General features: G+C 27.1%; 9 protein-coding genes across 11 annotated transcripts; 5 read left to right on the forward strand and 4 right to left on the reverse strand.

The window, feature by feature from the left end:
• The first annotated feature begins 20,655 nt into the window (after positions 1–20,655).
• Positions 20,656–42,510, forward strand: LOC109605461 (gephyrin). Its single transcript, XM_049966026.1, has 2 exons — positions 20,656–20,787; positions 40,651–42,510. The coding sequence occupies exon 2, from the start codon at positions 40,669–40,671 to the stop codon at positions 42,475–42,477; it is 1,809 nt and encodes a 602-aa protein (XP_049821983.1). The 5' UTR covers positions 20,656–20,787; positions 40,651–40,668; the 3' UTR covers positions 42,478–42,510.
• On the forward strand, positions 31,364–49,103 carry LOC109605465 (uncharacterized). 2 transcript variants are annotated; one of them, XM_020022035.2, is made up of 6 exons: positions 31,364–31,556; positions 47,611–47,835; positions 47,889–48,050; positions 48,104–48,366; positions 48,431–48,648; positions 48,702–49,103. In XM_020022035.2, exons 2-6 carry the CDS (start codon positions 47,616–47,618, stop codon positions 48,877–48,879), a joined length of 1,041 nt encoding a protein of 346 aa, XP_019877594.1. In that variant the 5' UTR covers positions 31,364–31,556; positions 47,611–47,615; the 3' UTR covers positions 48,880–49,103. The 2 variants fall into 2 exon arrangements, with proteins under 2 accessions (XP_019877594.1, XP_019877595.1); XM_020022036.2 differs by lacking the exon at positions 31,364–31,556 and adding an exon at positions 46,555–46,738.
• A 791-nt stretch (positions 49,104–49,894) lies between these two features.
• LOC109605464 (mediator of RNA polymerase II transcription subunit 11) lies at positions 49,895–50,606 on the reverse strand. Its single transcript, XM_020022034.2, has 2 exons — positions 50,414–50,606; positions 49,895–50,361 (listed from the first exon to the last, which is right to left on the reverse strand). Exons 1-2 carry the CDS (start codon positions 50,493–50,495, stop codon positions 50,006–50,008), a joined length of 438 nt encoding a protein of 145 aa, XP_019877593.2. The 5' UTR covers positions 50,496–50,606; the 3' UTR covers positions 49,895–50,005.
• Positions 50,607–50,855: 249 nt separating this feature from the next.
• LOC109605462 (centromere/kinetochore protein zw10) lies at positions 50,856–53,142 on the reverse strand. Its single transcript, XM_049965876.1, has one exon. The coding sequence runs from the start codon at positions 53,030–53,032 to the stop codon at positions 50,906–50,908; it is 2,127 nt and encodes a 708-aa protein (XP_049821833.1). The 5' UTR covers positions 53,033–53,142; the 3' UTR covers positions 50,856–50,905.
• Positions 53,143–53,260: 118 nt separating this feature from the next.
• Positions 53,261–61,983, forward strand: LOC109605463 (uncharacterized). The gene is made up of 10 exons (XM_049965875.1): positions 53,261–53,346; positions 53,918–53,997; positions 55,942–56,062; positions 56,113–56,254; positions 56,441–56,659; positions 56,801–56,999; positions 57,470–57,691; positions 57,746–57,988; positions 58,434–60,327; positions 61,746–61,983. The coding sequence occupies exons 2-10, from the start codon at positions 53,935–53,937 to the stop codon at positions 61,832–61,834; spliced, it is 3,192 nt and encodes a 1,063-aa protein (XP_049821832.1). The 5' UTR covers positions 53,261–53,346; positions 53,918–53,934; the 3' UTR covers positions 61,835–61,983.
• Positions 61,984–64,087: 2,104 nt separating this feature from the next.
• Positions 64,088–200,250, reverse strand: LOC109605404 (uncharacterized). Of its 2 annotated transcripts, XM_049966833.1 has the most exons (7): positions 200,247–200,250; positions 68,100–68,128; positions 67,834–68,036; positions 66,990–67,161; positions 66,475–66,938; positions 66,184–66,421; positions 64,088–66,124 (listed from the first exon to the last, which is right to left on the reverse strand). In XM_049966833.1, exons 3-7 carry the CDS (start codon positions 67,875–67,877, stop codon positions 64,217–64,219), a joined length of 2,826 nt encoding a protein of 941 aa, XP_049822790.1. In that variant the 5' UTR covers positions 67,878–68,036; positions 68,100–68,128; positions 200,247–200,250; the 3' UTR covers positions 64,088–64,216. The 2 variants fall into 2 exon arrangements, with proteins under 2 accessions (XP_049822790.1, XP_049822788.1); XM_049966831.1 differs by lacking the exon at positions 200,247–200,250 and having other exon boundaries at positions 68,100–68,454.
• LOC109605401 (G1/S-specific cyclin-D2-like) lies at positions 82,114–82,839 on the forward strand. Its single transcript, XM_020021971.2, has one exon. It carries the CDS (start codon positions 82,114–82,116, stop codon positions 82,837–82,839), a length of 726 nt encoding a protein of 241 aa, XP_019877530.2.
• Positions 105,953–107,031, reverse strand: LOC109605402 (THO complex subunit 7 homolog). The gene is made up of 2 exons (XM_020021972.2): positions 106,909–107,031; positions 105,953–106,844 (listed from the first exon to the last, which is right to left on the reverse strand). Exons 1-2 carry the CDS (start codon positions 106,916–106,918, stop codon positions 106,228–106,230), a joined length of 627 nt encoding a protein of 208 aa, XP_019877531.1. The 5' UTR covers positions 106,919–107,031; the 3' UTR covers positions 105,953–106,227.
• Positions 200,251–226,556: 26,306 nt separating the features above from the next.
• Positions 226,557–227,747, forward strand: LOC109606268 (eukaryotic translation initiation factor 2 subunit 1-like). The gene has a single exon (XM_020022831.2). The coding sequence runs from the start codon at positions 226,658–226,660 to the stop codon at positions 227,645–227,647; it is 990 nt and encodes a 329-aa protein (XP_019878390.1). The 5' UTR covers positions 226,557–226,657; the 3' UTR covers positions 227,648–227,747.
• The last annotated feature ends 24,410 nt before the right edge of the window (positions 227,748–252,157 follow it).

Genomic DNA, 252,157 nt, shown 5'->3' on the forward strand with positions numbered 1-252,157 from the left:
TTTAAAAATAATTAAACTTTTCAAAAAAAATGAAATTTTTAAAAATCTAATTAATTAATCTTATTTATTTAATTTTCAATATTTTATTTTTTTATTTATATTACATAATCTTATTTTATTTAATCTTTAATATACTTTTTTATTCAAAATTATATTGAAAAATAAAATGATTCATCAAATTTTAATTAAAAAGTACAAATGTCAGTAAATATTTAAAATAATTATTATTAAATATAAATTTTATGAAATAATATTATTTACAAATTTTGTAAAAATCATGAAATAAAATAAAACAAATAAATAAAAAATTATTAAATTTTTCAATGAGATTTCTGTTTATTTAAAAAGAAATTAAATTCAAAATTCTGAATAAAAAGAAAAAAAATTGCAAAAAATAGAAATTCTTAATACTTGCAAATTTTTAAACATATAAATTTCAATATTATAAACTAAAAGCCATGTAAGTATTAAATAATTAATTTATTAAATGAAATTTAATTATAAATATTAAATTAATTAAAAATAAAATTCTCAAAATATTATATAATTCCAATAATTTATTTAATTTTTTTATATTTATTTTTTATTATTTTTATTTATATTTATTATTTTATTCAATTTAAATCTATGTAAAAATTAATTTAATAATTTTAGATTAAAAATGTAAATGTAAGTAAATTGAAACACTAATTTGTAATACTTAATTACATTATATACATATGTATATTTGTATATGCACTCTTGGACAAAAGTTTGGAAACCCTGAAATTATTCGGATGGTTAATAAACAATGAATGATTTAAGTAAAATTACTATTCTATCTCCTGTTTAAGGGATTAATAAAAATGCTTCTATAAATTGTATTTACTTTTATTAAAATATTCAAAATTATACTTTTGTTTGTTTTTGGAAATCTTATTAAATATTTTAATTTTCGAATAATAAACCAAAAACAAATAGAAGCTTGTATAGCTGCTGCACACCTTTTGTCAAGTATTATTTGCCATTCCATTTGAAGCCTTTTCAGTAGCTGTCTCATTTTTTATTGTTTGCTGCCATATATTCCCTTCTAAATAATCCCAAAAATGTTCAATAGGTTAGATCTAGTGATTGTGAAGAGCATGGCAAAAATTGCGTTTAATATTATTTTTTATAATTATTGATTATTTGTTATTTTAAACAATTATATCCTAGTGTTCCAACTTTTGTCCAGAAGTGCAAATACTTTTCAAAATTATGAAATAAGGTAAAAGAAAATTATTGTGTTTTAATGAAATTGGAATATGATGTCATTTGAAGAGAAACTTTATTATAAATACGAGAATACTTAAAAAATTTTTAATTAAATTCACAATTAAACATAAAAAATCAGTTAAAGATTTTTTATGTGTACATTAAAGCTTAAACATTATTTGTTAATTAAGTTAATAATATTTTTCATTTCAGAAATATTATCTAAATGTGAATTTTAATTGTTCACGTTTTAATCAATTAACAATCCCCAAACATTTTCTTAAGATAGTAGAAACTTGTCGGAAATTCTCGTTGCCCACTTTTTCACCGTCTAATAATTTAAATAGGATTTAATTTTCATAAGAAATGAAAAGTTCTTTCACTCGACTCCTTTAATTAACTTAAAGTTAAAAACAGTCCGAACTAAATTCCATTATCGTCGAATAAGTTCGGTCCCGCGTCGAATCGAAAAAGTAACAGTGACACATTGAGTCGAAGACATTGAAAAGGGTTCGGGGAAATGCACTCCCCGTCTTGTAAATCGAACAGGAGTATTTGTCAAGTCGTTACACGGAAATAAAGATGTTTCCCCGGATCCGGTGCCGTCGCACATTTCACGGTGCCGATAATCGATTAAGTGCTAATTAAATTTAATGACTGAATCGCCGGTTTTCACCCGCGATTTTACTAATTCGTTCAGGTAATCGGAGACGGGATGGAAAATAATTTCGCATAATGTTGCCAGTCGGGTAAATTCGCATGATAAATAAAATTACCGGTCCGAATTCGACGAATCGTACATATCATATTCGTCCAATAAAATGGATTATGTAAATGAAATGGCACGGCACACATTTATCATTCGGGAATTAAACATCCGAATTAGCATTTATTTTATATTATTCATGTTATTAAATTGTTTGGGTGTAAGTTGCTCTAGGAAATCACCGATAATTTGCTGATTTATGCGACCGCGTCCGTGATTATTTGCTCGACAAAACGATTGAAATTTTGTTGCATGAATTCCTCAAAATTATTTCGGCATTGCCTTTCTGTCTTAAATTATTAAATTATTACCTGTAGGTTGATTCGCCGAAATGATCCATTACAAGCTTATAGAGTATGTTACTGTAAGATATGAAAACTGAAATTTTGTTACAAAAAGTTGATAATGATATTAGTCATTTTTCTAAAATATTTTCAGTGGATTGTCAAAGTCCATTAAATACATATTACTCAATTATTCATCTTTATGTAATATTATTTATTCCTTTAAAAATAATAATTACTTTTTGTTACATTTTATTACCCTTATCTTCTTGTTAGTCTTATTTTTTAAAATAATGATATTATTTTATTATTTTTATTAATAATTTTTTCATTTATTTTATGATACAATTATAAAACCAAATCAAAATATATAGAAACTATTTCATCATTTTATTTCTTTTTATTTTTTATTTAAATTTATTCTTTTTTTACTTAAATAAATTTTTTATTATTTATTTTATTTATGTATAAATTAAAATTAAAATTAATATTACTTATTAAATCTAGTAAATTTAAATTTTCATCTAATATTGATACATAAAAATTCATATTTTAAATTATTTCTTCATTTTTTATAACATTTGTTATAGTCTCATTTCCAATAACATTTTTTTTTCTAAATAATGAATATAAATTTAGTGGTGTAAAATTTAAATCAAAATAGATTATCAAATATTATTATAAATAAAGATTTTAATTGCGCATTCGCCAATTTTAAAAATGGTATTCCATTTAATTTTCATGTCAAAATAAACTTATTTCATCTAAATTTAATAAAATATCTTAATATATTAATTTATTATAGATTTAAATATTCTATACTGATTAAATTAAATAATCAATATTAATATATAAAATAAAAATTTAAATTTGTAATATTTATTTTAAAAATTTAGTTTGAATAAATGTCTATTAAAATTTTATTTATTTTTATTTTAAAATTTTGAATAAATTTAATTACATAATTTTTAGTAACAATGATACTTTTATATTTATAATATATTTACTCTTAGAAATAATAATTATTTCACATTATTTGTTATTCTATTTATATTATTTTTTAAATAATTATTTTATTTTGTGTTTTAATGTTATTAATTTTTTATTTTTTTTAATTTTAAATATTTCTTTTATATCATATAAATTGCTAATCTAAAATTTATTCATTTAAAATATTACTTTCTCTTCTGGTAAATCTTTTCATTTCTTCTTATTTTGTTAAAATTGTGTATCAAAACAAATAATTAATTAAAATTCATTATTTATATATTATTATTTTATTATTTCTATTTAGTTTTTTTTTAAATTTATGATATTTTTTGTTAGATTATATTCATATACATAATAAAAATAATGGAAAAAACATAATCATCCATCACTACGCCTACTATGTTATAACACTGTTGTTAACAGAACTATAACCAATAAAATAAAGAGTAAAATAAAGAAATTGAGGGTGTTATAATGATTGCACAATTAAAAATATTAAGAAAAGGATAAATATAAAAATTATTATTTATAATGTACTATTATTATTATTAATATTATTTTACTAGACATGGAATATTTTACTCATATTTATAGTAAAAAAGGTAAAAATAACAAAGTTACTATCTCTCTCGGTTCAACCAAAATGAAAATAATTTAGAAATGGATAACACCACTTCAAAGCAGCAACTAAACTTTCTGTCTGATGCCTGGTTTAGTTCTCTTAACCGTTTAACAAAATATGTAATGAACTTTTTTATGGTTAATTATAAAACGATGATAATCCGCCACACATCACTTACAGTTAGTGCATTGTTCGTCGGCGGCAAAGTTCCCGAATTGTCTGTTAACCTACTTTTAAATAGTAGTTTGATCTCGAGTTTGATAGTTTAAGAATAAATTAGAGTTTAATGCGTTTAGTTTAAGTTGAAACTTAGGATGTGCGGCATGTTTACATATCGATTAGCCAACCTGGTTAACCAAATTAACTCAATTAAGAACTTCAGTGACACACAGATGTCTGTGGATCAAGACTTTTATACCGTCAATTTAAATTAATTAACTTACAAAGATCCTGGGCTGTTTTCGTTTTATTTTATTTTTGCGTTCGTAATTTAACGAGTACCTACGATTTGTGTGCGTGTATGTGTATACGTTTGTAACTTTATTCGGGTTTGATTTAATTAACTTAATTAACTCGTTATCAGATTATTTTAATGTAAATGGAATCTGATGTTTCTCAATCAGTCAGTAATTTGCGTTCATCATTTTTTCATTTTATTTCATTTTAAAACAACTTTTATAAATTAATTAACATTTTTATATTTATTTTGTCAAATAACTTATGCTTTCGTAAAATTTATAACTTGTAATTAAAGTACATAACATAGAATTATTAATAATTTATTTGGAATTAAATTTACATTTTCATACTCTATTGGAAACTAAATAATATTCTTAAATTGTATCCACCCTTTTTTCATAAAAGTTTTACCTTTCATGAGATCAAATTCTTGAAACTGATTCTAATATTTTCACAATTTTAAAGACATTGGTAAAATTTTAATTCATATCTAAATAATGAATTTAAAATTTAGATGCATTTTAGTACATTTTGAAATTTTTAATCCAAATAGGCTATCAAAAATTATTAGAAATAAACATATAAATAACATTTTAATATTTTATTCTAATAGCTTTGTGTATAGCTCTTAAAATAATATAACCAATAAAATTTAGTCGCGCATTCGCCATTTTTAAAAATTCTATTCTATTTAATTTTTATGTCAAAATAAACTATTAAACATATTGGATGTAAATTTAATACCATATATATTATAATATTTCAATATAATGAATTAATTTATTATATATTTAAGTACTCTACACTGATTAAATTAAATAATCAATATTAATACATAATATAAAAATTTAAATTCGAATTCTAATATTTATTTTAAAACTTTAGTTTCAATAAATGACTAATAAAATTATTAGAATTTTTATTTTGAAATATTAAATAAAAGTAATTACACAATTTTTAGTAACATTAAATTATTGAAATTTATTTTCTTATAAGCTCAGTTTAAATTAACATAAGTTTTTAACAAATTAATACGTGTTGACAATTCTATAAAACTTAATTATCATATCAATTATTATTGTAAACTGCTTAAATTAAAATAAATAGTAATACGAATTATTATTAGAATTTTAATGTTTCGAATGCGCATTCCCCATTTTTTGAAATATCTAATATTTAACATCGATTAAAAATTAACTTACTAATATAAATTTAAAATCAAAAATGGAATGGAGAGATAGAAAATGAAAAAATGAAAAATTGTAAAAATGTAAATTTGTAAAATTGGAAAATTGGAAATTTGAGAAAGTGGAAAGAAAATTGATATAATGGAAAATGGGAAACATGGAAAATTGGAAAATTGAAAAATTTCTAAAAAAGGAAAAAGAAAAAAAAGGAAAAGAAAACGTTGAACAGCTTTTATAGAGTAAGGTTTGTTACAAACTTTAACATTTTTATCTCGTTTTCTGTTGGACTTTTATTAGAATTTTTTTAAAATAATCGACTTATTTAGAAGTCTTATCTGATTAAAAAATTTCGGATAAGTTATAAATATAATTTTTAACATACAAATATCTTTTAGTAATGGATAATAAAATATAAATTAATATTGCAATAGTACATATAACTATTTAATTAATAATTCCTACACAATTAATTTTTTATTAAATTTGATGACGATCTAATTAAGTACAAATGATTAACAATTAATTAATAAAAAGACAAATCCATTTCAGAAAAACCCAATAACTCATTTTAAAATTAAAATTTATATGATAAATTTCTTTAAATGTAAATCTACTTTAGCCGGCAACACATAAAATACAAACGAGCCCCAAACTAATTATAATAGCGAACAGTCAAAGAAGCCGGATTTTTAAATTTTCCGTTTGAATTAAATTCAATTAAAATAATTTTCAATTTCGCAAAACGCACGTTTAAATTTATGTAATGGAGCCATTATATATACGCCCGTGCATAAAAAAATATGTTGTTTTAACAAAGCTTTCTCCTTCCACTCTCCGACCGGTTTGATTTTGTTAAATAAAAAAAATCATAATACTTCTCGTCTTAAAATTATCGCGGACACATTAAAACGTTCCCCATGAATAGAAACGAAAGGAATAACGATGTATAAATATTTCAATGGACCGTTTCGTAATTTACACAATCAAAAAATATGCTGATTTTATAGAACCGTTAACGGCGGAAATATTGACCCGGATCCGCTAAATGAGTTTGTTTCGACGATTTCATTATGCAAACTAAGAAATTTCGTGGATGTCTACCGCAGCTGTTTCGGGCACAATTAAAATCGACACGCCACGTTTTGAAAATTCGATATAAAAGTTCAAATTTTGCTTCGTTCATTCGCAGTACGGGACGAAATCCAGTCAAACGCCGATTACAATGTGGCGTGCATGTGTTTTAAATTGTTACAATTTGAACTGGCTTAACGTCGGTGGTACAGATAAAAACGGAACCTTCCAAGATGCGTACTAAGCGACTGGATGATATCTGAAAAGCAGGTGGAATTTTAATTCTACGTTTTAAGGTTAGATACGAAGGAGGGAAATTAATGAACCTTACTTATGCAGCATTACATTCGTTCTAGAGATTCTTTTTAATTAAACTTTAATTATTTTGTATGATTAAAGGACCGCTTAGTCTACACTTATTTTTATTACAGATGTAGTACTTAGTTCTAACGACCTCTTTCACAAAAATGACAGATTCGTTTTATTTAGTATTAATTTAAGTCAATGTTTTTTATAAGTCATTTGTAATTTTAGTTTTTCTATTTTTTGGTTTTTTTGATTTCTTTTGTATAATATATTTAATTAAAGATAATTATTATTCAATCCATCCAAATTAAATATTAACTTTTATTTTTTATTTCAATTTTAAATTAAATGTTTTATTTTTTAATTTAAATTATATATTTTAATATTATATTTTTAATATATTTAAATTTATTTTGTCTCTAAATTAAAAATTTTATTTTTTTTTTAAATTTTTATTTAAAATGTTATTTATTTTATTTGCTTATAATTATTGTAAATTACTTTCATTTCATTTAAATATTTTAATTTTCTTTTAATTTAATAAGTATTTTATTATTTTTCAATATTAATTTAAATATTTTTTTAATTTTAAATTTAAATTGAATATTTTACTTTTTTTTAATTTTAAAATTATTATTTTTTAAATTTTAAATATTTTAATATTTTTTAATTCAATTTAAATATTTTAATGAATATTAAGTGGGTTATTATTTTATTTAATTTTAAATTAAATAAATATTTACATAAATTAAAATAAATTTTTTGAATTCAAATTAAATATTTTATTATTATTTTTTTTTAATTTCAAATTAAATATTTTCATTTTTTAAATTTAAAAATTAAAATAAATTATTTTACCTCTAAATTAAATATTTTATTTTTTTATTATTTATATTTATACTCAACCTTTATTTTAAATTAAATATTTCATTATTTTTTTAATATTGAATTAAAATTAAAAATTAAAATTTGAAATATTTTACGTTTAATTTAAATTAAATATTTTATTATTTTTTTTTTAATATTTTAATTTTTTATTTAAATTATATATTTTAATTAATATTAAATGTTTTAGTATTATTCTTTTTTAATTCTAATTTGAATATTTTATTATTATTTTTGAATTTAAATTATATATTTTAATTTTTATTAATTAAATATTCTTTTATTTTTTAATTTTAAATATAAATATTTTGTTATTTTTTTAATATATACATATAAATTAAATATTTTACTTTTCTTTTAATCAAATTAAATTTTCGTTCAATTTAAATTAAATATTTTAAATTTTTTTAACTTAAATTAAATATTTTATTTTCTTAATTTTAAAGTAGGTACTTTTAATAGTTTAATTTTTTAAATTAAAATTAAATATTTTATTATTTTTTTTTAATTCTAATTTGAAAATTTTAATATTATTTTTTAATTTAAATTATATATTTTAATTTTTATTAATTAAATATTTTTTTTATTTTTAATTTTAATTTAAATATTTTGTTATTTTTTTAATTTTAAATCAATAATTTTATTTTATTCATTTTTTTAATGTACATAAATAAAATATTTTATTTCTCTTTTAATTTAAATTATGTATTTTATTTGTATTTTAATCAAATTGAATATTGCAATTTTTTTATTAAATTTTCGTTCAATTTAAATTAAATATTTTAAATCTTTTTTTAACTTAAATTAAATATTTTAATTTTTTAATTTATTTTGACTATTTTATTAAATTTTAATTTAAATATTTTATTATTTTTTTTTTAATTTTAAAGTGGATATTTTTATTTTATTCTTTTTTTAATTAAAATGCGTATATATAATTAAAATTAAATATACGCATTTCTTTCCATTAAAATTTTATATGAATAATAATAAAATATGCGATTTTTGCTTAAATATTTTGTCTATTTAAATTTATTACACTTAATATTTTTATATTATATATTTTATCAAATAAAATTAATTTCAGCAATTATTTTTTATAAAATGATAATTTGTATTTGTCTATTTAAGAATCTAAAATTATGAGCAATTACAATAATTAAACACCTTTCAAATATAAAGATAAACTTGGGCAATTAAAACAATTAAATTCAAAATTAGTATGATTTTACGAGTTGATCCTTGGTTATTTAAGTCAAATTTGTTCGTTCAGTTTTGTACGCGAATATTAATAATAACAATAAGAATCTCGATAAAAGTTCTCCAGTCGGCGACGGAAAGGTACCAAGTGCGCGTCTCGCATTTACCACGGGCCACGGGTCCGTTAATTAAAAGCGTTAAGTCGGCACCTGAACCGCCTCGCACTAAACGCCACCCGAAACGAAAAGATTAACTAATTAAAACAATTACGTAATTTCGCGGAGATTGTTATTTTCCGGGGCGTCGGATCGCTAATAAGAATATTCGGAATGCGACGCCCAAATTAACTTCTATTGAAAACGTCGGAAAACAAGACGATGCAGGCCTTAATTGGTATTATATTATTAGAGACTTAAGCGGCACGGAACGTTTGCCCGCTTAAAGTGCAACCGGGAAAACGGGGGAGTTGGTTAATCTTTTGGCTAGACGTTTGCTTTGCCACGTATCAAACTGTGAGCGAATTACTTTCTTATACTTTATTTTTGTTTTTTTTTTCTACTTAAGGGTATTAAAAAGTGAATTGTTACAGCACCATAGAAGATTCCAAGTATGTATGTTCTTCTTGAATTAGAAATATATATTGTAAAAAGTATATAAAATTTTTAGGTAATATGGAAATAATATGGACGAAAGAAAAGTCTCAATGCGGGCAAAAAAGTTACTTTTTATTCACGGATTATAGAGAGTAAAAAGCAACTTTTTCTAAAGTATTATAAAAAATAAGTTAAATTTTTCGTAGATTTTAATTTGCCATTATTTTAGCTGTGAAAAAATTAATTTTTTAATTAAAATGTTTTTTTAATTTTTGGATGTTCCCAACTTTTCTCAGAGAGAAATTAATTAAAACAACCCTTTTGAGACTTGTCCTTTCCCTCCTACATGTATAAAATAAATTCCTTTTTAAAATTTGTTTCAAAATAATTGAACTAATTTTGTTTTGATTTGAATTTTTTTTTCTAATGGCGAGCTCAATTCATATTAAAAAAAGCATAAGCATTAAAGAAAAGATAAGAAGATAATTTCAGAAATAATAATTGTTACAAAATATTATATTTTTATTCCAGCTTAAAAATCATGTGTAACCTAGAAAATTTTGTAAAATTTCACAATTTAATTAGTATAATTTAATTTAATTAATACCTAATATTTTTTTATTATTCAGTTCTTACTTTTAAAAAAATTTAAAAATCCTCAGACTTTAATTTTAATAAGTAGAAATACACTTACTTATTCAATCAAAATATAAGAATTATAATGAAGAATATAATATTTTATAATAATGAAGAATATAATATTTTACTTTAAAAACATATAAACATAATAATGTCACTAAGTTTACTAATTTAATTATTTAATGGATAATCTTCACATTTCTATTTTATTATTTTTTTATTTAAATATTATTTTAATTTTGATTAAATATTTAAAAAAAATTTAATTTATATTAAAAGTTTATATAAAAACATTTTTTCTAATTTTAAAAAATTTTAAAATCCACATTTTCCTAAAATTATAACAACGTATAATTTATATAAAAATATATACTTTTACTAATTTTAAATGAAATATTTTATTATAATGAAGAATATAATATTTTACTTTAAAAACATATAAACATAATAATGTCACTAAGTTTACTAATTTAATTATTTAATGGATAATCTTCACATTTCTATTTTATTATTTTTTTATTTAAATATTATTTTAATTTTGATTAAATATTTAAAAAAAATTTAATTTATATTAAAAGTTTATATAAAAACATTTTTTCTAATTTTAAAAAATTTTAAAATCCACATTTTCCTAAAATTATAACAACGTATAATTTATATAAAAATATATACTTTTACTAATTTTAAATGAAATATTTTATTTTACTTAAAGTATTTTTTTAATATAAATTAAAAATTTTATTAATTTTTTAAATTAAATACTCTTTTTAATTCATTTTACACTTTAATATATTATATATTTTAATGTTTTTTAAATATATTATTTTTTTAATGTAAATTAAATATTTTATTAATATTATTTTTTAATTTTAAATTATTTATTTTATTATTTTTTAATTCAAATTAATTATTTTATTTTTTTATAAATTTAAATAAAATATTTTGGATGAACAATTTTTTTGTTAAATTTTAAAACCCACATTTTCTCTAAATTATATTCATATTAAAAATTTATATGAAAATATTATTTTTTCTAATTTTAACTGAAATATTTTATTTTATTTTTTATATTATTTTTTTAATATAAATTAAGTGTTTTCAATTTTTTTGAATTAAATAGTTTAATATTATTTTTAATTCATATTATACATTTTAAAATTACTAATATATATTATTATAATATATTATTTTTTAATATAAATTAAATATTTTATTAATATTATTTTTTAATTTTAAATTATGTATTTTATTATTTTTTAATTCAAATTAAATATTTAATTTTCTATACATTTAAATAAAATATTTTGGTTGAATACACGACTACTTTGCCACCAATAACACTTTCCACTCTTCATTCAATTAAACAAATACACAATTATTGGCGGAGAAAATAATAAAATTCAAATATATACTTATTTATTCCAGAAAATCTTGTAAACTTTTTTTATAAAATTTTAAAATCCACATTTTCCCAAAATATAACGTGTATTTTATATTAAAAATTTATATAAAATATTTCTAATTTTAAATGAAAATATTTTATTTTATTTTATATTTAAATTATTATTATTTTTTTATATAAATTAAATATTTTAATAATTTTTTGTATTAAATAGTTTAATAATCTCTTTAATTCACTCTTGTAAATGTTTATAAAATTTTAAAATCCACATTTTCCTAAAATTATAACAATGTATAATTTATATAAAAATATTATTTTTTCTAATTTTAAATGAAATATTTTATTTTATTTCATGTTTAAAATATTATTTTTTTAATATAAATTAAACATTTTATTAATTTTTTAAATTAAATAAATTAATATTCTTTTTTAATCATATTATCCATTTCATATTATACATTTTAAAGTTTTTTAAATATATTATTTTTTTAATTTAAATTAAATATTTATTAATATTATTTTTTAATTTTAAATTATGTATTTCAATATATTTTAATTCAAATTAAATATTTAATTTTTTATAAGTATAAATAAAATATTTTTGATGAACAAACGACTGCTTTTTGCCACCAATATCACTTTCCAATGTTCATCCAATTAAACAGATATACAATTGTTTGCGGAGAAAATAATAGAATTCAAATACATTCATGTTACCCAGCAGGAATAGTGTTCTCATTTAAATTTCATGAAAGAATCCGCGCGGAGATCGTCAAATACCCGTAATTCGTGTCAAATCCGAAGAAAGAATATTTGGCGGCGAAAAAGTCCGTGACATCCGCACGACGTGGACAAAGTGAATGGGGAGTCGTGAGGGCAGAATCGACGAGTGGCATTCATGCCGTTGCATATTTAACGATTCGGGATTTCGCGTGCCGGGGGGAGCGCGACCACCGCCAATCGTTATCCAATTAGGATCATCCGTAAATCACGTTGAATTATGCGAATCCGCCGCAACTAACGACGTCTTCTGTGACCGAGAGATTGCGGGACGGCGGGATACACGTTCGCCGCGGCCTGCGTGCAATCCATTCGAACGGGCGTCGTCGGCGGAGGGCCCCGTCGTCGAAACGCCACGACGGAACGATCTTTCCATTAGCCCTAATGAGACAATATCACTGAAAGGCACTCCGTGACGCGGATTCGGAGTCCGGGAACAATGGGCCGTCTTTCTGAATTTATGCCGTCCTCTTTATAAACACTGTTTACAACCGACAAATACATCTAGGAGCAATCCGGTGCCCGTTCCGGGGACTCGTCACTTGCATGTGTTGCATTTGTTCACTTGCATGCCGCGGTTTAATTAATTGCCCGCTTGCTTTAAGTCGCAGGCCGTTTGTGGAGCCGATCGAACAATCCGAACATTGTGTTCTAGTACTGGGTTTCTCTACAGGGGTTTGATAGTTTCGTTTGCTTTAGATTTTCAGTTAGAATTTCAATGACTTTGTTCTCTTTATGTTAGATTCCATAAAGCATTGCTTAAAATTTAATTGGACAAATTCAGTTGATTGCACATTAGGATTTTTGCTATTTTCAAAGTGTAAATTATAAATTTTTGAAGATGTTCGAGGTTTAATTAAGATGTAATTTTAATAATATGAATAAATTATTATCAATTTATATTATTATAATAATACTTTTTAAGACAGTATAAACAGTGTGAACAGTGTCAACTGTATCAACAGTATCAACAGAATGTACAGTTTCAACAGTATTAACAGTGTCAACAATATCAACAGTGTCAATAGTATCAATAGTACCAATGGTATCAATAGTATCAATAGTATCAATAGTATTAATATTATCAATATTATCAATAGTATCAATAATATCTATAGTATCAATAGTATCAATATTATAAATATTATCAATAGTATCAATAATATCTATAGTATCAATAGTATCAATAGTATCAATAGAATCAATAGTATCAATATTATCGATATTATCAATAGTATCAATAGTATCAATAGTATCAGTAGTATCAATAGTATCAATAGTATCAATAGTATCAATATTATCAATATCATCAATATCATCAATATTATTAATATTATCAATAGTATCAATAGTATCAATAGTATCAATAGTATCAATAGTATCAATAGTATCAATAATATCAATGGTATCGATAGTATCAATAGTATCGATAGTATCGATAGTATCAATAGTATCAATTGGTTTCAAATAGAATATGGCATATTTAACATTTCAGTATTTTTTTTTTTTTGTAATTTGAGTTTAATAAATATAGACAAAAATTACTATATAATTAAAGCATTTTTTTATTTTAATTTAAATGTGTAACAGAATTAAAAATCACATTTTGTATTTTAAAAATGGTGTAAAAGAATTTAAAAATGTCTTTGTTTTGAAGCCAAAAAATAGAAATATATTCAATTAAAAAATTAAAAATAAAAACAATATAAAATATTGCTTTTAAATTAGATTTATTTAAACTTACTTAAAAAATGTATATAATTTTTTATGAATAAAATTAAAGATATTTATTTATTGCAGAAAATTATGTTGAAGCAAGGAATTTTTTAAATTTCTATATAAATATACAAGTAAAATAATATATATCAGATACAGAAAAAAAGAGTTTTTGATATCAAAGAGGTAAATGAAAAATTTGTGATATAAAAAATATATCACAAAATATCTTATTTTTATATTTAATCCTAAAGGGATAATATTTTAATATTAATAGACTTAAATTCCTAAACAAATAAAAATTATATAAAAAAAATCATTTCAACTTATATATAGATATATATCTTAAAACTTTATTATATTATGTTTCTCTCAAATTCTAGTATATTATATAAGTATATTTAATTTAATAAAAAAAAATAAAAATGGATTTTTTTAAGTACTATAAAAAATTTGATTTATTTTTAATAAACAAAAAACTTGATACTGTTGTTTAAGAATTATGTTAATTCCAATCCTTATTCCAGGAACTCTGGTAAAAAATTTGTATAACATTTAAAATCCATAATTTCCTAGAATTATAACAATGTATAATTTAAAATATTTTTTTATTATTTAAAACTAAAAAATAATTTATATTATTATTTAATTAGATTTTTGCCTCTTAAATATTTTAATAAATGACATTATAAAGTTAAATGATCAAAATTTAAAAAACAATTAAAATTTATTTATTATCAATTTCAGTTTGAACTGCAACTTTGTACTGTTGGTACTTATCTTAAAAAGTATTTAAAAAATTGTGAATAATGATTTTGATTCCAATTAAATCTAAAAAATTTTAGAAATATTTTAAAAATGTTTGGTTAATATGTAATTTAAACTATAAGATTGTTTAACAAAAATTTAGAGGTATATTTTAAATTCAGAAAACCATGTAAAGTCAAAAAAAGTTTGTAAAAATTCCCAACATTATTAAAAAACTAATATAACTACAATGTTATACTTTATAACAATGTATAATATAAAAAATTATTATAAATTTTAATAAAATGTAAAAATTTAAAATATACTTTTTATTAACAAAATTAACAAAATAAAATATCTGAATATATCAGATACAGAAAAAAATTATTTGAAAGAATTAATTAAATATTTTTTTCTTTTAAACATTTAATTCATTAAAATTGTTACTACTATTCTTAGAATTTAAACCTAGAAACTAATGAAATATATGTAAAAAAATAAAATTTCAAAAATCCATCCAGTAAATAGTATACATGAAGTAAAGAAAATTTACTTAATTCCAACAAAAAAATTTTATTTTTTTTAGTTCCAATAAAAGCTACAAATTTGAAATAAACATATTTTCTATTACTAGTAATAAAAAATAAACATACAAGAATATAATATTAAACATTATACTTTTCAAAGATTATTAAATTATCTATTAGTTAGATTTTAATCTAAAAATAATAATTTTGAATTTGACATTTCAATATTTCAACTATAACATAATAAATATGTAATATTTCTATAATATTATTTCTATCTTAAAAATTATTTAAAAATATATTTAATTGATTAAAATAATAACATTATAACAAATACTTAACTTTTAATGGAATAAATATATTTAAAATTTTAAGGATTATTTCTTTTAATAATATATCATGAATTTTGAAATAAAATGTGACAATTATCTACGAACATCAAATAATAATTGCTAGTTTATTGATATTAGTATCCTTAGGGATTAAACAAAATATGAAAATGAATTACTCAAATCTTTAACTGGAAATATTTTTCACAGTATAGTTATTTATTTATTCTTTTATTTCAGTTTTTTATTGTCTACTTTGGGAACGTTCGTTAAATTCGAATTATAAATGAAAAATGAATTTTTTTGCTTCCTACTTCATCCGCCTACCTCAATTTTGTTTCATACTTCAGTAAAAAAAGTAGTTTATATGGAAGTCACCGAAATCATAAGCTTAAGTCAAAAAGAGATTACCATCAATAAAGTTCAAGACACGACTGGAAACTTTTGTTCTCCATCAAACGCAACACTTCCCACGTTCGCCAATTTCCTTTGTCATAACGCCGAAAAACGCTATTTAGAATGCAATATAATGTTTTCGGTGTCTCTGCGACTGAAAACGCACAAATAAAACGAAAACCGTTCCGACCCCGGGGGCGGTCATGTGGACCGCAAAAACCGGGGGGATAACGCCCGTCCGGGCCGCCGAGAGAGAGAAAGCCATAGGGATGGGGCATATGCCGGGTGATTTATATTATTATGTTTGATTTATATATCGCAATGAAAACTAACGGGCCGTTGTTTCCGCCCTTGTAATAACACAAGCACCCGAAGAACGGAAAAATGCAGCCCGAAGGATTGCTGCGACGAACGGGGGCCTAGATTTTCGCTAACACGTTAAATTAAAAGTTACAACTTAAAATACAGGCGGCGGTTTTGAGAAAGGACCGACGGAAAATGAGACTTGAAGCAATATTCGTTCATTTGTCGACTTTATTTCGGAGCGACCGAAAGAAGTGAGTCACAAAGAAATAATGAGTTGGGAAATCGAATCGATAATAATTTTACAGAAGTATATGTTGGAAATGGAATTGAAATCATTCAATCTTTGAAGTAACCGATTCAATGAATTCCTGCACGCTGCACTTCACACAAACCCGTTGATAATGGAATGTAAATTGAACGTATTATATATTTAATTTTCTGTGTTGGAACGATGTGTATCTAAACGGGGGAAACGTTTCGGTGCAACCTATGATTTACTCTTTACACTGGTCATTGATGTTTATTCAATAACCGGAGTAAATTGCTTGTGTTAATATTGTTGAAGGCATTTTTATTATTTATGAAATGGCTTATAAATCAAGGGTTTGACTTTTAAATGAGATACGCCAGAAATTCAACGTTAGGTGGGTTGAAATTACATTTTGCCTTCGTGATGTGATGCCAAAATGCTGAATTAATAACAGTTTATTTAGTTAAGTCACTGCTTTCTATTTCGTTTATATTAGGAAAATGATATTATGTTCTAAAACACAACTTAACAAGACGTCAACATTTATTTTTTTAATGGAGTAATGATGCTGCCAAGCACCTAATAGCAAGTATAATAGTGGGGCTCTATTCAAAGGGCCTATTCACAGTGGAATTATCATAATTGAGGGGTTGTAATGCATCTTACAGATAGGAGGAATAACCAAAGAAAAGCATAAATTTTAAAACTTAGAAACAATAGAAAGTGTAGTGTAGAAGAAGAAGTTTAAAACCCTCAATTCCAGAAAGGGAGGGGTAGACTTTAGGTTTATATGTCATAGATGTTAATGTATTGTAGTTAGTCTTTTATTTTCAGATCTGTTCCTCAAATTAACTGATTGTAGTGAACTCCAGCTCTACCAAATAAGTGGGAAGTCTTTTTCTAAAGACCAATAAAATAGTCCATTTTACATGGCTGTATCGGAGATTGTCAAGAAGAGAAGGAAAACTATAAAACTTAGAAACAATAAAAAGTAGAGTGTGAAATGAGAAGTTTAGAGTTATGAATACCAAACAGTTAGGAGTAGATTCTATAGTTCTTGATCACAGATATTAATGTCTTCTAGTTCATTTTTCATGATCAGCACTGTCCCTAAAGTGAATCCCTGTTCTTCAAATAAGTGAGAAGTCTTTTTCTCTTTTTCTTCTTGTCTTCTAGTTTCTCTTTTATGTTGGGCACTACTTTAAAACAAAGAAAGTGAGATAAAAATTAATAGATTTCTTCGTCATAGATTGTAATACCTTCTTTGATTCTCCGCATCTTAAATTATAATATATATAAAGTCTTTTTCTTAATAAGATGAGACAACTGACACAAACCAACAACTTTTGGATAAAAACATAATATTTAAATACCATGTCAATGTTTTGCCTAAAATTACACCAAAACATTTAAACATTTAATTGACCGAAAATAAGAGACGTCGATGTTGTCAGATTTGTACACAGAAAACGGGAAACGTAAATTAAACGTATTACATATTTAACTTTCATTATTGGTTCCACATGTATCTCTAAACGAAGTTAACCATTTGATGAACCTATGATTTACACTGTACTCCGGTCATTGGTATTTATTCAATTACTGCAGTAAATTGCTTGAGTTAAAATTATATAAGACATTTATAATTTATAAAACGAATTATATACGAAGGGATTGACATTTAAATAAGATACGCGAGAATTTCAACATTTGGGTTGACATTAATTAAGGTCTGTCTTCGTGATGTCATGAGGCTAAAACCCTGAATTTGTAAATTAGTGTTTAGTTAAATTATTGATTTCTAATTCCGATACAATAGTGAAATGACATTTTGTCCCAAAACACAATTGAATGTGACACCAATCTTCTTGTTTCAGTTGAGGACCAACCTATTATGGGAGTAGCCAGAAGAACCTGTCCACTAAACCTACCACTAGTCGCCCTTACAATTGTAGGGTTGTAATGAACCTAAATAATCTGAAGAGAGGAACATAAATATTAAAAAATGGAAGTAGAAGCCATGAATTCTAGAAAGTGGATAAACCAGGAGATCTCCAGTGCTAGGATGGTAATTCCTTCTAGTTCTTTTGTCACGCTCAGCGTCACCCGATGCTGCATTCGTTATTCGTTATTCGTTAGTGAAGCTCAGCTTTTTGAAATAAGGTAAGAACTACAAAATGCCTTATAAAATACGGAGGCAGTTTAACTTTAATATTGACCACACGTAGTTTTCCAACAACAAATTGTACTGTCTTTGTTGAACAATCTATATTTAAACTTAAGTCAACACAATACATTTAATTTATGTATTTAACCGAAAACAAGAGACGTCGATGAAACTAACAATCGAAATTATTCTCCCAATGGTTTGCACGCAGCAAAACCGAAAATTAATCAGAAATTAAATCCGGGTCAACGTTCATTAAACGTGTAAATAAAAAGTTTGGGAGTTTAAGTGGTTATGCGGGTTTAATAAATCTCCGGGAGCGGAGAGTGCAAAGACACGGCGGTCCCGTTACAAAAGCGCGGTGCACGGGACCTGCCGCCCTCCTACTACCCGCCGCCACCTAATGCGATTCCATTGTTTTTGGTCCGGGTGCAGTCGGGACTTCGTCTGTTTTGTTATAAGTTCGATATTTATGGTTCGAATGGGCGATGTGTGAGACTTTCGGCGGCATCGGTTTATTAACTTCACCGGCGTAATCCGGGAAAGTTCGCCGGCGAATTTATCCGCTAATAGGATACGATGCGGAGAAGTGGGATGTCGGATTCGGCTAAATTGACTTAATTAAAAGTTTAGAAAAAAAATTAAAGTTAATTGGAGCGTTTAGAAGATTATTAATATTCTGCCGAAGGGTGGCGGAAGATTTCCGTTCCGATTTTGTGTGAAAGTGGAATCAGAATTTCATTCCCACAAGAACTTTGTTTTCGTTGATTTTATTGTGATAAATTTTACACAAAATGTGTTCTATTCTGATCCTTTCATTTTATTCAAATTGCACTTACACTTGAGCTAGACATAATGATGAATAGGATGACATAAAAAACAAATAAAACTTCTATTGTTGGAATAATTAAAGAGTCCCATTACAGACGTCGTAACAAAAGTTGCAAAATCCTGTACTTTAAGATAGATGCATTTTTTATTCATTCTATTTTATATTCCTGTGACTCAAATTTAACTTTAGCTAACCTTAGTACAAAAGTTAACAATCACAAGCAAGATAGGACCTCACAGTTAATAATTTTCAATATTTTTGATGTGGCATTCTAAAATCAATGGTTTGCTCGAGATTCATAATTAAAAATGATATACATATATTTAATTAAAATTTAGAAAATAAAAAAATATCTAATAAGAATTAAATAAAAATAAAATATTTAATTAAAAATTAAAAATATAGTAAAATATTTACTTTATTTAAAATATTTAATTCAAATTAAAATATTAAAATAGTTAATTCAAATTAAAATAAATTAAAAATAAAATAATATAAATTATTTAATTGTTATTATAAATAAAGTTTAAACAAAATAATTTTAAAATTCACTCTTTAAACAATAATATTTTTTATTTCTTAAATATTTTTTCAGTACTTCTGTATCTAACATTTTTGTAACCTGCATGTTGGAATAAAAACACTAATAAGATAATTTTCCTGAAATAAATATGTAAACTAATAATAATATTAACACTAATATTAACATTATAAAAGTGATGTGTGAAAAGTGAAACAATTTAAATCTAATGACAGTTCCGGAATCTTTTGAGCGCCATCTATGACCCACGAACTTCACTACGAAAATTTTGTTACAGAATTTATTCTAGAACAATTTTATCACTGATTTGAATATATCCATTCTTTAATTATTAATTAATAGATATATTAACTAAATTTGTTCCTGGTTAATGTACAAATACAAATTTTGTCGTAATCTAACTAATAATAAGTAAAAAACTATATTTTATTTAAACAGATGTAAACAATAACATAACCTTACATTCCAATCAGATTTAATTGTATGTTGCAACATGAGTTCAAAGTTTAATTATAAGTCTTCACATACAAGTTAAAAATCTGCCTTGGTAACCGATATTGTAAGTAATTTACAGATTTTTTCGCTTTTTATCGATTGTTTTAGAATAATTAACATACTTGATATTCGTATTAAATAAAAAGTGTTTCAAACGCATAATTTGCCGGCAAATCACATTGTTGCTATTTTCCACTGTTTATCGCAGAGTTTAATAACAGTTCAAAAATGTCGCAATAACAAATTCGACCCGAAAGGGTCACATATTTATTGATTGCACAATTTATCGATTAGAAATTAACGACACGACAATTTTCATAGTATATTCGGAAGGCTAAATATAATTGCAGGTGTTGTGCAATGCGTTTGAATGGTTTTGTTTTTGTAAAAGGATGCGCAACTTTCCGCAGTAAATTCGCGGGGCAGTAAAATTTGCGTCTTTACGATTTTCGTAATTAGTGCAAAATTACTGCGTCGTTATATCGTATTTTATGCAACCGGAATAAAAAAGATGTAATAAATGTTTAATTGCGCGGAAAATGTCTCGAACTACTAACGACTGGCACTTAAACATTTTTAAAACAAACCATGTAAATCCAGGACAAGCTAACTCCAAAATCAGTTTTTATTCAATAAATTGCAGTGGTGCACACATTACTATCTTAACGTTAATTAGGAAAGGCACACCTCTAATTAAATTCACTCAAAACATTCTACATTTTATTTAGAACAATTATCAATCTAAATTAAATCTTTAGTAACTTTTGAGATTTTAGTACTTTATGTTTTTAGTGATTTTTTCCGTTTTATAGGTACTTTTTATGTCTTTAGTGATTTTGGGATTTTAGAACATTCTTATATTTTTTAGTAATATTTTGCTATTTTTAGTAACTTTTTACGTTTTTATTTATTTTTTACATTGTTAGTGACTGTGGGATTGCAGTAACTTTTCCATTTTTTACCGATTTTCTTTAAATTATATTTGTTCTTTAGATAATTCCATCATAAGGTAATTTGGTCATTAAGTTATTCGGTCATAAAGTAGTTTGGTCACAAGGTAATTTTGTCATAAAGTAATTTGGCAATTAGGTAATTCGATCATAAGATAATTTGATGATTACATAATTCGATCATAAGATAATTTGATGATTACGTAATTCGATCATAAGGTAATTTTGTCATTAGATCATGAGGTAATTTGGTCATTAATAAATCGGTCATAAGATTATTTGGTCATTAAGTAACTTAGACAAAAATTAAATTGGTCATTAGGTCATAAGCTAATTTGCTGATGCTATAATTTGATCATAGGGTAATTTAGTCATGAGGTAATTTAGCCATCAGATAAATTTATAATTAGGTAATTTAGTCATAGGTATTTTTTTTTATTTTGATATTTTGTCATTTCATAATTTCATCATTACGTAATCTGTCATTATGTCATTTCGTCATAGTTACTAACATTTTTCATAACATTATTTACTATTAGGTACTAAAAAGTATTGTTTACATTTTTAATATTTTTTAGGTCTTTAGTGTCTTTTTTAACCTTTCAACAGTTGATATCTTTCTATAATTTCTCAAATTTTATTTAGTCATTAGATATTTGGTCAGTAGCTTTAAGGGTCATTAGGTAAATAAGTCAAAAGTAATTTGGTCACTGAGTAAGTCGGTCATAAGGAATTTTAGTCATTTGGTCATTACATCATTTCATCATGGTTGTTTCTATTGTTGTATTAGTTTCTAAAATCCCTAAAAATCACTAAAAACGTAAAAAGTTACTAAAAGTGTTTGATTTTGTGCCATTTCTCTGCCCACCACTGGATGTTGGGCAATTAAAGCATTGTATCAAGTAACAGATGGATTTAATCTGTTGTCAATTTGACGTGTCACGTTCCCATGTAATTTTGCATAAAATATTAAGAGTGGCGAATAACAAGCAGGACTGGGTGCAAATTACCTTCTGCACGGAATGCAATTCCGCCATCTATCTAATAAAGCTAAGCCCGGCCATAATTCCTATTTTACTACTGTCGGGCCTCTGTGAGGATCCAAAGAAACAAAATCATTGGATAACTTTATAATAGAAATTTATGTAGATTGGATCTGATGTATAATAGCGGATTACCAATTCGTCGCGCAAATGCGGAAGTCGATGCGGTTTTAAAATTAAAATTTATGAAGTTCCATTCCAAATATCGAGGGTGTACATAAAACTGAATGTTCGCCGTCGATGAAATAATTTCCTTACGATCGCTGAATGATCATCAATCTTTTTATGTCCGCATCCGGTAATTTTACGTGTGATTCTGTTCACACTTCACAATATTGAGCGACATTTACAGTTTCATTTAGATTTTTCAGTTGTCATTTCTAGATGAAGTTAGTATGTACATTTTTATCTGGTATACACGTTAAGATGCATTAGTTTTTAGAATTTTTAATGAAATAATTTCTTCTTGGTATTCTCAGTTAAGATTTCTGGGAGAAGTTAGTTTATCAAAATAAATTATTTGTCATGTTATTGCTATCCGCCTTTCCTCACATAAAATATTACAATTTAATAACAATGTGTGTGGCTTCTGATTAAACAATTTCCTCATGTTTAAAGAGCCAATCTTTGTATGTCTACATCAGGTACTTTTATGTGCAATTCAGTTCACACCATGAATACATTTACATTCCATTTAGTTTTTTAAACTCCAAAACGTTATTTTGTACAGTTTTGGGCAGTGAAAGTCCAAAATGAGTTAGCTTTTACGTTATTGCCGATCCACATTTTCCCCACACAAATTATCATAAAATAAAAACACCGGGCCACCTCCACATGCACCAATAATCGTGAAATAAAAGTTAGCATCTGGTGAAAAAGGAATCACGCCCATAAACGTTTATCATTCGGAAAGCGGAACAGTTGAAGTAATTACAAAAGTAACTTTTCAGCGTTTCCCTGTCCACTTCATATTTAAGGAAAAGTCCCGGCGCACCCTTACGCCACGGCCGGTGAAAGGCAACGGTCCCAGTGTCCCGTTTTATCCCAGTAAATAAAACGAATGGTGTTTTAAACGCCAACATTGGATAGCTTTTAAGGCATGAACACGGCCATTGATGTTGCTATTTTATCCTGTTCCCAAAGCACTGAGCATCTTCGATTATTTCATGGCTATGAAATGGATTTTATGTATCGCATTAAAACTTTAACATTGAAAACTTTCAACTTGCTAAAAGCAAACAGTAGGATTAACTGGGGAATCTGATGGGGGTTTATTATGGTATTCGTAAACTAAATTTGTACGATTCTTTCATGTCTTTATCTGTAACCATTTAAGCCATCCACAACAGTAATGCTTGCTTTCGCAACTGATGACTTGCACCAGTTAGTCTTTTGTAAAAAGTATGGATAATGTTATCAACCATTTTACTTGTTAAGAATTTAAAATAAACATTTATGAAGTTCCATTGCAAATGTCGAGGGTGTACATAAAATCAAATGTTCATCGTCAATGAAACAATTTCCTTATAATCGCAGAATCAATCCTTTTATGTTCATATCCGGTAATTTATGAGCAATTCTATTCACCCTTATAATATTGAGCAACATTTGCAGTTTAATTTGGTTTTTTCAATTGCAATATCCAGATAATGTTAGTATGTTCGTTTCGATATAGTATAAACGTTAAAACACATTAGTTTTTATTTTGCTTTAGATCCATTTATCCTTATATAAAATATCGTCAAAAAGAATAAGAATTTTGATGAAATAATTTCACCTTGTTTTTTTCAGTTGAAGCTTTTAGGCGAAGTTAGTTTATCAAAATAAATTAGTTTTCATGTTATTGATGATTCACCTTTTCCCATATAAAATATTACAACATTTAAAACAATGTATGTAACTTCTGATAAATCATTTTTCTCATGTTTGTAGAATAATAGTCATATTTTAAAATTGAGTAACTTACCTTATTGCTGATCCTCCAAATTGAATGACATGTTCAGTTCCATTTGGTTTTTTAATTGATACTTCTAGAGGAAGTTCGTTTGTACATTTTCAGAGAGTTTTATATTATTGCTGATTCAGTTTTTCCCATATAAAATACTACAAATTAAAAACACACATATATATATATATATATATATATATATATATATATGCAGATATATTCCCCCTCTTAAAATTGAATAACATTTTCAGTTTCATTTGGTTTTTCTCTTGAAACTTCAGAATGAAATTGATTTGTACATTTTTAAGTAGAAATATCCGAATAAATTAGTTTTTATATTATTGGTGATCCCCCAAATTGAATGACATTTTCAGTTTCATTCGACTTTTTCAGTTGATAATTCCAGACGAAGTTCGTTTGTACATTTTTAGGTAGAAAATTACTTTTATGTTAAATAAGATATTTAAAAAAATATATATGAAACATTTTTATTCACATTATGTCCACACCTGGTATATCTATATGTGACTCCGTTCCCTAACTTAAAATTGAATGATATTTTCAGTTTTATTTGGTTTTTTCATTAGTATCTTCCAGATGAAGTTAGTTTGTACATTTTTAGGTAAAAAAAACTTTCAACTTACTAAATGCTAACAGTAAGATAAACTGGAGAATCCAAACGAGGGTTTACTCATATTATGGCGTTTGAAAACTAAATGTGTACGATTCTTTCATGTTTTATCTGAAACCATTTGATCTATCTATAGCAGTAATGCTTGCTTTGGGAACTGGTGACTTGCATCAGTATTTGTAAAAAATATGGATAATGTTATCAATCATTTTGCTTATTACAGAATTGCATAATTGGGTATATAAATCAGAAGTCAATATTTATAATGAATGTGATTGATATTACAAGTTTTATAAAGCATAATGTAACAATCCTTATTTATAACTTTCAATTACAGTGGAATGAACGATTAAATTTTCTTGTTTTTTATATCTGAGCGTATGATTGATGTTCAGCTGTTGAACACAGCCAATTTCGCCCTGAAAATAAGCTCCAGAACTGGCATTTGAAGTCATTAATGAAGTCCGTTTTAATTGCATATGGCAATATTAACTATTTGTCTGTAAATGACGGACGCGTTTGTTATGGCGGAATTGCATATCGGACAGATGATAGATGCAAAACGAATCGCATCTAATTAGGAACGAGTGCATCGGATTCAATCGGTCCCGTTTTTGAATCATTTATAAAACCGACGCCCGACGACCGGACAGTTTTGCGTATGAATTCGTATGATTAATTGTTGCCCCCGTTTTGTTCGTGATAGACACTTGATTATAAGTCTCAATTAATTTGTGGCACGTTATTTGTATGCAGGAAATTGTTGTTTTGGCCGACTTTTCGGGCTGCACTTCTTGCCACTGAATAATAATGAGTCCGCCCCCCCACTACTCGTTTAGCTTTTGGCATCCAATTTCGTCGATGCAATTTTAATTTAAACAGACTTTAACATGGTAGTTTATGATTGATTTTGTAATGCTCGAAAATTGAAACGCACAAATCCCATTGGCTTTAATAAACAATTAATGAATTGCAAATTTAGTCACATACCTTTTAATTTATCAACGGTATTGTGTTTAGGTTTATATTCAGTATGCACTTGACTATTAAAATATTCAATTAAAGGAAAATTTGATCTGATGTGGTTAGATTACGGTTTATGGCGGAAAAGCTATTGTGAAAGGTTATTGGCCCATACATACCTATATTGCCGCCTAAATAACATGCTCTAAAAATACAATTTTGGATTCAGTTATGCATCTATTAAAATTCTTAAATATTTTCTTTCTTATAAACATATGTCTGTGGTTAACAAGTGAAGTTTTAACTTTTAAGAAATTTAATACCAAAATGACTTTTTTAAATAACTATTACTGTTTCCCTCAGATTTTTTAAAATAAATTTATAAAGTTTTATGTAACATTTTTTATTTTTATTATAATTTCGTTAGGATGTAGCAACAAATTTCTCAAAATATATATTTTAGGCCTTACGAAAAAAAAAATTGAAAACAAAACAAAATTTGTTTAAGTTGATTAATGAGTAGGGTTAATTATAAGTGACATAAAAACAGAAAATCAATTCAAAATTATTTTATTTTAGTTTTAAAGTTTTAAAAAAATTATGTAATTTTTAATAATTTTTATAAACAAATAAACATAATATATATTTTTTATTAATTAATATAAATGGTTATTTTTAATTTTTTAACTTTAATATTTCAAATATTTTATATTTAAATTATATATTCTATTTTTCTTAAATTTAAATATTTCTTTTTATTTTTAAAACTTAATATCTAATATTTTATAAATTTAAAATAACAATTTTAATTCCTTTTAAATTTAATTGTTATTTTTAAGCTTAAATTTTGAAATATTATTTAAATTAAAGTTTTTTTTATTTAAAGGATTATTTTTAATTTTTAAGCTTAATAATTCAAATATTATAAATTGAAATTAACAATTTTAATATTTTTATTTAACTAAAAATTTAATTTTTTCATCTTTTTTATTAAAAATAAAATAAAATAAATAATTATATTTTAAAAAATTAAATATTTTTCTTATAAAAATATAAATTAATCTAATTTAATAATTTTTTTCTAAATATCATAAAATATATAATTTAAATATTATATATAAAAGAAAATATATTTTGAAAGTTTTTTCCTTTTGGTTAAAAAAAATCATTATTTATACATTACAAATATCTTTAAATAATCTTTTTTAAACATATTTTTCTAATTATGTTCAACTTTCTACTTACAAAAAAAAACAAATTTAATTAATTAATTAAAATTAAAACTTTCATCTAAAAAGTATTTTAATAACCCTGATAAAAATTTTAAATATAAAAAAGTTAATTTTTATTTTATAAAAACTTTTATGATAAAAAATGTAAATTAATCTAATATCTTTTTAATTATACTAAATTTTGTTTTTACTTTATTTTATATAAATAGCATTTTTAAATTATTAAGATTATTTTGATTCCCTCAAATTATTTTTTAGGATATATCAAATATTTCTTAGATAATATATATTAAATTAAATTAAAAAAAATAATAATTTTAATATCCCTTACAAAGAATTAAAAAAACAAAAATTTAATTTTAAAAAATAAATTTGAAAAATTTGAATTAAAGGTTTTTTATGTTATGGAAAACAGAAATATTATAAACTAATCTAATTTAATAATATGTTAGTAAATAAAAAAATTTATAGATTGTGGTCTATTTAAATCAGTGTTTTTTACATATTATTCAAATTATGTTCAAATTCTCTTACCAAAAAAAAAAAACAAATATAAATATTTCATTTAATAATTCTTTTAAAAATTTTAAATGTAATGTGTTGATAAATATTTTTTATAATAAAACATATGAATTAGTACAATCTAAAAATATCTTTTTGATTTGATTTTGATATTAAATAATGTATCCACATTACTTTATAAAAAAATGTGTATATACAAGAAATAATTATCCATTAGATAAAATAGTTTACTTAAAGTACAAAAATATTTAAATTATCTTATTTAAACCTATTTTTTTAATTATGTTGAAATTTTTATTTATATAAAAGATATTTTATCACAACTTTATATTTTATTTATATTTTTTTTCTGTGACATTAAAAATTATAAAAAATACTTAATTTATTATGTATTAATATTATTTAGTGTTTTTTCTTTTGGAAACATTTTTAGTTCATCAACTTAAATAAAGTATTTAAATTTTCTTAAATATATAAATATAATATGTAGTAATATCAATTTTATTTAATATGAATAAAAAACAAAATATTTGTTAGTTTTGTTGTTATAGAATAGATATTTTTAAGAACCATTTTACAAGACAAACCCCGGAGAAGGCTCTAAAATTCCCAATCCAACGAAATTAAATCTAGCACATTTGCTTTACTCAATGATTGTAATAAGTTTAAAATTGTAACAAGTCAGAGTTTCCTTCAGTGCAACCATAAAACACAAGCATAAAACTTCAGCGTTTCTTATTTCATTCAATAACAAATCCATAATGACCGTAGATTTTGGGTCAACTGCAACTTCAGAATTGGGTGAAAGTCGTTCAGCGACAATGTCTTCTCAATTTTAACTTTTATTCCACCACTAACCGATACAATAAGTGTCCACAGTTGGAGAAATAAACAACAACAAACATAAAAAAATTTTCCAAGACATAATGTAATAATTCCATCGAGGTCTCGGCAATATGAATTTGTTATTTGTGCGTAAACAAGGTCAAGGTGTGTCCAAATTTCGGCGTGATACTGGTTTTTGATGATAAGCGGTTTTCTTCGTTGGTTCAAGTTTTAGTTTAACGCTGGTGAACCGCTTAAATATTTTGCTAATTTATACATTTTATACAACATATTATAAAATATTAAAAATCTTTAAAAATATGTGAGTATTTATGAATTTCTTAAAAATCCAGTGGTGTATACATATGGCCAGATTCGATGGGTTTATTTATATTTTTTTAACAGAACACCCCATATATTAGGGCATTTTTCTATTTTTAAAATTATTTGAGATATACATTTTTTAATAATGTATGAGTTCTCCCGATAAGGAAAGATATAATAAGATACTCCAATTCATTAATAATTTAATTCGTTAAATTGTTCAGTTTATCTAATTTGTTATAGGACTTGTACAATTTATTATCCAATCGTTGTCAATTTAATTTGGTGTCCATTTTGATGTAAAATTTGTTGGACTATTGGATTTGAGTAACATGTCCAATATGTCATACAATTTGTTACCCTATTTACTGTATATATGTTGTACAATTTGGTATAAAATTTTGATAATTTGTTTTACTACTTTGTTGTCTCATCCCAAATTGGTGTCAATTTAAGTTGTTGTCCAATAAATATGTTGTACAATTTAATCAAAGTGTCCAATTTTTGGTAACAATGTCAAATGATTGTCAATTTAATTTGTTGAAAAATTTGTCGAATTTTTTTGTAGAATTTGTACAATTTATTGTCTAATTGTTGTGTTTAATTTGTTTTCCAATATGTTGTACAATTTATTATCTAATCCCAATAAATCAATAAATTGTCAATGTAATTTGTTGAGCAAGTTTTCTATGTATTATATATCTTGTTGTCCAATTTATTGTATATTTGCTGTATAATTTGATGTAAAACTTTTTTAACATGTATTGTTCAACAACTTATTGTAAAATATATTGTCCAATTCCAAATTATTATCAATTGTCCTATTGGTTGTACAACTTATTGTCTAATTTCAATACGTCGTTTATTAAATTTTTTTTGCAATACTTTTTAAAATTTATTTTACAACTCTTTGTAGAATTTATTGTTTGCCCAATTCCCCAATTTGCAATTAATTTAATTTATTTTTATTGTCAATTTAATTTGTTGTCCGTTTAATTGCTTGTTCTCAATTAATTTTGTATTGTATAACATGTTCAATATATTGCCCAATTCCAATTTGATATTAATTTATTGTAAAGTTTCTTGTATAAATTGATCCATAATTTGTTATCCAATTGCATATACAATGTATTGTCAATTAATTTTGTTGTCCAATAGGTTGTATAATTTATTGTAAAATTTACTATACCACTTGTTGTAAAATTTATTGTACAATTTGTTGACTAATTTGTTGTTTAATTTATTGACCAATTCTAATTTGTTTTTAATTTAATTTGTTTTTTACAGTTCTATGTACTATGTCTTATATAACTTGTTGCCCATTTTGTTGTCCAAACCTTTGCTAATTCAGTATGTTGTCCAACTTGTGTCAATTAAATATTTTAAACAATTTATTGTACAACTTGATCAATTTATTATATAATTTGTTGTATAAGTTGTACAATTTTTTGTAAAATATGTTGGACAATTTGTTGTTCAATTCCAAATCGTTATGAATTTAATTTATTGTTTAATTGGAGATATAACTAAATTAGTAGTTGTCCATTGTATTGTCTAATTTATTGAAGATATGTTCAATTTATTGTTCTATTCCAATTCGTTGTCAATTTAATTTGTAATACGTTGTATAATGAGTCGTTCAATATGTTGTACAATACAATATTCCAATATGTTATGACACAGGCGGTTCCATTAAGAAAAATGTATTAAGTAAGATCATAAATACTTCACAAATTTCATTTAAAATATTGCCTTGTATCTTTTATAATATAACAAATTAAATAACAGGTGTGCGAAAATATAATCAATAACCCTGTGCATCAGTACGTAAATTGTGTTGTTGCCTCGTTTTGATTGTAAATTTCGTAATCGTTTCGACAATGCCGTATTGTTAATAAATCACGTGTGAAAATGAGCCTTCGAGCCATAATAAGCAAAGTGTTTGTACTACCAGTAAACACGGACACCGCATAAATTAATTATAAATTCGGACTGGGGGTTTGACACAGTTCCGAAGCGTTCAATCGCCCGTGTCCGATGGACAAAACCAAATAGGATCTAACAGACCCCCTGGTGGATCAATCTCTTGTACGATGTACGACACCGTGTTCGCGACCGGATAATTTTAAAGTAAACACGATGTCGCGTACGGCCTTTTATAATAGATATGAAGTTGTTTGTGAGTTCAGTCGTGTCGGGATTATCGCTGAGCATTATTGTGTGGGAGATCGGACTCGAGTGTTCTTCTCACATCGGCGGCACGTGCACGAAACTATTGTACTCCAAACGGTGGTAAACACGTTCGCATAGTGTGTTCGGCGGTTTTGCGGCTCGTCCTCACCTCACCAACCTTTCATCCTACAGTCCAGTTCGATCGGCTAATTCTCGCACAAAGGTACGTACACCTACACGAATGTTGGATGCGAAAGATTTTTCTCACGGGCGGTTGTTTACGTTTTTGCGACTGCGACGATGACGGCGACGACGACGGATCTGACCCATTTTCGGTTCAGTCACTTTGGTCGAATTGGTCTTAACCTACGATAAACAACGTAGTAAAATGCGTTTCGTCAGTTTCGCGGTGTTGTTGACTGATCGAGGTTATTTTGGGCCTGCAAAACACATCGAAAAACCCGCGAATGTTTGTTACGCGTCGGATTATTTAAATCGGCGACGGCGAATGTTGATTTTTTTGATTTTCTGGCACGTCCCTTACTACATCCGTGTTATGTCTAAGTCGATTATGTAATTATTTTTGACAAGAAATGCGAATTTTAATATTAAATTTATTTATTTTTGTATGATAAAAGGATTTATTTTTTTACTAAATTAATAAAAAACGTTGAACTTTTTTATTGACTTTTGAAAAGATTGTCGAGTTAAATTTCCTAACAATTTAGTTAATGATTAATGATAAACAATATGACAAGTTAAAAGTAAAAATATTATTATTTTTATTTTTTTTTATGTAAAATTTTATTCAAAAAATGAAGTTAAAGTATTAGTCAACAAATATATTTAAATAAATAAATAAATAAATTTGAATAAATTTTTGTAACAAAAAATCAAATTAAACTAATTAAATACTATTTTTATTTTTTATCGATATATTTTTTTATTATTATTATTATAAATTAAATACAGAACATAAAAATGGGTAAAAATTGTAATATAATGTGTAAAAATAATTTATAAATGTTTTTATTTAACTTTATTTATTTTTATTTTTTATAATTATCAAAAATCAAACAAAAGTAGACATAAATTAGAAGAAAATAAAATGTATAAATCAATTAATAGTGAAAGTTTTTTAAAGTAAAATAATATTAATTAATACGTTAATATTATTTTTAATTTCAAATATTTTTTATATTAAAAAAAAAATAAAATAAATTTTTATATATGATATATGAATTATAATATTTTTATTTCTTATAAATAATATTATAACAAATGTAACACAATTATGTAAGAAATTTTTAATTATACATTAAATATGGGAATTTATAAATTTAAATTTATTTTTTATATTTCATATCACATTTAGAAATATTTTTATTTTATAAAAACTTAGTATTCATTTAAAAAAGGTTTTTTAGAGTTAATTATGTAATTAATCAAATAATACTAATAATTTAATTAATTAATATTTATAATTATATGTAAAAAATGTTCTAATAATTATTGAAACAAATATTTCATAAATATTTTCAAGAGAACTTAAATTTTAAATTAATTTAAATTATATATAAACATATAAATATACAAATATTTTTTAGAAAAATATAATTTATATTATAATTCCTTTAAATATATTTTTAAAATTATATATTATTGAAAAAAAAAAAAAATTTCTAATTTAATTATAAATTAAAAATTAAATTTAACATTATTTTTTTTTTGTTGAAAATTATATAACAGATTAAATAACTATCAAAAATACAACTATAGACAAAAATTATATGAAAATTAAAAGTGTATAAATGAATTAATTCACAAATGTTTAATTAGTTTCTTATAAAAATTAACATAAATGTTCTTTTAATAAAATAATAAATAAGAATATATAAATTAGTAATTTTACATATATTTTTTACTAATATTTGTTCAGAAAATAATAATATGTTTATAATCAAAAAATTAATCTAAATTATATTAAAAAATTAATTAATTATATCAATAAACAAAATATAAATTCTGTAAAAATATTTTTAAGGATTTTTAAAATTTATTTGTTTATTTTTTGAATTTATCTAATGAATAAAAATAACTAAATTTATCAAAAATAATATTTTGTTTTCAAAATAATGATGAAGAATATGATTAAAATATATATTTATATAAAAACAAATAATGGAAAAAATAGAAGCTTTTATAAAAGATTTTAATAATACGAACAACATAGGAAAATTTAAATTTTAAAAAGACATTTTTTATATAAAAAAATAACATAAAAATAATTAAATTATGAAGTTTATTTAAAAATATTTAGAATTGGAGAAAAAAGAACAAAACTAAATATAATTTATAAATGAAAATAATGATTAAATTATAAAGTTTATTTAAAAATATTTCAAATAATTTATTTCTAATTCTAAATTAACTAAATAAATAAAGTTTAATTGAAAGAAATAAATTAGTTTTATTTTAATACATATAATTTCCTTCACTTCACTTGTCATGAGATTTAATCAATTAAAAGAATACGAAATAATAAATTAAACATTTAATAGATATTTATTTTTAAAACCTATATATATTTGACAATATATTTACATAAACAAGCACATAAAACATTGATAAATAACAATTTATAGTTTAATGGCATATAAAATGTACCTAGTTTAATTTCACTATATAAATATTAATGCAATGATTTAATACCTTGAAAACAAAACTAGTAAATCATCTAGTTTTATAATTATGATTAACATGAAACTGTACTTAAAACTTGATGATAGATGGCCGTACAATTTAATTACTACAAATCAGTCGAGTTATTAATTAATCCATTAATTTCAGAATTCATCGATTTCGTTTTATCATCCTCAATTTACCAGTGTGGGACAATATTTATTGAAAACGTCAAATTCAATGTGACCATTAGATGTTTATTTACTATTTATTACTACGCAAAATATCACGCAGAACTAAAACGTTAAATCTTACGTGGAAAAAAACCAACTCTTAAATAACAGTTTCGGGATTATACTAGTTAACACTGATAAAAAAATTTAATAATAAATTATAAGAGGCGCCAAATGTTTGGATATTTATAAATGCCCATATTAATTACATAAATCAAGTCAAGCAAGTCCACAAGTTAAGAAAAAAGTGAGCTTCGAAATATTTTATTTTAGTTCAGTTTGATTCGTTTAAAAATAGTCAGCATGTGGACGCGGAAACCTAAGACACTAGCAGGAATAAAATAAAGCAGGTATTATGACAAATTTATGCAAATCGACAACAATTTTGCAATGCTAATCGTTTGTGGATAATTATGTTAAAAAATAACCATCAAATTGTAATTAATAAATAAAACAGGCGTAACCACTTCCATTGGACGCACTTAATTGATACTTTAAAACACCAGTTGTTGTCGATTTTCATGAGATTATTTAGGAAACACAAATAGATCATTTTAATAATCCCTTCGTTACTATAATAAATTGACTATTTGAAATTTATTGTCACATTAAAATAATTAATTGTTTCATACTGTGTCGACTCGTAACGGGCATCTCCATAACTTCGATATTCTAATATAATTACAAATTAGCCCGTTTTGAAATTGACCAGAAATACCCTTCGCCGGGACACCGGGACATTTATCACTATTATGGTTATTAGTTGTATTGATTTTCCACTAAATAGGCAGTTTGTAAGTTTTCCTTGCGCCTGTTTAATTGACATATTCTAGCATACTAAATATTGACTTCTTAATTACAGCAGGTTTGCCCCAATTTCTATTTTAAAAATGTCAATATCAGTATTTCATTAATTGTTTCCGATAAATATTTTAATTTTAATCAGATTTATGCTACAATGGAAATCGTTTAATTATATTCTTCTTATAACACACAATTGACGATATTGAAATCTGTATGAGATTTTAATGAAGTTTTGCTCATTATCAAACCGTAAAAGACTAAATATAATAAAAATTAGTAATCATTTAAATGCTGGCCATTTGTTTTTTGATATAAACTTTATTTGTCACGATTTAATAAAGACAATAAAATTTTAATGGCATTTTTTGGTTTATCTTAAAGTTCAATAATACTATAAATGATCAAAGTAAAATGTTTGTGTTCTGTTATTATTAATTGCTTCATTTGTTTTTTCGATATAATCAACTTTGCTCGACTGAATCTTTAAGAAAGAAATCTCGGATATAATTGTCAAAATTTTATTATAATTTAAGTAAACAATTTGTGATCATTTAAGATGAAAACACTCCTGTAACATTGTTGTTTATAAGACTAGCTCAAAAGATTGATAATAAAAAATCCATTAATAATATATGAAATAAATATGAAAATGAAATATGAAATATGAAATATGAAATATGAAATATGAAATATGAAATATGAAATATGAAATATGAAATATGAAATATGAAATATGAAATATGAAATATGAAATATGAAATATGAAATATGAAATATGAAATATGAAATATGAAATATGAAATATGAAATAAATATGAAATGTGAAATGTGAAATGTGAAATATGAAATATGAAAATGAAATATTTTCATATTTCATATTCATGAAGAAATATGAAAAAATAATATATAGAATTATGAAGAAATAGACATTTGACACAAATTGATAAAATTTATAAAATCTATAAAATAAGATCTATGAAATATATGAAATCTATTAAAAACTATAAAATCCATAAAATCTATGAAATCTATAAAATCTATAAAGTCTATAAAATCTATAAAATCTATAAATCTATGAAATCTATGAGATCTATGAAATCTATGTAATCTATAAAATCCATAAAATCTATGAAATCTATACAATCTATACAATCCATAAAATATATAAAATAAAGTATATAAAATGTATGAAAAAATACAAGAAATATATAAAATGTATAAAATATATAAAATATACAAAATATATAAAACATAAAATTCAATTTACGAAATATTAATAATTAAATATAATATTACATAGTTTATAAAATATAAAATTTTAAATTTAAAATATTCCTAAAATATTTACTGATATTCTGAAATATTTTTGAGCTTTATTCCTTTATTTTCTTGACAGGAGGAACAAGTTCATTCTATAACAAGAAGATTTTTTGACAAAAAATATCATAATATATCGAGACATCTGTGGAATGATCAAAGTTTTTTATTGTACATCATTTAAGCTATTACTCATTTAAATCCAATCATAAATAAAAAGTTAAAGAGGTGTTTCCATCTCCAGTGAGTGAAATTTTATTATAACATTTTGTTTGTTGTATTTAAAAGTAAATAGTAGGTCATTTATATAAATACATCTAATTCAAAATAAATTACACTGAAGTTATGTTCGAATTAAACATTTAACTTTATATTCAAGCAAATAAACATCAATTAATAAACCAAAAGCCGCTAGTTTTTAGTGTAAAATCTTTTACCATTAAATCAGAATATACGCGACGGGTTTAATGAAAGTTTAACGACTAACATTCCCCGAAATCTCCGCAAACAGCAATTCCATCTGTTCGACTGATAATTCAAAAAAACCAGCATTTACACAAACAACCCTTTAAGCACACACGAGAACACATAAAAGTAATAGTACCCTTATGTATGCACATGTCACAAGCGAAAATTTCACTGCGGATCCGTCGCAAATCAAACATGTTGCTCGGGCATTAACTCTTCACTTTTTGTCCGGTTTAATTATTTAGCCACCGGGGAAAAAAGACCACACGATTTTAGGCGAACGTTACAAACAGCATGCCCGGCAAGAATTGCATGCAATAAATTCCGTCGTTTAGTCCAAAGTGGTACGAAAATTAAAATCGCACGAACAAGCCGGAAGTAAAAGGCAACTAATATACGTGGTGGTTTTTTTAATTGTTCAGCAAACGGTCGAAAAATTTAAACAATATAAATAAAATTCCGATGGGGTGGAGGGGGATGAAAAACGGCGAATTTAGGTGGCATTTTTGGAGCACAGTGCGACGGCCACATGTTGAATCCAGTCCGCAATTGTAAATAATTCCGCTTTTGGCCCGAAATTCGAAAATAAAGCTGTAAAAATAATCGGAGCTGCGGTCCGCCTGCATATTATTTAGATATAAATAGGGATGAAACAAGCGCAAATAAATTTTTGAGGTTGCGCCATTACAAATGTACGCATTTAACGTGTGGATTTTCATTTAACTTTTCCAGAACATCCGCGTGTGCAGTTGTGTATATTTTAATTAGGGCGGAATAAAAGTAAACAGAAACTGGCAACTGAAATGGGGTAGTTTAATTATTCACGTGTCGGCCGTGTTTTGGGCACAAAATGTTCCAGTCCAAATTGATTGAAATTCGCCACGGGATAATTAAATGTTGATAATCTGGGTTAAGTATTAGATTGTCAAGAATTTTATTGTTTCTTCTGTTTTCTTATATTAAATTCAAATGAATAAATTTTTAATAAGTCTTTATTTTATATCATTAATTTTATCACGGAACCTTTTGCCATCTAGTTTGAACATTTTTAATCCTGGAACGATAAAAATCAATTAATTTTTGAAAATATCTCAAGATGGCATTTTGTACATCCTTCAAATTTTCAAATCATCTATAAAATCTATAAAATCAATAAAATAATCTATAAAATCTATAAATAATCTATAAAATGAATAAAATAACCTATAAAATCTATAAAACCTATAAAATCTATAATATCTATACAATCTATAAAATAGTCTATAAAATTTATAAAATCTATAAAATCTATAAAATCTATAAAATCTATAAAATCTATAAAATCTATAAAATCTATAAATATATAAAATCTATAAATCTATACAATCTATAATATCTATAAAATCTGTAAAAAATATAAAACATATAAAATTTGCCACAGAATAATTAAATGTTAATAATCTGGGTTAAGTATTAAATTGTCAAGAATGTTATTGCTTTTTCTGTTATTAGGGGGACTGGAAAGTAATATAGCTTTCTTATATTAAAATCAAACGAATAAATTATTAATAATTCTTTATTTTATATTAATAATATTATCACCCAACCTTTTGGATCGATAAAAATCAATTGGTTTATTGGAATAAAACATCTCAAGATGGCATTTTGTACATCATCCAAATTTTCACACACAGAAGTGTCTTTTTGAGACATTTGGAGAGAGCCAGTGCCTTTTGTCTTTTGTATTATCATATAGGGTCCATCTGAATGTGAACAACGACCAATTGAAGCCTTTAGTTGAAACCAATTCTCACTCTTCTTTTGGACAGCTTAATTTAACGTATTCTACCGTTTCCAACAACCCAAAACAGACTGAACACGAATGAATGAAAATCACAAAAACCACTGTTATGGAGTGCCATGTAGTCTTCTTTTACGCATTGTGAACGAGCTCTTTCTCGATTGGATTATCACTGGTGATGAAGAGTGGATATTATACGACAATGGATGATGTTCAGGGCAATGGTTGGAGTGAAACAAGACACTCAAAGACGGTCTGAAACCATTGTGATCTATTACTGCTTCCTCAATCCGAATTACGGTGGTGAAGCACTGTCAACAAACCGACGTAATGCACCAGAAATTGCAGCATATGTGCCCGGCATTGGTCACTGCAGAAGTTGAACGAACTGGGGTACGAAAATCTACCTCATCAACCAATAGATTCTCACTTTGTCGTCCCTCCCAGAACCACAGTGTTCCATTCCACCAGTAAAAATAAGTTTGTCCCCCGTTGACAAAAATGTGTTGACTCAAAACGTCCTTAATTTCATTAATAAAGTTTCGTTTAAGCTGAAATTTGTACATTTTATGTTCAAGGTTGAAAAACGCAAGCATTTCCTTGACAAACTTAATAGAGTGAATTTATAGGTGCGATGAAGTAAGAACTGAAATAGACGACGGCAATGACTCGGTCTAAAATTAAACACGAATAAGTGTATTTAACGACGATTTATGATTGTTATTTAAACGTGATGTGCACGGTTCATTAGCGAATCATAGCGGCGATATTATTATTAACACAACTTCAAAACACCACTTATAATAAACGTCTGGGCTTAAGCTCGCACAAATTATTTCGATGTGGAAACAAACACTCGGTCGGTGAGACACTCGGTCGGAATGTAAAACCGAAATAATTTTAAAATTACTTACACGGCCGTGGAAATTACGTGTTTTGGTTTTTGTCCGATTAACTGGCGTTTCAGTTAATTTTACCATTTCGACACAATAACTAACAAATGCGGTGTGGTGTGTCGGCGTTGAATTGTAAGCGTTTGCACAACGGATTATACGTCAAAAACGTGTCAAAAATTTGAAATGGCGCTGCGAAAACGCAACAACCAAATTTTAATCCTACCATTGAAACCGTCCAATTTCAATAACATCTACATAATTTCGTGCCCGAATGAAATCCGTTCAATTATGCTAATTTCGGGCATTGCGCTTTACAATAAACAATGCCAACATTTTTGTATATTCATGTGAAGTAAAAGCACTTTTTATTTAATGCGATGTTTGTAGAATTCAATTTTTTTTATTAATATTAAATTAAGGATAAATATACTCAGTGACGTATACATTAGTATGTATGTATGTAACTGAAATTAGCTGTGATAGCCAAAAATTATCAAGGGTACCTTTTTTGTTCCAAATTCAAAAAAGAAAATGAAAGGCTCAATACTTCAAAAATATTTAAATGGATCCTCACTATGATCCAGTCACTCACTGACTCGATCTGACATCTGCACCTATACTTGAAACTGAAGGTCTGCCATATACTGTGGAGTATAGGCTGAATTTCAAAGTCTCCCATATATGATGCCCTATTCATCTTCTGCCTCTAATAAGTCCGGAAATGTTTCCGGAATGTTCCAATTTCCTGAATGTAACGAAGTATTAATCTCTCTAAGAAAAATTATGGTCTTTGCACCCCCGCATCTTCTGACTTGTACCCTAGCATCATGTATGACCAAAGATTGTCGAAACTCAACTCTGAAAATGACCTCAATCCATTCTACATCCCCAATTGTCTGTTCTCTACGTATCTGTCACTTACCGAAAGTATACTTATCATTAATTTAGTCAATTTTAAGCAAAAAAGTCTCTTAAAGACAAAAAATATCTTCTCTTACTCTCCTTAAAAATTAAATTTCTTCATTTGAATCTAATTTGCATGCTGGATATAATTAAATTTAAACAACTTGAAAAGACAATTAGTTTATCTTTTGATAAAAGTTGACCTCCCAAAACAAACAATTTCGCTTATTTCAGCAACTAAAATCTCATAACATGGCTCTCACATTCTCCATCATCACAGTGAGTGATACATGCTTCGCCAAAGAAAAAAATGACACAGCTGGCCCACTACTAAGACAAAAAATTCTAGATGTATTCCCCTCATCCGAAATATACAAAACAGCCATAGTACCTGACGACGTAGACAAAATTAAAGAAGAATTGCTATCAAACATAAACGCCAGCAATATAATTTTCACTGTTGGAGGCACAGGATTCTCTAAAAGGGACGTGACCCCAGAGGCAACCAAACAAGTAATCGACAGAGAAGCTAACGGATTATCCTACGCAATGCTGTCTAAAAGTTTACAAGTTACAGATTTTGCCATGCTCTCTCGTGCAGTTTGCGGCATCAAAGACAAGTCCATAATCATAAATTTGCCGGGCAGCTCCAAGGCAGCTCTAGAATGCTTCGGTTTCATACAAAAAGCTATTCCACATGCCGTCGACTTACTGTTGGACAGGTCGTCAAAAGTTAAAACCACACACAATAACCTTCAAAACAATTTAAGCTGCAGTCTCACTATTAACCCAGCTGAAAGATCTCGCACGTCGAAATTCCCAATGCTGGACATGGACCAGGCGACGAAAACAGTTCTTTCACACATGGAACCTTTGAACTCGTTGGAATTGGTTCCGGTCGAAAAGAGTCTCCACAGAATACTAGCCCACGATGTAGTCTGTAAGCAACCCATACCAGCCGTTGACACGTCAATTAAAGACGGTTATGCCGCAAAAAGTAGCGACGGCGTAGGAGTCAGAAAGGTCAGATCTGCCGTAGCCGCCGGTTCGGCACCAGTAAACACCCCCTTGCAAAACGGAGAGATCATAAGAATAAGCACCGGTGCCCCCGTTCCGTTGGGGGCCGACGCTGTGGTCCAAGTGGAGGATACGAGTCTTGTAAAAAGCGAGGGAGGTGAAGAAGTGGAGGTTTCCATAAATGTGGAGCCGAATGTTGGCCAGGACATTCGGTTCGTGGGAAGTGATGTGAGGGTCGGCGAGTTGGTAATCAAAGGAAATTCGAGGATAACCGCCGCGCACATTGGAGTGTTGGCGATGTTGGGATACACCGACATCCACGTCCACCAGAAACCGTCCGTCGGCATCATTTCGACCGGCAACGAGCTTCGCCAGCCCGGCGAGGCTCTGAAACCCGGACAGATAATAGACAGCAACAAGCCCACTCTGATGAACTTACTTAAGGAGTATTATTACGAGGGCAACGACTGCGGAGTTGCCCGGGACACCCCGGAAGAGGTGTTGAACGTACTTACTAAAGCTTTCGAGAAGAACGACGTTGTCATTTCTTCCGGAGGCGTCTCCATGGGTGAATTCGACTTAATCAAACCTGTGCTGGTTGAGTACTTCAAGGCGGATGTGCACTTCGGAAGGATCAATATGAAGCCAGGAAAACCCACCACTTTTGCCACGTTGATGTTCAATGGGAAGAAGAAGTACTTCTTCGGTTTGCCCGGCAATCCTGTATCAAGTGGAGTAACTTGCGTATTATTTGTAATACCCACACTCAGAAAACTGGAAAGGAGCATTGACATCGATTTTCCTGTGGCCAAATGCGTTTTAAAAGATAGTCTCCGAAACAGGGATGTAAGACCGGAGTATGTGAGAGTTTCGGTCGTTTACAAAAACGGAGCTTTGGAGGCAACTTCGACAGGATCTCAAGTTAGTAGTAGACTAAATAGTTTGCTGGGAGCAAATGGCCTCATGGTGGTTCCTGGGAAGACGGAACAGGCACAAGGCCAGTCATACGACACTGTTATAATCTCAAATGTACTATTCGAATAACACGTTGTTAAGGATTAAACAAATTTAATTACATTTTGCGTTTTATTAATTTTGTGCAGTTGCATATTTAAGCTCGTGCATGTAGCAAACAAAACATAACCGCTGAATTTAATTCCCGAATACATCAAAATTTAGTGTTGCACACAAAGCTTTGTGGTGGTCAAACTCGATTACACACTATTTTAATTTAGTCTCCGCCAATTTGCATAAAAATTAGACGGAAAATATGTGTTTTTGTATGGTGATTTCAATTAACGCGTTATAAATATTTGTCGGGCAAAATTACACACACTAGACAGTATGACGAAAATTATTATTCTAATTTACACGAAACGTGCCACAGCAACTTCCGGCTAAATCATTTTAAGTATGCCGCAGAAGATGCTGGCGTGTTTGGTTTGTCTGTGCCGGGCGAACTTCCGAAAGGGCCGACCACAAAAATGAGAAGGAATGTTATTTTGACCAACACAATTGTTTTATGGGGCTGGAACATGTAGGCCTTAAGTTGTAGACAAAATAGAATAACTAAGGGGGTGGGTAATAAGTGATATATCCTTTGCGTAAACCTACTTATGAATGATTTGTGAGTTTGTGCGAGAAAGGTTAAAATCACGGGATTTATTATGGTAAATTATACCAGACGGGGAAAGGCGAAGCGTCTGCCAGGCAAATCGCTTTAACGATATAAATGCAGAGAAGGCAGCCCGTGCATCTTAACATCTTGTACTAAGTTAACGTTAGAGTCAGATGTGTAATCAAGCACTAATTTAATTATACACCGCCCGTAAGGTCTAATAATTAAACGGCCAACGCTAAAATGCCTTTCAAGACAAATGGAGGTGTATTACGGTGGAGCGCCCAAATGAGGGACTTCGTTCACTTCGGAAAATGCTCCTTTAAGCTTCTCGCCCCGTCTCACGTAAAAAATATACTCCACAGGTGCACTTCAAGAAAGTGTTTTTTGGGAGATTTATTCTATTGTTTTATGATGATTTATTACACTCCATTAATAACTAATTAGTACGACATTATCTACTGTTGTTTACTTAGATTTTGTTTGACTCTACTATTTATTAAAAATATTTATCTTTCTTATCACTATTTTGATAGTGATTACATAATTTTATTATGTCTGGCTGTACTTAAAATAGTCATAATTGTTAATTATCTAATTTAAATAAAAATGGTAATTTAACATTGTTTCTCAATCTCAATTTTAAAAAATTTGAATTCAAAAAAATAATCTAAACTCATGATATAAAGTTGATATTTTGAAATGTCCTTCATGAGCATCGTTGACTTCTTAACATCTCTGTATGACGTTATTCAATTCTTCTTACGCTATTCTAAAAATTAATATTTACTTATTATATAAAATGTTACATTCATTTTTCTTAGTTGAGTTGGACAAAATATAGCAACTTTAATTTTTAAAGTATTTTTATTGACTAAATGAGTCACGTTTAATTTAACATTAAAAATTTCTATATCATTAAATAAACTAGTCCCAATGAAAAAGTGTTTGTAACTTTTCATTTAATAAATACATTGAAATGATATTTTGATTATTTATAGCTAACATCCGTATAAAAACAACTGAATAATAAATTTTACATAATTTAACAATAGAAAAAAATAAAAAATGAAAATATAATGTAATCCTATAAAGTGTCGAAAAATTACAGATCTCTATAATTAACAATGAGTATCGGTTCCAGATTTCTTATGCCTCACCCTAGAATGTCCCAAAGATGTTCTATCAGATTCATATAGAGTCTATATTTGATGGCCATTCCATATTGTCTTCAAAGAAATTTTGGGCTACTTCGGCAGTGTGTAATCTTGCATTATCTTGTTGTAAAGTGACATTTGGTCCATGATTCATAAAAGGTAACACAAATGGTTGCAGAATATAGTCTGGACGCCAGAAAACCGTTCGCCAAGACGTAAAAGACTTTACGTCGGTTTCAAGTTATACCCTTACAGATCCTCCTCCAAAAGCTCTTCTCTCAACCAAAGTTGTATTCAAATATCGTTCTCCTTGGCGCTTATAGACTCTTTCTCATGTGTCATTTGATCTTAAACAAAACCTGAATTCATCTGTAAAGAGAACCTCCATTGGTTCATGTTGTTCAAGTTTCTTCTCATTCTCCTATGTGTACCAGTTAATTCAGAAACAACACTTGAACGTTTTGAATGTAAATTGACTTCATGAAGTCTATTAAGTATGGTTTAAGTAGATAAATGTGTCACTGTCCCATAAAATGAAGATTCTCGAGGAGTAGTCAGTTTCTGACGAGCAGTATATGGTCTTCTATGACTAATACCAATTTCTCTGCACAGATTCCACAATCTGTGAATAATCACGTACCACGTATCTCTACAACCGACCTTCTTGCAGAAGTGAAAGACCCTAACAACTTCATTCTGATTGAGATGTTTTCTTTGTACAATAGGTCTTCCAAGAGTATGACACAGCCCAGTAAAGATAACCGATAAACAATTTTATTCACGAATTAAACGAGTCTATTTTGAATCATTTTGTGAAATTTCAATTATTTTAATTTTTCTGCAGATATTAAAAAAAATTAAAGAAGTTTTTTGTAAAATCAAAATGTTCTATAGTGAGTACATATTAATACAGAAGAAACAATAAACAGTATATACACTACAATCCAGTTCAAGTAGTTCACCTCATATTATTAAATATGTTTTAATCCTTGAAATGGATATAAGTCGGCGATCATCATTGTACAACCCAATTTTACTTTCATCTGTGAAAAGTTCAGATATCCATTCTTCCGTCCAGTGAACATGAGACCTTGTCCATTCCAATCATTTTTACTTATGGTCATGGTTCAAATGCAGGCCTTGCAATGGTCTCGTGAACGAAAATCGAATCTCAATCTTCATTTGCGACTGATTTCAGGAGTCTTCCTGAAGTTGAGCCAGCTTGTTCAACAGACACTTTATTCAACATTAAGTCTACCTGTGATTTCGATTTGATTAACCCCAGACTCGACATTCCAATTCCCCCATCCCGCTCATCTGAAGTTAATTTACGTCTGGGCATAATTATCCAAACAAATTTCAACAAACACCACCGTAATCAATTATAAACTGAACGCACACAAATTGTACTGATTAATACCCTTAACTTTTGAAAATGAGTTTATTTAAAATCACCAAATGAAACTCATAATTACGTATTTGTAAATACAGACAAAATACGAATGTGTTTATCATATTTTGCATTGCAAATTAATCGGGACACGTGCTACCTGAACAACACCGTAAATTTAATTGATAATTTTATGTGCGATGCCCGGTACTTGTTTTATTGTTTTGAACGAGCCGTCACAATTTAATTCTTAATGCAAATATTTTAACGTATAATGCATCGATCTATCATCATCTGGTGGCTGCTTCTGTGCCTATATTATATTAAAATAAATATTGGGACATCATATTTATAGCATATTATTTGTATTGATCTAATTCAAAGTGGATCCACGGCAACACATTATCTTATAAAATATTGTCAGGGTTCACGTTAACAACAAATCAATATGCGGAAATGTGTTCACGTCTAGAGTGTATAATAATTAATATATGGGACATCAGTAAACACGCTGAATACAATGTAATCAGTTTTATCACTATTCCCGTTGAGTGCTTCTATAAATGTATGTTTAGTAAACAACAATTGTGTAGACAAATCTTCTATCCTAATATCAAGTTAAATGCCTTTATCTGTAGAACATTTCCATAATGTTCAAGTTCAATGTTAGCACACTGATTATCATAAAAACTAGTTATTTTTAAATAATGCTGTTGTGAATTCAATTTTAACAACGTATTTGACCATAAACTGCATTTATGGACACCGTAATTGTCTTAAAATGAACGTCGAGCTAAATGGAGCGGACCTCAAAAATATTTGCCATCGATCCTGTCCAAACAAAGCGAAGGGACACTTGCGATAAACAGCATAATATCGTTTATCGCAGCTCGTAGTGATGCGAAAACACAATAACAATATCTTCGCTACGAAAAGGGTTAGTGGCCTCCTTATCTCGTTCCAATTATGGATATTTTCACTCAATCTAACAACAATATTCAATTACATTTCGATACTTAATGTCGGAGCGTCATTGTGTACTGATAAATCTCTTAAATCACTCCGTCTAGTTCGGGCGTATTAGTTCAAGTTATCGTGCCATTGGGTTCGTTTGTTTATTACGAAATTTAAACTAAGAAGGTAAGTTTCTATATTTTAGCTGTTAGAATTTTGGTAGTTTTATAGTGGTTTACACGGAAGATGAGGCAACATGTGAGATGTATGTCGTGGGGTCAACAAAATGTAGTGTATGACCATAATGTTTTTTAATTGCATCATCTGTGATATTAATTAATCATTGACATTACAAGCACAACTTAAGTAAATCAATTAGCCTTAAAAATAATGACAAAAAAACAGTAATAAGAAATATTTTCATTGTTTTTAATTTTATAGTATAAAAGGTGATCAAATTTTGTGTTCAATAAATGCATATTTAAACTTTTAAATGCTACTTATCTTCGTAAAAATGTGATAAAACAACATTTTGCGACAATTAAAATGGACTAACAGAAAATCGGCAAATTATCTGTGGGATTAAATTTTAGTAAAATAATTGTTTATGTGTTTGCATATAAAATATGGATTAAATGTATTATTAAATATTAAAATCTAATTAATATAATGGAATTGATAACAACATTTACACAGTTTTAAACAATTACCATTGTTTTCCAAAAAAAACTTTCTAAAGCTGCTTATAATTACAAATTGAATATGACAATTATCATACGATTCAGACGACGTGAACTAGGGCAAGTGAGGTAAACAAATGTTTACTAAATGATTAAATTAAATCAAATAATAAGAAGCGCATAATGAGGCCTCTTTCAAACTTGTAACTACACACTTAAATATAAGGTGGTATTTTTGAATCACCAACCCTTTGTTATTTATTTTCAAACCAAAGACCAATAAATCAAAACTGTCATTCACTCATATCATTAAAATATCTTTATTAAAACACAAAAATAATAAAATGTCTTTTACATCAATTATCCACACTTTTGCAGCGAACATGGCCCCACCAGGTGTAAGCAGCTCCTCAGAAGGCAACGGCCCCAAGCACCAAATGAACGGGACATCGGAAAAGAAAATCGTCGTCTTGGACGGCGGTTTTGCCACCCAGTTGAGTTGCCACGTGGACAAACCGATCGACGGAGATATCTTGTGGAGCTCCAGGTTCCTAGCGACTGATAAAGAAGCTGTGATAAATTCCCATCTTGATTTTCTCAGGGGTAACTCCATTGTGTTCTGGTGGTTCATAATTCTTATGTGTTATGTGTTACAGCCGGAGCTGATATTATCATGACCAACACGTACCAAGCAGACGTTAATTTGTACGCCCAACACTTAGACATGACCAGAGAACAAGGTTACAACCTTATTAAGGAATCGGTGGAGCTAGCCAAAACTGCCATCAAGAGATACGCCGAAGAGTTTCCGTTTTCCAGTAAGAAACGTTTGGTTCACATCGCCGTGCAGTTTAAACATTCTATTTTACAGGACAGCCCTTGATCGTTGGATCGGTGGGTCCGTACGGTGCTTCGCTGCACGATGGCTCGGAATATTCCGGCTCTTATGCGAAAACAACGCCTCTAGAAGTAATGAGAGAGTGGCACTTACCCAGGATAACCGCCCTAGTTGAAGGGGGTGTAGATATTTTGGGCCTGGAGACGATACCGTGCAAAGCTGAGGCATTAATGCTGGTGGAGTTATTGAAGGAAAAGTTTCCGGGGGTTAAAGCTTGGTTGTCGTTTAGTATCAGTGTAGGTTACAATTAATTTCTTTATTTTATGTGGTTCATTTAAGATTTCATTTTTTTTTTTGCAGTCAGATGGAAAGACGATAGCAAACGGGGATAATTTCCAGGAAACCGCAAAGTTGTGTTATGACACGAATCCTAGTCAGTTGGTGGCGGTTGGAGTGAACTGTTTGGCTCCCAGATTTGTGGAAAACTTAATATCTGGTATAAATAAGGATAGAAAAAAGAATCCCATTCCCCTTATTGTTTATCCCAACAGCGGTGAGAATTACAACGTGGAATTGGGGTGAGTATGACTTTGTGTTCTGTAATTAAAACGACTGACGATTTGGTTTTCAGTTGGATTAACAGGGACAAATGCGAGCCGGTTGAAACGTATGTGAGCAGGTGGCTGGACTTGGGTGTTACCTGGATAGGGGGTTGTTGTAGGACCTACGCGATAGACGTCAGCAGGATATGTAGGGAAGTGGAGAAGTGGAGGAGGAATGAACAGGAAAAGCAACATCCATCATCATGATCCGTTCAGACTGAACTACACAGAGCATACAATGTTATAGTTATTTACAAAATGATGTAAAAATTATGTATGTGAATCTATATTTTTCTAAATTTAATTGAGCTACTTCTAATTGTATCAAGTACAAATATTTTATATGATCTTATGTAATTATGTTTATTAAACATATGTATGTATATGGGAATGAAAGATCTCTTTTGTGAATAAACGTAAGTTATAAATTCTTTTATTAAAATTATACTATGCTACCCAATGTTTTGTATCGTTTATTATTATTATAATCACAATTGAATACATAAAATGTACCGCGAGGCATTATAGACTGGAAAAGGACTTTCCGACAAAATCCATAAACTCGTCAAATTTAGTAGGAAATCTGCATGACATGACAGAATGATCCAAACAATTCATTAGGATATGATCCTGCATCCAAGAACGTCATTGAACTGTATAATCTTTGTGAGAAGAGTATGGAGAGCCATTGATTCCAGAGAGGCGTTCTGTGGGCTTTTGGTCTGCGCAGAACATTGTCTATAAATACGGTAGCTTTGTTTTGGAGTATCATAAAGACTCCTTCAAACAATCCCACAACAGATTGTATTGTTTAGCTGTGGTTACTTATCTCATGAATTATCTATATAATTCCGAATATGGTGAATAACAGGCTTACATTGAATCTTTCAAAGATTTTCGACAATATGAAGCTAATGATCATTACCACTTCTTAATTTACTATTTATGTTGAGTCAAATCGCACAGATTGATGAGATTATGAAGGATACAGCAAAAGTTTAAATCTACAGGAGCCTGTTACAGAAAAATCTGCGAGACAATATTTAAGGCAACAAGAATTGCTCAAGACAGTTTGGTCAAAAGTTTTATCTTATACAAAATTAACAGAACATTGGGAGTTATAACTTATTGTCAATGCAGTGGTTAAATTTGATAATATTCCTCTAGATGTGGTAGAACAATTGATGGAAATAATAAAAAATCTAAATATAAATAGAAAATATTTAAATTTAATTAAAAATGTTTATTTATAATTGACAAAATAACCAATACAGTTATAAAACAAGGATACCATTTACATACACTTAAAATAATTAATTAATAATAAATTAAATTATGTTCCTGGTCCCGGATTCATATTTGACACAGTCCCAGTGGACATTTGAGCACCATTTGGTTGTTGAGCAGACCTTCCAGAAGTTCTTCCTTGCATGTGTCTCACTTTAATTCTATCCAGTTCATTTACTCTAGACCTAGCATGTTCCAATCTATGCCAGGCCATTTGCAGCACCTTTTGTGAGGCATATCCTGAGCCCTCGTGTGGTTGACCAGTAGATACTTGGGTTAGGTAATTGATTTGATCTGTTAGTTTGCTTTCAACAGCACTCAAAGTTTTAAGGAACATTTGCGTGTGGTTCTCCGCCTGTTTCAAGCTGGATTTTTCCTTGCTAAGTTCCAGGAATACTTGGCCTGTAAATGAATTTAATATTGCTTCAGTCTATGCCGAAATTTTTATACGTACTTGCACTGTGCAAACAAGTTATTATTTCCTTCTCAATCGAATCCAGCACCTGGATCCTTTCCATTGGGGCAGTTCGCTCCATTTTATTTATAATTTACACACAAATTTTCCACAAAATAAATTACAAATGACAACGACCGGAAAGCCTACCAAAACAACAACATAACCTTAATGTTGTTGTTAAGTTTGAAATGTTATGTGAGCAGAAGAAAGAGTTCTGACAATATATTTTAAAACCTTTGAATGTATTATTCAGGCACCAAGAATTGGGTTCTTTTTATTTCTACCTCTTAGTATAAATTTAAATAAATAAATATTAAGTCCAGAAATTGTAAACGTATGCAACCAGGATTACTTCAGCTAGTACTTGCATTATTTTCTTATGAATTTATATGTAGGAAATATATGGTAGTGTGTACGTGGATATTTAACAACATGTCAGTTAGTATAAAAAAGTTTTTATTAAATTAAAATATATATAAAAAATATAAATTAAACATTATCACTATATTTATCTTGAAATTTTAACAAAACTGCGGCTCTCTTATCTGTATTCTGGAACAAAGCCCTGATTAATTGCCTCATTTCCGCCGTTTTAAAATACAACGCCAAAACTCCTTTTCCATCCGCCCATCTGTCTGTTATGCCAATCAAACTGGCACCCAGCACAAAGTTCAGTTCATTCAAGCGATGCCAGCTTTCCACATAAAGACTAATTTCATTGGGATCTGTAAACAATTTGGGACCTCTATTAAGGATTATTTTTATTATTTCCACCAATTGTTCTGCCACATCTGAAGGAATATCCTCAAATTTAACAACTGCATTGACAATAAACTCACATAATGAGCTAAATATAACTCCCAATGTTCTGTTATATTCTGTATAAGACAAAACTTTTGACCAAACTGTCTTAAGCAGTTCTTGTTGCCTCAAACATTGCCTCACACATTTTTCTGTAACAGGTTCCAGTTTACTCAAACTCTTGCCTGTCAAGCCTGCATCCTTCATAATCTCATTAATCTGGGCAATTTGACTCTCTACATAAGTAGTAAATGAGGAAGTGGCAATTGTCATTAGCTTCATGTTGTCAAAAATCTTTGAAAGATTTAATGTACTCCTCAGTTGTTCACCATATTTGGAATTCCATATGGATGATTCATGAGACAAGTAGTCACAGTTATTGTAAAACAAAGCAATCTGTTGTGGAATTGTTTGAAGGAGTCTTTTATGATACTCTGAAACAAAGCTGCCATATTTATAGACAATGTTCTGTGCTGTGCAGACTAAAGGCCCACAGAACACCTCACTGGAATCAATGGCTCTCTCCATGATCTTCTCACAAAGAGTACATAGTTCAATGACACTTTTGGAAACACTGCATTGGTGGAAAGATGCAGGGTCATATCCTGATGGATTATTTGGATCATAAGGCACTCCCACTTCTGTCATGTCATGAAGATCCTTTTTCATAATTGACTCTGCCAATTTGCTGTATTCCAGGCACTTCTTGTTGATGAATAAAACATTTATGTTGTTGGCATAGTCCTGTATTGACATTGTGTTTTCATCAAAGATATTATACTTAACTAAAGTTTTCTGTAGTTGTTCTGTATCTTTAATTACAACATTATATTCTTCAAGTCCTTCCATTGTTGATGGTATGGTTCTTTCCAAACAATTATTTATAAGTAATTCTGATAAACGGTCTCTCAAGTTTGTGCCAATATATGAGGTTGTGGTTGTATTTGAATCCAATTCCAAATTAAAATGTTCAAACAAGAACTGTATAAAACATTCAATCCTTTTGAAAACATTGTTGTAAGTGTCTGGTTTTTTTGCCTTCTTCTCTATTTCTAATATATTAAATGACATATCATTTTGAATATTTATTTGAGTCACATAATCAATTAAGGCAATTAATACTTCATCTCTCAAAAATATGACAAACTTCTGTAACAAATAAATTTTTGAGTTATTTTCTATGTACAATGCTGTGAGTGCCTCTTCAAGTTCAGTGTTGTTTTGCTTAATTTTTAGTACAATTTTATTGTCATCACTAGTTGTTATGACACTGTCAGTAAATACATCATGCAATTCACCAAAGAGTTGTTCCCTTTTTGTCCATATGATACTGTTTAATTCAATTAAGGCATCCAAGCACTCATTATCTGGCACAGAATTAATCATAGCAAGCATCTTTTTTACCAGTTCCATGCATTTAACATAAGATTTTGTGACCAGAAAGCCATCGAATGCCAACAGATCCTCATTGATCTCACACAAGGGCAAAACTAGCTGCACCTCCAACTGGACCATTTTCAGCTCCTCCTCCAGATTTTTTATTTCAGCAGACGCCTGCACCAAATCATTTTTCTTCAACCCCTCAATGGTCTGTTTAAGTTCGTCCATTTCAACGTGCGCCTTCCTTGCTTTGTACAACAGATCGGCGTTTTGTTGCGGAAAGTGGCTCATTTTGGCGTACGTATCGTCCACATATTTCAGTATGTTTTCTTTGCAATTTCGCATCATTGTTTGTAATTCGGGCACTTTTGTTTTGATTTCTTGCATTTCCACCTTCTCGGCGGAGGACAAAACTTCCGCTAATAAACTTGACATGTTTTTTACTTAACTGGTATTGTACTTATTATAAGAAATGTGGCTTTTTTAAACTATGAAATTTTACAACTAACAAGATAACAAAACGTTACTTTTTAAAATGTTTTGACAGTTCTAGGTTAGATCTCTGCGACATCTGTTGGAGGGCGCCCCAAAAATTTTTAATGGCATCTTTTTTTTAAATTGAAGGACTCTTTTTTGCAACCGACTGAGTGTGGTATATTGACATGAGTTTGACAATTAATTATTTGTTTTTTATGAGATAAGTAAATGTTGTTATCAAAAGGAAAATAGTGTTTAATTTTAAGTATTAGGTATGTTTATTATATGTAAGCTTGAGTAAAATTTTATAAAAAATTGAGCTACATTTATAATGTTATTTAATGCATGTAAAAACTAAATAATTAATAGTTAATTGTTTACTTCAAGATTTTATTACGTCCCACTTAAACAAAATAACTACACTTTTACTAGCATTAATAAGTGAAAAAATTAGTGTGATTCACGGTGAACGAATTCGTAGTGGGTGGTAAGTCATAATTGGAACTGCACCTTGAAATTCCCCAAATCAATTAATAACAAGGCACAAATTCGTTGTGTGGAATGAACCCGTCCCCCCAACAGTATGAATTCTACTAAACTTTAATGCGTGTATATATTTTTGGCCTAGTTCCAAAATTATCCCGAGTGAAGTAGGTATATGCCAAGAATGTGACAGTAGTCAAAAATTATTATTCACTCAAATCATGGCCAAAATTATTGCCAGAAGAGTAGAACGTTTCTTAATCGCACAGTCGGTGGTTTGAGTGCATTAAATTTTTCTGTATGATTGTTTATCAGTTCACAAGTAGTGTGTGTATAAAATTGTTTGTTCTGTTTGTGCAGTTATTAATGGAACGAGAATGGCTAGTGAACCTCTAATTGTTGAAGCAATCTTCTCATTTAAGGGGAACAATAATGATGAGGTAAGTGTTTTAGATCTGCTTCTCGTGCTTTGAAAAATTATACAATGTAAAATATGCAGGATTTATAAGAAACTTATTATTAAGTTATACAAGGGTATCCCTAAAATAGGTGGACTAAATTTTGGAAGTAGGTAAAAATAATGAAGAAAATCTAAATAAGTTTTTTTTCTAAAGCTTCTCCTGAAAAAAAATATAACCCCTCAAATTTAAATTTCTAGCATTGTTTTTTCTCATATTGCTGTTAGCTTTGGTCCAATCATGTTTAAATTAAGTGTGTATTATCCTACAATTTTGTTCTAAAATTAATACATATGCTGAAAATCAATATTTTAATAAAATAAAATAAATTCTGCTGATAATAAAATACACTTTAATGATTTTTTTTATTTATTATTGGTAAAATAACCAATACTGTTACAATAAAATATATCCCATACGAAGTTCTTCCTTGCATGTATCTACTTGATTTTATAATTTATGGAACTTACTTTTACTTTCTTCAAGCCTTAAAACTGAAATCTCAAAAACATGAGATGTGATGTGAAAATCAATGTTAATAAAGAGTACATTTTTTTTTTCAAATTGTACAAAGCTTTATAGTTAAATTTAAATTAAATTAGGGAAATTGTATTTACAGAAAAAAAAATTATTTAGTTTTTCTTTAATTATTAAACATGTCCTTCCTTGACCATCTATTTTAAAAACACCTTGTTTTTCATTGACTTGTTCCTTATTTTCTTTAAAAAGGATAAATATATACATGTAATTGTTTCATGTATACTTTAAGATAAGATATAGCATATCTATCTACACATAAATATGATTACACAACTATTTTTGTATTTTTAAAATATATTTGAGTTAAATGATATATATTTTTTTCAAATGAATGAATATCATACTTTTTTTTTTAAATAAATACGCAAAAGTAACAACGGTGTAAGAAACTCAGATCAGTTCAATACATTTCATTGTGGACCAAAATAAACACAATTTTTTGTTCATCATATGTTCGTCATGAAGTTTAATGATCCTAGTGTTATTAAACGAATATATAATTAATAATTATAATCATAACTATTCTACTTAATACAAGTTATTAAAATAATTTACTAATGTTGTTTTATACTATATTCTAAAAACTACTGAATAATATTATTTATCATTTCCTTTGTTTTTAGTGGGAAATTATTAAAATTATAATTTGTTATTTTTATATTTCTATACTTTGTAACATTATAGCCCTGAGTATGTGTGAGCACTTGTTTTCTATGTATTTAATTCCATGGAATACTGTAAATATGTAAATATAAACATCCTGTTGTGTTCCTTGTGTGACATAAACTGGATGTTTCAACTTAAAAATACGATACGTCCTTCGTATAATCGCAGAAATCAGCTTAGTATAAACACACTATAAATAAATTGGCCGGTTAAAATTTCGAAATTTCAGTCGAAACGTGAGCGCACCTTTCAAACAAATCAAACAACGCGGTTTTAACTGATTGCTCATAAAAATATGTGGAAAATTACATCAGTGTAAGTTCCAAAAATTTTCGTTTTATTAATGCTGAATTTAAAACGGGAAACATATTTTTATTGCAATCCGAACATATTTATAAACGTTCTCGAATATTAAATATAAAAATAAACTTTTCTTTGGTGGCCCATTCAGAAGTTGAATGCAATACACCAGACATGTACTCGTAAATTGGCACGTTAAGTTAAATGAATCACAACGATTTGTGAAAACATTGTTGAGATTGAACCGACAATTTTTTCAGAAATGAATTTGTTGGTGGCAAGTCTAATTTTAACTGAGATCGATTTTATTGCTTCGCTGAATGATTTGGATGGTTTGTTACTTTTGTTTGAAAACGTTTATTGCTTTTATTACTTAACACAAACATCATCAGAAACATAAAACGTGTTGATGCTTTTCAGTTGTGCTTTAAAAAGGGTGACATCATCACCGTCACCCAACAAGAGGATGGGGGATGGTGGGAAGGTACCTTGGACGAAAAAACGGGCTGGTTCCCCAGTAACTACGTGAAAGAGTGCACAGGTAAAACTCTTGGAATGATATACAAATTTGAACTAACTGATGAATTGCAGATGTACCCAAGCCGCAAATTGCACAACAAAGCCAATACAAGGGTGTTGTATTGAATGATCTCATCGATTCAGAAAAGGCACACGTCACAGAACTGGAAGGATTGGTCACCAATTTTCTACAACCACTTGAAAAGAGCACAATGTAATTTTGTTTTCATTTATACACGTCTATTTGGGTTCCGGTTTCAGCTGGTTTTGGCAAAACATTTTTTACATTTTTAAGTATTTTTAGAAATCTTAAAATATAAATCATTGATGCAATTATATTTCATGTATATTTAGTTGTGAAATGGTGAATAAAATATTAATTAATAATACGTTTATTTAGATTAACATCAGACGAATATAAGCAGTTAACTGGTAACATTGAGGAGGTCCTCGACGCCCACCAAACCCTCCTAGGACTTATAGAAGTGGAATCTAGCAAGCCCTCTAACGAACAGAGGGTTGGTAAGCTGTTCCTCAACTGGGCCCCCAAAATTAAGAAGATACATCAGACTTATTGCTCACTTCATCCTAGGGCGGTATTAATTTTGGACAAGTTCAAGTAAGTAGCGTCCGTTACAGTCACAAAATTTAATTACCATAAATGTTTTAATAGTATTAACGTTTAAGGATTGAGGTAAGGGTCTAACTCTTTGTAAAAAAGTTGTCTTATTTACTAATATAAACTGTTTGTTACATGTAGGGATGAATTGGCTAAGTACATGGAGTCGAAAGGGGCGGCCAGTCCCGGAGTGTTGGTTTTGACCACAATGTTGAGCAAACCGTTTAGAAGACTGGAAAAGTACTCTGGTATGTTACAGGAGCTGGAGAGGCACGTCGAAGAGTCTCATCCAGATCGAGGAGACACACAGAGATCGGTCGCCGTTTACAACGAAATAGCGGTAAGAATTAAAACAATTAATTTATGATGTTCACATTTATTCACATAAATCCACCAAGTACAGTAAATTGACAATCATGACATAGTTTTTTTTCAAAAGTGTATTTACCACATAATTCGCAAAAGTGTTCTTCTCTGAGGTGACTATCGGCATCCCCACTCTCCATTGGTGTTTCATCCACAAACATCTTCATTTCGTCGTATTTCGATGTATAGCCGGGTATTAAATTACGCCTTTGGTACAAAATTTTGTTGCGGCTGCGGAAGCGGGCCATTAGTACTTGATGTCGCATTTTGTTTAGGAAGAATTCTCTAGCTTTTAGACTCATTTTGATGTTACTAAAATTCTGTGATACAACTGAATTAAATCATTGATGACATTGACACTTACTTAAGTTGTCATGTCATCAACAAGTACTGTAAGATTTATAAAATCTAAACTGTTTTAACAAATTAATCTCATATTTTTAGACAAAATGCTCGGCTATAAGACGCCAGAAAGAACTAGAACTACAAGTATTGACTGGTCAAATTAGAGGTTGGGAAGGCCAAGCTTTGACAACTCTAGGTGATATCATTTATATGGGATCAGTGGCTGTCGGTCCCCAACACCACGACAGATACTTCGTACTGTTTCCCACGACTTTGCTCATACTTTCCGTTAGTCACAGGCTCAGCGGATTTATATACGAGGTACGCCTTTAAAATTTAACGTTATTAATGTTTTAAACGAATTTTTTGACATAGGGAAAATTGTCGTTGCCTCCCTTGACTGTAACACGATTGGAGGACACGGCCCAATATAAAAATGCCTTTGAAATAAGCGGTCCCATGATCGACAAGAAAGTTGCCGTGTGTCAGAGTAAAGAAGAGGCTGACCGTTGGGTGGAACTGTTCAAGAAGAACCAGCCACGTAGTTCAACCGCAAGTTTAAACCAAAAGGCTTCCCCGACACAAGTGCAATATGTTCCTCAACCACCCAATCCCCATGTAAGTATTTGGTGTGTAAGGACAAATCTACGACTCATGATGGATTAGCTGAGTCACCTTTTCTAATGTCATTATAATGTCCAATTGATTATGAGCTTTCACCCCATTACAACCGAGTTGTCAGTCTAAGCCATCATAAGTATTACTTTTGAGAGTGAAGTGAACAGTGTTTGAGGCTCCTGTCATAACCAACAAGTTGTTTTATTATTAATAGAAAATATTAAGGTAAACGAAAGTTCCCAATTACAGAAATGTACCCGAGTCTCATTCATATTTAACGCTCGTATTATTTTGCCAAGTTTTATTGCGACTAGTCACAATTTACGTTTGTATCGCCTATTATTTCTATTTTTAACACGTTTGCCGAGATTTCATTAACACCAGAGCTTGTGTGGATGATTAATTGTCATACATTCGTACATGATTGCTTGTTTCTAATCGACAGCTAAACCTGCGAGGGTATTCGAATCGTTCGTCCGTAGTTAGTTACAAAACTGAGTTAAACTACAAGCCGACATATCCTCCGGAACATTATCCACCAGCTGCACCCTACGCAGGTCTCACCAAATATCTGCACAAAAAGGTGAAGGATAAAGCTATAACCGACAAACTGTTGCGACAATTATTGTACAGCGAGTATCTGAATAAGATGAACTTGAATCTGGTTAAAATTAGGCACCATAAGAGTGAAATTGTGATAATGACTAGGGATTCGCATTGTAGAGATAGCATAATTAATTGTGATAGTGAGTCAGACAGTGATTCGGACGACAGCGACGACGGCAACATTAAGCGTCAGAACGCAATGGATGACTCAGATTCCGGTAGTTCGGGAAGTTCCAGCAATCCTTTCGGTTACATTCGTTATTATAACCCACAAACCGGTTCAGAAAGGGAGGAGAACTTGAGGTACGAAAGCTTCATAGATTATGGTGAACCAGTTGCCAATACTAGTGGTGTTTTGGTTGTGCTGGAAGATGAGCCTAAAAAGAAGAGTGTTGTAATGACGTCAACTGCTACGGTGCAGTTGGTGAAGCAAAACTCGGAAACATCTGAGGCCAGCTCTTGTTTTGCTTCCAAGCCTAATTTGGCCTGCATAGATATACCGAATTTGGATGACAACACTCAAATGAACGAAAGTTTGACGGTGCCTCAAAATTACGTGCCCAGTACCAGGCAGAGTTGCCCTACCAAGTTTGTGGGCAATAAGTTTAACCAAAGTAGTTTGACAACAATTTATATACCTTCTTGGTCTAACAGTGATAACAACATCTCATGTCAGACAAAGCCAGAATTGAGCGAGCACAGAGAGTCCAGCAGTACTACAACACATTCTAGCAGCTTAGAACTGCCCGTAAATACAGTTCCTCTGCCGGACAACATGGTTGCTGAATTGCTGTACAATTTTGACGGTCATGACTTCTTGAAATCCGACTCCCAGGATAGTGATGTGACTGAAGTGTCATCCACCACTGTTATAAAACCACCGAAGATGTTTTCCAATGCGAAAAAGGACGGAACATCCCAGACAATAAGTTTAGATTTAAAAAACGTAGGATTCCGCAAGCACAGTATTAATTCGGACAAGCCCAAGCGGCGTTCGAGTATCCAAATTAACCCAGAAGATCTCAGTAAAGACAACAGTAACAATAAAAAAAGTGATATAAGACGTTGCGTGAGCTCTCAATTCCTTAAAATGTCCGACCCGACGGCCAGGCAATCGTATTGCAGGTGTTGCATGGAAGCATGTCATAGTCCCCGTTCCTCCGACTCCGGTATGGCGGGCAGTTGCACCCTAAACTCCCCCGACTTGGCCAACGCCGCCGAACTGTCCTCGATGCAGGAACGCTGCAGCATGGACATGTCCCACTTGTTCCAAAAGTACAACGATCTAACCCAATTCGGCGGCGACAGCAGCAGGAACGTGATCTCGTTGAGCGAGATCGAAGCCAGGGACTTCGAGTCGCAGTGTCCGTGCACGTCGCCGTTCGGCTCGACGCCCCGCACCTCCTGCCAGCCGTACACGTCCGAAAACATTCTGACCGGATCTCACGAGAGCCTGCGCACGTCCGTCACCTCCAGTATTGACATACAACCCCGCATCCATTCCACTGAAATCAAGCTCGATCCCCGCCCTAATCCCAAGTGCATTGAGGAGTGGGAGGCCAAGCCGGCGGACGGTTCCGCGGCGGTTTCGCAGGATGTCGACGAACTGGTGGCGGTGGAGGAGGAGACCCCGGTATACCGGTCGGGACTATACGCCCATTGGTGGCTGAAAGCCAAAATTCCCAGCAGCGTGTTGAGGGGCATTTACGAGGGCACGCGGTCACCCACTACAGGCAAGGGCATGTTTTTTGGTTGAGTTTTCATCACTTGTGTTAGCCTTACAGTCACTGACTAAATCACATTACATAATACATATGTTTGGCTTTGTTTTTATTGCTACAGCCCTTGCCTGTAAACATTAATACGTGAGAGAGGTGTTTTACTACTAACTACTTGTGCTAATACGACTTATCGCAGATTTATTCATATATGATAATTGCAAAGATAAACCGAATAGACAAGTGACCGATTTTATGTTGACCTCAGTAACCTAATTTTTCTATGATTATGCGAAAAAATATCTAATTAAATAAGAATGTAAATATTATTACTCTTATCTGTTTAGTTATGTAATATAATATCCTAACTTTATCAACTTATTGTTTAATTTACTGGTACTAATAGTCTTATCCACATCAGTTTAGTTGAATGTAGGATGTAAAAGAGGTAACTTTTTGCCTAGCAAAATTCTATTGGAAGATGTGAGTTTTGTGTAACTTATGCAGTTGTGCAGTTGCTTTGTAAGTAAATTAAATAATGGGAATCGCCGAAATTATTTAGAATGCACTATTTGTTATTCAGTGTGGCCCACATTAAATTGGAACACCCTTATGAAATTTATATTCATAGTTCAAATTTTAGATCTTAAACAACAAATATTAATTTTTTTATGAATGTATATCAAAGTAATCATAATAAACTTGGTCTCTCATAAATAAAAATTTTATTGGGGTATCCCACTTTAAGTAGGTGTTACTCTATCTCCGTTTATTATTTGTTTTTTTTAATGTTTGATTTACAACATTTAAATAAAAAATAATTTAATTTATATATACTATATTTGTTATTCAGTATATCCCACTATAAAAAGGATCAACTTTTTGAAGTTTATTTTCAATATATAGTCTGAGTCTTTTTTAAATTGGAGAATTTAAACAACAAATATTAAATTTTGTATGAATGTGTATAACAGAAATCATAATAAACCCAGTCTCCCATAAATACAAATTTTATTGAGGTGTCCTACTTTAAGTGGGTCATACTGCACCTCCGTTTATTATATGTTTTTAATATGTCACTATGATTTACATTTATATAGTTATGGCCAGAGAAACAGTATAAAATTTAAAATTAAACTTTTTCTAGGCTATTTTATAAAAGGATTTAATTAATAATTTATACAGTAATTATATTTCAATATAACATAGAATAAATATTAGTTTTTAGAATAATAATATTGCAATTATTTGAAAAAAACTAAAATATTTTTGACTGCATTTAACTGGAGGTGTGTATTCACTAATTAATATTAAGTACTAATGTGTGCTATTTCTCTGACCACCCCTGTATTTGAGTCACTGTTTATCATATCGTTGTTAACATATTTGTGTGACTTGTAACATTGAAATTTAAACGTGTCTTCTATTCGTAGATGTCTCCACAACAAGCGGCACCAGGCGCGACGGTGACGGGCGTCCCGATGGTGGGGGCGCCGGCCCGACCGACGGCGGCCGTTGTTAGTCCGTCGCCGGTGCCGCCGCCGCACGGCGTCACCACCCCGAAAGGCTGGTCGGCGGCGTCCCTTCGTCCGTCACCACCGCTCCGACCCACCCTGGGACTGTCGACGACGGGCGTCCATCTGGAGCCGTACGTGCGCTACGGCGGCAAACCATCCGACACCGCCGAAGACGGCCTGATCTTCGACGTCATCGAGACGTACTATGCGCTGGCCAAGCCCAGGCACACTGTCAATTCAGGTGGGTGTCTTAAGAGAACCGTCCCAGTTTCTATTACTGGTTGTTGGTTGTACTGGTGCGATTACACAAGAGTATGTTGCAAGTCGCAGCCAGTATTACCGACACAACTCTTTATTATTACATTTCTGCAACGTGACCTGAAACTGTGTACTTTGTTCCATCTGTCTCTCTGTCTGTCTTTCGGCGGCGGTGTCTGTCTATCTATCGCTCGCTCTGTGCTGCGTGATTTGCGCGACGCGCAGTGGACCTACTAACTGGCGGTAACGTACGAATGCATGACAGATTAGCACGTTCGCACCGTTCGAGCTCGGACCTGAGCCGGTCGTCGTCGTCGATGGCGGTGGCCGGTGGTCAGCCGCAGCCGCTGCATCCACGTCACTACCGTCCGCACGTGCCACGCGCCTCCACCTGGTGCTGCGGCTCGTTCGTCGTTCGACAGCTGCGCAAAACCCAGCACTTAGAATAAACTAGTGTGTGCTCACCTGCTGATGAATGCCCGCCAGCGCCTTAATCTCATTTTGACTTACTTAAGGGGCGTGCACCAAAACAATCACTGTCGAATTTTCTTAAGTTGACGAGATTAAAATGTTTTATTATCTCCTTTTTGGTCACGCCCCTTAACAATATTAAACACATTAACTGTCAAGAGTTAAATTTAGATTGCATGTAAATTTTATTTGAACTCATTGCCATATTATTTCCTTTTCCTTTTATATAATCAATCTAAATTTAACAAATGTGCAATATTAAAAAATATACCAAATAGCATCTGTGATTTATTATATTTTTTAATTACCTTTTATTGAGTGTTCTGTATTGTGTGTTGTTGGATCTTTTTATATTTTACATACTCATTTAGTAAATAAAGCATCATCCTTAGAAAATCCAATTGCTAGTTATTGTTTATTACTTTGACTTGAATTTTTCAGTGAATCTAACAAACGGAAAAAAACTTGACACCTACAAGAGTTCCACAGATATAACGCAGGTACTTGATAAGCTGCAGTCTTTAGATGTGAAATTAGAGAACGTTTCTAAGCAGTTAGAGGACGAAAAACGGGCCCGTTGCGCACTGCAAGTTATCGTCAAAAAATACTTGCAAATCAATTCAAAGGATTTTGAGGATGACTGGCAGAATCTCAAGTTCCTTGCCAATAGCACATAAAACTGAATTTCCCAAAGACTCACTAATATTGATTGGCCAATATTAAAGCAATATTTATATAATGACTTGTATATTTTTTATAAGTTCATTTGTATTAAGACTTGTGTTCAAATTAAGTAAGAGTACATATATTATATTATGAAAACTATGTATTATTTTAATAAAAAATCTTTAGTATGTTGTTGTTTCATTAGAACCATTACATATTAGGAACTTAAAAATGTATTTTATTTAATTAAGATTTAACTAAATTGACATAACTCTCTGAAGCCAGCTCTTGTTTTGCTTCAAAGCCTAATTTGGTCTGCATAGATATACCCAATTTGGACAACACCCAAATGAACGAAGGTTTGACGGTGCCTCAAAATTACATGTCCAATACCAGGCCGAATTGACCTACAAAGTTTGTGGCAATAAGTTTAACCAAAGTAGTAGTAACAAAATGACAGTAATAAAAATAAGTAAGTCATATAGAGAAATATTTTATATAGTGGATGATAAAGATCATCCTGTTCAACATTTTGAAACTTTTTTTAAGTCTCTAATATGACATGTAACGACTAATTTCGAAATATGTTGCACGAATTATTACACATAAGATATTTTACCATTTTTTCTTTCTTCATTAATTGAGTGGAATCCAACCTATCTAATGAAGAATCAGTGGGAATTTTGACTTTCTAATTCTTAAAATGACCCGCTTTTTGTTGTTGCTGATAATATTTGTCATATTGGAATAAACACTTCGATTTTTGTTAAAGGCGTAAAAATGGTTTTGAAGAGAGAGCCGAAAACTCATTCTCCATTTTTATGAATTTTTGAAGAATTTAGGATAAAGAAATAAAAATAACATTTATAATAATAGGCACAATTTATTAAATAAATAAACCAAAAATAACAGTAATAATACTAATAATAGGTAATATAAATAAAACTAAAATATCACAGTAAGTAAGTGTTCAGAATAAAACAATAAGAATATTAACAGTCCTCGTGTTTCAAGTCGATTTTTTGAAGAGCAATTGTGTGCTGTTTGATGTACCGGGCGTACATCTTCCGCGCCTGATTTAGGACCCGTATTACGTTATGTTTCCTGACCATTTTATCAAAATGCATAGCCATTTCATTGTAGTCCATGCCCGTCGTGATGATGTGCTCGCGATGCTGCAGCAAAACGGTTATGCACAAGAACATCAAGAAGGGATTTCCGCCGCCGAATTCGTTGGGTGGTGGCAACAAATTGGACGATTTGATTGCTTCCGTCACTTCTTCGCAGGAATTCGTCATATTTGTGGCACCATTGATATTGTCTAATTTTATGCTGCTTGGACAGTTGTCCGTTTCGTCGACGGTTTCCGTGTTCTGCGTGATTGTTGGTTCGTCCACGGTCTGTTTGGTCGGTTGAGTTATGTTGATTATTTTAATGGGAGTGACCGTTTTCGTTGCTGACGTTTCATTAACGATTGTCGGAGTGTCGTCGTCGAACTCTAAGTCGATCTGTTCATCGGGCGTGGGCATGTAATTTGGAATGGTTTTCGCCACATTGGGGCTTGGTTGGTGCAGTGGGTTTTCCCAGACAAAGATGTCGTCGCTTTTGCTTTTCCTTTTTTCACAAATTTCTTCTATGGCGGTCTTCTCCCGCAAATTCTGGTTGGTCAGTTCCACTACTTTGGATACAGTTTCTTTGTCGGTTTTTACTATTTCGCTGTTGCATTCACTAGAAGGCGATTCGGAGAGTCGTTCTATGAACTTGTCCCCGAAAACTTTTCGGTCCAAATTCTCTAATTCTAGTCTTAATTCCCTGGTTACCGAAGTTGTGAGTGGGAAATATTCTTGCGAATCATCCGGACTGCACTCATCGAAAGTATCGTCACAACTATTGGACGTCGAGGAATAATGTCTTTGCCTGTCTACACTAGACGAATTACGGTCAAAACTGGAACTCTCCGAGTCGTCGAAACTAGATTTGGTGAGCAAAATTTTTGGTTTATCATTTGTACTGTCTATACTGCTCAAAGATGACAGCCTGTCTGATATTTTATTTTTATTTACACTAGCAAAGTTCAAGAATTCATTTAAGTTTTTCACCATTTTTCCTTTAGGTTTTTCTTCCTTTATCGATTGAGCGGAGTCCAACCTATCCAATGAAGAGAACAGCTTGGCAGCGGCAATTTTGTCTTTCAAATCTTTAAAGTGACCGGCCTTTTTGTTGTTTTTGATGAGATTTGTCATACTGGAAGACAAACTGGCGGATTTCGGTTTATTTATTACTTGATTCGAGTTTATCCTGTTGTTGAGTAGGACCGAATCCGATTTTTGTTCCAGGGGCGACACGGACCTAGGCCGCAGTTCGTTCTTGAGCGACTTCGGAGACAGGTCCCTCGATTCCCTGGACTTGACAAAAGAATCATCTTTAATTATTTTTTGAGGCGATTTCACGGGGGATTTAGAAGGGGATTTGGGCGACGTCTCGCTACTTCTACTTTTATTCACCAAAGTCGCATCGTCTAAACTTTGGTGTTTCATTTTTATGTCTAGTATATTGTTCTTACATCTACCTATTGTCTCATCTAAGCTATGGTTCTGGCGTTTGACCGTACTGACTTTTTTGCCGGAGTAATTGATTAGGGAAATAGACGAGCTCTGTCTACGCAGGGCGCACACCTTTGTGTAAGGGTTCTCACGCGGCGTCTTTACTAGAGGGCTAATTGGTGGGGTGGCTTTTTGAGGCGGTTGGAACTGGGTATCGTACAACTTCAGCTCTTTCTCGGGCGGATCTGCCGGTAAGGAACTCCACAACACCTCCAACATACGCAACGAGTCCTCGAAGGCAAATTCGCGTTTCATTTCGAGCAACAACCATCGATAGCAAAACAGCAAGTCGTCAGCCTGAAATCAAAGTTATTTATTACACATTATTCGTACAAATTAATATTAATTTGATATACTTGGTGGATTTTTAAGTAGTTATAGAACTCCGGGTCGTAATACATGAGACCTTCAGCTAAGTGGGTAAATTTCTGCGTCATCGCGATACCATCTATCATGAAGTTCGTAGAAAGGCGTTCCATCAGTGCGCAGAAGCAGATGTAGGCGTGAGCCTCGTCGTCCATTGTGACAAGAAGGGGGGAAGCCAGGTCGCTCATGCCTTGACAGTAGCTTACCTTAGGGTGGTTCAAAGCATAGCTAAAACATCAGTGTTATAATTGTGTCAACACAAACGGCAGCAGTTAAATTACGTTGTGAGAATATTGAAAAGAGAAGCAATATGTTGATTATCATCGCTACCCGCATAATACGGATGATGTCTGTCGGTGCGTAGCACATCCTTCCTGACCATGCCAGTGGTGTATGCCAACTCTCCAACGACTGGTCCCTGAGCAATTGCAGTCTTCCAGCTCTCCCTCAGATTAACGTACTCGGCTGCCTTTTTCTTGATGTAGTCCATCCTCTCCCTGCCCGTCATACCGTCTGGATAAACGTTGAGCAGGTGCTTCCACACCACCTTCCTCAAACTGGGTTCTATACCGCCGAAATAAATCACCGAACGCAACTCCTTGGCGTGACCGATTTGACCCACCGGGTCTAGGAATTTGCGGAACTCCGCGTCGGAAAGTGGCGGTCTGGGTGGTTGAATGAAGGCGTTGGCCCCGTCTTCGCCGATGTTAAGCGCACGTTGCACCATGTTCAGCGTTTTGCCCACCTGGAATGGACGTGATTATGAAACAGTCGGTTACGTTAGTGTTACGTTTACTTGGTTGAAGATTCCTTGCAGGCGAGGCGACGATTTCACTTCCTGGTTGCTTCTGATCTGCGGAACGTTTTGCCTGACGTGCCATTCGTCGGAGTACTCCTCGAAGGGCTTCAAGTCGACCCTCAGGCAAAGGCACGGCTCCGAATTGTTCACCACCGACATGTTATGCGATCTGTGAGTGCGAAACAATTAATTGCGGCGTTAAATAAGAACGGCCGAGGTTGATGACTCGGTCGTTATCAGTTTGCAAATGCAACTCAAGACAAAAGGTGAAGGAAAGCAAGAATAATTGCATTAATATGGGACGATTTATGCAGTGCATGACAAAGAGACAACAATAAGAACTGTCTGATGAAGATAATGAAAAAATTTGAATGTAAAGTAATAATTTGAAAAGTTTAAATCAATGAAATAAAACGTACTTTTTCTAGAAATGCTTACACAATACACAAAGTTTTTTGTAAACATCTACAAGTAATATAAACAATAAAAATTATCAAAAATATTTACGTTTTGGTAAACAATTGGTGAACTAAAATAGAAATTCAGATAAAATGTGTTAATAATTTAATAACTGTGATAAATAATTTTGGTTTTTAATTCGTAATTTCCTCTTTCAATAGTAGGGCGTATTATAATTTTGATGATAAATGTCGTTCACCCCAAATTTTAAAAATACAGTTAATTTATTAAGTACTAAACTTGCATGTATAAAGGGAGCCAGATAAGATATCACAACTGTAACATGATTATTAGGGACATTATCACCAAATAAACCAAATTATATGTAAAAAACCACCTAATTTGCAACTGCTAATTTTACTGGTGTCCAATTTGAACTTACTTGAGGAATGCTGCGTCCAAATCCCAGTCTGACAATAAAGGCATGTATGTCTCACCGCTGCCATCACTGACTTTATAATAAACGGTGAATTCGCCCTTCAAGTCAAAAGCCTTGGCCAGAATGCTCTGCAACACCTCGAAGGAAGTAATCTGTGGATCAACACTGAACTTTCTCAGTTCAGGTGGCTGTGACCCTTCACATTTCTGTAATAAAACGTTAATGGCGTTATTGATCGACTATACGGGTATTATTTATTCACCACTTACCTTAACTTTAACTCTAACAGCTTCACGACTATAACCAAACACTCCAGACATCTTTATAAATAATTAAGTGTGATAAACAAAAAATCGATTCGATGAACACCGAACTTAACTGTCAATTAAAACGTACACTAATTTAGTTAAATGGAACATTGTTTAATCCTTACACTAATATGATAAAACTTTTTGAACCTTATAAATAAACCCCTGACATTTTGCTTAATTGATAAACAACTGTCAGATTCCAGGGTGGACAACCCACACAACGCGGCTGGCGGTGAGGGTGGGAATTTTGAAATGATCCGCAGTTTTGTCGCAAAGTATCGCGTTACACGGAATAAATCGACCGCACCGCGCTTTCAAATTTCCAACACTATAACACACCTAATTATTTGTTGTGAATGCACATGCGATAAACACATATCTACATCCTTGAACGTTATCTTGTGTTTCTAGCCAATTATTTCACTTACGCGGTACTGACCGTTCATTTGATGTGCTCCAGTTACGGGTTTTTGCGTAATTAATGAGAAATTCTTGAACTGTTCCGGGTAGATAATGCACATATACAAGAAAAGACTAAGGATATTTTTGTGAACCTTGGAATTTTGTTTTTTTTTTTTGGTTTACTTAAACCAAATTAAAGTAGAAAATATTTGTCAAATTTTTAAATATAAACATAAATATTAATTTACATATCATTGGTTTTTAGCATAACATGAAATGTAATTTACATTAACCAAAAATGTTTTAATGATGAGACTTCTTTATAAAAGCTATTCATCTGTTAAAATAAAGTGATCAATATCATTTTAAAGTATTTGTGTGTTCAAAATTGATTCATTCTGTATTCAAGAACTTTCTAAATCTAAAAGGTTTGTGAATATTGCTCATGGAAAATTCTTCTTTGAAGCATGACCCACATATGCTCTATCGGATTTAAGTCTATTGATTGTCCAGACCAACAAAGATAACTTCCATTTATAAAACCTTCCGGGACGTGCCAAGATGTTCTAAATTTCCAAATGTTGTCCAATCTTTCATTCGATGAGAATCTGGATGAAAACCAAATCGGGATTCATCGGTGAATAAAAATGTGGCCCAATCATTTTTCAACCCAGTTATGAAATTCTTCATCATCTTATTGGTTTTCTGAAATGGAGATTGGGTTCAAGTAATCTGTTTCTTACAGTATTCTAATAACTAACAACTACATTAAGTGCTTACTGTAATTTCATTAGTAACTCTACTGTAAGAAAAGGTTAACTTCGAGCAGTTAATGCTAAATATCCATACTGAATTACTGTTCTACAGCGTCCACAACCTAATTGCTGTTCAACAGGACTACCAGTTTCTCAAAAACGACTCCACAATCAACTAATGACACTCTGGGAAACACTAAACTCTCAGCTACCTCAATTTACCTTAGTCACCTTGAAACTGTCCTACATTTCTTCCATAATGTCGAGTATTCATCGAAAACACAATAGTTTTGATACAATAGACATTGAACAGAATGAAATAAATCGTAATTTATATAATAAATTTTTATTGACTAAATAAGTTTAATTTAATACTTTTGTATAATTATTTATAATTTTGACATATTTCCGAGGCATAGACTCAACCAATTTCCGAATATATGACTTGTCTATATTCTCTCAAGCTTCTTCAATTTCTGTGAAGAGTTTTATAATTTTTATGTCAAATTTGGTTATCTACGTGATCCCACATATTCTCTGTAGGGAATTGGTGGTTTGATATTTTAACCAGTCCGCCATAATTTTGAATTTGTTTTTGACATTGTTATCGAGTCGTTATTTCTTCAATATATGGAAACAAATTGATGTTTAATATATCTCTGTACATAAATCAGTCTAAGGGAGCCTACGCCAGAAGAACCATCCTGTTTCACTGTGGGTTTAACAAATGTCTTGTGTATTCTTGTCCATGTAGGACATTTAACATGAGCTAAACTGTCATTTTTAAATAAATTAAAAGTAAACTCATCGTTAGAAACTACCCATCGCCACTGTTACGTGGTCAAGTGGGCGTAATCCTGAGCAAATCGAAATCGGGACCTCACCTTCTTAGTAGAAAGCAGGGATTTCTTTAAGTTTCCTGCCAGACAAACTCCCCATTCACTAATCTTCTTCTCACAGACTTTAAACTAAATTTCAGCCCTTTCAGAAAGTCCCCTTTCCCCCAAGTTGGTTTTAATTTAAGTTGACGATAACAGTGGATTGTTTTTTGGCATTCGAATTATCTGTATATGGATTCTTTCAAGATTTTCGAACTCACTGAATATTTTTCATAACTACACTATTTTTTTAATACATGAAACGACTGACTTGTTTAGATATAAACTCTTAGAAATCTCTTCTTGTTTCTCTCCCTTTTGGTAAACCTTTTTTTTACCACTTAATACACTTTGACTACGACCCATTATTAATTATAATAAACAAAAGACTTCTGGAAAATAATCCACTGAAAATACGGATCATAGAAATAATAGAAAGTAAAACAAAATGTATGGAGTTCATTAAAGAATAAAATTAAATTGATCCATAGTGGATACAATGAAGTGTTACTTTTATAATATTAATACATAGTTACAATTATGGCCTCAACTCTATTTGAAAATAACGCTTATCTTATTATGATAGACGTCCTGCAGAGATAAGACTATATAAAAAGTTTGTTGGTGATTCAATTATGGCTTGTAGGATGCTTCCGTACATATGGCCTAGGATTCCTTCATTCTAAAGGAAGATACATGAACAGATTAATGTATAAAGCTATATTAAACAACAATTTGCTTCCATATACTGAATGAATAATACTATTAAGTAATGTGTTCCAACATGATAACGATCATAAACAGAAATCCATATTAACAGATTGGTTATAATTGAACCAACTTAAATCAACTTTTCTCAGCAATTTAATAAATTTAATATGTAAAATACAGTGTAAAACAGTACTTAAACAAATTAATATTATTTAGTAGTCACATTGAATGGAATAAAATAGTTGTGTATACATATTTCTTGGTCCATTTCAATTACTTGAAACTATCTCAAAATTTAGTTGAGTCGAGATGAAGGAAATTCCTTAACTTCCATCTTAATATTCCCTATTTTAAAACCCGCCATTACACACGCAAATTTTCCAAGCGCCGTAATTAACAAGTCCTCAAAATTACCACCAACAAACAACGCACTCATAGAATAATCCCCATAGCCATACCACTTGAGAAAACGGTACAGGGCGAATAAAAAAACATTAAAAACTTGACTCACACACACTCCACACATATGAATCACCCCGGAACACGAGCCAAAAAAGAAAACTCCGAGCGAAACAGCGGCGGAAAAAAAAGTGCCCCGAATCGTGTGCGAAGGGATGGGGACGCGCGCAACCCCCGTCGACGCGTATATAAATGTAAAGACGCTCCAGACGCTCTTAGTCACTAGCGCGTCGCGACGCGGGCTGTTTCCGTCTGCACCGGTCCCACACGCCGCTCCAACGTGACGTCTCTGCACACTGAGAAAGGGACACCTGTACGTCTGACGGTACTTGCATGATAAATAGATCAATTTTTTTTTAGAGCTGTTTCTGTTTCGGGGGTGTGAGAGTTGAATGACGTTAGGATTGTGGGGGGCTCATGGTAGTGTCAAGTTTTTAGCATTGCAAAGTAGATTGATCATGGAAGTTTTTCGTTATGAGGTTCTGTGAGAAAACATAAAAATTGATTTATTATGCACATTTAGTTTGTTAGGTCTTTAAAGATTTTTTAATAAATGTTAAGTTGATCGTTTTAAATTATATGAGTTGATGTATGCATATTGTCTTACAATGTGCATAATAATAAAATTTAATTACTTTATGTCTCAAGTGGATTAAGAAATTTCAATTAGTATTTTCTTATTCCTTTGAATCATCCCTTTCTATTCAGCTTTACGAGAATTCCTTACAATAGTTAATTATCCGTCATTTAAAATCGATGTATTTAGATCTCTTTTCTGTCCCCTAAATGACATTTTATAATTATATATTATAAAATATATGAGACTTATTTATTATTATTATTAATTTTATATAATAATTATAGGATAGTTTTTTATTTTATTTCATTATATATTTAATTTTTAAATTAAACAATAAATTAAATATTTTATATTAATTTATTACCATAAAAATAAAAATACAGATAAAAATTATATAGTTTTTAATAAAGATACTTTATTAAATAAATAATTGATGAAAATTATTAAAAATTTTTATTCTAAACCAAAATAATGAGGGGGTGATGAAATGAAAATTATATATAATCTTAAATTCTTTAAAATATCTAAATTTATTAAAAATTGAAATGAAGTTATAATATATATATATAAGTATTAAAAAAGGGAGTTCCTAATACACACACTGTAAAAAATGCAATTTAAATTTAATAAAAAATTGGTTAAAATTATATATAAATTATATATTAAAATATTAAGAAAATTTAAAATATCGAGAATAATGATAAATAAAAGTGTTGTTATAAGATGTAAAAATTATTAAACAAGAGTTATTACTAAATGTGAAAATTGTTTATTTTAAAATTAAAATTGGAATTTAGTTATCACCAAAATTTTAAATATTTATAGAATAAAATCAAAAATTCATTAATTATCTCAAATAAAATTTAAATTAAATAATGATAAATAAAAGTATTGTGATAAGATGTAGAAATATTAAAAATTATGGAAATTAATATTTGATAATTACTATTTTTTATATATAATTGAAAACTTAATAGAAAAAATCAAAAATGAAATAATTTGTAATACACAAATTGTATCAAATACAATTTAAATTCAAATACTTCAACAAAATTAAATTTAATAAAACAATTGGTAAAATTGATTATAAATCAAAAGTATAATGAAATGAAAAATATTTCAAAACATTAAGAAAAATAATATTTTAAATTTTCTTAATTAATTTAATTTAAATCTAAATACTTCGTGAGGAATTATTTAAAAAAATTAGATTTAAATAAAACCATTGTGAAAATTATTAGAAATCAAGTGTAATAAATAAATAAATATAAAAATATAATAAAACTAAATAAAATTTCTTACAAAATGTGGAAATTCTAGAAAATATAATAAAAAATATACAAAATCATAATTTTTTTAATTTTAATAATTTAAAATAGGAAAATTAATGATAATAAAAATATATGAAAATTGTATGTAATATAAAAATTGTAAAATTATGAAACATTATTACAAAATGTAACAAAGTAAAATTTAAAAAACCTACATGTTTAGAAAAGATAGAAAATCGTGATAAATAATGAAATGTCATAAAAAACTTCATAGATCAAACAGATATGTTTAATAATTAGAATTAAAAAATATATTTTAATAATTTTCTCTTGGATGGACAGATTAAATGGTAATGTGCATGGGTCATTGCAGTCCTAATTAAGATATATATATTTAATAAACACAACCTCATATGAATTCACAAAAGGTAAACGTAAAACTAAAAATGATAAACAAATGAATAATTAATATTTTATCATACGTATGCATGTTAACATTTTAATAAAAAATTAAAATACGTATTACATTTTGTATGAATATGTTTTTGGTTATAGTTTCATAATTAAATTTATTACCTACTGTTATTAATTAATAATAAATTCAAACTCCATTTACACAAGAGATGTCACATGAATTTTTAAAATTATTTATTCAATCCTAAAATCCCGTTAATGGAAGTGTACATTCAACCGTTCACATAAAATATTATTTCAATTAATTAATCATAAAATTGCACTGCTTTTATAAAAACACAACAATAAAATATCAAATCCATAAAACGAAACATGAAATATCAAACGTGTAATAAAATTTTTAATTTGCGTTGACTCGTACACACATAAATAAACATTAATGCGAATAAAACTGGGTCGATCGATCGAACGGGTATTATGTAATTTGACAATGTGATCGGATTTCTTAAGATAAATCAAAAACTTTCGTGCCCCCCCCCCCCCCCCCGTGCACATAAATACTCGCAACATCAAAGTTTCAACGAAATATGGCCAAACAGTTCACAGTGTTTATTCGATTTGGTTCGAAACAGTTTTGGGCGATTCGTCAAAAATCGACTCGAGCGGATGAAGTGCACAAAAGAAAGTGTGGTGGGTATGTGTCGGTGGTTGCGCATTCGCCAAGTTTAATAATAAATTAAACTGTGCTCGCGACCTAAGTGTACGTTGTAAATGTAATATGTAGCAGCTTAATTCTGTTGCCTTGTACGTCAATTACTCAACATACAATATTAGTTTGGGAGGATCTTAGTTCAGTAATTGCTGTGTCTCGTGCAGTAATTAGATGTATTTTGGATGCAACGTTCGTAGCTATAATATTAGATGGTGGAAAAACTAGTTTACGTTTTCAATGCTTAATTTGAAATAGCATTACTTCCTAAATGTAGAAAAAAGCTTTTATTAATGCGTAAATTTATCCTTTTTGAAGAGAAAATATTTTTTGGTCCAGTCCTTGTTCTTCGGCAAGTTCATTAAATTCATTTTCAATTCTTTTATATAATTCTTCTTTATTATTGACTGACAGAGCATAAAACTTTTCTCTTATTTGGGCCCACACTGTAAAAACTAAAGGATTAAGGTCTGGTCACCTTGGAAGCCAATTTTTAGAAGCCACTGGCGTCTGACTGTCTGACTAAAATGAGGAAAAAACCGTCCTTGGTCTATACCAAGATCGTCTTCTGGTCAGTGGTCTCTAGAATTTGAGCATGAGTTGCTTGTGTGGAGTCCCTTTTCAACTGAAACTTTGATCTCCTCTCCTTCGACGCTCTTCACAAAACTTGTATCTTAACCACAGTGTTAGCTCCCAATGGAACAGGAATATACTTTCAGAAGACACTGCAGGAATGTAGTCCACAATTTTCATTTGGAATGTTATTACCTTTAATTTTCATTAGAGGTAATTTGATCATCCAAAGTTACATTCAGGAAAATGTGTGGGGGGTTTCTAATGGGTGGTTCAAACTTTCTGAAGTAAATTTGTTATCATAGGAAGCAACATCTGTGGACTTATTGTCAGAACATAACATGGAGGAGACTTCGAAATTCAGCCCTTCCTCCACAGTCTTTGGAGACTTTGAGTTTTAAGTAGAGCTGACATAAAATAAGGTAGCTCATCACAAAATGGTCCATTTCAGTATATCAATGTTGAGTTTAGAGTATTTGTATCAAAGTGGAGGTCCAATCAATGGTTTGACCACAATAATGAAACATCTGTAAATTGATCTCCAAGGCTAATTAGTTTTAAAAACTACTCAATAGCAAGAAAAAGAGGGGAGCACCCCTAAATCTACTCTACCTGCCCTCAAATCTTGACCACCTATTTTAGAAAGACCTTGTACACAGTTTACCACATATAAATTGATTTAAGGTCAAACAAACATTGCGAATCGTTCTATTTTCGTAGCTGACCGTCTGGCCGTTTCAATCATGGTTTTTGTTCTTTTAATTCAGTCATAAATATAATATTACGAGCAATAAAATATGAATATAAAAGAATTGATGGACCAATAACGACAATATTATGGAGGAACACGCACAACGTTCGGGATGTTCGTTACGAAATACGAAAGTCTCTTTATGAAATTTATTAACTGCCGTTTTGAAATTTGTTGGATTTATTGTTCTGGCTCGCCAATTTGTTAGATATCTATCTGCCGAATAAGTTATTGCTCTACGCCAAAGGTAACAAACGATTCTTTGTGCGCAATCATATAAATTTACAGTGGCTCCGACTGCCATACAAAGGACCGATAAAAACAATCACAATTCAGTTTAATGAGTACAGATAAGTCGATATAAATAGTTTATGCAGCTGTAAAATTTTATAGGCATTTTTATTTGTTGACGCTTCTTGTTTATAATATACTCAATAACGTATAAGTACTTTTGTTTTTCATAATTTTTGACTTTTTTCACCGATCATCATAACTTAAGTTTATTATTTTTATTTATACATTTAGTTTGTTTCAAAAAATATATTTTGTATAATTATTTTACTATATTGTATTTATTTTGGGGGACATGGTAAAAAATATTATTTTAATTTTAATTAATTAAGGTATTATTTTATAATTTATTTAATAGGAGTATCCTAAATTTTTATGTTAAAAAATAATTAATATCAATTTATTTAAAACAAGATCAGATTTTGTACTTGTATTTTATTTCAGTGATTTAATTGTTTGTTAATTGTGCTAATTGAAACAATGTTAATTATCTTAATTTGTGTGTTTTGGAAAGAAAAGCTTTTAAAGAAAGAGTATTTGTATCAATTAAGCTGTTGAATTAACGAAATTATTGATTGTCCTTATATCCAAGAATTGAGAGCACTGTACTTAATTGGTGATCATTACTGGTACATTTTAAAAGTTTAATGGCTTTTCCATTATAAATAAGAAATTTCTTTTTGAAAGCTCTGATTTTAACAATACAATGGATGTTACAGATACATTTATTGCTTTATTTACTATATTTGAAGAGAGTATCAAAAAGTTAGGGTGTAATAAAACAACTTTTATAGAAATACTTGGATTTAATCCCATGTTTATGACGAAAATAACCACCAAAGAAACAAATATACTTTTAAGATGAAAATAAAAATATATCAAATTTATAAAATAACTAAATAAACGTTTTTCGAAAAATAACACGAAACAATTTTATTTAAAATATAAAATTTGAATATAGTTATTGAATTTTAAAATGTTAAACTGAATTTTGAATTGTTTACATCTATATAAACAAATAGAAAAATGAATGAATAAAATGTAAAATTATTACTACTACTTATTGTTTATTGAGATTACTAAGTATGGCTTTTCTAATATATCTGAACTCTTTTAGAATGTTGTCACTTAAAGAATTAAAATTAAAAATCAAGGAATGTTATTTGAAGAAAGGTCACAGATTATTTATCATCATATTTTTCAAGTGTGGTTGTGTAATATTTATCAAATATGAAAATAAATCAACTAATTGTATTTACAAAATTTTATTTTATATCTTGAGGACAATAAATATTAAAATTAACAAGATGTGAAAAAAATAAATAATAAAAATAATTTTGATTTATGTTTTACTACAGGTTTGGATTATTAGGTTTGTTTTTTCAAATACCTCGACAATTTAAACTCTCATGGAATATTCCCACTTATTTAATTAAAATTGAAGACTAAGAAATATTACTTAAGAAGAGTCTGGAGATAACGTATAAATTATATCACTAGATATTTCAAGAATGGCTGTGTAATATTCACCAAAAAGGACAATAAATCGGTCAATTGTATATACAAAATTTTATTGTATATCTCAAAGACAAAAAATAATAAAATTAGCAAGAGGTGAAAAAATAAAAATAATTTTGATTTACATTTTACTACAGATTTATTAATAAAATTAACAGGAGGAAAAATAAATAAAATAATTTTGATTTATGTTGTACTACAGATTTGGATTACTAGATTTTTCTGTCCAGGTACATCGTCAATTTAAATTCTCGTCGGATATTGACCTTTACAGAATTAAAATTGAAGATCAAGGATAGCTTACATATTATTTATAAATTAGTAATTATATTACCAGATATTTCAAAATTTAGCACAGGCTAAACTAAATCTATTAATTGTATATACAAAATTTAATTGTATATCTTAAAGACAAAACATATTAAAATTAGCAAGAGGTAAAAAATTAAATAAATAAAATTAATTTTGATTCATGTGTTACAACAAGCTTTTCAAATACATTAACAATTTAAATTTTTCTGGAATATACTCACTTAAATATTACTTTCAGAGAAGTTATAGATTACAGATTTTTAATGTATTTTATCTTAAATAAAAATATTTTAAAACTATCAAATTGTGAGAAAAATAAATAAATAAAAATAATATCAGACAATCTACAATTCTCTTACAGAATTAAAATTGATGGCAAAGAAATGTTATTTAAAGAGAGTTTATAGATTATTTATAAATTAGTAATTTTATCTACAGATTTTTTGAATTTGGCTATTTATCATAATATATATCAAAGACAAAATAAATGGACTAATTGTATGTACACCTTTTTATAGTATACCTAAGTTTATCGTCCTGCAAATTTTAATTTATCATATGCAGAATTTTTTATTTTTCTTTTTTAATATTTCTATATTTTTTAAATTATTCTATATTTTTAATTACAAGGCTTGAGGATCTAATCATTTTACCTTAGGTATTCTCTTAATAAATGATTTATTACCCTTTATATTCCCTGTAATCCAATAATAATGTAAGAGATCTATTATCAAAGTAATATACTCATATGGAAGTTTAGTAAATCGATATACAATATTTGATGCACGTGCAATTTAGTTTCAGCCACAGTCTGAAATTTTGACTGATCAAATTATGGAATACGAACTTACACAACGAAGAAACCCACCACACTTTTGACATATCGAAGAGTCGAAACTAATTAAACCGACCGAAAGTTATATTAATTTCGGTAATTGCATCCGCTTCTTGGCCGCACTCGACTCGGCGTATTGTTTTAACATTAAGTTAAGGCCGAGGAATAATTTACAGTTAATTCGGTTAAAATTAATGACGTCTTCAAATTTGTGTTTAACAAGTGTCAACGCCAGTCGGCGGGTCCGCACGCCCGAATTATAATCGGGCCCCGTATTAGGTCGATTGTTAAATAACTCGAGTCTCGATCCGGTTTCGAGTTAATTGCCGATGATTGAGCACGAAGTTATAACTGCGGTCCGTCGTAAATCCCCTCAAAATAATGCTCCTGCGAAACAATAAAGTTTATGTGCAAAAAAGGATAATTCGGTTAGGAGTCGGAACGTTTGGGCGTTGAGACACTCACTCTAAATATTTCGCGGCGACGGAATTGAGAGGCCATCGGGGAAAATTGCGGAAATTCGGTTCGCGAAAATCGAATTTAGTTTAGTAAGAAAATTCGGTTCAATTACGTTCAGATGGAAATCTATTTCCGATAATGGGGTTTTCATATATCTAATCTGAAATTCATATAACATTAAGAAGATTATTCCGAATCCGGGGCATGTTCCTATCTTAAATATTTTTTACAGTTCGGCCAATTTGTTTTCGTCGAATGTTGTTCGAATTTAACAAGTTTTCGATTAACGCAATACTTATTAAAAGTTGTGGAACTTTATTTTGCTTCACAAACAAATTATGTTGTTGATATTTATTTCATAACTTTCTATAAAGTATATAACAAACAGTTATATTTTTATATTACAATTAAATTTTGATACATTTATTTTTTACAATTTTGAAACCATTTATTTCACCTGTAAAATTTACCTTTCCACTGATTTTGAACGATCATTTTAATGATGTGATTAAATGTGTTTAGGTTATTATTATGTTGGTTAAATTAACATATTTTAGAATTCCCATTATTGTTCAATTTATTAAGATTAAAATTACTAAGATTAAATTAAATCTAACATAATTGAATGTATTAAGTACTAATTATTTTAAATTTACAATAAACGAATAAAAATTTGAAAAACGTATATTAAAAAGTAAGAATTTTAATTTAATACAATATTTAGTAATGGTTTTAAACAATAACCTAACCTAAATTATAATATAATAATAATTAAATTAAGAATTGAAATTAAAAAATATTATAGCATCTAACTATTTAAAAAAATTAATTTACAAAATTAGTACCATTTATTTTTAATAATTTTTAATTACATTATTTAAATTATTATAATGATAATCAAAATTAAATTATTGAATAAAATTTTAAAAACCTAATTAAGATAAATAATTAAAATTAAGAAAGTAAATAAAAAGTAAAAGTAAATTTTTTTTATATAATTATATAATTAAAATTTAAAAAAAAAATGATTACTTATAAAATAATGATTAAATTTTAATTTGCAATTTTTTTATTTATTTTTAATATTTTTTTTTTCTATTGGGTCTCAAATTCCTTCTTAACTGATTTTATATTAGAATAAAATTGTCAAAACCTAATTAAATTATATAAATAAATAATTACAATTAAATAAATAGATTAATTAAACAACATTTATTGATATTGATTATATTGAAATATTATTATCAACCCCTAATTTATAAATATATTTATAAAATTATTAAAACAAATGAAAATTAAGTAAATAAATCAATTAAATAATATTAAAATTAACAAAAAATTGATTACATATAAACTAATTTAAAAAATTTAATTCACAATTTTTTCAATAAATTTATTAATATTGGATCTCAAATTTCTTCTTAATTGATTCCATATTAAAATAAAATTATTTATATATATATATATATATATATATATATATATATATATATATATATATATATATATATATATATATATATATTAATTAAATTATTAAAATAAATAATCAAAATTAAGTAAATAGTTTGATCCCCAAATTTGTTTTTAATTGATTTTATATCAAAATAAAATTATCAAAAGTTAATTTTTTAATGTATTAATTAAATTATTAAAATAAATAATCAAAATTTATTAAATAATATTATAAAATTAAAATCAAAGTATTAAAAAATTATTACTTAAAAGTAATTAAGACATTTTAATTTGCATTTTTTTTAATAAATAATAATAATAATAAATAATAATAAAATTATTATTATTTATTATTATTCTTAAATTTCTTTTTAATTGATTTCATATTACAATAAAATTATCAAAACTTACGTTTTAAATATATTTTTTAATTTGTTAAAATCTTTAATCAAAATTAAGAATTCAATTAATTAAAAGTAAAATATTAAAATTTAAAAAAATTGTTAAATTATAAACTAATTAAGAAAAATTAATATGCATTTTTTTATTTATTTTTAATAAGTTTAAATTTTAATATTGGTCCTCTTTAATTTCTTTTTAATTGATTTTATATAGAAATAAAATTATCAAAACCTACATTTTAAATTATTATATTAATTAAATTATTGAAGTAAATAATCTAAATTAAAATAATTAAATAATATTATATATTTAAAATTTAACTTTTGAGAAAAAAATAAATAATTACTTATAAAATAATTAATCAACTTCAAGCAATTTTTTAATATACTTTTTGATATTAGGTCTAAAACATCTGCTTAATTGATTTTACGTTAGAATAAAATTATCCAAACCTAATTTTAAATTAATTAATAAAATTATTAAATTAGATAATTCCTAAATCTTAAGAAATTGTATTTTATACACATCTTTTATTTCAGATGGTGTAATTTTAAATTAATGATGCTTTTTTAGAAAAATTTATGGATAATATAATTTTTAATAATTAATTTAATATTAACTGGAGTTATATGTTCTATAAGAAAAATCTAGATTAAGAATCATAATTTTTACCATAAATCTTTTAACACATACATAACATAAAAATCAATTCTTACAAATGTAAAGTTTAAATTAAAACTTAGTTTCATAAATGTTTCAATAAAATTCAGAAACATTATATAACCATTTCTTGTGACAGTCTGAATACTGCCATAAAGAAAAATGAAATTCAATTACGTTTATGGTAATTCCGGGTGAAACGTATGTTGAATTTAATACAAAAACCATTAGAGAGTCGACGGCTTAGTTTTTATCACCTAACGATGCTGCCAGTAAAAATTACCCCTGCGATATTTCAGTTTAAGTGATTTTATGATAATCCAACCGAAAAGGGGGTTGCATAAAAACTACATTGAATTTATGTTGGATTAGAGTGCAATGATTCCAAGTCACAGGATTACTTAGGTAACACATAACACATTGCATTGTGACAGGTAAACTGTGGCATTTATAAACGGTAACATTGAAAGTTAATTTGCACACTGCACTTCGCGTCAACCTACGAATATCAAGGAAACAATTTTAGACTGCACAATAATGGACAGAAGGAACGCTCTTCCACCCATCGACAGCCACGCTGATTTAAAAAGTCTGTTGATGCAAGAACCATACTTCATACCGCACATAAATTACTTGCAGACCTTCCAAAGCCAATTAACACCGTTCATGAGAAGGCAAATCATTTGGTGGATGGACGATTTGCTCGAGAGGAAAGGATTCGACGAGTCGCTTACGTTCCACGCCATCAATTTGTTGGACCGATACCTGTGTCGCGTCCAGATCGTCAGCTACGATCTGGAGGTTGTGGCTGCCTCCTGTCTTTTGTTGGTGACGAAAATCAAGAGCGATAAGAAGTTGGAGGCCGACATCATCAGCGAGTACTTGGATCCGACAATTATTGCTGAGGACATAATTGGAATGGAAGCGAATGTCATTTCGGCACTGGAATGGCAGGTTACTACCATATCTAGTTATGATTTCGCCAACGCCGTTTTGGACCAACTGCTACAGACGCCTCGGTATGTGAATCCCATCAAAGAAAGAGCTAGGAAAATCCTCAAGATTTGTCTGATCGACACGCGATTCCTGAAGCTTAGGTATTCGCAATTGGCTCTTGCGGTGGTTGAGTACGTGTTGTACGAAGTCGGATATCCTGGCGTTCCTTGGTTTGTTGAACAGTTTTATGGACTGTTTAATTTGGATGCAAACAAAAGTAGAGTATTGATGGAGTTTATTCGGATGACTATTAAAGGAGAATACTAACAGACTTATCCATCTGTTGTTTTTACCCCTCACCCAAGTTCTACCAAGAAGGAAAGTGGATGAACCTAGATAAAGGGGCATTTGGTACCAAATTAAAAGTGTACATTTCAAAAATTGTATATTAATATAAAATTATTTATATTTATTTATACAACTGAATAGTAGTTAGTTGAAAATAAACGCTGTTTATTCCACTAAATAACTTGTGTTATTCATCATTAAAAACTAAAAAACTTGTGAAGTAGTGTATACACGGAGTATGGTTTTATTCGTGTTCCGCATAAATCTATAAGTTGGATAGAATAAAATCTAAAATCGTGAGCCGTTTGATGTCGACATGAAATGCACTTCGAATGCAACGGGTGACATGTGAAACCGCGAAGCGGCAGCTGCGTGACGCCGAAAAAAAAAGAAAACGAGGAAAACGGGATTTCATGAAAAATGAATTCTATCAGGGACTGGGTATGCGAACGTTAATTATGCCACTTTTTAGCACTCGCTGTTTTTAACTTTGACTAGTTGATCAGGATATTAAAGTTGCGGATAGTAATCGTGTTTTCGAACTGCAAATAGAAAAAAAAGCAGATGTATACAACTGCATCTGTATCTTATTATTAATTTTATTTTAATTTATAATTGAAACATCTTGAAAATGTAAATTATATATATAAAATATATAATTTTTATATTATGGTATTTCTGAAAAAATAGGTTATTATATTATTTGATAATATTATAAAAAATAAGTTATATATTTATAAAAAATGGACATTGATCAATTGATTATTATAATATTATATATTATTAATTATAATAATTATTATATTAATTAATAATATTAATAATTATTAATTATTATAAATATCTTGTTGTATAAGTTTTTATATATAAAATAAGATTTTCAGTTTCATTTTACTTTTTATATTATCTATTCTTAGTAATGTTTGTATATCAGAAAAAAATTAGTACACATTTTGCAGGTTTTTCAATTTTAAAAATATATTACATTTTATCTTAACTTTATTATTATTTATTCAATATTTATTAATTTTAAAATGTTTATTTATTAATTTTTTAAATATATAAAAATTTTTCAATTTTAAAAATAGTTTATATTTTATTTTTCTTTAAAATTTATATTAATATTTGAAAAGTTAACTTTAATAATTTTTGTTTTTCATATAAACTTGATTATCTTTATTTTTCAAATTTAAATTTTTTATATTTTATTGTATATTTATGTACAGTAAAGAATTTTGATATAAATTTATTTCTTTTTATTTTTTATAATTGCTATTGAAATATTTATATTTCTGAAAAGAAAATTAGTTTGAGTAGCGTTTTTTCTATTAAAACACTTTAAAATTTTTATATTTTTTTAATTCTTTCATTTTTAAAATTGTTCTACATTTTCCTTAAAATTGTTATGTTTAAATGAAGAGATGATTTCTAATATGTTTATATTGTTTTTTTTTCAGTTTTACAATATCTATATTTTATTTCACTGTAAATGTATTTCTGCATATTTTTATACAAATTTAATTCTTTTTATTTTTATTATCTTTATATATTCTTTTTATTTTTATTTCTGAAAGGAAAATTAGTTTCAGTTGCTTCTATTCAAATCTCTTTCAAATATTTATAATTTGCAAATTTTTCATTTATAAAATTTTTATATATTTTATATTTCTTATCAATTTTATATGAAATAAATAAAAGGTTATTTAAATTGTTTCAATATTTATCATTTTTTATGAAAACACTTTAAAAACTTTTTATTTTTCACGTTTTCAAGGTTTCAGTTGTAAAAATAATTATATATTTTATTTCTCCTTAAAATATTATTACAATCATTAAAAGATGACTTATTAAATTTTGTTCAATATTCCTCAATTTAAAAATATTTATATTATATTATATCAGATTTTTCTCTACATTTTTTTATTTATTTATTTTTATTATTATTATTTTTTTCATATATTTCAATTTATATACTTTTTATATAAATATAATCTTTCTTTTTTTATAAATTTTTTATTAAATCTTTATATTTTTTAAGTTTTTCATTTTTAAAATTGTTCTATATTTTTCTTAAAATTTAATGTTATCATCGAAGGGATGATTTCTAATATGTTTATATTAAATTTTTCAATATTTTTCAATTTTACAATATCTATTTCTACCTATTTTTATACAAATTTAATTCTTTTTATTTTATTTTGATATTATCAGTTATTCTATTTTTATTTCTGAAAAGTAAACTAGTTTCAGTTAATTTTCAAATTTTCCGTTTATAAAATTATTATATATTTTATATTTCTTTTCAATTTTATATTAGTAATTAAAAGGTTATTTAAATTGTTTCAATATTTCTCAATTTTAAAATATTTATATTTAATAAAAAAATATAAAAAATTTTTTTATATATATTTTTTATATATTTATTACAAACATTTATTCCTATTTAAATTTGTATTATAAATATTTAAAAAAATAATAATTTTGGGAGTTTTTTTTCTTTTCTACATATTTTTTATATAAATTTATTTATGTAAACCTCTATTTTATTTTTTATATTATTTATATTTATATTGTATTTATATTTTTATTAAAAAATGTTTTAGTAGTATTTTTTTATGAAAACACTTAATAAAACTTTTTATGTTTTACATTTTCAAGATTTCAATTGCAAAATAATTATATATTTTATTTCTCCATGAAATATTATGTTAATCATTAAAAGATCTTTGTTTTTTTTATTTCTTTTTTATTTTGGAAAATCAATTTTGTTAACTTTTTTTATTACAACATTTCAAAAATTACAGTTTTTTATAAATTTCAATTTATAATACTTTTATATAAATATTATCTTTCTTTTTTTTTAAATTTTTATAAAAAATTTAAAATTTATAGTATTATTTTAATGTTTTTTTGAGCCATTAATTTCATTTTTAATGGACCACTAATATATTTTGTCTACAATTTTTTATAGAAAAAAATCGTAGGTTGTGGAAAAGTGTTCCAGACCGAAGGCACTGATAATCCCCCAACTTGCGATTACTTGCGAGTGTTTTAAAATTGCTTGCATAAAATCCATATAATCTGTATCGAGCGCTGCGATAAAAATGGAATCGATAAAAAAGCCTTGTAAAGTATATTAATATTTACATATTCACCATTTTATTCCGTGTCCTTGTACGTGCCCCGAATCTAACCACAATAAAAGTTTCTTATGAAAGATTTACGAACGTTTTAGTAATCTTAGACTTAAAAAGTACAACGCCAACGGAAAAGAATCTCGAAATATAAAAACTTTCCATCTATAAAGTTTTATATTTATTAGTGTGTGCCTCATCTTTGCTTATTATTTCCTTGTGAAATATATATTCTGCCGGAAAAGTTTTATGCCCCGTTCACTTACTGTAATAAAATTAAATAACAGGAAAAAATCGGTTGCCCCCAGAGTTTTATCGTGTTTCTTTCGCCGAACCAATAATCCTAAAGGATAAACACGACTGCAATTTATTCAAAATTTCCTCTTTAATTTAGATTAGTTTCTTGACTGAACTGCACGTGTAAAGTGCAAAATTTACCAACTTTATATCGATGTAACAAGCACTAAATTACAACAAGATTTCATCAAGGCAACTCTTTGAAAGGCGGAAAATTAAGAAGTAGTTTATAAGGTAATTTATATTCTCCTCGATGGCTGATAGTTCTGGCTCATAAACTGCAAGCTTTACATTTTACTTTTTTCTCCTTACCTCTTTTTGCCCCCAAAAACTTGAATCGTGTTTCAGTTATTTCAATAGAATCTATATGTAATCAACGGCTTTCAAAAGAATTACATTACCATAAATTCCATGAAAATGCTAGGAAAAAGCACATAAATCATTCCCGTTTAGATTCTGGAGAGGATGTGAGCTTTCATCAAGCCCAGCACTTATGTGCGCCTTTACTTTCTGCTCTTCCACGAAGTTATGTATTGGTTGTAACAAAGAATATTGTTACAGTGGACGGGAAAATGAAAAATTGATGCCGTAACTTATTTGGATTTTAATGTACATAAGCACACTTTTTGTAGCTAATGGAGTTACACTGTTCCAAGAAATTAACGCCCCACACCAGTAATAATTGCCTATTTTTAATATTTTCTGAAAATGAAAATAATAAACGTACACAGAACGTACAGAAAAGGAGTTCATCTTACTTTCAGCTTCTGAAACGTTGATAACAACATTGTTTATTATAATGGTGATTATCCTGTTGACTAAATGTTATTTAGTAATTAATAATTAATATTTACTCTCGTGATTTTGGCTGGAGTTATTAAATTCTCACAGTCGACCTCTTAGTTAATTAATTAAGTGACAAAGGGCCCGATTGTTTTGACGGCAAATGGAACGCAACGCGTACATGAATTAAAGATGGATCTGGGCTAGATTTATTGACAAGCCCGTGAACGAAATGTACTCGAGGCTTATAAGATTTAGTGATACGTTCACGCAGTTTATTAGTCCCGCCTAACCTACTCCTTTACACCTCGATACACATCTTTTATTTTTTTTTCTTCTCTCTTTCGCAACGTCCCTCGTTACCATCCATTGTACGTTTTATGGCATTTCCTCCGGATTTGCGTTTAACTGGGATTGTGCCCGTGTATTTTTTTCCAGATTTACTTAATCGTTTCGAATTTTTTGAGGAAGGGAGTCTGGAATTATGAGTCGATTTATGAGTACAAAAAATGAGTAGCAATAAGATTAAGGACCTTTAAATTAGTACGCAGAAAAAGTTTTTAATAATATTTCTGCTACATTTTACACTATATTTTCCAACATTTTTCTAAATTAAGGATTTTCATCAAAACCTGAATGACGTGGCTCAAATTTTCTTATTTTTATTAACAAAAAATGTTTTATTTTCTTAACCTTATTACATAAATTGTTTTTTATGTTTTTACCTTTTCAAATTTGTAAATTGTTTTTGTTTTTTTAATTTTGACAAGATTTTAGTTTAGTTTTAGTTTTTACAAATTTTTCAGCTTAATAATTTATATTTTAAAGAAATATTTTTACTTTAAATTAAAATTATTTTATTTAATATTATATTATATTGTTAGTGAGATTTTACAATTTTAAATATATTTTCAATTTTATACAAAAATGTTTGCATAAATTTTCTACATAAAGTTAAAATAAATTAATATATACTAATATTTGTATAATTAAATTAATTTCGAAGAATTTTTTATATTATTTATATTTATAACTTTAACCAAATTTAAACAATTCAAAAACTAGACATTCAGTTTATACATATGTATGTGTAAATATTTTAAAATTTAATTCAATTTGTATATTTTTTACAAAATTGATTTGTTATTTTATTTAAACATTTTAATGCTTGTTTTTATTAGAAATTTTATGTACGTATACTTATAAAAATACTTTTTATATTATATTAAATTTTTTATATAAATCTTTATATTTTTCTAATAATTTAATTCAAATGATTTTTTAAATTAAAATTATTTTATTTCAGTCAAATATTCTAACACCTCTAAATTTTATTATTTATTAAAATAATTTTATATTTTATTTTATTATACAATAAATTTTTTCGTAATTGTTTTATATAAATTTATTTTATTTTTGACAGACAATTCACACTGTAAAAATTCAGTTTATACATTTTTGTGACATTTTAAATTAAAATTATTTTATTTTAATTTAATAGTATCCTAAAATTTATAAAATTTTAATTTTTTTAAATAATTTTATTTTATTTTATATTATAATTTTTCTGTATATTTGTATATAAAATTGAGATAAAAATAAGATTTAAAAAATTCATAATCTAGAAGTTCAGTTTAAGTCAACTTAAATAAAATTGTTTTATATTTAAACATTTTAAAATAATTTTTAATTTATATAAAGTTTGTTTTTTAAATATTTTAGATTTCAAAATTTCGTTAAATTAACATGTTAAATTAAAATTATTTTATTTTCGTTAAGTATTATAGAATTTTTAAACTTTTATTTATTTATTTATACTTTTTTATTTCATTTTACATAAAATTTTTCCGGAATTTTTATACCTAAATTTGTTTTATATATAATAATATAATATATTTACTTTTATTTAAGATTTAAACAATTAAATTGACATTTCAATATTTAAAAATTTAATTCAACATTTTAACAAATTAATATTTTATGTTTAAATTTATTTAAATTGTGTAAATTTTAAATTATAAAAATAATTTTTAATTTTTATATTTTTTTATACATTTTAGTATTTAGAAATCTAATTAAATTAACATTTTAAATTAAAATTATTTTATTTTTAATAATTTTATATTTTATTTTAAATTATTTTTTCTGTAATTTTTTTAATTTTATTTTATACTATATATTTTTATTTATATTTTTATTTTAAACAATTAAAAATCTAGAAATTCAGTTTATACATTTTTTGACATTTTAATGACATTTAATCCCAATAATTTATATTTTGAACAAAATTATTTTATGTTACTTTATCCAAATTTAACATTTTTAAAATAATTATTAATTTTTATAAATTGTTTTTTAAATATTTTATTACTTCAAAATCTAATTAAATTAATTAATTAATTTTAAATTAATATTTTTTAGTTTTTATTAATTTTATATTAATTTTTTTCTTTATATTTAAGTATTCAAGAATTTCTAAATTTTTATTTATTTATTAATATTTTCTTTATTCTATTTACATTAATTTATTTCCGTAATATTTATGTATAAATTTGTTTTATTTATATTTTTTTTGACAAAATTTAAGCAATTAAATAGAAATTCAGTTTATATACTTTTTAAAAATTTAATAACAACATGTTAAATTAATGAATTACTTTATTTTTGTGTAATATATAAAAATATTTTATTTATATTTATAATTTTTTCATGATCCAAAACCACACAAGTCACATATTTTTTCACATTTTTTAGAATAATTATTTTTACAAATATATTTTATTTGTTGTATTTTGTCAATTTCTGACATTTTAAAAAGTAAATTTCTATTTATTTTATATGCGTAATTTAATTATTTATCTTTAAATAATTATATTTTATATTCAATTGAGATTTTAACAAAAAAAAAAAAAATATGGGTTTTATAAAAATTGAAGAATTTGTTACTGTTATTACATAAATTCATCATTAAATTACAATTTCATTGAACTATTTATATGTAATTGTTAAATTACATTAAACACAGTGACGCAATACAATAATCATAATAATTAATTGCTAAAACAACTGGTGCTAATTATTCAATAATAATTCAAATTATCCTGTGTGTGGCTGTAATTCAATTAGGCGAATCCAATAGTCGAGTATATAATCCATAAAATATCCAACATGTGCCACTCAATACAATACGTTAGCGCAGTTGAAGTACTTAACATCTTAACTACACTCAGAAACCTTGAATAGTTCTCATGATTAATAGATAGAGTTTCGTCTTATTTAAATATAAAGCACCGAATGCAAAGGACCATATTGTTCACCCTCCGTTCGTTCGCTGCCAGTTTGGTTTACTTCGTTTTCCGTCGACGTAAAACAGAACTGGATTGTTTCTCATTCGATGCGGGAGCCATTGTTCTAAACTGTTTAACCCAATTTTCCTACTTATTTACGAACTGGGGATTCCACCTTTTGTTTCGCCTTCGAGCGTATTCGAAAAACTCCGACGACGACGACACCGGGGCGAGAGTCCAGATGCGATTTTGGAAGACGACAACATTAACTTACGGTTTTACTCCGTCACTGTTTAAAACGAAACCCTTAATTAAGTAAAAAGTCAACCGTAAACAGGCGCACAATATCGTTATGCGTTCGCGGGAGGATCGGGCTTTGAATTACGTCTGCATAAAGGCCTGTCTTCGGGGGCGTTAGGATCATTAGTGCCGAAATAAAGTTTGCGTTGCGTCTGGTTGTCTCTTATTAAATCTCCTTTCATTACGGATTAATTAGGCGGGCGCTAAGTCAATGTGTGCTTGATGTCTGTCACTCGCATTGCCACCGCACGCCGCGATAATAAGGACGACTCTAATTAATCCTCCCTGCCGAGTCTCGCAGGACGAGGACGGGCAAAAAGTGGAGGATGTTCTGTATCGCTCATATGTAGAGCAACTTTCATTTGTCTTGATAAAAATGTACGTTCAAATATTCATATTATTGTCAGTTATACAGTATGTTTGATGGGCTTTTTAGTAGAACATTGGTTCTATGTCTTGGAATGGTGTGAGAAACGCTGCTTCTTGAATTAAATCCAATGTCGGTTAGTATATAAAAACAATCAATTTTGCCATGTAATATATTGACAAGAAACTTAAATATATTTTCAATTTTATATAAAAATGTGTGCATAAATTTTCTACATAAAGTTTAAAAAATTAATATGTACCAATATTTATATAATTGAATTAATTAATATTTTTTAAATTTATATATTAATATCTTAAACCTAATTTAATTAATTCAAAATCTACACATAATGTTTATACATTTTAAAATGCAATTATTTAATTCAATTTGTACATTTTTTACAAAATTGATTTGTTATTTTATTTAAACATTTTAATACCTGTTTGTATTATAAATTTTATATATTTTGCAAATATTTTTATATTGCATTATAATTTTTCTATAAATCTTCATATTTTTCAAAATATTAAAATTATTTTACTTCAGTTAAATATTCTCTAATTTTTATTATTTTTTAAAATAATTTTATATTTTATTTTATTTTACAATAAATTTTTTCGTATATTTTTTATATAAATTCATTTTATTTTCAATTGTATTTTTGACAGATTTAAATAATACTCTATTTATACATTTTAGATACATTTTAAACTAAAATTATTTTATTTTAATAAGTATCTTAGAATTTTTATAAATTTTTATTTATACATTTTTTTTAAATAATTTTATACTTTATTTTGTTTTATATTACAATTTTTTTTTATATTTGTATATAAAATTGAGATAAAAATAAGATTTAAATAATTCACAATCTACAAATTCAGTTTAAGTCAACTTAAATGAAATTATTTTATTTAAACATTTTAAAATAATTTTTAATTTATATAAAGTAAATATTTTAGATTTCAAAATTTCGTTAAATTAACGTATTAAATAAAAATTATTTTATTTTCATTAAGTATTCTAGAATTTCTAAATTTTTATTTATTTATTTTAATTTGTTTTATTAATATTTTTACTTTTGACAAGATTTAAACAATTAAAAATCTAAAAATTTAATTTATACATTTTTTGACATTTTAATATTTAAAAATTTAATTCAATATTTTAACAAAAAATATTTTGTTATTTACATTTATTTTAACTGTAAATTTTAAAATTTAAAAATAATTTTTAATTTTGATAATTTTTTATAAATTTTAATATTTCGATACTAATTAAATTAACAGTTTAAATTAAAATTATTTTATTCTTGTATATATTTTATTGTAAATTAAATTTTTTCTTTAATTTTTGTGTTATTTTAATTCAATTAAGAATTCAAGAAACTCTAAATATTTATTTATTTATTAATAAATTGTTTTTTTCTGTAATTTTTGTATAAAAATTTGTTTTATTTTTGATAAGATTTAAACAATTAAAAATCTAGAAATAATAATAATAAAATAGAAATAATTTTATTTATATTTATTGTTTTATTTATATTCATAATTTTCTCATGATCCAAGAGCTCTAGGCACGTTAAATCCAATGTTGGTTAGTATATAAGAACAATCAATTTTGCCATGTAATATATTGAGAAGAAACTTTGCTGACGTTTTTTCTCTTCTTACTAGCAGTCAGTCCATAGAATGTTCTTGCACCAATAGATTGTGATGGGTGTTACAAGCAGGGTACACATTGTTTTTACGAAAGCTCAAGTACTTAAGGTATCGTCGTTGAATAGATTTCAAGCTAATTTGATGGTAAGTGTAAATGGAATTCCAGACAATACTGCAATACTCCAATTTGTTTCGTACTAGTGTAGAAAACAGAGTCTGTAATGCAGTTTGAGAATTTAGCAATTTTCAGTTTCTTAAGACAAATCCCAAGATCTTGGAAGCTGATGTAGAAACTTCCATTATTTGCGACACAAAAGATAATTCGTTGTCAAATAAAACTCTCAGATCTTAACAGTAATTCTTCCTCACCAGCACGCCTCCATTTCTGTTGTAAGAAAATTTGACTGGCAATTTACGTTTGGTGTAACTTACAATAAAGAGTTTCTTTACTTTTAGCTGGAGGTTGTTACTCTGTCACCATACTATCAAAGTGTCAATATCACTTTGTAGGGTAAGAGCTTGTATAATACTGTAGACTTGATAATACAGCTTCAGATCATCAGCTAGGCTAAATCACAGCATAAAAAGAAACTTAACAAGTCATTGATGAATAAAAGGAATAATAGGGGTCCCAAGTTAGACCCCTGCGGTACGCCAGAGGGTGCAGTGTAAGTCTGAAATATAAATCCATTGTAGTTGACGTAACAAGTTCTGTTACTCACGTAACTCTCAATTAAATTAATAAGATTATCACGAAAACCAAAAATATCAAGTTTGTTTCATAGTATAGCATAAGTATGTTTTTTAATTTGTTGCTCCACTATGAGGGATAGTGTAATTATTTTGTGTTAGCGGCCCTTTAATTGCATTCCTCCAGACGGTTTACCATATACCTGTCGAAATTTTCTTGTTTTTCACACACACAAAACATGAATGATGAAATTACTGTAATTGCTGCCCACAACTAGACGTCAAAATAGATTAAAAGGTGTGTGGGTCGGGGTTATATCTTTTTTTTGTGTGCATGTGTGCGGTGTTAACGTTGTCTCTAATCACAAACGAGGAACGTACACAATATACAATTACTGTAATAACGCCTGGGATTTATAAAGTATGTAAACTAGACTAAAACGTGTCAAAGGCATACTAAATGAGAACTGGTGACGTAACGGCGCCTTCATTAAAACACTCCCCAGGCCGTTCTTTGGCCTTTATCTTGAATTCAACGTCTCAAATTGTTATAGATTTAGTTAATGTTCCCTATGAATATTGCAACGGCATAAACTGAGTCATAATTATTGTGCGAGTGGGGAGCGACAAATGTTCTGTTTCGTTGAATTTACGGCTTCAGTTTTGGATCAGAATTGTTCAAGGTGATTAAAATAGTCTTCGTGGAATTTGAATGGGAGTTATTGTGTATAAATTAAGTTAGGGAGGGCTAAATTACACATTTGAGTTAATAATAGACGAAAGTTGAATGTTCAGTGCTATACTCTTATTTCTTTTAATAAAATATTGTCTTTAAGAAATAAATTAGTTAAATATTTCAAAGCATTAATTTTTTTTTTGTCAAATTTTGAAAGTTTGACATAAAATTTTTTTAGGTATTTATATCAATGTTTCAATTACTTTAATTTAATTACTTTTTTATTTAATATTTATTTTTCTTTATAAATTCATTATTTTTAAAAATTTTGTTTATTTTAAATATTTGATAATTTTAATTTCTTTTATATTCAAGATATTTGTGGTTAATTTTTTTAAATAAATATTTATTTTTTAAATTCTATTACTTTTACACAAATTTTTTTTGTGTAATGTAAAAAAATGTAAGTCAGTTTTAATATTTCATTCCCAATGATATTTAAATCTATAAAAATATTAGGAAAATTTTAAAATTTTTAGATTTTACTAGTTTTAATATATTTTATTCATATTTTAAACATTTTCTACCATTTATTAATTCAATTTTTAATTTTTTTATGGAAATTGTTGTGTTCATCCTATTCTTTTTTTGCTTAAAACATTTAAATCTACAAAAAATATGCAAAAATGTTTTTTTTTTTTTTTAAATTTTGTTCTTTATGGAATATACAAGAATAAGAAAAGTTAGTTTTTATATTTAGTTATTTAATATAAAACATATATTTCTTAAATCTGTATAGAATTTTATTTGTTAATATTTTATACGTTTTAATATTCTTTATTTATTGTGTTCCAAAATTATTTTGTTTAAGTGTATTTAAATTGTGTAAATTTTAAATTATGAAATAATTTTTAATTTTTATATTTTTTTATACATTTTAATATTTCGAAATCTAATTAAATTAACATTTTATTTTTAATAATTTTATATCTTATTTTAAATTAAGTTTTTTTCTGTAATTTTTGTATTATTTTAATTTAATTAAGAATCTTGGAACTTTTAAATATTTATTTATTGATTTATTAATAATTTTTTTTATTTCATTTTTTATTAAACTTTTTCCGCAATTTTTATTTATTTATATTTTTATTTTATTAAAAATTTTATTTAAAATTTAAACAATAAAAAATCTAAAAATTCAGTTTAGTCATTTTTTTACATTTTAATATTTAGTTATTTAATTAAAACATATACTTCTTAAATCTGTATAGAAATTAATTTGTTCATATTTTATATGTTTTAATATTCTTTTTATAATTTATTGTGTCCCTCTTTTGCTTAAAATCTACAAAAATATTTGAAAAATTTTGGAATTTTTGTGATTCTAATATATTGTATTTCTATTTAAATATTTTTAACTATTTCTTAATTTAAATTTAATTTTTTATAGAATATAAGAGAATTAGGAAAGTTAGTTTTAATATTTAATTATTTAATACATATTAAATATTTGTAAATATTTTTAATCATTATTTAATTCAAAATTTATTTTTTATGGAATATAAATGAAGGAGAAAAGTTACTTTTAATATTTAATTATTTATTCTAAAACTTTATTATACTTTTTAAATAATTTTATTTATTCATATTTTATATATTATAATATTCCTTTTAAATTTTATTTTGTTCCCCTGTTATATTAAAAACCGCATTAATATTTGAAAAATCATTTCCTCATTCAAACTTTATTTTTTGGAATATAAAAAGAATTAGAAAAGTTATATATTTTTAAATCTGTGTAAAATTTTATTTATTCATATTTTCTATATTTTAATAATTTGTGTTCCTCTTTTGCTGAAAATATTTAAATCTATAAAATTATTTGAAAATTTTTGTAATTTTGAGATTTTATTGTATTTTATTAATTTTTTATATAATTAATATTAAAATATTTTTTTTATTTAAATTTTTATCTAAATATTTATTTTATTCATATTTTCCATGTTTTAAAATTTAATTTGCTCCTCATTTTTAAATATTTAAATCTACAAAAAATAGTTAAATATTTTTCAAATATTGTTATTTAGTTTTATTTAATACTGTATTTTATTTGATTTTTAAATATTTTAAATCATTTTTGAACTAAAATTTTCATGTTTTATAGACTGAAAATATGTAAAAAGTCAAATAATATAATATATAATCTAGTTTTTTCAAAATTTAGCTTAGAATATTCGTAACACTGATAATTTTAAGTTTGTTAACTTTCGTGAATATATTCTTGTACACAAATACTAACTATTTTCCTACAGAACTAACTAAAATAATTAAAATTTAAAGTAAGACACAGAATTATAAAATTTCCAGCTAAACCGAGATAGTTTTAATAGTTCCTGAGAGAAACTGTCCTGTTTTAAGACAAACTCCATTCCTAGAAATATGCTGTTTCCCCCAAACCGACAGTAAAACCTTAATTAGTTTTACCTATCATTCCTATTTTACGAATGACACGAGTTTATGCGGAAACGAAATAACGTGGAACAGGTAATTCATCTTAATTTCGTATTTTATATTACCGAATATAATAACAGACGCGTATAAAGTCAAATGTGAATAGTTGGATTAGAAATTTTACGATTTTAAAACAAGTATATTTTATACGTCCGTTCCGTGCATACGTGCCGATTTGTTTTATTTTCATCTGCACCGGTCGTAAATTAACGTAGGTAATTAAATTTCAATTTTATTTTTCAGATATTCCACCCTCACTAAACGGGGTAAGTACGGGCGTACACGAGAACAGTTTTTTCACGTTGTTCTTTCATTTTCAACGGCTTAATAGAAATCGCGGAGCGATACGGATGCATCTGTGTGCATCTGTATTATCGGGCCGCCGTTGAAAATGGATTTATCCGGCGCACCAGTGCGAAAGCTCTTGTTGCTTGTTACTACTTAGTAATAAATTGAATTTCTATTCGCCGTGCTATAAATAATTCCTGTCATTGTTCCGCCTGAATTATTGCAAGTAGTTTTCATTATATTTCCATCCGAGCGTTATGGACCAAAGTTTAATACACAAATTTATCGTCGGTGATGTTACCGATTGAAACGGTGCGGATTAAGGGAATTACTTTATATTATTAATCGTGTGAACATTTGAGGGATTAATACGGAATTCGTGTCTCTGTTGATTAATCTGTGTAATTATGTAGGTACAAAATTTTAAAATAAATGGTTCCTTTACTGTTTTTAATCAATAAATTAGACATTATATTAGTTCAGCAACTTTTTTAAATTAATTTATGAGATGAATAATATAATGATTAAAAAAATAAATTAATGTTTTTGAAAAAATTAAATTATTCTATTATAAAAATTATTATATATATAAAAAGCAAAATAAGTATTTAAAAAATGGTGGATGCGCAAATGATTTACATTTTTATTGTTATGTTATAAATGCTCTTAAGAATTTGTGTATATAACAAAATTAATTAAAAACAATAATATTGTAAATAAGTAAAATTTACCCCTGCTATTAATAATTGGAATATTTTTGAAATTAATAAAAAATTTTCATTTTTATTAAACAGTTTAATTAATTATCTTTGCATAAAAGTTGCTTAATTTATTAAAAGAAACATTTCGATTATATAATATAATTTGTATACATATAATATCTGAAATGAAATAATTTAAATTTGGCATAATTTTAATTTAATAATTTTTAATAGATTGTACTGTTGATTTTTTTTAGTTTTTTAAAATAGCAATATTTTAATAATAAATATAAAATTAATATTGTTTTTATTGAAAATTGGTAAATGGAAAATAAGTAAATATTCTATTTTGACTTAAAAAATTATTTTGTCATCTTTCTATACTGTATTGTATTTCTTCATATTTTCGGTGTGTTAAAATTTGTTATCAAGTATATTTCAAGTTTCAAAATTTATATGTAATATACTAGTTTAAATAATTTGTTTTTTATTCTGACACTTTATTATGTTTATTTATAGTAAATAATATTAAAATTTTTATTAATAAATGTGTGTTTTTTATTAATCTTGGCTACTACATATAAAAAATAAAAAAATATTTTTCCTTAACTTAAAATATTTTAATTTTTATATAAAAGAAATAAACTAATATTTATTTTATTAAAGTTAACACAATAAGTGAATAATTCTAACTAAAAAATACTTATTTTTAATAAATCTAATAGTTTAATATTTTTATTATTATTGAAAACGTTAAATAATGGTAGTAATGATATAGTTAATAATGATAATAAATATATTATTTTGAAATAAATAACAGGTGATTTAAATATATAATATTACATTTTTTTTTAATTAATGTGTGTGTTTTTTAATAATCTTGACTTCTACACTTAAAAATATAAACTATTTTTTCTCAACTTTTTAAAAATATTTTAACTTTTATATAAAAGAACAAAATATATAGGTTAATATTCTAAGTAAAAGATACTTGTTTTTAATAAATATAATGGTTTAATATTATTATTATTGTTGAAAATGTTAAATAATGGTTGGTTCAATTTAATAATGACATTAAATGTTTCATTTTGAGATAATTAACATATTATTTATAATTAATTAATTTAAAATTTAGACATATTTTCTTAATATTTTCTTTTCTTTCTTAATTAAATAATGTTAATTTCTGTATATAGAAAATAAAATTAAGGTATTTTTTTAACTATTAAATACATAATAAGTAAATATTCCAATTTGTTTAAAATAATGTTTATAATCAATCTAATTGTTTCCTATTTTTTATGTTACAGTTGTAAATCGTAGATAATTTATAAATAAATAAAAAAATTTTATATAAAAACATTTTAGACAAAAACTTTAAAATTGTAATTTATTTATTGTGTGAACCTTTAATAAGAAATTGAAATATTTATAATAAATAAATTTAAAATGTAGATTGATTTTCTTAATATATTAAAATGTGTATTTTTTTCAAAAATTAGCAGATATACAGATATTCTAATTTGTTTAAAAAATACATGTTTTAATCAAATAGTTAAATATTTTTTATATTTTTATCAATCCAAATATTTGTAATAAATAATTTTAAAATATAAACAAATTTTTTTATATATTAATTTTTTTCAATAAGAATATTTAAGATTTTTTTTAATATTCTTAAAATACATTTTAGCTTATTTATATAAAACATAAAATTAAAAAAAAAATTCTTTCAAAATTTAGCAGATGTATACATATTTTAATTTGTTTAAAAATTATATGTTATTAATAAATATAATAATACATATGTTATTGTTGTTATAAAATAAATAAATAATTTTTCCATAAAAAACATTTTAAGCTACATCGTAATTACTTTATAACTATAATATAAATAATACGTATGTAAATAACAGATACAAATATTTAATTTTTCGTTAATTAAAAACAAAATTAAGTAAATATTTTTTATCGTACGACTAACAGTAGGTTGTAAGTATATATGAATATGATAATTTATATTTATTTATTTATATTTTATTTTGAAATAATTAACTAAATATTTATAATAAAAAATTTAAAAGATTTTCTTAATATATTGTGTATTCTTCAAATAATCTTGGCTTCTATATGTTATAAATAATTTAATTTATTTAAAAATGTTTTTAATAAATCTACTTGTTTATATTTTTATGTTATTATTAGAAATGCTAATTATTTTAGAAATATATAAATAATATAATTAAAATAAAATGTGATATATCTATATAAGTTATTGCAATCATTATATTGTAAATTTATTGGTTGAATATTTTTTAAAGTATATACATTAAAAGGTTTTAACATAAAAAACTAATTATTTTAATTGTAATTATAAGTATGCTAAACAAAATATGGTGTATAAAATATTTAAATACAATTTGCAAAACACTTATGAATCATTGCCATAAAATACATTATTTCATTCTTTTATTACAGAAATATTGTCGTTTTACTGCCCTTGTAAACGACCAAAATATGAAATAAGTGTGTAATTAAGTTTCCTTTATTGATACACCCTCAACCACTCACCGTACAAATAACCGTTTAAGAGAAACAAAGCACTTCACAACCTATTAACTCGCCCCGTTAAACCGTCCACGTTAAACGAAAGCCCAAAACCGTTTTTAATTATTTAATAACATTCAATTTTACGACAATGGATGGAAAAATTGTAGTGCCGTGCCGTAGGTGGAAACCGACGACGTACGTGGACAGTTAGTAGCATCGGGGGCCCTTTTACAATCCACTTTAATCCATGTGTTCCACGTCCATATAAGGAGTTATGACGTCATCGTATAATCATAAATGTTAAATGGCCGTCGCTGGATATTCATTTCGTTGCTGCTGTCGCAGCAGATATGGAAGGAAAATATATTAATACGTCCATATGATACTCCTAACACACTCGAGCGGGATGACGTCCCGTTTTATTCTGCCATTCGCCGCTGAATTATCCTCGGCGTCCTTCCCATTCTTCGGGTGCGCAGTTAAGGCGGCGGCAATAATTCCGGTGTCTTACACGGCAACAAAATATTATCGTATTTAATTGGAGCGGCGGCACCGATTGACACTTCGACGGCGAAAAACGAAAACAAAACGTCGCTGCGGCGACGGCGGCGGCCTGATTGGATTGGAACTTTTATTTTAGTGTGGAAACTTGAAGGAATCCAATATAAACTCTCTTGTGTCACATCTCGGAGCTGGCTGCAACGGGGGCACCCCTCCGTTTCACGACAGACGCCGTTCCCACCCCTTAATTTAAAGCTGTCCCGGCATTAGTTCGATGGGGGGACCGATCATCCGAGTGCGGCCCCTTGGATGTCGTTACAAATGAGTCGAGTGATGCACCCACGTAGAGTCGCGGGCGGGTGAAATCAATTTTTCGATGTTTTTATGATGGCTCGACGTTTAAAACGTCGATTGGACTTGTCGGAATTGAATGGCCAACGTTCGTAAAGTTATGGTGGCTGATAAATTTTAAAAGCTTTAATTATTTTAATTGTGTATTATTAAAAAGGTTTTATCATATCGGGATAGTTTAATTTCCATTAATGCGGTCTGAACGTTTGGGGATTTTGGGACTGTAATATCATCAATCTTTATTGTGTAAAATAAATAAATGGATAATATAAATGGCAGTGATGAGATTTGAGTTGGAATTATATTGTCTATTCAGGATTTACGTTTACGTTTATATATTTTTTTAAATCCAGGCATTTCCAAATGTTTGTTTCACCTGAATTGAAATGTTTCATTGTTCTGTTCATAAAAGAGTTGTAGCTTATATTTTTTATTATGGAAATATGACTTGAATATGAATAGATTCCAATTATATTAAAATTTTCACTTTGAATACTTAAAATTATTGAGCAAAATAAAAAAATTTTGGTAACACGATAATATTTTTCCTAAAGAATTTTTATTAAACATATTAGTGAAATACTTTTACAATAATTACAAACATAAATTTTTACACATTAATTAAAAATACTTTTTTAGCAGTTTAAATACTTAAAATTATTAAACAAAGTATAAAAAATAGCTATTTTATTAGTTGCCATAATTTAAAACTGAAAAAAAGTCTTAATAATATATAAAATATAAATTAAATATATTTAAATTATTATTTTTATCTATTAATAGACATATGTAAAATTAGATTTGTTCAATTCTTAAGAATTTTCTCTCACTTATAAATTATGTATTTTTCATAAAATTTTATACAGTTCTTATAAAAAATAAGAAACGTTTCAGTTTGTTATTATAATAATAATATACAAAATATATCTAAAAATATTCAAATTTATTGATTAATTTTATTTTTTTTAATTTAAACAGTTTCTTCCTTTAAAATTTTTGGCCAGTTAGAAATCACATTTTTCTATCTAATTAGAGTATTACTGTTGTTACAAAAAGATTTTTTCAGTTGATTAAATATGCTTAAATTAGTTTATTATTATTTTTTAAAATTATATATAAGTAAAGTATAAAAATTTTATAAAATATCTATTATAGTAATTGAATCCCCATAATTTAAAACAAATTTAAATAATATAAAAAAATATATATATTAAAAATACACAAATTAATTAATTAATTTTATTATATTTTTATTTTATTTACTATATAAAATTAGATGGTAAAATTTCTGTTTAGTTCTGAATAATATATTTTCCATCCAATTGGATATTTATAGTTATTACAAAAGGATTTTGTGACAGTTCATTAAAAATGCTTCAATTAATTTTTTATTACTATTACAAATTATTTTTTGTGTAAATAAATGATAACAGTTTAAATCTTCAAAGCATAAAAATTTAAAAAATTATCTATTTTCTTTAGTAAATTCCCATACTGACTAAAACTAGCCTAAATAATATAAAATATATATTAAAAACAATTAAATTAATTAATTAATTTTATTTTTAATTTATTTATGAACATATGTAAAATTAGATTGTTCCTTCCTATAGAAATAGTGGTCAGTTATAAATCATATATTTTTCATCCAATTGAATATTTACTATTGTTGCAAAAAGATTTTTTCAGTTCATTAAAAATGCTTTAATTAGTTTATTATTACTAAAAATTATTATTCTGTAAATAAATTCTAAATGTTTAAATTCAAAATTTATTTTTTAAAATATCTATATTTTTTAGTAAATTACCATAATTTATAACTAAAATGAGTCTAAATAATAGACAAAAATATATTAAAACTATTACAATTAATCAATTGACTTTATTATATTTAGATCAGTCAGTTAAAAATCATGCAATTTCTAATAAGTGTATTATTTATTGAAGTTATTTTTCTGTAAAAAAATTTTAAATCAAAATATTTTAAGTAATCAATTGATTTTATTACATTACTAATTTATTTAAATATATAATTAGAGTGTTCCTTCCTTTAGAACGTTTGGTCAATTATACATTATGTATTTTTCAACTATAATAATTGCATTTTTATAGTTATTACAAAAAGATTTTTTCAGTTCATTAAGCTTTTATTATTATATAATTATTTTTTTCTAAATAAATTTTAACAGTTTAAATTCTTAAAATAATTAATTAATTTAAATATTTTTAACATATTTTTTGTGCATAATTTTTAAGAGATTTTAGTTATAAATTATGGGAATCTAATTACTGAAATAGATATGATTTTGAATTTTTACAATTTACTATTTCAGTAATTAGATTTCCATAATTTTTAACTAAAAACTAGTTTAAATTATGCACAATAAATATATTAAAAATATTTAAATTAATTAATAAATTTTAATCTTTATTTATATGTAAAATTAGATTGTTCTTTCCTGTAGGCTTTTTAGACTGTTAAAAAATTTAACCAATTAATTTTAACAATTATTTTTAAATAAATTTTAAGAGCATTTAAATATTTTATGATAAATATGTAAAATTAGATTTTTAATTTCTTCTGAATTTTTATGCTGAAAATTAAATCGAGAATTTTTTATCCTATTCTAGAAATATTTACAATAATAACAAAGATACTTTTATAATGTACATAAATTATTCATTAAACAATATTTTTGTAAATATTTTTTTTGGAAAATGAAAAACATTCATATTCATAATATATTTTCATAAAATATATTAAAAGCAAAATAATATACAACTTGTACATATTTAAAATCTGTAACAAATGAAATTTCCAGAGTTTTACATACAAAGTAAAAAGTAGGTGCAGCACATAAAAATTAGAATATTACATTTATTGGAGTTTTCAGGCGTGTGATATTAAATTTACACTACTATCAAAGCACATTTTGCTCTTTGCAGCGAAAAATACAAAACGGTTTTCTCTTTTAAAAACTTTTCCATTTTAACATGGAAAATCCTTGAACTGACGCCGTTCATTTTACTGTAAATAAGCGCGGATGTTCGAGCAAACATTCAACTTTAAGATGTAATAACGCCATGTGCAACCCACCCCCCATTCAGTCGTCCGCCATCATTTGTTTATTGTAGTCTACGTACGAATTTCGTAGCGCATATCCGTGGTAATATGACGGTTAGTCATCAGACATGTAAATTTGATTCCGAGATTAGAATTGTAATCAGCGAGATGCGATGTCACAGACTTCAGTGTGACGCTTACATGCTTTATCAACAATACGGGGCTTCATTCACCCTGGCACCGGGTTCACTTCACCGCCGAGCTTTCGGTGTCACACGACTAATTGGTCAATTTCTCTGCTGCACCGAAATTACAAACAGATATGTCTCTGTTTTCTGGCGTGATTTGCTCTTATTATACACAATCTCTTGTCCGAATGATTAAACCGTAAATCAAAATCAGCTTTAACAAATTTTATTAATCGAAATGAGAATTTGAGTCAATACATTTTTATCATCGAGAAACAAGTTTATTTACACCGGTCCAACATAAATCTGGTCTTCTGAAGGCGTCGAAGTCGTTTCGAGAATATTTTGATTTTTTTCGTCACCAAGAAATAAATCTGATTCTTAAGCATGAAGGTTTAATTCTATTTTCGATGGTTGCAGGCTTAGCACCGCTGATAAACATCAAGTTGTTCTAGCATAGCTCCGAATACAAATATAAATGACTATAAAAAATTACATTATTAAGCACTTTGATTGTTATTTTGATTGATATCCACGGGGTGGTTTAATGGAACAATAGCATGTGCCTTAATCGCTGTTTTCCTTAAATACCCTCGCAGGGTCACGACTTAAGGGAGTGACAGACAATCTCCTCTCTCTCGTTAATTCCGTTACAAGAAATCTTCGTTAAAACAACACTCCGTAATTAAATACCAATGATTTAATTCGATTGTGATTGCCGCCAAAATAACGAATGGGTTTGTTTTGAATTAATTGAACGAATTCATTAAGGATTCGAATTAATGGCCTCACTCCCACCGACTACTAATTAATTCTAAAGAAAGGAGAAATTAAATTTGTGAAAATAAAAATCACATCAGATATTTGATAGAGACGCTTTGAAGCGGACAATTGAACGGATACCGATGTGCATACAGTGTTAGAGACGCGGCATTAAAAAACCATCCAATAATAACGGAAACGTCGTGGGTTTTTGCTTTGTGCCCGTGCCGGGGTTCAAAGGACAAATCTTCGCCACTTCACCTATCAGTCGCGCCCCTCTTCACGTTTTCCTTTGGATTTTTCATGCCCTATTACATATTTCACATAGAAAAGCAATTTATAGCTTTATCCACTTCTATAACGTTACATAAAATATCTATCGGAAAACAATGTTACGGCTCAATTTCGGCAGGATGCATTTTTCCTGCCGGCTCGGTGCACCCACCGGAAAACGGCTTTGCCGAATCATCGTGCTTTATTATGTTTCACTGGGTTTTACGTTATATAAGTTGTGCCGCAAAATTTTCGACCATCCGAAATTTTATATTTACGTCGGACTTTTTAATAAATCGCTGCGGCTCTCGTCGGGCGTTTTGACGGAAATCTCAATCATAATTTTGCCGTGGAAACTTTCTGATGCCTTTTTAATGACCTAATTCCAAATAACCCCAATCAACCCATCAGATTTTAGACAAGCTATTAAATTATGTAATTTATTAAGCTGGCCTTTTTTAATTTAATACGTCACAAATTATTTTTGGAATTATCCATAGGATGGTTTTTTTAACACGAAATTTTAAGGTAATATGTTTTAAAGTCAGTACAAAATATTTAATTTTTTCTGTTACTTCTCTGGCCAAAAGGTTTGAAAAAAATTAGTAAGAGTTATTACATCTTTTTGAGGTCTGTCAAGTCACTTTATCTTTTCTATAAATTTGAGGTAATCTTTATCCAGTAATAATTAAATAAGTAAAAAAATTAGAAAATAATTAACCAATTTTTTATTGTCTATATACACATGTATGTAGAAAAGTTTACTATAATATTTTTAATTAATTCAAATTTTAAAATGATTTCACAATAAAATCAGAACATTATAACTTAAAACCTACAAAACACACAATATAGAAAATTCTTAATGAAATGTTTGTCTTTTATGTACATGATAATAATGTTAAAAATGTTAATTTTTAACAATTCAGTCATTTGTGTACCACAAATGTGTAACCAAAAGGGTCCACACAAATGAACTGTTACTCTGACATTGGCTCAGGCCCAGGACTGTTTGCCACATCGTCGAGCGACTCGTTCATGGACGTATCTTGCACTTTCTCATCATTTTCAATTAAACCAGCCAACGCATTGGCCGATGTCGATAACACATAACACTGTTTCCTCCTCTGGTCCAGGTCCAGATCACACTTCTTTTTCATCTCACTGAGATCCTTTAATTCCGACTGTAGATCCGTCAATTTGCTGTTGGTGTCTTGTCGAGTGGGCTCCTTGGCCACACTCTGTGCCAACAGATCGTACATGATTTTGTTCTGTTTCATTTGCTTAGCCTGTTCCAGTTCCTTTTGTTTTACCTCGATTTCCTTCTTGATGTCGGCGATTTTCTGCTCGTACTCCTTGTGAAGTTCTATGTACTGTTGTTTTTGTGCTTCGGTCGCTTTGTGCACCAATTCTGACCGGTTTCTGGACAGTTCGCACAGGTTTAACTGGGCCAGAAGCTTCTGAAAGACTTGTGGCTCTTGGGGGTTCTCTTCCGACGAGTATATGTGTTTGGCGATCATTTTGAGCATCAGATTTAAACGGCGATCGTCGCCGGTACCGTCGCCGTCGAAAAGGAGCCTCCTTTTTATCACCTCCTCTGAAAAGTTACAAGGAATATTAAGTTATGTTGAGTGAAACATCGATTAGCATTATTCTCTTACCATCTGACATTTTATATTTGTTAATTTATTATAAATAAAAAGATGTAAACACGACAAGAATATAAACTTGCTTTTTGAGGTTAGTTGGGATATGCACTTGTTTTAGGTGCCGCTAGATGTCGCAATTCCTTCTGTCATATTGATTTGTATACGAGGGATGCTTTAAATGAAGTATTCTATTCCATAAAAGTTACACATTTAATCTATTTATTCTTTAATACAATCTGATTCATTTAAATCTAATATACTTTTAATATTATATAATTATATAATTGAAAAATGTATGATAAAATTTATTTTATTAGTAATAAAGATAAATTATGAGTCCAGGATAACCAAAAAAATTTAAAATATTGAATTTCCTCTTTTTTATAAATGTCCTTGAAATATTAACATTTTTTTCAATTATTGTTAATTTATTTATAAATAAAATTGATATTGTTTATTTTTTTAACACAAATATACTTATTAAATCGAACCCAAATTATTTTTATTACATTTATTACATTTGCTAGTCCTCAAGGACTAAATATAATAAATGTTGCAGTCCACAATAAATACAGAGAAAACCGCAGATCGACTCCCGTCGGAGTTAATATCGTCCCCATTTGAATATTTTACGTCCGACACTTGAACCTTTGTTTCGAGACGCCGTTCGCAATTTATAATGCTTAAAGTGGGCACATCTTCTTTGTGCGTGCGCCCTCCTTTCCTAATTTCCGGGGGAATTATTCCTGGGGTGAATTCGAAAAAACCGTTCCCCTTTCGGGCAGCGGGTCCTCTTCCCGCCTCGTTCGGATCTAATTTGTATTTTAAATATTAATGGGCCGAAATGAAAGCTACGGAGCAATAAAAACGCACGTAAATAACGGGCCCAAGTTATAATATAATGCACCTTTTAATGGGCGCTTCAGAATATAATTTCGGGTTTGGGGCACGCGACTTTTCGTCAGTGTTTTTTCTAATGAACGAATGAGAATATATCTTCGGCATAATTTAATGATCGCATTCGGAATTATTTCAGGCGTACCTCCAGTTCCAATATAAAGACCTTTTATGGACCCTAATGATAACGATCCAATCGGCTCGACAAAATAAAAAGGCGGGACGGAGATAAAAATTCAGGTTTTATTGCTTTTAAATTTTTGCCGTTTTAGTATGATAAAGAGTGAAATTGGGGGAGAGGCCTCCAACTTTTTATTATGCTTTTATATTAAAAAATTCTATTGATATTTGATGAATTTCACTTTTATGGAAGGCTGACTTACGAAAACAGATTAAAATCGAAACGTTTTTATTCAACTTTGTTTTATTTAACTTTAAGGCTCAATTTAAACTTTCTCATTTAAGTCGATCCCACAAAGATACTGTAATAATGTTTATTTTACCTAAATTTTAAAAAAATTTGCTAGAGAGTTTTATGTACGTTGTTTAATAGTCTATTAATGATATGTTGCTTGGAGGAATAATTTAAAAAGGAAAATGCAAGTGAGAAAATCATTTTGTAATTGTATCAAAACATTTCATGTGTGGACTGTGGAACTGGAAAGTTTATGTATCCTCTTTAGTAAGCTATTAATGGCTTGTTACTTCCAATATTTCTGCTACAGAAATAATTTAGAGTCAAAATCTATTTGTAATCTATCACTGATAAAAACATTTCAGATGTAGAATATGTAGTTGAATCCACAATTATTCTGTGGAATATTGTATATTTTCCTTAAATCTTAAGAAATTTACTGGAAAGTTGAAATACTCTCTTTAATAATCTATTAATAGCTTACTACTTCCAATATTTCTCTTCCAGAAATCATTTAGAAAGAAAGAGGAAAGGATCTACATCTATTTGTAATCAATCACTGGCAAAACACTTCAGATACATTGTTGTATTAGTTGATTCCACAATCATTCTGTAAAATATTGTATATTTTCCTTAAATCTTAAGAAATTTACTGGAAAGTTGAAATACTCTCTTTAATAATCTATTAATAGCTTACTACTTCCAATATTTCTCTTCCAGAAATCATTTAGAAAGAAAGAGGAAAGGATCTACATCTATTTGTAATCAATCACTGGCAAAACACTTCAGATACATTGTTGTATTAGTTGATTCCACAATCATTCTGTAAAATATTGTATATTTTCCTTAAGTCTTAAGAAATTTACTGAAATATTGATATACTCTCTTTAATAATCTATTAATAGCTTACTACTTCCAATATTTCTCTTCCAGAAATCATTTAGAAAGAAAGAGGAAAGGATCTACATCTATTTGTAATCAATCACTGGCAAAACACTTCAGATACATTGTTGTATTAGTTGAATCCACAATCATTCTGTAAAATATTGTATATTTTCCTTAAGTCTTAAGAAATTTACTGAAATATTGATATACTCTCTTTAGTAATCTATTAATAGCTTACTACTTCCAATATTTCTCTTTCAGAAATCATTTAGAAAGAAAGAGGAAAGGATCTACATCTATTTGTAATCAATCACTGGCAAAACACTTCAGATACATTGTTGTATTAGTTGATTCCACAATCATTCTGTAGAATATTGTATATTTTTTTTAAATCTTAAGAAACTAACTGGAAAGTTTATATACTCTCTTTAATAATCTATTAATAGCTTACTACTTCCAATAATTTTCTTCCAGAAATAATTTAAAAAGAAAGGGGAAAGGATCAACATCTATTTGTAATCAATAACTGGCAAAACATTTTAGATGCAGAATATAAAGATAATAAAAAAGAAGACTAAAGAACTTCATATATGTCCACCAAGGACAACTTTGTTGTGTTAGTTGAATCCACAATTATTCTGTAGAATATTGTATATTTTCCTTAAATCTTAAGAAATTTACTGGAAAGTTGATATATCTTCTTTAATAATCTATTAATAGCTTACTACTTCCAACTTTACTCTTCCAGAAATCATTTAGAAAAGAACAGGAAAGAATCAAAATTTGTGTGTAATCAATCATTGACAAAACATTTTAGATGCAGAATATAAAGATAATAAAAAAAGAAGATTCCACAATAATTCTAAATCTTAAGAAATTTAATGGAAAGTTTATGTACTCTGTTTAATAATCCATTAATGATTGTTACTCAAAAAGCTTCTCCCGCAGGAATAATTTAGAATGGGGGGAGACAAGTAACAAAATCCTTCTGTAATCAGTCCTGAACAAAACATTTCAGATGTGGAACATAAAGATAATAAAAAAAGGAGACAAAAGAACTTCATATGTGCACACCAAGGACAACGTATGGATTTTCCCGCTTTTCCTTTCTTCCGCCACGCCAGAAATTATTAATGGCATTTATAAGATACGAGCCGGATGACTAGGATGTTTGCGGATAAATATCGGACCGCACAATTCCTATTTTCCCTTCGGATCTAATTTAGTCCGTCGGTACGGTCCGAGACTCGCCCCTCGAAATGTGCATCGAACATGCAACCGTAGCCTGGCAACCGCCAGATTACACCCCCGACCCATCGAAATTAATTAAAGAGATGGATTTATCGCGAGGCATCGAGTTTTTTTTAGGAGATTTATGACGATTATTCATTTATTCGTGGTCTTCGGCCCGCATTAAAGCCGGATCTCAACAGGTGTGTGGAATGATAAATAAATAAAACGGTGGAATTGGATAAAGGCAATCTAAATTTGGCGTTTCCGATTCTACGGTTTTGCTTTCAGCACCAAACACACATTAAACTTCAACACGTATTGATTATAGAAATAAACAATAACATGAAGCGATGCATTGTTGATCCGGCATTAAGAACGTTGCGAGGATATATCCATCCATTTCCCGAGGCTGGTTTCCATCCAGGAATTCATGCCTGACGAGGCTAATCCCAACGAAACGGCTGATGGAACGTGATCCGGACTGAAATCCGACGTGGCCCCCTTTTCCCATCAATGTCCCTCCATGCTATTTAGGTTAAACTATAATTTATGGATTTCTAATGTGCTGACTGTGAGTGGATCGTCGAAATGCTGCGGATGTTTGGCGGTTCGTTGGACGGACCACTAGTTTTCGGTTGAGTGGGACGTAATGGAATTATCAGGTTGCTTAAGTTTCAGTGGTAGTTAGGCTGATATTTAAATTTATGTGGATTGACGTCGGAGATTGTCGTTGTCGTTGTCGTTTATAACACTCAGATTAGACGTCGTTTAGTCCCGACAGTTTAGGCGCTAACTTTCAAGTCTTACTCAATAATAACAGAGTTGATGTCTACGGGAACTTTCTACTATGCTCAATTCATCTAACCCAATTTGATTAACCGGAATTCTTGGGAGTTTCTAAACTTTACCGTTACCTTGGATAATTGTTGACGAGATTGACTTAAAATTTAATTCTGATTGTTAATTGCATTGTTCACTCGGCACTGCGTTTTAAATTAAATCGGCGAGTTTGTTCTTAATGGCATTACTGGCGAGCCAGCAGGAAAAATGGACAAGTTCAAAGTTGGCATTTTTCAAAGTGCTGAAATAATCGAGTTGGGAGAATTAAGAACAAATTAAAAGATTTAACGTAAGGAATAGTTGGAGCTTAATTAAAACCACTAGTTTAAAAATTAAATGAAAAATTGCCAGAATTTAATTAGTATTCATATCTTACATTTTTTAATAAGGGGTTTCTTGACTTTATCATTATCAAATAAAAAAAATTCAAATTTATATATCAAAATTTGTTTTTCCTTCATATGTCTATATAACCTTTGGCACAATCGTCTTGAAGAAAGTTAAATTGACTTTCATACTGACATAGATATATAATATCCATTTTGTTTTATACTTTCAGCAGTCAATATATTGAATACAAATATTTGACAAAATTTAGAGTTCGTTTGTCAATTTATTACACCATCAGTAAGAAAAATATGTTTTTGATCATGTTGTTTATTTGATATTGGAGACTTATGAATTCTTGATAAAATGAGCTGCTGATTATCAAAATTGATTTTAAAATGTAGATATCATAAATATCTTAATAAAAACAGGGTATTTTAAAAATTTTTGATCATCTTGGGCTCATTGAGATTTGTAATAATATTAAAATAAATCGACCATCACCACTTCCAATTTATGAGACAATATCAAGAGATCTTATTTATAAACATATTGACAATAAAATGTTATTTTTTACAATATTTAGGAGTCATTCGTCTATTTGTTATATATAATAAGAAAAATATGTTTTTGATCAGGTTGTTTATTTGATATTGGAGACACATGAATTCTTGATAAAATGAGCTGCTGATTATCAAAATTGATTTTAAAATGTAGATATCATAAATATCTTAATAAAAACAGGGTATTTTAAAAATTTTTGATCATCTTGGACTCATTGAGATTTGTAATAATATTAAAATAGATCGACCATCACCATTTCCAATTTATGAGATAACATCAAGAAATCTTATTTATAAATATATTGATAATAAAATGCTAATTTTGACAATACTTAGGAGTCATTTGTCTATTTATTATATACAGTAAGAAAAACAGGTTTTTGATCAGGTTGTTTATTGGAGACTCATGAATTTTTGATAACATGAGCTGCTGATTATCAAAACTGATTTTAAAATTTAGATATCATAAACATCTTAATAAAAACAGGAAAATTCAGTATTTTAAAAATTTTTGGACATCTTGGACTCGTTGAGATTTGTAATGATATTAAAATAAATTGACCATCACCATTTCCAATTTATGAGACAATATCAAGAGATCTTATTTATAAACATATTGACAATAAAATGTTAATTTTTACAATATTTAGGAGTCATTTTCTATTTATTATATATAGTAAGAAAAATATGTTTTTGATTAGGTTGTTTATTTGGAATTGAAGACTCATGAATTCTTGATAAAATGAGCTGTGATTATCAAAATTGATTTTAAAATTTAGATATCATAAACATCTTAATAAAAACAGAGAAATTCAGTATTTTAAAAATTTGTGATCACCTTGGACTCATTGAGATTTGTAATAATATTAAAATAGATCGACCATCACCATTTCCAATTTATGAGACAACATCAAGAGATCTTATTTATAAATATATTGACAATAAAATGTTAGTTTTGACAATATTTGGAAGTCATTTGTGTATGAGATGGTGGTAATGAAATAAATGAAGGTCAATTTTTTTCAATAATCCTTTTATTAGTTTATATTATTTTATAAAAACAAAAAATAAGTTAATATAAGTTAATTCTTAAACTTTTCTGATAATTTATTAATATAATTTTTTGAAAGCCTTACAAATTTAGTTCTAATAGAACAATTCATTAATTTTTTATGTGTAGCTACTATATATATTATATAAGATATAAGATTATTTTCCAAGAAGAGTTTTTAAAATTTTCTGTTAATCACAAAAAGCAAGCTAAAAGACCCTCTAACCCTGTAATGATGTGAAATTAAATAGAGAATCATCACATCCAATTTACGAGTTCGAGCGTCAAAAATCTCTAAGATAAATCATCCGCGAGGAGTTAGAAGTGCACGACCATAAATAACGTCCGTTTTATAAAAACTTACAAGTGCATAAATCTTGAACCCATTTCATTAGAGCCGACTGTATCTATTCGAACAAAGAGGTCTTTTTGCGGCCATGTAATTACAAGTTAAAATAAGGCGAAGTTGAATTTAAAGGAAGTTATTTAGTGGTGCAATAAATAATACTCGTACAACATACTTGAGGTGTGATAAAGTGTCGCCCAAGTATTCCACCCCGGTATGGATTAGGGAACAATATGTGTAAGGGGAAGTTAAGCAACGGCGTTACAAACACACAAATTGGAAATTAACATATTGACTTTAATTAAGGGGTTTTGTCGGTTGCCCCCGGCCGAGATAATTGTATCTTTAAACAGATGTCGGATTTAATGGCACTCCAGGCAACGCCGAATTTCGAGAAACGCCGAATAAGTTGCCTAAACTGTTAAGTACTCCTGGCTGTAGTTTTACCAGACTTCCGACGCCCATAAACATCCGCCCCCGAAACGGTGAACGGCATTTTTAAACGTACTACAACGGCGTCCGGATATTTTATTGTCGGTATTGAAATGAGGGTATTAGGGTGGATTTTGGTTTTCCAACGTCCAGTGTAAATTATAACGTTAAGCCGGCGGGATGATTGCCATTGTTGTCCCACGAAATGAAAATACTCGTATAATCGGGAATCCCCGCGTCTCCGTGTCTCCGGGCTTTTTGTGGACGCGACGCGTCGGGATTAACATTCGTTAGGAGCGGCCTCGGAAAATAAATTCCCAGCCAAGGACGAAACGAATCAGGACACTCAATTAATTTTTTATGGACGTGGCGCCGATAGCGAATCTACGGATTTCGTGTTCATTTATCCTCGTCACAATATGAATAATGTTACTCAATCTTTTTATAATATTTCGATTTTCGATGTTTCGCTGTATCGTTATTATTCGATTTTATAAGATATTTACGTATATGGATTATCTTTTTGTAATATTTTACATTAACAGGTTTTTTCTAATTAATTTTTTTTTTTGAATCTTAAACATGATTTGGAAAAAAATTAGCTTAATTTCTGAAAATCCTAAAGCTTCTTTTTAGAAATTTAATTAAAAAATTATTTTTAAATTTTTTCAAATTTTGAGAAAAATCTATAAAATTTATAAAAGTTTTTGAGAAATATTTAATAATTTTTATTTATGAACAAAAAATCAGGAAAAGTGACAAATTTGAACTTAAAATTTCTTACTACTTTTGTGAAAAAAAAATGGTCTACTAAAATTTTTCGATTTTTGAAAAAAATTTCTAAAATTAAAAAATTTTGGGACAAAACTATACATTTTTTGAAGAAAGACAGCTAAGTATCCCAGTTTATATAAAAAATACTCAAATTTGAAATTTTGGAGAAAAATTCTATTGAAATTTCCCAAATTTTGGAAAAAGCTCAAGAAAAATTTAAGCTTTAAACAAATTTATAGAAAATTCTAATATGTTTGGGAAAAATTCAGGATTTCCCAAATTTTGTACAAAAGTCCTGAAAAGTAATAATTTTAGAGTTTTTATGAAATTTTCGAATTTTTGACAGAAAATCTAAAAAACATTTTTGAGATAAATATTTCGAAAATTCAATGAAATGTGTCAAATTTTATTAAAAAATTTTGAAAATTTTTTATAAATATTAATTTTGGAGAAAAAATTATTGTAAATTTAGAAAATTCTTATAATCAAACAATTTTTTATTAAATATTTAAAAAAATTAAATTTTTCAGCAAATTGGATTATTTGAATGGAAAATCTCTGTTAAATTTGCGAAATTTTGGAAAAAAGTCCAAAAAATTTTAAAAATTAAGCAATTTTGAGATAAAGACCTAATTTAAGTAAGACCTCTCAATTTTTTTTTTAAATCGTGAAAAAATTTCATGTTTCTTGGAAATTGGAAAATTTCTAATAAATAATAGTAATTTAGAGAATTTCTTTTTGACATTTTCTATTTTTTGGTAAAAAATCTAAAAAGTCTATTAAACAGTTTTGAGATAAATGTTTCGAAAATTCAATAAAATGTGTCAAATTTTATTGAAAAATCTTGAAAAAATTCCCTATTTCTTGGAAATTGGAAAATTTCTAATAAGTTGCAATTTTAGTTAATATCTCTATGAAAAGGTATCGGCTTTAGGAAAAAAATCTGAAAAACAATTTGGAATAAATAATTCGAAAACTTTTTGTTCAAAAATCCTGAAACTTTGAAAATTGTTTAAAAATGGCATATTTAGAAAAAAGTTTATTAAAATTTTTGGCACAAAATTGAAAAAAATATAAATTAATCAATTTTGAGATATATACTAGAAAAATTTATTGTAAATTTTGAATAATTTTATAATTAAACAATTTTGAGATATATTTAGAAAATTCAAATAACACAATTTTCTCATATTTTATTGAAAAATCCTGAAATTTTGAAAATTGTTTATAAATGGCAAATTTAGCGATAATGGAGTTTGTCAATTTTTGAAAGAACAGAAATTTTTAGAAGAATATTTAGAAAAAATTAATAATTAAGCAATTTTGAGATAAATAAAATTTAAATAAAAATTATCAAATTTTATTAAAAAAAACTTTCTGTAAATTCGTAAATATTTTATAAATAGCAATTTTAGAGAAAAACTTATTTTATATACTAGAAAGGCTATAATTAATCAATTTTGAGATATATACTTAGAGAATTCAAATAAGGAAAATCTCGATTGAAATTGAAAAAATAAAAAATTAGAAAAATTTAATAATTAAGCAATTTTGAAATAAATATTTTGAAAATTTAGAATTTTGTTCAAAAATCTTAAATTTTTTTCTGTAAATTCGAAAATTCTTTATAAAAGGGTAATTAGAAAAGCTTAATAATTAACTCATTTTGAGATATGTATTCAGAAAATTCAAATAACATATCTCAAATTGTGTTTAAAAATTCTGAAAAATTTCCTGCAAATTCGTGTATTTTATAAATGCCAATTTTAGAGAATAATTTATTGTAAATATAGAAAAGTTTTACAATTAATTAATTTTGAGATATATATCTAGAAAATTCATCATTTTCTCAAATTTTGTTGAAAATTTCTGAAATTTTGAAAATTGTTTTTAAATGACAAATTTAGGAAAATTTCTATTGAGATTTTTGAAAGAAAATTTAGAAAAATTAAATAATTTTGAGACACATATTATGATTTGTGAGATTTCTTAAAGTTTATTAAAAAAAATGCTGAAATCTTTCCTGCAAATTTGTAAATATTTTGTAAATGGTAATTTTGTAGAAAAATGTATTATAATTAAACAAATTCGAGATAAATATTTAGAACATTTTCAAGTTTTGTCCGAAAATCCTAAAAATTTGAAAAATTTTTTATAAATTAAATAATTTTAGAGAATGTTTTTATTAAAACAATTTGAAAATTGAAAAAACTATTTAATATAATACTAATTTTTCCACTAGAAGTTATATATAATAAAATGTTAGAATATAGTTTTCTATTGTATTAAAAAACAAATGTTTACACATTTAAATTTAGATAATAATAATTCTAAATCTTCTAAATTATTCGTATAAACATGTCACATTTATGGACATGTTACTGCATCACACAAATAAAATAATTCACAATTATGCCAATTCTGGCGGAGATGCTCTTGCAGAACGGAGATAAAGCCCCATTAATATGACGGATATCGCGACACAGAAATGCGTACGCGTAATGTGAGGTAGCGACATCCGACCGAGAATTGTTGGCAAAGTGCGAGCGCATTTCGGATGGTATTACTTGGCACGATGTAAAACATTTCCAGTCTCGTAAAATTAATCAAAAGTAGGTCGTCTAGCTCTCCCTAGACTGCGATAAAGCACTGACAATGGCTCCTCATCGGATGCGGGCCAACAGGGGGGTTTAAGGGGTAAGCGGCTCGACTGTGCCTCGTCATCCGAAATTTAGGCAACATTTTAAGAACGCCGGGAGACCCGAATCAGGATCCTGTTTGCTTTCTGCAGTTGACGTAAACAAAGCAAACGGGTATCTTTAAACTTTCTTGTCTTGTTTCTCACCCGGGGGATTTTAACAATTTGTTGGACAATTACTAATTTAACTCGTTCATCTCGTAATCCAATCTAAACTGTCTGATAAATATAATCAACAAATATACGTTTCTGCATTTATAACTTCTGTATAAATAAGTTATAAGTTTGTGACGCAGAATATTCTAACGAAAGTGTAATTGTGAACATAATTTAGGCACATTAAAATGGTACTTAATTAACTCTAACGTTGGTTCTTCTTCTTTAAACTTTTTTTGTAAAATTCGATTTATTATTTCTAGTTAATGTTTTTTTATATTAACATAGTATTAAATTGTATTAAAAATAAACAATAAAATTAGAATTGGAAGAAAATTCAATGTTTATATACATTTAAAGATAAAAAAGTTACTTCAAATTATTTAATTAACATTTTAATATTGATAAAATATAATTATATCTATGGAAAAAAATTGGAAAATAAAATCTCAAAAATAATTTCAAATTTTAATAATTTTTTAGCAAAAAAAGAAAATAAAATTTTAAGTAATTTTGATAAAAATCTTGTAGATATTTATCTCAATTTTTTTTTTACTATAAAAGCTATTTTTTTACAATAATTTGGAAAATGCCAAGAAAATTTCAGAATTTTTGTATAAAGTTTAAAAAAATATTTCAAAATTTTAGACACTTTATATAAGATTACAGAAATCTGAAATCAATTTTTTCTTAATAATTATTAAGTTTAATTTAAGAAAATTTCCATATTCACTTCCAGAAAGTGAGAGGTTTTAATTTAATTTTCAGTAAAATTGTCAGATAATATAAAAATAATTTGGTAAAAATATCAAATTATCAAGATTCTTATATAAAATTATATAAATTTAAAATTATTTGAAAATTGATATATTATAATTATTTCTATAAAAGAAAAAAAAATTAAAAAAGTCTCATTAGGTTTCTAGTTTTAATAATTTAAAAGAAAACAAAATTTTAAGTGATTTTGAGTAAAATATGGTAAAAATTGAATTATTTAGACATTTATTTCAAAATTGTTTGTTTAAAAATCTTAATTTTTTTTTTTTTTTTGCAAATTCTAAAATTCTCTATAAAAGGGCAATTTTAGAGAAAAATTTATTGTAAATCAGGAAATGCTTCATAATTAATCAATTTTGAGATATGTATTCAGAAAATTCAAATGGAAATTTATATATTTTATAAATGCCACTTTTAGACAACAATTTATTGTAAATACAGAAAAGCTTTATAATTAATTAATTTTGAGATATATATTTAGAAAATTCAAATAATATCATTTTCTCCAATTTTGTTAAAAATCCTGAATATTTGAGAATTTTTTATAAATGACAAATTTAGGAAATTTTTGAAATAAAATTTAGAAAAATTAAATAATTTTGAGATAAATATAATGATTTATGAGATTTATGAGATTTCTAGAATTTGAGTTTTAGTTGAATTTGTTCCAAAATTGCTAAATATTGGGAGCATCAAATTTTTTAACAATAATTTTAAATGTTTAATATTTTTTCAAAAAATTATACAAATTTTTGGAAATCTGTCCAAAATAGTTTAATTTTTGAACAAGTTTTAATAAGAATAATTTTGCTTAGAAATACAAAAATAATAAAATTTAAAATTTCTAAAAGGTGCTTCAAATTTTCAGAATTTTTGCATAAAATTTTATAAATCTTAAGTCAATTTGTAATAAATGTTGTCTATTTTGGTAGATATTTGCTATAACAAAGCTAGATAGAAGAAATTCTCGAAATATTCTAAGAAATATTTCAAAATGTGAGGAATTTTGTAAAAAAAATACAGAAATCTTTTCCCAAAAATTATTTAATTTTCTCTAAAATTGACAAATAATATAAAATTAGATATTTCGAAAAAATATATAAATTTTCAGAATTCTTATATAAAATTTATGAAATCCAGCTAAAATTTGCCCCAAATGGTGTCTAATTTGTTGTATATTTGTTATAAGAAAGCTAAATATTAAAAATTGTTAGATTTCTAAGAAAAATTTCAAAATTTTAGGAATCTTATATAAAATTTTTTGTCACAAAATAGTTTACTTAAGAAATTTTTCAAATTTCCTCCACAAATTGGGTCATTTTAATTTTCCCCAAATTTGTCAAATAATTTAAAATTAGAAATTAAAAAAAAGTATTTCAAATTTTCTCGATTTTTATATAAAATTTGAGAAATTTTAACTGAATTTGTCTGAAATGGGGGATATTTGTTATAAGAAAGCTGAATATTTTCAAATTTCTAAAGCATATTTCAAAAGTTAGTTTTATCTAAATATTATGAAATTTTTTTATTCCAAAATATAATTTTCATTTTCAAGTTTCTAGGATATAATATATGGTATAAAATTTGAGAAATTTTAACTGAATTTGTCCCAAATGTTGTCTAAATTTGTGCAAATTTGTCATAAGGAATAAAGAGTAAAATTTCTAAGAAATAATTTAATTTTTCAGAATTTTTATGTAATATTTCGAAAACCTTAGCTTAATGTTTTTCAAAAATTATGAAATTATCTGAAATTAAAAATAATAGTAAAAATCAAAAATATTTAAAAACTGAAAAACTAATATTTTCAATAAATTTATTCAATTTTAATCTAACATAACCTATAGTTGTCAAATATAAGGAATATTAAGTTTAAAAAAAATCAATTTTATAATATTTATATTTATATTGTAATTTGATAAAGAAAATTGTAACATAAAGGCAATAATGTATGTAAATTAGCCATATTAAAACGGCCCTTAATTAACTTAAACGACTATAAACCGATAAATCACGCACGGGATATTATTTCACGTGTACAACATTGTCCCCATACTGCCGGCAATATTATTTTTATGGCGAATAAAGAACTTTATCCTATGCAAATAAAAATTATGCAGAATCTGTTTGCCTTTCTATTCGGTCCGCGCATAAAATGTGCTTACAAAAGTTTACTGTCCTGTAACATTTTGTTTACTCACACGTGCTGATTTTTCAGTCAAAAATGTGCATTAATAAATTTCGTTTTTGTAACTTTTTCCCCACATTTTTATTTTTCGTTGTTAACTCAATTCGGTGTTTGTTCATTAAAAACCCGTAAACAAAATGCGCCGCCAAAAATAAATGATAAAATTAGAGCCTCCAGATATCTCTTTTTAATTCCGATCACGTTCAACCCTGTATTTGTATGTAGCAAGTTTCAAATGGTGTTAAATTAGGGACCACATTTATATGTATATAACCGTAATTCGTATTTGTATATTTACGTGACACGTCAAATATTTCAGGGAATATTTTAAAAATTTTTATAATAAAAAGGTTTTACTCGTATTACATTGTCAAGACTTTTACGAATACGTATTTTATTCTATCTAAACGTGTAACCTCATTTTTATTTCTAATCATTTGGCTATTTATTCAGGGCTTTGATTAAAGTGTGGATAAGAAGTAAATTCGTATATTTTTCTTGTTTAGATTAATAAAGTTTTACTCGAGATGAAACTTGCGCATTTTATTTTTAAGGAGTAAAACGCAATAACTTTCTTGACAACCCAACACTTTAAAATTCAATATTCCCACCGGAAACCGCCGCACTTAAATCACGGCAAAACACTAAATAAACTTGCTTGGAAAGTGCGTCAAAGCTCTTTGTGTGCGTTAAGGACGACTTGTACCTTAATAAATTTAAGTTATGTTCACGTATTTACATATACACCGTTCGTTGAAGAAAAAAAAAAACTTTGGAAATCTGGCAAAAGGCGAGGCCGGGAGCGGGAATATGTTAAGGAGCTATAGTTTTACAATTTAGGACTTTTCGGAGCTTTCACCCGTACAATAATCCGTCTTCCCGGCCTCCCCACTTTGCATTGTTTTTACATCACATTATCCTTTTTAAAGTCTAATTCCTGCGAAGAGTTCCAGTTACATACGTATATCACCCCCTCAGCGTTAAACTTTCTGAATTATAAACTCGAATGCATAGAGAACCTTGGAACAGTTACAATTTTAAGCTTATCGATTTTCGTTCCGTTTATTTTTGGCACAAAACAAAACGATGCGAAACAACAATTATTATTAACCGAATGCCCGGAGTTCCACGGGCGCTGCTTAGTTTTCCGTTTGTTAATTAAAATATCCTTTTTTTAATGGATAATCTCGTGGTATTTAAATATCAAACGTGGACACTTTTAATTAAGCGTCCGGCGTACGGACTCTCTTGGAATGACCGCAGGGGTCAAGTACGTACCGATTTAATTAAACTTGTCGTTGGTTTGATTTCTATTACTGGGATAAGCTGTTCCACTTTTAGCACTCGTTAAATTCTGGTATTGCCGAGTTTAATAATAAAAGAACGGATTGGTAAAATAATAAAACAGGTAATTGAGACTGAAATTTATTTATGATTTTATAGAATTATTAATTTTACTAAAAGTTTTTCGACATTTTTTTTTGCTAAAATCAAATATTTGATTATTAAAAAGTTAAATCCTTAAGTTGTAGACTTTAATATCATAAAAAACTGACATAAAAATTTAATATATAAATTTTTATTTATATTAAATATTATTTTTATAAATATACACTTTTTTTTATTATATAAGTTTTTTATAGTTATATATTTATTATTTGTTTAATAAGATAAAATATTTCTTATATAAATATTTTATAATAAAATTAAAAATAAATAATTTCTAACTAAAAAAAAAAAATTTTTTACAATATTAGATCATGTTTAAAAAATAAACAGTTTGGTATCTCTTCTCTTTAATGAATTTTACCATTTACAAATTGTAAAACATGGCTAATTATAACTTTATAATTAGAATACTAAATTGAAACCACCGGCAAATAAAATAAATTATTTCTGGCAAAATTCGTCCATTAAAACTTGGTGTAGTTTTCATTAATTTTTAACTGCAGTTCAATATTTTCAAGTTATATTATAACGAAGTTTATAATTGGAAATAAATTTATTTTAATCACATATTAAGCCAAAATTTAATTTCCTTTTAATAGTTATAATTGTACTAATTATGACTATATAACATCTTCTAATGTTATATAGTAATATTTAATTTTTAATTTAAATTAATAATTTAATTAATAATATTTTTAAATATAATTAATGTTTAATTTTTAAAGGTTAGTTTTTTAAATTTTGTAAATATAAATTAAATTTTTGTTTAATTTAATTTATTATTTTTAATTATAGTGTAAATTTAACATTTAATATTAATAAAGTTAAATTAAATTTTTGCCAAATTTATTATTTTTAATTATGTAATATTTTATATTACATAATTAATTTATTAAATTTAAACTAATATTATTAGTTATTTTTTATATTATTGGGTATTTTTAATTTGTTAAACATACTTTTTTAAATATTATAAATTCAAGTTGATTTATCAAATTTTTTAAAATTTAATGATTTTCAATTTTTGTGCTCAATTTCTTAAATTTTATTAACTCAAATTAATAATTTTATATTTATAAATTTAATTGGTTATTTTTAATTTTTTCATTTGAAATAATATTTACATATTTTTTTAATTTAATTATTTATTTAAAAAAATATAAATTCTCAACATCTAAAAAATATAATGAGAGTATTTTTTAAGTTTAATTTTTTAAATTTTATAAATTTAAGTTAACAAATATTTTTAACAAATTTATTTTATTATTTTTAATTAAGCAGCTTAATAATTAATTTTTTATTATTTTTTAAATATAATTATATATGTTTAACTGTCTAAGTTTACTTTTTAAAATTTTAGATTAAATGATTTTAAATTTAATTGCCAATTTTAATTTTCTAACAACTTTGTTTTTTGTCGAATATAATTTATTATTTTTAATTGTGATATAAACTTAATATTTAATTTTTATATTAATAATTAATAATAAATTAATAATTTTATAAAAATAAATTTATTAATTTAAATTTATATTTTTGAATATAATTAGTCATTTTTAATTTTTTAAGCTTAATTTTTTATTTGTTAATTTAAATTAAATTTTTTCGGATTTAATTTATTATTTTTAATTATATAATATTTAATATTTATAAATTTAAATTAATATTCTTATTTTTTATATTATTGATTATTTTTAATTTTTAACTTTACTCTTTTAGTTTCAGAAATTTAATTTTTTAAAATTTATTGTAATTGTTAAATTTAATTTTTGTAAAATTTAATGTATTATTTTTATTTATGTAACAATCTTATTTTTTATATTATTGATACTTTAATTTATTAAACTTACTGCTTTCAATTCTATAAAATGTTTTTAAATTAATAAAATTATATTATAAAAGTTACTATTAATTTAATTTTAACTTTATATTTTAATTTTAAATTAATAATTTTATTTATTTTTTAATACAATTGTTTTTTCATAAATATAAATTAACAATTTTAATGATTTTATTGAATTTTAGTGATTTTCAATTTTTGGGCTCAATTTCTTAAATTTTATTAAATCAAATTACCAATTTTATATTTATAAATTTAATTGGTTATTTTTAATTTTTTGAATTAATGTTAATATTATAACATAATTTTTTAAATCAATGTTAATATTTTAAGTTTAAATTTGTAAATTTTACAAAAATTCTTAATTTTGATTGTAAATTTTGTAAGCATACTTTAATGTCAAATTTTTAATATGTTTTATTTAATTTTTGAGTATTCTTTTTTTAATTTCATAAATTTAAACTGACGAATATTTAAAATTTAATTTAATTTTAATTTTATGAATTTAAAATAACAACATTCTGTTTTCTATTTACGGATTAATAATATAATTAAAATGATGAGTCCTTAATTAAAATAAAATCATATTGTGGTACACAGAGAAAATTTTTGTTCAACACATTTCTACTAATTTAAAATTAGCATAACTCTGCAATATTAGAATGCAGAAATATAATTTAATAATACGTGTATGCAATGCAAATGCCTAAAATACTTTAAATATAATTATACTCGCCATGTTTATTCGAAGGCCAACGCATAATAACAAAATATTAACATTAGTGGCGTAAAATGTAATTACCACTCATGCAAAATTACAATAATAATAATACAAACAACAAAAATATTTTAAAATTGGATCAAAACACGTTTTCCCCTTTAACATTTTTACGACCCTCACATATGTAATTTGGCATTTACACGTACAAATTAAGCGTCCACCTACGTTTTAATACGCCACAATTCCGATTGATATTAAGGGCCGATAATTTTCGCTCTGGCCAACATTAAAAAACCACTTACGCGCGGTCGCATTACTCCAGCAGAACGGAAAGCCGCGGGGAGCGAGTTTGTGCCAGGAATAAATAACGGCCCATTAAGAATATAGAGGTGCGCTTTTATCTAAAAGAAAAACAGCCGGTATGCGGAAAAATAAATAAGTTCCGCAGTGAACTCATGATTTTTTTTTTCAATTATTTATTGCAATTTTTACTGAAATATGCATAAAAATCTATATAAAAAAATAATAATTTATAATATTATTTAGGACAACTAATTTTATTTATATTTTATATTTTATTTATTCGTTCTAACATAACTTACACTACTTTAAAAATTAAAAATACAAAATAAATTAAAAAAAAAGAAAAAATAATTAAATATAACAAAAATTAAAATTGTTTAATAATTATTATATTATTATACATTTATAAGATTTCAAAATCTAAACTTTATAAATTAAAATTTAACAAATATATTTAAAAAAAAATAGAATTCTCATTTTAAATTTATAAAATTAAAAAAAAAAAAATAATTAAATAATCTAAGTTAATTTAAAATTAATTCGAATAATCAATTATATTTAAAAAATATAATTCTCAAATTCAATTTAAGTAACAAGTTTAATAAAGAAATACAATTATTAATGTAAATTTTTAAAAATTAGCTTAAATAATAATAATAATAAGGAGGATAAATTCCATATTTAATTTTAAAAAATAAATATTAACAATTAAATTTAAATTTTAATTAATTAAACATAATTGACAAAAATAATCATTTTAAATCCATAAAAATTAAAATTTAAGTTTAAATAATTTAAAAGTTATTAAATTAAATCAAACAAAAAATTAGTTTAACAATTAAAAATAAAAAACATATTAAATAAAAAAATATATAGTTTTAAGTTTATAAAATTTAAAAAATTAAGTTTAAAAAATTAAAAATAATTAATTATATTTAAAAAACATAATTCTCAAATTCAATTTATAAAATATAAAAATTATATATTAATTTAATTCATAAAAATTAAAAATTATGCTTAAATAATTAAAAATAACAAATTAAAATTTTCAATTTAAATTTATAAAATTAAAAAAATAATAAAATAAAATTAAGCTTAAATAAATAAAATCAATTAAATTTAACAAAAAACAGAAAGTAGGATTAAAAAATTTAAAATAATTTACATTTAAAAGAAAGAAAAATTAAAGATTTAAAAAATTAAATAAAAAAATTATTTACATATTGTTTTAAGTTTAAATTTAATTTATAAAATATAAAAAAATAATTTAATTTATAAAATATAAAAAATTAAATTTAAAAAAAAATTATATTAATTTAATTCATAAAAATTAAGTTTAACATAATAAATTTAACAAAAATTAAAATTGTCAATTAAAATTTATAAAATTTAAAAAATTAAACAATTAAAAATCAATTGAACTCAACAAAATATAGAAAATTTAGATTAAACATTACATTTAAAAAAGTGACATGAAGAATCAAGATTTGGAAACTCAAACATAAAAAAGACAATTATAAATTTAAATTCATAAAAATTGTAAATTTGACTTAAATAATTTAAATTTCACAAAATTAATATTGTTAATTTAAGTTTATAAAATTTAAAAAAAGTTGACTTAAAAATGTGAAAATAATCAAGTTTATAATTTATACGAAAGATAATTTCTAAATTTAATTTTGAAAAATTAACCCATATTTTAATTTTAAAAATTAAAAATAACAAATTATTATATATAAGCTTAAAAATTAATAGCAAATTAATTAAAAATAAAATAAATTAATGTAAATCCATAAAAAATTAAATTTAAGCTCAAATATTTAAAATTATCCATTAAATTTAACAAAATGGAAAGGTGGAAGATTAAGAATAACAATCAACATAAATAATAAAAAACATACATAATTAAGTTTAAAAGTTAAGCGGATAAATAAATAAAATTGTCAATTCAAATTTACAAAATTTAAAAAATTAAAAATAACTATTTAAATAAAATAATAAAATGAAAATGAAATTTAGATAATTTAAAAAATTAAAAATAAAACAGTATTTTTAAAATTAGTATTTTAAATTTATAGAATTATATAATAATAAACAATGAGTTTAATATGTACTTATTTTTTTATTATATGTTTACTATTTAAATTGGCCTAATTTTATCGAAACTTTCAAGTAAAATGTTCATTAAAATTATTGAGTATATTTAAATAAGTAATATAATATTTTTATTAAAATATATGTAATAATAATTAAATATGAATACAAAAGTTTGTTACTCAAGGATAAATAATACTCTTATGTCAATGATTAAAACAATAAGTATCAATTATTTATCCTTTTCCTAAGTTCCTTGTTCTGAATTCTTTCCATATTTAACACAATTTGTTTTTATTTATATAAGATGCGTCGTGCTTTTTTTTTCGCATAAATTGGTGAAAATAAAGTATTTTATTTTTCATACAAATATTATTAATATTGCATTTTAATATTCGTGCAAATTTTAAATTGTCAGCAGTATGTTGAGCAAAATTTTTTCCATGTTCAACACAATATGAATTCATTTAAATTAGAGACAACCAATAATATTAATTACAATATTAATTTGGCAAGTGTGATTAAAATTTTAATAACAAAAACACTTTTAAATATTTTATAACAGTTATATTAAAATTGCACGGGCTGGTTGTCAAAGTGGCGCAATTAATTAAAAATCTAATTAAAATTAACAATATGCACCCAATCAGCAGCGATTGAATTTGACGTTGAAATATTTACGAACGTTGTTTGTAGAACGTGACGAACCTGTTCAATTAAAAAATTTCGTATTATAAATGGTAAATCGAGGGATAACTTTATGCTTCCGCTGTTTTTTTTACATTTTCAGTGTTCAATTTAAACATATTTGACCCAATTAACTCGTGCGCCAAACAAAGAATGCGAATGAAACGGTGCACTTTTACGACAATGCCGTAAATTTATCGGAAAACGATTCGTCCAACTGCATTTATGCGAATTTCACGAGGGTCAACATCCACAGTTCTATTATATAATTTAATAAAATGCCGAGGGCGAAACGGCGTAAATAATTTTACGTAATGCGTCCCCGTATTTTGACGGTTCCATTTAACATTTTTTTTTTAAAAACAAGTTCATTTATATGCATGAGTCCATATTTCACGGGTGTTGCCACCTCATTATGACGCTGTAAAACTGCAATGTACAATTTTGTTACAGGAGAATCGCGGGGGCGAATCACACATCCATCAACGTTACGTGGCCCTCCTCCTGCAATTTCTCGCGGTAAGTGTGCCAGTAAAATGCTTTACGGCAGCGAAAAATTAGTATTTAAGGGCCCTTGTTTAATGCATGTAAAGGAGCGGGATTAGTTGTACGGGGCTTTGTTATACTTTACATTTTCAGACGATGTTTCCTTTGTTAAGTCAGTTTTTATGGTATTATATTCATTATTGTTTGTTTAAAGCCTCTTTTATAGTTGTCCACTGCATTTTTAATCATATCGTACAGGTACATAGAATTTTATTAGGAAGATTAAAGAAAAAAACAAAAATATTATATTAATAATAATAATAATAAAATTCTCATTTTAAATTAACGTTAAAAAATTTATATAATTTAATTTGTTAAAAAGTTTATATAATTTAAAAAAGAAGCTTAAAAAATTAAAAACAATCAATTAAATTAAAAAATAAAAAAAATATATTTCAAATTTATAAAATTTTAAAAGATAATTTTAATTTAAATTTTAAAAATAATTTAAAAAATTAAAAATAATTTATATTAAATAAAAAATAATATTTAAATTTATAAATTTAAAAATAACTAATTTAATTAAAAATTTTGTTAATTTAAATTTATATAATTTTAAAAAGGAAGTTAGTATAATTAAAAATAACAAATTGAATAAAAAATAACATTATTATTGTAAATTTATAAAATGTAAAAACTAAAATAAAAAAGTTAAAATAACCAATTTCGTTAAAAAAAGAAAAATAAAATACTTATTAACATTAACTGCTCAATTTTAATTTAAAAATTTAAAAATAACCAAATATGTATTTTACAAAAAATTAAAATTATTAATTTTAATTTATAAAAATAAAAAATTTATAAAAATTAAAAATAACAAATTAAATTTTATTGTTTCACAATAAGAGTATATTTTTGTATTCAAATAAAAAAAACAAACAAATAAAATTTATAAAGTTTAAAAATAATCAATTAAATTAAAAATAAATAAATAAATAAATAAATTTATTATTTTAAGTTTAAAATATAAAACACAATCATTTACATAAATAAATAATTTAAATTTATAAAATTATATAAATAATAAATTTATTAAAAACAATATTAACATTATTATTTTAAATTTGCAAAAACAAGCTTTTAAAATAACTAGTATTTAAAAAAAAATAAATTTTCTCAATTTACATTCAGAAAATTACTTAAAAATTTACCAATGATCAATTATTAAAAAGAAAAAAAAAAATAAAATTATTAATTTTAATATATCAAAACGAAAATTAAGTAAATAATTAAATTCATAAAAAAAATAATAATTAAGCTAAAAATATAAAAAATATATTAGAAAAAAATTGAAAATATTATTTTAAATGGCAAAATTTTAATATTTGAAAGATTATTACCCTTTGTGGTTAAACCCACAGATTTCTAATAATTAAGGTAAACAAGATGTTTCTAAATTGAGTGGTCAAAATTTAGGAGCAAGTAGAGAAAGCTTTAAAAAAACTAAAATTATCAAATTTTATTTCATAATAATAATAAAATTTTCAATTTAAGTTTATCAAAATAAAAAAATTTTAAAAAATATTTCAATTAAAAAACTAAATCAAAATTTCTATTATAAGTTTATAAAATTAAAAATAACCAATTAAATTAAAAAAAAAAATAATTTGTTAATTTAAGTTTGTAAAATTGTAGTAAGTAAGCTTATAAATTATTAAAAATAAATTAAATTAAAAATTATTTTATTTTGAAAAATTAAAATTCTCAACTTTTAAAAAAAATTATTTTAAAAATAATAAATTAAAAAAAAATTATAAAATAAAATTCATAATTTAAATATAGAAATTAAATTTTAACCATAAATAATGATATATATTGTCTGTCAATAAGAGTCAAATTTATATATCCATAAAAGTTATTTTAAATTTATAAAGTTAATAAATAATCTATATATATATATATATATATATATATATATATATATATACATGTACATACTGTCAAATATTTTATCACTCATTTTAGAAACACTTTGTTTTTGCTGTTTAGTATATACTACTATATAAAAAGGGGTATTTAAAGACATTTTCTATTTTTGACCAGTATTATCGTTACAATATCTGTTTTAAAAATTTATTAATGGTTGGCGACCAACTTTTCTAGTCGCAGAAAATTGAAATATTCGAAAAATTATTATCCTTTGTGTATGTGTTTGTGTGTGGTCGACTAATATTTTATAAACCTCGCAGACAGCGAAAATAAACAAGCCATTAGATGATGAGTTACAAAAAAAAACAAAAATAATAATAAAAAACTTAAAAGCCCAGAAGCGCACGCACTTGACAATTAACGGCGAAAAAATATGGCCCGGCTTAAAACTCTTGAAAACAAAAGGCCGCAACCGTATTCATAACCGGCCGTGTTTAAGGCCCTTTAACTTTTAATTACGGGCCCCGTAAAACATCGGCTAACTGGGCACGATCATGATTTTTTACGTGTCGGACCCGGGAATATCGGACGGTTGGCATTGGTATGCAAATTATGCGCGATTTGCATATGTAGCATGGCCAGGATAATGCGAAAGGCATGATTTCGGATTTAAACACGTTGCAATTGTGTTTACATGTTAATGGGGACGGACCCAGTTCGAAATAATTTTTCTATGGATCAGTCGCTAATCTGGGCTTTTATATGAAATTGAGAAATGAAGGGGTTTGTTGTTAATAATAATATTAAGAGGTTCCGCATCGTATATTTTCCGTTTAAATAACACGGGAACGGTATTCTCTTGGATTTTGAAATTTTTTAACTCTTGTTAGAAATAATATTTCAAAATGATCAAAACAGATTTTTATAGACAATTTAACGCTATACAAAAAATGTCTCTTATTGTTTTTTGATATATTCATTTTTTAAAAAGTTATTTATCATTAAAGTTGGATTGATTTAAAATTTTGACATTTTTCTCTTTTTCTGACGCAACCATAAACTTTATGGGAAAATTTTATATGAAATTTTTTATAGAGAATTCAATTTCCTATAATTTATCTCCGAAAAAGTTTTTAATATTTTTTACAGATCATAAGTTACCTGCTGAAAACTAAAAATTTTATAAAATAAATGTTATTTTACAGCTTAAAATTAAATATTATATTTAAATAAATAGATTTTTACTAAAAAAATTGATTGTTTATTATAATCAAAGTAGTATATATCGTTACACTAACAGGGTTTAGCTACAATTTGGCAATTTTTTTCTGTATTCACTTATAACTAGCAATAAGTGTTTCACGAAAAATTAAGAGAAATTACAATACTTATTGCTAGTTATAAGTGAAAACAGAAAAAAAATGTCAAATTGTAGTAAAAGGCTGTTAGTGTAACGATATATACTACTTTTATTATAATAAACAATCAATCTTTTTAGTAAAAATCTATTTATTTAAATATAATGTTTAATTTTAAGTAGTAAAATAACATTTATTTAATAAAATTTTTAGTTTTCAGCAGGTAACTTATGATCTGTAAAAAATATTAAAAACTTTTTCGGAGATAAATTATAGGAAATTGAATTCTCTATAAAAAATTTCATATAAAATTTTCCCATCAAGTTTATGGTTGCATCAATAAAAAGCTTATTTTTAAGCAGTAAAATAACATTCATTTAATAAAATTTTTAGTTTTCAGCAGGTAACATGATCTGTAAAAAATATTAAAAACTTTTTCGGAAATAAATTATAGGAAATTGAATTCTCTACAAAAAATATCATATAAAATATTTCCATAAAATTGATGGTGACGTCAGAACAAGAGAAAAATGTCAAAATTTTAAATCAATCCAACTTTAATATTAAATAACTTTTGAAAAAATGAATATATCAAAAAACTGTAAGAGACATTTTTTGTAGAGCGATAAATTTTCTATAAAAATCTGTTTTGTTCATATTGAAATATTATCTCTAACGAGGGTTAAAAAATTTCAAAATCCAAGAGAACACCGTTCCCGTGTTATTTAAATTGGATATTAAAATTTACAATGCGGCACCTCTTAATATTATAATATTAGGAGCTGTAACTTTCACAGTATTTTTTTTTACTATTTCCAACAAGATTTTCGATATAAATAAGAAAAAAAAAATTGTCGATTTTTTTCAAACAGTCTAATATATATATATATATATATATATATAAAAATGGTGAATGCACCAAAATCTACGGTTGCGCATTCACCATTTTTATAATTTATGATTCTATTCATAAACAAAACAAGATTTTAAGTAGTAGTTATTAAAAATATGAATTTGAAAAAATAAAAAGTATATTTTATGAATATAAAAAGTGTGTAATTAGATAAAAAGCCATTGATTAATTTAAAAATATTTAATTAAAAAGATTATCGCAATATTTGTTTGCATTTCTGCACGTTTGGAATGTGTCACTGACGAATAAAAGGAATAATAGAGGTCCCAAGTTAGACCCCTGTGGTAGGTCAGAGGATGCTGTGTAAGTGTGAGATCTAAATCGATTGTAGTAGATGTTAGAAGTTCTGTTTTGCACATAACTCTCAATTAAATTAATAAGACTATCACTAAGGCCAAAAGTATCAAGAATGATCAACAGAATATGGCATCGTATGCACGTGAAAAGTTTGTATAAATGGCGTCCATTCTCCTTTCCCGTCTTCTTCTCCTTTTATGAAACTATTGGCGATTCTTCTTCAATAATTACAATGTTTCAACACTCGTTCATCCAACAATTTTATCCATAAATAAGGACATAAAATGAAGCAGCTTTGTTTAATTACGCGATGATAAACCATCTGTTTACCCCCATATGTATTACGTGTCGTAAAATCGTTTCCGAGGTATGTCCGCACGTAGTAAATCCCGAACAGACAGCAAATCCGACGTTGCACGTTAATCGGCGAGATGCAGTAAAATAGTTCAGCGGCGCGTAAGAAGACATCAGTGCGACGGTGTTTTTTACCGGTTCAACGAGCCGCTTTGTCCCGTTTCGAAAATTAAGTGCGATATAAACACAAAGTCCCGGTAATTTACACGGGGTGTTGTAATGATGCTCGGGATTTGCGCCAGAACAAAGAATTATTGCGCTCTTACGTTGGTTTACTGTGACGGCTCTCGCCGATGTTACGGATCTTGTTTCGGAACATTGTTTGTCGATGGGTACGTAATTTAGGGGACGCGTGTAAACGGTGTCGTTTTAATTACGGCGGAGCGAGTGGTTTCGGGGTTATCAAAATTCAGCACGTGTTACTTCTTGTTACAAAGCTAAAGTTTATGATGTACACTAGACATAAATTTGTTTAAATATGTCTTTATTTCACCACAATTTTGTCTGAGATAAATAAAAGACAAAATAAATCAATAATTCAGTAAAATTAGATTCGATAGACGAAATTTGACCGATTATTTTGAATGTTTGGGATAAGGTGAGATGAGTAAATAGATTTTTGATATTGTTTCTTTCACATCGAAGTCCTGAAAATTATCTGCTCAGTACAAAAATGATATTTAGGTCGATTCCTCTATATATTTGCCATCATTTTTAAGCCTCCGTAGAAACATTATCATTCTTCTTTCAACGACTACCGTCCCAGAGATGTCTCTCCTTTTATCTATGATAAGTAATCGATGTTCGTATAAGTACTTTTTGAGATAAATACTAAACTTTGTAAAGTTAAATTCGACAGACGAAATCTAATGAGCATTCTGTACTGAAAACTTATCCAAGAATATAGGGAAAATTAATGTCAATGCCGAGGAGATATCCATGTAATAACCGACTTTTGTTGAAGTCTTCAACAAAGTTTTGGGATAAAATGGGAGGAATATCTACGTTTTTGATATTGTTTCTTTCACATCGAAGTCTTGAAAGTTATCCGCCCAGGACAAAACTAATATTTAGGTCGATTCCTTCGTTCTATATATTTGCACATCATTTTTAAGTGTTCGCAGGAACATTATATTTCTTCGTTCAACGACTACCATCCCAGAGATGTCTCTCCTTTTATCTATGATAAGTAATCGATGTTCGTATAAGTACTTTTTGAAATAAATACTAAACTCTGTAAAGTTAAATTTGACAGACGAAATCTAATGATTATTCTGTACTGAAAACTTATCCAGGAATATAGGGAAAATTAATGTCAATGTCGAGGAGATATCCATGTAATAACCGACTTTTGTTGAAGTCGTCAACAAAGTTTTGGGATAAAATGGGAGGAATATCTACTTTTTTGATATTGTTTCTTTCACATCGGAGTCTTGAAAGTTATCTGCCCAGGACAAAACTAATATTTAGGTCGATTCCTCCGTTCTATATATTTGCACATCATTTTTAAGTCTTCGTAGGAACATTATATTTCTTCGTTCAACGACTACCGTCCCAGAGATGTCTCTCCTTTTATCTATGATAAGTAATCGATGTTCGTATAAGTACCTTTTGAAATAAATACTAAACTCTGTAAAGTTAAATTTGACAGACGAAATCTAATGACTATTCTATACTGAAAACTTATCCAGGAATATAGGGAAAATTAATGTCAATGTCGAGGAGATATCCATGTAATAACCGACTTTTGTTGAAGTCTTCAACAAAGTTTTGGGATAAAATGGGAGGAATATCTACTTTTTTGATATTGTTTCTTTCACATCGGAGTCTTGAAAGTTATCTGCCCAGGACAAAACTAATATTTAGGTCGATTCCTCCGTTCTATATATTTGCACATCATTTTTAAGTCTTCGTAGGAACATTATATTTCTTCGTTCAACGACTACCGTCCCAGAGATGTCTCTCCTTTTATCTATGATAAGTAATCGATGTTCGTATAAGTACTTTTTGAAATAAATACTAAACTCTGTAAAGTTAAATTTGACAGACGAAATCTAATGACTATTCTATACTGAAAATTTATCCAGGAATATAGGGAAAATTAATGTCAATGTCGAGGAGATATCCATGTAATAACCGACTTTTGTTGAAGTCTTCAACAAAGCTTTGGGATAAAGTGAGATGAATATCTAGGTTTTTGATATTGTTTCTTTCACATCGAAGTCCTGAAAGTTATCTGCCCATGACAAAAATGATATTTAGGTCGATTCCTCTATTCTATATATTTGCCATCATTTTTAAGTTTCCGTAGAAACATTATCTTTCTTCTTTCAACGACTACCGTCTCAGAGATTTCTCTCCTTTTATCTATGATAAGTAATCGATGTTCGTATAAGTACTTTTTGAAATAAATACTAAACTCTGTAAAGTTAAATTTGAGAGACGAAATCTAATGACTATTCTGTACTGAAAACTTATCCAGGAATATAGGGAAAATTAATGTCAATGTCGAGGAGATATCCATGTAATAACCGACTTTTGTTGAAGTCTTCAACAAAGTTTTGGGATAAAATGGGAGGAATATCTACTTTTTTGATATTGTTTCTTTCACATCGGAGTCTTGAAAGTTATCTGCCCAGGACAAAACTAATATTTAGGTCGATTCCTCCGTTCTATATATTTGCACATCATTTTTAAGTCTTCGTAGGAACATTATATTTCTTCGTTCAACGACTACCGTCCCAGAGATGTCTCTCCTTTTATCTATGATAAGTAATCGATGTTCGTATAAGTACCTTTTGAAATAAATACTAAACTCTGTAAAGTTAAATTTGACAGACGAAATCTAATGACTATTCTATACTGAAAACTTATCCAGGAATATAGGAAAAATTAATGTCAATGTCGAGGAGATATCCATGTAATAACCGACTTTTGTTGAAGTCTTCAACAAAGTTTTGGGATAAAATGGGAGGAATATCTACGTTTTTGATATTGTTTCTTTCACATCGAAGTCTTGAAAGTTATCTGCTCAGGACAAAACTAATATTTAGGTCGATTCCTCCGTTCTATATATTTGCCATCATTTTTTAGTCTTCGTAGGAACATTATCTTTCTTCGTTCAACGACTACCGTCTCAGAGATGTGTCTCCTTTTATCTATAATAAGTAATCGATGTACTTATAAGAACTATTTGAAATAAATACTAAACTCAGTAAAGTTAAATTCGACAGACGAAATCTAATGACTATTCTATACTGAAAACTTATCCATGAATATAGGAAAAATTAATATCAATGTTCAGGAGATATCCATGTAATAATCGACTTTTGTTGAAGTCTTCAACAAAACTTTGGGATAAAATGAGATGAATATTTACGTTTTTGATAATGTTTCTTTCAAATCGAAGTCCTGAAAGTTATCTGCTTAGGACGAAAATGATATTTGGGTCCATTCCAATGTGACTATGATATGAATATCTAGGTTTTTGATATTGTTTCTTTCACATCGAAATCCTGAAAGTTATCTGCCCAGGACAAAAATGATATTTAGGTCGATTCCTCCGTTTTATATATTTGCCATCATTTTTAAGTCTCCGTAGAAACATTATCTTTCTTCGTTCAACGACTACCGTCCTAGAGATGTCTCTCCTTTTATCTATGATAAGTAATCGATGTTCGTATAAGTACTTTTTGAAATAAATACTAAACTCTGTAAAGTTAAATTTGACAGACGAAATCTAATGAGTATTCTGTACTGAAAACTTATCCAGGAATATAGGAAAAATTAATGTCAATGTCGAGGAGATATCCATGTAATAACCGACTTTTGTTGAAGTCTTCAACAAAGTTTTGGGATAAAATGGGAGAAATATCTACGTTTTTGATATTGTTTCTTTCACATCGAAATCCTGAAAGTTATCTGCCCAAGACAAAAATGAAATTTAGGTCGATTCCTCCGTTCTATATATTTGCCATCATTTTTAAGTCTCCGTAGAAACATTATCTTTCTTCTTTCAATGACTACCGTCTCAGAGATTTCTCTCCTTTTATCTATGATAAGTAATCGATATATATATATAAGCACTTTTTGGAATAAATAGTAAACTGAGTAAAGTTAAATTCGATAGAAGAAATCTAATGACTATTCTATACTGAAAACTTATGCAGGAATATAGGAAAAATTAATGTTAATGTCCAGGAGATATCCATGTAATAACCGACTTCTGTTGAAGTCTTCAGAAAGTTTTAGGATAAAATGGGATGAATATTTACGTTTTTGATATTGTTTCTTTCAAATCGAAGTCCTGAAAGTTATCTGTCCAGGACAAAAATGATATTTAGGTCGATTCCTCCGTTCTATATATTTGCCATCATGTTTAAGTCTCCGTAGAAACATTATCTTTCTTCTTTCAACGACTACCGTCTCAGAGATTTCTCTCCTTTTATCTATGATAAGTAATCGATGTATATATAAGCACTTTTTGAAATAAATAGTAAATTGAGTAAAGTTAAATTCGATAGACGAAATCTAATGACTATTCTATACTGAAAACTTATCCAAGAATATAGGAAAAATTAATGTCAATGTCCAGGAGATATCCATGTAATAACCGACATTTGTTGAAGTCTTCAACAAAGCTTTAGGATAAAGTGAGATGAATATCTAGGTTTTTGATATTGTTTCTTTCATATCGAAGTCCTGAAAGTTATCTGCCCATGACAAAAATGATATTTAGGTCGATTCTACCGTTCTATATATTTGCCATCATTTTTAAGTCTTCGTAGAAACATTATCTTTCTTCTTTCAACGACCACCACCCCAAAGATTCCTTTCCTTTTATCTATGATAAGTAATCAATGTATGTATAAGTACTTTTTGAAATAAATACTTATCTTAGTAAAAGAAGATATGACAGACGTGACTAAATTCATATATTTCTCATCAGTTTTGAGTCTTCGTTGAATCATTATTCCTCTGTTTTCAATAACTACTCCCCAAAACTTTTCTCTCCAATTACCTATGATAAGTATGTGTACTTTTTGAAATAAATACTGTAAAACTGTAATCTGTAAAACTAAATTTCATAGTTTTCTGAAGTTTAATGACTATTTTGGATTCTGTGATCAAAATTTAACCAAACTGAAAAATTAATGATAAATGAAAAAATGAAATATATAATTAATAAGGGTTCATACTTGATGGTGTTGATATACAATAACAATTCCAGAAGGAAAAACATTTTATTGAAGTTTTTTTTGACGCCTTATCTTAATTCATTATCCTAAATATAGAGTTAAACGATGTTGCAGTAATTTAAGAACACCCTGTATTCAATTAAAATGCAAATATCTCAAATAATACGGCGTAATTCAGCCCACTCAGTAAAATCCAGTCGGTCTCCTCTTTGTCGAATTAATTAAGGCATAATTGCAAGAATTGCCGACAAAAATAGATTCAAAAGAAAAATGAAATTAAGAAAATTCACCCGGCATACGCCGCATCCGTAACATTGATGAAACTTTTTAATCCGACGTCGAAAACAACCGGATAAATAAAGAGTTCAGGACGAAAATGTAAATCGGACCCCCGTTATTTTTGTTTGCGCCGTTGTTTTTATTTTTTTCCGGCCCGTATAATTCAAATTTATACAATTGGATTATGCAAGAAAAACGGGATTAAAATGATTGTCGTCACTGATTAACATGCAAAATTGCACTTTAGCAAACTGACTAACTCCGATGTGTGGATTAACTTGCTCATGATGTTTCCGGGGTTTATTCAAAATTCTTCCGGATAATGCGACGTTATTTACGATGGGAAAAAACGGAAAGGGCAATTAAAACGTAGGGGAAGTTCGTGTTGGCCACGAATTGCGTTTTGTAAGTGCTGAAATGCACATTAGGGGACGGAAATGTCGAAATGGTAACCAGAACCCAATAACGGTTAACGAATAACGCCACATTTGCAATTATTATACAATGCGTTGCATTAACTGGTCTAACCGCAATGGACAATCGATGATCAAATAGCTACAGAAGTGATTTACTGCGGTCTGAAGGACGAAAATAAATGTTAAGCTAATTCGGATTGTTGTCGTGCCATTGAATTTGTGTTATTGATTTTAATTATGTAAAGAAATTATATAACAATGAATTTTAAAGTATGACAATGATAAAATGTATTCATGTCACATTTTTACTGTAATCTATTTTTAAATCACCCCTTTAATTGTGTGTGTAAAAACTCACAATGAGTCCAGATTAATAGGTTATGGAGGAAAGTTTATGTAAAAGTTAATTTAGTGGTGGATTAGATGGAAGGGAGGACGATGTCGAAATGACAAGGATAATTATCCTTATTTTACAAACTTGTCATGAAAATGTATATTATACTTGACTTTGAAAAATGGAGGGAAATAAAGATGATGGCGTAACAGAGTGGAAGAACATTTAGTGCGTGATTTTTGTCACATTTTATTATTTTTGAAAAGGTGAAAATTACATGACAAGAAAGAAATTAATTATTTGGCATTGTTATAATTAATATTTTGAACTGAGAATATAATCATTAACATATTAATTATTAAATAAACATGAATATTGTTGTAACATTTTCTTAATTAAAATTAATATATAAAAACCAATTTAAATTTTTAATTAATCGAGAAAATTGAAAACTGAAATAAATTAAATAGATTAAATTATTATTATTAATTTAAATATAATAATAAATTTATCAAATAAAATTTAATAAATATATAATTTTTGATAATTATTTAAAATATTGTTACATATTATTATTTATTTTATTTAAAAAATTTCTACGTGAAACAAAAACTGAGGCCGCATTCACCATTTTTTAAAGTATTTAGTAAACAATTGTGTTTACATTAAATAATATTATAGTTTTAATAAAAAATAAATAAAAAGTTATTAAAAAAATTAAATTATATTAATCAGAGTATGTTCTTAAAGTTTGTTATTAATTATTCATGTTTTTTGATTTTTATTAATTTCTCAGTTTCAGAAATTTATTATTTATTTAATATATAACTAAAAACTAAGGTAATGTTTAAATAAAATGAAAATATAACAAAAAATTAATATTGGTATTAATTATCATTAATAATTGTCTAGAATTTCATTTGCCAAAGTTTAATATATTAATTATAATAATTAAAATATAAATGATAATAACAGATTTATAATATTACAAAGGATGCAAAATTAAAAACTTATCCATATTTTTTTAGAATTAATGTTACAGTAATTATTTCTTATTTTTTAAAATTTGTTTTTTATTAATATGATGTAAGTAAAATTTGAAATTACAATTAATTGTAAAGATTATTATATATTATAAAATTGCTTATTTTTTATTTTAAATAACGTAAATAAATCTATTCTTTAACTTAATGACATTTAATTTCTTAATTACATGAATTAAAATAATTACTTCATTTTTCTGTGTTTGTTATCATATTCACTTAAAAATATATAAAAGATTTATCAAATTTAAAAACTATTCTACAATAATTAATTTTAATACTGATTTTTTTGAATTTAATTTATTAATTATAAATAATTAGATGTAAATATTACTTAACTCTTCTGAATGTGTGATTTACATTCATTTATTATTATTATAAATCCATTATTTGAATTATTATTTATTATATTGCATAATTATAATAAAACAAATGAAAATCAGTAATAAATAAAATATTCTTATTAATTTGAGGATTTTATTTATTTCTCAGTTTTGGGAAAGATTCATATCAGTTTTTAATATTAAACCAAATAAATATTATAATTAATGTAATAATTTTAGTATTAACTATTTATCTTTGGATAATTGATTTTGGGTAAATCTCTTATCTCATTTATAAATAATTATGGAGTATAAAGTTAATTTCTTTTGTCCTTTTTTTGAATTTGATAATTAAATTAATATTAAATTTGCTTATTAATTTGACAGAAAATATTAAATAAAATTGTAAAAACTATATAAAAAACAAGACAATTATTATTAATTATATTTGTTTCAGAGATCTTCTCAATAATTATTTATTCATGCCAAATTTTGATTTTTATAATGAAATTAATTGTAATAATGAAGATAATATTATAAATGTTTTACAATTAGTTTTTTTTTATTTTAAATAGTAATTTGTTTAATTTGTTAATTATAAATAATTAGAAATAATAATTTCATTTTTCTCAGTTTGCGATGTTTATGATACATAAACAATAACACATAACAACTAAAAATATAAAAATATGGATGTAATATAAATAAGAAAGTATACAATAGAAAATTAATATTATTATTTTTTTAAGTTTAATTTATTAAATATGAATAATGAATAAATTTCATTTGTTTTTTTGATACACATTAAATTATAATATTTTCATTATTATTATAAATACACAGTATTTTTAATTAAACTTATAAGAAAGCGGATGTAATAAAAGTAAGAACCAATTGTTTTTAATTATTATTTATTTTACCATATTACATTGTTAAGAATTATAACATAACAACATTATTGATTTTAATATCTGAGTATATAAACAAAGTAATTGTTTATAATATATATTTCAATTTAAACTTTCAATTAAAATTTCATATATATATATATATATATATATATATATATATATATATATATATATATATATATATATAGTTTTAATACAATTTTTTTCAAAATTTTCTTTATTTAATATTTATTGAAGTTAAAATGAGATTTTGAAAATAAAATTTAGTATTATGTACTGTAAAATTGCTTATTTTTATTTGAATTCATGTAAATGTTTTTTAACTAAAAAAATATATAAATTTATTCAGCCTGTACAACATTAAATGTCAATCTTTCTAAATGATGAAAGAAATACAAAATCAATATTAATATGTACATTTTATTTAAGTATATTTCCGTGTTTATAATTCATTGTAAATAAAAGGTTCCGACGGCTTTCATCGTTATCCCAGCGAACGTTCCATTTATATTTTACGTCCACACATAAAAATCACGTCTTTAAATAAACACGAATAAAGTCAAGGACCTTTTAAATTTTATAAAATCAGTCCCGCACACCATCCACGACCACGAAACGAAAGATCTGGGGGTCTACCACGAACCCGAGTGAGATATCTCACCCGGTGAGTTAACTCACTTATGACATCAATGTGGCAACAACGCATTTCGTCTTTGTTTACAATATTTTCTCCACTATAAAGTCCAAAATAATAAAAATAATTGAATCATTGTATTAATAAGTTATTACTTGGTAATAAAAAAAGTCCAGGAGAACTTCCACGAAAATCTATGAGATATTTTATTCGGTTCGAATGACGTTATTCTTGTAGGGGTGTCCAAACGCCTTTTACAATGCCGGTGACTTGTATTACAGGTGAGATATCTCACCCAAAACCGGTGACTTTACACGGTTGGTGTTGAGTGAGTGAGATTTGTCACATTTTGCGTGAGTTCGGATTATGTGGATTTCTTGATATACATTGATACCTTGAGTGTTTTAAAGACATTATTATATTTATTTACATCAATTAGGAATATATAAAGTTTTAAATTTAGGTTAATTTGTCGTGAGTTCAAGTTGAATGTTTTGTTGATATTATATATTTTTTAGATGTATTATGACCATGTTACGTCAGTAGCAATAAAAATATTTATGATATAAAATAATTCCGTTGTTTATTAGGTATTAATAAAACAAATAATTTGATTGTGTTTTCAATTAAGATTGAAGAATTGTCAAACCTTAACGAAGAAAATTTAATTTATACTGTACAATGTATCATACAATTAAGTGAAGTTGTGTGGGGTACTAATAGATATCTTTCATATATTGTTGAAATATTCCATCTATTTATAAATCCTTAGCTTAATACCAAAGGTTTACCTGTGTAAGGTAAATTTAATTTTATGCTTCATTTGTTAATATATAATTTGAAAATTGTAGCTACTTGCAGCTTTGTGTTTTTCAAGCAGATATCATATGTAACTAGTTTATAAGTCTCCCATTAGTAATTGCTTCAAAAAGTAAACAATACATTGAATCAACTTAAATTATTAACACTCAAGATAAGAAGGATATCTTCAAAATGTTGAAGGGTTAAACATTTATAGAAAAAATATAAATAGTAAAATTTAATTGTAAGTACAACATTATAATGTTTATATTCTTGTTTTTCTGAAAAATATAATTTCCCAGAAATCACAAGACGTATTGTTTGCTCCATACATCCTGGAAAATTAAATTGCAACATTGAAAATGTATTTGGGCACATACATTGGATTGGAATGAGAGAACAATGACAAGATTGGATTTTAATCAAAGTATCGGCGCTCTCGTTCTATATATTTTGCTAATCTCTCAAGAAATTTGTGGGTACCATTCCAAACAAGAACTTCATCTTCCATTGAACTCCATTGATCATTTGTTGCCGGGAACGGACGTAGTTCACTAGTACTTTCGGATCCCACCGCACACATTACATCTTCATCTACCCAAACCTATCCGATCTCGCACTCAATGTTGATGGCGTTACCCATTACCCATTATTTTTTGTTTTTGAAAATTTCAAAATATATTAATTTTTGATTGTGATACCCTTTCGTTATGGCGTATAAGCATCATGTCACGTAGTTTTTCGTTTTTCCATCTGTTATTCCTTCAGTTTGTGTGAAATCCTTTTTCCAACCTTTTGAATCTTTCCTATGGCATTCAGGCGATCGGAAATGGTTTACCGAGTAACATTCAACTCCTCCGCCACCATTGGTTGTGTTTGTATATCAAGTTTGTCCAATAATACTTGTAATTCATCTTCAAACTTCTTTGGTCGATTTTCGTATTCTTTGACAATAACATTGAAATCGCCACTTGATGGTTACAGCACGATTGCCGTAAGTCTCGACAAGAATTTAATCACTTTCCTATGCCTTTTTCTTTGATTAAACAAAAAAAATATCACAGACCACAAATGTTGTTTATTTGGCTCAACATTCGTCATGTTGACCACGAAAAAAATATCTTGTTTTATGTACGGACTTGATAGAAAAACATTTCAAACTTGCACACCTAATAAATAAATTGATAGTTCACAAATTGTATTTTAATGATTAAAATATACACAAACCTTTCTTTAACCATTCCAAGTTAATTAAACATTATTTTTTGCACTTGTATGTAATTTTGTTTGGATGTCAAATTTTAAATTTGTAAATATAAATTAACCTAAAATTTGAATTCCCCTAAAATTTACCAAATGTAAACACGAAATGCGCTGTTGCCACGTTGATTTCAGAAGTGAGTTAACTCACCGGGTGAGATATCTCACTCGGGTTCGTGGTAGACCCCCTGGGCGTAAATAAAAAATAGCGCAGTCGGCGGCAGTAAATTTTTGCCGGATAAACATTCGATTCGGCCGTTGCAGTCGATAGCGAGTCGAGAATAAGAGAACGGGGCGGCGTCGTAAACCCGCCGTCATTACGGCCCCCGCACCTGACTTACATTATTTCCGTCGACGCGTCGCGGGCGTCGCGGGCGTCGCGAAATGTGTTCCGTCGCGGCGCCTAAAAGGAACGCGCGTCTACGTCCGATTATTTTTTTGGCCGCCGCCGCGAATTAACAATTGACGCCGCGGCGTGAGTGGCAAGAATACACACAAAACATTTGATATTCGGACGGCCACCTCTGGGACGTGTTCAATGAAAGCCGTCTGGCCATATTTCAGGTCGGGCGGCGTACACATACACACACACACACACACACACGTCGGTCGGATGTTTTATAAAATTCCACGTGGATGTTGCGGTTAATCCGGAAGATGGGAACGTGTTGCACCTGGGGGACTATTAATATCAATGCCGCCCGCTAACTAGCCGATTCAATAAATAAACTGTTTATTGCCGGGGCTGCTTTCGATGCCGTATTTGCATTTAACGTTTTCGGTTTTACTGGATTAATGCGAAGTTATGGATGGCTGTTTACGAATTGCAGTTGCTGTGTGGAATCGAGAGATCAGTGGAATCTACTCATTATCTCAATGGTGTTTTGTTGTTTGGTTTATTCATAATTACACTTGTGTGATTAAATTTAAATAATTCCAGTTTTACTACAGAAAAGGATAAAATGAATTTATATATATGTACATCCTATGGTATCACTCTATAATTTGTTAAAACTTTTTATTATTTTAACGTATTAAAATTTTATAAAAATACTACTACTCTTATGTAGATGTAGATATATAATAAAACAAATGATAAATAAATAGTTTCTATTCTTTAAATGATTAACTAGTTAAAATTATTATTTTATAGAAATATACAATTTTTTAATCCTTTTCTCTCAATAAATATTTTTCTTAATATAATTTCAATATTAGTACTATGTTTTCACAAATTTAATCGAAATTTAAAAAATAAGAATAACAATAAAAATGTCACTATATAAATGAAACTTTACCTAAATATATAAAAAATAAGATACTATTATTCTTGCAGAAAAATATTAGTTTACAAATATAAAAATAATAAAAATATATGAAAAAAAAAAAAATAATAATAATGGTTATATAATACTGAAGTAATTCATTATATTTTTATTAAATAACTTTGTTTTTGGGAGATAATAACTCCCTGCGACAAATATAATAATAGTAATAATAAAGAATAAAATAAAATTAATAATTTAAAATAATAATAAGAATATTAATTTATATTTTTGTATTCAAGTTTTATCTGTATTCTATAATAAATTCAAAAATAAATTAAATAAATCATTGCTATTATTGGAAAATTTCAATTTTGTTGTAGAAAAAATACTTATTTATTTATATAAAGTTAATAGTAATATATGGAACCAAATAATATTCATACTTTATTTGTATTGTTAAATTTAAAAAATTGGAAATAATAATAAAAATATTACGACATAAATTTCATTGTATTTTATGGTAAATATAGATTGAAATAAATCATTATTATTAAATAAATTTGTTGCAAAATAGTTATTTACAAATATAAAAATAGTAATAATAATAATAATATACGAAATAAAATTATTATTCATTTTTTAATTGTATTTTCAAAGTTTTATATATTATTACTAACAAATTTAATAATAAAAAATAATAATAAGAATATTAAATTGTTTTTTTATTCAAGTTTCACCTATATTCTATAATAAATTCAAAAATGAATTAAATAAATCAGAGTTTCCATTCTTATAATCATTAATTAGTTAAAACTATTATTTTATAGAAATATACAATTTTTAAACCCTTTAATATAATTTCAATATTAGTACAGTGTTTTTACAAATTTATTCGAAATTTAAAAAATAAGAATAACAATAAAAATGTTACTATATAAATGAAGCTTCATCTCAATTTATAAAAAAATAAGTTATTATTATTCTTGCAGAAGAAATATATTTACAAAGATAAAAATAATAAAAATATATGAAAAAAACAAATAATAATAAAACTTGTTATACAATTTATTACTTTCTACAGTAAATAAAAAAAATACTGAAGTAATTCATTATTTTTTTGTAAATATCTTTAACTTTGTTGCTGAAAAATAGTTATTTACAAATATAATAGTAATAATAAGGAATGAAATAAAATTAATAATATAACATAATAATAAGAATATTAATTAATCTACATTTTTTCATTCAAAAATAAATAAAGTAAATCATTTTCATTAATAAAAATTGTCAATTTTCAATATTTATTTATTTATATAAAATTAATATTATAATTAAATTTAAAAAATTGGAAATAATAATAAAAATATTATTAACATATATAAATTTCATTGAATTTTATGGAAATTATAGACTGAAATAAATTATTATTATAATTATTAAATAAACTCAAGTTGCAAAATAATTATTTATAAATATAAAAATAGTAATAATTATAAAAATATATAAATAAAATGAATTAAATAAATCATTGTTACTATTAAAACTTTTCAATTTTGTTGAACAATTTATTTTTAAATATAAAGTTAATAAAAACTTGAAATAAAATTAGGTTTTATGTTTTATTTATATTGTTAAATATTTTAGACTCTTCTTTTTAAGTTAAAAAAAAGGATATATTAAAAAAAAACTTTCAAACATAAATATATTATTATTATTTTTATTAAATAACCTCAATTTATTGCAAAAAAAAAAAAATATTTATTTACAATTATATAATAATTTATTTATAATAACAGTACTGATTTGAAATTAAATTAACATTCATCCATTATTTTTGTTGTTAAAATTTTATATATTGTTACAAAAAAATTTGAGAATAATATTATTAATATTAATTATCAAAATATTAATTTATAATTTTATATTCACACTTCACCTGTATTCTATTATATAATAAATTCAAAAATATATTAAATAAATCATTGTAATTATAAAATTAATTATAATATATAAAATAAAATTAACATTAATGCTTCATGTAATGCTAAATTTTTGTATATTATTATTATTAAAATTATAAATAGGAATTAATAATAATTGAATAAAATATATGAAATAATAATAATAAATAAAATATATGAAATAAAATTAACATTCATGGTTTTTTACTTAAAATTTTATACATTATTATTATTAAATTTAAAAATTGGAAATGAATAAAAAAATAATATATAATAAATTTTTTGTTTCATTTCCAATTATGTTATTTATGGTTAAAGTCAATAAGAATATTTTGTTTATTGCCCCAATATTATAATTTTTTAATAGAATTTTTGTTTACTGATTACAATTAGCACATTATTACATCCTAGATTTTATATTTAATGATATTAATAGAGTAAATTACAAGAATAAATATATATTTTTTTAAATCTTATTATATCTTTTATACTATCATTACCAATTAAAAATGAGGAATTAATAAGAATTTTACTTTGATATTATTTGTAATTAGTAATCGAATAAATTTAAAATAATGGTGAATGCTTTAGAGTGTGTGTTTTGATGCACTCACCATTTTATATTTTTTATGAGCCTTTCGCCACACTAAGCAATTTTATGGGCCGTGCATTTTTGAACGCCCGTGTGGACCGGGACGGTCCCTCCGTTCAAATAAATTCGGCACCCCGCCTTGTTTGTTTATGCGGCGCAACGGACTAAATGAATTCACCTCCTCACCCCCAAATTTTATCAGCAATTAATCAGCGTGTTGCGGCCATGTAAAATGGATAACGTGCACATTCGCAGTGCACATGCACATACACGGAGCAGACATTTTTTAAAAAACCACGGATTCGCGGTAATCTCGTAAGAATTTTAGAAAAAGTTTCGTGCGAAATTGCACCTGCATTGTGTCTGGCAACGGTAAACTTTCGACGAAATGACAGTACATTGAATTTTTAACAAAGTTTCGCCATCGTCTTATTCTCCTTTCAGCCTGACAACGTGAGGCATATTGAAATTTAAATTTTAGCTTTACGGCCCTCAATAAAGTTCGTCTAAAATTTATACGAGGTGAAACATGGCTTTGGAAGGTACGAGAACAATATTTATGGGTGGATTAAAACTGCAAATAAATGGATTCGGTTCAACTGCGATTTCAGTTTGAAAAACAATATAAATTGCGAAACCATTGCCATGCGGCATTTAATTCTTGCCGTCTGTCCGTTTGTGATTTAGTTGTTTAATGCACTGAAAGAATAATCGATGGTTGAATATTTAATTTCGCGTAAATTGATTTATAAATAATAGACTTGCTGGTTGGTTTTGTTAAATATTTAACAGTAATTTAAATCATTAATATTTTTCATACTATATTATTAGATTAAAAGCCATTGTGTTATTGTTTTTTTTGGATTATGTTGAAATCAACATATCAAATCTCTCATGAAAATTTGAAAACGGTGAATGCCCCAAAATCTATGGTGCGCATTCGCCTTTTTTATCTATGTTGAAATCAACTTTTATATTAATAAGATTTTTTGGATTGTATGTTGAAATCAACTTTTAAAAAATCTTACTCAAAAGAAACATTGAAAATTTTAAAAATGGTGGATGCGCCAAAATTTATGGTGGCACATCATAATTTGAAAATGTAAATAAACAAATAATTTGTTTATTTACATTTTAAAACAAATAATTTATAAAATGAAGGATGATCAAAATTAAAAATATATTTTATGAATATAAAAAGATTGTAATCAAATAAAAAGCCATTCTATCATTATTATTAATTTTTTTGGATTGTATATTGAAACCAACTTTTATATTATTAATTTTTTTTTGAATTGTATGTTGAAATCAACTTTTATAATATTAAGATTTTTTGGATTGTATGTTGAAATCAACTTTTAAAAAATCTTAATCAAAAGAAGCATTGAAAATTTTAAAAAAATGGTGGATGCGCCAAAATCTATGGTGGCACATCGACCATTTTTTTATTTTCAGTTTAATTATAACATTTATCAATTATAATTATTATTAATATAAAAATAATTTTGAAATGTAAAAAAACAAATTATTTAGTCAACTAATAATTTATAAAATGGAGAATATAACAAAATTAAAAATACATTTTATGAATATAAAAAGAATGTAATCAGATAAAAAGCCATTATATTATTATTTTTAAGTATCTTTGGAAATCAACTCTTAAAAAATCTCTCATGAAAATTTTAAACCCCCCCCATGAATGCCCCAAAATCTATGGTGCGCATCCGCCATTTTTTATCTACAGTTTAGTTCACATTTATTAATTATAATTATTATTAAATATAAAAAAAAATATGAATAATTTTAATAATTTATAAAATGGAGGATGTATCAAAATTAAAAATATATTTTATGAATATAAAAAGGTTGTAATCAAATAAAAAGCCATTGTATCATTATTATTAATTTTTTTGGATTGTATATTGAAACCAACTTTTATATTATTAATTTTTTTTTGAACTGTATGTTGAAATCAACTTTTATAATATTAAGATTTTTTGGATTGTATGTTGAAATCAACTTTTAAAAAATCTTAATGAAAAGAAGCGTTGAAAATTAAAAAAAATGGTGGGTGCGCCAAAATCTATGATGGCACATCCACCAATTTTTTATTTTCAGTTTGGTTATAACATTTATTTATTATAATTAGTATTAATATAAAAATAATTTTAAAATGTAAATATACAAATTATTTAGTCAACTAATAATTTATAAAATGAAGGTTGTAACAAAATTAAAAATATATTTCATGAATATAAAAAGGATGTAATAATATAAAACGCCATTGTATTATTATTATTATTAAGTTTTTTTGGATTGTATATTGAAATCAACTTTTAAAAAATCTTAATCAAAAGAAACATTAAAAAATTTTAAAATGGTGGATGCGCCAAAATCTATGGTGGCGTATCCATCATTTTTTATTTACAGTTTAGTTATCACATTTATTAATTATAATTATTATTAAATATAAAAAAAGTATATATAAATAATTTTAAAATGTAAATAAACAAATAATTTGTTTATTTACATTTTAAAACTAATAATTTATGAAATGGAGAATGTAACAAAATTAAAAATATATTTTATGAATATAAAAAGGATGTAATTAGTTAAAAAGCCATTATATTATTTTTAAGTATTTTTGGATTTTATGTTGAAATAAACTTTTAAAAAATCTTACTCAAAAGAAACATTGAAAATTTTATAAAATGGTGGATGCGCCAAAATCTATGGTGGCACATCCACCATTTTGATTTACAGTTTAGTTATCACATTTATTAATTATAATTATTATTAAATATAAAAAATAGATATAAACAATTTTAAAATGTAAATAAACAAATTATTTAGTTTCTTAAATTATTTAAGGACACAATTTTAATCATAATCATAATTTATTAATGTATAATATAATACCCATTTAAGAGTCGTTTGGTAGCCCGTTGCAGACGGACGTTCAAAAATGCACGGCCCATAAAACTGCTTAGTGTGGCTTGATGCCCATAATAATATTGTTATCGGTACGTTTAAATCGACAATTTGTACATGGGGAGGCGGCAACATTCGACTGCAGCCGAATACAAACTGCTAATTCATTCAAATTCGTCGACGTTTATTGGCCCGTGCTCAAGATACGCGAGAATTATTAAAAGTGTTAAATGACCCCCGTGTGCCGTGCAAAATTCCTTTTATGACATGTTTCGAATTTTTTTTTTTTTTTTGCTTTTTATCAACCCGGGATTTATTCGCATTATCAACGACCAATAAATTGTTGCGGTTGCATTTAAAACGGACCGTTTTATATGCATGGACGGGTGTCCCGTTGTGAATGATTTTGTTATAAAAAGCAGCCAACGATTTATTCGGGTCAACGGCGAAGTAACGCCGATGATCTATTAACATCGATAAATTTTCTCTTGAATAAAATAGTCGACGCCTGCGGATATATTTTTTGATTTATCGCGCCTTCTCATCTATATTTATATGAAAAAATTGCCCGGTTTTGACTACATAAATGTTATGTGCATATTTACATTGTAATCTGAACGTTGTTTATGGGCACGATTCAAAAATACACATTTTGATCAATATGAGCTGGCATAAAAGCTCATCAATCTACTCATTGTGTATAATGTTACATAGAGACTACTTGATACATTTTGTTTTTTTTTGTTTGTTTGTTGTACAATTTTTGATACCTCTCCAATATTGTTAATTGCTCTTGTTTTTTTTTTAATTACATAACTGTACAATTTACTATGATATGTTGTTTGAGACTCTTTTAATATAATAACTATATTATACTATGTTTATTATATATTATATGCTAGTATTATACTTACTACTAACTTATTTAATAACTATTTTTAATTATATATTAATAAATTTTATTACAAAAAATTCTAAAGTTTATACAATCTCATTAATTAATTTTCTGAATTAATCAATGGCTTTTTATCTGATTGCATCCATTTTATATTCATAAAATATATTTTTTACGTCTTGATTTTGTTACAAGTTTTGTTATTTACATTCTTTATTATTTTATTTATTATTATAATTAATAAATGTGGTGACTAAACTGTAAATAAAAAATGGTGGACGCGCCACCATAAATTTTGACGCATTCACCATTTTTTAAAAATTTTCAATGTTTCTTTTGAGTAAGATTTTTTAAAAGTTTATTTCAACATACAATCCAAAAATACTTAAAAATAATAATTCAATTGTTTTTTATCGGATTACATCCTTTTTATATTCATAAAATATAATTTTAATTTTGTTATATCCTCCATTTTATAAATTATTAGTTGACTAAATAATTTGTTTATTTACATTTTAAAATTATTTATATATATTTTTTATATTTAATAATAATTATAATTAATAAATGTAGTAACTAAACTGAAAGTAAAAAAATGGTGGATGTGCAACCATAGATTTTGGCCCATTCACCATATATATGTGGTATATATATATATGTGAAAAATTTTCTTACAAATTATTAATTATTTTAATAAAAAATATGAAATGAAATAAGTTTTTATTAATTATTACACTGTTATTTTATATTTTTTAAATTTGTCCTCAATAATTATTTATTCTTATAAATATTTGTTAATTCAAAAAATATTTATTAATATTTACATATAATTTATTATATTGATGTATTTTTCCTAAACTTTTTTATAATAATTACATTTTTTAAATTCCCTATCAATATTTATTGAAGAAAAATTGGAACAACATTCTTTTAAAATATTGATTATTACAAAAAATTATATTTATATGTCTTTTTAGCAAATAATTTACTTATTTTTTTAATTAATTATGTTTTGGGGAATTTAATTTTTATTGAGAGAAAGAGTTTTAAAAGCAAATGAAACCTCACTAAAAATTACGCAATTTAATAAATGGCTTTTGGTCTGATTAGATCCATTTTAAATTCATAAAATATATTAAAAAATTAATTTTAATATTGTCCGTTTCTGGAAAATTTAATTTTTCCTAAATTACATAAAATCTATCTATCTAATCTATCTAAAAAAATATATATTTATGAGAAAATTTAAAGTCATTAGAACTATTTTGATATATGTTTTAAAATTTCCATCAATGAGCAACTTTTTTTAAAAATATTTGTTAATATAAAAAATAATATATAGAAATAATTTTTGCAATATCTAATTCAATCTTTTTACTTATTGATAAAAATAGTTTTAAAAGCAAATAAAACCTCACTAAAAATTATGTAATTTTATAAATAAATGTTTTTGTCTACACTTTTAATTTATATAATTTATTAAAATATTAATTTTATGTTGCCTATCTTTCGAAAATTATATTTTTCCCGAATTACATAAAATCTTATTCTATTTAAAAAATATATATATTTATGAGAAAATTAATAAGTTAAAGAAATTACTTTCTTTAAGGCTCTTATTTAATTATAATACTATTTTGAAACATTAACATATATTTTTAATTTGTAACATTTTTTATTTATTGTATTAAAATACAACAGATATTAAAATTTCCATATTTTTTGATTAAATATTAATTAAAAGTTTTAGAGGTTCACTAACTAATATCTTCTAAAAACATTTTAATAATAGATAAATTAATAAATAATCAATTTAGATATATAATTACACAAAAATTAAAGTAGATTTTTATTCACTTTCTCTTCTAAAAATATTGTATTCATATATTTTATAGAATTGACAATTTCTTTGTGCTTTCGAATTTACCACACACTCGTCTCCGATGTGAAAATGGAATTGAATAGAAGACACTCGAACCCGTTTTGCACTTATGATTTGTCAGGATCCGACCATCATCGCAAATATTTATCGTTTAGCGGCACACAGCTTGACGGGGTGTGGGGGGCCATCGCCTTAACATTCCGGGTGACCGACCATCGGCCGCCCCTTGACCCCGCCGTACCGCCTTAAAGCGTCTCGACGCGTGCTAAGCCCGTGATGCATGGCCGTCGTATATTTGCATGACCGTTCGACCATCGGCCCGATAAAAAACGGCGCCCCAGGACTTTGGACCTTCCTTAAATGCGGCCGTTTCGGCGGTCTGTACACCTGGTCGTACAAAAAGACGACCGCATTGCCACTGTTTTATTTGAATTGGAGGGACGGAAGACGTATGTGGTGTATATAATGTGGAATAATAAGGAACGATGTGAAAATGGGACAGAATAATTGAATAAGTCGGGGATGATGTTCATAAATCGTGTACAACCATTTTCGTCGCCGGTGAAGTATGCCCCATATAATCGGGCCCGGTACAGATTTGTGTGCAACATTAAGGCCGAACACGTGAAATGGGAGAGCACTACAAAATGGCGTTGGATGAAAACCATTTCCGATATTGAAATGCCCGGTCCCTGTAGCGTTTTATTGACTCCTGATTTCGTAAATGGCGTCGGATGGGAATAAATCTTGATTTATAAGAATTTATGCACTAGCTATTTTACGATTTTATTGAATCGTGACAGGTTTACGTAGTTTTTATTTAAATGGCTAATGACGCTTGAATAATATTTCAGTGTAATCAAATTTACAATAAATGGCCTAAAATAAATATTAAAATAACTAAAATAAAAACAGCAAAGCATCTGATAGATTAAAAATATTGTTACATAAAATAGATTTACCTTCAACATTGATAAGTCATAAAAATATCTAAAAACAGCAAAATTAAATATTAAAAATACTGTTACCATAAATAAATTTATCTTCAACCTTCATAAAGCATAAAAAATTATCCAAAAGAAGCTTTCGTTACTTACAGTCAAATTTATAAATAAAACTTCATTGTTCTTCAAATTTACAATAAGTTGGTTAAAGGAAATTATATGGATAATTAAAACAGCGAAATGTCTAAAATAATAATAAATCGTCCTACAATAAATATACATTTTTAATTTTCTCAAGAGATAAAAGTGCTAAAAACTTCGCTTCACTAATTATATTTGAAAAAAGTACTTCCAACATGCTTATATCATTTTAACTATTGCTTAACTTACTCTTAAAATGAACATAAAAAGACAAAGAAATAAACTTAAACTAAGTATTACTTTCAAGTTTAATATATGTATCTTGAAGTTTCTGAAAATGATAAACGGATAATAAGGCTACACAAATTAAACCAATAAATTTCTTCAGTTGTCCCAAAGAGAACAGTTTCTCGGGCCATTAAAAGAAGAAATTGTATTAACAGTAGCATTCATTTATTTCGGGGTGTTAAAATATTACGTCGTTAAATACCTCATAAAGGAAATTATTCTAGTAAAGTATTTTAAGGAAGCGCAATACTGTAAATTCCGTTTATATTGCCTCGATGACGTTTGTCTTGTTATATTTGCTATGGTTTAGCCACTTTTGCACTTTGCTCTTTAATGTTTATAATTTATTGTTTTTTTTAATTTTTTCAGGTTTTTGAGCAGTTGTTATAATTCCTGGTAAGTGAAAATCAAATTTTAAGCTTAAAGCTTATTTAAAAATCACTTTTTCATACAAAAAATCAAAGATATTTTAAAACATCTCCCAATTAGTTTAATTAAGTGCCTAAGAGGTCGACACTATGTTCACTAATGACACCATTTACCATAGTTATAAACTTTAAAAGATATTTTAACTAGCTCTAATTTTAGATGGACAGTCAGTTGATATTATATATACATAATACATAATACATAATACATAATACATAATACTTAATACATAATACATAATACATAATACATAATACATAATACATAATACATAATACATAATACATAATGCATAATGCATAATGCATAATGCATAATGCATAATACATAATACATAATACATAATATGCATAATGCATAATGCATAATGCATAATGCATAATGCATAATGCATAATGCATAATGCATAATGCATAATGCATAATGCATAATACATAATACATAATACATAATACATAATACATAATACATAATACATAATACATAATACATAATACATAATACATAATACATAATACATAATACATAATACATAATACATAATACATAATACATAATACATAATACATAATACATAATACATAATACATAATACATAATACATAATACATAATACATAATACATAATACATAATACATAATACATAATACATAATACATAATACATAATACGTAATACGTAATACGTAATACATAATACATAATACATAATACATAATACATAATAAGATATAATATATAAACAAGTAAAATATTTAATTTCTAAATATTTAAAATATTGCATAAATAATAAATATAATAACTATTTGTTCTCTCAAGTTTTTGAGACAGACAAACGAACTTTTCTAATGTTAATTAAGGGCCTCCAACATAATTAACACGGTGAACTCAAGTACACTTTATTCTTCTTGTATTTATCTTAATGACTCCCGGTGGATGGAAACTTTTACGCGTTTTTCACAATTTTTTGAGTTACGCGGAACTGGGCTATATAATTAAATTTATTCATTTTAATGATTTCTTCTGCTTTAATTCACTTTAACGTCGTCCCGAAATTTATTCGATTGCAGCAATTTAAAAACAATCCGGAATATTTAAAATGATTAATTAATTAATTTATTTTATGTGCTTTATTCATATTTATTTTGAACTAATTGAATATAATAATTTATTTATTGCTGAACATATTTTATTAATAATTAGTTAAAACCTTCCCCCCGCCTTCCAGATAATAAAATTTTCTCCGTTCCAATTTCTTATCACCGAAAACCCCCGCATTCCGTCGGGATGGAACGCACCTAAAAAAGATATATAAATATATATCGTCAAGAAAATAGGCCCCTAAATAATTGATTGTCCCGCATCACATTCCTTGATTCGGGCCCCCGACGCCCATCCTGATTCGGATTTACGGTGCTGTTGCACATTACACTTTTTCCGTTTCCCGCGTGTCACTTTTATATAAAATAAATATCTTACGATCCTTGGCGGGACGAAACAGTCAATCTCCGTTATGAAAAATGGAACCGTAAAAAATTCTCCCCATTTAGGAATTATGAAAATGTCCGGGTGCCGGTAAAATTCAGGATTTTATGTTAAAAAAACTAATTTTGTTCTACGGACCTAATATTTTTTGAACATTAGAGCCAAATTAGTTTCTGTGGTGTGTCTGTAGAAGTACAAAACTGGGCTGTGCTAAATTAGATAAATATTGAAGATCAACAAAAATTTTGAAATTTGTCTTATTAGGAGAATTTGGGTGATCTTCATCGAAAGTGCTTGGGAGGGCTTTGAATTCTTCTATTCAATATTTTAATGGCTGATAATGAATATGCGGAAGGTTTATAAACTTATAAAAGTTTTAAATAAGTAGTTGGCAATCACAAACTTAAGAGTTTGACAATAACGTTCTGAAAGAAATTTACATTTATATTTTTCAGGAAAAGATCAACCTTAGTTTTAGCCTCCTCTTCAGAATTAAACCTTTTATTAAGTAAAAACTGGACAATAAAATATTTATATCGCCGTTTCTATAGACTTTAAATAAGTTTTTCATGAAATTGGTCAATTTGTCTTGGTAGACAGAAAATTAGTAAAATTTCAGCCTATCATACATTTAGATCGTTCTTGGGTTTAAATTGTTCCATCAGATTTACCAGCTTAAACCGATTGTCTAGTTACGAGAAAATTGTCGTAGGCAGTTCAATTTTCGTTGCCAGACAGTCAATAAAAGGCACATTTTTGTAGTATGCAAGGAAAGAACTGGTAATTGTCAAACGCCTGATTTCGTTATCCTCACTTAAATTATGTAGAATCTTTTTATTGAAATTCGTTGCTTGAAGCTAGTTTTTAATGATTCATTCATGTCAGTGTAATGAATGGCTTCCCAAATATGGTATTCGAGCCTTTTTAACGAAATAATACTTAATTTCTTCGCTGATTGATGTTTCAGGAGGACCTCGACTTGTTTCTCTTGCCACTTTGAAAACGTCTTCAATAACTTTATTTAAATTCTTCATATACTAATTAAGGACCCAATCTCCTCTTTTTAAATTTTTATATATTATATATTTATATTTGACAATATGATTGATGATATTGATTTATATGATAATAACGTTATGAAAGAAATTTACATTTTTATTTTTCAGGAAAAGATCAACCTTAGTTTTAGCCTCCTCTTCAGAATTAAACCTTTTATTAACTAAAATCTGGACAATATAATATTTATATCGGCGTTTCTATAGATTTTAAATAAGTTTTTCATGAAATTGATCAATTTGTTTTGGTAGACAGAAAATATGTAAAATTTTAGCCTACCATACAATCATTTAAATCGTTCTTGGGTTTAAATTGTTCCATGAGATTTACCAGCTTAAACCGATTGTCTAGTTACGAGAAAATTGTCGTAGGCAGTTCAATTTTCGTTGCCAGATAGTCAATAAAAGGCTCATTTTTATAGTGTGCAAGGAAAGAACTGGTAATTGTCAAAAGCCTGATTTCGTTATCCTCACTTAAATTATGTAGAATCTTTTTATTGAAATTCATTGCTTGAAGCCAGTTTTTAATGATTCATTCATGTCAGTGTAATGAATGGCTTTCCAAATATGGTTCTCGAGCCTTTTTAACGAAATAATACTTAATTTCTTCGCTGATTGATATTTCAGGAGGACCCTGATTTGTTCCTCTTGCCACTTTTAAAACATCATCAGTGACCTCATTTAATTTCATCTTATACTAATTAAGGACCCAATTTCCTCAAATCAAAATGAAATTTAATAACTAACAAATTATTAATCTATTAGTTATTGTTAAAGTAAGCTTTAAATAAAATTTTCCATTTAAAAGCCCTCATTTTTAAACTAATTCAATAAAGAGAATTTAAATCTTAATCAATCAAAACTAAAATAAAAAAATAATTATCATATCAAATTTAATTAAAACAATAATTTAATAAACTATTAAATAAATTTAAATAAAATATAGTCGATTATTTTTTAAAAATATATATTTATAGAAATTTACTTAATAATATAATGAAAACTACCTCACAACTCAATTATTAAATATCTCTCAATATTTAATAATAAAGCAACCTCAAAAATATGTTATAATATATATAAAATTAATTTAATTCCCTCAATTCTGAATTTTATACTAAAATAATTATTACTAGTAGAAATATGTTAATTTATAATTTATAACATCTTTTAATTTAATTTTATCAGAAATATAAATAAATAAAAAAAATTAAAAAGTCAGAAAAAATGTCATTTTTTTATTTTTTTTAATTCTTTTTGAAAAAAGTCAAACAAAAATTTTATTGTTATATATATGTTTATTGCTACTTATTATAAGAAGAAGATTTACAGCATCTTCTTCACACTTTTGTTGCTTTAAGCTGGTTTTAGAATTTATAAAGCAAATTTGGTCTAATTATGGCACCATTTTTAACCAAAAAGAATGTTTTAAATATAATATAGAAAATAAATAAACAACAACTTTCAAATAATATATACAATTTAATACAAGAATGCACTCTATTAAGTCAGGAATTAATTCGTTTTCAGTTCGTGTAACTTTTTTAATAACAGCAGTGATTTATCTGGTCCAAAAATATGTACAATACTTGTCACCCAGCCCTCGTAATTGCACGTAACGTCGTAAAAGTAAACTACCAAAAAAATGGCCAGTATTTCAGAAAAATAACGAAATTTTAATCCCCATATCCCCGTAATAAAACAGCGTTATTCACCGGATAAAGAAAAAATGAAAAACGCAACGGCGGCCGTTTTCCTCGGCGGAATGCATGATAAACAGAAAAAAAGAGTTAAGTGCACATCGTGAGCTGCCTTAATATAATGCGCCGTAAAAAACTGAGAAGTGTAAATATAAAATATGAACATTGTTGAGCAACACATGTGCATACTAATATAAAAGCGATGTCTACGCGACGCCCGGCTTTCTTACTACGTTCATGCACCGCCGTGTTCCACGTTGAAAACATCAAGGCGTCCCAGATGGTGGTCTTAACACGGAAATATTTGTTCCACGTACACGAACCCAATTCGCATTTATTAATAATAATAATAATATTTTTTAACTGAATTAACATTAAATAGGCTAACAAAAAATAAATAAAATTATTTTCTTAACAAATATTTAAAACCTTGTCGAATGTAATCATAAATAATAAAAATGGTGGATGCGCCGTCGTAGATTTTGGTGCATTCACCATTTTAAATTTTTTAATGATTAATTAATATTTGATGGTTTGAAACTCAAATTTAATTTCAACAAATACTTATTGAGAGTTGAAATTTCAAAATAGTTAATATATAAAAATATAATAAATATATAATAATTTATAATTTATAACATAACATATATCATAATTTAATTTCTTCATATACTAATTAAGGACCCAATCTCCTTTTTTTTTGTATTTTTATATATTATATTTTATATTTTTATATTATATATTTATTATATTTTTATATATTAACTATTTTGAAATTTCAACTCTCAATAAGTATTTGTTGAAGTTAAATTTGAGTTTTGAACCATCAAATATTAATTTTAAAGTATAATTTTTTTATAATATATAATTAATATATACATTAACATTAAAAAATTTAAAATGGTGAATGCACCAAAATCTACGATGGCGCATCCACCATTTTTATTATTTATGAGTACATTCGTAAACAAGACAAGATTTTAAATAATTGTTAAGAAAATAATTTTATTTATACCAGATATTTACTGGTAATAATTATTTTAGTATAAAATTCAGAATTGAGGGAATTAATTTAATTTTATATATATATATATATATATATATATATATATATATATATATATATATATATATATATTATAACATATTTTTGAGGTTGCTTTATTATTAAATATTGAGGGATATTTAATAATTGGGTTAATAATAGATATTTTTAAAAATTAATCGACTCTATTTCATTTATATTTATTTAATAGTTTATTAAATTATTATTTTAATTAAATTTGATTGATTGATTAATTAAGATTTAAATTATCTTTATTGAATTAGTTTAAAAATGAGGGTTTTTAAGTGGAAAATTTTATTTAAAGCTTACTTTAACAATAAGTAATAGATTAATAATTTGATAGTTATTAAATTTCATTTTGAATTGATGAAATTGGGTCCTTAATTAGTATAAGATGAAATTAAATTAGGTCACTGAAGACGTTTTAAAAGTGGCAAAAGGAACAAGTCAAGGTCCTCCTGAAACATCAATCAGCGAAGAAATTAAGTATTATTTCATTAAAAAGGCTCGAGTACCATATTTGGGAAGCCATTCATTACACTGACATGAATGAATCATTAAAAACTGGCATCAAGCAACGAATTTCAATAAAAAGATTCTACATAATTTAAGTGAGGATAACGAAATCAGGCGTTTGACAATTACCAGTTCTTTCCTTGCATACTACAAAAATGAGTCTTTTGTTGACTGTCTGGCAACGAAAATTGAACTACCTACGACAATTTTCTCGTAATTAGACAATCGGTTTAAGCTGGTAAATCTGATGGAACAATTTAAACCCAAGAACGATTTAAATGATTGTATGGTAGGCTGAAATTTTACATATTTTCTGTCTACCAAGACAAATTGACCAGTTTCATGAAAAACTTATTTAAAATCTATAGAAACGGCGATATAAATATTTTATTGTCCAATTTTTACTTAATAAAATATTTAATTTTGAAGAGGAGGCTAAAACTAAAGTTGATCTTTTCCTGAAAAATAAAAATATAAATTTCTTTCATAACGTTATTGTCATATAAATTAATATCATCAATCATATTGTCAAATATAAATATATAATATATAAAAATTTAAAAAGAGGAAATTGGGTCCTTAATTAGTATATGAAGAATTTAAATAAGGTTATTGAAGACGTTTTCAAAGTGGCAAGAGGAACAAGTCGAGGTCCTCCTGAAACATCAATCAGCGAAGAAATTAAGTATTATTTCGTTAAAAAGGCTCGAGTACCATATTTGGAAAGCCATTCATTACACTGACATGAATGAATCATTAAAAACTGGCTTCAAGCAACGAATTTCAATAAAAAGATTCTACATAATTTAAGTGAGGATAAGGAAATCAGGCGTTTGACAATTACCAGTTCTTTCCTTGCATACTACAAAAATGAGCCTTTTATTGACTGGCAACGAAAATTGAACTGACTACGACAATTTTCTCGTAACTAGACAATCGGTTTAAGCTGGTAAATCTGATGGAACAATTTAAACCCAAGAACGATTTAAATGATTGTATGGTAGGCTGAAATTTTACATATTTTCTGTCTACCAAGACAAATTGACCAGTTTCATGAAAAACTTATTTAAAATCTATAGAAACGGCGATATAAATATTTTATTGTCCAATTTTTACTTAATAAAAGATTTAATTTTGAAGAGGAGGCTAAAACTAAAGTTGATCTTTTCCTGAAAAATAAAAATGTAAATTTCTTTCATAACGTTATTGTCATATAAATCAATATCATCAATCATATTGTCAAATATAAATATATAATATATAAAAATTTAAAAAGAGGAAATTGGGTCCTTAATTAGTATATGAAGAATTTAAATAAGGTTATTGAAGACGTTTTCAAAGTGGCAAGAGGAACAAGTCGAGGTCCTCCTGAAACATCAATCAGCGAAGAAATTAAATATTATTTCGTTAAAAAGGCTCGAGTACCATATTTGGAAAGCCATTCATTACACTGACATGAATGAATCATTAAAAACTAGCTTCAAGCAACGAATTTCAATAAAAAGATTCTACATAATTTAAGTGAGGATAAGGAAATCAGGCGTTTGACAATTACCAGTTCTTTCCTTGCATACTACAAAAATGAGCCTTTTATTGACTGGCAACGAAAATTGAACTGACTACGACAATTTTCTCGTAACTAGACAATAGGTTTAAGCTGGTAAATCTGATGGAAAAATTTAAACCCATACATATTTTCTGTCTACCAAGACAAATTGACCAATTTCATGAAAAACTTATTCAAAATCTATAGAAAAGGCGGTCTAAATATTTTGTTGTCTAGATTTTACTTAATAAAAGGTTTAACTCTGAACAGGAGGCTAAAACTGAGGTTGATCTTTTCTAGAAAAATAAAAATGTTAAGTTGACAACTACTTGATTAAAACTTTTATGAGTTTATAAATCATAACTATAAAATATTGAATAGAAGAATTCAAAGCCCTCTCAAACACTTCTCCTAATAAGACAAATTTCCAAACAATTTTTTTTCAACTTTTTTTTGCATAATCATTATTTATCTAATTTAGCATATACCAGTTTTAAAGAAGAAATGTTTGTTATTCTTTTAAATCAGCTATCAATAAGTATTTGTTGAAGTTAATGGCGCATCCACCATTTTTGTTATTTATGATTACATTCGTAAACAAGAGAAGATTTTAAGTAATTATTAAAAATTTAACTTTCAAAAAATAAAAAATATATTTTATGAATATGAAAAGGATGAAATTAGATAAAAAATCATTGATTAATTCAACAATTCAACATATTTCAAAAACTGGGCTTTTTAGTACAACGTTGGTTTTATTTTTTGGTATGGTGAGAGAAACGCTGCTTCTTGAATTAAGTCTTGGCACATTAAATCCAATGTTGACTAGAGTATAAGAAGAGTAAATTTTGCCATGTAATATATTGACAAGAAACTTTGCTGACGTTTTTTCTCTTCTTACTAGCACTGGGTTCATAGAATGTTCTTGCACCAATAGATTGTGATCTGTGTTACGAGCCGGGTATACATTGTTCTTTCGAAAGCTCAAGTACTTAATATATTGTCGTTGAATAGATTCCAGGCTAATTTGATGGCAAATATAAATGGCATTCCAGACAATACTACAATACTCCAATTTGCTTTGTACTAGTGCAGAAAACAGTCTGTAATGTAGTTTGGGAATTTAACGACTTGTAGTTTCATACGACAAATCCCAAGATCTTGGAAGCTGATGTAGAAACTTCTATTATTTGAGGCACTAAAGATAATTCTTTGTCAAATAAAACATCTAGATCTTTACAGCAATCCTTCCTCACCTACACACATCCATTTATATTGTATGAAAATTTCACTGCTCAATTTACGTTTGGTGTACCTTACAATAAAGCATTTCTTTACATTTAGCTGGAGGTTGTAACTGACACCATGCGACCAAATAATATAGCTTCAGATCATCAGCATAGGCTAGACTACAGCATAAAAACAAACTCAACAAGTCATTAATGAATAAAAGGAATAATAGGGGTCCCAAGGTGGACCCCTGCGGTACGCCAGAGGATGCAGTATAAGTGTGAGATCTAAAACCGTTGTAGTTGACGTAACAAGTACTGTTTGGCTTATAACTCTCAATTAAATTAATGACTATCACTAAGATCAAACGTTTGTTCAACAGTATAGCATGATCAATGGTATTGAATCCACGTGAAAAGTCTGTATGAATGACGTCCGTCTGACTTTTACGATCTATTGACGAACTTATATCATAAGTCATACATATCAAATTAGAGGTAGTGGGCCGGTCTAACATAATGTAACGGGTTACCGATGATAATTCAATCGGTATAACCAAAGTTTTTTTGAAAGACTCGTTACAACAGGTTAAAGGGAGCGATTTAATTTTACACAAAATATTTATGAGGTTAGACTATACAATTCTTACTCTATAATTAATTTCAATATCACTAACCTTTGTTTTTGTTGAACAGATCTTCTTCAACTAAGGTGATGTATTACACTCAATACTCACACCTTTCAACAAACCGAAATATTAGATAATTTCTACTCACTGTTATATTGTTTTTTAATTTATAGTTTGGAATTAATTAAAACTCAATTTTAATCAACCTAACTATATTAACAAAATAAATATAAGAAAAACAAAAACAAACAAATATAAATAGAAAAAATTGAATGATTTAAATTTACTTAAATACTTGGCAAAAAGGTTGAAATTTGACAAACAGTAAGTAAAAATAACTAAAAGAACTTCGATCTCGACACTTGAAAAATTCGGGTAAAATCTTCCGAAATAAATGAATCCCAGAATTTTATAAACTCGGATTCTAGGAAGGGGGTGAAGTAGGTGGTGTCTTAAGACCCTTAAGAATCTGAATGTCTCCAACAACGATCCTACTTCAACTAATCAGATGTACTAAACAAATGTTCCTTTTCTTAACATTGTTGACAAACTAATTTAAGAGTTTTTCTATATGAAACCCTAATCTAAATAATAATAATGTACTTGGTCTAAAAAACCTTAATGCAATTCAAAATACAATACAATTAATTGTTTCAATAAGATTACAATACTGATGTTATTTGCATAAGGAAAAACCATTGTACTTACAAATATTTTCAATCATTTAAAAATCAATTCATTAACTTAAATTTACCAATATCGTAAAAACATAAATAAAAAGAACAGAGTTACAATTCTCTAAAATTTCACGTAGGGGTTTAATTTAAGAATATTTTATTAAATAGTTCTACATAAAGACATGTAGAAATCCAGTCATTTAAATTACGAACCAACTGTGCGACAACACCCTGGCACTTGATGAGGGTTCGAAAGGAAATCTGTTATGTTAAAAATCAAGTAACGTAGACATTAAGATAGGAATATTTTAAAATAAATTTTGTGTGATTTTATGACTATTTTATAGTTAACATATGCAAGATAAGTTTTATGAAAACCATTCAAAATCTGTAAAAAAAATACGTGAGCACCTAAACCAAGTGGTGGTCTAAAATCCTCCCACGAAGCAATTAAATAACGGTTTTCTAGCTCTGTTACAATAAAACCGTATTGATTAGGAAAAACTTTATAAAGAGCACTTTGATAAATAACAGAGTACAACACCTGCACAAATATTTTAGAGAAATTACTTAATATAGACATAGGTCTGTAATTATCATTATTTGCAACGATGACGAAAGAATTATACAATGATACGTCAATAGTGCTTGTTATTGAAACCTGTTAGCCGTCAATAAAACAATTATTTCGGTCCGTCATTTCCAAAGTATAATTTTCCACCGATTTACAACCGGTCCGACAGTACAAACATCAATCATGCGATTTTATTTACATTCCTAATTGCCGTACATTTATTTTGCATGGTCAAAATGATTGTTTCATTTAGTTTTATGCGGCCGTTCCACAACGGTTTTATTTATTTCCTTCATTCACGTAATAATTGGCTGGCCGGTGCATTTTTTAAAAACCTCCCGGCGAACTCATATAAAACCGGCAAAGTGTGTCGGAGGCAGTTGGGGTTTATTTAAGCGGACGGGTTTAAAATGCGCTTCGCAGTTGATTTGAGCCCGTATCACTCGAGTGCCGTGCGCCCGATAGATGTGTTGTAGAGCGTCGGTGATAAAAACGGGACGCCAGTTACCTACGACTTGGCACAAAATTAAATTGCAACAAGAAGATTATCTGGGAAAATGGAAACGGCCGGACGAGCGAAACGGAACACATGAACAAAGCGGAAAACGTAAGTTTTCACGATACAAAAACCAAAGAGGAGAAAAAAGGAGATCGCGTAAATATAACGGTGGAATGGCGGAAGGAAAGTGTGGAGGCAGCTATTTGAAAATCGGACAATTATTAGAGGCGGACGCCGAACGATGGGACGACGCCGTTATGGTAGTGTCATATTTTGTCGAGGTCGCACTGTGTGAGGGAATAAGAGAAAATAAGAATCGATAGTTATACAATGTCACTATTTAAGTTAACTGATGGTTTGTTACTGAAATTTATGGCCGTTGAGAAAATTTTAAAGATGATTGATGAGGCAAAAATAAGCTATGACATAAAACTATTTGAATTTAGAGTTATTTATCTATAATTTATGGACTAAAACCAATGATTTCTTTCATCATTTAAATATAAAACAAAAAATAGTAAAATATTTTTAATTCATAAAATTTAACAGTTTGAAAGTATTTTTAATATATTTTATACTTTTTTGACATTTCCATTATAGATATAAAATGATTAACAATTTTCTATTTTAAAAAGCAATGTATAAAATTTAAATTAATTTATTTTTTAAATATAAATGAATTAAACAAATAAAATTTAAAACAAATAAATTGCATTTATTTTAGTAATTTATTTAAATTTTAGTAGACATTTTCTGTAAATAATTATTTTATGTAAAAAACAATTTAACACAATAAAGTTTAATCTTTCTCTTTGTGTTACAAAATTTTTATATAAATTATATTTAGTATATTTATTTTGTAAAATTTCTTATTAAAAAATTAATATAGTGGTTACAAAAGATTATATAAATAATTTGCAAAATTTCAATTATAAATGTTTTCAGAAAAATATATTTCTCGATTTTATAAATAAATTACTCTAACTTAATTGTTTTTTTAGAAAAGGAATTTCTTATTCTGACAAGAAAAAAAGAATAATTATATTTCAGTAATTTGTTTAAGTTATTTTATAAGCAAATTTTTTATATGATATATATATATATATATATATATATATATTATATTTTATATATATATATTGTATTTTAAGAAAAAATATATTTTTCTACTTTACAAATAAATTACTTTAAATATTCATGTTTTTTTTATCAAATAAATTAAAAATTTTTTGTTTTGTCAAGCAAAAGAGATTTATTCTTTTTCAGTAATATTTATTCATTTTTTATCTATTTTATAAGCAAATTGTCTATAAAATATGTATCTTTAGTATTTTAATATTAATATACAAATTTTTTCTTCGCATATTTAATTTATTGTATTATTTGGTTAAAATTATTATTATATTATATATATATGTTTGCATTTTAATATTTATATTGCAATTTTGTATATATATAGTATAAATTTATTTACAATGTAATTTAATTTTAAAGAAAAAAGGTTATTTAGACAAAATTTTATATTAAATGTGTTTTAAGAAATAATATATGTTTCTATTTTATAAATAAATTAAATTGTTCATGATTCTTTATTTTTTCATATAAATTAGAAATTTCTTACTTTGACAAGCAAAATAGATTTAATATATTTCAGTAATTTTTATTTATTTTTTATCTATTTTATAAACAATTTTTCTATAAAATATATATTTTTTGTATTTTAATATGTATAAAACTTTTTTTCGTATATTTAATTTATTTTAAAATTTATTTACTATTTAATTTAATTTTAAATATTAATTTATTAGTTAAAAAACATTATTTAGACAAAATTTTATTGTAATAAATGTATTTAAAAAAATATATATTTTTGTATAATGTAAATAAAATAAAATATTTTTTCAGAAAAATTAAAAATTTCTCAGATTTACATACAAAATAGAAAACTTTGTATAAATTATTTTGTAAACTTTCTATAAAATATATATTTTTGCATTTTAATATTTGTATATATAAATAATTGTAAAATTTATTTATAATGTAATTTAGTTTAAAGAAAAAAGGTTACTTAGACAAAATTTTATATTAATATATGTTGTATTTTAAGAAAAAATATATTTTTACAAATAAATAAATTTTTAAAAATAAATAATAAATTTTTTTTTCACATAAATTAGAAATTTCTTATTTCGACAAGTAAATTTATTCTATTTCAGTAATTTTTATTTATTTTTTATGTATTTTATAAGCAATTTTTTTATAGAATATATAATTTTCATATTTTAATTTTTATATAACTTTTTTTCATATATTTAATTTATTTTAAAATTTATTTACAATTTAATTTAATTTTAAAGATTAATTTTTTGATTGAAAAACATTATTTAGACAAAATTTTAAAAGAAAGTATATTTTTCTCTTTTATAAATAAATTCCTTTAAATTAAACTAAATAAACTTTTTTTATCAATTCAAAAAAACAATATTTTTTTATTTGGAGAAATAATATACATTTCATATTTTGACAAGAAAAACAGAATTTGCTGTTTCAGTAATTTGCAAAGATATATTCATAAAAATAAGTTTTATGTAAAATATTTTTTTATTTACTTTTCTGATTTATAATTAAATTATTGTAAACTTTAAATGATTAATTATACATTTTTTTCATGTTCAGCAAAATTCTATTTAAGTATCCAGGAAAATATACATATTTTAACTATAAGAATATATTTAAAAAATATTAAATACATTTAGATTATTGTAAAATTTTCTGTAGTTTGTTTAAAAAACAAATTTTGGATAAAATAATTTTGATTATTTTTTATTTATCGGTTAAATATATTTTTTGAATATTATATGTTTATATAAATATTTAGTGTATTTAATTGTTGACATATTTCTTACTTAAAAATTTTTTAATGGAAAATTAGAATAATTAAAAAAAAAATCATTTTAAATTTTATTAATTTTAAAAAAATAAATATTTTTTGCCATGTAACGCCAGATTTTATTTTTAGATTTAGTTATATCAAATATTATAAAGTAGCTTATGTTTTTACTAATTGTCTAGATAGTCCAGTAACTTTTACCAAAAAGTTTCCTTATGCTGATAAAAAACAGTTTATAGTCTATATAACAATTGTTGTTCAACTGTGCGATGGTTATTTGCAGACCCAATTTTCACACGAGCCCGATCCCCGAACGCGACCATTCAAGAAAATAAAACTGCCCAATCTTAATTCATGGTCTCTCGTTATTCTACCACGTTCCCTTCAGCTTCGCCACGCATTCCGTTGACATTTCACCAACAATTTCATCGTTCACATTTCGTCCGACGGCCCCCGATTTGGGAATTGCCGCAAAGGACAATTACAACATAATTTCATACGTTCGGCGATCATTTATCATTTCGATAGGATCGTTAAATACCAACCCGAAAACCGCGGTGTGAGAACTCGTCGGAGAGACACTAAAAAAAAAAAAGAAAACCGAAAGCAATCAATACCCGTGGCAGAGTTGAGTTGTAGTTTGTCCAAAGGACCATGTAAACGCAATGATATATAGCCATCTATTAGAATCGCATGTTTAAATCTCGACTTCATCCGCCGCCCGGGCCATTTATCATTCGCACAACGGATAGTCTGCATTTCACTGATATTGTTATTTGCCTTTTAACACAAAAAAAAAACTTCAAGGGGAACACCGGCGCTTCTGTTATAATAGAGCTTTTATGCCCTGCCGTATGGCGCCCGCTTTTCACGGGTTTAACACCGGAGACATAAGCGCCCAGATTACGTGATATACGGCGGGGGTTTTATTTAAAAGGTGGCACAAGTGCTACACTTAACAATTTACACGCACAATTTTTCGTAACATCTCAGTATCAAAGCCAGCAATTTCAATACAAAATTTTATATAGGTTGTTGTTGAGATGAGAGTTTTTAAGCGCCTTAAGAGTATACTTATATCAGAAACTGTTAGAATTCTCAGTTTCATTGTGATATATTGCTTCTTCTGTATGTATAATATTCAAATTGATCCTGAACATCTATACTTTTCCTTCGATTTGGAAAGAGATTATATTTGTCTTGTGTTTAACAGAGGTTATCTTAATAATATTATCTTAATATATATATATATATATATATATATATATATATATATATATATACCGACATATCTAACAGACAACCTCAGACCCAGCATTTCTAATGGAAATTTTTGTGTATAAAGACTAAAACCATAAACAAAATAAAAATAACTCTTATGGGGCAAAAAGAGGGGAAAGAAAAAAACTTTTATACTAATTTTATATATTAAATAATCGATACCAGACCCAGACAAGTGAACATACTTTTGAAGCCCGTTGTATAAAACCTAGGTACTTAACCGACGCTACCAATCCCGACAACGTTGCCACTTTTCAAGATTGATTGCGTTTTAAAATTTTTACTTTTAAATGTCTAACAGTCTTATAGTGAATTTAAACATGAATGTTTAAATTTTTACAATAAGCAAATTAGCGAAAAATTAAAAAGTAACTTGAACTTAAAAATTCTGAGATGAATGTTGAAACTGAGATTGCTACTGAAACTAGAATATCTGACTCCTGCTCTTAGTCATCTTCAAATATTCTAGAAAGTGCTGATGAATATGTACCATCAGATACCTCAAACGACTCAGAAATCAAATATAAAAATGAAGAAATATTGAAAAATATCTTGGAAGTTGGACATTTTTCAAGACATTTATTTAGATTGCATAAAGAAGAAGAAATTGTGCAGAAAATTTTAAATATGCCCGTTAACAGTCAAGATAGAAGATTGGCTATAATTTCATTAAGAAAAAAGGGAAAGGGAAGTAGTAGTTTCTAACAAAATGCGAGAATTTGTAAGATTAAAATTAGCGTTACAAAAATTTACCACAATTAAAAATCTTATAGATGCTTCAAAGCCTGAAACGTACCCAAACATTCTAGCCTCTTGCAAAATTATAAGCGGCTTCTATGCAGTAAATCAAACATTTCAAGCTTTTTCTCTTTCACTTCATATAATAGCCGATGAATCCTATAAAAAATTAAAAGAAAACGAAAGTATTTGCTACAATTATAAAATACTAGAAGAAAGTACTTTGTGCATGGTTCTAGTTTTTAATCGAAAATGTATTGGTGAAGTTCAATTTTTGGATATATTAACTTATGGAAAACATAATATCACTATTAACCAGAAAGAATGTTTAAGTACACTTTCAGAATTTGAAAAAACTATATCTTTGGAAAAGGCAGTAAACCCGTGCCGATATTATTCACAAAACGTATGCAATCCTATATTGATATATCACTTGAAATTAGAAAGACCACCGATATAGTTCCCAATACAAATAAACACGTTTTTGCAAGGCCAGGTTCCAAAGATAAATGGATGAACGGATCAGCAATTATTAGAAAGTTAGCGCAAAAATCTGGAGCTAAAAATCCAGAACTTTTGACTAGTACCAGATTTAGAAAGCAAATTGCAACAATACCTCAATTGGTAAATTTTGAACAGAATGAAACGGAACAGGTAGCAAGATTTATGGGACATACAGAGAAGACTCATAAGGAATTTTATAGGAAAATAATTAATAGTAATAAGAATATAAAAAATAATATATTAATTATATTATTTTTTATATTCTTATGATCTTTATTTTTCTTTTATTAAATTAACTATCGTTAATTGATAGTTTTTTATTATAGACTTTCAGAAGATACTTTCCGAACAGCCAAAGTGGCTAAGGTTTTATTAATGATTAATGCGGGGAACGGAGTTTTAGGCCTAGTTTTGAACTAACTGTATCTGAAAAAAATATATTATTTTAAAAACATAAAATTTTTTGTAGAAAAAATATTGTACTTACTGTGTTTGTTTCAAAAACATAGTTAACTTATGTTTTATTTGTCTTGAAAACAAGTACTACTACCATTATTTTGTTTTCTATGCAATATTTATTAAATATGGAATTACTTATTTCCACAAATCTTCTAATATTTACTTTGAAATTTTCAAAAAATTTATCTCAAGTAAAGTATTTTATTAAAACATTTGCTCTTTTAGAAAAATTGATCTTAATTATCTATTATCTATTATAATCTCTTCAATTTAAAAATTTTTAACAATTTTAAATCGATTATTTTAAATTAATTTCCGACATATATACGGGTTTTATTGTCACCACTTGCACAAATATATGTAACGGCGGAAAAACCTGTTCTTCGTATCCACAATATACATGCTTCATCGGTTCCCTATTTTTTAGTTTTGTTGATATAGTGACAATAATTGAAGAACTATTAAATACCTGGGGCAAACCTTAAAGGTGTTGATACAACTTATAGCAAGTTATCTTGTGACTTATTACAATGTCTACTAATATTTAGCAATCATCTAAAGTAAAATTGTTTCAAATTTCTTGGAGACGAGCACGTATTTGTTAAAATCAAATTATTCTATCAAACAGACAATTTAAATCTAAACATATCTGAAAATATTTAAAAAATAGTCTAATAACAACACCAACAATCGCATTTGTGAATGATTAGACTAACTTTACTAAAAGAGAGCTCGTAGTATTTCAAACATTGTTTTCGTTCAAATGACTTTTGTCATTACAAATGTTTGTAATATTTTGTTATGTTGTGGACTACATATTTTAATAAATAAATTTATAATAAATAATAAATAACAATAATAATAAAATTTATAAATTAGAAATATTGTTAAAGATACAAATTCGGGTATTTTAAATAAAGGAGATGTCTAAACGGAAAATTAGTAGCTAGACATGCTTATGCATAGTTGTCAAATTTAGGGTCTGTTAACGTTGATTTCAAAGTCTGGGTCTAATAGCGTATTTGTATAAAATTTTATACAAATTTTGCGCCCTCTGCCCTATTTGTTATTCAACTAAATTCGTATAAGTGTAGTTATACAGCCGCTTTTCCAGGCCCAATCGAAAATTTGCCCTGACACCCCTTAGAGGGTGTATATACGAAAACCATTGAGAAAAACAATGATACGTTGTCAGACCCGGAGCCGGGTCTGTTAACGTCAAATTTGGTCTGATAACATTAATACAACATGTCGAAGTTGGTCTGTATAGGCGGTTAAATATATATATATATATATATATATATATATATATATATATATATATATATATATATATTCAATAATTTACCAGTTTTCTGCAGACGGCCCCATTAAAATTTCCGATTCAGATAATGAAATTCATTTTTTCCAAGACGCCGTAATTAGATTTGCACCTCCGTAATGCGGAAGGAATCCTGTGCACGAAGAAGAATTAATTATAAATTCACTGCTATTCACATAATCATAATAATAAATAAATTTACTTACCATTGACAGTGATTTGATCCCATATGTTTTAAATGGTTTAAATTCAGCCTGACTAATGTAAAAAAGGGCAGTTTGAAATCGAAAAGCCTACCTAAATCCTTAACCTCCTCAGTGAATGACAGGTCCTTATCTTAGATAAAATAAGGGAATTCGAATATATTCGAATTCCTGTAATAGCGGACAACTGCACACTTATCGATGTTGAGAGATAATCTATTCACTTTAGACCAATATAAGACATATATCGGATGTCAAACTGTAATTTCATTAACTTAAGGTTTAATTTCATTGAACATTTGATGACATCGTCGAATGCAAAATTTTGTCAGGCGAGAGAATCAACAATATCAATAATAAATAGGAAAGACAAAAATATAGATCCAATCTTTTAGAATGAAGCTACATATTCTATCAATTCCTGACCTAAGAGTATTCTTAGAACGGTTAAGTTTTTCAATTGTGTCGTCCTCACTAAAATTGAAATTAGGTGGAATTATAATTTATGAACTTAAATCAATGATTTCACATATTTGACAGAATCTTTTATCATTTAAATATGAAACAAAAAATGGTAAAATAATACAATAAAATATTTTTATTCCGTATTTTACTTTAACAGTTTTTATTAAAATTTCTTTAAAATATTTTTAATATATTTTATATTTTTTGACATTTTCATTATGGATATAAAATGATTCACAATTTTCTATTTTAAAAAACAAGTATAAAATTTAAATCAATTTTTTTCGATAACAAATAAAATTTAAAATTAATAATTTGCTTTTAAATTTTAGTGGACATTTTCCATAAATAATTATTTTGTGTAAAAAACAATTTAAAGTTTAATCTTTCTCTTTGTGTTACAAAATTTTTATGTAAAATTTCATTTATTATATTTATATTGTAAAATTTATTATTAAAAAAAATAATATAGAAGAATATATTCTATAATTCTATTTTATAAATAAATTACTCCAAACTTTATTGTTTTTCGTAGAAAAATAAGAAATTTATAAGTATATTTAAGTAGTTTGTAAAAGTTATTTTATAAGCAAATTTTTTTAGATTTTAATATTTATACAGACATTTTTCGATTGTATATATTTAAAATATTTTAAAATTTATTTATAATTTAACTTAATTTTATATATTAATTTATTGGTTAAAAAAATTGTTCAAATTTGATTTTAAATGTTATTAAAAATTAAAATTATATTTGACAATTTTCTTTACATTTTATACTTTTTATAAAAATTAGATGATTCTTCAAATTAATTCTATTTATATATATATATATATATATATATATATATATATATATATTAAAATTATATATTTAAAATTGAAATTTTGAAAATTACTCATCATCTAATTTTTATAAAAAGGAGAAAATGTAAAGAAAATTGTCAAATATAATTTTAATTTTTAATAACATTTAAAATCAAATTCTGTTTGAACAATTTTTTTAACCAATAAATTAATATATAAAATTAAGTTAAATTATAAATAAATTTTAAAATATTTTAAATATATACAATCGAAAAATTTCTGTATAAATATTAAAATCTAAAAAAATTTGCTTATAAAATAACTTTTACAAACTACTTAAATATACTTATAAATTTCTTATTTTTCTACGAAAAACAATAAAGTTTGGAGTAATTTATTTATAAAATAGAATTATAGAATATATTCTTCTATATTATTTTTTTTAATAATAAATTTTACAATATAAATATAATAAATGAAATTTTACATAAAAATTTTGTAACACAAAGAGAAAGATTAAACTTTAAATTGTTTTTTACACAAAATAATTATTTATGGAAAATGTCCACTAAAATTTAAAAGCAAATTATTAATTTTAAATTTTATTTGTTATCGAAAAAAATTGATTTAAATTTTATACTTGCTCTTTAAAATAGAAAATTGTGAATCATTTTATATCCATAATGAAAATGTCAAAAAATATAAAATATATTAAAAATATTTTAAAGAAATTTTAATAAAAACTGTTAAAGTAAAGTACGGAATAAAAATATTTTATTGTATTATTTATTGTTTCATATTTAAATGATAAAAGATTCTGTCAAATATGTGAAATCATTAGTTTAAGTTCATAAATTATAATTCCACCTAATTTCTTCAATTTTAGTGAGGATGACACAATTGAAAGTCTTAACCGTTCTAAGAATACTCTTAGGTCAGGAATTGATAGAATATGTAGCTTCATTCTAAAAGAGTGGACCTATATTTTTGTCTTTCCTATTCATTATTGATATTGTTGATTCTCTCGCCTGACAAATTTTTTCATTCGACGATGTCATCAGATGTTCAATGAAATTAAACCTTAAGTTAATGAAACTACAGTTTGACATCCGATATATGTCTTATCTTGGTCTAAAGTGAATAGATTATCTCTCAACATCGATAAGTGTACAGTTGTCCGCTATTCCAGGAATTCGAATATATTTGAATTCCCTTATTTTATCCAAGATAAGGGCCTGTCATTCACTGAGGAGGTTAAGGATTTAGGTAGGCTTTTCGATTTCAAACTGCCCTTTTTTACATTAGACAGACTGAATTTAAACCATTTAAAACATATGGGATCAAATCACTGTCAATGTTAAGTAAATTTATTTATTATTATGATTATGTGAATAGCAGTGAATTTATAATTAATTCTTCTTCGTACACAGGATTCCTTCCGCATTACGGAGGTGCAAATCTAATTACGGCGTCTTGGCAAAAATGAATTTCATTATCTGAATCGGAAATTTTAATGGGGCCGTCTGCAGAAAACTGGTAAATTATTGAAAATAATGTTTTCAATTCCGACGTCGGACCGAATTTATTTTTCCGTCTGGAAAAGCTTTTACCTAGCCGAGTGTCTGCAGCAATGAAAATAATCTGCGGGAATAAATTAAGTTTTAATTTAACATATAAGAGGTGCAACGTCCACTCGAAGGCGAACCTTAACTTTATTGCGCCGAGCTAAAAGCTTCGACCGAGATAATGATATTCTTGCAATTTTTATACTCTTTACTTTGCACTTTTGTGAAGTTGGCTAATTCGGTATTCGGTTCGAGCGTTTTATTCTATTATGTGTTTTAAGTAATCCGGCTAAATCTGCCGGCCAATAACGTTCCAGATGCACCAGCTATAACTAACGTAATTTTTAGCCTGCATATCTGGAGTGGGCGTTTTATATTTTCAAGAGTCTCGAGTTTGGTGAAGCATCGCTGTGGCGACGCTTAATCTATATTCTGCACTTGCATGCAACATACGTCAACTTATATGACGCTGCCAGTGTTTACAACAATATGTTCAGACGTACAACCTCCAGAATGTTAATTCTCTCTACGTGATACCCCCATTTTTTTTTTATTTACACGTGAGGGAAGTTTTAAATTGGATTAACTGTTATTTAGGTCACTCTGAAAACTGGGATACATAAAAGTGCACTTGGTATTTTTACGACACTTATTTTATTAAAATATTATGGCTTGGGGTTTATGAGTGACACATCATTTATTGTTAAACAATAAGGTTTCCAATGAAAGTAAATTATTCATTTTATATAAACGACAGTAGTTAAATGAAGCCGTTAAAAATTTACTTAAGAATAAGCTATGTGATTTGTGAACCAATATAAGAAACTATGAGGAAGTTGCAAGGCTTAAATGTGACTGATCAATTTGTATAATACTCATTAATTTTGTCATACACAAAAAAATAATAAAATAGAAAATCTCCTACAGGTTCTGTAAGTCAAATCTCCTTCAGTAATGAAAGGTGGTCAGTTAAAATATTGTATAGGCTTCCATATTGGTGAAGATTAAACCGCATGATATGTGAATCAATGGAAGAAACTATGAAGAAGTTGGAAGAGTTAAATGTGACTCTGGCCAATGATTCAATTTGTATAATACTCATTAATTTTATCATACACATAAAAAAGTAATAAAATAGAAATTCTCCTACAGGTTTTGTAAGTCAAAACATTCAAATCTCCTTCAGTAATAAAAGATTGTCAGTTAAAATATTGTATGGGCTTCCATATTGGTGAAGATTAAATCGCATGATATGTGAATCAATAGAAGAAATTATGAGGAAGTTGGAAGACTTAAATGTGACTCTGGCCTATGATTCAATTTGTATAATACTCATTAATATTATCATACACATAAAAAATAATAAAATAGAAATTCTCCTACAGGTTCTGTAAGTCAAAACTTTCAAATCTCCTTCAGTAATGAAAGATTGTCAATTAAAATATTGTATGGGCTTCCATATTGGTGAAAATTAAACCGCATGATATGTGAAGTAATAGAGGAAACTATGAGGAGGTTAGAAGACTTAAATGTGACTCTGGCCAATGATTCAATTTGTATAATACCCATTAATTTTATCATACACATCAAAAATAATAAAATAGAAATTCTCCTACAGGTTCTGTAAGTCAAAACTCTCGAATCTCCTTCAGTAATGAAAGATTGTCTGTTAAAATATTGTATGGACTTCCTCCATATTGGTGAAGATTAAACCGCATGATATGTGAAGTAATAGAGGAAACTATGAGGAAGTTAGAAGACTTAAATGTGACTCTGGCCAATGATTCAATTTGTATAATACTCATTAATTTTATCATACACATAAAAAAATAATAAAATAGAAATACTTCTACAGGTTCTGTAAGTCAAAACTTTCAAATTTCCTTCAGTAAAGAGAGATTGTCAGTTAAAATATTGTACGGTCTTCCATATTGGTGAAAATTAAACCTCATGATGTGTGAAGTAGTAGAAGAAACTATGAGGAAGTTAGAAGATTTAAATGTGACTCTGGCCAATGATTCAATCTGTATAATACTCATTAATATTATCATACACATAAAAAATAATAAAATAGAAATTCTCCTACAGGTTCTGTAAGTCAAAACTTTCAAATCTCCTTCAGTAATGAAAGAATGTCAGTTAAAATATTGTATGGGCTTCCATATTGGTGAAGATTAAACCGCATGATATGTGAATTAATAGAAGAAACTATAAAGAAGTTGGAAGATTTAAATGTGACTCTGGCCAATGATTCAATTTGTATAAAACTCATTAATATTATCATTCACATAAAAAATAATAAAATAGAAATTCTCCTACAGGTTCTATAATTCAAAACTTTCAAATCTCCTTCAGTAATGAAAGAATGTCAGTTAAAATATTGTATGGGCTTCCATATTGGTGAAGATTAAATCGCATGATATGTGAATCAATAGAAGAAACTATGAGGAAGTTGGAAGACTTAAATGTGACTCTGGCCTATGATTCAATTTGTATAATACTCATTAATATTATCATACACATAAAAAATAATAAAATAGAAATTCTCCTACAGGTTCTGTAAGTCAAAACTTTCAAATCTCCTTCAGTAATGAAAGATTGTCAGTTAAAATATTGTATGGGCTTCCATATTGGTGAAAATTAAACCGCATGATATGTGAAGTAATAGAGGAAACTATGAGGAGGTTAGAAGACTTAAATGTGACTCTGGCCAATGATTCAATTTGTATAATACCCATTAATTTTATCATACACATAAAAAATAATAAAATAGAAATTCTCCTACAGGTTCTGTAAGTCAAAACTCTCGAATCTCCTTCAGTAATGAAAGATTGTCTGTTAAAATATTGTATGGACTTCCTCCATATTGGTGAAGATTAAACTGCATGATATGTGAAGTAATAGAGGAAACTATGAGGAAGTTAGAAGACTTAAATGTGACTCTGGCCAATGATTCAATTTGTATAATACTCATTAATTTTATCATACACATAAAAAAATAATAAAATAGAAATACTTCTACAGGTTCTGTAAGTCAAAACTTTCAAATCTCCTTCAGTAAAGAAAGATTGTCAGTTAAAATATTGTACGGTCTTCCATATTGGTGAAAATTAAACCTCATGATATGTGAAGTAATAGAAGAAACTATGAGGAAGTTAGAAGATTTAAATGTGACTCTGGCCAATGATTCAATCTGTATAATACTCATTAATATTATCATACACATAAAAAATAATAAAATAGAAATTCTCCTACAGGTTCTGTAAGTCAAAACTTTCAAATCTCCTTCAGTAATGAAAGAATGTCAGTTAAAATATTGTATGGGCTTCCATATTGGTGAAGATTAAACCGCATGATATGTGAATTAATAGAAGAAACTATAAGGAAGTTGGAAGATTTAAATGTGACTCTGGCCAATGATTCAATTTGTATAAAACTCATTAATATTATCATTCACATAAAAAATAATAAAATAGAAATTCTCCTACAGGTTCTATAAGTCGAAACTCTCGATTCTCCCTCAGTAATGAAAGATTGTCAGTTAAAATATTATATGGGCTTCCATATTGGTGAAGATTAAACCGCATGATATGTGAATTAATAGAAGAAACTATAAGGAAGTTGAAAGATTTAAATGTGACTCTGGCCAATGATTCAATTTGTATAATTCTCATTAATTTTGTCATACACATAAAAAAATAATAAAATAGAAATTCTCTTACAGGTTCTGTAAGTCAAAACTCTCGAATCTCCTTCAGTAATGAAAGATTGTCTGTTAAAATATTGTATGGACTTCCTCCATATTGGTGAAGATTAAACCGCATGATATGTGAAGTAATAGAGGAAACTATGAGGAAGTTAGAAGACTTAAATGTGACTCTGGCCAATGATTCAATTTGTATAATACTCATTAATTTTATCATACACATAAAAAAATAATAAAATAGAAATACTTCTACAGGTTCTGTAAGTCAAAACTTTCAAATCTCCTTCAGTAAAGAAAGATTGTCAGTTAAAATATTGTACGGTCTTCCATATTGGTGAAAATTAAACCTCATGATATGTGAAGTAATAGAAGAAACTATGAGGAAGTTAGAAGATTTAAATGTGACTCTGGCCAATGATTCAATTTGTATAAAACTCATTAATATTATCATTCACATAAAAAATAATAAAATAGAAATTCTCCTACAGGTTCTATAAGTCGAAACTCTCGATTCTCCCTCAGTAATGAAAGATTGTCGGTTAAAATATTATATGGGCTTCCATATTGGTGAAGATTAAATCGCATGATATGTATATCAATAGAAGAATCTATGAGGAAGTTGGAAGACTTAAATGTGACTCTGGCCAATGATTCAATTTGTATAATTCTCATTAATTTTGTCATACACATAAAAAAATAATAAAATAGAAATTCTCTTACAGGTTCTGTAAGTCAAAACTCTCGAATCTCCTTCAGTAATGAAAGATTGTCTGTTAAAATATTGTATGGACTTCCATATTGGTGAAGATTAAACCGCATGATATGTGAAGTAATAGAGGAAACTATGAGGAGGTTAGAAGACTTAAATGTGACTCTGGCCAATGATTCAATTTGTATAATACCCATTAATTTTATCATACACATAAAAAAATAATAAAATATAAATTCTCCTACAGGTTCTGTAAGTCAAAACTCTCGAATCTCCTTCAGTAATGAAAGATTGTCTGTTAAAATATTGTATGGACTTCCTCCATATTGGTGAAGATTAAACCGCATGATATGTGAAGTAATAGAGGAAACTATGAGGAAGTTAGAAGACTTAAATGTGACTCTGGCCAATGATTCAATTTGTATAATACTCATTAATTTTATCATACACATAAAAAAATAATAAAATAGAAATACTTCTACAGGTTCTGTAAGTCAAAACTTTCAAATCTCCTTCAGTAAAGAAAGATTGTCAGTTAAAATATTGTACGGTCTTCCATATTGGTGAAAATTAAACCTCATGATATGTGAAGTAATAGAAGAAACTATGAGGAAGTTAGAAGATTTAAATGTGACTCTGGCCAATGATTCAATCTGTATAATACTCATTAATATTATCATTCACATAAAAAATAATAAAATAGAAATTCTCCTACAGGTTCTATAAGTCAAAACTCTTGAATCTCCTTTAGTAATGAAAGATTGTCTGTTAAAATATTGTATGGACTTCCATATTGGTGAAGATTAAACCTCATGATATGTGAATTAATAGAAGAAACTATGAGGAAGTTAGAAGACCTAAATGTGACTCTGTCCAATGATTCAATTTGTATAATACTCATTAATTTTGTCATGCATATAAAAAAATAATAAATTAGAAATTCCCCTACAGATTCTGTAAGTCAAAACTCTCGAATCTCCTTCAGTAAAATTTTGTATGGGATTCCATATTGGTGAAGATTAAACCGCATGATATGTGAAATAATAAAATAAACTATGAGGAAGTTAGAAGGGATAAATGTGTCTCTTACAAGTCATTCAATATATTTAGTACTCATTGTGGACAATACTCACTAATTTTATAATACAATGGGAAAAATTAGGAAATGGGAAAAAATATTTTACTATTGAAACTGAAAATCAAAACTTCCCAATCTCCATCAATAATAGACCATATTAAGAATAAAATTTTCATGCGTCTCAATTTTGTTGAACTTTAAGCCTGACGATTTATTATTGCGTAGACAATGTTCCCCGAACCAACAGAAGAAATTCCAGAGAGGCCGGAAGGCTTAAAGATGTCTCTGGCCAGTGATAGAGCCGATGATTTATAAGTCTCGTTCGCCTCGCGTCACCGTACATTAGACCCAGTAACAGTTTTCTTAATTTAACTTGTCCCCCACGTACCACGATCCCATTTGCATATTTTATAATATTTGCTAAAATTAATAATTCGCCCGGATTTTCTAATAATAAAGTTTGAGTGGGAAAGTTTTATCGATGTCTTCCTGACTGGTATTAACATTTATTAAGGCAAACTTCATGACATCAATCCTGATTTGGGCCGAACTTTTTGTTGTGCTTGAACCACCGTCATACTCATTGCACATAAATCACCTTACACCATTAGCACACATTCAAACCGTTCGAGATACCCGGGCCACCCCGAACTTCTGAAGCTCAATAATAAATCTTGAAAGTCTTAACTTGAAGCAATGCAAATTCGGTCTTTAACATGCATATTAGCGCCTTCCACGATTGATGGGGCGTCCGTATTTCTGTTTGCGTTAAAACTGGGGCGCAGTCGTTTGTTTTGTTTAAAGTTATTTCGGTTTTATTGCGCTGGAAATGCATTAAAGGTGAAGTCTGGGCCGGAAAATAATTGAAAACTGTGCAAAGTTCATGTCGGTATAACACGTACGTGTAATTTTTCAACCGAATAAAAATTGTAAAGTTGATTCGGGCAAATATTCATATTTTAATTAAAGTAAACACACGAAAGCTTTACAGTCAGCGTTAATTCATCGTGTTACAAAGTTAAATGTCGAACGGGGTTGAATCCACTTTCAATTTATTGACTGTTATGTTTTCATCTTCTTTACAAACACTATAATCGCTTCAAATATTTCATGTGACAACCCAATATTTGTCGTTCATGATAAAATAAACGGAAAATTTATATACGAATAGTTTTTACCTTAACAGGCAGGAAAATAGATACACATTGTTGTGTGCTGTTTTGTCTAGTTGATGTTATTACACGAACTTAGTAATATTTTAAAGTTAGAGCCGTAACAAAACAATTTTATGGCCATTATATTATTTTATAGCAAAGTCCATTATGCTTATAATAACATTGCGAAAACCGTGTAAATTTACGGGATATTCTCCATAATTAATGCTTTATGAAACTGTATGGCAAAGTTGTATAAGTAGACGATAGTTCAGTTAATTACCTTATTGTTTTCACGACTGGAACTTCAGACAAACCGAGATTGTGCTTGAATCAAAAACTTTCGCGGCGTAAAAAGACCACTCGATGTAGCTGAGCTGAATTTATTCTGAATTGAAGCTTTTTATTTAATTGTTACCGTAACAAACTAAACTGGACTTTGTGGAATGTTGAATCAGTTTTCGAAGTCGTTTATTTATAACTTTAAATAAAGGGTCTCATTCATGAAGTAACTATTAATTATTGACATAATGTAATCGATAAAATCATCTTCGTTGTTTTCGAGGGTCTAAAAATAGTATAAAGCATTAATGATGTCTAACCAAGGCTCTATTCCGGGAAAAGCTCTTTTAACATGTGAAAGCTTTGTTAGTCATTTTCTTTCAGGGAATACAAAAAAGCTTACCATTAATTAACTTTTACATTAAAGGGTATTAAAAACAATTAATTTTGTTAAATTTTACTGAAAAATAATACAAATATAATAAAAAAATTAATACAAATATTTTATTTATAGGAAGAATCTTTTAGTAAGTCAGAGCTTGGTTATTCTCTCTCAAAAACAGAGAATAGAAAGAATAGAATAGAAAAAGAAACGTGTTAATAATCGTGATGTACATGAATTTAACAAAAATTAGTAATTAAAGAGGTAAAACAAAGTTATTATATCTAGAAAAATTTTCTTATTATATGAAAACAAATTGATTCTCATTCAGAGTGAATAAAAATAAAATAATTATTAATAACATGTCTGTTTTTAGTTATTACATTTAAAGGACATTAAAAAAAAATTAAGAATAGTTTTTAAATATTTGTATTAAACGAATTAATACAAAGATTTTATTTATGGGAAGACTCTTTTAGTAAATCAGAGCGTAGTTATTCTCTCTCAAAAATAGAAAAATAAAAAAAGAAAAATTTTAATAATTTTGATATACATGAACTTAAAAAAGTTAGTAATTAAAGAGATAAAACAAATTTATTATATCTAGAAAAATTTTCTTATTATATGAAAACAAATATATTCTCATTCAGTGTGAAAAAAAAAAATAAAATAAAACATTAATAACATGTCTGTAATTAGTTATTACATTAAAAAATTTAAGAATAGTTTTTAAATATTTCTAATAAAAAATTTAATACAAATATTTTATTTATAGGAAGAATCTTTTAGTAAATCAGAGCTTGGTTATTCTCTCTCAAAAATAGAGAAATAGAAAAAGAGTGTTAATAATCTTGATGTACAAGAATTTCAAAAAATTAGTAATTAAAGAGATAAAACAAAGTTATTATGCCTAGAAAAATGTGAAAACTTACTTATTCTCATTCAGAGTGTATAATAATGAAATTTTTAAGAATATTATAAATAAAATAATTAATAAGAATATTCTATTTATGAGAAGAATCTTTTAATAAATCAGACTCTTAAAAAGTAAAGAATCTAGATGTATAAAAATTTCTAAAAATTGATAATTAAAGAGATAAAACAAAGTTTCTATATCTAGAAAAATGTTCCTATTATATGAAAACATATTTAATCTTATTCAAAGGATATAAAAATTAAATAATTAAAATCAATAAATCAGACGTTTGTTATTCTCTTTCAAGGTGTACAGAAACAGAATAAAGAGAAATGTAGATAATTTTGGTGCACAAGTATTTCTAAAAATTAATAATTAAATAGTTAAAACGAAGTTTTTATCTATGAAAAATTATATATATATTATATGAAACCTTATTTTTATTCTCGTTCAAAAAGTATAAAATGAAATTACATTTAAGAGTATATAATAAAGTATTTGTAAATAATTTTCTTAAATTAGATATCTAATACAAATTGTCTGTTTAATGAAAAAGCTTTTAATAAATCAAAACTTTGTCATTTTCTATCAAGGGCAATAATAGGAGCAAAGAGTTTATAATTTTGATATTCAAAAATTTCTATTTATTCTATTTATTAGATATTATTAATAAAGTAGGCGGAAGAGAATTTCTAGAAAAATTATTTTTATATAAGAAAGCTTTGCTACTTATTCTCGATAAAGAGAAAAAAGAAATTCATTAAAAAGTCACTAAAAACTAATTAATAAACCTATATTTAAGAATAAATAATTTCTAAATATATATTTTTTTAATTAGAAATAGAAGTTTGAAAATTTAATAAAATATCTAATGGAGCATTTCTGTTTGAGAAAACTAGATTAAAGCAATAAAAACATTATCTATATATCTAGAACCAACTTCTTGTTTGTAGAAATGTTCTGTTAATAATTGAGACCTTGGTTACTTGTTTTGCACCAGGGAGTTTAAAAATAGAATAAAGCATTAATAAAAGTGTCTAACACAAAGTTTATGTTTGTGGAAAAATGTAAGTCTTGTTACTTGTTTTTACCATGTTTAAAAGGAATATCAAATAAAATGTCTGGAAGTAATTTAATTCTAAAATATTCTAAGTATAATAAATAATTTTGTTAAACATTAGTAATAAAGTTTTCCGAATTCATTCGATAAATTACAGCTTAGTCACTGATCCTAAGTTATCTTGAAAGCTTCCATAACCACAATTCACCGGGATTTACCGCACACAATAGGACTTAGTTCACTTGATTATTCAAGTTTATGCATCAATTACAACAATATGCAATACCGCAAAACCTGAATAAGTAAACCGTACCAAAAGCCCGAACATTCGCCGTAAGAAAACCGCTTATCAGATAAACCAGTGCGGCACTGCAACATATTGTTAATGCTCCACCTTAATCATGTACCCGGACTCAGGTTGTAATTTTATTCGTAAACCTGCACCCAACACAACTTCGTAAAATATTCCCCGTATGCACCGTATCTTTACTCTGGGGGGGGGGCGAAATTATTCCAATTAATCATCTGAAACGCGAGCGACGTGAATCAAACAATACTTCAGACACGAGAATAATGTTCCGGTTCAAGTCGTCGGCGTCATATTTTCCGACGGTCGGCCCCGCCGACACAGACGTAGTCTTCCATTTTCCCGCGGGCCGGATCGTGAACGAGACCGGCAGGAATTTTAAATGACGTGCCTGCAGGACAATTTAAGGCAGCCGGGATCTGTCCAACCAGGAACGCACGGAGAATCCTGAAGGAATGCTGTTTGATGTCGGCCGGCGGAAAATTTTCGCTTCGATAGTCGGAAATTATGAAGCGTCGGAAATGTGGAAGAGTGCGAAATTTATGTGTTGGTTTAAATGTACCGGCATGGGAATTGTAATCGGCAATGACCCACATTGGCACGATCTCGTTCCAAGTTTTGCTTCTTATTGAATTGGTATTTTATTGTTGTGTGGGTATTGTTAAGTTGGAATAGGAACTGATACGGAATCGACTCGGTTAGTATTACATTTATGTGCGATCTAAATAGACTCTCCACCCTAACGTCGTTGAATATAAAGTCTTTATTATCTAGGATGGAGCATCTAGACGTTGGCAGTGACTTTGCATATTCATCCATTCTTGCTTTTAATTGTTCGGAGAAGTTTTACAATCAGTATCGACCCCTTGTTGTCATTGTACTCTATTTCTGAAAGGGTGGTGTCATATTAGTAATCAAATGGTTAAAACAAAGTTTCTCTTTGTGGGAAATTTCTCTTTCAATGAGTATAAATTAATAAAAAGACTATATTTATCTTAATCTAACATTTAAGGATCAATAATAACAGATTTGTAAATAACCTTGTTAAATATTAATAGTAAGTAATAAGCTCCCTCCCACAATGTAGTTGAACATAAACTATTTATTATCTAGGATGACGCATCTATGAGTTCAAGTTTTAGAATCAGTATCGACCCTCTTTGGTATTAAACACAATTACTGGAGACTTACTTGAAAGTTCTTTTATCCTTTGAAAGTTCCTTTATTTATTCCCTTTCAATGAATAATGAAAAAAAAATATTAATTAAATAGCTGCATTTAAGTTTTACATTTTGATGGATAATAAAATCTTTGTAAATAAACTTGTATTAGTTATAAATAATAGATTTGCCATCTCAATGTCGTTAAATATGAAGTATTTATTTTCTAGAATGAGGTATGTAGAGCCTCAAGAGTTTTACAGTCAGTATCGATTCTTTTTGTTATTAAATTTTTTCATTGAAAGGAATTTCTTGATCAATATTATATTATAAAAGATGAGACTAAGTTTCTGTTTGTAGCAAAATTCTTTTAACCTACGGAAGCTTTGTTAATTATTCTCTTTCAATGAATATTGAAATAAAATAAATCATTAATTAAATGGCCTATTTAACTTTTACATTTTGATGAACAATCAAAACTTTGAAAGTAATCTTCTAAACATTAATAATAAGTAATAGACTTGTCAACTCAATATCGTTGAATATGAAGTATTCATTTTCTATGACGACGTATCTAGACATTCTAAGGTTCACAATCAATGTTGCTACTAAAATTGATCACTGGAAGAAAGTTTTTGTTAAATATTAGTAATCAAATAGCTGAAACAAAGTTTCTGTGTGTGGAAAAATTCTTTTAACCTACAAAAGCTTTGTTAATTATTCTCTTTCAATGAATATTGAAATAACATAAATCAATAATTAAATGGCCTATTTAAGTTTTACATTTTGATGAACAATCAAAGATTTGAAAGTAATATTCTAAACATCAATAATAAGTAATAGTCTTGCCAGCTCAATATCGTTGAATATGAAGTATTCATTTTCTAGAACAACGTATCTAGACATTCTAAGTTTCACAATCAGTGTTGCTACTAAAATTGATCACTGGAAGAAAGCTTTTGTTAAATATTAGAAATCAAATAGCTGAAACAAAGTTTCTGTGTGGGAAAAAATTCTTTTAACCTACGAAAGCTTTGTTAATTATTCTCTTTCAATGAATATTAAAATAAATTATTAATTAAATGGCCTATTTAACTTTTACAATTTGATGAACAATCAAAGCTTTGAAAGTAATTTTCTAAACATCAATAATGCCAACTGAATATCGTTGAATATGAAGTATTCATTTTCTATGACGACGTATCTAGACATTCTAAGGTTCACAATCAATGTTGCTACTAAAATTGATCACTGGATGAAGCTTTTGTAAAATATGAGTGATCAAATAGCTGAAACAAAATTTCTGTGTGTGGAAAAATTCTTTTAACCTACGGAAGCTTTGTTAATTATTCTCTTTCAATGAATATTGAAATAAAATAAATCATTAATTAAATGGCCTATTTAACTTTTACATTTTGACGAACAATCAAAGCTTTGAAAGTAATATTCTAAACATCAATAATAAGTAATAGTCTTGCCAACTCAATATGGTTCAATATGAAGTATTCATTTTCTAGGACGACGTATCTAGACATTCTAAGGTTCACAATCAATGTTGCTACTAAAATTGATCACTGGATGAAACTTTTGTAAAATATGAGTGATCAAATAGCTGAAACAAAGTTTCTGTGTGTGGAAAAACTCTTTTAACCTATGAAAGCTTTGTTAATTATTCTCTTTCAATGAATATTGAAATAAAATAAATCATTAATTAAATGGCCTATTTAACTTTTACAATTTGATGAACAATCAAAGTTGTGAAAGTAATATTCTAAACATCAATAATAAGTAATAGTCTTGCCAACTCAATATGGTTCAATATGAAGTATTCATTTTCTAGAACGACGTATCTAGACATTCTAAGGTTCACAATCAATGTTGCTACTAAAATTGATCACTGGAAGAAAGCTTTTGTTAAATATTAGAAATCAAATAGCTGAAACAAAGTTTCTGTGTGGGGAAAAATTATTTTAACCTACGAAAGCTTTGTTAATTATTCTCTTTCAATGAATATTAAAATAAATTATTAATTAAATGGCCTATTTAACTTTTACAATTTGATGAACAATCAAAGCTTTGAAAGTAATTTTCTAAACATCAATAATGCCAACTGAATATCGTTGAATATGAAGTATTCATTTTCTATGACGACGTATCTAGACATTCTAAGGTTCACAATCAATGTTGCTACTAAAATTGATCACTGGATGAAGCTTTTGTAAAATATGAGTGATCAAATAGCTGAAACAAAATTTCTGTGTGTGGAAAAATTCTTTTAACCTACGGAAGCTTTGTTAATTATTCTCTTTCAATGAATATTGAAATAAAATAAATCATTAATTAAATGGCCTATTTAACTTTTACATTTTGACGAACAATCAAAGCTTTGAAAGTAATATTCTAAACATCAATAATAAGTAATAGTCTTGCCAACTCAATATGGTTCAATATGAAGTATTCATTTTCTAGGACGACGTATCTAGACATTCTAAGGTTCACAATCAATGTTGCTACTAAAATTGATCACTGGATGAAACTTTTGTAAAATATGAGTGATCAAATAGCTGAAACAAAGTTTCTGTGTGTGGAAAAACTCTTTTAACCTATGAAAGCTTTGTTAATTATTCTCTTTCAATGAATATTGAAATAAAATAAATCATTAATTAAATGGCCTATTTAACTTTTACAATTTGATGAACAATCAAAGTTGTGAAAGTAATATTCTAAACATCAATAATAAGTAATAGTCTTGCCAACTCAATATGGTTCAATATGAAGTATTCATTTTCTAGGACGACGTATCTAGACATTCTAAGGTTCACAATCAATGTTGCTACTAAAATTGATCACTGGAAGAAAGCTTTTGTTAAATATTAGAAATCAAATAGCTGAAACAAAGTTTCTGTGTGGGGAAAAATTATTTTAACCTACGAAAGCTTTGTTAATTATTCTCTTTCAATGAATATTAAAATAAATTATTAATTAAATGGCCTATTTAACTTTTACAATTTGATGAACAATCAAAGCTTTGAAAGTAATTTTCTAAACATCAATAATGCCAACTGAATATCGTTGAATATGAAGTATTCATTTTCTATGACGACGTATCTAGACATTCTAAGGTTCACAATCAATGTTGCTACTAAAATTGATCACTGGATGAAGCTTTTGTAAAATATGAGTGATCAAATAGCTGAAACAAAATTTCTGTGTGTGGAAAAATTCTTTTAACCTACGGAAGCTTTGTTAATTATTCTCTTTCAATGAATATTGAAATAAAATAAATCATTAATTAAATGGCCTATTTAACTTTTACATTTTGACGAACAATCAAAGCTTTGAAAGTAATATTCTAAACATCAATAATAAGTAATAGTCTTGCCAATTCAATATGGTTCAATATCAAGTATTCATTTTCTAGGACGACGTATCTAGACATTCTAAGGTTCACAATCAATGTTGCTACTAAAATTGATCACTGGATGAAGCTTTTGTAAAATATGAGTGATCAAATAGCTGAAACAAAGTTTCTGTGTGTGGAAAAACTCTTTTAACCTATGAAAGCTTTGTTAATTATTCTCTTTCAATGAATATTGAAATAAAATAAATCATTAATTAAATGGCCTATTTAACTTTTACAATTTGATGAAAAATCAAAGTTGTGAAAGTAATATTCTAAACATCAATAATAAGTAATAGTCTTGCCAACTCAATATGGTTCAATATGAAGTATTCATTTTCTAGGACGACGTATCTAGACATTCTAAGTTTCACAATCAGTGTTGCTACTAAAATTGATCACTGGAAGGAAGCTTTTGTGAAATATAAGTAATCAAATAGCTGAAACAAAGTTTCTGTGTGTGGAAAAATTCTTTTAACCTACGAAAGCTTTGTTAATCATTCTCTTTTAATGAATATTGAAATAAAATAAATCATTAATTAAATGACCTATTTAACTTTTACATTTTGATGAACAATCAAAGCTTTGAAAATAATATTTTAAACATCAATAATAAGTAATAGTCTTGCCAACTCAATATCGTTGAATATGATGTATTTATTTTCTAGGACGACGTATCTAGACATTCTAAGTTTCACAGTCAGTGTTGCTACTAAAATTGATCACCTGGAAAGAAGCTTTTGTTAAATATTAGTAATCAAATAGCTGAAACAAAGTTTCTGTGTGTGGAAAAATTCTTTTAACCTACGAAAGCTTTGTTAATTATTCTCTTTCAATGAATATTGAAATAAAATAAATCATTAATTAAGTAGTCCATTTAACTGTTACAATTTGATGAATAATCAAAGCTTTGAAAGTAATCTTCTAAACATTAATAATAAGTAATTGACTTGCCAACTAAATATTGTTGAATATGAAATATTAATTTTCTAGAATGACGCATCTAGACGTTCTAAGTTTCATAAACAGTGTCTACCCTTATTGCTACTAAAATTTATCACTGGAGGGAAGGCTTTGTTAAATATTAGTAATCGAATAGCTGGAAAAATTCTTTTAACCTAGGAAAACTTTGTTAATTATTCTCTTTCAGGGAATAATTAATTAAATGTTTATATTCAACTTTTAAATTTTAATGATTATCAATAGTTTTGAAAAAAATCTTGTCAAATATTAATAATAAATAACCAATGTCCAAATAACCAACCCTAATGTCGTTGAATATGAAATATTTATTATATAGAATGAGGCATCTTTTCAGAAGTTTCAGAAGTTTTACAATCGATATCTACCGTTTTTTGTTCTTAAACTAAATTACTGGGAAGAAGGTTTTTTTTTTTAAATATTAATAACTAAGTTACTAAACCAAAGTTCACATTTGTTGAGAAATTCTTTTAATATATAAAAGCTTAATTGTTTATTCTCCTCCAAGGAATATAAAAATAAACTGAATCATTAACTACGTGGCTAAATTTAGGTTTTTTATTTAAAGAAGGATAATAAAAGATTTTTGTAGAGTGTTGTTAAGTATTATTAATAAGTAATTGGTGCTCCACCCCAATGTCGTTGAAATAAATTATCTAGGTCGCCGCATTTAGATGTTCACAGTAACTCTGTACATTCATCCGGTTCCGGATTTTAATTGTTTCGTGAAGTTTTACAATCAGTACCGACCTTTGTTGCTGCTGTACCCAATTACTGGAAGTTAACATTCAAAAATAAGCCCCGAAACGAGTTCAAATTACGACCGGGCCGTCGAAAATGTCAGACGACGATACGAACGAGATTTGGCGAGGTACATAATGAAATTGACTACTTTTCCCGATGATTTGCCACACTAAATAACCCGAGCACGACAGTATCGTAATGTTATTTGAGCGCATTGATGTCTAGTCGGCGCTTTCGAATTTAATTGATCGTTAAACTGGCAAATAATTCCCACCCAAAACGTATTTTCCGTTTTACTGCATCCCACTTATACACCCTGTCTAGATACGTTAGACATAATAGCGTTATTTGCTTCATAACTTTTCGATAACGATTGATTTATACGTCGAAGATTATTTTTTTCCAAGTTTATTATTCGCCGGAGAAATCTCGTTAGTAGGTCATATTGTCGAAATATAACGAAGAAAAAGGGCCCGTGGTGTGTATTTTTTTCTGTTCGAATGGCGAAACCATTAGTCGACTGGAACAAATTTTAAAACACGATTACCAAACACTCGGAACAGCTTATATAATTTTTTATACGGACGATCGTCGGATTTTCAATTTCAACCGGATCACGAACCAAGTGCTCACAAAAAGTACAATTTATCCCTGATGGAGTTTTCCAATATCCAAATTGTTTTAACTTGACAGCACATTTAAAATTGGTTATTTGCTTATTTATTTTTCTATACAACGGAACAATGTTCCAATCAGAGGGTAGATTTATATTTACATTACACAACGCTTTAATCCTAATTAAAATTGTACATAATCAAACGACTTAATAATTTCTTTGATTGTAAAATATAAATTAATTAGCTTATCAAACATAATGTATCAATTTTGGAAGAGAAATAAAAGAATATAATATTTTTAGGTGTTTTTAATTATTGGCATTAATTTAATTATTTAGAAATATTTAAAAATAAAATGTCAAGAAATAGTGTCAAAAATTAATAATAAAATTTTTAATACAAACGAAAAAAAAATAATAAATTAAAGCTATCTTGCTTATTCTTTTAATATTATTTTTATAATAACTCGCCTGTAATTAATTTTTAAAATTAAAATAAATAATTAATAATATTAAAAATTAATAGTTAATTTTGATACATATTCTCTTTCAAAGAATAAATTAATATTATAATATTACCTTTTCGTAATTAATTTTCATATTTAATATTAAAGGGATAATTTTAAAAGCTATTATAAATACATATTAGTTATAAAATATTATAATAAATAAAATAATTTAAATGTCGAATAAATCACTAATAACATTAGAATTAATAGTAAAATATGTTTTTTAAAATTTTTATTTGTGAAAAAATAAATTTAATATATTAAAGTCTGATTACTTATTGTCTTTCAAGGATTTCATGGAGAGTATAAAGTAATTATATTATCTATATAATATTAATTGTATTTTTTTTTTGTAATAACAATATTTTAATAAATTAATTGGTGCTTTTCTTTGAAATATCCTTAACCTGTCTATAATTAACTATTAAATTTTTCATTAAATGTAGTAGTAAAATATCACTATCAACTAAATGATATTCATTATTTTCAATGATTTAAATATAAAACAAATCATGAATAATAATAATTAATAGTAACATATGTGTTATAAAATTTTTATTTGTGAAAGAATTATTTTAATAAATTCAAGTCTAATTACTTATTCTCTTTCAAGGATTTCAAAGAAAGAATAAAGTAATTATAATATCTATATAATATTGTACATTTTTGTTTGTGGAAAAAATATTTTAATAAATTAAAGTGTTGATGGTTTTTCTAAAATACCAATAATCTGTCCATAATTAACTATTAAATTTAACAATACGGGAGATAATCTTGATCTTAAAAATATTATTAATAATTACATACATGTTAGTAGTAAAATATCACAATCAATAAAATAATTAATATTCATCATTTTCAATGATTTAAATATAAAATAAATGTTAAAAATTAATAGAAAAATATTTATTATAAAATTTTTATTTGTGAAAAAATTATTTTAATAAATTCTGTAAATAATAAGTCTGATTACTTATTCTCTTTCAAGGATTTCAGAAAGAAAATAAAGTAATTATAATATCTAAATAATATTAATTGTACATTTTTGTTTGTGGAAAAAATATTTTAATAATTTAATGTGTTGGCGTTTTTTCTTAAAATGCCAATAATGATTTAAATATAAAATAAATCATTAATGTAAAAATTAATACTAAAATACGTATTATAAAATTTTTATTTGTGAAAAAATTAATTTAATAAATTAAAGTCTGACTACTTATTCTCTTTCAAGGATTTTAAAGAGAGAATAAAGCAATTATAATACCTATGTTAATTTTTGTTTGTGGAAAAATATTTTAATAAATTAATTCACGCTTTTCTTTAAAATATCTATAATTTGCCTATAATTAAATATCAATTCAAATTCCACATTAAAAGGTGCATAATTTTAATCTTAAAAACATTGTAAATAATTACATACATGTTAGTAGTAAAATATCACAATCAATAATATGATATTCATTATTTTCAATGACTTAAATATAAAATAAATCATAAATAATATTAAATAAATACTTATTTATTTATCATTAATGTAAAAATTAATAGTAAAATATGTATTATAAAATTTTTATTTGAGAAAAAATGATTTTAATAAACTAAAGTTTGATTACTTATTCTCTTTCAAGGATTTCAGGAAGAGAATAAAGGAATTGTAATATCTGAATAATACTAATAAATTAAAAAATATTTTAATAAATTAATTGATGCTTTTATTTAAAATATCAATGATTTGTCTATAATTAACTATTAATTTTAACATTAAAGGGTGGATAATCTTGATCTAGAAAACATTGTAAATAATTACGTACATAGTAAAAATAAAATATCACAATCAATAAAATGATATTCATTATTTTGAATAATTTAAATATAACATAACTCATTATTAACGTTACACATAATTAATATTAAAATTTGCGAAAAAATAGTTTTAATAAATTAGTCTTATCACTTATTCTCTCAAAGATGTCACAGAGATAATAAAACAATTATAATATCTAAATTAATTAAATTAAATATTGCATTGGTGAATCTTGATTTTAAAAAAGTATAATTTTTTTAAAAATAGTAATAAAATATCTAAAATCAATATTCTATTTAGGGAAGAAATCTTTTATTAAAAGAACACACTTTTACCTTTAAACATTTCTAAGTAAATATATTTTACATCTGTATTATTTCATATTCTCTAACTATTAATTAATAATAACTATTAATTAATAATATTCATCTAATTTAAAGTTAAAAGGGAACTTTGTTCAGTTTGCTTATAATAAACTGTCTTATTCAGTAACCAACTGATCAGAAAATACAATAAAACCTTTAATATCAACACTCAACTATTAACCCATGTTTGAAAAAGAGTATCTGATTGTTGCCATTCAATTTTAATCTTTTCTATTTACTTTGTAAAGTCGTTGTAAAGTTTGAGAAGTTTTGTTTATAAACTTTGCTTTAAATAGCGAGTAATAAAACCAATAACCTGTTTAATCAATATCCGATATTGTGTTTGCCTCGAAATAGTTGTTATTATTATCAAACCGCTGTAGTTGAAATTGAAAACCGAATTCGGAATAGCTATGTAGCTGCCCGTGTAACCACTGGCAAATTGGCCATTCGCCAACTTTGCAGCGGTAATTCCGAACTTTCCCTCAAACTTATTTCCGATGCTCATTTTCGTTTTTCTTGCGGATGCACATTAACCATTCTAAAATAGACAATATCATTCCAATCAGAATCAATTACGGCTAAAAATGAAGAAGTCAACTGAAACTTATGACGAATTGCAAATTCAGCATGAAAACGAATACGTGCAGATTTTTCAAACGTTGCTGGAATAAACGCTGATAACATAAACCCAGGGGAGAATAAAAATAACAACCAGGAAATCAGAAAATCGTTATTGAACCTTGTTTGTTTTAATGTGGACTAAAGTTTAGTTGGATCAAACTAGTTCCAATTAAAATTGTTTTTGCCGAAGGCAATGACAAATACACTAAAGATAATAGAAACGAACGTCTTCCAACATTTCATTAGGACACTCGGTGTTTATGGGCCCATTAATGGGTATTTATTGCTTTTTTTATCAAGTGGAAAGATAAATAAATCTGTACGCAGCACTGATTGGTTTTTACTGACCCGTTTTATAATGGAAGATTCCTTTTAATCGGGCTGATTGATTTACTTTTATTTTATATTCTATTTTTTTAATAAACAAAAGCTTTTTCATAAAAATATGTTCACAAGTATTTGTTTTAGTTTTTAATTAATCAAAATATTTACATACAAGAGCTTTTTTGTTGAACATGATCAAAGCCCACCCCTTTGTAAAATTTCGAAACCAATCCGATCGGATCAATTTGCGCCACGGTCAATATCCCACCCCAAAAATAAAGTCCCATTTGCAATACACACCGGACCAACGCAACACGCATCCGGTTTTTATAAATTAAGAAGAACGAGTGCGTCAGACGAACCGAAACCTAACAGGTCCGGACATCTGAATAGGATGGATCATGGCGTTTTATCCGGGGGTTTGGAACGTGCCTGTCACACACCCTTACATTCAATCGCAAGGCGCCGACGTTAGTGTTCTTTTAAATTGAAATAATCCCATTTTTAATCGCAGAATTAAAGGGAGATGCGTTTTATTGAAATGAGCATAGAAGAAATTGGTATTTTACCCCGCTTCTAAACAAAATGTCCCCTTCTCGAATGGACCTATATACCACTCACAGTTTCGTAGCTAATATCTCAATGTCGGGGCGTCGCGTCCTGGGAGTTGGCTTGAACGCCATCGATCTCAGGACCCCCGTTTTTTTTCTCGAGTTGGGATGAAGAGAAATCGAAATTGTGTTCCACTAAATGCATGTACAAGTGATGTTCGAAAACTTTGGGGGATGGTAACACGAAACGTCCTCGTGGAGTATAAATTAATCATCTCAATTTTAGAAACTACTTTCTAAATTGTGTAAGTTTTCAATTATTATGCGTGGTGTTTCTAAAGTTTGTGGTCAATATTTGGAAGAAGTTAATGAAGTTAATTTAAATATATTTTTTTATTATTCCTGAAGTAAATTCAATGCTGTAATTTATTGTTTCTTTTTTCAGATTATTGAGCAGTTAATATCATTACTGGTAAGTAAAAATTAAACATTAAACTTAATATTATGCATTGAATTTAAATAAGAAATAGTTATAATTATACAAAAAACATAGTTCAAATATCAAAAAATATAAAATTAAACTCAATAAATTTCACATATTTCAAATTTGGAGTATTTAAATTTAAATTTTTCAAAAAAAGAATGTTAAAAACTCTGATTATACTTAAAAATGACATTACTCAATGGAAAAGAAAAATCACAGATATTTTAGAGCTTCACACAGTGACTTAAAGCATTAGTTCTTAGAATTAGTTTAATTCTAAGTGCCAACAAGATCCACAAGTTACACTAATGACTCCAACAACTTTGAATTCTTATACTTTGGGTAATTTATTTGATCAGTAGGCATAAAATTATATATATATATATATATATATATATATATATATATATATATATATATATATATATATATATATATATCTAATATATACAGTCTAATATATATATATATATATATATTTATATATATATATATTAGACTGTTTCAAAAAAAACGACAAATTTTTTTTTTTTATTTATATTGAAAATCTTGTTGGAAATGGTAATGGTAAAAACTGTGAAAGTTACAGCTCTTTTTAGAAATTTTTTAACTCTCGTTAGAGATAATATTTCAAAATGATCAAAACAGATTTTTATAGAAAATTTAACGCTCTACAAAAAATATCTCTTACAGGTTTTTGATATATTCATTTTTTCAAAAGTTATTTAACATTAAATTTGGATTGATTTAAAATTTTGACATTTTTCTCATTTTCTGACGCAACCATCAATTTTATGGGAAAATTTTATATGACATTTTTGTAGAGAATTCAATTTCCTATAATTTATCTCCGAAAAAGTTTTTGATATTTTTTACAGATCATAAGTTATCAGCAGAAAACTAAAAATTTTATTATATAAATGTTATTTTACTGCTTAAAATTAAGTATTTTATTTAAATAAATAGATTTTTACTAAAAAAAATGGTTGTTTATTATAATCAAAGTAAATTTGGCAATTTTTTTTTGTATTCATTTATAACTAGCAATAAGTGTTTCACGAAAAATGAAGAGCAATTACAATACTTATTGCTAGTTATAAGTGAATACAGAAAAAAATTGCCAAATTGTGGTAAAAGTCTGTTAGTGTAACGATATATACTTTGATTATAATAAACAATCAATTTTTTTAGTAAAAATGTATTTATTTAAATAAAATGCTTAATTTTAAGCAGTAAAATATTTATTTAATAAAATTTTTAGTTTTCAGCAGATAACTTATGATCTGTAAAAAATATAAAAAACTTTTTCGGAGATAAATTATAGAAAATTTAATTCTCTACAAAAAATGTTATATAAAATATTCCCATAATGTTGATGGTTGCGTCAGATAATGAGAAAAATGTCAAAATTTTAAATCAATCTAACTTTAAAGTTAAATAACTTTTGAAAAAATGAATATATCAAAAAACTGTAAGAGACATTTTTTGTAGAGCGTTAAATTTTCTATAAAAATCTGTTTTGATCATTTTGAAATATTATCTCTAACGAGAGTTAAAAAATTTCAAAATCCAAGAGAACACCGTTTCCGTGTTATTTAAACGGGAAATTAAAATTTACGATGAGGCACCTCTTAATATTAATATTAAGAGCTGTAACTTTTACAGTATTTTTTTTACCATTTCCAACAAGATTTTCGATATAAATAAAAAAAAATTGTCGATTTTTTTGAAACAGTCTAATATATATATATAAGCTCAAACTGAAGCCTGACGATTAAATCTATGTCACTGAGTATATTAAAAGCCTGAACATTTTTTATAATTACTTATAAGATTTGAGTCGAGTTCACTTAAATCAAATTCCCAGAAAGGAAAAAACAAACAGTCGTTTCAGGTTTGGCGGTTTGAGGTGTTCTTATTGTGACGTCTGGGGTCGCCGCAGCCATGAATAAACCGGCACTTCGTCTCGGAATTATGGAATAAATAAGCGATAGCCTTTAATGTAAAAGTAAACCGTGGGTCCCGAAAAAACCTCTTACTGCACTTGAGGGAAATATATCGTCCCATCCCCCTTTATTTTGGCCCGTTCGACTAAGGGTTCTTGACAACGGTTTCGGCCCGTCTCTCCTTTTGTCGGGACGTTGCTTTTTTCCTTTCTCCTTTCTCCTCTCCCAATGCCAGGTATAAAAAGTTACTACTTGTTACATCCATCGTCTGTTATCTACGGACAGGAGCGGATAAGACACTCACGGGCCCCTTGATTGATCTGCCCGCAACTTTCGGCGATTATGTTTGCTTATGATGTCACTATGAATTATTTAGATAAATTGCGGCCGGCACTTTTGTTTGTGGTCAATGCCTTGCGGTAATGGGATAGAAAATTTGTTATGTCGTGGGGGAAATATTACACCGAATCGTTCTCTCCCCCGGTTTATTAGCTGATTGAAGGGCGGACACATAATCCACTCTTACAAAGGGACGTGTAACTTGATGGCTGATTAATTGGAAGAAGATGTAATTGAATTACATACAATTCTATACACTAATTAACTTTACTTATAAAATACACTGGTCAGAATGAAATAAATAAATATCATTTAAGATGTGTCTAAAAGAGGGTGTCGATATTTGGTACAGGTACAGGTCCAATAATGAAGAAAATCTAAAGTGAGAAGAACATACATTTAAATTTTATATCATACCATCTTGATTTTGTATTATACGATATATTAATCGAATTTAATAAAGATTTTCTTTTTTTTTTAATGTGAGAAAAATATGAAAAACTTTAAAAATATACAGTAGTGTAGACAAAAAGGCGTACACCCAGAATGTACGCCACTGAATCATTATGGATGTATGTTGAATAATAGGTTTATATTATAGGATAATACATATAAAATTTAAACAGATTTGGACCAAAGCTTACTGAAAAATGAGGGAAAAAGAATTTTGAAATTTAAATGAGGGGGGCCGAATTTTCTGCAGGATACACTTATATATAGAAACACCTTATATACACAGTAGTACAGAAAATATAATACACTTATCCAGTGGCTCAATTTTAACAGAATTTGGTGTTCACACTCATTTATATAAATATTAATTGATTGATTTTGAATATTGTATGTAAAAGAGTTCTTAATTCTTTTTGTACAATTTTAATGTCTTAAATTCGAATAATGTAGATACAATTCAGTTTTCAATTCACTTAGGTCATGTTTAAAGGATTATTTCATCTGTTTAGAATGGTATAAAGGTGCAAATTTTAATAATCTAATTGAGAGTTTAATAAAAAACATTTATGGAAACTACCAATCGTATGAAATGATGTCTAAGCAATGTTTGGATAGTTGATGATGTGGAGAAGGTACAGAACGACGAGTCAAAGATTTATAAAGACTACGTCAAGAGCAGTACCTTGAAACTTTAGCTCAAGAAGTCCTAGTTCCCCTTGCTGTTGCTAATCGTTAAATAGATTCCAGACTAATTTGATGGCAAATATAATTTTAAAACACAGTTTTAAAAACTTGAAAAAATATTTTCTCAACAATTATTTTAGTCTATTTATATAAATTTATTTACGTTAACATTTTCCTCTAATTTTTGAATTATCATTTAAGATGTGTCTAAAAGAGGATGTCCATATTTGGTACAGGTACAGGTCCAATAATGAAGAAAATCTAAAGTGAAAATAACATACATTTAAATTTTATATCATACCTTCTTGATTTCGTATTATACGATAAATTAATCGAATTTATTCAAGATTTTCTTTTTTTTTAATGCGAGAAAAATATTCAGTAGTGTATACAAAAAGGCGTACCCCCAGAATGTACGCCACTGAATCATTATGGAAGTATGTAGGAAGTAGGTTTATATTATAGGATAATACATATAAAATTTAAACAGAATTGGGAGAAAAAATTTTAAAATTTAAATGAGAGGGGCCGAATTTTCTGCAGGATACACTTATATATAGAAACACCTTATATACACAGTGGTACAGAAAATATAATACACTTATCCAGTGGCTCAATTTTAACAGAATTTGGTGTTCACACTCATTTATATAAATATTAATTGATTGATTTTGAATATTGTATGTAAAAGAGTTCTTAATTCTTTTTGTACAATTTTAATGTCTTAAATTCGAATAATGTAGATACAATTCAGTTTTCAATTCACTTAGGTCATGTTTAAAGGATTATTTCATCTGTTTAAAATGGTATAAAGGTGCAAATTTTAATAATCTAATTGAGAGTTTAATAAAAAACGTTTGTGGAAACTACCAATCGTCAGCAGTTCATATGTCTAAGTAATGTTTGGATAGTTTATGATGTGAACGGCGAGTCAAAGATTTCAAGAGCAGTGCCTTGAAACTTTAGCTTAAGAGATCCTAGTTCCCCTTGCTGTTGCTAATCAGTGATTTTTTGAAGAAGGCTTCTTATCAAAGGGTCACTTCTCAAAGTTTTCACCACAGAATCAGGTTTCTTGAATTAAGTCTTGTCACGTTAAATCCAATTTTAGCTAATATATAAGGACAATCAATTTTGCCATGTAATATATTCTCTTCTTACTAGCAATGAGTCCATAGAATCTTCTTGCAGCAATAGATTATAATCGATGTTACAAGCAGGGTATACATTGTTCTTACGAAAGCTGAAGTACTGAAGGTTTCGTCGTTGAATAGATTCCAGGCTAATTTGATGGCAAGTGTAAATGGGATTCCAGACAACACTGCAATACTCCAATTTGCTTCGGACTACTGCAGAAAACAGAGTCTGTAATGCAGTCTGAGAATTTAGTGATTTGTAATTTCGTAAGACAAATCCCAAGATCTTGGAAGCTGATGTAGAAACCCATTATTTACGGCACAAAAGATAATTCGTTGTCAAATAAAACGTCCAGATCTTTACAGCAATCCTTCCTCACCAACACGTATCCATTTATGTTGTATGAAAATTTGACTGGCAATTTATGTTTGGTGTAACTTACAATAAAGCATTTCTTTACATTTAGCTGGAAGTTGTTACTCTGATACCATGTCACCAAAGTGTCAGTATCACTTTGTAGATTAAAGGCTTGTACAATACTGCCGACTTAATAATATAGCTTCAGATCATCAGCATAGGCTAGACTACAGTATAAAAACAAACTCAACAAGTCACTGATGAATAAAAGGTATAATAGAGGTCCCAAGTTAGACCCCTGCGGTACGCCAGAGGATGCAGTGTAAGTGTGAGATTAAATCCGTTTTAAGTTGTGTTTTGGGAGTCGAAATTTGTTTTTATGACATTTATATTTTGTCTGGTGTATCCGAAGTAGATTTATAAAGAGTGTAATAACTTTTTTTCTTGATTAAAAATATCATAGTAATATTTGTGAGCATTCCTACTCATTTGGAAAACTGGACTTTTTACTACAACATTTGGTTCTATATCTTGGTATAATGAGAAAAACGCTGCTTCTTGAATTAAGTCTAGGCACGTTAAATCCAATGTTGGCTAGTATATAAGAACAATCAATTTTGCCATGTAATATATGGACAAGAAACTTCGCTGACGTTTTTTCTCTTTTTACTAGCATTGAGTCCATAGAAAGTTTTTGCAGCAATAGATTGTAATCGGTGTTACGAGCAGGGTATACATTGTTCTTACGAAAGCTCAAATACTTAAGGTATCGTCGTTGAATAGATTCCAGGCTAATTTGATGGCGAGTGTAAATGGGATTCCAGACAATTGCAATACTCCAATTTGCTTCGTATTAGTGCAGAAAACAGAGTCTGTAATGCAGTCTGAGAATTTAGTGATTTGTAGTTTCGTAAGACAAATCCCAAGATCTTGGAAGCTGATGTAGAAACTTCCATTATTTGCGGCACAAAAGATAATTCGTTGTCAAATAAAAACGTCCAGTTCTTTACAGCAATCCTTCCTCATCAACACGCATCCATTTATGTTGTATGAAAATTTGACTGGCAATTTATGTTTGGTGTAACTTACAATAAAGCATTTCTTTACATTTAGCTGGAAGTTGTTACTCTGATACCATGTCACCAAAGTGTCAGTATCACTTTGTAGATTAAAGGCTTGTACAATATTGCCGACTTAATAATATAGCTTCAGATCATCAGCATAGGCTAGACTACAGCATAAAAACAAACTCAACAAGTCATTGATGAATAAAAGGAATAATAGGGTCCCAAGTTAGACCCCTGCGGTACGCCAGAGGATGCAGTGTAAGTGTGAGGTAAAAATCCGTTGTAGTTGACGTAACAACTTCTTCATTGTCAGTTGTACGACGTCTGGATGAGCATTGTCATGATGAAGAATTTGCCACTTTCTGTTGACCAATGTCGCTGCTATTTCTGGTGCATTTAGTCGATTTATCAATGGTATTTGACCGAATATTCATCACCAAGAAACAGAAAACCAAAAAACTCAATAGCCTCGACAATCTATTAATATAATCAAAAAATAAATGAACAAATTCGTTTTGCGCAAGTGATTAGATTGCGGCGTTAAAGCCAACCGGCAGAGCATTTTTACGGCCTCAGTTTTGCATTTTCCGCCGGCGAAATCAGATGGAATCTGAAATAGAAGGACGCAATTTCCCCACATCAGATTAAATGGAAATCCGAAGAAAATAATTAGGTAGTTTCGGCTCGCATGTTGTTTATCCTTTGTGGAAATTAAATTCTGGTGCTCGCTGCAGAACTGTCTCGGCGGATAGTCGCATCCAGAAATCTGAACAATCCCGAACCCATTATTCCATATCGGGGCGGTCGGAAAAATTAAAATTCGCCTCCCACGTAAATTTCTCTTCGTTTCGTCTTGTTGAATTGAAAAAAGTGCGTGGTGATTGAAGTTTTTTTTTTGAAGGTAAATGTTTATTTTTCCCTGGCCTTGCTTTGGAACGTGATTAAAAAGTTGAAATGAGTTTTTCGCCTTTTTTGTTTGTTGTTTCGGGGATAATCAGGCGATTTGAGATGTATAGATTAGAGGATATTTGTATCTTCCTGCATATTTGCCCGACGTTCTAATCTAATACGTCCCCACGGCCGAAAATAAATACGAAGTACGAAAAAGAGGTGAAACAAAACAACTAAGGGTGATTCAAGGGAATAATTTTATTTACCCGTGGTAATTGAGATTATTTTAATGCCGGGAGATAAGGACGAATGGAGAGACGGTGCAGATAAAGGCACAATTTTAAATGCCTTTGTTCTTTCACGTTTGGCACTCACAATACATGTGAATTGCGTTAGGTTTCACATTCAACGTTTAATTCTGTCTAGCATGAAACCAATTTTATACATATTTAAGTTACAATTACCACTTTTAAAATTCGGAACATTATAATTTATATTATTAAATATTATATATACATTTATTATTTTTTAAACTGTGTGAAAAAAATAAAAAAAAAATTGAAAAATAAAATAAAAAAAATCAAAAAATTTTAAACTTTATAGTAAAATATTAAAATTATTCTCTTAAATGTAAAAAAAATATTTTTTTATATTTTTATATTTTTTAGACATGAACAAATAATATTAATAAACTAATTATAAAAATGAATAAACTAAAATTTATTAAAAAAAATTAATTAATAAATTAATATAAAAAAAACTGAAAATACTAACAAAAAAAAATAATAAAAAAATTAATAAAAAATAATTTGAAAATCAAAAATAATTTTAAATTATTGTAACATTGTAAAATATGTGAAAAAATAAACTAATAAAAAATTAAAAAGTTTTAAAAACATTAAAAATTTATAATTCAAAATTATTAATTATTAACTAACAAAATTTTTGAATCATGGTGTTTATAATTTAAAAATAATGATAATAATTGAAATATAATTTAAAAGTTTTGAAGAAAATTATTTTTGTAAATTATACAATATTTTTAATCTTGGTGAAAATAAATATTTTAAATTAGTATAAAAAATTGAAAAATAAAATACTACTCAGAAATTAAAATTAATAAATAAATATATGCTAAAAATATGTTAAAAATTAAAAGAATCATGATGAAAATAAAAATGTTAAATATAAAATTACATATTTAATTTAAAATGTTAAGGAATAATATTAGTTATTATTAATTATACAAATGTTTTGAATCTTGATGAAAATATATATTTTACATCAATATGAAAAAAAAAAATAATAACTACTTAAAAATTAAAATTAAAAAAAAAATAGATACTCAAATTATTAAAATAACTACACAAATTTTTTGAATATTGAGATGAAAATAAATAAAATTATATATTTAATTTGAAATTTTAAGCAAAATTATTAATTATTATTAATAACATAAATATTTTGAAACGTAGTGAACATATTTATTTTACATCATTACATTTTCATTATGTGAAAAAAGTGAAAAATTACATAAAAATTAAAATTAATAAAAAATATAATTTTTATTCAACAATAATGAAGATTGCTATTTTTAAAAATTTATTGAATCGTGATGAAAATAAAAATTTTAAATAAAATTATATGTTTAAAGTTTTAAGGAAAATTATTATTAACAAATTTTCTAAATTTTTTTAATTTTGACGAAAATATTTTAAGTCAATGTGAAAAAAGGGAACAAGAATAAATTACTAAAAAATTAAAATTAATAAAAAATTAATCATAAAAAATAATTATAAGAAAAATTGTACTAACAATAAAAAAAAGGAAAATACAAAAGAACTATACATTTTTTTTTTAATTTTGATAAAAATAAATGTTTTAAATTAATCTGAAAAAAATTGTAATTTATTGAATTATGATAAAAATGAAAATGTTAAAATATAAAATTATAAATTTAATTTAAAATTTTAGGAAAAATTATTAATTATTATTAATTGTACAAATTTTTGACTTTGAGAAAATAAATATTTTAAATCAATGTGAAAAAAATGAAAAAAAAAAAAATAAAAAAAATATGTTACAATTTTTTAATTTAGAAATAATAATAAAAATTGTATATGAAATATAAAAAACACGTTGAAAATAATTAATCTGAACAAAATTGAAAAAGAAAAACTACTTAAAATTGTAATTATAAAAATGAATTTTAAAAATTTTTAATTTAGAAATAATGAGAATTATTATTTATACAAATTTATTGAATTATGATGAAAATGAAAATGTAAAAATATTAAATTATATAATTCATTTAAAATTTTAAGAAAAATTATTAATTATTATTGTACAATTTTTTGACTCTTTGTGAAAATAAATATTTTAAATCAACGTGAAAAAAGTTAAAAAAATAAACTACTAAAAAATTAAAATTAATAAAAAATAATCATAAAAATATGTTACAAATTTTTAATTTAGAAATAATAATAAAAATTGTATATAAAATATAAAAAAACACGATGAAAATAAAAAAAAATAATCTGAAAAAATTGAAAAAGAAAAACTACTTAAAATTGTAATTATTAAAAAATGGATATTTTAAAAAATTTTTATTATATATAATGTAAAAATTATATATTTAATTTAAAATTTTTGGAAAAATTATTAATTATTATTAATTGAACAAATTTTTGACTCTTTGTGAAAATAAATATTTTAAATCAACGTGAAAAAAGTGAAAAAAGTAAACTACTAAAAAATTAAAATTAATAAAAAAAATTAATCATAATAAAGGAAAAATTGTAAAACAATAAAAAACATGGTAAAAATAAAAAGAAACTGTATAAATTTTTTCAATATTGATAAAAATTTAAAAAATTTAATTTCAAATTAATCTAAAAAATGTGAAAAAGAATTACTACTTAAAATTATAATTAATAAAAAATGAATTTTAAAAATATGTTAAAATTTATGGAAAATTATTTTTTCTTTAATCATGAAAATGAGAATTAATAAAACATGTAAAAAAAATTTGAAATGAATTTTATTCATAATTTTTTATCTATAAATATGTTTAAATATGGATGAGATTAAGTAAAAAACAAGATTTTAACTTCCTAACAGTATACAATTTAAAAAGGTAGGTTTAATTTAAATTTTAAATATATATAATAAATTAAATATTTAATCGATATTAGTTTTAATTAATGACTAATTGTGTTATAAAATTAAGAATTATCGATAACGTTAAAAATTTAGATATGTGTATATTAAATTAATAAATAAATTAATAATAATAATTAGGAGATATTTGACTGAATGCGGCTTAAATCCTCTCAATAATTTATAATGTGATTATAATTTAACATCAACATACGTATTATCTTGTTAATTAAACCGGATTGATCAATCGGTCCCACATTCGCCGCAATTCAGTTTCGGCGGTTCGGCGTATCGAAAGCGGTCATTAATTTTCGGTTTCGTTGAATGCAAATCCTTGATATAACTTCGGATATTGCGGCAGCTTATTAAGGATATCGGCGGAATCCCGCCGTGCATTACCGACGCGAGCCCTAATTAAGGTAAAATGTAACTTAACTAATTGCATACGCGACCATTAATTTCAATTCGAAGTTTCTAGTTTCTCTCTCCTAACGTATCTACGGATTAAATCGTAATTAATATTGTTGCAAAATGTGTGGATCTGAACGGGCATTAGCCGACCTGCTGGTACGGGTGCGGTACGATCAGAAAATTTGTCCGGGCCCGTTGTTGAATTAATTTGAAACAAGAACGGGACGGGCGAATCAATTTAAATCAGTGCGCCTTGTACGGTTCTGTCGGCCAGACCGCACCAACCGAAAAGGCAAATTTGCCGCCGGAACATTATGTCTCCGACAAGCCAAACATTTAATTTAACGTGATAATCCAATACCGCGCCCGCTATTCCCCCATGGCAACTGCAGAAACCTCGATGTGTTGTTTGTTCCGTTTTAAATCCGGGGCCGTACGTACTGTCTGATGGCGCAGCATCTCTGCGACAGTCGGCCTGATTTATGGCGACGATCAAGGACCGCAGGAAAATAATCCGTTTCGCGTATTGCCGATGGTATTAGGCACGAGGAAAAAAGTAATTTAATTTTGGAATGGCATGACTTTGTTCAAAGATTGTTTATGTAACGAAATAATCATCTTTATAATCGAGAACTTTTTTGCCCACGTTTTACAAGGAAATTTCGTGCCACGAGGAAAAAATTGGGGATGGTAAAAAAATCCACCTTAGTTTTGATTCTCTTTTAAACAGTTTAGTACATAAAAAATTTTACATGTGATAATGAAAATTATAAGAGTTTTTACAAAGACGAATTATCAACTAATTAAAAGATAATTAAAAATCTAGAAGTTACTTTAAAAAAATATCAGTACTTAATATATATATTAACATTTATGGAAAGAAAAAATTTAATTAAAATACAAATTATGAGAATGAACTACTGATTATGTATATGTAAACTTAAATAATTGAAAATCTAGTAATATAAATAAATTGTAAATTGAATAATATTAATAAACATATACATAATTTTAATTTATCTTAAAAAATCAGTTAATGAATAAATTATATTAAAATTTTTAAAAAGCAAAAAATGAAATTAACATATAAATTATATAGACAAGTTTATTATACTTTTATTTATTAATATAATATTTTTTATAATTAGAACATGATAATAATATAAAGAAAATCATAATAAATTTTGTGGATAGAGTAAAAAGTAATTAAAAAGTGAACTACTAATTATGTAACTTAAATAATTGAAAATCTAGTAATATAATAAGTAGAAATAAATTATAAATTCAATAATAACAATAATAATAATAATGTATTTTATTTTAATTTATCTTTAAAAAAATAACAATAATGAATAAAATATATTAGAATTTATAAAAAGCAACAAATTAAACAAAATTATAAATTATATAGAATAGTTTATTCTATTTTTATTTATTAATATAATATTTTTTATAATCAGAAAGTGATAATATTGTAAATAATGTAAATCATAAGAATTTTTATAGATAGAAGTAATTAATAAATGAACTACTATTATTTTCACGAAAACTCAAATAATTAAAAATCTAGTATAATATTAGAAATAAACAATAAATTAAAAAAAATACTAATAAATTATTAAAAATAATAAAATTAAATTAATTTTAATTAATTATTTATTTAAACATTAGTAATTAATTAATATATTATATTAGATTTTATGGAAAACAAAATTAAATTAACGAGAAAAATATATATTTTCTTTATTTATTTAATATAATATAAAAAACAACTAATTATGTACACGAAAACATAAATAATTAAAAATCTTGTAACATTATAATCAGAAATTTGTAAATTAGATTCTTTAAATTATTTAAATTCTTTCAATTTTTTTTTTTAGATTCTTTAAATTCTTTAGATTCTTTAGATTCTTCAGATTCTTCAGATTCTTCGGATTCCTTTATTCTTTAGATTCTTTAGATTCTTTAGATTCTTTAAATTCTTTAAATTCTTTAGATTCTTTTCTTTAGATTCTTTAGATTCTTTAGATTCTTTAGATTCTTTAGATTCTTTAGATTCTTTAGATTCTTTAGATTCTTTAGATTCTTTAGATTCTTTAGATTCTTTAGATTCTTTAGATTCTTTAGATTCTTTAGATTCTTTAGATTCTTTAGATTCTTTAGATTCTTTAGATTCTTTAGATTCTTTAGATTCTTTAGATTCTTTAGATTCTTTAGATTCTTTAGATTCTTTAGATTCTTTAGATTCTTTAGATTCTTTAGATTCTTTAGATTCTTTAGATTCTTTAGATTCTTTAGATTCTTTAGATTCTTTAGATTCTTTAGATTCTTTAGATTCTTTAGATTCTTTAGATTCTTTAGATTCTTTAGATTCTTTAGATTCTTTAGATTCTTTAGATTCTTTAGATTCTTTAGATTCTTTAGATTCTTTAGATTCTTTAGATTCTTTAGATTCTTTAGATTCTTTAGATTCTTTAGATTCTTTAGATTCTTTAGATTCTTTAGATTCTTTAGATTCTTTAGATTCTTTAGATTCTTTAGATTCTTTAGATTCTTTAGATTCTTTAGATTCTTTAGATTCTTTAGATTCTTTAGATTCTTTAGATTCTTTAGATTCTTTATATTCTTTAGATTCTTTAGATTCTTTAGATTCTTTAGATTCTTTAGATTCTTTAGATTCTTTAGATTCTTTAGATTCTTTAGATTCTTTAGATTCTTTAGATTCTTTAGATTCTTTAGATTCTTTAGATTCTTTAGATTCTTTAGATTCTTTAGATTCTTTAGATTCTTTAGATTCTTTAGATTCTTTAGATTCTTTAGATTCTTTAGATTCTTTAGATTCTTTAGATTCTTTAGATTCTTTAGATTCTTTAGATTCTTTAGATTCTGTAAATTCTTTATATTCTTTAAATTCTTTAGATTCAAATATAAATTAAAATGTTTTATTTATAAAATTTAAATGGACACTTTGAATAAAATACTTCTCACTAACATTTTGCAACTTCCTTTGAGTCTGTAATGCCTCATGTTGTCTTATGTTGCAGAACGTCTTTTCTCTCAAATAAAGAAACTCTCCTTTTAAAATCTTGATCTATTTAGAAGCTTCTTTGTTAATAGTTAATACATAAAACTCCATATACATAAAATAAAATGAAGATTTAACAACTTCAACAGCTTCAACGTCAAGACCTGACAGAATTATGAAAATCAACCCATTTTCCTTTGTATGTGACAGCTGCGTAATTTCTACATTGGTTCAAGCTTCAGGGCGACCTTGACATACAACTAAACGTATTTTTAGTTAATTTTTCAACCCATAAAGCAAATTTGCACGAATTATCACCATTTTAAAAAAAAATTGTTTTTAATACACTGTAAAAATAAGACATAAGAACTCTTTCAAATAATACATTAAGTTTGATATAAAAATATTAAAATACAGTATAGTATAGAGATTTATTCAAAGATCTGATGAGCCAATTATTTAAATTACTTTTTTTCCATTCCCGACATTTCCAATGATACGTGGCTTTGAAAGATGCCCGCGGAGGATTTGATTAGCAGTAGGTTTCGGATTATTACCCAGTACACAGATGCATTAACCAAATTAATTAACTTAAGGCTATAATATTACGCCGCCTGATAATGCACTGTTCAAATACATGCGGAGATGCGAAGGCCCTACATACTCAAACAACAATAGCAATAGCTTCGAACGCATCCAACGGGATCAATAGTATTTTCCATTTGCCTAGCAATATAGATATATGTATATATAATATTTGTAGTTCAATTTTTGTTGCATTCACGATTTCGGAACGGTCCGGGTAATTTTGTAGCCGTAATGTAAATACATGTCTCGGAGTTATTTACGTGAATAACAACAATCATATCGTGTAATGGGAAATGGCCGCGGGCAACAGACGCAGAGAATTGAAAACATTTTCTGGTAATCTGGCTTTAAAATATTTCCAGGGCGTCGTGGTCGTTTTCTTTAAAATCCCATCGCATGCTCACCAGATATTGGCCCCGGGAAAGAATTTAACATATTACCAATAAATTTCGGTTGATGTTTTATTACTATTCGTATAATGTGGAAGTTTAAATTGTTTCCTCCAGATAACCATTATGTTTACCCGATGCACCTTTAGTTATGATTCAAATTAGATTTATTTTATTACTTGTTATAGGTGCATTGGGTTTGAAAATTGCTTCCATTAATTCAAGGAAAGTTTTACAAAGATACTTTTACAAAAACAGAAAAGTTAAAAGTTCTGAAATAGAAGAAAAATGGTTTCTTCAATTTTTATTTTTATTTATTTTTTTTTTTTTGAATATTTTATTATGTAATATAAAATATTTTGTGTGAATATAATTTTTATATGATTTTTATTTACATTTTCCAATTATTTAATTTTTCAATAATTGTCCAATACTGATTTATTTTAATTAAAGTTAAATTGATTTTACATTTATGTATTTTAAATTTCTAATTTCAAGTCATAAATTTTTTACTGCTGATGGATTTTATTGTTTTCTAAATTATCGAAAATTTTTTGCAAAAAAAATTAACATATTAAATTAAATGGTAATTTAATTTTGTAGTATTCTATAAATAACAAAATATACTAACAATTTACTGATATTTTTTAAATAAATTAATATTAGATACAAATTTATTATTTTATATTTATTTAATTCATAATTTCATTGTAAATATGACAAAACTATTCTACATTACTTGTTACTACCTACCCCTAAAAATTCTTACAATTTTCTATAAATAATCTAATATCATTTTTGATGATACATGTTAATGAAAAGTCTCTTCTATATAATTAGAAATTTAATTTAATTTTTTAGCATTCTTTAACTTGTAACATATATTAATAAATACCAGATATTATTTAAAAAATAAATTAAAATTATATACAAATTTATTAATTTAATTAATTCTTAATTATTTAAGTCATCTGGTACATAATTAGTAAGCCAATTTTTTTAATTACTTGTTTAATTCTTATCTTTGATAATTGTTACAAATTTTTATATTAATCTCATTTTTTGACAATACAAATGTTATATAAATAAATACATAGTATTAAAAAAAATTATATAATTAGTAAATTAATTTACTTTTTAATATTTTTAATTTTTAATATTTTTTTATCATTCTATAAGTTGTAACATATTAAATTAATTAATTATTTGTATTATTTTATTTTTTGACAATAAAAATGTTATATCAATAAATATATAGTATTAAAAAAATTATATAATTAGTTATTTAATTTACTTTATAATATTTTTAATTTTTAATATTTTTTTATTATTCTATAAGTTGTAACATATTAAATTAATTAATTATTTGTATTATTTTATTTTTTGTCAATAAAAATATTATACAAATAAATCCATAGTATTAAAAAAATTATATAATTGATAATTTAATTTACTTTTTAATATTTTTAATTTTTAATATTTTTTTATCATTCTATAAATTATAACATTAAATTAATAAATTATGTATATTATTTTATTTTTTGACAACAAAATGTTATATAAGTAAATTAATTTACTTTTTAATATTTTTAATTTTTAATATTTTTTTATCATTCTATAAATTATAACATTAAATTAATAAATTATGTATATTATTTTATTTTTTGACAACAAAATGTTATATAAGTAAATTAATTTACTTTTTAATATTTTTTTATCATTCTATAAGTTGTAACATATTAAATTAATAAATAATTTGTATTATTTTATTTATTGACAATAAAAATGTTATACAAATGAATACATTGTATTAGAAAAAAAATTATATAATTAATAATTTAATTTACTTTTTAATATTTTTTAATATTTTTTTACCATTCTATAAATTGTAACATATTAAATTAATAAAATATGTATATTATTTTATTTTTTGACAATAAAATTGTTATATAAATAAATACATAGTATTAAAAAAAATTATATAATTAGTAAATTAATTTACTTTTTAATATTTTTAATTTTTAATATTTTTTTACCATTGTAAAAATTGTAACATATTAAATTAATAAATTATTTATATTATTTTATTTTTTAACAATAAAAATGTTATATGAATAAATATGTAGTATTAAAAATATATATAATTAGTAATTTAATTTACTTTTTAATATTTTTAATTTTTAATATTTTTTTATCATTCTATAAGTTGTAACATATTAAATTAATTATTTGTATTATTTTATTTTTTGACAATAAAAATGTTATATAAATAAATCCATAGTATTAAAAAAATTTATATAATTGGTAATTTAATTTACTTTTTAATATTTTTAATTATTAATATTTTTTTATCATTCTATAAATTGTAACATATTAAATTAATAAAATATGTATATTATTTTATTTTTTTGACAATAAAAGTGTTATATAAATAAACACATAGTGTTAAAAAAAAATATAATTAGTAAATTAATTTACTTTTTAATATTTTTAATAAATTATCGACATTATTTAAAAAATAAATTAAAATTAAATACAGATTTATTATTTTAATTTTATTAATAATTTCATTGTATATGATAAAAGTATTCTTAATTGTTTTCTGGTACGCAATTAACAGGCCATTAATATTTTCATTTTTAATATATTTCTTTCATTATTTCCTCATTCCATTCAAAGTATTTAATAAAATGGAAACTCAAGAAAGAGATTATAAATCGGAAGTGTAAAATTACGCTTGAACGAACGATTTAACGAATAAAATACCCTTCATAAAAGAGACTTCATAAAAATAACCCCCAATTATTCACCCATTAAAACGTTCCGTATTCATCAATTTACGTGCCGGCGTCTATTAAATTCAGCCTTCGTCATTTCGAACAATGGACGGCCCATTTGATTTACGTCACTCGTGTGTGCAGATATATGGGACGCCTCAAATTTTCGGCGCCCACATCAAAGTCAAAATGTCGACCGAAAAGAACACAATACGTACGTACAAAACAAAAGTGTGGCTGCCGAATATTCCACATTCGTCGATTCCCGTGTACCTAATCCGGTTTGTTAATGGCACTGTTGTATTCACTCGCTGCAGGAACCGTAAAAGTTGCGCTAAATCTATAAATTCAAGCTTAGGGACTCCCTGATACTGTTGTTTAGTTGCGCTTTATATTCTTTACAGATTTCCCCCGGACGTAGTTTCTTATCTTTTTTTTTGCTTTTTTGTTTTTGTTCGACTTAAACCCGCCATTGTACCGGCGAATAAATACGAAAGTTATATTTGTTTCGCGCAGAATGAAATAGGGCTGATAATGTCGTTAGGACTTGCCCCTAAGTCAACTGTGAAAAGTTCCGTATAAACCTTAACGAGTCCGACGATAATAATATACAGGGCTGAAATATCTTCCCGTTTTAAATTAAGTTTATGTACGGTGGAAAAATACGGTTTATTTTCCTTGATAATACAGCAAGCCAGAAAAAAAAACATAAAGGGAAAAAATAAAGTTGTAAAAGACGTATGTACATACGTGTATTGAATATACAAAAGGTTCCAAATTTGACTTATTTATGACTAATGATTTTTTATGGCCAATTAAAATCTGCGCTTTGTTTTTTAGCCAGGAAAGCTTTACATATTTAATTTTGACACATAACTCCTTGAATAAACAGGACTGTTTTTTTTAATTAATTATGGGGGTGTTAATAAAATAAAAACAATCAATGTCAAAGAATCTTTTTTACATTTAAACATACACGTAGGCTAAGAACTCAAATGGTACTTAAAAGGGGTACTAACCTATTCTGACTTAATTTGGCTGAACTCACATAGCTTAATTTAATTTAATTGAACAATTATTTCTATTATTTTCTACAGTAAGGTAGTTTCATCTCATATTTTTTGGATTAATTTTAATTAAATTTGAAATATAATAAATAAATAACGAACTAGAAACTACGTTAAGACTAAGAAAAAATAATTTTAAGTACCAATATATTTTTTCCTTACTTTAATTAATTTTTCCCTTATTTTAATTAAATTTAAAATATAATAATTTATTTTATTTTAATTAAATTTAAATTAATAATTAACTAGAAATTAACACTCGCTTTATATTTATATTAAAATTAATTATTTTAGATTTTTAACACATTAGTTATTTATCAGCTTTTAACTTAACCTGATCCAGTCTAACATGACCTAACCTAACCTAACCTAACCTAACCTAACCTAACATAATTTAATATAATAATTATTTTTTTATTACTTACCTTCTATTAATAATAATATATTCTAACTTAATCTGACTTAACCTAATGAAATCTAATCTACCCTGGTCTAACTTCATTTAATAGAACAATTAATTTTTTTATTATTTTCATTACTTGACACTTCTTTCTTCAATAAGATGATAAAAATAAATTCTATTTCATATTTTTTAACTAAATAGAAATACAATATATATAGTCAAAAAATTAATTATTGCATTAAATTATGTTAGGTTAGATTAGGTTAGACTGAGTTAGATTAGGTCATGTTAGTTTTTCTTTATTTTATATTTTATTCTTTTTTGTTTTTTTTTATAATTAGCAAATGTTCTAGTATAACCTAATATATTCTAACTAAACCTGACTTAACCTAATTTAATTTAACCTAACCTAATCTAACTTCATTTATTGAACAATTAAATTTTTTTATTATATGCAGTTTTTTCTACAATAATATGCCACAAATAAGTTCAATTTAATATTTTTTTAACTAAAAGTGATGTATAATAAATAAAAAACTCGTTTCTAGTTAAAATCAGAATTAATTATATTATATATTTTTAAAAAAGAAGTTTACTTAATTTTCCATTATTTTATATTTTATCCTTTTATTGTTTTTTTTTTACAATTAGCAAAAGCTCTAGTATAACCTAATATATTCTAACTTAACCTGACTTAACCTAATCCAATCTAACCCAAAACTGGTCTAACTTCATTTAATTGAACAATTAATATTTTTAACATTTACGTTACTTGGTACTTCTTTCTACAATAATATGGTAAAAATAAGTTCCATTTCATATTTAATACTAATTGTAAAATTATTAAATAAAAAACCAGAAACCAGACCTCGTTTTATGTTAAAATTAAAATTAATTATATTAGATTTCTAACAAAAAAAAGTTTATTTATTTTTTCTTTATTTTATATTTTATTCTTTTTTTATTTTTCTATGATTATCAAAAGCTTTGGTATTAACCTAATATATTCTAATTTAACCTGACTTAACCTAATTAAATCTAACCTAATCTGGTCTAACTTTATTTATTTTACAATTAAATATTATATTATACTTGGCAGTTTTTCTACACTAAAATGCTACAAATGAGTACTTTTTTAACTAAATAAAAACTAGAAACTAAGGCCTCATGTTAGTATTAAAATTAATTATAATAAATTTCTAAAAAAGAAGTTAATTTTCCATTATTTTATATATTATCCTTTTTTGTTTTTTCTACAATTAGCAAAAGCTCTAGTATAACCTACTAAATTCAAACTTAACCTTACTTAACCTAATCTAATCCAACCTACCTTGGTCTAACTTCATTTAATTTGCAAATTTATTCATATTAATAATAAAATTAATTGTATTAGACTTCTAACAAGAAATTTATTTAATTTTCTCCTTTTTTGTTTTTTTTTCTTCAATTAACAAAAGCTCTAGTATTATATATATATATATATATATATATATATATATATATATATTCTATTGTTAATCAAATTTAAAATGTGATAAATAAACTAGTTATTAAGTAACTATTAACTAAAAAATATTTATAATAAAATTAATTATTATGAACTTATTATTATGTGCTTAAAGTCATCATTTTTTAACTAACCTTTTAATTAAACAATTATTTTTTTATTATTATTCACAGTGTTTGATTCATCTTTCTACAATAATGTTAAACATCATGTAATATATTTTTTAACACTCACTTTATATTTATATTAAAAATAATTGTTTTAGTGTTTTAATAATAACAACTTTCATTAATTATTCATCATTTTTTATCTTAACCTAACATAACCTAATCTAATTTAATTGAACAATTCTTTAATCCTGGCGTCATTTGATACTTTTTTATAATAAAATTCTCAATATATTAGTTCCTTTTTATCTTAATATAATCTATTTTAATTTATATGAAATATTACGTAACTATGTAGATTTTTAATTAAAATATTTCTCCGATGAAATTTAATATTTTAGTTAAGTTATAATATTGGTTATTAAATATTTTTTTATGATACATACATTGAAAAAACTGTTTTCCATGAACCCATCGAAATTCCTTGTTAAGCGATTACAGACATCGTTGTTTTTCGGTCTGCTGCGCCTTCCGTCAGAGTTCCCAGCCCGGAAAATACGTAAGGGGGTTGCGTGAAGGGCGGGCGGCAGTCGGGCCGAGTCGCGACCGATTTTCGCCCCCCCGTCCGACGCTTCCATTCGAAACATGTTCCGACGCACGCATTTTCCCTTCGCGTCGAAGAAATTTATAGTTTCTGAACAATTACAAAGAATAAAAAAGGGCGCACGTGAAATTCCGGGCGCGGGGCGGCACGAATTCCGGACGGTCCCCCTCCCCCCACCCGGACCGGGAATTATGGAATGCTTAGCGCGGATAATGAACTTTTGCACGATGGAATTTCCCGACGTAACTTTGTGTGATGCCGCCGGAAAATTTATTATAAAACTTAATCCTGTTTATTAAAAACTCTTGCGGCCGGTCGCTTTTTTCCTTCTATTTGTGTTCGTTGGTCCGGAGTGAAGGAAACTTAGTTCCGGATGCGAGTGTTTGTCTTGTGCATTCCCGTCTCGGAGGGTCAAATTAAATTGACCGTTGTACGCGGCACCGTAACAAGTTAAAAGCGCAAGTCTATAATCCGGACGGACTCTTAAACATTTATGAACTTGTTAGCTTCGGGAGTCGGGAAGCGGCAATTATGAATTCTGCAGTACGTTTGTGCAGGAAATATTTAGCTTGTGTTAGGAACACGATTTAGTAGCTACGCGAAGATGGAGTAAGGAACGGAATCGTAAATTAATGATGCGGCTGTTTACTTAACCATCTCGTGTTTTGTTTGCCATTCCTCGCACACAACATTCTTTAAACTTAAAGGGATTAGGTTGGATGTTAGTTTCGAGCAATTGTTAAATCCGACGAAACATGAACACGTGAACTTTTCCAACTTGTTTAGAGCGATAAAACCATATTACGTTCTGTCCAATACCGGCAAAAGTCTCATTTAGGTAACACAACAACAATTGCAGTAAAAAGCTTAGGAATGCTTCCTCTATCTGTTCTTATTATCTTTCGCAGCAGCTAAAATATATAAAAACAACTAATGTAAACAACCCAATTTAAATATTTAAATAAAACGATTTTTCTTTGTATGTTTGTTTGTATGTTGGAGGAGAAACTTTTGTGGAGACCTCAGAAATGTTTGTGTATTTAAATCGATAAGGGCCATGTTTCAGGATGTGTTCAATAAAACTTTATTGCTTGTACTAAGAGGGTTATGACAATAAAATACCGCTGAAACGCAAATTTAAAAAAGGTTATTTGGAAAGAACATGATATTACATTGGGATTTCAATTGATTTCAATTCTCAAACTTATTCAAGGATTTACCAAATGTTCCTTTTTATTTTATAAAGATCCAAAAAATTCATTTAAAAACATACACGTTTATTAAAGAACTTATATATCAAAATTTTCTTTAAGAAAAACTAACATTTTCATATTGAAATAATTACTTTACGATTACAAATGAGTTAAGTTTGACAAGGTTAGGTTATATTACATAATTTTAGGTTAATTGAAAAGATTTTAAAAAGAAATATATGTATAGAAAATATAAAATAATAGAAAATTAAAAAAAAAATCTTATTAAATTTTATATTTATATTTATTTATATGTGTATCTTATTTTATTATTTACTATATTGTAGATTTAATTAGATACGACGATTAAGAAAATAATTAGGTTGGGAGAGGCAAAATTCGGGTTCAAACTTAAGGCAATAAAAAATAAAAAAAACTTATTAATTCTTCAGTTAGGTTAGACGGTTAAGTTAGAATAGTCTAAATTATACTAAATAATATTAGATTACTTCAAAAGGTTTTACTAATTGGAAAGATAGTAAAAAGTGAGTCTAAACTAATTAATTTAATATATAATTGATTATAATTTGATACAACTTTTAAATAAGAAAATAATTATAAGAATACAATAAATAAAAAATATATGTTCAAACTAATTAGGTTAGTCTTTTTTAAGTTAGGTTGGGTTAGATTAGGTAAAGTAGGCTTAGGTTAATTTAAATGTTGGTTTAGGTTAATTTTGATAATAATTCGTTAATTTCAAGATTTTTAAATATTAAAAAAGTTTGTTTAATAAGTCAAGTTTAAGTGAAAAGGTTTTACAGATTTTAAATAAGTGGAAAAAATAAAGACTTAAAAACTTATTATTTAAAGTGTAAATAAATTAATTCAATATATGTTATTTTATTTTATTAATTACTATATTTAGTTATTATAAGAATACAATAAGCGTTGAGTTCAAATAAATCAAGTTAGAATATTTTAAGTTAGGTTAGGTAAGGTTAGTTAGTTAATTTATCTCAAAGATTTTTGAAATATTGATTAAGGTTAATTTTCATAATTGGTTATTCTCAGAGAATGGAAGAAATACAAAATATATGTTGAGTTCAAATAAAATAAGTTAGATTATTTTAAGTTAGATTGGGTTAGGTTAGGATAGATAAAGTTGGGTTAGGTTAAGTAATATTGATAAATTAATTTTGGTAATAATTGATTTATCTCAAAGGTTTTTCCAATTAAAAAAAATATATATTAATTTAATTAAGAAAGTACTAATTACTAATTGGAAATAAGTAAAAATTATAAAATAATGAAAACTTTAAAAAAGTCTTTATAATTATTTTATTAGTAATTAAAATTAGATAAGTGAAGACTAAATAGATTGAATTAAGAAATACTTATCATAATATAATTATAAATTATTATATTTTAAATTTAGATATGATTTTTAATTAGGAAAATGATTATCACAATGCAAGAAATAAAAAATATTATAAATAATTCAATGAAGTTAGTGTAAACTATTTAAGGTTAATTAATAGATTAATTTTAATACTTCGTTAATCTTATGTTTTCGAGTAATTAAAAAAAAATAGTTTCTTTTATTTATATCTTTATAAAAAATAACATGGGTTGTATTTCATAATGATAAACGTTTTACTAATTGAGAAAAATTGGAAAATATAAAATAATAAAAAATTTAAAAAAAAACTCCTTTTTAAAGGTCTAAAATAATTAATTTAATATCTAGTTTATAATTATATTATTTGTTACATTTTAGATGTATTTAAATTATATATTAATTCAAATAAATTAGGTTAGACTATTTTAAGTTAGGTTAGGTTAGGATAAGACAGTTAAAGTTGGATTAAGTTAATTAAAAATTTTTCAAAAGAAAATGAAGAATTAGAAATACACAAGTTTTATTTTTTATATTATTATAAATGTAATTAAAAATGTTAAATTAAGAATATTTTTCGTCAGTTTTTGTTTTTAATAAAAAATGTTTCTTAGTTTCTTTTATTTACAAATATTTATATGTAATAATTTAACTATAATTAAAATATTTCCTTACTCTTATATTATATTATAATAAGTATATGAATGTCTAAATATATATTAATATTTATTAGACTAAATTTAATTTAATTGAATTCCACTTAATAACTCAAGTTGTATGACAAGTCCGTACAATTAGGTTAGATTAAATTAGGTTAAAATATGTTAGTTTATATTACTTGTTAAATATATTCAAAAGGTTTTAATAATTAGAAAAAAATGGAAATTCTTATTAAAAGTCTAAAATAATTAATTTAATATCTCGTTTATAATTATTTTATTATTAATTATAATTAGATAAGTGAAGATTAAATAGATTGAATTAAGAATATACTTATCATAATATAAAAAATTAAATAGATATATTATGATTTGAATTAAATTAGGTTGAACTACTCTGAATTAGGTTAGGTTAGGTAAAGTTGGGTTAGGTTTCTTTAAACAAAAATAAAAACGAAAAATTAGATATCAGTTTTTAATTTATAATTATTTATGATTAATAATTAATTAATATCTTACAAACATAATTTAAAATCCAGTTGATTATATTAATATTTATTATATTAGGTTTAATTTAACGAACCCAATATAAACAGGAGACGTTCTTAACTATGTAAATATTATATTGGATTTTCGAAGAATACAGGTTAAAATACAAGGTAATAAATTTTAATATCTTTAAATTGGTTTTATACGAGACAAGGCATTTATTTTTGCCTGAGACGTATTGCATTTGTCCACTGGTAAAATAAATAACAATTACGGAACTGGTCTAAAACGACCCTTCCCTAAAACTAACAAAGATGGAGTGTTTTTATATTAAGGGAAAAGTCAATTTTCTTTTGTCGAAAAAACTTCCTGTCCTGTTCTTATTTGAAATTTAATAAATTGCTTGTTTAAATCGAATTGAAAAAGCCTATAACTTTATTTGTACACTGTACTATTACAGTCTACGGTTGGGTTTAAATTAAATAGTTACTTTCACTTCAATTTAAATTATTTATCGTCTCTTTCGGGTGATAACTTTTTTAATTACAGATTTATCGATCAGTTACTAAACGGTATTAAAATCCTCGACAATAAAAGGATAATTTTTAATAGTATTTTACCGGGGAAAACTGCAATTAATTTTCTATTAACAGAGTTTAATTTCAGTTTACTAACTGAATTCCCAATGCTGGTTATCATGATGAAAATAAAATGGTAGACAATGATTGACGTTACACTAATTAAAAACTTTGTTACAGTTCTCGTGCACCATAATTATCGTACATCAGATTTATGGTTCATCCATGAATTTAATGCACATGCGCCTCTTTAAATGCAAATACGACATAAATTACAAACAAACCGTCTTGTCTGGAACTGATCCAAGAAATAGAAACGGGGTTAGTGTTATTATCCAAAAACTAATTTCAACACAATTAAATATTATTAGTATTTGACGCAGACAATGCCCAAATACTTAGTTAATTGATAATATCTCTTCCACGAATGTGTCCCGACGACGAGCAGATTGCCAAGTTATAGAAATCAATTGCCATTTAAACATCCCGAGTCCGAATGAGTTTTAACACAAACATAAACTTCGCCATAATTTACACGAAATGCAAACACGAGAATTAGATTTCCATGTAACTTTAATGGACGACATATTTATACCACTTCGGTGTTTCTGAAGTTTTGAAATGTGTCAAGGATGCTGCCCAAACTTCTTCTCGCAAATCCCATGGGCGAGGACTTCGCAACGGCTTATTAAAAAAAATTGCCATGCACGCAATTAACGTCGCCCTATTGCCCGTAAATGTAACTTTAGGTAAAAATATTTTTTATCGCTTAAATTACACGATAAAGTGCACATATAAATGCAAATTGGGGCTGTTTGAGTCGGTTTAAGGGGGTAAAAATCCAACGTGTGCCGCCACATACCATAAGTTAGATTATACGCAGGATTAGGCTCAGTTTATTGGTCTTTACTTCTCCACGGTGGCGGCCGTGTAGTGTTATTTAAAATAATAAAATCGCATAATAAATGCAATGCCTCCGGAGCATACAATATCGTGTACGTTGAGCTTGTTTATTGACATATTTTACGGAAAGTTTGGGCAAGTTTCCTAACATGAATACACGTTACATGCCATGAGGTAGGTAATAAGGCTTTAGTGAAATTTAGATTTACGTTCCAGGCTTTAAACGGAATAGAAGTGTACGGAAGCATATTTTTATTAAATTCTATAGCGAGTCGAACTTATTGCATTTCTACGATACGAAATATTTTTATAACAAGTCCTGCAATAAAACTGAAACATGACGTAATGTGGTAAAGTAAAACGTAAAATAACTTTTATTTAACAAAATGGTCCAACAACATTCTAAGAACAATTTGTATTTTAGAATTAAAAAAACTAAATATTCCAAATATGTATCATATATATTATATTGGGTTTTCGAACAATTCAGGTTAGAAAAGGTAATAAAAAATATGTTAATTAGGTTGTATTCTTAGGTTAGATTGAGTTAGGTTAGAATATGTTAGGTTATAATACATGTTAAGTGGATTCAAACGGGTTTATCAATTAGAAAAAGGTTGAAAATATAATTTAATGAAAATTTAAAAAGAAATTCTTGTTAAAAGTCTAAAATAATAATTGATATCTAGTTTATAATTATTTTTTTATTCATTAAAATTAGATAAAGCATATTTGAAAAATTTAATTAAAAGAATAATTTTCATAATTCAAATAATAAAAAAGATATGTTAAAAGTTCAATTAAATTAGGTTGAACTATTTTAAATTACGTTAGGTGAAGTTGGGTTAGGTTAATTTAGATAATAATCCTGCAATGATACTACTGCTAAAAGTAATTTGTGTTTTAAACTTTTAACTCAAAAATAAAATCTTTTACCAACACTGTAGAAGCAATTTTACTATATGATTTTTTGAATTGAAGTTTTTCATATCTGTACATATTATTATATAAAAAAAAATAAAAAAAAGTATTCAATTAGGTTATATTCAGAGGTTATATTGAGTTATATTAGAACGTGTTAAGTTAAAATACATGGTAAGTGAATTCAAAAGGTTTTACCAATTATAAAAAAGTTGAAAATATAATATAATAAAAAATCAAAAGGAAATTCTTGTTAAAAGTCTAAAATAATAACTTTGATATTTAGATTATAATTATTTTTTTATTTATTAAAATTAGAAAGCTGATATTGAATAAATTTATTTAAAAAAATAATTCTCATAGTGCAAATAATGAAAAAGATATGTTAAAAGTTCAATTAAATTAGACTCAGCTATTTTAAGTTAGGTTAGGTGAAGTTAGGTTAGGTTGGCTAATCTTAGAGGTTCAAATCCTGCGATAAAACTGAAACATACATGTGATGTGGTAAAATATGTTGGTACTGATAAAAGTAATTTGTATTTTAAACATTTTACTTTAGAGTAAAATAACTTTTATTCAACAAAATGGTCAACTAGTTTTATTAACATTCTAGAAGCAATTTTACTGTAGGATTTTTAGAATTGAAAAAACTAAGCATTTCAAATAATATTATATTGGACTTCAAGTTAAAACAAATAATACAAATAAAAATATGTTAAGTCTTCGATTAGGTTATATTTTTAGATTAGATTGAATTAGGTTAGAATATGTTAGGTTATAATACATGTTAAGTGGATTCAAAATATTTTACCAATTGGTAAAAAATCGAAAATCTAATACAATGAAAAATTAAAAAAAATCTTGTAAAAAGTCTTCGATTAGGTTATATTTTTAGGTTAGATTGAATTAGGTTAGAATATGTTAGGTTATAATACATGTTAGGTGGATTCAAAATATTTTACCAATTGGTAAAAAATCGAAAATCTAACACAATGAAAAATTAAAAAAAATCTTGTTAAAAGTTTAAAATAATAAATTATATATCCAGATTATAATTATTTTTTATTTATTTGAATTGGACAGAGAAGATTAGATAAATTTAATTAAAAAAATTCTCATAATGCAAATAATAAAAAAGATATCTTAAAAGTTCAATTAAATTAGGCTGAACTATTTTAAGTTAGGTTAGGTTAATTTAGATAATAGTTGGTTAATCCTAGTGGTTCAAGTTCTGCAATGAAACTGAAACATTCACATAATGTGATAAAATTTGTTGGTACTGGTAAAAGTAATTTGTGTTTAAAACGTTTAACTTTAAAGTAAAATAACTTTTATTCAACAAAATGGTCAACTATTTTTACCAACATTGTAGAAGCAATTTTTTAGTAAGGTTTTTAGAATTGAAGAATCTAAATTCTTCATATATGTTCATATTATCTTGGATTTTCGAAAAATTCAAGTTAAAACAGGTGATAAAAATAAATAAAAAATATGTTGTCTTCAATTAGGTTATGTTCAGAAGTTAAATTGAGTTAGATTAAAATATGTTAGGTTATAATACATGATAGGTGGATTCAGAAGTTACCAATTAGAAAAATTAAAAAGAAATTAATGTTAAAAGTTTAAAATAATAAATTTGATATCTAGATTATAATTATGATAAATATACCTAACTTTTGAACATCAAGATAGCCTACTAAAATGTAAACAAAATAAACTACAGTCATATTTCTAGACATCTGCCGTTTGACATTTTGTCAAATTTATATATCAAAAGAAGAAGAGAAAAGAATTGAGAAAATGCCGCTTTCCTGCCGTTTCTACAAAGAGAAGTATCCCGAAGTCGAAGACGTGGTGATGGTGAACGTAAGATCCATCGCAGAAATGGGAGCCTACGTCCACCTTCTGGAATACAACAACATCGAAGGTATGATTTTACTTTCCGAATTATCCAGAAGACGCATTCGTTCGATCAACAAGCTAATCAGGGTGGGCAAAACCGAACCGGTCGTCGTGATTCGGGTGGACAAAGACAAGGGCTACATCGACTTGTCCAAGAGACGCGTCAGCGCCGAGGACATAGACAAGTGCACCGAAAGATTCGCCAAAGCCAAGGCGGTCAATTCGATTCTGAGACACGTGGCCGAACTACTAAAATTCGACGCCGACAACCAACTGGAGGATCTGTACCAGCGCACCGCCTGGTACTTCGAGGAGAAGTACAAGAAGCAGAAGGCCTGCGCCTATGACTTCTTCAAGGAGGCGGTTAACGACCCGACCATTTTGGAGGAGTGCGACCTGGACAAGGAGACCAAGGAGGTCCTGTTGAGCAACATCAAAATAAAGTTGACCAACCAGGCGGTGAAAATCAGGGCTGACATCGAGTGCGCCTGTTACGGGTACGAAGGTATCGATGCGGTTAAGGCCGCCTTGACTTGCGGACTTGCACTTTCCACGCCGGAGTTGCCCATTAAGATCAACCTGATAGCTCCGCCGTTGTACGTCGTAACCACGTCGACTCCGGAGAAGGCTGAGGGTTTGAACATACTGAACGTGGCCATTGAGGCCATAAGGACCAAGATAGGAGAACTGGGCGGCGTGTTCAAGATACAAATGGCTCCGAAAGTGGTCACGGCAACCGACGAAGCCGAACTGGTGAAGCAAATGGAGCGGGCCGAGTTGGAAAACGCCGAAGTCTCAGGTGACGACGACGAAGACGAAGAACAGGAGGAAGGTCAGGAGTATAGTGAGGTTGAAGGAGAAGGTGGTGACGCAAAAAAACTTGACTAACTCTACATCATTAACAAAAATGTTGCTTGTAATAAGAATTAATTTTAATTAGTGTCCTTGTGGGTGTACTTAATAAAGCATCTATTTTGCCTTAGTTTGATTTATTTGACAATTTTAAAGGCGTATTAATTAAGACGAACGAGGTAATTTTGGAAGAAGTTCCATAAGTTAATTAGTGCATCGACATCAATCATTCGAACTCTTCGGCGCAGTAATTAAATTCGGGACGGGATGCAATAAGGGATGAAAGAGACCGATCGAAAATAAAGTTCGATGCCCATCAATTTGCTTTGATACGACCGAAACGGCAGTTGCCTTTTGCCTTCCTTTTCAGCCGAACGTCGGGGCAGGTTTATTGCACCGATGGCGGCTGCACATGCAGGAAGAATATTGGAAAGAGTCGATGTCAAAGAGAATGGTGAATTTTCCGTTGGGTGTATTGAGCTTTTCTAATTGGCACGTTACGTTGTCGTCCTTTATTCGTTTGTTGTGGAAGTGGAGGCGTAATAAATTGTGTGTTATCATTTAAGTTGGGCTGAATATTTTAGAGGAGAATGTGCATTTTGCCTTTTATGAAATTGTTCCGTATTCGAGCGTGGAGGCGTAATAAATAAGCACGAGGCAGGAAAACTTTATTTAAAATTCCAAACGAATCCGGACTTTTATAATCCTTAAACTGTTTACGCTAAATCCCTTCATATATACTTAACGAGAACAAAAAAAAAAACTTTTACGGCACTCGAACTAAATTGTGGGCGGGCAAAAGTTCGCAAAACTTAATTATATTGCACTAGGATAAAGTTTTTATCGTCGGTGATATTTTTCATTTGCAGTAAACTACAAAGGCAAACATTAATATTCCCCAGTATTGCCAAGTTGTAGCTTTAATTCCGTTGACATTTTTCATAAGACACCGTAAATGTCGTTGAGTTTGTCCCGGACTCGGAACAAATTTCTGTTTATCTTTTACCGAGATTAAATGGCCCGGACACAAAGAGCATACGAAATAAAACGACCAGTTCTTTGACGAACAAGTTACTGAGAAACAGTGTTCTACCCCAGTAAAGCCGGATCTCCACGAATACGGCCAGATCTGCATTTTCAGTTGTGGGGGGATGGAAAACAAAACAAGAAAACGGGGATATTGGATATTCCGTAAAACTACTCAGTCCTCCGAACTCGGTCGGTTTGTTGTTTGAAGACACTTCAATCAATTTTTTTAACGGCCGAAGACATATCGAAGTTCTGTTTTATGGAACAATAAATTATCACCATAAATGCGATTTACGACGGGGTCATAAAAACGAAACGACAAGTTTTAATAATTATTTTAATCATTTTAAAAGCTCACTTCCGTTTAAATTTTTAAATAAGACCAATTCTATCTTGTTTATTATGCCTAGTAAATTTTTTACAGCGGCCGATAAAACTGGTATTTTGCTTGGAATTTTTTTTCCACCACTCACGGCCTCGATATAAAATTATTTTATGAGTGCACAAGAAGATTGTCTAGATTTGAAACTCCTGAAACATCTTAAAATACCAAAACATGTTTATCTATAGGATATTTTTACATTGACAGAAAATATAGGTTATATAAATATATTTTTTTTTTGTTAAAAGATAAAGTGATGATGTCGCAGAGTTTTGGTTTCGATGGTTTAAAGGAGGCAATGAATGCACTGAAGATGAATATCCCTAAGGTCGTCGTCATTTACAAGAAGTGAATTCAGTTTTTGTTAAGCATGAAATTTGTACAGCGTAAAAAGATGGATAAAACAAATATTTATCTGAAGAATCGTAGATTGTCATAGTGAGAACTGAATCAAATGTAATTCGACGATAGTAAATGCCAAAGATGGGTTTTCAAGTTTAGATCCGGTCATTTTTATTTCTATAACTTCACAAACTAATAGTACGACAGCTGTCAAATTTATACACGTGTCTTTTGAAGGTTAGGGCTAACTGAAAATCATATGGATTTAATACCAGTAGTGTCATTTATGTGTCAGCCTACGAACTTTTCAGCCCACCTGTTACAGAAGAGAGAAATAATCATTTGTACAATATTAACTCTACCTCCGATTTCAATGTCCTGGACCCCAGATTCCAACATTCCAATTGCTCCTCCCCTCTTATAAAAATTAATAATAATAATAAACTACTACTAAAGTGAACCCATTTTATTTCATAAAAAATTAACGTCCCTACCTTTGTAACATGAGTTTATCTGAACATGAAAAATCGGTTTTGGCAATAATCTCAAATCAGGTCAACAGTTCGGAGCCAAAAAGGCAAAGCGGCGTCGAAAAGAAAGGGGACGTCAACTGGCGACAAACCATAAAATTCCTTAAAGTCCCGGACCCAGCCACAAGGATATTTTTACATTGACAGAAAATATAAGTCATATAAATATTATTTTTTGTTAAAAAATAGAGTGATGAGTTTTGATTTCAAATGGTTTAAAAGAGGCAATGATACATTGAAGATGAATATCCTTAAGGTCGTCATCGTTTACAAGAAGTGAATTCAGTTTTTGTTAAGCATCGAAACTTGTACAGTGTAAAAAGATGGGTAAAACAAATATTTATCAGAAGAATCGTAGATTGTCATAGTGAAAACTGAATCAAGAGTCATTAGACGTTAGTAAATACCAATGATGGGTTTCCAAGTTCAGATCCAGTAACTTTTATTTCTCTTACTTCCATAACATCATAAACTAATAGTACGACAGCTGTCAAATTTATACACGTGTCTTTTGAAGGTTAGGGCTAACTGAAAATCATATGGATTTAATACCAGTAGTGTCATTTATGTGTCAGCCTACGAACTTTACAGCCCACCTGTTACAGAAGCGAGAAATAATCATTTGTACAACATTAACTCTACCTCCGATTTCAATGTGCTGGACCCCAGATTCCAACACTCCAATTGCTCCTCTCCTCTCATAAAAATTAAGCAATAATAATAAACTACTGCTAAAGTGGACCCATTTTAATTCATAAAAAATTAACGTCCCTAGCTGTGTAACATGAGTTTATCTGAACTTGAGAAATCGGTTTTGGCAATATTCTAAAATCAGGTCAACAGTTCGGAGCCAAAAAGGCAAAGCGGCGTCGAAAAGAAAGGGACCGTCAACTGGCAACAAACCATAAAATTTCTTAAAGTCCCGGACCCAGTATCAAGGATATTTTTACATTGATTGAAAATATAGGTTATATAAATATTTTTTTGTTAAAAAATAGAGTGATGAGTTTTGGTTTCGAATGGTTCATAAGAGGCAATGAATACATTGAAGATGAATATCCTTAAGGTCGTCGTCGTTTACAAGAAGTGAATTCAGTTTTTGTTAAGCATCGAAACTTGTACAGTGTAAAAATATGGGTATAACAAATATTTATCATAAGAATCGTAGATTGTCATAGTGAGAACTGAATCAAGAGTCATTAGACGTTTGTAAATGCCAAAGATGGGTATCCAAGTTCAGATCCGGCAATTTTTATTTATATAATTTCACAAACTAATAGTACGACAGCTGTCAAATTTATGCAGGTGTCTTTTGAAGGTTAGGGCTAACTTAAAATCATATTGATTCAATATTAGTAGTGTCATTTATGTGTCAGCCTACGAACTTTTCAGCCCACCTGTTACAGAATCGAGAAATAATTATTTGTACAATATTAACTCTACCTACGATTTCAATGTGCTGGACCTCAGATTCCAACATTCCAATTACTCCTCTCCTTTTATAAAAATTGATCAATAATAATAAGCTACTACTAAAGTGGAACAATTTTAATTCATAAAAAATTAACGTCCCTAGCTTTGTAACATGAGTTTATCTGAACTTGAGAAATCGGTTTTGGCAATAATCTCAAATCAGGTCAACAGTTCGGAGCCAAAAAGGCAGAGCGGCGTCGAAAAGAAAGGGACCGTCAACTGGCAACAAACCATAAAATTCCTTAAAGTCCCGGACCAGTAACAAGCGATATTTTTTTCCCATTAGCAGAGTCAAACCGACGAACCGAGGGGGTTGCCTTTGGAATTTGTACACGTAACACTTGAACGTGACAAGGTTAATTTTACGATTTGCGATTGTTGTTCTTTTGTCCGACTGTTTTATCGATTCGGCTTAATTAATTTTCAGTTTTCCACCGTTTGACTTTGGTCGATTGCTCTAAAGTCCAATGTTATGTTTATTGCTTTAATCTCTTACGGCCTCCGCTGCGCATTTTGGAGATGTGGGGAGGTTTCGTGAACGTTCGGCATGATTAAAAAAAATTCTTATTGTTCCCTTTATAAACGTCGAACTCGCCGAATCGTTGGGAAGTTCCAGTAATTCCCTTACATCCCCTAACGACGTTAGATATGTTTGAAGAGCGCGTAGCGACTATAGACATTAGGACGAACCGCAAGAGATAAAGTAAGTTCAGATTTTGCCTGGGCGAAAGTACATTACAATTACAAACGAAGTAACAAAGGATTCCTAAACTAATTCCCTTCCAATTAATCCCACGTGACCGAATTTGTGAGGACGCCACTAGACGGATTGCTTTGTTCCAACGGGAACGGAATTAAAATGTGTGCGGAATTGATGGGTGATATTTTTCCGTTGAAATTCACATTTTGTTGAGACAATAAATGTGAGTACTTCTCTCGATGTCGCGTCGTCGTCCTTAAAGCTTCCCTTTTCTTTATTTCGTTCAAAAACTAAATGCACGACGCTAAAAGCGAAATTGACTATTCCGTGCACCGATAGGCACTTAATTTTCTATTTTCCTGAAAGCAAATGTCGACATTATCGGGCTATCGATGCATTATCTTTAGCGATACTGGCTCTAATATACCTAAAAGCACAGTTCTGTTCTTCTTTTCTCGAGTTTCGACTAAATTGATATTATAATGGCACAAATTATTTTCACTTACTTTCGGAATACTAAGTGACTTGTTAAGGAAAGCGCCGAATTATATTTAATTGGGAACTGAGCGGAAAGGCTCTTTATTTGTGCAACACACTCGTTTACTAATTGAGTTTTTCTTTAAACGTATATTTAGTCTATTGGGTCTTTTTGGGAGTGTTTGAATTTTATCGTGCTTTGTTGTTTATTTTCTACATTCTTTATATTTGTGAATTTACCATTATCTTTTCTTTGTCATTAAGTTGATGACATTTTGTAATCTTCATTATTAAATTTGTTTGTATTTATTAATTCACACTTTCTATGTTTATATTTTAATTTCTTCACATGCTTAATAACAGTGAATTCAAATTCTTCCTATAATTTTTCTTTCGGTTATAACATATAGAATTAAAATCATAAAATCTTTGTTATTAAGATGTTATTTTTATTTTTTTGTTATATCTTTATGTCTTTTATTATTTTTTCAAAAACATTAACTAACAGAAAATGTTAATTGTTAATTTTTAGCCTTGTTTTATGGATTTTCTTCGTATCAGTGATTGTTAATGATTAATTCAAATTTTCATTTATTCTTCCTGTTTATTTAAATCATTTTACAGGTAAAGTATTTCGGTCACTAAAAAATGTAAATTTTTAATCTTTGTTATTTTTTATTCATATTGATGATTATTAATTTTATTAATTTCAGTTTATCTTTCATTTTTTTCTTAAAATGTAATTTGTTTATCTTTGTTATTCTTGTTTTTTTTTGTTTTCTTCAAAATAATTAATTAAAACTAACCTTTACTTTTTTTCTTCGATAAAATCTTATATTTCTTCCTTTATTCTTCCATATTTTTTAGACGAATGTATTTATAAAATTTTTTGGTTACTAAAAGAAAGTATTAAATGTTAATTTTTGTTCTTTTTTATTTTCTATTTTCTTTAAATTATGTTGATGTTGCATATTGAAGAATTCTAATTTACCTTTCATTTTTTCATTGAGATTTTTTACTTTTACTCTTCTTACTCATTTGGATCAATTGAATTTATAAATTCTTTGTATCACAATATGAAATATTAAGACTAATCTTTGTTCTTGATATTTTTATTTTCATTACATTAATGATTCATAGTATAGTATCATATATTTCACTATTTATTCTTCAAAGTCTTTAAATAAATTGAAATTAGAAAATTGTTCTGCCACTAAAAGAAAATTTTAATTGTTAATCTATACTCTTTTCTATTTTTTATTTTCTTCAAATTAATGATACATAATGATGATATAAATTCATCTTTAACCTTTTCTTCAATGAGACCTTATATGTTTCCCTTTATTCTTCCTATTTATTTAGATATATTGAATTTATAAAATCTTCCTGACACTAAAATATTCTTTATTTCTTATTTTTTTCACATTAATAATTTCTAATAATAACCCAAAATTAAGATTAATTATTTTCTCCAATAAAATCTTACATTTTTTCTTTTATTGTTTCAATTTTTTAGATAAATTAAATTTATAAAAATGATTCTTTTGTCACTAATTGAAAATTAGTCTTTATTCTTCTTTATTTTTAATATTATTCACATTAATGATTCTTAATGGTGAATTTAAATTTACCTTTAATTTTCTTCTACAATGAAATATTTTATTTTTTCCTTTATTTTTCCTATTTTTTAGATGAATTAAATTGTGAATCTTTATTATTTATATTTATCTTCTCCATATAAGCTTCAATCAAGTTTTACAATTTTCCTTTTATTTTTCCTACTTTTTAGATGATGAAATATTTGTTCTTTATTTTTAATTTTTTTTCACATTAATATTTCAAAATAGTAATTCAAATTTATCTTTAATTTTCTTCTTTAATGAAATCTTTTATTTCTTTCTTTATTTTTCCCATTTTTTATGTATTAAATTTATAAAATATTTCTGTAACTAAAAGAGAACTAAAATTTTTTCTCTTTATTTTTTATTTTCTTCATATTAATGATTCATAATAATGAATTCAAATTTATCTTTAATTTTATTCTTCAATGAGATTTTATATATATTTTTTTTATTTTTATTATTTGGATCAATTGAATTTTAAAATCTTTCTGTCACTAAAAGAAGATTTGTTCTTTTTCATATTTTATTTTCTTCACTAATTCATAATGATGAATTCAAATTTATATTTATTTTTTTTTTCCCTTTGTTGACCTTGATTTTTTATTTTATTCACAATAATGTATCTTTAATTTTATTTTTCAATGACATTACCTTTATTTATTCTATATTTTGTGTGAACTGAATTTATTAATACTTCTAACACTAAAAGAAAATATTTATTTAATTTTATTCTTTTTCATTTGTTATTTTATTCATAATGATGAATTGACATTTATCTTTCATTTTTTTGTTTAATTTTATATTTTTCTCTTCATTCTTCTTACATTTTTAAAATGTTTCTGTTACTAAAATAAAATATTTTGAGTTTTTTATGTACAATTTTATAATTATAGCTTATTTTGAATTTTTATGCTGAACTCACATAATATTAATTGAATTAAAATCAAACATGAATATTTGATAATTACCAATTTCACATAGATAAACAAAAGTTAATAATTAATAATTTATCAAACCATGGTAAAATTAAATATGAATATGTACAATTCCGCACAATCTATAGATAGATAAACAAAAGTTAATAATTAATAATTGCATCGAATATAAAATCAAATATGTATTGAATATGTGCAATGTTTAATAAATAGAACATAGAACGTTTATTTGAAAGCTCGGAAATTACGTTTCGCAATTTATCTTCAAGAGTCATTGGGCATTCACAATATAAATATCGGTAAACGTATAGGACAGCAACCCCCATACATAATACATAACCCGCCTTACATATCCAAATAAATAACCGTGCGGAATATAAATTGAAATCTTTTTAAAACTGAAAGTGAATTCCGACAAAGGGCCATCGATTCAATTCCGGCGATCCGGCCGGGGCATGAAAGGGTTGTCCTCCCGATATTGCGTTGTTAATAATACGGTGATGCGTACGTGACGAGTCGAAAAAATTGCCGGGGTTAAGAAATGGAAGGTCATCAGGAAATGACCGATGCCCAGGATTTGGAATGGTCATTGTGCCGGACCGGAGGTTATGACATTTTTACTGCACCATACAAGAATTGCCACGGAACCCGGAGGGCACTTGCGTCGTGAATTTTAACGACGGCATTACCGGAGCCCGGAGGTGCCGCTGACCGAATTGCATAATAAGCAGTTTTTGGGCCCGCTTCCACGATCGGTAAATCGGGATTTATCATCAATATTTATCGGCAACTGTTAAAATATTTATGGGTGTTACGTGGCAGATAACATCGGGACCGGAGCCTCGTCGAGCGCTCTAACTGTTAATGTGAGCCGGAGGATGAACAATAAGTCGGTGGACGTGTCGCTTGGCGAGGCCGCATACGTATTAGAGTTCATTCAAAATTAAAAACACTATTATCCGCTCCTTCGGGTGTAATGAAGCCATGATGTTGCGGACGGAGGCGTTATGGACTTCCGCCGGACTTCGGACTTCGCAATTGTCCGGGTTATTAATGGGGCAACAATCATTAAAACTCCCACGAACCGGCACCCTTCCCGCAACAAACTGCGGCGTCATTACCAGATAGACTGGTGCATGGAAACGGGTGAAACGACCCTCTTCGAAGCTGCTGCACTACAATTAAGCTCGACGGGCCTCGATGTTTTATTCACGTGTGACGTTCGCTGGCAAGTGTAAATTAAATGGAATTTGGTGAAAAATGCGCAACGGATGATGAATGTGGTTTGTACGAGGTGTTGAACAAGTATTACTCCATGCTGTGGATTATTAGGTTGTCAACCTCAAAAATAAAAAAACAAGTAGCTTAAACAAAATTTTATTAATCGAAATAAGAACCACTTGAGACAATACTTTTTTTCAATGAGAAACAAAAGCTTATTTATTCCGGTCGAATGGAAATCCGTGGTTCTGGAAACGACGAAGTCGTTGAAGGCGTTTTGGACACCATTTTGATTTTAAAGTACACTATTTGAACTTAATATGGGGTATTTTTACTTCTACTATGAATAATCCAAATTTCGAGTTGAAGACACTCCACATCTTCTAAGTTATTTGAATAGTTAGGATGGTTCCTTAAACATCTCTCAAGAATGTCCTAGATATGGTCTATTGGGTTAATCGTTGTCGAATAGTTACAATACTTATTCGAACCTATTCTACGTTTTATAACTGAGATTGTAAACTTCTTGTGGTCACAAACCGTTGTCTCAAAGATAAAAGTCTCAAAATAGGATCTTGAGCAGGAGTTGCAGCACGATTTCTACCATGGCCTGGTCTCCTGATATGGTCACCAGTCTCCATGTACCATTGTAAGATGGGAAATGGATGTAAAGGATACTTTATTCAAAAACTCTAAATGATTTCAAATAAAAACAAGTTTACACCTTTAGTGCCTTAAAACTGCGCACCCCGTGTATCACCTCACATCAACACATTAAAAATTAGACCGAATATTCATTGCTAAGAAACCAAATAACCAAAAAAAAAAAAACTTTCTTGACAACCCATATAATATTTCTGCTAATACTCTTATATAACAATCAGAGCAACATGTGGTTTGTACGAGGTGTTGAACAAGTATTATTCCATGCTGTGGATTATTAGGTTGTCAACCTTAAAAATAAAAGCACAAGTAGCTTAAACAAAATTTTATTAATCGAAATAAGAACCACTTGAGACAATACTTTTTTTCAATGAGAAACAAAAGCTTATTTATTCCGGTCGAATGGAAATCCGCGGTTCTGGAAACGACGAAGTTGTTGAAGGCGTTTTGTACACCATTTTGATTTTAAAGTACACTATTTGAACTTAATATGGGGTATTTTTACTTCTACTATGAATAACCCAAATTTCGAGTTGAAGACACTCCACATCTTCTAAGTTATTTGGACAGTTAGGATGGTTTCTTAAACACCTCTCAAGAATGTCCTAGATATGTTCTATTGGGTTAATCGTTGTCGAATAGTTACAATACTTATTCGAACCTATTCTACGTTTTATAACTGAGATTGTAAACTTCTTGTGGTCACAAACCGTTGTCTCAAAGATAAAAGTCTCAAAATAGGATCTTGAGCAGGAGTTGCAGCACGATTTCTACCATGGCCTGGTCTCCTGGTATGGTCACCAGTCTCCATATACCATTGTAACATGGGAAATGGATGTAAAGGATACTTTATTCAAAAACTTTAAATGATTTCAAATAAAAACAAGTTTACACCTTTAGTGCCTTAAAACTGCGCACCCCGTGTATCACCTCACATCAACACATTAAAAATTAGACCGAATATTCATTGCTAAGAAACCAAATAACCAAAAAAAAAAAAACTTTCATGACAACCCATATAATATTTCTGCTAATACTCTTATATAACAATCAGAGCAACATGTGGTTTGTACGAGGTGTTGAACAAGTATTACTCCATGCTGTGGATTATTAGGTTGTCAACCTCAAAAATAAAAGAACAAGTAGCTTAAACAAAATTTTATTAATCGAAATAAGAACCACTTGAGACAATACTTTTTTTCAATGAGAAACAAAAGCTTATTTATTCCGGTCGAATGGAAATTCGTGGTTCTGGAAACGACGAAGTTGTTGAAGGCGTTTTGTACACCATTTTGATTTTAAAGTACACTATTTGAACTTAATATGGGGTATTTTTACTTCTACTATGAATAACCCAAATTTCGAGTTGAAGACACTCCACATCTTCTAAGTTATTTGGACAGTTAGGATGGTTCCTTAAACATCTCTCAAGAATGTCCTAGATATGTTCTATTGGGTTAATCGTTGTCGAATAGTTACAATACTTATTCGAACCTATTCTACGTTTTATAACTGAGATTGTAAACTTCTTGTGGTCACAAACCGTTGTCTCAAAGATAAAAGTCTCAAAATAGGATCTTGAGCAGGAGTTGCAGCACGATTTCTACCATGGCCTGGTCTCCTGGTATGGTCACCAGTCTCCATATACCATTGTAACATGGGAAATGGATGTAAAGGATACTTTATTCAAAAACCCTAAATGATTTCAAATAAAAACAAGTTTACACATTTAGTGCCTTAAAACTGCGCACCCCGTGTGTCACCTCACATCAACACATTAAAAATTAGACCGAATATTCATTGCTAAGAAACCAAATAACCAAAAAAAAAAAAACTTTCTTGACAACCCATATAATATTTCTGCTAATACTCTTATATAACAATCAGAGGAACATGTGGTTTGTACGAAGTGTTGAACAAGTATTATTCCATGCTGTGGATTATTAGGTTGTCAACCTTAAAAATAAAAGCACAAGTAGCTTAAACAAAATTTTATTAATCGAAATAAGAACCACTTGAGACAATACTTTTTTTCAATGAGAAACAAAAGCTTATTTATTCCGGTCGAATGGAAATCCGCGGTTCTGGAAACGACGAAGTTGTTGAAGGCGTTTTGTACACCATTTTGATTTTAAAGTACACTATTTGAACTTAATATGGGGTATTTTTACTTCTACTATGAATAACCCAAATTTCGAGTTGAAGACACTCCACATCTTCTAAGTTATTTGGACAGTTAGGATGGTTTCTTAAACACCTCTCAAGAATGTCCTAGATATGTTCTATTGGGTTAATCGTTGTCGAATAGTTACAATACTTATTCGAACCTATTCTACGTTTTATAACTGAGATTGTAAACTTCTTGTGGTCACAAACCGTTGTCTCAAAGATAAAAGTCTCAAAATAGGATCTTGAGCAGGAGTTGCAGCACGATTTCTACCATGGCCTGGTCTCCTGATATGGTCACCAGTCTCCATGTACCATTGTAAGATGGGAAATGGATGTAAAGGATACTTTATTCAAAAACTCTAAATGATTTCAAATAAAAACAAGTTTACACCTTTAGTGCCTTAAAACTGCGCACCCCGTGTATCACCTCACATCAACACATTAAAAATTAGACCGAATATTCATTGCTAAGAAACCAAATAACCAAAAAAAAAAAAACTTTCTTGACAACCCATATAATATTTCTGCTAATACTCTTATATAACAATCAGAGCAACATGTGGTTTGTACGAGGTGTTGAACAAGTATTATTCCATGCTGTGGATTATTAGGTTGTCAACCTTAAAAATAAAAGCACAAGTAGCTTAAACAAAATTTTATTAATCGAAATAAGAACCACTTGAGACAATACTTTTTTTCAATGAGAAACAAAAGCTTATTTATTCCGGTCGAATGGAAATCCGCGGTTCTGGAAACGACGAAGTTGTTGAAGGCGTTTTGTATACCATTTTGATTTTAAAGTACACTATTTGAACTTAATATGGGGTATTTTTACTTCTACTATGAATAACCCAAATTTCGAGTTGAAGACACTCCACATCTTCTAAGTTATTTGGACAGTTAGGATGGTTCCTTAAACACCTCTCAAGAATGTCCTAGATATGTTCTATTGGGTTAATCGTTGTCGAATAGTTACAATACTTATTCGAACCTATTCTACGTTTTATAACTGAGATTGTAAACTTCTTGTGGTCACAAACCGTTGTCTCAAAGATAAAAGTCTCAAAATAGGATCTTGAGCAGGAGTTGCAGCACGATTTCTACCATGGCCTGGTCTCCTGATATGGTCACCAGTCTCCATGTACCATTGTAAGATGGGAAATGGATGTAAAGGATACTTTATTCAAAAACTCTAAATGATTTCAAATAAAAACAAGTTTACACATTTAGTGCCTTAAAACTGCGCACCCCGTGTGTCACCTCACATCAACACATTAAAAATTAGACCGAATATTCATTGCTAAGAAACCAAATAACCAAAAAAAAAAAAACTTTCTTGACAACCCATATAATATTTCTGCTAATACTCTTATATAACAATCAGAGGAACATGTGGTTTGTACGAAGTGTTGAACAAGTATTATTCCATGCTGTGGATTATTAGGTTGTCAACCTTAAAAATAAAAGCACAAGTAGCTTAAACAAAATTTTATTAATCGAAATAAGAACCACTTGAGACAATACTTTTTTTCAATGAGAAACAAAAGCTTATTTATTCCGGTCGAATGGAAATCCGCGGTTCTGGAAACGACGAAGTTGTTGAAGGCGTTTTGTACACCATTTTGATTTTAAAGTACACTATTTGAACTTAATATGGGGTATTTTTACTTCTACTATGAATAACCCAAATTTCGAGTTGAAGACACTCCACATCTTCTAAGTTATTTGGACAGTTAGGATGGTTTCTTAAACACCTCTCAAGAATGTCCTAGATATGTTCTATTGGGTTAATCGTTGTCGAATAGTTACAATACTTATTCGAACCTATTCTACGTTTTATAACTGAGATTGTAAACTTCTTGTGGTCACAAACCGTTGTCTCAAAGATAAAAGTCTCAAAATAGGATCTTGAGCAGGAGTTGCAGCACGATTTCTACCATGGCCTGGTCTCCTGGTATGGTCACCAGTCTCCATATACCATTGTAACATGGGAAATGGATGTAAAGGATACTTTATTCAAAAACTCTAAATGATTTCAAATAAAAACAAGTTTACACATTTAGTGCCTTAAAACTGCGCACCCCGTGTGTCACCTCACATCAACACATTAAAAATTAGACCGAATATTCATTGCTAAGAAACCAAATAACCAAAAAAAAAAAACTTTCATGACAACCCATATAATATTTCTGCTAATACTCTTATATAACAATCAGAGCAACATGTGGTTTGTACGAGGTGTTGAACAAGTATTACTCCATGCTGTGGATTATTAGGTTGTCAACCTCAAAAATAAAAGAACAAGTAGCTTAAACAAAATTTTATTAATCGAAATAAGAACCACTTGAGACAATACTTTTTTTCAATGAGAAACAAAAGCTTATTTATTCCGGTCGAATGGAAATTCGTGGTTCTGGAAACGACGAAGTTGTTGAAGGCGTTTTGTACACCATTTTGATTTTAAAGTACACTATTTGAACTTAATATGGGGTATTTTTACTTCTACTATGAATAACCCAAATTTCGAGTTGAAGACACTCCACATCTTCTAAGTTATTTGGACAGTTAGGATGGTTCCTTAAACATCTCTCAAGAATGTCCTAGATATGGTCTATTGGGTTAATCGTTGTCGAATAGTTACAATACTTATTCGAACCTATTCTACGTTTTATAACTGAGATTATAAACTTCTTGTGGTCACAAACCGTTGTCTCAAAGATAAAAGTCTCAAAATAGGATCTTGAGCAGGAGTTGCAGCACGATTTCTACCATGGCCTGGTCTCCTGGTATAGTCACCAGTCTCCATGTACCATTGTAACATGGGAAATGGATGTAAAGCATACTTTATTCAAAAACTTTAAATGATTTCAAATAAAAGCAAGTTTACATATTTAGTGCCTTAAAACTGCGCACCCCGTGTATCACCTCACATCAACACATTAAAAATTATACCGAATATTCATCACTAAGAAACCAAATAACCAAAAAAAAAAATAACTTTCTTGACAATCCATATAATATTTCTGCTAATACTCTTATATAACAATCAGAGCAACATGTGGTTTGTACGAGGTGTTGAACAAGTATTATTCCATGCTGTGGATTATTAGGTTGTCAACCTTAAAAATAAAAGCACAAGTAGCTTAAACAAAATTTTATTAATCGAAATAAGAACCACTTGAGACAATACTTTTTTTCAATGAGAAACAAAAGCTTATTTATACCGGTCGAATGGAAATCCGCGGTTCTGGAAACGACGAAGTTGTTGAAGGCGTTTTGGACACCATTTTGATTTTAAAGTACACTATTCGAACTTAATATGGAGTATTTTTACTTCTACTATGAATGACCCAAATTTCGAGTTGAAGACACTCCACACCTTCTAAGTTATTTGAACAGTTACGATGGTTCCTTAAACGTCTCTCAGGAATGTCCTAGATATGTTCTATTGGGATAATCGTTGTTGAATAGTTACAATACTTATTCGAACCTCTTCTACGTTTTATAACTGAGATTGTAAACTTCTTGTAGTCATAAACCGTTGTCTCAAAGATAAAAGTCTCAAAATAGGATCTTGAGCAGGAGTTGCAGCACGATTTCTACCATGGCCTGGTCTCCTGGTATGGTCACCAGTCTCCATGTACCATTGTAACATGGGAAATGGATGTAAAGCATACTTTATTCAAAAACTTTAAATAATTTCAAATAAAAGCAAGTTTACATATTTAGTGCCTTAAAACTGCGCACCCCGTATATCACCTCACATCAACACATTAAAAATTAGACCGAATATTCATCGCTAAGAAACCAAATAACTTTCTTGACAATCCATATAATATTTCTGCTAATTCTCTTATATAACAATCAGAGCAACATTCTTTCCAATGGACCTATTAAGTTAATAAGTTCCCACTATAACTTAATAAAACTGATTCTTTTAGTGGGTCGTCTGGCTATTATTCGGGGAAAAGACCGGAAAGCAGGCGTTAAGTAGGTAACGGGCACCGTACAGCCTCCATAAATGTTGATGTTATTATTATAATATGGGTCCTTCCTGACGACAATCTCTTCCCGAAGCTAAAACAGCATTTTGCCCATGCAATACCCATTAAGCCGTTAGCGCAGCCTAATTTCCCTAGATCCTCCGGGCGATAACCAGTAACAATCCTGGAAGAGGTAAAAGAATGGTGCTCGGAGAAAGGAATTTTTATTATCCTTATTTTACCTTCTAGATGGTTCCGCGTTTAATAGTCGGTATACTTTAAATGGCCATTAAATATTCAGTATTTTTTGGGGGTAATTTTTTTATGAATGGGCCATTTTTATTGCACGTCTATTCAATTTTAATTGGCGGATTTTCAATAAAAATATTCATTTGTCACAAACAACTGAAATTATTCGAAGGACCAATTACCAACTGTGAATTATGATATTTTCGAAAATTGGACCCTTAATGGGGAGTAAAACAACTTCATTAATTAAAGCAAATATCAATTAATTTATTAGTGAAAAAATATATTATAAAAAATTTAAAAAAGATCATTTTTATGAATTTATGTAAATATATTAAAAATATATAAATATTAATTAATTTTTTTAATTAAAAAAAAATCTATATGAATTTAAATGAATATTAAAAAAATAAAGAAAATATTAGTTTAAAATTTGTTACAGAAATTATAAAAAAATGTTATAAAAAATAAGTTAAAATAATTTTTATGGCATTAATGTAATATTAAAATATTAAAAAATATTAATTAAATTAATTTTTTTACAAAAATTATTAAAAAATTATATTGTAGGAAAATGGAAAATGTAATATTTATGAATTTATGTCAAATATGTAATTAAACAAATCTTTATGTAAATTTCAATGGATATTTAAAAAAAAAAAAATATTTATTAGTTTAAAATTTCTTAAAGAAAGAAAAAAAGAAAAAATATATAACAAATAAGAAAAATATAAATTTATGAATTTAAATAAAATTACCATATTAAATATAATAAAATTTGTTACAGATATTATTAAAACACATTATTATAAAAAATAATAAAAAAACAACGAAAAAGTAATATTTATAAATTTATGTAAAATTTGTAATTAAAAAAAAATTTGTTACAAAAAATATTATAAAAATAAAATATTAAAAAATAATATTTAAGAATTTATGTAAAATTATTAAAGATTAATTTCTTTAATTAAAAAAAAAAAACTTTTTTTCTTAAATTTTAATATTATTTGAAAATAAAAAAAGATATTAGTTGAAAATTTTTCACTGAAATTAAAAAATAAAAATTTTAAAAAATAAAATAATATATATGAATTTATGTAATATTAATTAAATAAAGTTTGTTACAGAAATTTCTAATAAATATTTAAATAAAAATTTAAAAATATAACGAAAAATGTAATATATATGAATTTAAGTAAAATATGTAATTGAAAAATGTATTTTATTTCAATTTTAATTAATATTAAAAAAAAAATATTATAAAAAATAACACTTATGAACTCATGTAAAATATATATATATATATATATATATATATATATATTAAAGAATTAATTAATTAATTAATTAATTTAAATTAATTAAAATATATATATATATATATATATATATATATATATATATATATATATATATATATATATATATATATATATATATATATATATATATATATTAAAGAATTAATTAAATAAAGTTTATTAAAAATATTATTACAAAAATAGAACAAAAAAATACAAAAATTAATATTTATGAATTTATGTAAAATTTATAATTAAATAAAATTCTTTATATAAATTTCAATGAATATTAAAAAAAAGTAGTTTAAAATTTGTTACAAGAAAATATTATAAAATTAATATTTGAGAAATATTTATGAGTTTATTAAACTAATTATAAAATTTAAAAATATTAAATTTAAGATTACTACTGAAATTAAAAAAAAATAAAAAAATAATGTAAAAAGAAAGAAAGAAAAATATGGTTTAAAATTTATTTACAAAAAATAAATAATAAAAAATAATGAAAAAATGTTTCTTTTTTTCGAGAACATTACATATGAAAAAAAATTAGTAAAGAAGAAAATAAATAGATATAAGAATTCTAAATTTATCTAATTTAATCCACCTTTATACAAATCTCAATAAGTTTCAAATCTATATATGAAATATAAAGCAAATGTTTAAAAAATATTAATATTTATAAAAATGTAATAGTATAAAAAGAGAAAAATTTATGATTTTAATATAAATATAATATAATAATTAAGTAATTATTTATTTCAAATTATGTTTAATTTAATTAAATCTCATTAAATAATTGCTTCTCTTTTGTAATATAATAAAGTTGATTGAAGCAATTGCCGGAGTAAAGTTTTTTTATTAAAAAACAACCCTTAAAAGTTTCAATAAACAACCCAAGAAAAAAACGCTTGAATATAAATGCAAAAACGTTAATTTCACGAAACCACATGTAAAACTCGGAGGCGGCTAATGCGACCTAAAAATAAAAACGGTCGGTGACGTCGCGGCGCCGCTGAGACGTTTGAAAGAGCATTGAAACTTTTATGTGGCGACGTTATCAAGTGGAGGGCCCCATTGTAAGCGGGCCTTATCTGTGACAACTGCCCCGCAGAGGCGATAACCGCTAACGAGCTTCTGCTACTTTTCCACCCCGGCTCCTTCGCCGCATTCCGCCGTCCGAACAGATGGAGCGTTTCGACCACCGCCAACCCTAGGTGGATTGTCCGGACGGTGACACGTGTCTGAGCACCGTCTGCGTCCTGGGACGCCGGTCGCTTTTTATCGCCCGGGGATGTGCACGCATCGGAGTAAATCCTTGTTAATTGAGGGCGGGTGTGTAATTCGGTCAAATTTTTAATGTGTTGTTTAATGTCATTTATTGAGGGCGTTGAATAACATAAAGTATGGTTGAAAAGCTTAACATATTCATACAATTTTCTATTGTAGTTTTCCTTCAAGCTTCAATTCTATTTGCGTCCAATAGAATTAACTTTAAATAGACAGCATAACAAATAAATATGTATATTTATTTGTTATTATGTTATAATATTTATAATATATTACATTTTAATTAAAAATATCATCGTGATATTTGTTGGCATTCCTGCACATTTGGAAAACTGGGTTTTTTAGTAGAACATTGGTTCTATGTCTTAGTATGGTGAGAAAAACGCTGCTTCTTAAATTGAGTTTTGGCACGTTAAATCCAATGTTGGTTAGTATAAAAAGACAATCCATTTTGCCATGTAATATATTGACAAGAAACTTTGGTGACGTTTTTTCTCTTCTTACTAGCAGTGAGTCCATAGAATGTTCTTGCAGCAATAGATTGTAATCGGTGTTACCAGCAGGGTATACATTGTTCGTACGAAAGCTCAAGTACTTAAGGTATCGTCGTTGAATAGATTCCAGGCTAATTTGATGGCAAGTGTAAATAAGATTCCAGACGATACTGCAATACTCCAATTTGCTTCGTACTAGTGCAGAAAACAGAGTCTGTAATGCAGTCTAAGAATTTAGTGATTTGTAGTTTCGTAAGACAAATCCCAAGATCTTGGAAGCCTATGTAGAAACTTCCATTATTTGCGACACAAAAGATAATTCGCTGTCACATAAAACGTCCAGATCTTTACAGCAATCCTTCCTCACCAACACACATCCATTTATGTTGTATGACTGGCAATTTATGTTTGGTGTAACTTACAATAAAGCATTTCTTTACATTTAGCTGAAAGTTGTTACTCTGATACCATGTCACCAAAGTGTCAGTATCACTTTGTAGATTAAAGGCTTGTACAATATTGTCATCTTGATAATATAGCTTCAGATCATCAGCATAGGCTAGACTATAGCATAAAAACAAACTCAACAAGTCATTGATGAATAAAAGGAATAATAGGGGTCCCAAGTTGGACCCCAGTGGTACGCCAGAAGATGCAGTGTTAGTATGAGATCTATCTAAATCCATTGTAGCTGACGTAACAAGTTCTGCTTCAGACATAACTCTCAATCAATTTAATAAGACTCAGAAAAACCAAAAGTATCAAGTTTGTTCAACAGTATAGCATAGTAAAGTTTGTTCAACTGATTTTTACGATCCATTGACATATCTTGAGTCATATATGTCAATTTAGTGGTGGTGGACCTGCCTAACATAAAACCATGGTGATTAGGAGAAATTTTATAATGAATACTTGGATAAATGACAGAATATAACACCTGTTCAAATATTTCAGAGAAATTATTTAATACAATAGGTCTGTAATTATTAAAATTAGACTTATCACATTTTTTGAATACTGGAGTAATTTTGGCAGTTTTCCATATAGATGGGGATATAATAGTTTTCAGGAACAAATTGAAAATACATTATCATTTACAATACTTATGTTTTAAAATCAAAATTTTATTTTGTAAAATAAAAGGTGAGAACATATTCAAACTTATATGTTTGCCAAAGATTCTTGAGCCCTTAACAATGAATAACGCGTTCTATCTATTTGTAATCGTTCATTCCTCTCAGAACTACTCTAATTCGACCTAGACATGGACATCCGTAATCTACAATTTGTAAGGCGACTTTCCCTATATTGTTCAGATTCATTTTCACGTCGCAATCTTTGGCTTTTGGCCTTTCTCATGTTTTTAGAGAGATTTGACTTTCTTTTAGGCATAACTAAATATTAGAAAAAAACAACTACCTACGTTACTAACTAAATAAAATAACCTATAAATAATTTATCAATTTCAATATAAATCTGAATATTGAACACAATTATAATTATTTATAATTGTTACTTACAGGTAAAAAATGGAAAGCAGTAAAAATATGACAAAATATTTTGAATTAAGATAAGATAAGATAAGAAGAACGGATCGGTGGAATTATTATTAGTACTGGACGGTACTTGGACATTGCAACATTACTTTATTTTTCTAAAATAAAAGACTTTTTCCAAAATAAAAGTAGCCTAAGTTACTGCATATTACATCAGCTACCTGCCAATAAAAGTTCCGACAAAATCCAGTCATTTCAGAGATTAGCCGGAACAAACAGACAGAGAGACAAAAAATGTAAAAAATGTTATTTTGGTGTATGTACCCTATTTATATTCATATGCATGTAGTAAAAAACGGTTATTTCAATATTACAAACAGACACTCCAATTTTATTTATATGTATAGATTAAAATTGAAGAGTGTTCCCAATTTTGTAACAGATTAAAGTGTCTGTGAAACATTTTGTTAATGTACAATGAAAATAAATAGTTTACCTTCCGCCTAATTCGTATTCATTGGACAAAACCCTTTCCAAATAATTAAAAGAAACATCCAGAATCCACCCCACACATAATCAGTTATCATCCCAGAAGGATTCCGCGGTGCGGAAGATCGTAATGGAGTTAACATTCACCGCTGTACTTTTAGCATAACAATAATTTTATCAATTAAAACGGAATTAGTAAAATAACGACGTCAGAAAATAAAGCAAGTCGCCTCACTCCGGAGGTCGTTATCAGGTAACTGTGCAAGTTTCGCCTTTATCACTGGATATTTCTTAATCCAGAATGCATGTAATTATCTTTTGCCGAGTTGTTCGGCTGGCGAGCGCAAAGTTACCAGACGAAGTCGGAAAATTGGCATCTCGCCGGTGCCGAAGGCACCAAACAAGAATGCGAGTTTAATTTTCGCATGGAGCAAAGACTGTTCGAGGGGACTTGTTAGTGTAACGCGACGGGTTTTAAGTTTTCCAACTTATGTGCGTTCTCAGTCGCATTAGCTCGAAACAATATCTTACTTAAGGACGTCTGAACGTGGCAGATTAAATTTTACGTCGCGAAAAAGGCGACGATGAATTTCTAGTCTAATTCTGGTCACCGAAATTCATTAACGGGTTTCTAATTTGCCGCACGCAATCATCAAAAACGACCAAGGTTTGAATTTGTTTAGGACCCGTGATTAATGGAGGCCAATTTGTATCTGTTTCAGGTTCGAAAATCGTGCCGAAGAATCAGGTAAGTTTGCATTTTGATAAACGACCCCCCGGCTCACTAATTACCGACGCACAAAGCCCCGATATTTCACACTACACATTTCACCTGTTCGCAGCTACCGTACTTCATTAATCCGGGCGCAATCCGGCATTAATTCCGGGTGTCACGTGCCGCTACTAATGTATTTTTCATTTCGCCGACGACTTATAATATTTTCGTGGCCCCTTTCATGAATAAAAATATAAATATATTAGGGCGCACGCTACAGTTTTTTTTTTTCTGTTAGGTCGTTGAACAAGCGTCGCATCAATCATCCCGAAAATTCTGATTTTGTCGAGCGGATAAGATATTACAAGAATGGGGGGAATGTGTAACATTCGGTAGTTGTGTTCTGATTTGATGTTTACATTCTTTCACACGTATAATTATTTATGCCTTCCGTTTTTACTTGGGTACCTGTGTCTTAAATGATGATAATAAATAGTTTACTGTTAAATATTTGAAAAGTTTTGGATATTTTTGTTGAACTTTATTTATTTTTATGTAGCAGTATTTTTTTCAATTTCTTTCACCCATAAATAACTCATTTATGTTACTTTTGGAATTATATAATAGAAGATTATAGAGTTTTGTGAATTTTGAACATGTGTTCCCAGTCAGTTCTATTAAAATATATTTAAAGATATATTTAATTAATTGTTAAATGTTTCTCAAAAAATAAAAAAAGACAATGTGACTATTATTGTTCAATTTCTTAAGGTAATAATTCTGAAGAGGATGTCAAAACTGAGGTTCATCCTTCCTTAAATTCTAAGAAGAAAATTTAAAGATAAAATATTGTAATTGAATTAAAAGTTTTAATACAAAAAAGTAAACAAATACAATTCTTTCAACATTAATATGAATATTCATTATATTATTTGAATCTAATATTAATCTTTTCTTGAGATCCAAGGAACTACTATTATTTATATATTCATGTTAAATGCTAAATACTAAAGTATTTTAATTCTGCTCAAAATTCAACAATAAACAAAGAGACTATTATTCATTTTATTATTCTTCAATTCCTTTGTCTAATAAACAGTTTAATTCTGAAGAAAAGGTTAAAATTGAGGTTCAAGTTTTCTTCTGTTCCAAGAGTCCAGAATATTTTTCACACTGTATAATTCTGCTTGTTAGTAAAAATTACTAATTATAATTTGATTGAACAAATGTTATTTTAAAGAAAATTAAGACATTTTAGATTTTATCAAATACCACTCTTGTTTCTTTATATTTTTTTCAGAAACTTCTGATAAATTTGGAATATATGCTCACCTGATTGATAGAGTAAAGGTTTAAAAAATTTATAGAGGAAATATTACAACAAACGATTTAACACAAAAAAATATACAATTTTTTCAACAATAATGTGTATTATAATATTTGATTCTAATGTTCATCTTTTTTCAAAGCCAAGGACATAGTATTTTTTAAATGTTAAGAAGACTAAATCACCAATAAATCACCACCAGTTTCATTCTGAAGAGGAGGTTAAAATTGAGGTTCATCTTTTCTTCAATTCCAAATGTCCGATTTTCTTTCTCACTTCATAATACTGCTTGTTAATAGACATTATTAATTATGATGGAAATTATTTGGTTGAACAAATGTTATTTTAAAGAAAATTAGGACATTTTAGATTCTAAACGTTATAAAAGTATATTACTACTGTCCCTTATCAAATACCACTTAAAAATTCTTAATTTTAGATTATATCCTGATGTAATGATCTGATGAATTTGAATTTTGTGTTCATCCCTTTTTAAATCAGTCCTCTTGAAATAAATCGATAGAGTACAGATTTAAAAAATTATAGATAATATATTGTAATTGACAAAAAAACAATTTAACACAAAAAAGTAAACAATTTTTTCAACAATAATATGAATATATATTACAATATTTGGTTCTAATGTTCATCTTTTCTTCAAATCCAAAGACACAGTATTTTTATATGTTAAGGTTAATAGCTGAATACTAAAATATTTTAAATGCTGTTCATAAATCACCAAGAAATCACCAGAAGTTTAATTCTGAAGAGAGGGTTAAAACTGAAGTTCTTCTTTTCTTCAGTTTCAAGAATCCAGATTTTTTTTCATATTTTTACTTGTAGAACGTTAATAAAAATTGTAAATTATAACACTATTTGAATAAAAGCTATTTTAAAGGTTTTAGATTTTAAGTGTTATAAAAGTATATTACCACTGCCCCTACCAACTTTTTTGGGAAATTCTGAATTTTGAAAATGTCTTCACATCTTTCTAAATCAGTCCTTTTGAAATAAATGGATAAGGTACAGCTATTACCCAAATTATAGCAAATTAAAGAAAAATATTGTAATTGAAACAAAAGATTTAATACAAAAAAGTAAACAAATACAATTCTTTCAATATTAATATGAATATTTATTATATTATTTAATTCTTTCAACATTAAAATAATTATTTATTATATCATTTGATTATAATGTTCATCTTTACTTTAGATCGCAGGACTCAGTATTATTTATATATTCACATTAAATGCTGAATACTAAAATATTTTAATGCTACTCAAAAATCACTAATAAACAAAGAAACTATTATTCATTATTATTCAATTCCTTTATCTAATAAACAGTTTAATTCTGAAGAGAAAATTAAAACTGAGGTTTATCTTTTCTTTAGTTCCAAGAATACAGAAATTTTTTATCGTTGCATAATTTTACTTGTAGAACTATTTAGAGGAATTCAAGAAAATTGGAGGAACATACCATAGATAGGTCATATTCGGAAATTGGTCAAGTCTATGCTCAGGGGATGCTAAACATTATAAAACGATATAATATAATTTATTAATGTTACTCATTTAATCAATAAAAATTCCTTTCAAAATTAAAGTTGCTATATTTATGTCCAGTTCAGTTCAGAAAAATAAATATAAATAATAT

The sequence above is a fragment of the Aethina tumida genome, chromosome 4 (assembly GCF_024364675.1).
Source record: "Aethina tumida isolate Nest 87 chromosome 4, icAetTumi1.1, whole genome shotgun sequence".
NCBI classification, from domain to species: domain Eukaryota; kingdom Metazoa; phylum Arthropoda; class Insecta; order Coleoptera; family Nitidulidae; genus Aethina; species Aethina tumida.

Excerpts from the sequence above, each read along its gene's own strand:
- LOC109605461 (XM_049966026.1), top strand. The coding sequence starts at position 40,669 with ATGGCTCTCACATTCTCCATCATCACAGTGAGTGATACATGCTTCGCC.
- LOC109605465 (XM_020022035.2), top strand. The coding sequence starts at position 47,616 with ATGGCCCCACCAGGTGTAAGCAGCTCCTCAGAAGGCAACGGCCCCAAG. Across the intron at positions 48,051-48,103 it reads CGAAGAGTTTCCGTTTTCCA|GACAGCCCTTGATCGTTGGA; the intron begins GTAAGAAACGTT and ends TCTATTTTACAG. Across the intron at positions 48,367-48,430 it reads GGTTGTCGTTTAGTATCAGT|TCAGATGGAAAGACGATAGC; the intron begins GTAGGTTACAAT and ends TTTTTTTTGCAG.
- LOC109605464 (XM_020022034.2), bottom strand. The coding sequence starts at position 50,495 with ATGGAGCGAACTGCCCCAATGGAAAGGATCCAGGTGCTGGATTCGATT. Across the intron at positions 50,362-50,413 it reads AACTTGTTTGCACAGTGCAA|GCCAAGTATTCCTGGAACTT; the intron begins GTACGTATAAAA and ends ATTCATTTACAG.
- LOC109605462 (XM_049965876.1), bottom strand. The coding sequence starts at position 53,032 with ATGTCAAGTTTATTAGCGGAAGTTTTGTCCTCCGCCGAGAAGGTGGAA.
- LOC109605463 (XM_049965875.1), top strand. The coding sequence starts at position 53,935 with ATGGCTAGTGAACCTCTAATTGTTGAAGCAATCTTCTCATTTAAGGGG. Across the intron at positions 57,692-57,745 it reads TCAGCGGATTTATATACGAG|GGAAAATTGTCGTTGCCTCC; the intron begins GTACGCCTTTAA and ends TTTTTGACATAG. Across the intron at positions 57,989-58,433 it reads CTCAACCACCCAATCCCCAT|CTAAACCTGCGAGGGTATTC; the intron begins GTAAGTATTTGG and ends TCTAATCGACAG.
- LOC109605404 (XM_049966831.1), bottom strand. The coding sequence starts at position 68,150 with ATGTCTGGAGTGTTTGGTTATAGTCGTGAAGCTGTTAGAGTTAAAGTT. Across the intron at positions 68,037-68,099 it reads CTGTTAGAGTTAAAGTTAAG|AAATGTGAAGGGTCACAGCC; the intron begins GTAAGTGGTGAA and ends GTTTTATTACAG. Across the intron at positions 67,162-67,833 it reads TTGGACGCAGCATTCCTCAA|ATCGCATAACATGTCGGTGG; the intron begins GTAAGTTCAAAT and ends TCGCACTCACAG.
- LOC109605401 (XM_020021971.2), top strand. The coding sequence starts at position 82,114 with ATGGACAGAAGGAACGCTCTTCCACCCATCGACAGCCACGCTGATTTA.
- LOC109606268 (XM_020022831.2), top strand. The coding sequence starts at position 226,658 with ATGCCGCTTTCCTGCCGTTTCTACAAAGAGAAGTATCCCGAAGTCGAA.